Source organism: Pipistrellus hanaki (genome assembly GCF_964339955.1).
Source record: "Pipistrellus hanaki genome assembly, chromosome: 15".
Taxonomy (NCBI): domain Eukaryota; kingdom Metazoa; phylum Chordata; class Mammalia; order Chiroptera; family Vespertilionidae; genus Pipistrellus; species Pipistrellus hanaki.
The window spans coordinates 1,873,341-2,151,806 of NC_140517.1; the positions used below are offsets into that span (position 1 = coordinate 1,873,341).

At 63.3% G+C, this 278,466-nt stretch overlaps 4 protein-coding genes across 6 annotated transcripts in view; 3 read left to right on the forward strand and 1 right to left on the reverse strand.

Moving 5' to 3' along the window:
- Positions 1-24,516: 24,516 nt before the first annotated feature.
- On the reverse strand, positions 24,517-197,129 carry ZNF423 (zinc finger protein 423). 2 transcript variants are annotated; one of them, XM_084905457.1, is made up of 8 exons: positions 196,982-197,129; positions 159,286-159,345; positions 137,265-137,462; positions 95,527-98,825; positions 89,793-89,877; positions 47,252-47,383; positions 45,698-45,813; positions 24,517-25,095 (listed from the first exon to the last, which is right to left on the reverse strand). In XM_084905457.1, the coding sequence occupies exons 1-8, from the start codon at positions 197,019-197,021 to the stop codon at positions 25,066-25,068; spliced, it is 3,960 nt and encodes a 1,319-aa protein (XP_084761583.1). In that variant the 5' UTR covers positions 197,022-197,129; the 3' UTR covers positions 24,517-25,065. The 2 variants fall into 2 exon arrangements, with proteins under 2 accessions (XP_084761583.1, XP_084761584.1); XM_084905458.1 differs by lacking the exon at positions 137,265-137,462.
- Positions 197,130-226,679: 29,550 nt separating this feature from the next.
- Positions 226,680-236,314, forward strand: CNEP1R1 (CTD nuclear envelope phosphatase 1 regulatory subunit 1). Its single transcript, XM_084906948.1, has 6 exons — positions 226,680-226,801; positions 227,943-228,014; positions 231,003-231,076; positions 233,998-234,107; positions 234,203-234,257; positions 234,981-236,314. Exons 1-6 carry the CDS (start codon positions 226,777-226,779, stop codon positions 235,020-235,022), a joined length of 378 nt encoding a protein of 125 aa, XP_084763074.1. The 5' UTR covers positions 226,680-226,776; the 3' UTR covers positions 235,023-236,314.
- A 2,069-nt stretch (positions 236,315-238,383) lies between these two features.
- On the forward strand, positions 238,384-255,362 carry HEATR3 (HEAT repeat containing 3). The gene is made up of 15 exons (XM_084905498.1): positions 238,384-238,671; positions 238,780-238,952; positions 240,079-240,166; positions 241,935-242,047; positions 244,129-244,238; positions 245,510-245,650; positions 246,414-246,694; positions 249,309-249,399; positions 249,476-249,636; positions 249,875-249,957; positions 250,844-250,980; positions 251,195-251,283; positions 251,389-251,532; positions 252,310-252,486; positions 254,290-255,362. The coding sequence occupies exons 1-15, from the start codon at positions 238,534-238,536 to the stop codon at positions 254,410-254,412; spliced, it is 2,049 nt and encodes a 682-aa protein (XP_084761624.1). The 5' UTR covers positions 238,384-238,533; the 3' UTR covers positions 254,413-255,362.
- Positions 255,363-262,132: 6,770 nt separating this feature from the next.
- The window catches only part of TENT4B (terminal nucleotidyltransferase 4B), a 16,733-nt gene continuing 399 nt past the window's right edge, over positions 262,133-278,466 (forward strand). Inside the window, exons 1-13 of one of the 2 annotated variants that reach the window (XM_084905484.1) lie at positions 262,133-262,287; positions 262,858-263,426; positions 268,982-269,105; positions 270,389-270,435; positions 271,100-271,220; positions 272,315-272,422; positions 272,585-272,713; positions 273,174-273,387; positions 274,457-274,583; positions 274,664-274,767; positions 274,852-275,039; positions 275,328-275,492; positions 276,417-278,466. The exon at positions 276,417-278,466 is cut by the window's right edge and continues 399 nt beyond it. In XM_084905484.1, coding sequence (XP_084761610.1) covers positions 262,891-263,426; positions 268,982-269,105; positions 270,389-270,435; positions 271,100-271,220; positions 272,315-272,422; positions 272,585-272,713; positions 273,174-273,387; positions 274,457-274,583; positions 274,664-274,767; positions 274,852-275,039; positions 275,328-275,492; positions 276,417-276,593 — 2,040 coding nt within the window. In that variant the 5' untranslated portion in view covers positions 262,133-262,287; positions 262,858-262,890 and the 3' untranslated portion in view covers positions 276,594-278,466. Of the gene's footprint in view, positions 262,288-262,629; positions 263,427-268,981; positions 269,106-270,388; positions 270,436-271,099; positions 271,221-272,314; positions 272,423-272,584; positions 272,714-273,173; positions 273,388-274,456; positions 274,584-274,663; positions 274,768-274,851; positions 275,040-275,327; positions 275,493-276,416 lie in introns of those variants that run through there. The other variant, XM_084905483.1, reaches the window with a different exon arrangement.

Consider the following 278,466-nt stretch of genomic DNA (forward strand, 5'->3'; position numbering starts at 1 on the left):
TGGGAGGAGGAGTCGGGGAAACACCTGTCATTCTAGCTCGGCGGCCCCGGTCGGTCTCGCTCGGCGTGGGCCTCGGGCGTTAGCGTGTTTCTGGGCACCGGCACGGCCGCCCTGACGAACAGAAAGACCACGGGGCCTTCCTGCCGCCCCGCCTGCCGCCCTCGGGGCTGGGTCCGGGCCCACGGACGAGGGCGTGGGAGAAACGGCCCGTCTTCCTGCGGCCGAAGGACGGCGAACCCCACCCCGAGCGTCCTAGGGCGTCCCCAGAGCAGCCGGGGGGGGGGGGGTGGTCCCCACCGGTCACTGCGGAGTCACGGCCACAGGAGCCCAAAGGCCCCGGAGACCGGCCGTGGCACCGGAGCTGCGCCAGGCGGCACAGGCTTCCTGCCGGGGCCCCCGGGGCCCTCCTGCCCCCCCTCAGGAAGGGCCCTCACCACCCACTGGGCCATCCCGAAGCCCCCACGCTCCTCCTCCACCCCCCAACCCCCCCCCAATTCCCACCGGTCCCGCCACCGAGCCCCTGTGCCCCCTGAGCGGCGGCGGCCGCTCCCCCAGGACGCGTTAGGCAGGCTCGGCCGGTCAGAGCGGCGGCGCGGCTGCGGGAAAGCAGGCTCCGGGGGCCTCCGCCCCAGAGGAGAGGCCCGAGCCCCAGCTGCTGGAGAACAAAGGGGCCGCAGCGCCCCCTCCCCGCGCCCCGTGGGAAGGAGCGGGCGGAGGGGAGGGTGCGGGGAGACAGCGCTGGCGATGCCCCTGCTGGATCCGGCCCAGGCCTGCTGATGCCCACGGACCCGGCCGGCCCTGCCCGCCTCTGGCAGTCTCCCGGGCCCCAGGCTCACGTCCGGCCGGCCTGGCTCCGTGGCTGAGCGTCCACCTAGGCACCAGGAGGTCAGGGTTCGATTCCCGGTCAGGGCACAGGCCCGGGTGGCGGGCTCCATCCCCAGTGGGGGGCGTGCAGGAGGCAGCTGGTCCGTGATTCCCTCTCATCACGGGTGTTTCTGTCTCTCCCCCTCCCTTCCTCTCGGACACCAATACAAACACATTAACATTCCCCGTGGCCGTGGAGCTCAGGGGACAGGCCTCGTCCCAGACCCGCTGACACCGGCAGAGGCGAGGCCCCGCCCACAGGCTGGGCGGGAAGGGAGGCGGCGCTCACCAGCCAGGAGGCGGCCGCCGGGGACGGGGCGGCGGGTGCTCGGCCTCCGTGGCCTCGGCTCCAGGCCCGGCAGCCGGCGTTACGGCACCGCCGTTTCCTCGGACCCAGGCTGCCCGCCCCGGGTTCTGTGAGGCCCCTCGGCCCCACCGCGTGGCGCTGGTGGACAGGCTTCCCCCGAGAAGGACATGGTCGCTGAGGACCACGAGCACTGGGAGCGAGAACAGGCTGTTTATTCTCACGGATGGCGGAGAGGCGGGAGCGGGAGAGGGAGAGAAACATCAGTGATGAGAGGGAATCATGGACCGGCTGCCTCCTGCACGCCCCTCCCTGGGGATGGAGCCCGCAACCCGGGCCTATGCCCTGACCGGGGATCGAACCCTGACCTCCTGGTGCCTAGGTGGACGCTCAGCCACAGAGCCACGCCCGCCGGGCAGGAGCGGGGTCTCAGTTGTAGAAGGCAATCGGGGGACAGGGACCCTCCGAGGGGGTGCTGGTAACCCCTGCCCGGGCACCCGGAAGGAGGCTCGGACCGGCCGGTGACGGGTAACGTCTGCCGTGGCCCCTGGATCAGAGAGGACGGGCACCCACACTGTTCTCTCCCGCCCTGGGCCCGGCCACGCCCCTCCGGACGCGGGGCCTCTGGTGCCGGTTCTGTGCGGGCTCTGTGCAGTGCTCGGGGCAGGAGCCGGGCCCCAGGGAGCCACAGCCCTCTGGGCAGAGCAGACGGACCGGCCACCCTGGGATGGGACCTGCTCGGACCCAGGAGGACGGGCATCTCGGAGGCTGCCGGGGGTCAGGCCTGCTGGAGGAGCGGGGAGGAACGGAGAGGAGGGGAGGGGAGGGGAGGGGAGAGGAGGAATGGGCGTGGGGGTGAGGTCTGAGGTGGGAGGGCAGCAGGCAGGGCCAGGACAGTGGACCACGGAGGCCTCCACACCTCCTCGCACAGGCCCGGGGCTGGCGGTCTGGGGTTCGGGGTGACTGGCGGGTGGATATCGGGACGTCCCGGAGGCCAGAGCGGGGAGCGGGAGGGGCCGGGCCACGGAGGCGTCCGAGCCGGGCGGTCAGCGCACCTCCCCCGGGAGCAGCACGCGGCCCCGTCCTATCGCCGTGGACAATGGCCACGGGGCACGTCTGTGTCCGGGCGTCCCGGTCCCCGCCGCCCCTCCGCCGCCGCCTCCATTCTCCGCAGACAAAGCCCGTCGTCCGAGCCGCGGCGTCCCCGTGGCCACGCCGCCCTCCGTCCTCGCCGCCGCGTCTCCGCAGCCCTTTCATCCCGGCCACGCGGGCGGGGGCCGAGGCACGGGCCCCGCGGCGCATGGAGCCTTGATCCGCCCGCCGGCCGCCGCCGCCGCCTCCTTCAATGGCCGGCCCGCCGGAGCCGGGGCCTGGGGAACCTGAATCCACGTTTTTATTATTTTTTTTTCAAAAGGAGAAGAAAACATTTCAAGGGAGCGTGCGGCGGGCCTTGAAGGCGCGGGCCCAGCGTGCTGCCGCCGCCGCCACCGCCTTGAAGCGCGGGCTCCTCCGGGCCGGGCGGCGGGAGGCGGCCAATCAGCCGGCGGCCGCTGGGCAGGCCGCATGGCGCCGGGGCCGGGCGCCGGACGGCGGGCGGCGGAGAGGACGAGCGTGTGCGAGGAGGAGGCGCGGGATAATGAGCGGCTGGGCAGCGCCGCCCGGCCCGCGCCAGGCTCTTGAAGGCCACTTTGAAGACAGCCCGTCCCCGCCAGCCGCCTGCTTCCCCCGGGAGGGCCGCCTTCTAAAAATACCCCGTCCTCGCCCTGCCCCGCGCAAACGAGGCGTGCGAGCCCCTTCGTTATCCGCCCGGCCGGCGTGAGGCGAGGGCCGGGTCCGAGGAGGGACGCCCCCCGAGGCCGGGCCGGGCTGCCCACGGGGCCGGAGAGTTTGGGGGGCAGAGGAGAGGCCGTTCTGTTGTATCCTGGGTATTGAGGGGCCAGGCCGGCGTGGGGCCCCCAGGTGCCGCCGTGAGCGGGCAGGGGGCGCGCACAGAGCTCGGGTCCCTCGAGGGGCATGGACACCCGCTAAACACACGGGTGAGGGGACGTGGGAGCCCACGAGGGTCCGGGGAGGGGCGAGCCTGCAGAAGGGAGTACGTGCTGTGGTCAGGGCCGTGGTCAGGGCGGTGGTCAGGGCAGTGGTCTGGGCGGTGGTCAGGGCGGTGGTCAGGGCCGTGGTCTGGGCGGTGGTTAGGGCGGTGGTCAGGGCCATGGTCAGGGTGGTGGTCAGGGCGGTGGTCTGGGCGGTGGTCAGGGCGGTGGGAAGGGACATGGTCAGGGCAGTGGTCAAGGCCGTGGTCAGGGCGGTGGTCAGGGTGGTGGTCAGGGCAGTGGTCTGTGCGGTGGTCTGGGCGGTGGTCAGGGTGGTGGTTAGGGCCATGGTCAGGGCGGTGGTCTGGGCCGTGGTCCGGGCGGTGGTCAGGGCGGTGGTCAGGGCCGTGGTCAGGGCGGTGGTTAGGGCGGTGGTTAGGGCGGTGGTTAGGGTGGTGGTCAGGGTGGTGGTCAGGGCAGTGGTCTGTGCGGTGGTCTGGGCGGTGGTCAGGGTGGTGGGAAGGGACATGGTCAGGGCAGTGGTCAGGGCCGTGGTCAGGGTGGTGGTCAGGGCAGTGGTCTGTGCGGTGGTCAGGGCGGTGGTCAGGGTGGTGGGAAGGGACATGGTCAGGGCAGTGGTCAGGGCCGTGGTCAGGGCGGTGGTCAGGGCAGTGGTCAGGGCCGTGGTCTGGGCGGTGGTCAGGGTGGTGGGAAGGGACATGGTCAGGGCAGTGGTCAGGGCCGTGGTCAGGGCGGTGGGAAGGGACATGGTCAGGGCAGTGGTCAGGGCCGTGGTCAGGGCGGTGGTCAGGGCAGTGGTCAGGGCCGTGGTCTGGGTGGTGGTCTGGGCAGTGGTCAGGGCGGTGGTCAGGGTGGTGGTCAGGGCAGTGGTCTGGGCCGTGGTCAGGGCGGTGGTCAGGGCAGTGGTCAGGGCCGTGGTCAGGGCGGTGGTCAGGGCAGTGGTCAGGGCCGTGGTCTGGGCGGTGGTCAGGGTGGTGGGAAGGGGCAAGAAGGGGAGCCGGCCACGCTCCCGGGCGAGGGCTGCAGTGGGGACGAGCTGGGCGGTGGGGAGGACAGGGTCCTGGGCCTGGGCAGGGGGAGCGGGAGGGGGGGAGGCTGGCTCGGAGGCAGGCCCCTCCCCCCACCTCCGCCTCCCTCCCTCACACACACTCACTCACACTCGGGCTTCCCTGCGATTCCCGTTAAATTATCTGCGACTTCCCGCCCTTGCTGTTCGCTGACCCACATCCTTTCAGGAGAGCGGTGGAATCTTTATTTTTTCCTGAGCCAGCCCGTCAAGAAGAAAGGGCGTTTTTAACCTAATTTGCCTCGGAAGGAAACGGACAGCTGGGATATCGAAGGGACTTGGTGACGGCCTCACCCCGAGGAGGGGCCTCGGCCTCAGGTCCCTGCCGCTCCGCCTGCCGGCCTGCGGGGTAGGGGACCCTGTGCTCTCCCGCTGGCCCCCCGGCAGGCCGCCCCGCGGGCTGTGGCCGGCCCCGGCTCCAGCTCCGGCTCAGGGCCCACGTTCTCACTCCGGGCGGGTCCCACACACGGGCAGCCGCTGCGGGAAGAGCCGACCATGGCCCCGGCCCCGTTCCCACCACCAGATGAGCCCTCCTGCCGCCCCGGACGCCACAGCTGACGCCTGGAGGAGGAAGTGCCCGTTTCATTTCTTTTTTTTTTTTTTTTTTAAAGATATATTTTATTGATATTTTTACAGAGACGAAGGGAGAGAGATAGAGAGCTAGAAACGTCGATGAGAGAGAAACATCGACCAGCTGCCTCTTGCACAACCCCTACCGGGGATGTGCCCGCAACCAATGTACATGCCCTGGACCGGAATCGAACCTGGGACCTTTCAGTCCGCAGACCGACGCTCTACCACTGAGCCAAACCGGTTTTGGCCCGTTTCATTTCTTTAAAAACATGTTTTTATTGACGTCAGAGAGGAAGGGAGAGGGAGAGCGATAGAAACATCAGTGATGAGAGAGAATCACGGACCGGCTGCCTCCTGCACGCCCCCACCCGGGCGTGTGTCCTGACCGGGAATCGAACCGTGGCCTCCTGGGTCACAGGTCGATGCTCCCCTCTGAGCCACGCCGGCCGGGCAGCAGCGCCCGTTTCCGAGCCTTTTCCCGCGGCCGATGCTGCAGGTCCCTGGGGCGCCTGGCGGGGCGTGGGCTGCGGCTCTGGAGCGGGCGTGCGGTGGCCGCGCCGTGGCCTGGGTCGCGATGGGCCTCCCCCGGAGCTTCCACAATCCCCCTCTCGGAGGCCTGTTACCCAGAGGATCCCGTGTGGGGGAGACGCCATGTTTGGTGCATTTAATGAGCGAGCAGCCCCCCCAGGCCTTTCCGCAACACCGGCGGGCCCTCCAGCCGGGTGAGAGGCAGCCCGCGGCTCCTGCGGCTCCTGCGGCTCCCGGTGCGCACGGCGCTGGCCACGCCTGGACCCGGCTCCCAGCGCAGGGCCCCAGGTGAGGGCGATGGAGAAAGAGTGATGAAGAAGGTGAGGGTGATGGAGTGGCCGCAGGCAGCCCCGGCCGCCCAGCTGAAACCAGTATGTTAATGGGAGGAAAGGCGCTGATGAGTTGATTGCCAACAGCCGAGTGCGGAAGCCGCCGCCCCCCTCCCTCTCCCCCCCTCCCCCCGTGCCAGCAGAACCTCCCGGCTCCGGGGGTCCTTCCGGCTCGGCTGTTCAGGAGGCAGGCGGGGCCCCTCCATGGCTGGCCAGCGAGAGGCCTGCTGCACCCCAAACACCGTCCCCGAAGGAGACTGACAGGGTGGGTGGGGGAGGAGGGAGAGAGGATATGGTGTCCAGCGTCTCCTCCACATGCCGCTGGGTCCCCTTGAGGAGTTACGGGTGGGGGTGGACAGGGAGGTGGACAGGTGTCCCCACGGGGAATCTCCGTGTACACGCGTGTATGTGCGTGTGGGCGGGCGGGTGCATGTGGGGGGTGCGCTCCTGTGGGTAATTAGGGAACATTCTTTTTTAGAGCATTGTTAGGTTCCTGGCAAGGCTGAGCAGAAGAAACTACAGAGAGTTCCCATACACGCCCTCCGCCCCCCTCCCACCCCATTCACAGCCCACCGGGCACATCCCCCCAGACTGGGGCGTCGTTACAGTAACGAACCTACATGGATACAGTGTTACTGCCGCCTGGAGACATGGTCATCAGTGCGTGGATACATTGTTGCCACCCAACGCCGGTCACGTGGTGTTTGCAAATGGCACTCACTCACAAACACTCACTAAGCCCCGTTCGGGGGCTAAGAAAACAGACGCAAACAGCAAGCCCTCCCTCCTGCCGTCTTCACAATCCCAGACGCCCCGAGAGGAGAACCTCACGGCCTCCGGCCTCCAGCACAAACCTACACCCACCGCTCTCCTGGCCAGAAACGCCGGCCTCGGGGAGTGCGCCCCGGTGTGTCCTGCAGGAAAGGCACCCACAGCGCAGGGCTGTGATCCTCCCCTATCGGGCTCACGATGCCGGCAGTGGGCACCGGGCCTGACTCCGCCGGGCAGGACTTCCTAACGAGCAGGCTCCCTGGTGGGCTGTGCTCGGGGCGGGTGGGCCGGGGGCTCCGTCCTGGGGGTGGGCCGCCTGGCGGCCGGGGTGGCGGGGACAGCTGGACCCAGCCGGCTGGCCCAGGCTCCTGCTCGGCTGTCCCGGGTCCGAGAGCAGGGAGAGAGGGCCAGCCTCTCTCAGGTTCACGTCTGCTCTGACCCCAGTGACGAGAGCACGTGACAGGGCCACGCAGCTGCCAGGGACCGAGACAGCCGCCCGCTGGCCGGAGGAGCTGCCGGGAAACGCCAGGAGAGTGAGACCTGGGCTTGTCCAGAGCCCGAGGGGGGTGATGACGCGGGTTCGGGATGGAGGACGGGGCGCAGAGGCAGGCTGGTGCAGACACAGCGGCTCCCAGGCCAGCCAGGCCCCGGGCCAGGGCGGCGGGCGGGAGGAGTGCAGGCGCGCTGGGATGAAGGGTCTTGAGTGCCAGGCAGAGGGTTTGTGCTTTCCCAATGGGCAGTGGGAGCTGGAGAGGGGTGACTGGTTTGGGGAGAAGGACTGCAGGCAGAGGCCAGGGCGGGAGGCCCCAGGGGACCTGGCTGGGGAGGGAGGAGGCCCCGGTGGCCTCCAGCCCACAGCCGGGGAGCCCGGAACCCCGGCGGGCGGCAGACGGAGCCTCGGGGTGGGACCGCCGGGCGCCTTCTCCGGAACGTTCCGGCTCTCCCCAGCCGCTCCGGCGGCGGGAGCCGCGCCTCCACCCGCCGCCGCAGCGATGAGGCGGCAGCGGAAGCGGGAGGAACCACCCCAGGCTTCTTGGTCTAATTCTCAAGGTCAAGTGATATCATTAGAATAACGTGAACTCAATTTGAGGTACAGCAGGGAAATCATGCAGGAAATATGGGTCACTCCGCGCCGCGCGGAATGCAGCCGTCACCGCGACGGCACTCGCGCCCGGAACCGCCGGCAGCGCCCGCGCCGAGGGGGCGTCCTTGAGCCGGGACCGCCGGGTCCGCAGCCTCCCACGGCCGGAGAGAGAGACGCCGCCTCCTGCTTTTTCTTCTTTAATGTGTTTTTATTGATTCAGAGGGGAAGGGAGAGGGAGAGAGAGAGAGAGCAAGAGAGAGAGACATCCACGATGAGAGAGAATCACAGACCAGCTGCCTCCTGCACGCCCCCTACTGGGGATGGAGCCTGCAACCCGGGCCTGTGTCCTGACCAGGAATGGAACCCTGACCTGGGTCACAGGTTGATGCCCAACCAGTGAGCCACACTGGCCAGACTCTGTGGGTTTATTTTATTATTTTATTTTATTTTATTTTATTTTCTGGGAGTTTCTTTAAAAAGAATGGTGGGAGCAGGCATGCTCCGTCCTCGGTCCCTGGCAGCCCTCAGAGTCCTTCCTGGCAGGTCGCCACCCCCCCTCAGGGTCCCATCAGGAGGGGGCGGGGAGCTGGCCGGGAGCCTGCGAACAGCCCTCCGGGCCCTCAGTCCTGCCCTCCTCAGAGAAGGACCCTGGCCAGTGCCCGCTCAGGGGAGGCGGACCCCGAGAACGGAAGCAGGAAGGAGTGGGGGGCGCGGGGGCGCGGGGCGGGTGTCTGCACGGCAGAGAGCCCCCCCCCCTCCCCCCCCCGTTACCCGCGGCGCCCAGAGCACACTCTGTCTGCCTCCGCGGGGCCGGGAGGGGACAGCAGAGCGGGGCGTGCGGCAGGCGGGGTTGTCGCCGCATTTATATTTCATACGTTTAAGAGCGAGATGAAACGGGCGATCGCGGGCTGGTGAAATATTCATGGAGGCACACGGAGGCCGCGGAGCCGGAGCGGGAATAAAAGCTCACGTGCGGGGCCCATCGCGCGTGCCAGCTTTTAACCTGACAGCCGCCCCGCGCCCGGGCTGCCGCGGCCGCAGGTGCACCACACCTGAGCCGGCGCGGGCGGCGGGGGCGGCGGGTGGCGGGCGGCGCGAGCACCAGCCAGCAGCCCGTGGTCCGGCTGTCACACCTGCCCGCGCCCAGGGGGGCTGGCACCGCGCACTGCCAGCGAGCGGCTGCGGTCCAGCCTGCGGCCTGGAGGGCGGCCTGCCTTCTTGGCCCGCCTGCCCGAGGGTGCGGGTAGATCCGTGCCTCTGCAGAGGCCTGAGTGTTAGAAGCACACGGGAGTACACGGATGGAGAGCCGTGTGGGGGACCAAGCACAGAGGAGCAGACATGCTAGTCCTCTTGCCCACACGCCCAGCAGCTCCGCGTCGCCCCCGGCTGCTCCCCCCCATCACCTGGGGCGGCTCTGCCAGGAGGTGGGGTCGTCCCAGAGCGAGTCTGCTCAGTGCTGACCGCACAGAGCACGTGGCCACAGCCGGCCCAGCCCCTCCCTCTGCTCGGGCCTTTCCCGCGCCAGCCCCAGGCCCACACACAGCACTGCCAGGCGCCCAGCCCCATGGTCCCCCCGAAACTCTCCTCTCCAATGCCAGGCTGGCAGGCGCTGGTGCAGGGGCCGGGAGGCTGGGCGGGGCGCGATGGGGGTGCTCTGCCGTAGGGGGATGTCAGGTCACCAGGACCAAATGGGACGGGGGTGCAGGGGTGGGGGGTGAGGGGGTGCGGGGGTGGGGGGTGAGGGGGTGGAGGGCGTGAACCAGAGAGAGGTTACCACGCAAACCCTGCAGCCACCCCGCTTGTCTCCTTCTTCCTCTTCCCAGAAGGCCTTGCGCCCCCACCGGCTGCAGCCTCACCACAGCCTCCAGGGCCCAGAGCAACCCCCCGTCACCCTCCACGAAGGTGGGAGCATAGTGGCCCCCAACAAGACAGTCTGGCCGGCCGGCGCGGCTCCGTGGCTGAGCATCGACCTCTGAACCAGGAGGCCGCAGTCCTATTCCCGGCCGGGCCCAGGCGGGGCTGTGGGCTCCGTCCCCAGGAGGGGGCGTGCTGGAGGCAGCCGGCCCGTGGTTCTCTCTCATCATGGATGCTTCTGTCTCTGCCTCTCCCTTCCTCTCTGAAACCAATTCAGGAAACATATTTAAGACACCCGATTGCTTGCCCACCTTTAAAGAAAGGGTGGGGGTCGAGGCATCAGCTAAAAGGGACCGTTAAATAGAGACACGCCCGCGTCCCACCCTGCACTCTGCAGGCGACCCTCGCGCGGAGTGAGGACTGTGCGGCCTTCCCTGCGGGAGGAGCCTGGGCCGGCCAGGTGGTAACTCAGAGAGGCACCCGGGGAGGGGAGCCCGTGGCCCCCGAGGTGGAGGGAGGAGGGAGGAGGGAGGAGGGAGGAGGGAGGGGGGAGGAGGGAGGAGGGAGGGGGGAGGAGGGAGGAGGGAGGAGGGAGGAGGGAGGAGGAAGGAGGGAGGGGGGAGGGGGGAGGAGGGAGGGGGGAGGAGGGAGGAGGGAGGAGGGAGGGGGGAGGGGGGAGGGGGGAGGGGGGAGGAGGGAGGAGGGAGGAGGGAGGAGGGAGGGGGGAGGGGGGAGGGGGGAGGAGGGAGGAGGGAGGGGGAGGGGGGAGGAGGGAGGAGGGAGGGGGGAGGGGGGAGGAGGGAGGAGGGAGGGGGGAGGGGGGAGGGGAGAGGAGGGAGGAAGGAGGAGGGAGGAGGGAGGAGGGAGGAAGGAGGAGGGAGGAGGGAGGAGGGAGGAGGGAGCAGGCCTTGCTGACGCCTGGCCCCAGGCTGCGCGGGAATAGATGTCTGTGGTTCAGAGCCTCCTCGGGCAGCCATCTCTCGCTGCAGTGGGCCACAGCGCCCCCTCTCCGCCCTCCCCAGGAGCCAGGGCTTTCATTTCAGGGCGGACCGCCTTCTGGGGAGCCCCAGGCCCTCCGGAGCAGAACCACGCCCCCCGGTGAGCGGAGTGGGGTTCGGGGGGGCCCGTCGCTGAGCCCCCGACAGGCCTGCTCCCCCGGGAGGCAGCTCCAGGCTCGCTGGCTGGCAGAGCTGGGAGGAGGAGCTGGTGGCAGACGGAAGCCGCGGGCTGTCTGGGGCAGGTCCTCTGCCCACGGGGCCTTACACTGCGGGCGCGGCCACAGCCTGTGGACAGGTCCAAGCCTCGGACTAGGAGAGGGCACCGACCTCATGGCCACGGGCAAGTCCCAGCCTGGAGGGCAGAGCTTCCCAGCACCGGGATAGCCAACAGCTGTGGTTGTCAGCTTGAACCTGAGGACGTGGGCTTGATGGAGTTCAGGTGCGTGTAGTTGAGTAGGATCGAAACCCAAGAGAAGGTTGTAAACATCTTGGCCGCGCCCTTACTTGCCCCGTGGCATCTGCTGTAAAATAAAGACACGGGCCGAAACCAGTGTGGCTCAGTGGATAGAGTGTCGGCCTGCGGACTGCAGGCTCCCGGGTTTGATTCCAGTCAAGGGCATGTACCTTGGTTGCGGGCACATCCCCAATAGGGGGTGTGCAGGAGGCAGCTGGTCGATGTTTCTAGCTCTCCATCCCTCTCTCTTTCTCTCTGTAAAAAAATCAATAATATATATATATATATATATATTTTTTAAAAAAATAAATAAATAAAATAAAGACACGGCTGTGGGCGCTGTCTCTGTCTCTCCATCAGAGAGGACAGCATCCCACCGGGACCGGCTTCGTTCTCTTGTCTGTCCATTCTCCCGCCCCCACCACCCCCTCGCAGGGCCACCCCTGGCCGTGCCGGCGCGGCACATCCCACCAGGTCCCCTCGGGGGGGGCACCATGGCGAGGGGAACCTGTGTCCACGCCGCTGGGGACCTGGCCACGGCGGCCCGTCCACAGCCCCCGCCCCCGCCCTCCGCGGGACACGTTTGGACCAGACTGGCCTCCTCCTTCCTAAGCAGGGACCTCTGTGGATGGGTGGTGCCTGGCCACGGCCTCTGGCCGGAAGGGAACCCCAGGACCCCGAGGGGAAGCCTGGAGGGTGGGAGCGGAGGGGGTCGGCTCCCACACAGCCCAGGAGGGGTGCCCCTGGCCCAGCTGCCTGGCTGGAGGGGGGTGCTTTGGGAGCACGGTGGCAGGGTGAGAGAGGGGGCAGAGGGGGCTGTGACCTCCCCGGCTGGAACCCGGAGCCAAACGCAGCAAAGGGGGTGTGAGCATCTTTCTGGAAGAGCCTTCCCGCCGGGGGGGCCTCAGCAGCCGGGCATCATCCATCCCCGCAGGCAGGACCCCAGTCTCCCCAGCACCCGTGGCCGGAGCGTGGGCCACCCTCACCCTATTGTCCCACACAGTGCCCACCCCTGCCCTGGGGCCCGGGAGATCCCCTTGTCCTGCTCACAGGCCCCAGCACGTGACTGACAGCTTGTGGGGGGTTTGTCTGTTTTTTATTTCAGAGAGGAAGGGGGAGCGGGAGGGAGAGGAACACCCATGAGGAGAGAGAATCCTGGACCAGCTGCCTCCTGCACGCCCCCCACTGGGGATGGAGCCCGCCATCCGGGTCTGTGCCCTAACCGGGAATCGAACCGGGAGCCTCGTCAGCCAGGCCATACCTGGTAACTAGTGGGTGGAGATTGGACAAGGGGTGCCGGCACCTGAAACCCACTTCCGGCGTCACACAGCCCCTGTGGGTTCCCGCCCAGGCCTCGGCCCGCCCTCGCTGTCTGTGAGCTCAAGGATCACACACTGATCCTAATACGTTTGCCGGAGCGAAACCTAATTAGGAAGGTAAATCTGAAAAAATAAATAAATAAAAAATAAAAAAGGCAAAGCAGCATAAAGACCCGAGGAGAGGGCTCGTCCCCCCACCCCCCACCCCACCCCCCAGCAGAGGAGAGGGTGGCTTCCCGCCGGAGGCCCAGGCAGGTCCCTCCCGGCCAGGCCAGGCCCCTGGGTCGGGAAGAGGCCGGTGCTGCTCAGCAGGTGGACCTGGGGGCCGCGGAGGAGGTGCCTTCGGGCCGCGGTCCGGTCCTCCTGCTTCCGGGGCCGCGGGTTCAAATCCACGGGAAGCCCCAGCCAACAGCTGTTCCCGTGGCAAATGGGATGAAAACAGTTCTAAGGGGCTTAAGGGGGAAATGTACTTCCTGAGCAGTCATGGCTGGAACCTGAGTGTACTGCTGCCTGCACTCCCAGTATTAGTGAGTTCTTACTGCTGTACCTAGAGCCGTGGTCGGCAAACTCATTCGTCCACAGAGCCAAACGTCAGCAGGACAATAATTAAAACTTCTTTGGAGAGCCAAATTTTTTAAACTTAAACTTCTTCTAACGCCACTTCAACATAGACTCGCCCGGGCCATGGTATTTTGTGGAAGAGCCACACTCAAGGGGCCAAAGAGCCACAGGTGGCTCTCGAGCCGTGGTTTGCCAGCCACGGCCCTAGAGTATCATTGTCTATACTATTGGTAAGTACTTGTTACAATTACCGTACAGCAGCAGTTTTCAATCTTTTTCATATCATGATACACATAAATTACTGAAATTCTGTGGCACACCAAGAAATATATTTTGGGGGAATCTGATTAAAAAAGAAGTATAATTTTGCTTCCTTTGCACCAGATGGCTTTTTTTTTTTTTTTTTTTTTTTTTAGCGATTTTAATGATTTCAGAGAGTGGGAGAGAGAGAGAAACATCCATGATGAGAGAGAACCATGGACCAGCTGCCTCCTGCACGCCCCCTCCTGGAGAGAGAGCCTGCAACCTGGGCTTGTGCCCTGACCCAGAATCGAACCCTGACCTCCTGGTTCATGGGTGAACCCACTGAGCCACACCGGCCGGGCAGTTGTCATTTTTTATTTTATTTTATTGGACAATCTAGGGAAGGAGGCCCGTGCCCTTGATTAAACGGTCAGGCCGGCCGCGGCAGGCCTGTTGGAAACTGCAGCCTCAGACGCCGGTGACGTACAGGGTGACTCCGTCCTGGTTACTGTTCCCTGAGCGGACAGTGACCGCTCCCGCTGTCCGGAGGGGCAGCTGAGGCCCCGAGGGCGGAGGACCCGTCCCAGGCTGGACCTCCGGCGCCTGCCTGCCACCCCAGGTGTCCCACTTCCTGGAGGGCGAGGAGAAGGAGGAGTGCGGGTGAGGCGGGCAGCTGGGCCCTGCCCCTCCCCCCGTCCACGCTGCCCCCAGAGGGCCGGCCCCTCCCTCCGTCCACCCTGCCCCTCCCTCCGTCCACCCTGTCCCTCCCTCCGTCCACCCTGCCCCTCCCTCCGCCCACGCTGCCCCCAGAGGGCCGGCCCCTCCCTCCGTCCACCCTGCCCCTCCCTCCGTCCACCCTGTCCCTCCCTCCGTCCACCCTGCCCCTCCCTCCGCCCACGCTGCCCCCAGAGGGCCGGCCCCTCCCTCCGTCCACCCTGCCCCTCCCTCCGTCCACCCTGTCCCTCCCTCCGTCCACCCTGCCCCTCCCTCCGCCCACGCTGCCCCCAGAGGGCCGGCCCCTCCCTCCGTCCACACTGCCCCCAGAGGGCCGGCCCCTCCCTCCGTCCACCCTGCCCCTCCCTCCGTCCACCCTGCCCCTCCCTCCATCCACCCTGCCCCTCCCCCGTCCACGCTGCCCCCAGAGGGCCGGCCCCTCCCCCCGTCCACGCTGCCCCTCCCCCGTCCACGCTGCCCCCAGAGGGCCGGGAGGAGGCCACTCCCAGGCCCAGCCCCTCCCGGGCGGCCAGCAGAGCGAGGAGCAGCCGGGAAGGCGCCGCCCGGGACCCCGCTCCGAGCCTCCCGGAAACCCGCAAACATGAAGCAGCCGGGATGAGAGGCGGCTTGAAAGCCGCCGTTTTGGAATAAAAGGCGGCGGCGGTGGAGTCAGCGCCGGCAGAGGACTCGGGCGCGGAAAAGAAAGGAACGTGAAGATCAAAACGCAGCCAAACTTCAAACCGGGGGCCTGGGGGGAGGGACGGGGCTTACCCGGGGCCGCCGCGGGGCTCCTGAGGCAGGTGCGGGTGGGGCTCCCGGCCTGAGCGCCTCCGCCCCCGTGGAGGGCCTCTCACTCCCCCACCGGGCGGAGGCCGGACCGCCGGGCCAGGCCCCGGACACCCACCCCGCCTCCCGACTCGAAACCCGCTCCTTTCCCTTCGAACAGAGGAAACATGGAGTTTATTTCATTCGACAATCTCTTCCCCCTTAGACTGTCGAATAAAAAACAATGGCAGCTGCCTGGCCCGTGTGGTTCAGTGGGTTGGGCATTCAAGACAGAAGGGCGGGGCCGTGGGCTCCCCGCTCCCAGGCGCAGGCCCCGCCCCCTCCCGGGCAGGCAGGAGGCAGGAAGCTCCGGCCGCCCAGGTGCCCGGCCTGGCCTGGCGGGACTCCCGCCTGTGACCGTCGCGGGTACACGCCTGGGCCCCGGCCAGCGCCTGCACCTCCTCCGCCCGCCGAGCGGCCACAGCGAGGGCCGCAGCCTCCGACCCCAGCCTCCCCACCTCCCGCGTATGAGACGGGGTCGTCCCGGCGCCCGCTCAGCGCCAGGCGAGAGCGGCCCGCAGGTGCCCCTGTGCGGCCAGCAAGGGGCTCCCTGTCCCAGCGGTTGCCCCCGGGCTGAGCTGGTCCCGGCGGCGCAGTGGGACCGAGCGAGGACGTGGAGCGAGGACGTGGCCCCCGTGGCCCGCCGTGGCCGTGGGGAGAGACCCTCGGAGGCGGGAGGGGAGACAGCGGCTGCCTGAGGCTGGAGGTTCCCCGCCCGTCCCGGGCCGGGCCCAGGGCCTGTGTGTGCGGGTGGCGGGGAGGGGCGGGGGCAGGCCTGCTGGCCGGATTGATCGTGAATCTCCTCTCTTCCCGGTAAAGGTCACGCTCGCGGGAGGGCGTCCGGAGGCCTCTCTGCAGCGGGCGCCGGCCGCCGCGGCCTTCCATTAGCTCGATGGGGCGGCGGGCGGGGGGCGGAGGGCGGGAGCTGGAGGTGCCAGCCCGTGTGTCGATGCAGAAGCCATTCCTGACGAGGCTGCGGGGGGAGCCGGGCCCGGCAGGCAGGGCTGTGAGCCCCGGGCCGCAGGGAGCAGGGGGCTGTGGGGTGGGCTCAGCGGGCTCACGGGGTCACAGTCAGCCGTGGGGTCCCCGGGGAAGCTGGAGGGGAAGGCGGCAGGACCCCGGGGGGGCAGGCCTGCGGGAGAAGGTCCCAGGAGACGGTCCCCCAGAGCAGCGGTCGCCAACCTTTGGGACCTCACGGGCCCCCCGTCCGCGGGCCACAGCGGAGCCCAGGGGCTGAGCTGGCCCGGCCCCGACCCCGACCCCGACCCCGACCCCGACCCCGGCCGCCGAGGGCCGTCTGGCCGCCCGTGGGCCTGGCCTCCATCACTCAGAGCCGTCCCCGTGGGTGGATCGCGAACCCCTCCTGCGCCAGGCTGCCCCGGTGCTTCCCACACGGCCCCGTCGGAAGACTGCACGTGTGTCCGGGGGAAGGTGCCGGCCCTGCCTGACACAGGAGCCGGGCCGGCCGCCCCCAGCCGCCTCCCCGCACCGCCAGGCCCGCCACGGCCGCCGCAGTCCCCTCCGCCCCCATCGCTCACCACACGGGGCCCGTCCTCACCTGGCTCAGCGCGCTCGGACCACGGCCTGGAGCCGGGGCCGCCGGGAGCCACGGCGTACGGGGCCCCGGCGCCGGGATGGCCCCCGGCCACGCTCTCACTGCACTCAGATCCCTGCTGCAGGTCAGAGACCCCCGCCCGCTCCCGTGGCCCCTCTGCCACCGCCCCCTCCTCACGGCCCCGCTGCCCCCGCTTTGTCCTTCACCGGAGCCCTCTCCCCGCCGTGCACACGTCCCCCGTTCACCTGTCCCAGCCCCACCGCGGTGCCAGCCCCAGGACAGCGGCTGCGGCTCACTCCGTCTCCCCCGCCCCGGACGGTGCTGCCCGTGCAGGTGCTCAGAGGGCATATTGGCACGGAAAGGGAAGCCATAGGAGAGGTGGAGTGCCAGTGTGAGGCGTGGGCATGGGGGCCTCCGAGGGCTGCAGACAGCCCAGCAGGCCTGGGCTGGCCCTCTTTTTAAAAATATATATTTTATTGATTTTTTTTACAGAGAGGAAGAGAGAGCGATAGACAGTTAGAAACATCGATGAGAGAGAATCATTCATCAGCTGCCTCCTGCACACCCCCTGCTGGGGATGTGCCCGCCACCAAGGCACATGCCCTTGACCGGAATCGAACCTGGGACCTTTCAGTCCGCAGGCCGACGCTCTATCCACTGAGCCAAACCGGTTTCGGCTCAGGCTGGCACGCTTGAAGTGCCTCTCCGGGCACTGCCCTGGCCGGGGACTCGGCCCCCTGTTGGCCACACGATCTGCACAGCAAGAGCCACAAGCTGGGTGGCATACATGCCCCATCCTCGGGGGCTGCAGTGTCACTGGGAAGCAGAATGAGGGGGAGAAGGGGAGACATGCCAGGTGGACTGGAATCTCCACGTGGGCAGGGTCCCCTAACTCAGTCCACAGAGACTTTCTGAGCGCCCACTGTGTGCCAGGACCCTGCCCGCAGGAGCTCAGTCCTGCAGCGGAGGCCGGGGCTTCCTGGGAGAGGAAGGAGGCGCCGAGGGCCTCTCTCTGTCCCTCGTGATATGAGCACGCAGTAGGTGCTCCTGTTTGTTTTCTGAATGATGGCAGGAGGCTCAGGGACCTCAGGAAGGGTGCCTGAAGGAGGTGGAGGAGAGAGGTGGAGGGGCAGGGCAGGAGGGACCCCGGCATCAAGGGTTTGCTGCTGCCTACGTGGGACATGATTCTGGGGGCTGGGTTCCGGGCGGGGCTCCCCTTGGGGGGAGAAGGGGGCCCTTCTCCTCTTTCAGGAATGTGGGCCGCCCTCCCCCGCCCCGGGGAGCCTGGGGGGCTGGGGGGGGGCAGGCGCCACTCGGTCTGCCGTTCTGATGCTCTCGGCAGGACCGGGATGCTGTAAACACCCATCCTCGCCTCTCCTGCAGGGTCTCCGGGTTGCCAGCAATCACGGCCATCTGCTCGCATGGCACCGGGCCGAGCCGGAGCCCGGGGAAGCGTGCCAGGCGGCGATTGGCTCCGAGGCGCGCCCCGAAGCCGGGCGGGGGGCCTCCTCTTCGGAGGCGCCCCTGGGGGAGCCGGAGAACAAAAGACAGATTTCTCTCCCCTTTAAAAAAAAAAGATCAATTCCACTTAAGGCTCAGCACCGAAGAGGAGCGGGAAGAGCGGGAGCGGTGGGTCCTGAATATTCACGAGCCCCGAGGCGGGCGGGCGGGCGGGCGGGCGGGCGGGCGGGCGGCGCCGAGTGCCGGCGGGAGGCGAGGAGGGCCTCCATCTTGGAAACGTCCTTCCCCGTGGACGCACCCCCGCTCCGGCGCCCCCTGCGGCCTGGGAGCCAGGCCCCGACCGGCCACCCGCCGAGCCGTGCTGAGACCACCCCCTTTTTAAAATAATATATTTTTATTGAATTTTTTAATACATATTTTATTGATTTCTTACAGAGAGCAAGGGAGAGGGGTAGAAAGCTAGAAACATCGATGAGAGAGAAACATCGACCAGCTGCCTCTTGCACACCCCCTACTGGGGATGTGCCCGCAACCAATGTACACGCCCTTGACCGGAATCGAACCTGGAACCTTTCAGAGAAGGGAGAGGGAGAGAGAAACATCCAGGATGAGAGAGAGTCATGGACCGGCTGCCTCCTGCACGCCCCACACTGGCAATCGAGCCCACAACCCAGACGTGTGCCCTTGACCGGAATCCAACCCGGGACCCTTCTGTCTGCCGGCCGACGCTCTGTCCACTGAGCCGCACCACTGGGGCTCTGAGACCCCCGTAAAGCAGGTGCGGGTGGCTGTGCCGATCGGAGAGGAGAGGGGACAGGGGAGCCAGGACCGTCCGGCAGCAGTGGCCGCCGGGTGCTCTCGGGTGAGCGTGGGTCTGTCTGGCTGGCACACAGGCCACCGCCTCCAGGGGGGCCACTGGGTGTGCACAGCTCTGGGCGGGACTCGGCTCGTGCCCACTGTGTGCCCGGGGTCCGTACGGAGGTCCGAGCGGGCAGTGTGCGCAGGGAGCGGCCCCCGGGCTCACCGGTCGGGCAGGCGGGGATGGCGGACGGCCCAGGGGGGGCGCCCTGAGACACCTGTCCAGGTGCCTGCTCCGGGCGGCGTGCTGGGGCTGGCGGAGGCCGCACCCCCGGCGGCTCAGCCCAGCTCACCCCCCGCCCCCCTAGAGTCCCGCAGGCTGCTGCCCGTGGCTGGCCCTGGTGCTGAAATCCCTCTGCACCCCACAGCCCTGGGCCTGGGCCGGCTCCGTCTCTGCTCCAGGCCCTCGCCGGACGGGGCGGGCAGGGCTCCGAGGGAGGGGCGTCCCGGCCTGTGCTCCGGGAGCATGCTGCCGAGGGGCGGGGCGATGGCTCAGGAGCCCCACGTTTGGTCTGGGAAGAGTGAAGGGGGGCCGGCTGCCCTGGGCCCAGCACCCACAGTTCAGCCTGTTTCCCAGCCCGCCCACCGGCCCAGCCTGCCCGCCCTCCCGGCCTGCCCGCCCGCCCGGCCGGAGGGACCGTCAGCCCACCTGCCAACATGGGACGGAGGCTGTGCGGTGACCTCCCCTCGGCAGGCGGGCAGGCTGGGCCAGGGGCTCCTGGGAGAGCCGTGGGCAGGGTGGGCTCACAGCCCGGCCAGGTGACTGCTGTGTGTCTGAGGCCCTGCTTTCGGGGCCGGCTCAGTCCCCCAGCAGCCCCAGGGGGGTGTACCCCGGGACCCCATCTCACCCACGAGGATGCTGAGTACACAGACCTCGGGTCATTTGTCCCAAGTCACATGGTTAGTGAGTGGCACCCGTGGGTGGCCTGTGGCCGCCACTCCCAGCTGCCTCCCAGGGAGACCAGAGCATCCCAAAGCGCCGAGGGGGGAGGGAGCACCCGCTCTGCCCAGCGGAGGGAAGCAGGGCCCTCACACCCAGCTGTCCCTCCGCCGCTCAGGAGGCCCCGGGGGAACTTCCCCCCAACAGGAACAGGAGGCGGGAACCCCCAAGCCCTAGGACCGCCCAGGGGACCCCCAGACCACCATCCACCCCATCCTGCCTCCAGGCCGGACCGGTGACCCTGTGGCCAAGGTCCCTCCGGCCCAGAGCCCCGGGCGGGGTGGCGGCCGGGACAGGCCTGCAGCCCCGCCCGGCCGCACAGCCGCTCTGCGCGGTGCCTGGCTTATTCAATGTAACGTTTAATTACAGCCCGCGCGGCGAACACCAGGAACGTCAGATGTGCGCCGCACCCCGCCGAGCCTCCTGGAAGCCACGGGGGGCGGGCGGCTCCATATGCTGCTGCCGGGTGTGGTACATGTGCATGTGCGGGGTCTGGGCCTGTCTCCGTGTGCGCGTGTCTGAGGGGGCGTCTGTGTGCACCTGCCTGGTGCATGCTGTGTGTGTGTGTGCATGTATAGCTCTGTTGTCTGTGTGTGTACACGTATAGCTCTATTTTAGAAAAATATATATTTTTTATTGATTTTTTTACAGAGAGGAAGAGAGAGGGATAGAGAGTTAGACACATCGATGAGAGAGAATCATCGACCAGCTGCCTCCTGCACCCCCTACAGGGGATGGGCCTTCAACCAAGGTACATGCCCTTGACGGGAATCAAACCTGGGACCTTTCAGTCTGCAGGCCGACGCTCTATCCACTGAGCCACACCGGTTTCGGCCATGTATAGCTCTATTGTCTGTCTGTCTGTCTGTGTGTGTACATGTATAGCTCTGTTGTCTGTATGATGGCCTGAGTTTATGTATTTTTTGTTTTTTGTTTTTAATATTTATTGACTTTTTTACAGAGATGAAGGGAGAGGGATAGAGAGTCAGAAACATTGATGGGAGAGAAACACCAATCAGTTGCCTCCTGCACATCCCCCCATTGGGGATGTGCCCGCAACCAATGTCCATGCCCTTGACAGGAATAGAACCTGGGACCCTTCAGTCTGCAGGCCGACGCTCCATCCACTGAGCCACACCGGTTAGGGCCTAAGTTTATGTTTGAAAAATAAAATAACCCAACTGCAGAACTAGTCGTAATAATAACGGAACAGCTGTGTGCTCAGCGCTTTCACCCACTCAGTCCACAAATACCTCCGGAGCCTCTGCCATGCCCTGGCACTGCCCTGGGTGCTGGGGAGATGGCGGAGAGGAAGCTCTGCCCGCTGGGAGCGGCCCTCTCCAGGGCTCCCACGCCATCCCCGGAGCAGGCCGGGACTGTACCCAGGGCCGGGAGGCTGAATGGCCTCCCAAAGCCGGGACTGGAGGCTGGACGGGAGACTGACCACAGTCCGGCAGCCCCCATGCTCTGCCTCTGAGCCCCCCACTCCAGGCGGACCACGTGGGCCTACCAACCCCACCCCACCCCAATCCACCCACCCACCCAAAGGGGAAGAGCCGCAGGTCTCTGGGCGGGGAGCAGGATGTTCTGAGGCTGGGACCTGGAGCCTGCCTCCCGGGAACCCGCAGGGTGGGGAGGCAGGAGTGAAGAGTGACAGGCAGGCACCCACAGGTCCCGTGCCTCCGAAGGGCGCCCCAGGGCAGGGGGCGGCTACCTGCTGGAGATCCTTCTCTGGAGCTCCTCAGAAGTTCCAGGCCCTCGTCCTGGGAGCCAGCCCTCTCCTCCCTGTGACCTTGACCCAGGCTGGGCTGGCCTCCCTCAGCACCCTCTCCCAAGGTCAGAGGGAGGGCGGGTGGGTGTGGCTGTCAGGCAGGGCCTTTGCAGGACCTGTTTCCGGTTCTTCCTGAGTTTGGGGCGGGCAGGGCCAGGGCCGGTAGGTGCCGGGGCTTGGCGCTAAACCGTGGCCAGGGCAGGTGTAAATTATGCAAAAGCTATTTCCGGAAACTTCTCAGATTTCTCCAGAGAGAGAAATTAATTTGCCTGTTTGGGCAAATAACACCCCCCCACACACTTTCCTTTTTTTTCTTCCTGCTTAAGGTCATTTTGTTGAAATAAAATTGATTAACGTTCTCCTTAAAGTTTAAGTAGAAACTGCTCAAACATATTTTTATGCACAGGAAGCACGGTTTGCGCGGGCCCTTCCAGTAATTAATAACCACAAATACATTATCCCTGCCGCTCCGGGCACAGCTGGCACTGAGGGGCGGGGTGCCAGGGCGGGGCCGGTGCAGAGCCGGGTCAATCAGAGCACGGGGGAGGGTTAGATCGTGGCCTCTGCAAACTGGGGTCCCGGATGGACCTGCGTCCAGCTCAGCGTGGCCAGGAGGTCTCCCCAGGCAGAGGCACACCCCGGGGGACTCACACCTCGAGCCAACCCCAGGGAAGAAGATGGCTCTCCATGGCGGCCAGAACCCTTGCCCAGCCCGGCCCCGCCTGCCTGCGCGGCTCAGGGCTGGAGCTTTGACCTATGAGCCAGGAGGTCAAGGTCTAATCCCGGTCAGGGCACAGGCCTGGGGTTGCAATACGGTCTCCACCCCCAGGGCGGGGCGTGCAGGAGGCAGTGATCCACGAGTCTCTCCTCCTTGATGTTGCTCTCTCTCCCTCCCTCTCCCTGCCTCTCTGAAATCAATACAAAGTTATTTTTTTAAGCTATATTTTATTGATTTTTTTACAAAGAGGAAGGGAGAGGGATAGAGAGGTAGAAACATCAATGAGAGTGAAACATGATCAGCTGCCTCCTGCACACCTCCCACCAGGGATGTGCCCGCAACCAAGGTACATGCCCTTGACCGGAATCGAACCTGGGACCCCTCGGTCCGCAGGCCGACGCTCTATCCACTGAGTCACACCGGTTTTGGCCAAAGTTATTTTTAAAAAACCCTTAGCCACCTGCTTCTGGAGCCCTAGGCAGGTACCCAGTGGCAGGGGCCTGAGGCCTCGGGGTCAGCCTGGGCAGCAACTCCCCCGCAGAGCCCCTGGATGCTGACAATTCACACACGCCAAAGCCAGTGACCTTGAACCCTTGGCTGCCTGTCACCTCGCCCACCCTCCACGGCTGCATCCTGCTCCTGCATCCAGACACAAGAGCCTGGCTCCATCACCCCCCCCCCTCCGGCTGGAAGGAGGGTGGGGGCCTGGGTGCGTGCTGTCCCTTCAACGGCCAACCCGCTACCGGGCCCTCAGACCTTCCCGTGAGCCCCCCATGCCTGTCCCAGGCCCCGGGACTGAGCGGGGAGCTGCCTCATCCCAGCTCCAAACCCTCCGGCTGGAGGGAGGCGGGCCGCCCCCAGAGGGCAGGTTTATGGTTCTCCTGCACCCTCCCCGCCCGATGGGGGCAGGTCCAGCCTGGGAAGGGCCTCGGGGTCCCCCTCCCAGCCCCCTCCCTGCAAGCAGGCTCTCCGCGGAGGCGGTGCGGGGGCAGAGCCAGCCGGAGAACAATGGGCCGGGTGAGGGGAGCCGTGGGGTTCCGGGCTGCCTCGCCATCACCATAAACCTCATTACCTCGCGGTCCCCCAGGCTGCCTCCCTCCTCACCCACGGCCTCCGCCGCTCGGCTGCCGGCTCCCACATGGCGAGAAAAGCTCTTAGGCCCCCCGCTGCACTTTTAATGGGGGCAGTGACTAATTTAGCCCTCCGCCGCCGACCGGCAAATCGCATCTTCCCGTGGGCGCTGGCTGGGTCTCACCTGGGCTCCGTGGGGCTGGGGATGAGATCCGGGCTGCGGGGGGCCCAGAGCCGGTGATGGGGAGCCCGGGACGCCCAAGCCCTGCCCCCTGTCTCGGCTCTGGGGGCTCCGGGGGCCACCAGGCCTGGCTGTGGCTGCAGGACAGCTGGCCCAGCCTTCGGCCACACGTGGGGACACACCGATGCCCACCCTGAGGCCCTCCCCTAACCCGGCCACGTCTCCGGGGCCTAAAAGGGGGATTTCAGGGCCTCGGGCTTCCAGGAGGCGGGAGCCCTGAGTTGCAAGGGCAGCTGCTCCGCTGTGGAGTCTGCCCTGTGATTGGCAGGTGTGGGTGCCTCTGGGGAGGCGGGGTGCCCCACCTGAGCCAAGGCGAGGTCCCAGGAGGCAGAGGGGCTCTCTCCCCTCCCGGAAGCCCCGGGAGCTGCGGAGGCTGGGGTAATTGCTCCCGATTCCACGCCCGTGGCTCCGGATTGCATTATAATTAGGCGCAATCTGCCCGCCTGCTCCGTTCGGGCTCTGCGGAGGGCCATAACCAGCCTTCCTGCCTCCTGTGCGAAGTTAACGAGGGAGGGCTTCCCCGGGCCGGCTCCGGAACCCGGCCCGACTGGCGGCTCCGCCGAGCCCGGCATGACGGGCAGGTGTGGGGGAGGGCCGGGAGAGAGGCCCAGGTGCCGGGTAGGTCCCGGGGCGCAGCAGGGCCAGGGGAGGGGGAGGCAGGCCCGGCGGGGAGGGTGCAGAGTGGCAGGAGACACCCATTCCGGGGGCTGGCAAAGGCGGGTGGCCCCCGGGGAGCAGGGACCCCTGAGCCTGTTACCCTCAGCGCCCCCATCTGCCCCACTGGCGTCTCTGCACCAGCACATCCCACCGGTGGGTCTCTGCGAGGGAGGGAGCCCGCAGCCCCGACTGGAACCGGCTCCTGCCACCGCCCTGCCTGGCCAGGGAAGGGTTAACCACGTGGCTGACTGCACCCGCCTTGGGGACAGCCATCCCACCGGGAACCAGGGGCACCAGGCGGCTGCTGTGGAGAACCGCCCACTCCCCCCGGGGCCTCCGTCTCCCCATCCCTCAAAGCGGGGGGCAGAGCTCATTTTGGGGGGGCTTCCCACTCGGCGGCCCCCGCCAGCTCCCCCGGCTGTGAGTGGGCACCAGGCGATGGCCCTCCTCCTCCCAGGGAAGCTGGGTCTATTGTGTGCTGGTCCTGGCACCCGGGGTCCCACAGGAACTGGAGGACACGCCCCTCGGGCGACCCCCTCCTCCCCCAGCAAGGGCCCCAGGCTGGGAGGCGAGAACCAGGCAGCGAGTTTCCCTTTTATTAAACCGCCCGGCGGCCCCCCGGCCGCGGCCACGTTCCGGAGCGGGCCCTCGGGGGCCCGGCGCCGCCGGCCACACAGCCGCAATCACTGTCCGGCAAACTGGCAGATCCAATCAAGGCATTCGTCTTTAATTAAAAAAAGGGAAGGGAGGTATTCCGACATCGCCAAGCAATCACGTCACAATGCACAATTACCTAGAACTGCAATTAAAAGGCGTTAACCGAAGGGGGGAGGGGAGAGGGAAGGTGTAGAAAAACAGAAAGAAAAAGAAGCCGAGGAGAGAGAGAGAAAGAGGGGAAAAAAAAAAAAAAAAAAAGGACCGCACTAATTCTTCCTCTTTAAAAACTATCCGTATAATACATGGGGGAACAAAGGACAACGGGCTCAAAAAAGCGGGGTCCCCTAACTCTAGACACGGAGTCTAAAAAGCGCGCTAGCTGGAGCCGGGCAGTAAAAAATACTGAGCATGGAATACTTTTAATCTCCGCCATTAATATTCATTTCCAGCTGCTTATAATAGCAGCGCCTCGTGGCCAAGTCATTAGAGCTTTACATCTGGGTTGCAAATGACACTTTGATTGGATGTGATGTTCCGGCGGCCCTCGGCACGGCGTCCGCGGCAGGCCCTCCGCCGAGCGGCGTCCGCGGCGCGGCCCTCACTGCGCGTGCTGGCTCATGGTGTGGTTCTGGGGGCAGAGAGAGGAGACACGCGTGAGGGCAGAGGAAGGAGCCCGCCGGCCTCCGCCACCCCCGCCCCCGCCCCCGCCTCCCCACTCCGCGCACGCAGGCCGAGCCGCAGAGACGCGGCGGCGACTCCGGAACAGAATGCAGCCGGGGGAGAGGGCACCGGGGACGCAGCTGCCAGGACGCCACCGTTGGCGACGAGGGGCCTGGGGATCGGTGCCCGGCGCTGCCACCCTGGGCTCCGATGAGTGGTTTTTTGCCGTTCGGTCTCACCGTGGGGATGGCGCTAGGAGGGGAAGGGGGAGTGCCGGGGAGGGATCAGGAAGGACAGGCGCCCCGTCCGCTCTAACGAGGAGGGGGAGGAAGTCCTGTCTGATCCCGGCAAGCTGCCCCCAGGTCCCCTCTCTCTCCGTCCGGCCCAGGAGCGGCTCTGAGCCCAGCGCAGGGACAGGCACGTGTGCCAAGCAGCTCTCCGGCCGCCCGGTGGCACAGACCTGCCGCTGGTGGTGGTGCCTGCGGCCCCGGCAGCGAGAGTCGCCCAGCAGGGAGGGCGAGGAGGGAGGGTGCCTGCCGCGCGGTCACATGACAGCGCTCCGGCCCGAAGAACAGTGTGAAGCGTGGCCAAATCCGCTGGCACCCAGGGCCCAGGTGACCCTCCGGCCGGGTGCTTCCCTCTTGCCACAGCCCAGCCCGCAGCCCAGCTGAGCCTGCCAGCAGTGCGGCCGGTCTTCACAGGGGCCAGTGGCCGGGGCAGGCGCTGGGCTTTGGCCTCTAAGGGCCTGCAGGGTTTTTTTTGTTTGTTCCTTCCCCGGGGTCTATGCTCCAAATCTAGACCCATCGCACCAGAGCCTCGTGACGCCCAGAGAAAGGAAGCAAATCTCCCTGTGGCTGAGGAGCCTGCGTGGGGGCAGCACAGACACCCCAATCCCGGCCGCATCTCAGGGATGCTCCTGTCTCCCCAGACCCAGGAGCTCCCGGCCTGCGGTTCTGCCGACGACCACCAGGGGGCAGACGTGACCCTGCGTCGCTCCTGGGCTCCGGGTCTGGGCAGGGAGGGCCCCAGGACAATGCCCGGTGCCTGAGGCTTTGCTGGGAGGCCTGAGGACACCCCCACGCGGGCCCGGGCCCTGGAGCAGCCGCCCCCCACTGCAGGCACCGCTGCCCCTGGCCTCGGCCTCCGTGCTGCTGTCACCACCCCCTCGGCCAGCTCCCAGCCAGGCAGGGGCAGCGTCCGGCGCTCCGGCAGGAGATGGGGCTGGCGCAGGGCGCAGGTGCCAGCCTCTGCTGGCCGCCTTCCGCGGGCTCCTGGCACAGGCCACATGGCCGGCGGGTGGCACGCGCCCACGCCCGGCGCTGTCACAGGTACGTCCCTCCCAGCCTCCCGCAGCCTCACACGGTGGGACGAGGTGCGAGGAGAACAAAGAGGCTCCGTCACCGGCTTCAAGGTCACCCCGGCAAAGGGACCCCGGAGAGCAAGGGGCTGGGACAGGCAGGGGGACTTCCCACGCCCCCGGGCACCCCGACCCACGGACCGTCCGCACTCCGCCCCACGCGCGCACACACCCTGCCAGCGTGGCCGGGCACCTCGGCGGGGGCGGCGGGAACCCCGGGGCTCCAGCGGGTTGTCTGAGACCACAGATGGGTTGCAGCGGTCTCCATGGGAACGGCCCCCTTGCCCCCAAACCGGCACCTCTCCTCCCACCTGAGCAGGGACACCCAGCAGGTCCCTCAGAAGCCTACGCACCCTTCATCCAGCCACCCTCCACCCAACCCTCCTCTGAGCCTCCAGCATTCGCCCAGTCTGTTCCACCTCCTCTCTCCTCCCTCCGGGTCAGCCGCTCTGGAGGCCACTGCCTTACCACAAGGTCAGGCCCCATCTCCAGCCCCGGAGGCCCAGGCCCTGGGGGCCCACCCCCCACACACCCAGCACCCCTCGCGGCAAGCGGGAGGCCTCTGCCCAGCAGCCGGCAGGGACCTCGCTTCCGTTCCGGCCCTACCACCCTCGGCCCAGCGCCTGGCACGCTGCGCCCGGCACCACGGCCCAGGAACCACTGCCAACGGCCGCCACCCCCAGGGCCACGTGGCCGGGCTCTTCTCTATTTGGGGGGGCTGGGAGGGGCTCACTCATTCATTCACTCATTCACTCATTGCACACACCTGCCAGGTCACAGCCACGTGCTCACTGCTGGGCATTCGGCAGCAAAATGACCGCAACCCAGGGCCCAGGCCGGGCACGTGTGGGCCCCTCCCCTGAGAAATCCATGTTTCCATGGTGAGGGGGGCCCTGGCCCCGGCCCCAGGCCCCGGTGGCAGAGTAAGGCGGCAGGACAGGGACGCAGCCCCCACACCCAGAGCCTCCTACGCCCGGGTCCCCCCCAGAGCCGCCGGCTGCACGCGGACCCACGTCGCCTCCTGCGGGCGCTGGGTTGGGGGAGACACTGTGGCTGACCCCGTGCTCCCACTGCCCCCACGAGCCACCCTGGCGGCTGGCGGCACAGAGCCGTTCCCAGGAGCGGGGACCGGCCCAGGGTCCTGCCCGAACCCGGGAGATGTGCCTTCCGGGGAAGAGCCGATCCCCGCCCGCCTGCAGGACGCCCGGCTCCTGGGCTCTGCTGCTCGCTCAGCGCCACGTTCACGGAGCCGCCGAGGGGCAGGGAGGGGGTCAGGCCCCCAGCCGTTCCCAGCTCGTGGCCAGGAGGGGGTGGGGTTCACTCCCATACACATTCATACACCTTACACACACCCCCCACACTCCACACACCACCACCACCACCAAACATACCACCCCCACACACACCCACACACATATACTCACACACACCCCACACTCCACACCCCCCCACAGAACCCCACACCCCACACACAGCACACCACACACTCCACACACACCCCACACTCCACACACCACCACCTCCATCACACATACCACCCACACACACACCCACACACATATACTCACACCCCCCCCCACACTCCACACCCCCCCCACAGAACCCCACACCCCACACACAGCACACCACACACACACACACACACCCTCCACACACAACCCCACACCCCACACACAGCACACCACACACACACACATACACCACACTCCACAGCCCCCCACACACAATCCACACCCCACACACAGCACACCCCCCCCCACACACACACATATACTCACACACACCACACACCCCACACACCCCCACACCCCCCACACAGCACACACCACACACACACACACACACACACACACACCATGCACACACCACACACTCTGACGAGAGGACTTCTATGGGGAGATGCTAGGGAAGATGCTGGCCTTCTAGTTGAGTCTCTGAGGACACCTTGCACTGGGTGCATACATGTGCATGTGTGTGAGTGTGCATGTGTGTGCGTGTGTGTGCAGGCATGTGCACACAGAGGTAGCTTCCCTCTGACAGGGAACCTCCCGGATACGGGCACGGAGCGCAGGTACCAATGATGGTCACAGCTAACCTGCACCTGTGGGCCGCAGGCCATTCTTAACCCTTCACACCGATGAGCTCACTGGGCCTCCGTACTCGGATTCTCCCCATTTCACCAGCGGGAAACCGAGGCACAGAGCGCTGGGGCCCCCTCCCTGCACCTCCGTCAGTCCCGGCAGCCGGGTGCTCCCTGCGGTCTGCACGGAGCCCAGTCTGCTCTGCACCACAGCACCGCTGCCTGCAAACCGGAGGCGCCGCGTGTGCCGGCGGCCATGAATGATTCATGAGGCAGAGCCGCTCAGGGTGCGGGCGGTGGAGACAGCCTGGGAGGAAGGCGGGCTGCTGATGCGAGATGAGGCAGCCTGCCCTTCGCACTGGGCCAGGGGAGCCACGGGAGGTATCGGAGCTGTGGAGTCACCCGAGAGGCCAGGACGAGGGAGAAGCTCGAAAAGTTGTATCTCGGGACCTTCATGCTCCCCATCTCCCTCTGCTCCCTTCCTGCGACCCTCCCAGCCCCCCAACACACACGCACACACACACACTCACACAGGCACACACACACTCACACACACACATGCATGCGCACACGCACGCGCACCCACACTCACTCGGCCTCTCCCTGGGGTGGGTGCGGGCGCAGGCAGTCGGCTCCCGCTCTGCTGGTCTCACCGGCAGCCCCTGCGGCGAGCACTCATTTCTGGAGGCGTCTGACGGGCGTCCACGGGGCGCGGCGAACAGATGGCCTGTCTTGAGGCCCGTATGCTCGCTGGTCTGCACTCCTCACCAGCGGTGAGCGCACTCGAGAGCAGCCGTCAGCAGCCCAGAATGAATGCTCCGAGCAGCTGAGCCAGCGCACGTCACTAAATGAGAGTGACGGCCCGGGTCCCCTCAGCGCCCGCCTGGTGACGCCGGCGCCCCCGGGGGCCGGGCTGTGACGTGCGTGCACCCCCCTTTCCCTGGGCCCCGCCCCAGCCGGTCGGAGTTTACCCACTCACACAGGCGGCAGGAACAGGCTCACTGTGTGGAAGTGACCGCCCCCCCCGCCTCCGCCCCGGCGTTAAGGTCCTGGGTGCAGCTGGCGCCCACTGGCCTGGGGCAGCCCTGGAAGGTCCGTGGAGGCCAAGGCGGCTCCTCCGTCTATGGGGACGTGTGTGAAGCTTTCCTGGCTCTGCCAATAGCCAGACAGCCAGACCCCCAAACAGACAGACACCCAGCTACACAGACAGACAGCCAGACAGGCACCCAGACACCAGACAGCCAGTCAGTTAGCCACACAGCTACATAGCCAGACAGCAGCCAGACAGCCAGATAGCCAGACAGCCAGGCAACCAGCCAGATAGACAGACAGATAGACAGACAGACAGACAGACACCCCGACAGCCAGACACCCAGACAGACAGACACCCAGACAGACAGACACCAGACAGACAGCCACGCAGCCAGGCAGCCAGGCAGGCAGACAGGCAGCCGTCTGCTACTCCTGAGCAGCAGGGAGCGAGCCTCGCACTCGCAGCCCGGAGTGTGTCTGTCTCGTGTGAGCCGTTCACCTGGAGTGCCCGGCCTGTGGGGTGCGCCTTCGGGGGCCGCAGGTTGGCTTTTGGGGGCGGGCGCTGGCTGCCTGTGAGACCCCAGCGCAGGCCCGGGGTCCCCCGGGGCACGTGAGGAGCGTGGGGCCCGGACTGCTTGTGTTGGAGGGTCCCCCAAAGGGGCCGCCCGCGGGGCTCCGTCCGGCTGCTGAGCCCACGCGGGGGACAGCGCCCTCTGACCCCCGATCCCCGGCTCTGCAGCAACGGAGCACGGAAGGCGGCCAGGATGAATCCCATGAACGAGAAAGCAGCTTCCTTCGAGGAAAATGTGGGAGAAAATAATGTAAAAAAAAGAAAGAAAGAAAGAAAAAGCCCATGAACGCCCCGTGGGCCTGTGCGGCTCTGCGCTTTGGAAATACACGGAGCACAGACGCTGGGAGGGCGGAGGCTTCTGTCCCGCCCCCATCCAGGCTCCGCCGTCCCCACAGCATGGGGACGGTGATGGGGCCGCGGGCGGGCCGGGCTGCCCTCCGAGGCCAGGCCCAGGGCCCGCTGCCGGCGGAGAGGGTGGCCCGAGGGAACGGCGTAGGAGCCGGCATCGCTCCGGGCAGCCGCGGATCTGCCCACCTCGGCGACAGGCCCCCGGACCCCACGTCCCGAGGTAACGGGGCTGCTTCTCACGGGAGGAAGGATCCCCGGCAGCTGGCCCCGCGGGGACGGGTGCCTGATGGACACGGCCTAAACACCTAGAACCAGGCGGCCGCGGACCCCTCTGTGCACCGTGGCCCCCTCCTGGGGACCGGGAACCAGCCCCTGGGGGACAGCTCATCTCAAATACAAATTCAGACACGGCCCCTGCCCTCACTGAGCCTGCCCGGACCCCTTGAAGGTGTGGATCCACCGCACGGAGCCGGCAGGAGCCCAGCACCCGCCACCGCGGACTGAGGGGAGACCAGCTCGAGGCTCTGAGACCAGAAACACGGCGCTGGGCAGGCGGCTGCCCCGACCAAGACAGGCCTCTCCTCCCCATGGCCTGCCATTCCAGTGGTCTGAGCGCGCGCACACACAGACAGACACAGACACAGACACACTCAGCCCCCCCACACACAGACACACACACACACACAGACACACGCACACATCTACACGCACACAGAGACACAGACACACACGAGTGCGCGTGCACACATGCATACACGCACCTACACACACATGCGCGCGTGCACACACACACACACACACACACACAAACACGCAGCCCCAGTGGGTGGAGCGACCTATCAGAGAGGCAGATTCAGTAACAGAGGAGCTGCAGACGGCCTCCGGACCAGCGGGGCTGGGCAGGGCTCTGCCGTGCAGGCGCCTGGATGGAGGCCTCCAGCACAGAGCAGTGCCATCTGCAGGCGAGTGCAGCCCAGGCCAGGTGCACAGACACCCCACCGCCCCAGGCCCACACGTACACACACTCACAGACACCCCACCGCCCCAAGCCCACACGTACACACACTCACAGACACCCCACCGCCCCAGGCCCACACGTACACACACTCACAGACACCCCACCGCCCCAGGCCCACACGTACACACACTCACAGACACCCCACCGCCCCAGGCCCACACGTGTGCACACACTCACAGACACCCCACCGCCCCAGGCCCACACGTACACACACTCACAGACACCCCACCGCCCCAGGCCCACACGTACACACACTCACAGACACCCCACCGCCCCAGGCCCACATGTGTACACACACTCACAGACACCCCACCGCCCCAGGCCCACACGTGTGCACACTCACAGACACCCCACCGCCCCAGGCTCACACGTACACACACTCACAGACACCCCACCGCCCCAGGCCCACACGTACACACACTCACAGACACCCCACCGCCCCAGGCCCACACGTACACACACTCACAGACACCCCACCGCCCCAGGCTCACATGTGTAACACCCTCACAGACACCCCACCGCCCCAGGCCCACACGTACACACACTCACAGACACCCCACTGCCCCAGGCCCACACGTGTGCACACACTCATGGACACCCCACCGCCCCAGGCCCACATGTACACACACTCACAGACACCCCACCGCCCCAGGCCCACACGTACACACACTCACAGACACCCCACCGCCCCAGGCCCACACGTACACACACTCACAGACACCCCACCGCCCCAGGCCCACATGTACACACACTCACAGACACCCCACCGCCCCAGGCCCACACGTACACACACTCACAGACACCCCACCGCCCCAGGCCCACACGTACACACACTCACAGACACCCCACCGCCCCAGGCCCACACGTACACACACTCACAGACACCCCACCGCCCCAGGCCCACACGTACACACACTCACAGACACCCCACCGCCCCAGGCCCACACGTGTGCACACACTCACAGACACCCCACCGCCCCAGGCCCACACGTACACACACTCACAGGCACCCCACCGCCCCAGGCCCACACGTACACACACTCACAGACACCCCACCGCCCCAGGCCCACACGTACACACACTCACAGACACCCCACCGCCCCAGGCCCACACGTGTGCACACACTCACAGACACCCCACCGCCCCAGGCCCACACGTACACACACTCACAGACACCCCATCGCCCCAGGCCCACACGTACACACACTCACAGACACCCCACCGCCCCAGGCCCACACGTACACACACTCACAGACACCCCACCGCCCCAGGCCCACACGTACACACACTCACAGACACCCCACCGCCCCAGGCCCACACGTACACACACTCACAGACACCCCACCGCCCCAGGCCCACACGTACACACACTCACAGACACCCCACCGCCCCAGGCCCACATGTGTAACACCCTCATGGACACCCCACCGTCCCAGGCTCACATGTGTAACACCCTCATGGACACCCCACCGTCCCAGGCTCACACGTGTGCACACACTCATGGATACCCCACCGTCCCAGGCTCACACGTGTGCACACACTCATGGATACCCCACCGTCCCAGGCTCACACGTGTGCACACACTCATGGATACCCCACCGTCCCGGGCTCACATGTGTGCACACACTCACGTGCACCCTCAACCTCACACACACACAACCACCCCACTGCCCGCCTGCCGTGGTGGTTCAGGCATGGCTGCTTCTTGTCGGATTCCATCTCCCGCTGTGCAGCTGCCCCGTCCCTGCGCCCAGCACTGCCTGGCCCCTCGAAGCCCCCCTCCTGCTCCCCCGCCGACGATCCGGGTTCCCCGGGGCTTGGCCTCCTGGCAGGGGAAGCTGGGAAGGTCCGGTGCCCACGAGAGGCACAGCCAGGTGCTCCCCCGAGGCAGGGAGGGGGGTCTCTGGGGGTACCACGGGTCCCCACCACACCCAGGGACACGCACCCCTGTCCGTGGTCCTGAAAGCCCCACGGCCTGGTGCCCGCTGCCAGGAAGCCGTGTGAGACCACCCTCCTCGCGCTCCCCGGGCGGAAGCCTGTCCCCCCCCCCCCGCCCCCGCCCCAGGGCCTTCCTGCCCCTGTGAGCCCCGCCCCGCGGTGAGCCCCGCCCTGCAGCACCTGCACGCCTCTGCCTGCACGGAGCTGGGCGTCCCCGCGTGGCTCTCAGCTCTGGGCGGCGCCTGGTGTCAGCGCAGGGCCCGCAGGTGCTGGGAACAGTGAGGAGGCAGAAATGGCCGCCGGCGAGCTGCGCAGCCAGCGAGCCTGCACGAGGGGCAGCGAGGAGCAAACCAGAGCCCCTCCTCCACGGTCGGGACTCGGCGCCCCGCCAGGCCGGGAGGACCTGGGCCGTCAGCCCCTCGCTCTCGAGGAGCCGCGCCCTCTCCGCCCGGCAGTGCCTTTCTAACGGTTCTAGAAAAGGAAACCCCGTTGGGCCATGTTAGGAAAAAAGGCCTTTACACCTTTAAATCCTCACACGTCCACATCGGATGAGAAAACCCAGCTCCCCGTACTGTCTCCGTGTGTCAGAGCCCACAGGCAGGACGCCCTGCCAGGAGCGGGGACGGAACCCCGGGCAGGAGGAATGTTCTGGAAAACCCAGGCCCCGCGTCACTGACTGTACCCACACACCGGTCCCTGACCCAGCCCGGGCCTGCAGGTGCTCTCAGGGCTGTTTTCAGACTCCGATCACCCCCTGGCCACCATCCTCACAGCCCTCCCTCCTCACAGGAACCACCCTCCCTCCTCACAGGAACCACCCTCCCTCCTCACAGGAACCACCCTCCCTCCTCACAGGAACCACCCTCCCTCCTCACAGGAACCGCCCTCCCGCCCTCCTCCTCACAGGAACCGCCCTCCCCGCCCTCCCTCCTCACAGGAACCGCCCTCCCTCCTCACAGGAACCACCCTCCCGCCCTCCCTCCTCACAGGAACCACCCTCCCTCCTCACAGGAACCGCCCTCCCCGCCCTCCTCCTCACAGGAACCACTCTCCCCGCCCTCCTCCTCACAGGAACCACCCTCCCGCCCTCCCTCCTCACAGGAACCACCCTCCCGCCCTCCCTCCTCACAGGAACCACCCTCCCTCCTCACAGGAACCGCCCTCCCTCCTCACAGGAACCGCCCTCCCCGCCCTCCCTCCTCACAGGAACCGCCCTCCCCGCCCTCCTCCTCACAGGAACCATCCTCCCTCCTCACAGGAGAGCCTTCCTGCCTCCCTCCCATCTTAGAACAGGAACCCGCGGACGCAGAGCCGCCGGCGGGCGTTCTGCGGTGATGCCCTCAGAAGGCACGGCCCACTGCCCCCGTGGCTCCCGGCGCCCACGTGGCCGGCCCCTCGCCGGCAGCCCCTCGCCGAGAGCCCGGCGGCAGGCCCGGCGTGCGGGAGCCGGGCCTCATTTGCGGTGATGGATGGGCCCATGCGCCAGCGAGCAGCGCCGCAGCTGAGCCGATTACGCCCAATGATGGCGGCGGTGTCAGGAAGCACTGGGCCGCACACCCTCGCCCGGGCGGAGAGGGCGTCCAGTCGGGCGCAAAGCGGAGGGCGAGGGGGACCCCCCTCCCAGAACGGCAGGCTCCTCCGAGCGGCCCGCACCGAAGGGCCGAAGGACACGGTGGCCCAGCCTGTCCTCCCCACTCGTCCTCACCCAGCTCCCAGACCGACTGTGCGCACAGCACCCTCACCCAGCTCCCAGACCGACTGTGGGCACAGCACCCTCACCCAGCTCCCAGACCGACTGTGGGCACAGCACCCTCACCCAGCTCCCTAACCGACTGTGCGCACAGCACCCTCACCCAGCTCCCAGACCGACTGTGGGCACAGCACCCTCACCCAGCTCCCAGACCGACTGTGGGCACAGCACCCTCACCCAGCTCCCAGACCGACTGTGGGCACAGCACCCTCACCCAGCTCCCAGACCGACTGTGGGCACAGCACCCTCACCCAGCTCCCAGACCGACTGTGGGCACAGCACCCTCACCCAGCTCCCAGACCGACTGTGGGCACAGCACCCTCACCCAGCTCCCAGACCGACTGTGGGCACAGCACCCTCACCCAGCTCCCAGACCGACTGTGGGCACAGCACCCTCACCCAGCTCCCAGACCGACTGTGGGCACAGCACCCTCACCCAGCTCCCAGACCGACTGTGGGCACAGCACCCTCACCCAGCTCCCAGACCGACTGTGGGCACAGCACCCTCATCCAGCTCCCAGACCGACTGTGCGCACAGCACCCTCACCCAGCTCCCAGACCGACTGTGGGCACAGCACCCTCACCCAGCTCCCAGACCGACTGTGCGCACAGCATCCTCACCCAGCTCCCAGACCGACTGTGGGCACAGCACCCTCACCCAGCTCCCTAACCGACTGTGCGCACAGCACCCTCACCCAGCTCCCAGACCGACTGTGGGCACAGCACCCCACCCTCACCCCTGCCGGGACCAGGTGGGCCCGCTCTACGCTTCCCTCCCACCACCAGGCAGAACTCCGGGAGTCCATGAGGCGATCCAAGGATCCTCCATACCCCCCGTCTGTCCCATCCCATCACCTCACGTGTGTGTGTGTGTGTGTGTGTGTGTGTGCGTGTGTGTGTGCGCGCGTGCAGTGTCAGGGGAGGGAGAAATAGGTGCCAGGGAAGCATGGAGTTAAAGTGGATGAGGAAGCATCATGAAAGGATGTGGCTCCTGGCACTTCCCCAGCACTCATGGAGGTGGAGCTGGATGGCTGGCTGATGATGAATGGTGGCAGGTGGATGGCTGGCTGAATGGATGGATGGAGGACGGATGGTCAGTACATGATGGAAGGATAGATGAACGTGTAGATGAGTAGAGAGTGGATGAACGGATAGTGAATAGAGAGATGGGTAGATGAGTAGATGAGTGAATGATGGACGAATAGATGGGTGGGTGTAGGTGGATAGATGGATGGATGAATAGGTGGGTGGATGGGTAGATAATGGATTGACAGAAGGATAGAGGGTTGATGGATAGATGGATGGATGGAAGAATGAGTGGGTGGATGAATGGATAGATGGTGGATGGGTGGATGGATGGATGAATGGATGGAGAGATGTGTCGATGATGGGTGGATGGATAGATGGGTGGAAGGTGGATGGATGGATGGATGGGTGGATGATGGATGGATGGATGGATGGAGGGGATGGATGATAAATGAATGGGTGGATGAGTGGATGGAGAGATGAATGATGGATGGATGGGTGGATAGATCAATGTGTAGATTTACAGATCAGTGGATGGTGGGAGGATAGATCGTGAATAGATAGATGGGTCGATGAATAGATGGGTGAACGATATGGAGTAACGGATCGATGGATGGATGGATGGTGGCCTCGGGGAGTGAGTTAGCCACTCTGTGCCTCGGTTTCCTCACTTTAACAGTCCCGGCATGGTGAGGATGGAACGGTTCAGCGGATAAAAGAGCCAAGGACAATGCCTGGCACCTAACGCACGCCGTACAAATGTCAGCCGCTGTGTGACAAGCAATGCCCGTGTCTGAAACACTGACAGCCACTTCAGGTCCCCAACCCCCCCAGGCGCTGTGCTGTGCACATGCTCATTCCGGAGGCAGTGACTGGGCCCTGTGTGCCTCTGGCCCGCGGGGCGAGGGCAGCCGGGCTGGGAGCTCCTCTCGCTCTGAAGGGAGGGGAGGGGATGGCGTGCTCTCTTACCCCGCAGGGAGCCCCGTCCGCCCGGCCACGTCCGCTCCCCATTTTACGGATGAGGAAACTGAGGCTGAGAACGGCCATGTCCCTGGCTACGTTGTACAGCTGGGAAGAGGCAGTGCTTGGATCTGAGCCCTCGTGACCAGTCCTAAGGCCACCTCTCCTTCCTCACCGCCCCCGCTGCCCCACTGCCTCTGCGCCAGTGACCCTGAACCTGGCCCCGCCCCCTCCCAGCACAGTGACCTCACCGCGCCCCTGGCCCGGCCCCGGCCGGTCCGTGTTTGATCTTGTCTGAAGCCCAGGAGCAGCGGAGTGCGCGCTCGCTATTGACACAGCAGAATGAATTCTCGCCCTGCCCTCGGCCTCCGTGCCCGCCCGCCGGCCTCTCCCGCGAGGGCTGCCGGCGGGCGCTCCCGAAATGCCAACCTGCATTTCTCATCTTTAATTTCTTCCTAAATGTCATCAGCAATGGCTGCTGCTCGGCCAGGAGGGCGGTGCGGGCTCCCGCAGGGAGCACCCATCCTGGCCGCGGGGCGTGGGGCCGGGCACCCGCGCGCCGGCCCGGCGGGGTGGGAAGATGGACTTCCGGGTCGGGAGACAGAGTGGGGCACGGTTTTAACCCGGACGGGGCTCTGGGCACAGTGTCCGGGCAGCAGTCCCCTCTCAGGCCCCATCTCGGCCACTGCCTCGCCATGCCTCAGTCTCCCCGTCAGTAAAATGGGAGGAAAGACAGCATCGGCCTCATCGGAGGGTCCCTATGAACAGGACGAGCAGCGAAGGGCTCCCACGGTGCCCGGGGCTGTCGCCGCCCCTGCTGTTCCCACCAGGTGAGTGGGCCCTGCCACGTCCCTGCGGAGGGACAGGGCGGAGGCTCCCGTCTGTGAAATGGGACAGCCACGCCCTCAGTTCCACCCCCGCCCCATCCCGCCAGGCCTCCCAGGGCCAGCGCGGTGCCCACGTTCCACAGCCCCCGGGGCCTCCCGCCCGGACCTCCAGGGCGGCAGGTGGCCACTGCCCAGGGGAGGCCGGGGCGGGGGCGGGGGCTCACAGACCAGGTCGCACACCCGCTTCACAGCGACAGCCGCCCCCCAGGGCCCCGTCCTTCCTCCCTGTGGGTCGGACGGCGGTGACACCCTCTTCTCTACGTTGGGGGGAGAAGGGGGCAGGGCTTTGTAAGGTGCCCACCTCCGGGAGCCCCAGGTCCTCAGGGCGCCTGCTGTGATTGGTAGCTCACCGCCTCGGAGAAACTGAAGGCATGTGCCCGGCGGGGGCCGCGCCGGCGAGGGGCTGGGCTCCCGGCGCCCGGTGGCTGCTGGCCCGGCTGCTGGCAGCGCCCCCGTGCCCATCTGTCACGGTGGCACCGCGCCCTCCAGCGCGGCTCGGCCCCCCGCCCCGGGCGTAAGTGACAGGCTCTGATGGGCAGACGGGCAGCCCCAGGCCCATTCCGAGTGCCATCTCTGCCCGGAGCTGGCCGCTGGGGGCGCCCCCTCCTCGTCCCCACCTGGCCTCCACACACTTCATCGCTCTGCGGGCAGAGCCCGGGGCGCGAGCATCTGAGCACAGCTGGGCAGGCGCCCGGCCTCCCCGGCGGTGACCGCGGCGGCTGCCCAGGCAGGACGGCCCGCGCCCAGGAGCGGGAGGCCTCTCGGTCACCTCTGGACGCTGGCCCTTTGGGAGGGGGTGGCCGCCGGCCCCCTACGCCCGGCACCAGAGTCTCCTGCAAGCCCAGTGCTGGGGTGCCTGGGTTCCCAGCCCGGCAACCCCAACAGCTGGGCAGCGCGGGGCCTCAGTGTACCTTCGGTGGCGTGGCGGTCACAGGACGCCACGCTCCCGGGTCACGGCGAGGTCTGGAAGCCTGTCCCCACGGCACCAGGCTCCCGGGGGCCCTCGGAAACGTGTCTGGTTTCCACGGCGCTGCGGCCAGTGACTCGGGCCTCCATCCTGGGCCCGGTGCCACACACACACACACACACACACACGCACACGCACGCACATGCCACACACCAGCACACGTACACCCACACACGCACGCACATGCGGCACGCACGGCGCTCGCGCACACAGGCGCACCGCTCTCTGTCACGCCCCCGTGCTCCATTGTCTCCGGAATCCCGCCGTGTGCCATGACCCAGTTCGTGCGCTCACGGATGCACACAGGCGATTCCCACAGAACGCCGCTCTGGGCGCGCAGGGACGCGGTCCACGCTCCCCTGGCCGCGGCCTTGCTCCGTGCCCGGTCCAGGCTCGGTCCAGGTGACGCAGCGAGGGGGCGGGGCCCACCGAGCCCGCTCCGGGCCGGGGAGGAAGCATCCCAGGGGGGGTCAGGTACCGGGTCCGAGGGCAGGGCCCGGCGTGCCCTGCGGAAGGGCATGGGCTGCGTGTGAGCGTCCCCCGCCCCGCGCTTAATCAATGGCAATCGTTGAGGCACAGGCAAGCAGGCAGCAGGAGCTAATCCTTTCATTGCGTCCGCTCCAGCCGGGCTGGCCGCGTGGCCCCCGGGGCCTCAGGAGGCATTTCCTGCCGCCGCTGGGTCTGTCCGTGAGGGCGCTGGGCCTCCTGGGTCCCGGCAGCCCCCGGCCCCGCCCTGAGGTCTGCCGGCAGCCAGCTCTGTGCTCCCCACGTCCCTGTAGGCGCGCGCGCGCCCGCGTGTGTGGGTGTGTATGTATGTGTGTGTGTGTATGTGTGTGTGTGTGTGTGTGTAAGTGTGTGTGTGTGTAAGTGTGTGTGTGTAAGTGTGTGTGTGTATGTGTGTGTGTGTGTAAGTGTGTGTGTGTGTGTAAGTGTGTGTGTGTGTGTGTGTGTAAGTGTGTGTGTGTGTGTAAGTGTGTGTGTGTGTGTGTGTGTGGCGGGGGGACGGGGTTGGGGAGGGGACTGGGGAGCTTGAGGTCTTCGGACCCTGCCTCCAGGACTGGCATGAACCCTCCTTGCCCCGAGGCCTGGCCAGAGCTGGGCTCCGTGTGAGGTCTGCCGGCTCCCGGCCTCCGGCTCCTGCCCAGCGGCCGCGGTCCCCGGGCCAGCTCCCCACAGGGGCCCCGGGCGCTCTCACCCGGGCCGCCTTCCGCTGCCGCTGCAGCCCGTGCTACCTGCGTGGCCCAACTACGAAAATAGTCCCGGTCCCCCGGCACCGAGGCTTTTTATAGCGCGGCCCCGCAGGCCCGCGTGAATCTATTAGCTCACGCACACGGCAGCGGGCGAACCTCGGGCTTCTCTGGGCCTCGGCGGCCGCCCGATCCAGCTCTGCGCACGCGCCTCTGCCGTGCCCTGACCTCGGGCCGCGCCCGCGCCTCCCGAGCCTCGTCCCCTTGTCAGCCCGGGAGTGCATCCAGGGCTGTGCTGAGACCAGTTCAAGCGAAATGTTCAGAGCGAGCTCTGGCCCGCAGCGGGGACCTGCCGGGGGGGTGGGGGGCTGGGGGGCTGTTCTCTTTCTCCTCTGTTTTGGGCGGGTCCCGTCCAGCATGCCAGAGCTGGCCCGGCTAGGCTGGCGATAGGCACGCTCCCTGTCCCCTCCCCCGTGATGCTGAAGAGCGGGGTTCAGGGGAGCCGTCAGGAAGGCGATGAGGGTCTGCGGGCACGGACTGTCCGCAGGGACTCAGGGACAGCTGGGCGGCATGGCGGGGCCCGCCCCTCCTCTCGGTCAGCCCGGCCCTGGCAGGGCGCCCAGAGCCCCAGGCCTCCATCTGCCGAGGCCTGAGGCCGGACGCTCAGGCCGACGGCCCTGACCTTGAGGGAGTCTGTGGCCTGCAGCCTGTCTCACCCCCAGCCAGCCCCGCCCCGCCCCCCGACCCCCACGGGGTCCGGACACAGGGACAGACAGAGGAAGACAGGTCTCCACGGAACCGACAGGGGCCGGGTGGTGCGGCCGCCTTCCCACACCAGGACCCAGGACGGAGGACGGCCGAGCCATGTGAGGCTGAGTGTCCCCGCCTAGAGGGAGGGGTGCCTGAGTGCTGGGAGCAGGACCCCGAAACCGCTCCTGGCACCAAACCCACCCGGACCCCTCCCGTCCAGAGGCCCAGCTGGAGGGAACTCGCCCCTGACCTGGGACGGCCAGAGTCCGGGGCCACTCTGAGCTTCCGCCCACGCCCGGAGTCTCAGGGCCGCGGAGGCACGTGGACAGTCCCCTCCTCCTGACGGCGCTAACACACCTGCCGACGCCGGTGCCCGCCCCTGCCTGCCTCCAGCCAAGGCCCTTCCTGGCCAACGGGCCTGGGGCTCCTGGAAGTGAGGCTGGACCCGCCCAGCCAGCACGGCGAGCACTCGGTGTGGGCCTGCATGTGCGTGTGAGCATGTGTGTGCAAGAGTATGCAAGCACGTGCGTGTGTGCACATGTGGGCATGCGTGTGCATGGGGGCGCTCGCTGCCTGCATGTGAGGAGAACCTTGTGAAGTCTCCTCCACTTCCGCCCCCACCTGCAGCCCCGCACCTACTGCACCTTCTGTTTTCCCTGCCAGCGTTTCTGCCCGTTCCCGGGGCACCGCTGACACAGACACCCAGGCCGAGCCCGTGGAGTCTGGCTTCCCTCCCGTGGCACCTGCAGCTCCTGAGCCGGCCCGGGAGAATGCCTGGACCTGTCCTTCCGCCCTCCGCCCTCCGCCCTCCGCCCTCCGCCCTCCGCCCTCCCCGCCCTCCGCCCTCCGCCCTCCGCCCTCCGCCCTCACCGCCCTCCGCCTTCCACCCTCACCGCCCTCCGCCCTCCGCCCTCCGCCCTCCGCCCTCCGCCCACCGCCCTCCGCCTTCCACCCTCACCGCCCTCCGCCCTCCGCCCTCCGCCTTCCACCCTCCGCCCTCCGCCCTCCGTCCTCCGCCCTCACCGCCCTCCGCCCTCCGCCTTCCACCCTCACCGCCCTCCGCCTTCCACCCTCACCGCCCTCCGCCCTCCGCCCTCCGCCCTCCGCCCTCACCGCCCTCCGCCCTCACCGCCCTCCGCCCTCACCGCCCTCCGCCCTCCGCCCTCACCGCCCTCCGCCCTCCGCCCTCCGCCCTCCGCCTTCCACCCTCACCGCCCTCCGCCCTCCACCCTCCGCCCTCCGCCCTCCGCCCTCCGCCCTCCGCCCTCACCGCCCTCCGCCCTCCGCCCTCACCGCCCTCCGCCCTCCGCCCTCCGCCCTCCGCCCTCCGCCTTCCGCCCTCACCGCCCTCCGCCCTCCGCCTTCCACCCTCACCGCCCTCCGCCCTCCGCCCTCTGCCCTCCGCCCTCCGCCCTCTGCCCTCCGCCCTCCGCCCTCCGCCTTCCGCCCTCACCGCCCTCCGCCCTCCGCCTTCCACCCTCACCGCCCTCCGCCCTCCGCCCTCCGCCCTCTGCCCTCCGCCTTCCGCCCTCACCGCCCTCCGCCCTCCGCCTTCCGCCCTCACCGCCCTCCGCCCTCCGCCTTCCACCCTCACCGCCCTCCGCCCTCCGCCCTCCGCCCTCACCGCCCTCCGCCCTCCGCCCTCCGCCCTCCGCCTTCCACCCTCACCGCCCTCCGCCCTCCACCCTCCGCCCTCCGCCCTCACCGCCCTCCGCCCTCCGCCCTCACCGCCCTCCGCCCTCACCGCCCTCCGCCCTCCGCCCTCACCGCCCTCCGCCCTCCGCCCTCCGCCCTCCGCCTTCCACCCTCACCGCCCTCCGCCCTCCACCCTCCGCCCTCCGCCCTCCGCCCTCCGCCCTCCGCCCTCACCGCCCTCCGCCCTCCGCCCTCACCGCCCTCCGCCCTCCGCCCTCCGCCCTCCGCCCTCCGCCTTCCGCCCTCACCGCCCTCCGCCCTCACCGCCCTCCGCCCTCCGCCCTCACCGCCCTCACCACCCTCCGCCCTCCGCCCTCCGCCCTCCGCCCTCCGCCTTCCACCCTCACCGCCCTCCGCCCTCCACCCTCCGCCCTCCGCCCTCCGCCCTCACCGCCCTCCGCCCTCCGCCCTCCGCCCTCCGCCCACCGCCCTCCGCCCTCCGCCCTCCGCCTTCCACCCTCACCGCCCTCCGCCCTCCGCCCTCCGCCCTCCGCCTTCCACCCTCACCGCCCTCCGCCTTCCACCCTCACCGCCCTCCGCCCTCCGCCCTCCGCCCTCCGCCCTCACCGCCCTCCGCCCTCCGCCCTCCGCCCTCCGCCCTCCGCCTTCCACCCTCACCGCCCTCCGCCCTCCACCCTCCGCCCTCCGCCCTCCGCCCTCCGCCCACCGCCCTCCGCCCTCCGCCTTCCACCCTCACCGCCCTCCGCCCTCCGCCCTCCGCCCTCCGCCTTCCACCCTCACCGCCCTCCGCCCTCCGCCCTCCGCCCTCCGCCTTCCACCCTCACCGCCCTCCGCCTTCCACCCTCACCGCCCTCCGCCCTCCGCCCTCCGCCCTCCGCCCTCCGCCCACCGCCCTCCGCCTTCCACCCTCACCGCCCTCCGCCCTCCGCCCTCTGCCCTCCGCCCTCCGCCCTCCGCCCTCCGCCCTCCGCCCTCCACCCTCCGCCCTCCGCCCTCCGTCTTCCGCCCTCACCGCCCTCCGCCCTCCGCCCTCCGCCCTCTGCCCTCGGAGAGACAGACAGGGCGCGAGGCGCGCTCTGTCCTCATTCCTGGCGGCTGTGGGAGCGTGTCTGCAGTTCTCCGGGGGAGCAGCCGGGAGGAGGGCCGCCAGGTGGCGTGTCACACGCGTGTTTCTCTGCAGAAGCAGCTCACAAACCCGCCGCCGCCATGTGGCTGGGCCCCTGTACTCCCATCGGCCACGTCTGGGCGCTCCGGCGGCTCGTCCACCCCCGGCCCCGCGCGGCGTGGCCGCGGCTCGTGTGGTGTAAGTCGCGGTGGCTTATCACCACGGTTCCCGCCGGCACAGGGGCCGGAGCACCCACACCTGGCAGGGGAAGCCTGAGGGTTTGGCTCACGTTTTGTGGGTCCCCTCCCCGTCACCCTTCGCGAGCTTTGAGTTTTGTTTTTCATGTTCTGGCTACAAACATGTGGCCTGTCAGTGGTTCCGCCCACGTCTGTGACTTCTCACCACGTAGCAGTGTCCTTTCAAAGACTAAACTTCTTAGCCCCGTGGTCGGCAAACTCATGAGCCCACGGAGCCACATATCGACAGGACAACGATGGACATTCCTTCGGAGAGCCACGTTTTTTAAACGTAAGCTTCTCCTAACGCCGATTCTTCAACACAGACTCGCCCAGGCCGTGGTGTTTTGTGGAAGAGCCACACTCCAGGGGCCACAGAGCCGCCTGTGGCTCGAGAGCCTCGGTTTGCCGACCACTGTCTCAGATGCCGAGGCACCGTCCAGGTCAGATAATACCTCTTCCCTGCTGGGCTTCCCACGGCAACGGGGTAAAACCCCAAAGCCTCGGCTCCCTGCAAACCTCCCCGTGACCGGGCCACTGCCAGCCCCTCCCCAGCCCCGTTCTCTTTGCTTCAGCCGCACTCTGCCTTCCGTCCCAGCAGCACACCGAGCTCCCTGACCACAGGGCCTTTGCACGGCTCTCTCCCACATGGGCTCTCCTTCTCGGCACCCAGGCCTCGGTTCAGATGCGACCTCCTCAGAGAGGCTCTCCCCGACCCCCTCACCAAGGAGTACCCCACCTCACCCTGCACCGGGGATCACACCTGCAAACCCAGCACACCTGGGAATCGAACCAGCGACCTCCTGGTGCAGGGGTCGACGCTCACCCACGGAGCCACGCCAGCCAGCTAATTCACCGTCTGGCCTCTATGTCCACAGCCGCTGTCCCTGCATCTTCTCAAGACCTCTCAGCCCGCGTCACCTCCGCCTACAAACAGTCGCTTCCCGGAATCCCCACGGGGCCTCAGGGCCACGGGGCCACACCAGCCAGGCTGCTCCGGCTGCACACGAACCCCCGTGTCCGCGAGGGAAGCCACCCTGCCCGCCGGCCCCGGCCTCAGCGCGACGGCGACGGGAACTCCCGCGGTTGGAATACCCTCCTCTCGAAAACCCGGCAAATTGCTGTTTGAGCCACTTAACGAAAGCCATTATTTGCATAGATTTGGCGTTGCGACAACACTTGCACATTTAAGCGGGCTGTAATTAAAATCAGTAATTGCAGAAAATAGGGACTCGTTAGGGCTATAATTTAGCGAGGTCCTCGGCACTCGAGGATCTGCCTTAAAGGCTGACGGGGTGACCCAGGCCCCCGCAGCTCCCGGGAACCGTCCTGGGGCCCGGGGCCCTCCGCGGCCGGGGAGGGCGTAGGACGGACAGATGGGACGAACACCGCAGCTCCGCACTCCGCCGGGGAGGGGGCCTGGCACCGCGGGGCCCACGAAGCTCACAGAATGCACAGCCACGTGACCCCTGGCCCGGCTCCCGCTCGGCACTTGCCCTCCTGACCGAGCGGGGCCAGCCGAGGCCGAGCCACCCCACCCGCCAGCCAGCCTGGAGGGCATCCGCCGGCTCCATGCCCACAGACTTGTCCCCTTGGGGTGCTGAGCAGGAGACCTCGCCCTCCCGGCTGCCCCCGAGGCCCCGGTGTGGGCGGGGCCCTAAGAGCCCCGCGGGGGGGGGGGGGGGTGTGCGGCCGCACTGACCTGCAGCTCGGTCTGGAAGAAGAACTTCTGTGGGCACTGCGCGCAGTCGTAGATCTTGTCCTCCTGCCCGTGCACCGCGAAGATGTGCTGCTGCAGCTTGTTGGCCTGGACGAAGACTGCGGGGGACAGGGCATCAGCGCGGGCGGGACCCCGGCCCCGGCCCCGGCCCAGCCGAGAGCCGCCCTGCCACCGCAGGGGGGCCCAGCCTGGACCGGCCGCCGACGGGGCGGGGGGGGGGGGGGGGGGGGAGACGGGGACGGCCGGGGCTCACGCCAGGGAGGCTGAGCTCTGCCACCTGCGGGCTGTGCGACCTCGGGCAAGCCACGTGCCCTCTCTGGCTCCGTGTCCTCGTCTGAAAAGCGGGGCCTTTCGAGGGTGCGGCTCACGGAGCCTCTGGGAGGGTCACTGGGATTCCTTAGGAGGTGCTTAGAAGATGGACCGGCACGCAATGAGGCCGATGAATGCCATCGCCCGTCAGGTGCCTAGAGCCCAGGCCCCTGAGACTGGCACTGCCGCTGTCCCCATTTTACAGAGGGGAACACTGAGGCGCCGGGAGCACTGCAGTGGCGTGCCCCAGACCTCAGGCTGGCAGGTGGCGGGGCCGAGACTGGCGTTTACACAGGCTGAGCGCCATGCCTGGGGCAGGAAGGGGCTGGACACCCGAGAATGGCTAGGCCTGCTGCTGAGGGCCGTCAGCGTCCTGACCCCACACACAGGACCCGTGTCCTGGGCCAGCAGACCCGGGGCTCCGAGACGGAGGCGGGGAGAGCCGAGGGTGTGAGTGTGCAGAGCCCTCTCCCCAGGCCTGGCACCCGGTGGTCACCCACCCACCAGCTTCCCGGTGTGGGCGCCCAGGCGCGGGGGGGGGGGGGGGTGGGGCGGGCAGGAGGCGGCCTGGAGCAGCTGTGTGGGGGGAGGGGGGCACTTCAGAGGCCCCCCCGCCAGGCGCCCTCCCCAGGGTGGGGTTCTGCCTGGCAGACCGCAGATGTTGGGGGAGGCAGGGGGAGGCGGGGCTCCCCGGCGCACACCGGCTGCCATCTGGGAAGCGGGAGGGGGGCCGGCAGAGCCCCCGAGATCGGCCCGGGGCTGGGACAGCCGCCTGCCTGGGCCGCCAGCCAGCCCGGGGGCTTGACCTCTCCAGCCGGAGCGGAGGGAGCGCGGGGTGAGCTGGGAGGGAGGAGGCGTGGCCGGGAGAGCCTCGGCTGCCGGGCAGAGCGCACGGTCATGGGGGCGAGGCTGGGGCCCAGGCCGCCAAAGCGGAGGGTGAGGCCGGGCCGGGAGGACTCACAGCGGCCGGGGAGGACTCACAGGGCTGAGGGGAGGCAGCCACCCTGTGGCCTCCCAGGAGAGGCAGAGCGCAGGGGGCAGGCCAGGCAGGTCCCAGGGCAGCGGGGCTGGGGTCTCTGTCAGGCCGGACGCCTATGCTGCGGTCCCTCCCTCTCCGCACACACCGGGGGTGGGAGTGGGGTGGGAGCGGGGGTGGGAGCGGGGTGAGAGCGGGGGTGGGAGCGGGGTGGGTGGGTGGTGGGAGCGGGGTGGGTGGGGGGGCCGTACCTGTGAAGCACACGGGGCACTTGAAGGTGCCGCCCATGCCCTCGAAGCTGTGCTCGATGAGGTGGCAGAGCAGCTTGGCCGGGGAGTCGAACATCTGGTTGCACAGCTTACACTCGTGGTTGATGCCTTCCTCTGCAAGGAAGCGGAGGTCAGTGACCTGCAGGCCACGCCCCACACGCCCCACAACCCGCCCTGCAGAGCCACGCCCCTCCCCTCGCTGCAGAGCCACGCCCCACACACCACGCCACACCCCAGCCCTGCCCCGATCCCCAGAACCAGGGCTGGTGTGGGGCTGCAGGCGCCCATCCCTGTCCCAGCCCCAGATGGTCCGCCACCCCCAGCTTACGGGCCCCAGGGGACTGGCTCCCAAGAGCTGGCACTGAGGCGCCATCTGCAGGCCCTTGTCCTGCAGGCCCAGTGGCAGGCCCGAAGCCCAGACCTTGTCACATGGAGAGGGTGGGGTCCAGCCAGGACTTTAAAATCCCAATAGGATATTCACAGAGCAGGTGCTCTGTGCCAGGCCCCTGGGGCTGGGGGTTCCAGGGGGGCGGGAGCAGTAGAGGGGGAACAGAACAGGTGATACGCTGTCCCCCATTCTAGGGGTGAGGCAAACGGGTCTACACAAAGATGGTTCACAGGATCGGCAACAGGAGGTGCCACTGCTCAAAGCAAAAGTTCTGGGGTGAGACTGCGCCGGGGCCGGGGCAGGGAGGGGTGAGGGCACAGGGGCACGTGGACCCACACTGCACAGGGCCTCTGGGATTTCCTCTCAGAGGGCCGGGCAGCCCCCTGGAGGCCTCGCACAGAAGCACACGCAGTGAGCGCTCTGTGTCCTGTTAACAGGCGCCTGCCCCGGGGCTCCCACACGGGGCCAGGCACCCTGTCCGGCTCCCAGGGAGAACCTGGCTCCATCTCCCCTCCTGGGAGCTGCTGAGACCCCAATCATCCTCTCAGAGGCCCCCAGGGGAGAGGGGGTGCCCTGAGCACCCGCGTCACGCCCCCGTCCAGAGCCCAGGCCTCACAGCCCCGCCCCGAATCGGCAGGGCAGAGTTCGAACCCCGGCTCCTCCAAACCTCAGCTCCTGTGGTGAATAAGGACCACCCAGCCCTGCCCTACGTGCTGTGAGGAGGGAAGGGGCTGGCACAGACCCCGTGGTCTTCTGACCAGTGTGACCCCCAAAATAAAGGCTTTAAAAAAAAAAAGAAGTTACCGCCATCCAAAAACACCATCCTCCTTTTATAGTTGATGTGAGGTCTAAATAAGCTAATAATATTAATAGTTACAAAGAAAACGGTTGTTGTTTTTAATTTTTTAAAATCTATTTTATTGATTATTCACAGAGAGAAAGGGAGAGAGATAGTTAGAAACATCGATCAGCTGCCTCCTGCACACCTCCTACTGGGGATGTGCCCGCAACCAAGGTCCATGCCCTTGACCGGAATCAAACCCAGGACCCCTCAGTCCACAGGCTGACGCTCTATCCACTGAGCCAAACCAGTTTCAGTCGTTTTTAATTTTTTATACTTGATTTCACAGCGAGGAAGAGAGAGAAACAAACACGAATGAGAGAGAAACACCCATTGGCTGCCTCCTGCACGCCTCCTGCTGAGGATCCAGCCGGAAACCCAGGCACGTGTCCTAAGAATCGAACCTCCTGGTGCCTGGGGCCGGCACTCAGCCACTGAGCCACACGGGCCGGGCAGAAACGGGGCTTTGACCCGCCCGCACACAGCAAGCGCTCCATACGTGCTGCCGCCGGTTCCGTGTGCCTCAGCGAGAACGTTATCTGGGGCAGCCAAGGACGCGGCTCCCCTCGGCTCCCGGGGGCCCGGCCTCACCGAAGGCGCCAGGTGCTCCGGTTTGCCCGCAACGGCAGGCATCCGGTGGCAGAGGGGCTCCGCCGGCAGCGAGACGCACGCACAGATGGGCTGAGGCTCGCCGCCAGCCCCCGGGCCCCCGGGCCCTGGCAGGGGCTGGCGGCGACAGCAGGCGGCCCCCGCGGGCACCCTGCCGCAGCGGCGCAGGCGCACGTGGGCGAGCCGCGGGCCTGCCCCACATAGCCCACTGGCGGCTCCGCCGGGGGTGTGTCCGCCCCCGGAGCCCCGCAACTAGGCCACCGCCCCCGGCGGAGATCCGGCGCAGATCCGGCGGAGATCGGCGGCTCCTCCGGGTCCTGGCGGACCAGCGCTCATTGACAAGTTCGGGGACGCGGGCGGGCTCCACACGCTGCCGCACGGGCCCCGCGCACGCCCCCTCTGCCCGCGGGGGGACCGTCGCCGTAATTAGAGATGGCCTCCGATGTGGGGGGCTGCCGCCGAGACCCCCCGGCCCACCCCGGCCCCACACACCGGGCTTCTCGGTGCCTGGCACAGAGAACGGATTCAAGGAATGAAAAACGAATGAATGAAGGGCCGAAACCGGTGTGTCTCAGTAGATAGAGTGTCGGCCTGTGGACTGAGAGGTCCCGGGTTCGATTCCGGTCAAGGGCATGTGCCTTGGTTGCTGGCACATGGGATGTGCAGGAGGCAGCTGATCAATGATGTTTCTCTCTCTCATCGATGTCTCCAACTCTCTATCCCTTGCCCCTCCTCTCTGTAAAAAAAAAAAAAAATCAATAAAATATCTTTTAGTAATTAGAAAAAAAACAAAAAACACACGAATGAATGAATGAACGAATGAGTGGGAGACAGCACCCTCACACACAGCCTTCCCATCAGAATGGGGACACCTCTCGGACCTTCAGGAGGCGGAGGGTGTGTGAAAGAGACACTGTACAGGCGACTCTATGCCTGTTTATAAGCTGCCGGCTGGGGAACACACATTCCTAGAGAAGAAAAGCGAGGGCTCGGAGAATCTGACCACGGCCGACAGCACAGCCTTGGGCAGGGGGACGAAGAGGGGGGTGCTCTGAAGCCTTCCCCATCCGAGGGTGTCCACCCAGACACCTCCTCCAGGCAGAAGGTGTCAGCGCCAGCACAGACGGCGGCCCCTGGCCGGGCAGAGCGGCCCTGGGTGCATCTTGGCGTCCCCTCCGGTCCTTTCTGACCCCGGCACTCGGGCAAGGGGCCCAGGACTCTGCGAGGTCAGACCCCTCCTTTCTGATCCTTTTGTTTGTTCTAACAGCACAGGACCGGCACCCGCCAGCGAGACCCCTGCCTTCAGTTCAAGCGGGCTACGCAGCCCCACTCCGTGCAGCCCCGCTCCCGCCCGCTCCCGGCGCCCCATCTCGACTCCCGGGCCCCAGGAGCGGGGGCTGGCGCCAGGCCTCTACCGAGTTATTATGATTTTTAAAATATATGTTGTTGTTGACTTCAGAGAGGAAGATAGAGGGAGAGAAACATCAATGATAGAGATGAACATCGATCGGCTGCCCACTGCACCCCCCACACTGGGGACGGAGCCCGTAACCCAGGCCTGGGCCCTGACCGGGAATCTGACCGTGACCTCCTGGTGCAGAGGTCAACGCTCAGCCACCGAGCCACGCTGGCCGGCTATTATGATTTCTTAATTTTTTTTTTTTTAATTAAAAACATCAACACTGCCAAACCACCCAGCCGGCCTGAACATCCCAGTGAGTGTGTCTCTCTCTCAGCTCTGCTCAGGAATAAGTGTTAATTTTACACTTCATTTCTCAAAAAAAAAGAAAAAAAAAGAATAAAATGAAATAATGGGCTGTGCTTTCGCTTAAAGCCGAGCCAGCGTGCTGGCAGCGTTCGGCTGAAACTGTGTCAGCGCGAGGGCGGCGCTTTGTGGGGCAGCGCCGTGCCGCGATGACAGCCCGGCCCCGGCCTCCGCGCCGGCTTTGGTCTCCGCCGGCATTTGATCCTGGCGGCCGCGCGCTGATTTCCATACGGGGCTCGGGAAGGCCGGGAGGGGGGCGCGCGGACTGCCAGACGCTGGAGGTGAAGCCCAGGTGGGCCCCGCCGGGGTCAAAGGCGGGCCTGGGCCGCGCTCCGAGGCGGCAATTTGCGGCCGGGCGGGAGGGGCTGCGGGCAGCGGGCCGTGGGCTGTGTACCGGGGGCAGGAGGGGCAGCGGGCCGTGGGCCGCGTGCGGTGGGCGGGAGGGGCCACGGGCCACGGGCCACGGGCCGTGGGCTGTGTGCCGGGGGCAGGGCACTGTTCCCCAGCTCTCCCGCTCCAGGGGCCGGCCACGGTGCCATCCTCGGGCCTCGCCCGGCCCTTCTCTAAGCCGGGCCCACGAGGGAAGCTGACCCCACGGTGGTGTCCTTAATGCCTGTCCCCTCCCCCCTCCGGCCGAGAACCAGGCACTGGCTGTGGGCTGTGCGGACGGGGCCTCACGGGCCTCCTCCTCCATGCAGGGAGGGGCGGGGAAGACACAAAGTTAGGCTCCGTGGCCCACGTGCTGTGTGTGCTCGGGTAAGTTACTTAACCTCTCTGAGCTTCAACGCTTCCCGCCGGCTGGCTGGCTGGTTGCTCTGCCCCAGGACCTCCTCCTCCTCCTCCTCCTCCTTCTCTTCCTCCCCGCCTTCACTCAAGGGTCTGCTCAAAGGAGACTTCCTCCGAGAGAAGGCTGCAGGCACCCCGATAACAAGGTGTGCACCCCATCCTCTCCAGCAGCTCAACCACAGTGCTGCCAAACCGGCCACAGCGCTGGTGGACAGGAGGGCTGGGGTCTCTCCGAGCCAGGGGAGGAGGCAGCCCCACCCCGGCCGCGGGGGCAGTCCGGCCCCCACGGGCTGCCTCCGTCACCAGCTCAGGGAAAGAACGCCACCGCGTGTCAATGCCACCGCTCCGGTGGCTGAGCCCACGCCCGCCCCAGACATCCGGCCGGCAGAGACCTCGCGGCCCAGAGCCGGGCTCAGACCCTCCCCGGAGACGCGGAGACGAGGATCACGGGGCACGGGGCCGGGCTTTCGTCCAGGACAGCGAGGGGGTCAGAGGGGACCCCGGGAGAGGCCCCCTCGGATGCCACCCCAACAGACAGGCGGCCACACACCGGTGCCGGAGGGAGCCGGAGGCCGGGCCGGCGGGGGCTCCGCCCTCTGTTCTCGGGAACAAAGACCTTCGGGCAGAGGAGCGGGCAGCGGCCGCGCGGGGCAGCGGGCGGGCTGCTGCTCTGCGCGTGTCCTCAGACACCACCAGGCGGGAGCCCGGGCCAGCTGAGGGCGGGCAGGGTGGCACGTGGGCTTGGCGTTGACCTGGGGCCACAGAGAAAGCACGGCCCCCGGGCAGGCCTCGCCGGAGGCCAGGCGGGAACCGTGGTGCATGTGCGGGGACAAGGGCTGATCTTGGGGCTCCCTGCCCCCTCCCCGGCTGCCCCCAGCCGCGCCCGCCGGGGTAGGCAGGTGTGGTCCCCGGACGGGAGCCCCGGGGAGCCGGCCGGAGGCAGACTCTCAGGCCACAGCCAGGCCCGCCGAGCGAGAAAGGGCCCGGACAGGCGTGTGTGTGGGTCTGGGCGGCGCTGAGCTCCGGGGACACGGCCCTGCCCAGATCCTGCCATGTGTGCTCTGAGCCGGCACCGGCGTTTCCCCAGAGTGCACCCTGCGGGCCCCCAAACGGCACGATTGTCCCGGAGCCCACAGCCCCGGGAGCCGGGACACAGCCTGAGGGTGGAAACACGCTCCTGTTATCCGGCCGGCTGGGCGGTGTCGGGGTCATCAGAGGGGTCTTCGGGGGGTAGAGGCAAGGGGATCCCCCGGCACGGCACCCCCACTCTGCTAATGAATCCTGAAAGACGGGCTCCCCTGTGGACCCCTCCCCGGCCCCGCCGGCCAGGAGGGACCCCCCACCCCCCTCCCAGAGGCTCCCAGACGGGCTGGGCCCCGGGGGACGGCCTCCGGCATGCGGAGCCCTGACAATGAGGGGCCCGCCTTCGGACGGCGCGGGATTGATGGCGTGGACGGTCCCGGCGTCACCTGGGGAGCGGGCGTAGTCCTCCAGGAGGGGGGCGGGGGCCGGGGGCTGAGGCCGGTTGCCGTGGCAACGGAGAATGAGCTCAACCTTGTAACTGACCCTTATCTTTTTTTGATCTGTGGGCCACTTGGGGCCAAAGGCTCGAAATCAACTGGAAAATAATCCGGTCACATAGGAGGAGGAGCACTGTGCAGACGCCTCCCCCGGGTCCCCTCCGGCCGGCCCCTTCCGCCGAGACGCCGACCGGCAGGAGGACGGGCGGCCGAACTCCCCGGCCGCAGCATGGCGCTGCTGTGCCCCCGCGGGAGGGGCTGCCCGCCCCCGAGCGCCTCCACTCTTTCTTCTAAATATACTTCTTTACTGATTTCAGAGAGGAAGGGAAGATAAAGACATCCATGAGAGAGAGAATCGTGGATCGGCTGCCTCCCGCACACCCCCTCCTGGGGACCAAGCCCGAAACCCAGGCATGTGCCCTTGGCTGGAACTGAACCTGGGACCCCTCAGTCCACAGGCAGACGCTCTATCCACTGAGTCACACCGGTTAGGGCTCCTCCACTCTTTCTTGCCAAGAGCACTGGGCCCTCCTGCCCTCCGGCATCCAGTGAAACTGTGCCCAGGAGGGCCCCCGAGTCCTTCCCGCCGCCTGTGCCCGGCCTGGCCCGTCCCTGGCAGCCTGGCCTGGTCCCGGGTTGGACCAGTCTCTTCCGACCAGTGTCCCGTCCGCTCCCAGGCCGGTGGGCATCGCTCTGCACACCTGGGGGAGGTGTGGAGCTGGGGCTGGAGGAAGGAGGGCCGAGAGGCGGACAACCTCCCTCCGGGGGGAGGGGGGGCCTGGCCGGCGCAGCCACGGCCGCCCGTGCCCCGGGGTGCCCACGGCGAGCCTGGCCATCTGGCCGGGGCCGCGTCCAGGAGGCCGCTCTCCTGAGCCCCAGGGCCCCGCGGCCCCCTCCCCCGAAACCACAATCAGAGGCTCCAGATGGCGCCCGGACCACCTGTTCCCAGGAGCTGTCAGATGGCCCGTAGCTGGGGGTCAGCTAAGCCTGAGGACGAGGCCGCAGAGCCCGGGAGGCTGCCCGTCACCGCAGGCGGACAGCTCAGCGGACGCCCGCCACCCTCTCCCTTCCTCTCCCCTCCCCCCGCCCCTGCCCCCCGTTCGGACCGGAGGAGCCTCCGGAAGGAGGAAAACGGGCTGAGGAGGAGGCAGCGGATGCTCGGGCCCCACCCAGACTCCGAGCGCGACCCTGGGCGGCCACTGCCCTCCAGCCTCAGTCTCCTGCTCCGAGAAGTGGGAGGCAGCCGGCCCTCAGGGACTGTGAGAAGGAGGGAGGCAGAGAGCGAGGTGATCAGATCTGATCCTGGGCTGCCGTCCCCACCCCTCCACCGCCCGCACGCACTCTGCTGCTGGGATTCTGGACACGGCTCCGCCCGGACTCGTGCCACAGGCTGGTCTCACGGGCTGTGTGTGCGGGCGCCCCCGTGGCCCACGGCCGTGGAAAGCCCCTCCCCGGGTTTAGGGAGCTCCTGCATGGCAGGTCTGGGGCCGATGTGCCGTCGTCCCTCTGCCAATGCCTCCGTCACTGACGTTCCTCATCTGGTCGCCTTCCACCCCCAACCAACGGCAGAACTCGGGTCTGATGTCAAAGCCTTCTGTCCAACCGTGACTGGTGGCCGCTCCCTCCTTCCGATCACCTCCTCAGGGGTCCTCCCCGCCTCCAGGCCTCCGCTGGGTCAGAGGGCCGGCCCGGGGAGGCGGTGGCTCCCAGGCTCCCGGGCCAGATGCCGCCTGCCCAGGCTGACAGGCTCGGGGCCGAGGGAGCTGGGGCCGGAGGCTTGGCAAGGAGAGAGGCAGGGGAGCAGCTGGGCTGCAGGGGCCTCGAGCACGCCTTGGGGGGTGGGGGAGTCTGGGGTCTGAGGCCGGGGTCCTATCGCTGCCCCCTCCCCGTGGTCCCGCCCACTTCCGGAGAGGCTGCGCGGAGAGCGCGGAGGAGCCGGGACGGGCGTGCTGGATGCTAATTTGACAGAGAGGAGTGGGCATGGGGGAGTGTTTACAGCCGGCACCACGATGAGCCGCAAACGAGCCCCGTATTTCACTGGCTCGTTAGATCCCATCACCACCGACACTCCCTTCCCGTTCCCTTCCCTTCCCTTCCCTTCCCTTCCCTTCCCTTCCCTTCTCGGTGAGCCAGACCGGCTCGCACACAAAGCCAGCGGGAGGAAGGCCTGCCTCCGGCCCCTGCTCGGCAGCCTCCCAGCCCCGGCCCCAGCCCCCAGCCCGCAGCCTCCCCCGGGGTGGCGAATCATTGGCACCAGCCCGGTCTCCATGCCCCCCTCCTCCCCGCCCCCCCTTCCATCCAGGGCCTCCTCGGAGGCTTGGCCGTCCTTCTGCCGCCCCCTGCCAGCCCCCCACCCCCAGGCCTCTGCGGGAGCAGAGCCATCCAGCTAATTTGCATAATGATGAAGCCCTCCAGCGCGGCCGGGCCTCGGAGGGCTGGGAAGAAATATGCCCCGTCCTTCCAGAGACACAGGAGGCTCGGGGGCCGGGAGGGGGGCCCGGCAGGGGGCGGGGCGCGGGCGGCGGGCAGCGCGCCCGCCCAGCAGAGCTCGGCGTCCCGCTGCGCCGTGTCCAGCTGGCCCCGCGCGGAGAGACTGCCCCGGCCGGGAGGCAGCGGGCGCCGGGCCCCGCGTGCCAGCTCCGGACGCGGCCGGCAGCCTGGGTCATAGCGACCGCCGCTCGCGGGCTGGCTGACCTTGGGCGGCGGGCGGCTGACCTCTCCCCATCGCAGGAGGAGCTGACGAGGCAGCTGGTGAGGCCCCGATTAGACAGGCGGAGAGAAGGCAGCCGCTGTCGGCCATGTGAACTTAACACCAGTGTCATTCTTATCTGGCATCATTTGACCCATCCCTCTACTCACCCAGCCCTCCATCCATCAATCATCCATTCATCTATTACCCATCCCTCCCTCCCTCCCTCCCTCCCTCCCTCCATCCATCCATCCATCCCTCCCTCCTTCCATCCATCTCTCCCTCCATCCATCCATCCATCCATCCCTCCCTCCCTCCATCCTCCATCCATCATCCATCCATCCATCCATCCATCATCCATCCATCCATCCCTCCCTCCATCCATCATCCATCCATCCATCCATCCCTCCATCCCTTCCTCCATCCATCCCTCCATTCCTCCATCATCCATCCATCATTCACCCATCCATTCATCCTTCCATCTATCATCCATCCATCCATCTATCATCCATCCATCCATCCATCATCCATCCCTCCATCCGTCCAAGGTCACAGGGCTCCCAGCGTGGTTGGGCCCCTGAGGGACCCCCCTCCTCCCTCTGCACTGCCTGGGGGGCACCTGGTCCGGGAGCCCCCGCTGACCCCTCCCTGGGCCCTGGGAGTCAGCTGGGCAGGGCACCACCTTACAGACAGGATATGAGATCCTCAGCTCCGGGCCACAGAGGCTAGTCCAGAGCAGCATCAGAAAAATCATTCGTCCACAGAGCCAAATACCCACAGCACATGATTGAAATTCCTTTGGAGAGCCACATTTTTAAACTTAAACTTCTTCTAACGCCACTTCTTCAAAACAGACCTGCCCAGGCCGTGTTTTGTGGAAGAGCCACACTCCAGGGGCCAAAGAGCCGCATGTGACTCTCGAGCTGCAGTTTGCTGACCACAGACCCAGGGCCATAAGAGGACTCCCAACGGCCACAGGGCTCACCGAGGCTGGAGGTTTGGAGGGCAAGGAGTCTCTCTCCCTCTCCTCCATATCTCTCTCCCTCTCTCCCTCTCTCCCCCTCTCTTTCCCTCTCCCTCTCTCCCTCTCTCTCCCTCTCTCTCTCTCTCTCTCTCTCTCTCTCTCTCTCTCTCTCTCTCTCCCTCTCTCCCTCTCTCCCTCTCTCTCCCTCTCTCTTTCCCTCTCTCTCTCTCCCTCTCCTCCATATCTCTCTCTCTCTCTCTCTCTCTCTCTCTCTCTCTCTCTCTCTCTCTCTCTCTCTCTCTCTCCTTCTCTCTCTCAGCTCCCAAGTGGCCAGAGCATCCCGGTCCCCATGCCCCTCCTGAGGGCGGAGGGGTGCCCTCCGCAGAGCCGCCAGGTAGATGCCAGGCTGAGCAGGCGCTGGGCTGCGGGCGGGGCCTCGGGGCCGGCGGCATCGCTAATGAGGCCGGGGACCTCCGCCCGCGCCGCATTTGCATAATTGGGAAGGAGGCGAGGCCGCGGCCCCTCCCGCCCACGGCGCCCTCCGCGCCCTCCTCCCGCGTCCCCGCGCCCACCTCGCGTGTCAGGGAGGAAGGAATCGATTTGAATTTTTTGAAATTAATTATCGTCATTGCCATGGAAGACGTACCGCCGCCTTCCTCCGGGAGCTGAGGGCGGAGGGGGCGAGCTCGCGTGCGAGGGGCCTTGGGGGTGACACGCGTCCCCCCTTCCACCCTCCCCGCCCCCGCCCCGAGCTCTTAAAGAGACACCCACCTTCCCGGGGGCCTCCCCCGGGCGGGTCCTGGAGACACCGCCCAGGTCAGGGCCGGGCATCCTTCAAAAAGATTTTTTTTTCTTCCGGCATCAAAATGAATGCTCTCAAATGTCACTTGCAACAGAAGAATTTATCAGCATTATTACGTACCCTGGAAGCTGCCACCCAGACAAATGCGCGGCATTAGAATTTGTCTAGCGCTCCCCGGAGGAGGCGTCGCCCGCGATTTGTGCGCCCGCTTATATGTTTATGCCGTTTAATGGGACAAAGCAATAATTACGGCGCCGTTCCCTGATAAGCAGCCGCGCCGCATCCATCTGACTCGGATTTAGCGCCGGCCCTGTCACCGGCACGCGCGCTGTAAATTATGTTGCCGTTAAAAAAAAAAAAATCCCCGCAAATATGAAGGAGCAGCAGGGAACTAATAATGCGTCTCCAGCTGTTCCAGTTAACCCGCAAACGTGGCCATCTGCACGCCGAGGGGAGGGCCGGAGCGGCAGGGAGGGCCGCCTGGCCTCGGGCGCGCACCCCCACCACCACGTCCGGTGACCCTGCTCCTCAGGGCCAGGCCGGATCCCTGAGAGTTCCCAGACCCCGGAGGGTCCCTCTCCCCCGCCCCGGCCCGCCCGGCCCCGGCCCGCACTCCTGCCTCTCCCCCCATCCCCCGCCCACCAACCTTCAGTCTCTGGTGTCCTTCCCGCCGCCCTGGCAGGAGGCTGGCTCCCCGCCCTGCCTCCCTGACAATGTCTTCATCTGCTGCTGCCCTCCGCACTTTCCCCAGCCCCGTCAGCACCGTTAGGGGAGGCGGGAGGGGAGCGGAGGGGAGGGGGGTGTGCAGGCCGGAAGCAGTTACTGTCACAGAGGAGGGCTGGGCCGCATGCTTACCGCAGGCACAGAGGTGCGAGCCAACCTTCAAGAGAAGATGCCCGGGTCACAGGTCGGGGGCAGGGACCACCCACCAGGCTTCCCACTCCTGGAGCCCGCGCTCTCCGCTCCGCCCAGGGAGGGCCACGAGGCAGGCGGAGATGGTTCTGGGGGCCGTGGAAGGTGGAGGGACCCGCCTGCCAGGGGTCCACCGGACGGCCCGGCAGACCTGGCCCCAGGCCGTGTGGGGTTTGGTGCCGGGCTAAGCACCCGCTGGGGCTCCCTGGGGAGCTCTGCACACCCTGATCTCCCCCCAGCCCCCAGTATCCCCCCCCCCCGTCCCCCCAGGCCGTGCGGAGCCACGCCCGGCAGCCTGAGGCGGGTACGGCGGGATATGAATGCGTGCCGGCGGCGGAGATATTGAGGATGACAGTGCATTATGACTGCGGCGGGAAACCCCCAGAGCCTGCACATCGGATTTGAAGTCCTCGGCCCCAAATCAATCGTGATGCCCGGGAATTTATAAAAGAGGCGCGTCAGCCCGCATCGGCGGAGACAAGACGCGCTTCCCGGCTCCCGGAGCCCGGGGGACCGGGCGGCGCCCCGGAAGGCGGGGTCCCCCGTGAGGACACCGTGGGGACCCCTGGCGGCCAGGCCAGACCCGAGGGCGCCCTCGGACACCCCCGCCCCGGACAGCTCACCTGGGAGTGCGGCTTTCTTTGATGTTTGATATTTTTGGTTCATGATGTTTTAAAAGGTTTTTTAGAGACCCTCCTGGACACAGGGCCAACAAACCAGGAATTTCCCCAAAAAACAGCACCCCCAGCAGAAGGCACCGGCCACGCCTTCAGTCCTCATGGCCCAGCGCGCAGACCCCTGCTGGACGCCAGCCCACGGACAGGCCCCTGCCCCACACCGGGCCGGCGGCACCATGAGCTCAGTGTGGCCGTGGGGACCGCGGCCGGCACACGGTGTCCGGGGAAACACCACCCCGTGTACTGAGCACGTATGTGTGCCAGGCACTGAGCGCAGCCGGTGTGTGGTGGGTCAGCAGCTTCTCCCGGGGTGTGACGCTAGGGAGCGATGGGGTGGAATTTGCATTCGGGAAGTCTGACCACAGAACCTGAGCTTTTAATCCCGACGCGATCATGTGTCTTGGGTTACAAACAGGTGGGTGGATGGGGAGGTGGCAGGTGGACAGACGGATACACAGTGGGTGAATGTCTAGATGGATGCGAGATGGACAGACAGATGTGAACATGGATGGTAGATGGATGATGGATGGGACCATGGAGGATGGAGGATGGATGGATGGATGGATGGATGGATGGATGGATTGGATGGATGAATGGATTTATGAAGGATGGATGGATGAATAGGGGAATGAGTGGATGAACGGGTGGAGAATGGATGAAACATGGATGGATGGATGATGGATGGGTCAATGGAGAATGGATGAAGGATGGGTGGATGGATGATGAATAAGTCAATGAATGAGTGGATGGATGGAAGGATAGAAGAATGAATGGATGAATGGGTGGAGAATGGATGAAACATGGATGGATGGATGATGGACGGGTGAATGGGTAGATGGGTAGGGGGTGGAGGAGACATGGTGGATGACATGGGGTGATGGCGGAAGGTGAGTGAATGGCGGACATTGACGTCAGCTGGATGGCAGTCATGCCCTGTCCAGGTGGACTCCTCCCTCAGTCCCACCCCTCGGCGCTGACACATAAACAAAACAAAGAGCCTCCCAAAGCCTGCTCCCGTCCCAACTACGACAGCCCCGGCCGGCTCCCTCTCGTCTCCCTCCCCACCGTCTTCACCCACCCCTCCGCTCAGCTTCCCAGCCCCCGAGCCTCCAGCTCCCTGCCCCTGAGCGTTCCTGCTGGGAAGGGGGGGCCTATGGAGGCCACACCCGGCCCCTCCCCTCCCCTTTCCCCCCTCTCCCTTCCCCTCCCCTCCCCTCCAGGCCACGGGCTGCAGGCCAGCCCCCTGCAGCTACCTCTTTGCCCACGAGGGAGCACAGAGCCTCCGTGTGATGACAGAACCTGGTATAACTCAAAAACTATAATTAAAACGTCCTCGCGCCTGTGTTCCCAGGAACATTTAAAGCCGGTGCTCCCTCGAAGTCAGTCACCGAGTCCACAACACGCGCTTTATGGCGAACACCTCCTGGAACGGGACCGCAGGGACCGCCGGCCGGTAACTCAGTACCGTCGGCGGGGACGTGTCGGCGGGAGCAGGCGGAGCTGCCAGCGCCCACGCCGGACTGCTCTCCGCCTGCCTGGCACCCGGCACGAGAGGAGTGTGGCCTGGAGCCGCGCCGGCCACGCCGGGGAGAGTCCCGGGGCACAGGACACGGTGCCCGGCCCCTGGGCCTCGGCTCATCTCCCAGCCTGGTGACCGGAGTGGACGAGGGTCACAGGCCCCTGGCTCAAGAGTGGGCCTGCCGACAGGCCCAGGCGCCTATGCTTTTTTTTTTTTTTTTAATGATTTTAATTGATTTCAGAGAGGGAGGGAGAGGGAGAGAGAGAGAGAAGATTCCATGATGAGAGAGAATCACGGATCCACTGTCTCCTGCTCGCCCCACACTGGGGATGGAGCCCGCAACCCGGGCCTGTGCCCTGACCGGGAGTCCAACTGTGACCTCCTGGTGCATAGGTTGAGTTCAAAGGTCAACACTCAGCCACTGAGCGACGCCAGGCAGGCACCTGTACCTATTCCCACATTTCTAAAGTAGGCATTCGCCCAATTTCCCCCGGGGATTCTCAGACACACACCTCAACACACACACACACACACACACACCCCTAAACACACACACACACACACACACACACACACACCCCTAAACACACACACACACACACACACACACACCCCTAAACACACACACACACACACACACACACACACACCCCTCCACGAAAATCGGAGGCTCAGCGTGTGTGTGACCACCTTCCCGCCCACAGGAGACGTTATTTTCACAGCGCTCTGCAGCGGAGAAAGTTCCAGCTTCCTGCTCTTCCCTCAATTGTCTTGGCACCAAGAGCTCAAGGTATGTCTGGGAGTGAGGATGGGGGACCCACTCAGGAGGCCTAGCAACGGCCTTCACTGACCATGAATCTCAGAGTGGGGGTCTGCCAGGGAGGGGGGGCCTGCCCCCGGGGGCCTGCGGGGGGCGCTGCCCAGGGGGGGGCCTGTCCGGGGGTGGCCTGCCCCGGGGGGGGGGCCTGTCCGGAGCGGGGGCCTGTCCAGGGGCGTGCCAGAGGTGGCAGCCTTCACCGAAGCCGTCACGCCCGCCTCTCACTCCCCCCGCCCCAAGTCCCCTCGTGGGCGGGGCCCTGAGCATTCTGGGAAGGCTTGCCAGCCGCTTCCCCGCGCCCTTGCTGCCCGGACAGATGAAGCCCAGGCCCCAGCAGCTCCGAGGGCGGTGTTTGCTTCCAAAAGGCAGAGGAGCCGGGAGCCAGCCTCCCGCAGCCCAGCTCCCGGCCCGGCGTCCACGGGTTCCCGTCAGCGGCCGGCGCTGGGGCTGGGATCGAAGCTCCCACTGTGGCAGCCAGGCCGGCCTCCCTCCCACCCGCACGGCTCCTTCCCTCCCACCCGCACGGCTCCTTCCCTGCCAGCCCCGCACGGCTCCTTCCCTCCCACCCGCACGGCTCCTTCCCTGCCCGCCCCGCACAGCGGTGGCCCCCGCAAACCAAAGGCTCACCGTCAAGGTTCCGTTCGGCCTGGGCGCGCACGAGCTGCAGGGGGCGAGGAATACGAACGCGGCCGCGGGGCCTCGCCGGGGCCATCGGGGACCGAATAGAAGCAGAACGGAGCTCTCTGCACATCTATTCCGGCGGCCGAGAGTCCCGGGGCGCGCCCGCCGCCATGTGCAGGCGCGGAGTAAGCACGAACAGCGGCTGGGTGGAAACCGAGGCAGGCCCGCCGTGCGTGCCGGAGGAAGACGGGAGGAAAACACGCTGTGTGTCCGATGCCCCTGGAAGCCGAGCCCCATCCTGCCTCCGCCTCACCCTCCCGCTCCGCCCTCCTGGCGGTTTTGCCTCTGGCGTTTGGATGGAATGAAGAGAGAGAGCCACCCTGGCCCCAGGGAGGAGGCCTGCTCTGTCTGTGCGCAAAGCACACGTGCGGGTCCGCCCGCGGGGCTGGGTGCTCGGGAGAAACACGCAGGAAGCGGAGGGCCAGACTGACATCTCCTTCTCCTTCAGTCACAGACAGGATGTGGCCGTGCAGAGGGGAAACACTGGTGAGCAGGAGCCAGCGGGATCTGCTTCTTTCCTTAGCCCGGCTCAGCACAGCCACAGCGGCAGCTCAAACCAGCGGCGGCAGTGTTTACACCACAGAAACGGGCAAACACGGCAGGGCAGACATGTTTTTGTTGTAGACAGCTCATTGCTAACTATTCCCCAGTATATCACAGAACTCTGTGTGTATGAATGGAGGGAAGGATATACTAGAGGCCCTAGGGGGGTGTATACATATGTATATATGGAGGGGGGGGGTGTCCCTCAGCCCAGCCTACACCCTCTCCAATCTGGAATCCCTCTCACAATCCAGGACTGCTGGCTCCCGACTGCTCACCTGCCTGCCTTCCTGATTGCCCCTAACCTCTACTGTCTTCTAGCCTGATCACCCCCTAACCACTCCCATGCCAGCCTGATTGATGTCTAACTGCTGCCCTGCCAGCCTGTTTGCCCCCAATTTCCCGCCTCTGCCGGCCTGGTCACCCCTAACTGCCCTCCCCTGCAGGGTTGATCGCCTCCAATTGCCCTCCCTTGCAGGCCTGGTATCTCCCAACTGCCCTCCCCTGCTTGCCATCTTGTAGTGGCCATCTTGTGTCCACATGGGGGCAGCCATATTGTGTGTTGGAGTGATGGTCAATCTGCATATTACTCTTTTATTAGATAGGATACACACACGCTTTATAACGAGGCATACACACAGAGACGTTACATGCATACATCATACATGCATCCACCATTCACCTTTTGCATGTTATCGATGATGCATAACTTCCCTTTCAATGTTCTTTGAAAGCAATACTGGAACCAGGGACCCGAGTGCCTCTGCAGCTTTTATAATTAAAAAAAGAGGAAGGAACGCCAACCTGCTCTCCCCAATACCATAGCAAGAGCTCCACTGATTCCCTTTTGCGGGCATTAACTTCCGCCCATTACCGCGAATTTGCTGCACAGGAACGTTCCGCCGTCGCCAGAATTAAACCCACGTCTAATTTCTCACTTCAGGTGCATTAAGTGCGGGAGAGGGTCCCAGTGAATGACTTTATTGATAATAAATTTAATAATCCATGCAGCACTCGCCGGAAACGGAGGCACGCTGGCTCTGCTCATTCTCCCTCCTAATTCAGGGCTCCCGGTAATTGCGGGCTGTTTTCTGCCGGCCCGGGTCCCGGCGGGCGATCCAGGCACAGGCTCTGCCGTGTGAGGACACATTACCACCCCCGCCTATCAGATTAGTGGTTGTATGAATCCGAGAGACTCTAACACCCTGAAGTTTCCCTACCGGCTCCCGGTGCCGGGGGGGACCGGCGAGGTCACCCCGGTGAAGGTCAGGGCCCCGTATCGTGCGGGAGGGCGTTGCTGGGGGAACTGCGCTTGCGAGGGGAGAAAGCAAGGACAGCGCTCAGAGCCGGGCCGGTGCTGAGCTCGCCTGGAAAGGACAGAGGAAGGTCACCCGCTGGTTTTGTTTTTTTTTTTTTGTTGTTGTTGTTTTTATATTTCATTGATTTTTTTACAGCGAGGAAAAGAGAGGGATAGAGAGTTAGAAACATCGATGAGAGAGAATCATCGATTCGCTGCCTCCTGCACGCCCCCCACTGGGGATGTGCCCACAACCCAGGTACATGCCCTTGACCGGAACCGAACCCGGGACCTTTCAGTCCACAGGCCGACGCTCTATCCACTGAGCAACACCGGTTTCGGCAGGTCACATGTTTTGACACCGGAAAGATGTCACCGCGGTCCCCGCCTGACCGAGAGGTCGGCAAACTCATTCGTCCACGGAGCCAAGTATCCACAGGACAACGATGGACATGTCTGTGGAGAGCCACATTTTTTAAACTTAAACTATATGGGTAGGTGCATTGTTATTAACTTAATGAGGCTCCTCCTAAACTGGCCTCTGCTAAAAACTTGAGGGGCCAAAGAGCCGCCTGTGGCTCTCGAGCCGCAGTTTGCAGACCACAGGCTTAGACGGGCCCAAGAAAACTGCCCATGACCGTCACTGCAGCCTGGGGTGAGCTCCCCCGCGCGGGAGGTGTGCAAGGGGAGCCGCGCATTTGTGGGACAGACTAGTAAACGCATTCCGGGGCCAGGCTCGTCGACCTGAGGTTCCGGGAGTTTGGCCGAAGGCTTCGAGATTCAGGAGGAACTGGACCTGATTGCTCACTTGCATTCCGTGGGTCCCCGAGGCCAGGAAGAGAAGCAGCCGGACCCAGCACCCAGGGGCCTGCCTCCCAGAGCTGGGGCCGTGGCCCTCACACCTGTCTGCCCTGCCCCACCCACAGCCCAGGAGAGGGCGCACCACGCCCACAGCCTCGACCTGCACGCCCACTCACCCCGGCCCGCAGCCGAGCCCCACCCACCCCACCAGCGAGGCCAGGCTGGAACCCAGGCAAACGCCGGAGACCCGACTGCGCGTCAGGAAAGACACCCCCGTCTCCACTCTGCCCGGGAGCCCAGGGCCTGGCGTCGGCCGGCGAAGCCCGGGGCCAGCCCTCGACGGGCAGAGGGTGCGATGGCGTGGTGGCACAGGAGCCTCGTCCTGACAGCAGAGCGTCCCAGGGGAGGTGCCACCAGCAGCACGCCAGCAGGTTCCAGGCCTGGGTTTGTGCTGCCTCAGTGAGCAAGTGCACCTGCTATTTACAGCCCCTCCCCGCCCTCCGAGACACACACATGCACACACGCACACGCACACACAGCTGACGGCTGCTCAGCCAGGCCGCAGGAGCCGTGTGCTCACGGGAACTGCTCTGAGGCGCCGCTCACCGCGGCCAGCGTGAGGCCTGAGGCACCGGGTCCAGCCATCCCCGTGGCGGTTCAGCTGCGTGGATTCCTGTCTTTCTTCCTTTTCTGGTAAAGACTCATATAGCCCCTCCATTTTGCTTTTTGCAAAATAAGAGCATATTAAAAAGAAGAAGAAGAAGAAGGAAGAATGGGAGAGAGGAGGGAAGGAGGGAGAGAGAGAGAGAGATGAAGGGAGGGAAGGAGGTAGGAGGGAGGGGGAGAGAGATGAAGAGAGGGAGGGAGGAGGGAGGGAAGAGGGAGGGAGGCAGGCAGGGAGGGGGAGGGAGGGAAGGAGAGAGGGAGGGAGGGAGGGACAGAGGGAGGGAAGAAGGGAGGGAAGGAAGAGGGAGGGAGGAAGGAGGCAGGGAGAGAGGGAAGGAGGGGGGAGAAACACACTCGGTTTGCCCGAGGCGTTCTGGTTGCTCTAAGGACGCCGTGTCCAGCGGGCTTCCGGTGGTCAGTGGCCTCTGACACGGACACCCCGCCCCCCGCCTCCAGCAGCCTCGGGGGCCAGAGCATCCCGTCTGCTCAGAGGAGCAGGCACCCTCAGAAGAACAAAAATCAAAGCGAAAACGCCGGGAGGAAGCCGAGGTGGTGGCAGCACTGGACCCGATGGACCAGGGAGGCCGGGGTGGCCCCGAGCCGGGAGCCCGGGCACGGCCCTGGGGCGCTGAGCACGGGGCCCTCGGCACATAATGTGGGACCCGGGTGTCCTTCTCATTCGCCAATGCCCGCTGCCCGGAGCAAGGCCCAGGGGAGGCTGGGAGCCACACACACACACACACACACACACACACACACACACACACACACCGTGGCTGTGGCCGTGGCCGTGGCCGCAGCCTGGGCTCCGGCCCCGGAGCCACAGGTCGGTCTGTGCAGAGTCCTGGTTCGGGCAGGACCCACCCATCCCACCTCCCCTGCCTCCTGACCCCCAGCCCCCCCTCCGGCCCCCGATGCACCGCGGCCGCTCGCTCGCTCGCTGGGAGCGCTAACTTTCCTCGGTTCCATCCAGCCCGGCGGTGGCGGAATCTTGGCCGGGATGACAGCTGTGTGGGCCTCTCCCCAGCGCGGCCCAGCGGGCGAGCTAATACACTCCATTCCGGGGCCGGTGGCTGCTTTTAATCTAGCAGCACGGCGCCGCAGCTGCTGTAAGCGAGCCGCATGTGCGCGGGGCGGAGAGGGCCCCCCTTCCCGGCGCCGCGGCCTCCTCCCGCCACACCGCCCCCGCTCCCCGCCTGCGCATGCGCCCGAGCCGCCCCTGCACCCGGGGAGCCTCACCTGGACACCCAGAGACTCCGGGAGCCCGAACGCACGGTGGGCTGGAAATTCTCACTCCTGACTCACCTTCCCCGGACCCTGCCCGGCCGCAGTGCCCCTCTAACTGGTGCTCAACTGCGTTCTATACGCGCGCACACACACACACACACACACACACATATGTTGTTATTGATGTCAGAGAGGAAGGAAGAGGGAGAGAGAGAGAAACATCCAGGATGAGAGGGAATCATGGATCGGCTGCCTCCTGCACGCCCCCTCCTGGGGATGGAGCCCACAACCCGGGCCTGTGGCCTGACCGGGAATCGAACTCGGACCTCCTGGTTCCCAGGTCGGCGCTCAGCCCCTGAGCCACGCCGGCCGGCTGGGCTCCACTGGACTCTTGGTGAGAAGAGGGCTTTCCTCCCCACGGAGGCAGGCTCAGCTCCACCTGGGCCCCCAGCCCCAGCCCCCGCCCCAAGGAGGGCCTGGCCCGGGGCAACGCCATCGGATCCTCAACTCTGCTGCTGCCACCACCCGGAGAGGGTCCCTGCGTCAGCATCAGACCCAGCGGGGTATCCAAAAACATGGGGGAGGGGGGGCGGGGGAGCTGCAATCCTGGCCTAATAGGACACATTAGTGTTCTTGCAAAATACCAACCATTTTAAGTGTCAGAGAAAAAGGGGAGGAAAACAGAAAAAGAGCAGAGCCCAGCGGCGTGGCCCAGTGGTTGAGTGTGAACCTGTGAACCAGGAGGTCACGGTTTGATTCCCGGTCAGGGCACAGGCCTGGCGTGTGGGCTCGATCCCCAGTAGGGGGCGTGCAGGAGGCAGTCGGTCCATGATTCTCTCTCATCATGGATGTTTCTCTCTCTCTGAAATCAATAAAACCTATTTAAAAAATCAGAAAAGGGAAGGAAGACAGGAGGAGGGGACCGATGGGGAGGGAGCGGCGGGGCTGGGTGACAGGGAAGGGGCTCCCAGCAGGAAGCACCCCCCACCCGGCCACGCCCTCCCCACCTGCCTCTGCCAGCCCCGGGTCAGTGGGAGGAGGCCCAGGCTCTCCCCGCTCTGGGTGATGCTCCCAGGAGACACCCTCACTAAGGAGACAGCCGCCCTGGTTGTCCACCAGCTGGGGACCCCAGACCCCCTCTCCCCACTCCTCGGCCAGCAGGTCTCTGTACAGGAGCCGGGGTCACCCAGCCAGGGCGGGCCCCACACCCCATTCCTGGAGCAGAGGGGTGCAGCTCACCCACTCCCCTCGCCCCGCCCCCAGCCCAGCCCCAGCGCCCGGGGAGAAGGGGCTGTTTCGGAGCTCACAGTCCAGAGAAGCGTTTTGGGGGGCGCCCAGCCCCCCAAACCAGTCCAACTGGAAACCCCGTCTTCCCCCGGATCGGAGCTGCGGCAGCTGCATCTCTTTCATTTGAGTAATTATCATATAATTAAGTGCATGAATTACAAGGGAGCCAAGGCATTAAATTAAAATATTTAATGCTTGCAAATCTGAAAGTGATTACTGCGCCGCTGCCCAGACGGTGAGCGGGGAGGCTAATGGGCCGGCGGCCGGCGTGGGAGGCGGCGCCCGGCCAAGCTCCGCCTCGGAGGGCGGGGGCGGCGAGGGGGGCGCACAGGGTGACAGGGGAGGGCGGCCCGTGTCCCAGCCCCTGCCGGCTGCAGGGCCGGCCCGGGGAGAGAGGCAGCTAACAGGGGTCTCCAGGGCCCGGGGGCAGAAAGGGCTGGCACCAGAGCCGATGGCATCACTGACGGGTACAGTCCACCCCCTGGAAACTGCCCACGAGCCCGTGTGGACAGAGGACACCGAGGCCCAGGAAGACGGAGACTTGCCCAAGATCATGCGAAGTCAGAGCTGGGACCCGTCCGGCGGGCCGAGAGCCGGGCCCGCACATCTGGGGGATAGGGGATGGGGGATGGGGAGGGGGGGAGCTGAGCTGAGGGCGCGCACCTGCTGGGGCAGGCGGGAGGTGACCGCAGAGGGCATCGGCCAAGGTTTTCATTTCCCAGCCCGGCCTAGGTCCCCCGGTGACGAAAACGGGGGACAAAGGTCCCAGAGCAGTGCCCCGTGAGGCTGACAACTCACCCCACAGAGCGGGGAAGGGGTGAGCTCGGGGCTTCGCCCAGGAAACACCACGCGCTGCCCAGAGAGAGCCAGGCTGGAGGGGGCAAGGGGCCCCTTTGCCCAGCGGCCTCCACCAGGATCCGTCCTGTCTTGGCCCAAGCACCTCCCCTCCGGGGGTGGCCAGCGTCTGACCTCCCACCTGTCTCCTGTCCCAATGGGAGAGGCAGCCTGCACCCTACCCCCCAACCCACTCCCTGCTCCCCAAGGGGAACCTGGTTTCAGTCCTGCTGTCTTCTACCTCCCTTCCCCTACAAACCACCTCCCCTGCAGCCCTAGTGGGCATGTGACCCAGGCCTGGCCAATCGGTGTTCTCCATGCTTCTGGATAAGCTGATTGGTTCAGAGATGAACATGTGATGCAGGCCTGGCCAATCAGTGTACTCCATGCTTCTGGATAAGCTGATTGGTTCAGAGATGACCATGTGATACAGGCCTGGCCAATCAGACAATTTTCAGATGGGGGTTGTTGAGCTACTGGGAGAAGAGCCAGCAGGGACTGTGACTGTTTGTCCTACTATCTGGGGACTCCCCCCTCCTGATGGGGGGCCCCACCTGGGCCTGAGAACTTCTCCCATAAGGCAGAGCTTATCCCAGCTGATCCAGGAAGGAAGGCCCCGAGCATCCCTCCCTAGCCATGCATTCATTTGCTCCTCAGATACAGGCTGGCCGCCTTGCCTGCTTCCCTCACATTTACTAAGTACCCTTTCCTAAGTGCCTACTATGTGTCCTTTCTGTGCGCTCGTTACATTTACTACGTATCCTTTCCTAAGTACCTACTATGTATCCTTTTTAAGTGCCTATTATGTATCCTTTCTGTGCACTCGTTACACGTACTAAGTACCCTTTCCTAAGTGCCTACTATGTGTCCTTTCTGTGCGCTCATTACACTTACTATGTATCCTTTACTAAGTGCCTACTATGTATTCTTTACTAAGTACCTACTATGTGCCCTTTCTGTGCGCTCATTACACTTACTAAGTTTCCTAAGTACCTACTATGTATCCTCTTTAAGTGCGTACTATGTATCCTTTCTGTGTGCTCATTACACTTACTAAGTTTCCTTTCCTAAGTGCCTACTATGTGTCCTTTCCGTTTGCTCATTGAGAAACTATGTATCAGCAGCCCACGGTGAGCAAAGCCCGATGCGGGTGGGCCCCATTGGACCCCACTTTGAGAACCACCGATCTAGGCATCGCTGTCGGCTACCTTCTCTGACGCTCGGTGGGGGGCAGGAGGTCACCCTGACCCACGTAAGGGGCCTCCTGAGCCACCGTCCCCTCCAGTCCCCCAGAAGCCACCTCGGACACGGTGCGTGGGGTGGCCTCGGCCCTCCAGCCGGCCCTGCCCCAGGCCGGGGTCCACCCTCCCTCCGCCACGCTCCACGCCTCCTGCTTTCTCCGGAGCCTTCTGCTGCCTGCATGCTGCCTGCCCCTGCTGCCCTCAGAACAGCTGTGGGCTTAATTATCAAAATAACATTTTAATCGTCTCATAACTGAACTCCCTTCAAAACATGCCAGCGGAGGAGGAGGAGGAGGAGGAGGAGGAGGAGGAGGAGGAGGAGGAGGAGGAGGAGGATGGGGAGAGGGAGGAGGAGGAGGGGGAGAGGGAGGAGGAGGAGGGGGAGAGGGAGGAGGAGGAGGGGGAGAGGGAGGAGGAGGAGGAGGAGGAGGAGGAGGAGAAGGAGGAGGAGAAGAGGCTTCTTTTTAGCACCTCTTCTTGCTAATCGCTGGCTGACTCAGCTGCCAGGAGGCCCAGATGCCCGCCCTGCCCGGACGCCTCCTCCCACCTCCTCCCTCGCGGCTCGGCTGTGGCTCTCTGTGCCGGGCCCCGGCCAGGAGCCTCTGCCAGGGGCCATCCGGGGCCCGATGCTCCGGCTTGGGAAAGGAATAGCCGCTCACCAGGTGGATCTGCCTAGAGAGGCCCCTCATTTTTTATCCCGGGGGCTTCCCTTGCTTTAACACATTACCCGTTTACCTTTAAAGGCATGGCTGCCACCAGCACTCACCCAGGCTCCCCTGCCCTCCCCCCTCCACCTGATAACCCCCCGTGCAGCTCCTCAGACGAGCCCAGCGCAGACCCAGCCTCCCCCCGGCACCAGCTCTCACCCGCTTGCCCCCCGCCTGGGCTGCGGCTGAGCACAGCACCGTTACACGCCATTACGTCCAGCCCGGTCAGCGGCCCGAGGGAGGTCCCGCTGTACCCGGGGAGGGGGGCACCGAGCCAGGACAGGCACCGCCACAGGGGTCGGGGCATCAGGGTGGGGGCGCGGGGATGAGAAGAGCGGAATCTGTGTTTGCAGCAAGGGTGCGGGCCTCCCCCTCCCCCTCCAAAGTGGACTGGACGGGGGGCAGGGGGGCGGAGGGGCCTGGGGGGCCTCGGATGCTGTATTCTAGCTCCCTCCTAGGTGAGGGGCGGAGGGGAGGGCCCCTCTGAGCCCCAGCAGCCTCTCTGGTTTCTGGAGACCCAGCTCCCAGCTCCAGCTGCTTCTGAGCCTGCTCTCCGGTGGGGAGAAGGCCGGAGCCCGCTTGGCCTGGGCGTGAGCGGACACCGCACTGCAGGGGCGGGGGGGGGGGGGGGGCAGCTCGGAGCTGTGGGATGACAGAGACCAAACAGCCAGAGTCCCGCCCTCCACCCCCCTCTGGGCAGGAAGCCGGCTCACCACTGTCCACGGCCTTGAAGCCACCCAGGTGGCACCCCTCCCAGCAAACACCCCGAGCAGGAATGGGGGTCCCCACACAGGGCCCCTCCCTCCCCCAGAGGCGCCCTCCAGGCCCCTCTCCCCTGCTCCTCCCCTTCCCCAGCCACACACACACACACACACACACACACACACACACACGGGGAAGCGCCCGCCCCTCGGCTGAGGGCCCTCGCCCTCCCCGCACCGCCTCCCCCCGCACTTCCCAGAGCAGGATATTAAGGCAGAGGAGCCCAGGGCTGGCGGGTTTTCTCTCTGCTCCGGGGAGAGGCAGACGCTCCTGCAGCCTGAGATTGCTTCACTCCGGGCCCCTGCGGCCTCAGAGCCCCCACAGCCGAGCAGAAAATGGAGTTTGCTTCTGCCGCCGCCCCCCTGCCCGCGCTCGGCCCCCTCCCAGGGCGTGGTGCGGGCTGCAGGCTGGGCCCGGCCGCCTGTGCCCAGCAGCGGGCAGGGGAGAGGCCCAGAGCCCTCCCGCCGCTCCCCTCCCCCGCTAGGCGGCCCTCAGACAGCCCTGGACCAGGCCCTGCTCGGAGGCCACCCACGGGCCTTTTGTTCCTGAATGTGCAGGTTGTCAGGTCTTTCTCCGGCCCTGCCAGGCCTGGAGCTGAGCGCTGCCCATTCGTCTGGTGTGGGCAGGGACAGAGGGCGCCTGTGTGTGTGCGTGCACGTGCATGTGTGTGCATGCAAGTATGTGTGCATGCATGAGTGTGTGCACATGTGTGCCGCATGCGAGAGTGTGTATGCATGCGTGTGTGCGAGCATGTGTGCGTGTTGCAAACAAAACCTTTGTTCCCCCTCCTCCCCTACGACCCGGCACACCTGGGAGTCCGGGAGGTGCCCCCTGAGCTCAGCACTATCGCTGGGGACCCCTGGACGGCCCCTGGGACACACGGAGTGGGAGCGACCCCGGCGACAGAGCCACCGAGGCGCTGCCTCTCACGGGAGAGGAGAGGTGGAACTGTCATTCCCCCCGCAGCCGGGCACTGGGTGCCCTGGCCAAGCAGCCCCGCACCCTCCCACGCCCTGGGCCCTCCCCGCGGCCTCCCAGAGGGCTATGCACACAGGAGCCCGCTGCCCGGGCACCGGGAGGCCCCCTGCACCCAGCGGACCAGCCCGGGCCCTCAGGGCGTTATCATTACCGGCCAGCCCCTCCTGTCCCGCTCCCACCCGAGGACAGGTGCCCACCAGGACCCGGACAAGCAGCTGCCTCCCAGCCCTGGTCTGTAACTAAGGCTGGCGCTCAATTACTCCGCGGCCTGGGGGACCTCGGAGTGGTGGCTGGAGGGCAGGCTGGTGTGGGGGAAGGGAAGGAGGAGGGAGGGGAAAAGGAGGGGGAGGGGGGATGAAGGGCCGGGCAAGCTGAGATACTCCCATCCCCCCCCCCATGAGGAACTGGGGAAACTGAGGCTAGAGAATGCGTAAGGTAACACATGGGGGGGGGGGAAGACCTGCCAGGCTGCTGGTCCTTCTGCAGGGCTGTCTGGGGGGAGGACACAGCGGGGGGGGGGGGGCACAGGCAGAGGTGGACCCCTGTAGGAGCTCAGAGGCATGAGTCTCTCGGGCCCCCCATCTTCCTGCCCTAAAGCACGTTCCCAGCGGCATGGCCGCTCCCAGCTGAGCTCCTCCACGGGCGGCCACGCAGTCTTCCCACAGCGGGAAGCGGCCCCGTGCTGGTTTCTCACCTCAGACACCAGAACCCCAGTTCTGAACCACACACTGCGAGACCCACAGCGCCCGCCTCTCACAGGGCACTGCAGCCACGCCCCTGTCACTGGCCACGCCCCCAGTCACTAGCTAAACCTCCCCCACAAGGTTACTGGCCAAGCCCCTGATTGCTGACCACACCATCACTGGCCACGCCCCCACCACCACTGATCACGCCCCTGGTGTCTGGCCACGCCCCCACCACTGGCCATGCCCCCTGATCACTGACCACGCCCCCATCACTGACCACGCCCCCACCACTGGCCATGCCCCCTGGTCACTGACCACGCCCCCATCACTGACCACGCCCCTGGTCTCTGGCCAGAGGAGAGAACTGATAAGCTGCCACCCTCGCCCATCCCGGTCCCCCACAGGAGGTGGAAGGAAGAGTTTCACCTTCACAAAACCTAGGAGATGTGGCTTCCTCAGAGCGGGCTGCGGAGGGCCCCTCAGAGAGCCTAAGGGGCGCTCTGGATCCTGAGCCCGGACACCAGGCTGTGACCGGAATGCAGGGGTCCCAGGGCCCGCCAGGAGGAGGCCGGGGGCCAGGAGGAGGCCCGGCCTGGCCGCCCAGCGCTCGCTGGAAGAAAGGCCTGGCGAGATGCTGATGGCAATGACATGCCCGCAGCCGCCACGACCCACAGCCGTCCTCCTCAGGAACCTGGGCAAACCCTCAAACGCTCACTCACACACTCACACACTCACTCACTCACTCACTCACACACTCACTCACACACTCACACACTCACTCTCACACTCACACACTCACTCTCACACTCACACACTCACACACTCACACACTCACACACTCACTCACACACTCACTCACACATTCACACACTCACACACTCACTCACACACTCACACACTCACACACTCACTCACTCACACACTCACTCTCACACTCACACACTCACTCACACACTCACATACTCACACACTCACACATACACACTCACACACTCACTCACTCACACACTCTCACACTCACACACTCACACACTCACACACTCACTCACACACTCACTCACACACTCACTCACACACACACACGACAAACATGGGACCAGGCCACGTGGCTCGGTGGCTGAGCGTGGACTTACGATCCAGGAGGTCAGGGTTCCATTCCCGGTCAGGGCACAGGCCCGGGTGGCAGGCTCCATCCCCAGGATCCATGATTCCCTCTCTTCACTGATGTTTCTCTCTCTCTCCCCTCTCCCTTCCTCTCTGAATTCAATAAAAATACTTTTTCGGGGGGGGAGGGGGAAGAAAAAGGGGGCGCAGGGGTGGTCCACGCCTCCGCCCCAGCCCCCGGCAGGGCTCCCCTCACTCCAGGGCCACGGAATGCCCTCGCTCTTGGCGGATGAGGCGGCTGGGAGCAGAGGGTTCGCCGTGGGAAAGCAAACACCACCTGATGGGGGGAGGGAGGGGCCTCAGGGGGGAGGGACGTGCTGCCTGTCGGGAGGGATGGCCATTATGACACGTAAAACAGCCTTCATACCACTCACTGCGGCGGCACCAGGGGGTCTGCGGGGACCCCGAGATGGAATCAGCCGCCGTGTTTGTATAAGAATCTGAACCCCCGCCCCCCCGCCCCGTGGTGGGGGCGTGGCCTAGGCCCCGGCGCTGTCTGCGGGCGGGCACGGGCGGGGCACCGGATGCCCCGTCCAGGTGGGCGCTCATCGTCCCCGGGGCCGCGGGAGAGCCGCAGGCACCCGTGATGTCTGCCGGACGGGCCGGCGTGGAGTGCTTTTCCTCGCCGCCGCCCTGACGGTGCCCGGAGGCCCGGGAATCTGCTCACACGGAATAACAGTTCCTTCCCCTGCTCCTCTTTGTTGTCGGGTGCGATGAAAAGTAACATTTCTTTTCTTTCAATCCTATTAGCGCGCGGCCCGCGCAGCGCCAGCCGCTCAATCCAAATGCGATCTGGCAGGCGACAGGCGCTCGGCGCCGGGCACGGGCTGCCAACCAGGTTTCTGTCAGGAGCTCACATGCCACCGGGCGGCCCCCCCCCCACATCCTCCCCGTGATCGCCAGGGTTCGCAGCGAGCGGGCGGGTTTCCTCCTCTCTCTCCCTCTCTCTCTCTCTCTCTCTCTCTCTCTCTCTCTCTCTCTCCTGGAACCTGGGATCCTTGGCTCAAGCATTTGGTCATAGGTACAAGTTGCATGTCTTCCACCCGCCACCCACCAAGCTCAGGCGGTGCCCTGAGCCGCCCGCCCCCACGCCAGACTGGGGGGCCGGGGTGTGGCCCCGTCCCCGCCGGCAGGGTGAGCCCGGAGGAGGTCCCTGCAGGCAGCGGGGACGTGCGGGCCTGCTCCAGTCTCCTCCCCCCGAGTCCACAGAGGCCCCCTCAGCCTCGTGGCACCCTACGTGGCCTCCCTCCCAATTAGGCTGTCATCGACAGCCTTACTGGCGTCCCCCCACCAGCCCAGCACCCTCCTCAGAACCCGCCAGCAAACGCCACCTCCTCCCTGAAGCCCCCCGGGCATCAGGAGGCACCCGCCCTTCCGTCACCACCGGCAAGGGTTCCTTTTCTCAAAATATATTTTCATTCGTTTCAGAGAGGAAGGGAGAGGGAGAGAATGAGAAACATCAATGATGAGAGAGAACCATGGGTCAGCTGCCTCCTGCAGGCCCCACACTGGGGACGGAGTCCACAGCGTGGGCGTGTGCCCTGACTGGGAATCGAACCCTGACCTCCTGGTTCCTAGGTCCACGCCCAGCCACGGAGCCACGCCGGCCGGGCCCGGGCCCCTTTCCGGGCGGAGAAGGACCCGTCTGTGGCCGCCAAGGCCTCAGCGCCATTGGGAGTTTCCGCCTGTAACTCACCTCCCTGAGCGTCATCACGGACAGACCGCCGCCACTGACTCTCGGTCTCCCACGACTTCAAGGACCACACTCACCATCCAGAGCCACGCGCGAATGTCTCAGCAGCATGATGGGGGTCCAGAAGCCCACCCATGACAAGGTTCTCGGGATGCCCTGTTCAGATCTGAGCTCGGACGCCTCCCCCTGGTGGCCTGGCTGGCTGGACACAGGGCCAGGACACCCAGGCCAGCACTGGGCCACCAACTCAGGGGACAGCGCGGGGGCAGGACCCTCAGTGGCCTGAGGGGGGCCAGCGGTCAGGGCGGGGGCAGCTCCGCCAGCTGCAGACGGAGGGTCCCTCACGTGCTCTCTGTCCCCGTCCGTGGAGGAGAGACGCGGCAGGACAATATGGCCGGGCGCACCGACATCTGGGCCCTCCGATAAAGCTGCCATCTGATGTGAGAAAAATATATTGTGATGAGCTAATTACGCCCTCGGAGGCGGGGGGGCCAGTCACCATGGCGGGGCCGTCGCCGTGCCCTGTGAAATGTCAATGGATTCGGAATTGTCGGGAAACAAATCTGTTTGGGCACAAAATGATTAAACCTGTCAATTTCCTTCCGAGGCCGTAATTATCTCTACTAACACGTTACCCGCCCGAGAGGGGCCCCTGGCCTGCGTCTGTAATCTAGACACCGGCACGTCCCGTCCGCCTCCACACAGCGCCCGCCGGCCGGAGGGGAGGGTGCTGGTGGGGGGGGGGGGGGCCACCGGACCCAGGTGACACCCAGGAAGTCCACGGCGCCAGCACCGGGTGGCCCCGGCCAACATGTACACCGCCACACGTCCATCGTATTTGTCCACCACCAGGCTCAGCGACCCTGGGAACAGCAGCACTGCGCCCCATAATTGGGGCGTGAATGGCTCCTTTGCTTCATAAATTAAAAGGAAATTAAATTCTTTTAAACGTACGGACCAGAGCCCTAGCCAGTCTGATTGAGCGGATTGGGCGTGGGTCCGAGGACCGAAGAGGGTCACGGGTTTGATTCCGATCAAGGGCAGGTACTTGGGTTGCAGGCTCGATCCCAGCCCTGGTCAGGGTGACGTTCGGAGGGGCTGGAGGTGGGGCTTCCCCATAGGAATTGGGGGTCTCTGTTGCTCCAGATGGAAGATGCTCCTGTCTCCCCAGGCCAGGCCCCCCATCACCTCATTAGCCAGTGCACCTGCTCCCCGTGGCTCCTTCCTCAAGGCGGGGTCAGACGGGCACGGGACCCAGGGCAGGATGACCCCAGTCCCACCTCTCTCGGCTGTGGCAGGGGGCCTCGAAGGTAACATCACCCCACCCCGTCCCCAGAGCCCTCAGGGTGGCAAGACTGGAATGCAAAGCCCAGGGCAGACACCACCTAATCCTGATCAGAAGGCCAGGGCCCTCGGACCACGGGCAAGGGGCAGGGCAAGGCGGGACCTCACCCAGGACCTCTCAGCACCCCCCCGCCTGGAGCAGCCGAGGCCGGCCTGCCCGCCCCCAGCCCCCCCGCCAGCATCTCCCGTCTGCCAGACCCACACACCCTCCGCACCCCTTCCCGCCATGCTGCACCACCGTGGGGACAGGGAAGACGTCACCGCCTCCTAGCGGTATGCGTGTTATACAGCCTGTCCACGGTGAGCCCGCCCGCCTCTGCCCCAGGCCTGCCCGCAGCCTGAACGGGCGAGTGTGTTAACGGACTGCCGCGGGGAGCGTGACACGGCCATTCCACCTGGTGTCAGAGCGCCGATCCCGGCAATCCGCCTGGCGTCTGAGCGCCGATCCCGGCCACTCCGCCTGGCGTCTGAGCGCCGATCCCGGCCATCCGCCTGGCGTCAGAGCGCCGATCCCGGCCATCCGCCTGGCGTCAGAGCGCCGATCCCGGCCATCCGCCTGGCGTCAGAGCGCCGATCCCGGCCATCCGCCTGGCGTCAGAGCGCCGATCCCGGCAATCCGCCTGGCGTCTGAGCGCCGATCCCGGCCACTCCGCCTGGCGTCAGAGCGCCGATCCCGGCCATCCGCCTGGCGTCAGAGCGCCGATCCCGGCCATCCGCCTGGCGTCAGAGCGCCGATCCCGGCAATCCGCCGCTGCCTGCCCCACGGCGGCCCGTTCCGTGTGGAGGAAGAGCCACCGCGTGCTCCACCCATGTGTCCCGTGGAACAGCCCGGGAAAGGAACGAACGGGAGGACCGCCGGGAGGAGGATGACGAGGTGTCCGTCACGAGAGGCACGTCGCACCCGCGCTGGGGGCCGGCCAACCGTCCGGGGGCAGGGCAGGCCGCCCGGGGGCAGCAGCACCAGCCGCGGCTCCCAGCCCGAGCGACGTGTGCCCTCGGCCAGCGCGGAGAGCCTTCCCCATCCTCACACGGGACCGCAGCCCGAAGGGGCACCTCGCCCAGCGCCCGGCGGCACTCCGGCCACGCCCGGAGGGAGGCAGCCCAGCCTCTGCGGGTCCCGTGTTCCATCAGAGCCTCCCAGGCCGGGCGCCGAGCCCGCTGCCCAACCGGTGGCGGGCGGGGTAACGGGCATGATGCTTCCGTGTAATTACCACGCCCCCTCCGGTACCTGCCCACGTCCCTGGCACCCCTGGCGTGGCGGGCACCCCATGTGTGACTGGCGTGTCCCTCATTAAATCGTTAGGAGCCATGCAAGCCCCTCCCCACGACAAAGGCGGCCGGGTCTGTGGACGCGCGGCCAGCCCAGCGCCCCCCTCGCATGCCAGCAAATTAAGACGTTCCCGGCCGCATCTGCGCGGGGAGCGGAGCCATACCTGGTCCCCGCCATGTCCCCAAGCCGAGCGCCAGGCGCGGCCCACGCTGGGCGGCCAGCTGTCTGCGTGTGGCGCTCGGATCACAGCTCGGAGCCGGGGGACCTCCGAGGGGCCGGCTCTGCTCTCACAACTGCCTCGCCGCCGGCCTGCTCCCTCCGCCGCACAGCACTCACATATCCTTCCCCGCCTCCAGCTCCGGGCCGAGGAGGACCGGGACCGGGAGAACTGGGACCGGGGAGAACCGGGACCGGGGAGAACCGGGGTCGGGAGAACCGGGATGGGGGAGAACCGGGACCGGGGAGAACCGGGACGGGGGAGAACCGGGACCGGGGAGAACCGGGACGGGGGAGAACCGGGACTGGGGAGAACCGGGACGGGGGAGAACCGGGACTGGGGAGAACCGGGACCATATCTGACAGGCAAGGGGGCCCCCTCCCGCTGCCACCGAGGCAGACATTGCCAACCGAGCGCCTATCCGCTCGCCCGGGGTGCATGGTCAGCTCCCGGGACGTGGTGGCTCCGGCGTCGTCGGGGGCGCTGCTCCCCATCAGGAAGGAAGGAAGGAGCTGGGAGAGGCCAGGGCACCTGATGGAGCCCCCTTTCCTTTTCTTTATTTTTCCCCCCAAATATATTTGTATTGATTCAGAGAGGAAGGGAGAGGGAGAGAGAGAAAGAAACATCCATGATGAGAGAGAATCACCAATCGGCTGCCTCCTGCACGCCCCCGCACTGGGGATGGAGCCCCCAACCCAGGCATGTGCCCTGACTGGGAATTGAACCGTGACCCCCTGGGTCATAGGTCAACACTCAACCCCTGAGCCCCGCCGGCCAGGCAACAGAGCCCCTTTCTGAGGTTCTCCCGGGCCTTCCACTCCCCGCAGCGAGAGGCCACGGTGAATCCGAGAAACAAAAGGAACACCCCCCCCAATGTTAAGCGTTTCTCCCCAGGGTCCCCCCAACCCCTCTCCGGGCCCCCAAGATGTGCCCTCACCCAGCTTCTGGCCGCCCCCCCTCTCCCCCAACCAAAACCAGACAAAGGGAGAAGCCGGCCTGCGGGAGCCTTTCCCACCCGCTCACCGACACCCTCTCCCTCCCGCCCGCGGCCCGCGCTTCCCGGCGCAGCCCGCGGCTCAGGGCCGGTCCGGTCCCACTTCCCGACGCCCAGCCCGCCCCTCCGGGCACAGACCGGTTCGCGCCCGCTGTGTGCGCTTTGCTCCGTGCTAACGTGTTCGGTGGAGGACTCTGATTTTTTATTTTTATTGGACACAGAGCCGTGCCTCTCTGCCTCCGCGCTCCAGATAAAGCTTTGTCTTCCGGGCGGATCAGCTGGCGGAGCGGGAGGCGCCGGGGAGGGAATTCGCAGGGGCTCCACCGTTTCAAAAAGTCAAATTACCTCTGCGCCCGAGCAGGGCCGGTCGGTTAAATGAAAAAATACACATACAGGCGTCCGGGCCGGCGAGGGCCGGCTCCTAATGAAGCCGGGCGTGAGGGCCCGGCGCGGCCGGCGGGGTAATTACCGGGCGCCACGCAGCTGCGTCCCACCGGCGGGCGCGTCATTCCCGCGGGGTCTCCGTCCCGGAGCCGGGCGGGCGGCTCCGCGGACCCGGGCGCCAGCGCGAGGGAGCGTGCCCGCACGGCTCAGCCAGGGTCGGGACGTTCGGCGACCCCGTGCAGGGGGCGGGGCGGGGGCAGAGGGGATCCATGTGAATCTATGTTTAGGTTTCTGTCTCCCTCCGGTCGACGCCGCCTGCCGGGGGCTCCGCTCCCAGCACCATGATCCGGAGGCAGCCGCCGGGGAAGGATGGACGGGGTCAGACACACGGATTCCCGCGGCAGACCCAGGAGGCTGCCCGTGGAGGGTCACAGCGGACCGGTCCCTTCCCTGCAGCCTGGCCCCATCGCCCGCAGCCCTGCGCTCACCTGGCTGGGGCTGGGGTGCGCCTCCCCAACCTGGTCACGCTGCGTGGCTGCCCCCCCCCCACTGCGTCAGCACTGCCAGGCGGCCCCCTTCCAGCCCCGGCTCCCCTCCCGAGCCAGGGCGTCCCCTCAGCACATCCCCGGGCGGCCAGACCTGGCCACTGCCCGGGAGGCCAAAGGCCAGCAAGAGGGGCCAGCCAGCTCTGTGGTCCCGGCTCACCCACCAAAGGCAGGACAAAGGCACGGGAGCCGCTGCCACGCAGGGCCACACGGACTCTTTCCGGCGAGCCCTCCCGTGTGTGTTACACGGCAGTGATGGTCACGCTTCCCCACGGAGAGCCGCACTGTTCCGCACACACGGCAGGCTTCGACACAGCGTTTTCAAACGGCGCTTACGTGTGCAGGGACACGGGCACGTGTGCAGGGACACGGGTGCGTGTGCGGGGACACGGGGTGCGTGTGTGGGGACATGGGGTGCGTGTGTGGGGACATGGGGTGCGGAGGGGCACGCAGGGCCCCCCAGGCTGCAGGAGACCGAGGGGAGCCGGGATGAGAGCCGGGTCCCGCTGCCTGTGGTCTTCCCCTCGGCTGCACTTCCCCGGAAGCGTCTGTTTCAAGGTGACCCTGCTTCCCGCGTGCGCCCCGTCCCCGCCCGCCCGCCCGCCCGCCCGCCGTGGAACCGGGGCTCCCAGTAATTAACACCGCCGCCGATGAGGCCCAGCTGGCAGCTGCCGTGGTGCCAGCATCCTGCCCGCCGCAGCCTGGCCCCCGCGGTGGGCACGCCAGCTCCCCCTTCCCCTTCCCCCTCCCGCCACGGCCTCGCCGGCCACCGCCCCGAGGACGAGGCGGGTCACCCAGCGCACGGATGTTCCCGGGACACGCTAAGGGCTCCCACGGGGGATTCGAGCCGTGGCACCTCCCAGGCGGGAGCACCACGCAGCCACGGGACGTGGCGGAGGAGAGGCGTGTGTGCGGACACGCGCCATTATCACGCACACGGCAGAGGGGACAGGGGACAGGGCGGCACCGACATCCTAACTCCACGCAGCACAAACAGGTGTGTGCGAGGGCAGTGCTCCCAGCAGGCGAAGGAGCAGGAACGGCTGTGCTCGGCCATCGGAGGTCAGGGACGAGGTGCCCGGGGACCGGGCAGGGACGCGAGGGGGCATTCTGGGCCCAGGGGACCCCGGTCAGGGCCTGCGCTGTGGCCTCCATGAGGGACCGGGGAGCTGTGCGCTGAGTGTGAGTCACACACCAGTGACAGCATTCTCACCGAGAGGGCCTTCCCCGTGCCCGTCCGGCTGGGCACCGGTCTGGCTGGGCACCCGTCCGGCTGGGCACCCGTCCGGCTGGGCACCCGTCCCGGCGGGCACCGTGTCTACAGCCGCGCTCACACGGTACCGCAGAGCAGGGTCAGCTAACGCCAGACACTGAACCGCCATCTTCCCTGGGGGAGGGATTCTGGGTGATTTGCTCCCTTCCCTCTTTGTCTCTGTACTTTCATTTTCTTTTTAAATATATCTTATTGATTTTTTTACAGAGAGGAAGGGAGAGGGATAGAGAGTTAGAAACATCGATGAGAGAGAAACACGCTTCCTGCACACCCCCCACCAGGGATGTGCCTGCAACCAAAGTCCATGCCCTTGACCGGAATCGAACCTGGGACCCTTGAGTCCGCAGGCCGACGCTCTATCCACTGAGCCAAACCGGATTCGGCTGTCCTTTCATTTTTCTCGTAAGGAAAACAGATTCCTTGAGGTTGGGCGTTTTTTAAAGGGGCAGGTCGCCTGCCGTTCTAAGGAGCGGGACCTATGAGAAGGAGGGCTACGACCACCACCACCACCACACCCCGGGCTCGGCCCATAAAGCACTGGCATGCCGCTCGGGACCTGCGTCTAGAAACTTCCGGAAAAACAGAACTCTTCGCGCCCGTCGCTGGCGGAGGGAATGGCGTTCCCACAGAAGCTCCCGGGCCGGCTCCCCGTGGGGGTCTCCGTGGTCCCCGGCACTGCGCGGAGCCGGCACAGCGGCCAGGACAGCGAGGCAGAGGCGAGGCCGGCCGGAGGGCCAGACACCCCGGCAAAGGCGTGGCACCCGGCGGCCAGGCCCAGGGCCCACAGGGCCACCCCCCCTTCTTGCTCATTTTGTATGTTTCTAGCAGGTGCCTCAGCTTCCCAGTTCCCCCGCCCGGTTCCCCCAATATGACCGCAGCGCCCGCAGGCTTTCCACGCCAACCAGGCGCAGACCAGAGCGTGTTGTCCCGGGAAGTGTGGTCGCAGCCACGCGTGTGACTTGCATGTGGTACCAGCCACACCGAAGACAAGCCCGAGGAAACATGCTTTCCCTTTTTTATTTAACCCCGAGCGCCCACGTCATTGGTCGTACCGTCTAACCCACGGAACAGTGACGGGAATGTCTGCCTTCTTTCTCTCATACTGTCTTCAAAATCTGATACACACACACACACACACACACACACACACACACATATACTTAGCACACATTCTTATTGATTTCAGAGAGTAAGGGAGACGGGGAGAGAGAGAGAGAAACATCAGTGAAGGGAGAGAATCCAGGACCGGCTGCCTCCTGCACGCCCCACACTGGGGATGGAGCCCACCACCCGGGCCTGTGCCCTGACCGGGAATCGAACCGTGACCTCCTGGTTCGTGGGTCGACGCTCAGCCATGGAGCCACGCCGGCTGGCAATCCGATGTGTATTTTGCAGACGGTGCATCCCTGCCTGGACCAGCGCCCTCTCATGGACCAGCCCCCCTCAGGGCTCGTGGCCGGCGAGGCGGCCAGTACGGCCCCGGGTGGGAGCGTCCCTGTTCCTGGTGGGATGGGGGCTGCGGGCTCACGGGGGAGAGGGCTCCCCTTTATGGGGGGCTCCGGGCATCAGGGGCAGAGACCCCGGTCTCCACCTGGACTCTGAGACTGCCAAGCGCCACCTGCCGTCCTGCCAGCCCTCCCTCCATCACAGCTGCTCCGGGGGGAGCCCTGAGACCCTCAGCTAAAGCAGGAGGCCCCGGCAGCCCCAGGGGAGGGCGCCCTCTCCCTTCCTGCTCCTGGCCCTGGGGGGGCAGAGCCCGGGCACTGCCCGCTGGTGCGGCCTCCCGCCTGCCGGTGCCCGGGTGCCGATGGTGGGGGAGGCGCACCCACTCTCTGCCTGCTGCCCCCCTCCCCCGCCGTCCTCCGAGGTCACCTTCCGGCCGGCGCTGCTCAGGGCTCCTGCGCGGCCCCGGGAGATAAGCCGGGCTGTGGGATGGCACCAGGGAGCCCCATTCTATTTATAATATTAAAATGAGCGCGCGTGTGCCTGGCTGTTCTCCGGGGTTTCTTTCTTTTTTTTTTTTTTTTTTCCTTCCCCTCTCATAAGGAGAAAAACACAAATTAGCATTTTCCCATTTCCATCTATTGACTAGAAAAATCGCCTGCTCTCAATTAAGACCTATAGCTTTTGGGATGTATGCAACCGTTTTATAAAATATTTACGGCGAGATTTGCATTTTCCGCGGGGCCCGCGGTTTTTCTTGTGTTTCGGGGGAAGGCGGGCCGAGGCCGGGAGCGGAGAGGAGAGGAGAGGAGGAGGGGGCAGAAGGCTGCGGGCTGTTTTTCTTGCCTTCTCGGGGTTTCTGAGGTCGTCTTCGATAATCACACTCCGGCCGGGCGGCCGGCCCATCCGCCCATGGGCCACTGCATTCGTTAGGCCGCGGCTCCTTTTGGCACATCTATCCCTTCCCCTTTAAAACGTGCGGGGGCCGGGGCGGGTGTGTGTGTGTGTGGCGGGCGGGGCGAACATTTCTCTCCGCGTGTAGAGGCGCGCCGTCAGGAGCGCACCGATTTCCCGGGTAATTTGCAGTTGTATATTTTATGTTAATTCCGCCGAAAATACCGCGCCCCCGCCAGGCGCGGGAGCGGCGCGCTGTGATATGAATAATTTCTAGAGAATCATTTTTTTCCCCCCTTCATTTAAGATTTGGCACCTTTTTAAGATTTTTAATAATAGCGACAAGGAGGGAGATTTAGAACAGGCACACCGCACGCCGGGCGCGATGCGAGCGCGCGCGAGTAATTGCAGGCAACGCCGCTGCCACAGATGTTTTTCCTTGTCACGTAATCACTGTTTACCAAACTGTTTATTTTGGGCCTTTTGGTTCGCAATAAAATATTTACCCGCTCTCAGCTGTAATAAAGAAATATTGACGGGATGCTGTAGAGGTTTGAGAGGACGATTGATCTGTTTATTTTATTTTATTTTTTCCGGGAAGCGAGGGCGGCATCCGAGTTCTATTTCGGTGGGCGGGTCAGGGTTCTCGGGACCGGGCTCCGTGACAGAGTCCGTTCCCCGGTTCACTGGGCGGGAGCCGGTGAGGGACAAACATCAGTGTTTTGTTAGCCCGCTGTTGGGTCGGGATGCTGGCAGACAGCGTCCTTTAAATTTTATTTATTGATTGACTGAACTGAGAGAGAAGCGGTGACTGGCCGTTCCACTTACTGATGCGTTCACCGGCTGCTTGTCTGTGCCCTGACTGTGGAGCCAGCGGGAGAGGGGGGATGGGTGGGGGAGTCCCCGGCGCTGAGGCCCCAGCTCTGTGGGACGTGGTGTCTGGGGTCTCAGGACCCCATCAGTCCGAGCACCTGCCACCCAGGCGCTCAGAGTCCCCGTCAGCGCCGCCCAGTGTGGCCCGTGGGCTTTTCGGCCACACTGAGGAGACACCCCGAAGCCAGGCCAGCGGAACCAAGAGCCCGACGGGCCCTGGAACCTGGGCCGGATGTCCACTCTTCACGCGGAGGAGGGACACAGAGGCCCGGGGCAGGGCAGGGGCAGGGAGCCGGGCCGGGGCCGGAGCAGGAGCTCCAGCCGGGCGCCCCGGGCGGCGGGGAGCGGGCAGGGACCGTGCGTTTATCAGCCGCCGGCACGGAGATTGACGGCGGCCGCTGCGCCCACACTGAGGCCCACACTGAGCCATTAGCTCGTAATGGCCCGAAGGCTCCAGGCCGGGCCCGGCGCGGCTCCGGCCGGCCAGACTAATGACTGCGGGTCCCGGAATAAATCACCACCGCTCGGGGGCTCCGGCCGCCCGCGCTCCCCGCTCCATCTCAGGATGTCCCCCGTGCTCAGCGCCGGGCCGGGGTCCGCGCGTGGCCGTGCGGCCCAGGGATTCCTCTGAGTCGTGTTCACAGGAAGAGGGGGGGCGGGTTCTGCAACTCGGATCCTGGCGGTAAGTCCCACACACGCAGTTGGAGCCGAATTACTGTTTGGGTGGGACTGAATTTCCCGCTTCCTGTCCTGAACTAGAGATGCTCTGTCCCAAAGTGCTTCACAGGGCCCCCCAAAATGAGAGAGAGAGAGAGAGAGAGAGAGAGAGAGAGAGAGAGAGCGAGAGCGAAAGAAAGAGAGAGAGAGCAAGAGAGAGAGAGAGATAGCGCGAGAGAGAGGAGGCCCCAGAATCCAGGGCCTCACCGCCTACTCCAGGAAGCCCTCCTGACCTCTCTGGGCACCGGTCTGAGCACACCCACACCCTGGACACCGCTCTCTCTGGACTACCAATCCCACCAGCTCCCCTCACCTACCGCCTGCGCCCCAGCCCCACTGCCAGGCCCGTGGAGGCGGGGTCTGACGAGGACTTGCTCACCCTGCAGCAGGGGCACACAGCTGGGCACCGGGAGCTTCTGGTGATGAAAGGCTGACCACCCGGCACATCCGCAGCCCGGGCTGGGGGCTGGGGGCTGGGGGCTGGGGCCTGGGGGCCTGGGGGCTGGGGGCTGGGGCCCTGGGGGCTGGGGCCTGGGGGCCGGGGGCGGGGGGCCTGGGGGCTGGGGCCTGGGGGCCGGGGGCGGGGCCGGGGCAGGAGGCTCCGTGTGGCGGGGACCGTTCCCACCCCCAGGCTGCATGTGCGGCAGGCGGGCCGCTCCTCCGATCTGAAACCAGGTCAGGGGAGGCGGGCGGCGTTTCCGGGGGTGCGGTTCCTCCCGGGAAGGCCTCCGCGAAAGCCTCACACCGAGCAGGAGAGACGCGCGGGAGCCGAGCCCCGCTCCCCGGCGGCCCCGCAGCTGCCAAAATTACCGCAAACTGACCTACAAAGAGCGCTGCTATTTTCCGCGCAAACCCCACAGGTTACCGCGGAGCCGCCGGCGGGCGCGGCACGGCACGCAGGAGCGGAAGCGGCCCCAGCAGCGCCCCACGGAGCCCGCACCCCGGTTTCCTGGAGGAACGTGTCCCCGAGACGCCGAGGAGAGGGGAGGGTGCGGGGGGAGGTCCCCGCACCCGGCAGAGGGGGAATCTGGGCGCTCGGAGGCGGGGCAGGTGCGGAAGCTCCCGGTCCCCCACGGGCAGGGCCCATGGAGGCGGTGTACGTGGCGCCCCCTAGAGTTGTGCAGCCACCACCTGCCCAAGCGCACCCGACACGCCCCAGTCCCCAGGGCTCCCTGCCACTCAGACAGCACTGGTCCCGTGGGTGTGTGCTGTGTGTGGCTGCACAGGGGCCTGCGTGAAGGGCCCTGAACTCGTCTCATTGCTTCAACTTGGAAGTTGTTATTTTCTTTCTTTAAAAAAATGTATTTTCTTATTGACTTCAGAGAGAGAGAGATAGAAGCATTGAGAGAGAATCATGGATGGGCTGCCCCCTGCACGCCCCACACTGGGGATCGAGCCTGAAACCCGGGCCTGTGCCCTGGCCGGGAATCGAACCCTGACCTCCTGGGTCACAGGTCCGCCTTCCAGCCCCATGCCAGGCAGCGGGCGGAGTCTCCTTTCCCAGCCCAGGCCCTGGATTTTCATTCCGCACCAACACCGAGCGGAGCAGGGCCTCCCTCCGTGTCTGAGAGCCCCGGGCCACAGAGAAGGAGGATGAACCACCCATCACTGAGCGCCCTAATCCCGTGATCAGAGGCCGCCGACACACCTCCCCCGCTCCCGCCCACTGCGAGGCCCGGCCCCTCGGGGCGCGGGAAGGGGCTGAGGGACCGGGAACCACCGAGCCCAGCACCACCGACGCCCGGGGATGGCCCGCTGCCGCCCGCGGCCACACACTCCCCGAGGACGCCAAGGGCACCGTCCTGACGAGGTCCCGAGGCCGGTCCCTGCTCCCCCCCCCCCACCCCCCGCCCTCCACGGGCTCCCCAGGCGCCCGCAGAGCCCCCAGCAAGGACCCCGGGGCTCAGAGCCCACTCACTCCCGGGGCCCACCCAGGTCACAGCATGTTCATCCTTTAAGGTAGGGGTGTCGAACTCAATCAGAGAAGGGGCCAAAATCTAAAATCCAGCCTAAATCGCGGGCCGAATGGTTTACTTACTGAACAGTCATAAACTGACAATGTCATAAACTGACAGCGGAGTACAGTGATGACAGTGCGGTGCGGGCCACATTGCAAGGCCTGGCGGGCTGGATTTGGCCCGCGGGCCTTGTGTTTGACACATGTGCTTTAAGGAGCATCCTCAGCCCCGTGCCCAGCCGCTCCCCCGGCAGAGGCTGAGCGGAGACAGGTCCACAGGCGGACGGGGGGCAGGTCTCCCCCCGCAAATCTCCTCCCGGGGGTCTGACCCCCCCCCCCAGTGCCCTGGGAGGGCTGCACACGCCTCGCACATACATGTTCAACACACCAGGGCCAACTCCTCCTCCAGCCACCAGGGGGCCTGCCTCTGCCCAGCACCCACGAGCCTCTGCTTCAGCCCTTGCTCCAAGGCCTGGGGAGCCTTTGCTGCAGCCTCTGGGGGGGCCGGGGACAGTGGGGGGCTAATGGGGGGTGGGGACAGGGGGCTGGGCAGAGCCAGGCCACGCGGGCAGGAGGCCAGCAAGACAAGAGCTGTGTGCTGTCCCAAGTGTGTGATGTGGCTGCAGGGGGAGGGGGAGGAGGAGGGGTGTCTGAAAGCTAGGGGAGCCCAGGGGGGGCTCTGTCTCTGTGCGGGGGGGGATTCCAAGGCGACCCCAGCGCTGAGATTTCCAGAGGCCCTCGCCCGTCCACGAGCTCCACACCATGCCGGCCGGCTGCCGCCGGAGCGGGTGCCGGGACCCGTTTCCAAGGCGACGTGTCTGTGTCCCCGAGTCGTTGTAACCCGGCCGGAGGCTGCAGGCCACGGAGAGGCCCCGCCATAAACAGAACGCTTAGCGTCCCCGGGAGGGCGCGGCAGCCGGCCGCGGGGGCAGCTCAGACCCCGCCGGGTTTACGAGAGAGCCGCCCCGCTGACGGCCACACCGCCCGCCCGGCCCCCTGGTGCCACCAGCGCCCGGCGGCCACGCGGGGCCCGGCCACTTAGCGGGGGAAGCTGTCCACGGGGACCCGGGCCCAACAGCTGCTCTGAAAACACAGAGCCTCCCTCTGCCCCCCCGCCGGGCTCGGGGCCTGGCTCTCCTCCATTCACACCTCCCGCCGGCAGCCCTGCCACCTTCCCAGCCTCCAGGGCCCACGGGGCACAGGGCACAAGCCAGATATAGCCTCTCACCCCCTCCTCGCTGTCCCCAGCCCCCACCGTCTCCTGCCCTCCCCTCCGGGCCAGGCCAGGCGGCCTCTGTCCTCCCCCACCCTCCTCAGCCCTGCCGCCCGCAGCCACGTCCAGCCACACCTGCTCCAGAACCGTCCATGGCTCCCCAGTGCCTCAGCCCGAGGCTGCACACGCAGGAGCCCACAGGGACCAGCCCTCGCCCCAGAGCTGACCGTGAACACAGGAACTGCAGGCCCCCGACCCCAGCATGCAGCCGAGCGGCCCCCTTACCGATCACGTGGTCCCCCTTACCGATCACGTGGTCCCCCTTACTGATCATGCTACTGATCACATGGTCCCCCTTACTGATCATGCTACCGATCACGTGGTCCCCCTTACCCATCACGTGGTCCCCTTACCGATCACGCGGTTCCCCTTACGGTGGTCCCTTTACTGATCACGTGGTCCTCTCACCGATCATGTGGTCCCCCTTACTGATCACGCTACCGATCACATGGTCCCCCTTACCGATCACGTGGTCCCCCTTACCGATCATGTGGTTGGCCACGTGGATCTGGATCTCACGCTCGCTCTCGAAGGTCATCTGGCACTTGATGCACTGGTAGGTCTTTTTCTGTTTGGAAAGTGAAACAGGGAGGCGTTAGCCACAGGAAGGAGAGAGCAGAGGCAGGAGGTCCTGCTGCCCCACTCGGCGCCGCCCCCCCCCCCCAACTCGGTCACCGTGGGCAGTGTCCTTCCCGCCTGCTTCCGGACCAGATCGCCAGCCGGGGCACCGGGGGCGGGCTGCCTTCCAGAGCAGCTGCCCCTCCCACACGCAGCTCACAGCGGAGTCCACCCACCTGCCTCCACCCACCCACCCCTCCTCCTTTACACCCATTCACTCCCCATCCTCCACCCACTCACAGTGACACACCCACTCCCCAACGACAACCAGCTCCCCCATCACAGGTGCAGCACCCCGAGGAGTGACGACCACAGTCCACGCAGGCTGACGGCCAGTCCGGTCCCTAACACAGTCTCCGCATCCCCCCGCCCCGACCCTCATCGACACACCCACCGTGTCCATGTCCCGACACGCGCCTGCAGCCTCCGACGCCATGTGCACAGCCCCCCAGGTACGCACCCCCGTGACCATTTCCGCAGACGCTGTGCCCACCTGTGCCCACCTGCACACACTCACACACGCAGGCACACAGTCACACAGGCAGGCACACACTCACACACACACACAGGCACACACACACACAGGCACACACTCACACACGCGGGCACACGCTCACACAGGCAGGCACACGCTCACACAGGAGGGCACACACTCACACAGGCGGGCACACGCTCACACAGGCGGGCACACGCTCACACACGCGGGCACACGCTCACACAGGCAGGCACACGCTCACACAGGCAGGCACACGCTCACACACGCAGGCACACACTCACATACGCAGGCACACACTCACACACGCAGGCACACACTCACATACGCAGGCACACACTCACACACGCAGGCACACACACGCGGGCACACACTCACACAGGCGGGCACACACTCACACAGGCGGGCACACACTCACATAGGCGGGCACACACTCATACACGCAGGCACACGCTCACACAGGCGGGCACACACTCACATAGGCGGGCACACACTCACACAGGCGGGCACACACTCACATAGGCGGGCACACACTCACACAGGCGGGCACACACTCACACAGGCGGGCACACACTCATACACGCAGGCACACGCTCACACAGGCTCACCACACACACCCGCGAAGGTGCACGTGGCCCAGCAGCCCGGCACAGAGACGGCCCCGAGGCCTCGCCTGCGAGGAGGGGCACCCATGCCCAGAGCAGAGGGCACCCCCCGGCAGGGCTGTCAGTCCCCAGGCTGGTGGGACAAGCACGGGGAGAAGCAGGGAGGTCTCTCTCTCTCTCTCTCTCTCTCTCTCTCTCTCTCCCCCCCCCCCCCCGATTTCCCGCTGCACCCTGGGCCGCCGCCCCCTCCTCGCCCAACACCTCCTCTCTGTCTGTCTCCCCTTCTCCGTCCCCGAGAGAGGCCCTCTCCCTCTGGAGCCCCGGCCCCGCCAGGCGACAGTCACACCCAGAACCCGGCATTCAGAGCAGCTGCCTTCCCATCCCCGCTGCCCCGGGGAGGGCAGAGCCTCGGAGAAGCAGCGCTGAGCCCAGGCCTGAGGCCAGGGCTGCCTCCCGGGCCGGCCCCACACAGCCGCAGCCGCAGCCACAGAGGCCCGGGCCGAAGGGGAACACCCCAGGGCCGTGGTCGGCAAACTCATCCGTCCAGAGCCAAATACCAACAGCACAACGATTGACATGTCTTCGGAGAGCCACATTGTTTAAACGCAAACTTCTTCTCACGCCACTTCTTCAACACAGACTCGCCCAGGCCGTGGTCTTTTGTGGAAGAGCCACGCTCGAGGGGCCAAAGAGCCGCATGTGGCTCGTGAGCCGCCGTTTGCAGACCATGGCCCTAGAGGATGTGGGCACGGGGTCAGGAGGGCAGGAGAGGGGAAGGACACAGAACTGCTGAGCTTCCGGGATGGCGACCACGGCTCATGAGCACCTACTGTGTGCAGGCACTGTTTACTCGGAACGCTCACCATCGCTCACCACCTACTGTGTGCAGGCTGCTCACCACCTACTGTGTGCAGGCACTGTTTACTCGGAACGCTCACCATGGCTGCAGGGATGAGAAAGTGGAGTTTCAGAGGCTCAGCCACTCGGCCACAGCCCCCGCAGGGATTCAGGCTCGGCAGGCTCCCGCCGGAGCCCCCGTCTCGCTACTGTTCCGGGCTCCCAGCCCCAGACCCCCGAGCAAGGCTCTGGTCAGGGGACAGGACGCCGGTGTGGCTGGGCGAGCCCTCTCTGGACACCGTTCCCGCTCAGAGGGCTGGGGGAGCGCCCGTCGCCCCCGCGGCACCGGGCCGGGGATGGCGGGATGCTGCTATTACCCACACACAGAGGGGGCGGCGGGAACCTCGACGCTTCACGCTCCAGCCAGCAGCAGCCTCGGCCCCACGGGAACCCGGTCCTCCGAGAGCCGGTTGCTATGGATACGCTCCCGAGGGTCCCAGCCTGCCAGCCCCCGAGCCCCTCGCCGCCCCCAGAGTCTGCTCCTGCCGGCCTGAGCCCCCGGGGAGGGCGGGCGGCGGGCGGGCGGGGGGCCGACAGCTGGGCCCCTGCCCCCGGGCGTGCCCAGGCAGGGGGCCAGGCCCTGGGGACGGCGCCCTCCGCGGGGAGGTGCGGGCTTTGTCTCGCTCCGTCTGCACACGGCCCTCTGCCCCGGCCTCGCTGGGGCCGCCGCGCCCCTCCTCCCGCAGGCCCGGCCGCCGCCGAGGCCCCTCGGTCTGACCCGGCGCCGCCCGCGCAGCTGTGCATCCTGGGGTCCGCGGCGCCCCTTTCTGAGCCCGGATCCTCTCTCTGCCAAGACCGAGGTCACAGCAAGGCTCCCGGGTGGTTGCCATGGAAACGACAGAAGAGCCGATGCCGACACAGTGGGGGCTTCGGGAAGCAGGACTTGAGGTGCAGGACGGAGACGGGGAAGGAGGCGGTGCCAGCAGCCCCCGCGCCAGGGCGGGCAGCGCCAGGGTGGGCACGCCAGAGACAGGGGTGGGGCCGGTGCACCCGGGCGGGGGCAGAGCAGGGCCCCGCGAGCATGGGGGTGACCGACCACCCCAGACCCCGCCCAGGCCGGCCTCGCCCGTCTCGTAACCAGGCTGGGCTCAGGCTGGGTCCAGCCAGGCCGTGGCACAACCCGTCAGCTGGCTCATGCCCGTCTCTGCCTCTTGAGAGCAGGGGCCTGAGGCCCAGGCCGTGGGCATCTTCATCCCCACAGACCCGTGGTCGGCAAACCGCGGCTCTCGAGCCACATGCGGCTCTGTGGCCCCTGGAGTGTGGCTCTTCCACAAAATACCACGACCCGGCCGAGTCTATGTTGAAGAAGTGGCGTTAGAAGAAGTTTACGTTTAAAAAACGTGGCTCTCCAAAGAAATGTCCATCGTTGTGCTGTTGGCAGTTGACTCTGTGGACGGATGAGTTTGCCGACCACGGGCCTAGACGGGCGTGGGGATGACACACGGGAGAAGGACAGGGAGGGCCGCCCGCTATGCGCCCTCCATCCTCGGCGAGAAGTACAGCCCGGGAGTGAGTCACAGCAGCCAGCCCCTGCCCATCGGAGCGGAGACACACCCAGGGCTGGGGGCGGGTGGGAGAAGGGGGGCCCTCCCTGCCCCCCATGTCCGCGTTGGGGGAGGGTGCGGCCGCTCTGACGCTACTGTTTCTATCGCCCGGTGGCCTGGCCGCGAGGACAGAGGCCCAGAGCCGTCAGTCACGGGTGGGGCCTTAGCCCGTGTGGCTCAGTGGACAGAGCATCAGCCTGCAGACTGAAGGGCCCGATACTGGTCAAGGGCACATACCCCGGTTGTAGGCTCGATCCCCAGTTGGGTGCACGCAAGAGGCAACCAGTTCATGTGTCTCATCGATGCTTCTCTCTTTCTTTCTGTCCCCCTCCCTTCCGCCCTCTAAAAATCAGTGGGAAAATATCCGCAGATGAGGATAAACCCCCAAAAGAGTCTCAGGTGGGACCAGGACAGGAGACTTTAACCCAACCCCCGACTTCAGGCCCAGATGCTCCCAGGTCCTCCCACTCGGCCGGCCAGCAGGCGGAGGCCGAGGACAGAGCTGGGCAGCAGTGACCGGGAAGGGCCACGATCAGGGCCTAGCTTGGGGGGGGCTTGGCCAGGGACCCTCAAAGCGCCTCCCCCTGCAGAGTCTGCCTTCACTCCCTCCAGCCCCCTCGTTCCCTCACCAGCTCTCCCCCTCAAGTTCCCGCGCCCAGGCCCCCGTTCTGAACACACAGCAAACACCCCTGTCTCCCCACGGGCTCCTGAGGCAGGGGCCGCCCCCAAACCCCTCCTCCCTGCCCGCAGCGCCCACAGCGGCCCTCCGGGGGGAGACGCCTCTGGGGTGTGCAAGGAACCGCCTCGATCCGGAACAAGACTGCCTGCGTCTGTGGGGATCCCCCGCCCGTCCTGTTTGACACCCGAGGGCCCCGGCGGCTCCAGGCCCGCCCTCAGGTGCCCCCGGCCGCCGTCCCCAGAGCCCAGGGGGACCCTCCGGGAGCCCAGAGGCCGCTGCCTCGTTCAAACCACGGGCGATGGGCCTGCGACGCCCCTGGGACCTCCATGGCAGGTCCGTTTCCGACTCCGTGGCTGGTAGGCCACCCAAACATACTGGATACTCACGACAAATTTGATGAATGAATGAATCAATCAATCAATGGATCGTTATTGAAAACAGCAAGCGGGACCATTTCTAGGGTGTTCCTGTACCGGCAACTGCACTAACCGTCCTGCGGCTGCTGCTGCAGATGGTACTGGCCAATGGTTAGAGCCAGCACGCCTGAGCCCTGTATGCCAGGCCCGGGCCTCGATGGGGATGTCCCCTCCGTGAGCTGTCAGGACTCCCGGCTCCAAAGCTGGGGAGGCAGAGCGGCTCTCCCCGCAGGCCCACCCTGCTCCTCCCACCCCGCCCCCCGACACCCGCCCTCCTCACCCTTCCCGTCCTCCCTGTCCATCACAAGGATGGCAGCGCTACGCCTGGAGCTCTCCCTGGTGCCTCATGACGAGAGGAGGGGAGCGAGCCCTGAGCAGCTCAAGATCACAACACGTGCCCTCACCGTGTGGCTCAGTGGATAGAGCGCCGGCCTGCGGACTAAAGGGTCCCAGGCTCGATTCCGGTCAAGGGCATGTACCTTGGTTTCACGGGCACATCCCCAGTCAAGGGTGTGCAGGAGGCAGCTAATCGATGTTTCTCTCTCATCGATGTTTCTAACTCTCTCTCCCTCTCCCTTCCACTCTGTAAAAAAAAAAAATCAATAAAAAACATTAAAAATAAATAAATAAAATAAATAAAAAAGATTACAGCACGCACTGCCTCCGCCCTGCCCGGCCCTTCCCCAGGGGACGCCACGGCTGACGCCCCAGGCCCCCACGGCTCTACCAGGCCAGGACGATGACACCCCTTCCCCAGGGAGCTCCTGGCCCAGGAGGCTCAGAGAGGTCCGTAATGGAGGCGGGTGTCACACAGCGGGAGGGGCCCTGGCCACACGGGGTCCCTACGAAACCCACCGCAACCCCAAGGTGCCCCACCCGCCCAACATGGCAGAGCGCACCCCCAGGCAGCACAGGGCTCGGCGTGGGGCTCGGGCGCAGGGCGCAGGCCCCGCGGCCACACTCACCCGGGGCACCGGCGAGGTCTGGCTGCCCTTGCGCGGCCCGCCGGTCTCGGGCGTGAGGTCGCGGTGGTCCAGCTGCAGGTGGCTCTCCAGGTCCTCCGCGCTCTCGAACTTGACGCTGCACTCGGGGCAGCGCAGGCCTGCGCAGGGCCGGTCGGCGGGCTCGGGCGGGGCGGGGCCGCCCGCCTGCCCGTTGGCGCTGCGGGCCACGCAGCCGGCACACAGGCCGTAGGGCAGCCCGTGCACGTCCAGCTTCACCAGGTCCTGCTTGGAGCGGAAGTCCTTGAGGCACAGCGCGCACTTGTAGAGCTTGGGCAGGCCCTGGCCGTTGGGCGAGGAGGCGGCCGAGCTGCCCGCCAGCTTCTGCATGTGGAAGGTGCCGTGGATCTTGAGCTCGAGCGTGGAGGTGACGGTCTGCATGCAGACCACGCAGCGGAAGCCGGTGAGCGAGTTGCGCAGGTCGGGGTGCATCTGGCAGTGCTCGATGAACTCCTCCTCGCTCTGCAGCGGCAGCTTGCAGATGCGGCAGGTGCCCGTGTCCAGGCTCTTGCTGTGCGTGACCTTGTGCTCGGTGAGCGTGAGCAGCGAGGGGAAGCGCTCGCCGCAGATGGGGCACATGTAGTGCTTGGCGGGGCCGCGGTGCGTCTGCAGGTGCTCGCGCAGCCCGCTCTCCGAGAAGAAGGTGCGCGCGCACACGTTGCACTTGTGGCTGCCCTTGATGAACTCGGCCTTCTTGCGGGAGCCGTCGTCCTCGCCGGGCCGGATGTGGTGGTCGCGCAGCCGGTGGTTCTGCAGCAGCGCCTCCATGGTGTAGGCCGCACCGCAGATGTCGCAGCCGTACATGGGCTCCGAGGCGTCCACGTCGTCCTCGCTGGCCTCGTGGCTGTTGGGCGCCTCGGCGTTCTTGAGCAGCAGGCCCGGCAGGTCGGCGGGCTCGGCCTTCTTGGCGGCGGCGGCGGCGGCGGCGGCGGCCGAGGCGGCGGGGGGCACCCCGTTGGCCGTGCCGTTCTCGGCGGCGGCCGCGGCGGCGTCGAACACGCAGTGCTTCTCGCGCAGGTGCTTCTCCAGCAGGATGATGGCGTGGAAGGCCTTGCTGCAGAAGCGGCAGTTGTACTTCTTGCTGTGCGTGGTGATGTGGCACTGCAGCTCCACCTCGGTGCTGAAGGTCTCGCCGCAGAAGATGCACTTGTGGGCGCGGGCCGGGTTGCCCAGGTGGCTGTGCTTGACGTGGGCCTGCAGGTCGGCCTCCTTGCGGAAGTCCCAGGCGCAGGCCGTGCAGCGGTACATCTTCTTCTCGTTGCTGTGCTTCACGGCCAGGTGCACCTGGATGGACACCTTGGAGTCGAAGACCTCCTGGCACAGCGTGCAGTGGTACAGCACGAAGGTGTGCATGTCCAGCAGGTGCTTCTGCAGGTCGTCCACCGAGGAGAACTGCTTGTCGCAGCTCTCGCACACGTAGTGCGTGGACGTGGTCATGTAGTGCACCGTCAGGTGCTGCAGCAGGGACTCCTGGGAGTCGAAGTCCTCCTTGCACTGGGGGCAGGCCTGCTTGCGCAGCAGCAGCTCCAGGTGCAGCCGCAGGTGCGTCTGGAAGCCCTCGAAGCTGGCGAACTTGAGGTCGCACTGGTTGCAGGGGTACTCGCCGTTGGAGAGGGCGTCGCCGCCGCCGCCGAGCGCCAGCCGCTGCCGCTTGGGCGAGGACACCTCCACGTCGGAGGACGCGGGGCTCTGCTCGGCCTTGGACTTCTTGCCGTGGGCCAGCGGGATGTTCTTGTGGTTCTCCTTGATGTGCTTGGTGAGCTTCAGGATGGAGCCGAAGATGGGCGAGTTGGTGCAGTAGGGGCAGGAGTAGACCTCCATGAAGGACTGGGCGGGCCGCGCCACGGGCGACTCGAGCTTGGCGCCGCCCGCGCCGCAGTGGGCCTGCTGGATGTGCTCGGCGAGCGAGGCCTCGGTCAGGAAGCCCAGGGAGCACTGGCTGCAGAAGAAGGCGTTGGCGCCCTCGGGCGCGGCGGCGGCGGCAGCGGCGCCGGGCCCGCCGTGCGACAGGCGGATGTGCTCCTGCAGGCTGTTGAGGTCGGCCAGCATCTCGGGGCAGTAGTTGCAGTGGAAGGCGGCCAGGCCGGCGAAGGGCAGGGCGGGCGAGGCGTGGCCCTTGTGCAGCTTGAGCACGTGCTCGTTGAGCGTGTAGAGCGTGGGCACGGCGTCCAGGCACACCTGGCACGTGTGGCTCTGCTGCGGCTTGTCGGCGTGCGCCGTCTTCAGGTGGATCTCCAGCACGGCCAGGCCGGGGAAGTCCCGCTTGGCGCAGTAGGGGCAGCTGTAGGCCACCTTGGGCCAGCCGGACCCGTCCTCCCGCGGCGGCTTCTTGGCGCCCCGCAGCGGCTTCAGGGCGGAGTCCGGGGTGGAGCCACGCTCGGCCGAGGCGCTGGAGTCGGGCGTGGCGCTGCTCATGGAGGCCGCGCTGCCCAGCACGGGGTCCGGGCTGGCGCTGTGGGTGCTGGAGTCGGGCTGCCGGTGGCTGTCCAGGTGGCAGTAGACGCCCTCCACGGAGGAGAACTGCTCGGGGCACATGGGGCACTTGTGCTCCTGGCGGGCGTGGGCCTGGTGGATGTGGGCCAGCAGCGCGGCCTCGTCCCCGAAGGCGTCGGGGCAGTGGATGCACTGCAGGTCGGCCTTCTCCGAGAGCTGCGGGTGCCGCGCCAGCACGTGCTGCTCCAGCGCCTCCGTCTGGCCGAACGAGTCCTCGCAGTAGTCGCACAGGAAGTCGTCCTTGCCGCCCCCGCGGGCCTCCTTGTCGCCCCCGCCGCCGCCGCCGCCCTTGGCCAGGTGCTCCTTGTTGCGCTTGTGCGCCTGCATGTGGCTCTGCAGGGAGCTGGTGGAGGAGAAGCCGCGCTTGCACACGGGGCACTTGAAGGGCTTGCTGGAGCTGTGCGTCTTGAGGTGGATCTTGAGGTGGTCGCTGCGGGAGAAGGCGGCCTCGCACTCGTGGCAGTGGTACTTCTTGTCGCCCGTGTGCAGCTTCACGTGGCGGTCCCGGCTGCGCTTGTGCTTGAAGAGGCGGCTGCAGAAGGTGCACTTGAAGGGCAGCTTGTCGCTGTGGATCTGCTCGTGCCGCTTCAGGTAGCTCAGGCGGATGAAGGACTTGTCGCAGAACTGGCAGGGGTACGGCAGCCCCGTGCCGCCCTCCTCCTCGCCCAGGCCCAGCTCGCAGCCATCCCCGATCATCTGCGTGGGGGAGGCCACATCCTTGCTGGAGGGCGACGAGGCCACCCAGGAGAGCTGCGGGTCGTCGTCAGCATCTGGGGGGCGGGGGGAGAGCGGGTTAGAGGCGGTTCCCAGGGCGGTTCCCAGGGCGGCCGCCGCGAGACAAGGACGGGGCGGAGGCTTGCAGCTGGCGGCCGCGGGTGGGGGGTGTTAAAGGGAGGGGAGGAGGGCGGGAAGGCCGGGTCACCAGGGCCCTCCAGTCTGCAGGGGGTGTGGCAGGGGGGCAGCGGCGGAAGGAAATGGAGGACATCTGCCCTGGCCTCGATGGACAAGGTGTCCCCGTGGGAAGCAGGACGCTGGGCCCCTTCCCTGAGGGGCTGCAGAGGCCGCTGGGGCAGGGCCACCGGACACGAGACAAGTTCCCGACCGGATGGAGACCTGGGGTCGCCCCCCCCCCCCCGGCCCACGCCCTGCCCCGGCGGGAAGCCCTCTTGCGGGTGCCGGGGGCGTGGGCACCGCTTCACAGGGAAGCACCAGCACAACAGGCCTACGCCGCGTGGTTGGGGTGGGGGTCCTGGGAAAGCCGGACGGCTCCCCCCGGGGGCGGCGGGAAGCCACAGCACGTGGCGGAGGCCACAGAGAAGGTCTGTGTTTCCGGCCCGAACCACCCAGAGGGGCCGTTCCCTTCACCTCCCTCGACCCACGCAACCTAAGCCGGGAGATGGGTGCCTGATGGTGACCGGGTGGAGGAGCGGCCGGGACCCAGGTGGCCGCGGAGCTCGGAGCCTGTGGGCCCCTCCCTCCGCTGGGGGCGGGGCTCTCCTCACACAGACGCCCCGTGGGGCCCCCTCCGGGGCCGGAGCCACCTCCCTTCCCCGGCCGTGCTGGCCCACCAGGCTCCGGGGAGAGGAACACACAGGGACAGCCGTTCCCGGGAAAACAAAGGTGCAGGAACACAGCACCTGGAGCCGGGAGGGTGCAGAGCGGCCAGCCAGGGCGGGCAGGGGGGCGTGCCAGGCCGAGGGCGCCGGCGGACTGAAAACTTAGTAACAGAGAGGACCGCAGCCCGCTTCGCGTGGGGGAGAGGCAGACGAGGCTAGGATTCAGGCGCACTGGCCTCACTCTGTGACCCGGACGTGGAGCCCAGCCCGGCCCGCCGGCCCGGCTCAGCCTTGGACGCAGCCACAGGGTCTGCGCTGCAGGGGGGCAGGGGCCCCATCCCGGCCCAGGCAGACACAGCATGCACACGCACCCAGCTCACGCAGCACCCCACAGCGCACACAGACTGACACCCAAACACACACTCCCCTACACACAGCCACACCTGCCTTCACACGTCACGTACGATCACATGCTCTCCCACACGTGCACATCCACTCATGCACTATCGCTCGCACACAACAGGCACGCACACGCACTCACATCCAGCCATGCCTACCCTCACACTCGCATCACATGCGGTCACACACTAACCCCACACATGCACACCCGCTCATGCACTATGGCTCGCACAAACAGGCATGCACACGCACTCACATACTCACAGCTGCCGCCATGGCACTCATAGTCACAGGGACACGGGCCCCTCTCGGCTCGAGAGATGGCAGGGTCCCTCGGCTGCTGCTGGGCCGCCCCCCACCCCGGTGCCCTCCGCCCCCCTGACCGTGTGCGGAGCTGCCCGATGCCAGCGGGCACGGCTGCCAGAGCTCCCGCATCCGCGGCAGCCGCCCGCCTCGGGAGCCCAGCGCCCGCCTGGCACGGCACCGCCCCCAGCGGCCTCCCAGCGCGAGCACCGGCCCCCGGGGGCTCTCAGGTTACCGGGCGTCCGGACGGCGAGGGCGAGGACGCAGGCGCCGCCGCACCTCGGATTAGAGACACCCGCCCTCCCGGTGACTCCCACCCGCGGCCGGCTCCGGTGCAGACAAAGGGGCCACGGAGAAGGGGCTGGAGCGGGGCGTGGGGACCTGCAGGGCCCTGCCCCGGGGCCCACCGTGACTGTTCCCACGTCTGAGCTCTGGCTCCGCAGGCTGCCACGGAGCGTGTCCTGCGGGCCCAGCGACCACCAACTCGGGGACCAGGCCCTCCCGCTGCACGGACGAGGAGCCCGGGCCTCAGTTTCCCCAGGAGATGGCCGCACCGGACGAGCTGACCAGACGCGGGTCTGAGCGAGCTCCCCCGGGGAGGTGGAGAGCCGCTGGCGCAGGTGGGGGGTGGGAAGGCACGCGTCCGCCTCAGGGCAGGCCGGTCCGGCCTCCGGGGCCTCTGGGGCAGGAGGACGGGGCCTGCCCGCCGCCCGTGCTCCGGGGAGGGGCCCCAAACCCCGAGGCCGGCGAGGCCCAGGGCGGTCACCTGCTCCCGAACCTCGTGCCGCCCGCCCTGAGACCCCGTGTGTGTGTCCGTCCGCCCGGGCGCACCCGCCTGACCCCCGAGACTGAGGACGGAGAGCCGCGTGGGAGCGACGGCAGCGGGATCGGGAAGGCGCCGTTCTCCATTACGGACCGGCCTGAGGGGGCGCGGGGCTCGAGGTGTGTGTGTGTGTGTGTGTGTGTGTGTGTGTGTGTGAGAATCCTCACCAGAGGATATCTTCCCGTTGATGCTTAGGGAGAGGGGGAGAGAGAGGGAAAGACGGGGAGAAACCTCGACGTGAGAGAAACACCCCGATGGGCTGCCTCCTGCACAAGCCCCGACCAGGGGCCCGGACCAGGGAGGAGCCTCAACCAAGTGCGTGTCCTTGACCAGACTCGAACCCGGGACCCTTCCCTCCGCAGGCCGACGCTCTATCCGCTGAGCCAAACTGGCCAGGGCAGCGTTTTGAGGGTTTGGGGATGTATTCCCAGAAGCGGGATCGCTGGGTCAAACGGAAGCTCCATGTTTAAGTTTTTGAGGAAACTCCACAGCGTTTTCCGTAGTTGCCTGCACCCGTCTGCGTTCCCACCAGCATGAACTGGTGCTCCCTCTTCTGCACATCCTCGCCAGCCCTTGTTGTTTGTTAGACGGAGGGACCTGCCTCGGTTTCCTCACCTGTGAATTGGGGATAAGGACAGTCTCACCTCTGCTGTTGCTGAGCAGGTGAAATAAGTGGATGTTTATAAAGCGTTCTATGTGAGGGTCTTACATTAAGGACCAAGAGTTACCCTGCAGAAGAGTTTTCATTTATTTTTTAAATATATTTTTACTAGAGGCCCGGTGCATGAAATACATGCATGGGAGGGGTCCCTCAGCCCGGTCTGCACCCTCTTGCAATAGAGGACCTTTCAGGGGATGTCTGACTGCCGGTTTAGGCCTGATCCTGCAGGGATCCCTGCAGATCGGGCCTAAACTGTCAGTGAGACATCCCTCTTGCAATCTAGGTCTGCTGGCTCCTAACTGCTCACCCCTAACCGCTCCCTGGGGGACAGGGCCAGACTAGGCAAGGGGCCATGGTGTTCTGGTCTCTGGTCATTCTGTTTGTTCTACGGTTTCTGTTACTGGGCTTTTATTATATAGGATTGATTTCTGATGGGAAAGGGGAGGGAGAGAGAGAGATAGAAACATCAGTGATGAGAGAGAATCATGGACCGGCTGCTTCCTGCACACCCCAAACTGGGGATGGAGTCTGCAACCCGGGCCTGTGCCCTGACCGGGAATCGAACCATGACCTCCAGATTCAAGGTTGACGCTCAACCACTGAGCCACACCAGCCGTGCCAGAAGATGGTTTTCAAAGCCAAGGCTGCTGGCCCTGCACCATGGCCCCCAGGGCCCCTGCACTTGCCCCCCCCCCCAGGGTGTCAGAGAGGAACGGAACTGCCTGGGGTTCCCCGCCCACCTCTCTCACTGTGCAGATGGAGAAACTGAGGCACCAGTGCCTCGCAAGGGCTTGGACCTGGGTCTCCAGGCTCCTGGCGGAGTGGGTAGGAGACCCTCCGACGCCACCCGCCATTTCCCAGAAGCCCCTGGCCTCCCAGAGCCCAAAGCCTGCCGGCCGCTCCTTCCCTGCAGACCTCCTCAGCATGGCATTGAGAACGCCATTGACCTTGGCTTTTTAATATATATATTATTGATTTCTCACAGAGAGGAAGGGAGAGAGTTAGAAACATCAATGAAAGAGAAACATGAATTCAGCTGCCTCTTACACACTCCCTACTGGGGATGTGCCCTTGCTAGAATTGAACCCGGGACCTTTCAGTCCGCAGGCCGATGAGCTATCCACTGAGCCACCCCGGTTTCGGCTGAGCTTGGCTTTTATTGCAGACATTAAACAGATGAGGGGGAAATAAAGCCCCCCCAATCTGCGCCGCTGAGAGACTCCCCAAAGATGGGGTGCTTGTAGCTATCGGAGGGCCTCCAAAGGGCCCCCCATCGGCTCCTGGCCTGGCCTCCCTCGCACCCCAACATCGCCCTGCCTGCCACCGCTTCCCAGCTCCTCGAGGGAGGAGGGAGCCGCCCCTGAGATCACCCTGGAGCCTTCTGGAAGCAGCCCCACCAAGGCCCGCCGGAGGGCCCGGCGCCCGGAGGGAGAGCCGCGTCCCTGCAGGGCTGGATCACCGGTTTCCGGCTCCCCTCGGGGCCGGTGGGGCTGGATCACCGGCTTCCAAGCTCCCCTCGGGGCTGGGGGGCTGGATCACCGGTTTCCGGGCTCCCCTAGGGGTCGGCGGGGCCGGATCACCGGTTTCCGGGCTCCCCTAGGGGCCGGCGGGGCCGGATCACCGGTTTCCGGGCTCCCCTCGAGGCCGGCGGGGCTGGATCACGGGTTTCCGGCTCCTCTCGGGGCCGGTGGGGCCGGATCACCGGTTTCCGGGCTCCCCTCGTGGCCTGTGGGGCCGGATCACCGGTTTCCGGGCTCCCCTCGGGGCCGGCGGGGCCGGATCACCGGTTTCCGGGCTCCCCTAGGGGCCGGCGGGGCCGGATCACCGGTTTCCGGGCTCCCCTCGAGGCCGGCGGGGCTGGATCACGGGTTTCCGGCTCCTCTCGGGGCCGGTGGGGCCGGATCACCGGTTTCCGGGCTCCCCTCGGGGCCGGTGGGGCCGGATCACCGGTTTCCGGGCTCCCCTCGGGGCCGGCGGGGCCGGATCACCGGTTTCCGGGCTCCCCTCGGGGCCGGCGGGGCCCGGGCTCGGCCGTGTTCGTGGCCGGCGGCGGCAGCTGCGTGCTAATTGCGCGGGGCGGGCGGCAGCTCGCTTTCATCGCGGCCGCAGATCTGCTACATCTGTCCCTCCTTTGTGTCCGCCGCTGCTACAAGCTTGTTCCCGCATTCTTCTCACCTGTAGCGGCGATTAAAATTCATTACCGACGACAGGAGCGCGGCAAGCACGCCCCTCTGTGTACCGCGCGGCGCTCCAATTAGGAGCAGCTGTTTGCCAATTCATGCAGCGCCGCGCGGCCGTGCTCGGCGAGCCATGCGGGCGCACCCACGGCTGCGGAAGGTGGGGCGTCCGCGGAGTTAACCTGGCGCCGGGGACCCCAACCCCTCCGGCCGCCACCGGGGGCTGCCGGGGGCCACGGTTGGCACTCCGGAGACATCCATCATGGCCCTACGGGGAACCCCGAATTCGGGGTGCCCGGCGCCTCTCCCCCAGACACAGGCCCAGAAGGAACCCCCAAAGAGTCTCCTCCCCTCCTCCCCTGTCCCGGAACCGCCATCACCGCCACCAGGTGCACGTCAGGCCCTGGCCCAGAGGAAGCACCAGACAACGAGGGCAAGAATGCGAGAAGGAGGGGACGGCTGGACGGACAGATGGAAGGATGGACGGATGAATAGCTGGATGGATGGTGGATGGATGGATGATGGATGAAGAGATGGATGGATGAAGAGATGGATGAGAGATGGACGGACAGATGGGCGGACGGATGGATAGGTGGATAGACAAATGGAAAGCTGAATGGCTAACTATGGTTTGAATGAATAACTGGATGGATGGATGGATGGATGGATAGTGAATGGAGGATGGATAGAGGATGGATGGATGAATGGATGGTGGACAGATGGATGGATGGTGGAGAGGTGGATGGAGGATGGATGGATGGTGGAGAGGTGGATGGATGGATAGTGGATGGAGGATGGATGGATGGTGGAGAGGTGGATGGAGGATGGATGGATGGTGGAGAGGTGGATGGATGGATAGTGGATGGAGGATGGATGGATGAATGGATGGTGGACAGATGGAGGGGTGAAATGAAAAACTAGTCCGGAAGAGGTGCTAGGGCCCCTACGGGGGTGGGTCTCCAGCTGGAATGGAGGAGTTAATGAGCTTGACCACTGGCCTGCCCCCTGGGCCCGGAGCGGCGCCTTCTGCAGAGCCGCCCAGTGTCGCCGCGGCCCCGGGGGCCGCACACCGAGGCGGGAGGCAATCAGCCGGCCCCAGGTGAGCGCGGAGGTCATTCTTCCTCTTACAAGAGCATCGTGGGCCAAGGAGAAAGCAAGGGCGCGGGGGCAGAGGGCGGGGTGGAGGCCTGACCCCCGGGTGAACGCGTTAGAACGAGGAGGCAGGCCAGCGCACCACAAACTCACAGATGTGGTGAGAGAATAAACTGAGACTCCACACTTCTTAAAGGGACAGGCTCAGCTCTGTGATTTGGGGTGGGGGTACATTTTTGTCTGTGGAGGAGGCATCCCTCAAGTGGTTGGGTGAGGAGGTGTGTGTGTGTGTGTGTGTAAGCGTGCCCACATCCATGCGTGTGCATGCGTGTCCTCCCCACCAGGAGTCTCCAACACTCACCTCCCACCTCATCACCCAACGGAGAAGGGGGCCTCCCCGAGTGTCTCTGGGGGGAGGGGGCCGGCCAAGCACACGTGTGTCACTCCTTCCTACGCCCCTGCCCTGGGCTCCCCTTCCTCCCCGAGGAGGGTGAGCACGCCCTGCTCCCCTTGGGAAGCTCCTTTCACTCATGCCTTCATTCATTCCTTCCTTCGTTCCTTCCTTCGTTCCTTCCTTCCTTCCTTCCTTCCTTCCTTCCTTCTCCATACTGAGAGCTAGTCCGGCCAGCCCTCCAGGTGCCGGCCCGCCCGCGGAGCCTGCCTCCCAGGGGTCAGAATTGCATCCGGGCAGCCCGGAGCCAGAGGAGCCAGAGACGGAGCCAGAGACGGAGCCACAGTCGGCTGGGTGTGCATCCCGGCTCCCGGGCCAGCTGTGGGACTGGCGTTCCTGGGCCCCGCTCAGCCTCAGGCAGGGGCGCCGGGCGGAGGACGCGGCCTCGCTGGTCGGTGAGGATTAGCCCGGATAATCCCGGGTAAGCACTCTGGCCGGCGGGCGCACGGGGGACGCTCCGTGAACACGTTACTGCGTGCCCTTTCCAGGCTCCCCGCGCTCGCTGAGCCGCGCCTCCCCCGGCCACGCCCTCACCCCACCGTCCCGGGTGGAGCAGGGGTGGTGATGTCGGGTGACCCAGGAAGCCGAGCCCGTGTCTTTCCCCGGAGCCCAACACAGAAGGGCCGTCGAGGGCCCCAGCCCCCTCGGTCCTCCCCTCCCCTCCGTCACCAGGTTTGGTCCCTCCCAGGGACGGGGCACTCACTCCCATGAGCTTCCTGAGCCGGACAAAGTGACGTCACTGTGAGCCCTCGGGGCACCTGCCCCCGCCCCCAGGAGGAGGGGGAGATGGACCTGCAGGTTACACTCTTTTCCCTCAGCCACACCGCCAGGCCTCCGCCGCCCGGCCTGCTCCAGGCTCCAGGCTCCAGGCTCCAGGCCCAGGCTCCAGGCCCATGCTCCAGGCCCCAGGCCCCAGGCCCCAGGCCCCAGGCTCCAAGCTCCAGGCTCCAGGCTCCAGGCCCCAGGCTCCGGACGCTGGTGAGCCGCACAGTCCCTGCCCTCCACGAACCTCGCGGCAAAGAGGGGAGACCCAGAATTCAGTGCTCACTCCATCTGCCACAGCGGGTGGCCCCGGAGGACGAGGACGGGAGAAGGGAGGGACAGGGAGGGACGGGGGGGACAGGGAGGGACAGGGAGGGACAGGGAGGGAAAGGGAAGGACGGGGGGGGGGCCAGGGGGGGACAAGGGGGGACAGGGAGGGACGGGGAGGGACGGAGTGAAGCTCTGCACGGAGGCAGGTGACACGAGCAGGCCCGCAGCCAGCCCACGAGGAGCGGGGCGGAGCCTGGAGGAAGGCAGGGGGCCCAGCAGGGGGGACCCCCGAGTCCGAGGCGGCCTCCCTGGGTCCCTTCCGAACCCCAATTCCCATGCTGCCCACGGGATGCGCAGAGCGGAGGCTCCGGCCCTGCCTCCAGAGGTCACAGGTCACGCAATCCACTCTCCCAGGGACCTCCGAGCCAGCCCCGGCCTCGACTCACTGTGTGGCCGGAAGCTGGTGTCTCAGCCTCTCTGGTCCTGGCTCCCCGGGCTGAGCAGCCTCCAGGGAGACGCAGCGCTGCCAGGGTGGGTCCGGCCCCCACGCTGTGCAGGACGCCCCTCCCCGCCCCCCCCCCCCCTCTGCACGCCTCTCCACCCCGCGGTGCCATCCTCACGCCCGCGGCAGCAACGCCAGGCAGGATTGGCACTGCTGCCAACGTCGCTGTCACCCGGTAGCCAATAACAACAGCTCCCCCATCCGCGGCTTCCGGAGCGCCTGCGATCGCGGCGTCCGAGGGTGCCGTCTCCGTAGCTTGGTTACGACGCACACGGAGGGGAAGGCTGGCCACGGAGAGAGCCCCGCTGGCCACGGAAGGCCCCCGCCCGCGGAGAGGCCCACGGGAACGATCACACCCCCGTCTCCGCGCCTCTCGGCCGGCCATCCCCGCCGTGACCGGAGGAGCCGTGGCCCGGGCCACGCCGGCTGGCTGGGCGGGTGGGTGGCCAGTTTGGGCCCAGAAACTGTGGTCGGAAGCCGGGCAGATAGGAGGGCATGGGAGGGGGCATGCTCGGAGGGCGACACCAGCCCCGCGGGCACCGGGCATCGTCAGGGACACGGCCAGGCCACCTCGAGGAGCCGGGGCCCAGAGCCACGCGCAGAGCACGCAGAGGACGGCGAGAGGCAGAGGCGGCCCCAGACCCAGAAGTCGGGGTGCTCGCCGGGGGCCCCACACCACCCCCCCCCCCCGGGAGAGCCGGACGCAGACGGAGCACCTGGCGGCGGCGCCTCTGGGCCGGCCTTCCCTCGGCCGCTGGATCCAGGAAGTCTCCTTCCTCCTGGCCCGGCTCCCCTCCTCCCTCCTCCCTCCTCCCTCCGGGCGCGCGGGGAGCGCTGAAGGGCCTCCTGGCGTCCGTCCGGCAGACACCGGCCTGTTTTGCTCGTTCTCCCCAGCCCTGCCCCCCTTACCTCGGTCCCGCTCGCCGGGGCGCCCCGGGACGAGCCGGCCGCTGCTCTGGTCCCCGACACCGGGCAGCGGGCAGGCGCGGGCCGAGCGGCGCTCCCCGCTGCCCCACCGGTGACCTCAGCCCCCGGACGCCTCCCCACCCTCGGCCTCAGCCGGGGCGGGTGGGCTGGGCGGGCGTGAGCTCCCGCCGCGGCGCTGGCGTAGCCTCCAGCGAGCCGGAGAGACGGGGCCCAGGAGGGGCGGGAGGCGGCGGGAGGCCAACGCTCGGCCACTCGGCCAGATGTTGACCCCACGGAGGGCCCGGGCCCCGGGGGTGCCGGGAAGTGGGGGACCCCCCCCCCGCGGGCTCTGGGGCTCCTGCAGAGCCGGTGGGGTCTGGCCGGCCCTGAGGCGGGGGCTGGAGGGGGACACGGAGAGCCGGCCGGCAGCTGCCAGGACAGGGTGGGGGACGGGCCCTCCGAGGCCGGGGCGGGGTGGGTGGGGTGCCGTCTGCGGGAAGGAGCTCTCGGCAAATGGAAACCAGGCCTGGGAACCGGGCCGGCCTGGCTCGGCTCAGCCCGGGGAACGGCCGCTGCTCGCTGGCGCGCTCCCTCCAGGTGCCCCAGCCCGGCGGCGGGAGGCGGGGTGAGAGGTCAGAGAGCAGGGGGGGCCGGGCTGCTCGGGTGGCCACAGCGCCCCCTCCCCCTCTCCTGCGCTCTCACACCCTCATGGCCAGCACGGCCTCCAGGGCCCACTTTCCGGCGGTTTCCACGTGTCCCTGGGCCTGAGCTGCCTCCTGGGTCAGGGGTCAGGGGTCAGGGGTCAGGGGTCAGGGTCCCGCCGGGCAAACGTGTTCATTTTTGGAGACCGAGGCCCAACTCCTGACTCCCGGCCCAGGGACACGTGGCCACGTGGCGGGCGGGCAGGGCCGTGGGCGCCGGGCCCTGACACCAAGCGCTTGGAATGCAGCGGAGGCCAGGGAGTGTAGGTGTCACCCCCCCCATTCCCTCCCACGGCCAGTGGCCAGATGTCGGCAATGTGCTGGCCGCCCACGAAGCACCATGGTGCCTGCCCGGGGGCCGCCCAGCTGTGAGGGACGGGCCTGTGTGTGTGTGTGTGTGTGTGTGTGTGTCGTGATGTCTGCCAGGACCGGGGACGCCGTGGGGCTGAGCTGAGGGTCGGGAGGGCTTCCTGGAAGAAGTGGCCTTGGCGGAGGCCGGCAGGATGAGTGAGTCCGGGAAATGCCGCCGGGTGGACATGAGAGCACACACGCCCGGCCTGTGCAGCGGCCTGGACCGGAGACCCACGTCCTGGACCGTCCCCGTCAGACCTCCGCTCCCCCTGCTCAGCCAGGCCGGGGCCCACTGCACAGATGGGGACACCCCCTCCCCGCCCCACGGTCCCTCTCTCCCAACCCCAGTTCCTGTGAGAAATGTTTCCCGAGATTCGTTTTTCAGGGGGGATGGGGAGCAGAGGGATCCTGAAGGTCTGTCTCTTCTCAGAGAGAAAAAAATTTAATAAATAAGCGGAGCCTCGAGAAAAGGGCACGGAAAGGTCTGAGCTTCTGTAACCACTGAACAAATTAAAATCAGCTCTTCTAATCAGCGCCTAGCAGCCCGGCGGCCCGAGCGGGCCCGGAGCGGCACGCGGCACACAGCACACGGCACACAGCACGCGGCACACAGCACACGGCACGCAGCACGCGGCACACGGCACACAGCACACGGCACGCAGCACAGCGCGGCCACGGCCGGCGCCAGCGTCTCCCCACAAAGCGTGCTCCCCACACTCGAGCAGAACACGGAGAGGCCGGGGAGACAGGGCGAGCCCCCCATCCCTCTGAACCACATTGTTCTTTTGGCTTTTGTTCCAGTCACCTAAACACGTGCGTGACTGTCCGACAAAGCGCTCTAACCAGCAAAGGGGGGAACCCCGGGCCCCGCCATGTGAACGGGGGGGGGGGGGGGGCTGCCAATGCCCCAGGCGGCCACCGCCTCCCCTTCCCCTTCCCACCAGATTCCACACACACAGAGACACACACACACACACAGAGACAGACACACGGACCAACACACAGCATGGTCACACACACACACACACACAGACAGACACACAGACCAACACACAGCACGGTCACACACACACACACACACACACACACGGACAGACACACAGCACGGTCACACACACACACACACACACACGGACAGACACAGCACGGTCACACACACACACACAATGCTGTAGTCACCCATGCACAGCCACACGGGCAGGGAGTGCGTGTATGGCCCACACACACCGGGCTACGCTGTGCACACAGGCCCAGGATGCCGGCTCTGGCTCCCACGGAACAGCTGGGGCGGGAGGCGGGGGGCGGGGGGCGGGGGGGGCGGGGGGCGGGGGGCAGGGGGGCGGGGGGCGGGGGGCGGGGGGCGGGGGAGCGGGGCGGGGGGGCGGGGGGGCGGACGGGCGGGGGGGTGGCCCCACTCGCCGGCCCCCCGAGGCCGCTGCCGCACACCTGAGGCCCGGGCTGGTGGGAGGACTCTCATTTCCCCCAGGAGCCTCTCCCACAGCAGCCACCTGGCTGTCAGCAGGGCCGCCGGGAGGGGGCGGGCGGCCAGGCAGGGGCCGGGGAAAGGTGGGGTGCGGGGTTCGGGGTGCGTGATGTCGGATGTGCAGGAGCCAGGGCCACCCGGCGATCTGCAGCCAGGCTGGGTCAGACCCACGCCCGAGCCCTGAGCTTCACCTCATCCTTCCTCCAAAACAGGGCAGATGGGGGAGTCCAGCCGGGACTTCCTGGTTCACAGGTCGCTGCTCAACCACTGAGCCACACCAGCCGGCCCGGTGAGCGAGGGAGAGCTGGGAAGCCCCCAGCTGCTCGCCGCTGGCACGGCCGGGCCGCGTAAGCTAGCCGTGCCAGGAGGCTGCCCGAAAAGGCGAGCCGCGCGAACATCCTGCTGCTTCCGTCCACAGGCAGGGCACGGGCGCCCAGGACTTGTCAGAGGGCCGGGGGCACCGCTCTCTGGTGGCTTCCTGGCTCTCCCTCGCTCACCCGGCCCTGGTGCGGCCCCACACAGGCTGAGGCCTTGCTGGCGCCCCAAAGCCCGGGACACCTCCCACCAGCAGGGGAGGCAGGGACTCCCCACCCGCCTGTCCGCACGGATCATGTTACCAACAACACGTATGCTCCACACCGAGCCGCAGGCCTGGGGTTCCCCTGGGACAGGCCAGCCTCCGCAGACTCCAGGGGGCAGGGGCCCAGCTCTTCCAAGTGTGGGTCCCCAACCCCCGGGTGCACCCCGTCCTCTCCGCCTGCGGGGAAGCTCGCCCGGCATGACCCGAGGCTCCACCGCCCTGTCATCACACGGTAAGCCGAGGCACACACGTGTGTGTGCACACACATAGGCCCCGCCATGCACACTAACACACCCTGCATGTATGCTTCTGCACATGTGTGTGCGCGCACTTCCACATGCAGGTGTGTGGGCACACCGCCACATGCATGCATAGGATGCTGAGCATGTGTGCACATGCTTCCACACAGAGACATGCATGCAAAACTCTTCCTCCTGCCTGGCTTCCAGGCCGCAGGCAGCCATCCGCTCCACACACACTGACAGGGCTCGGCACGTCTGGCACTGTGTACGCCAGAGAAGGAGCCGGGCCGGCCCCGAGTTCACCCCGAGAGGGGCCGGGGAACACGGGAGGCAGGGCAGGCCGGGGTGGGCCACAAAGGTCCCTGTCGGGCCCGGAGAGCTCAGTGCTGGCCGGCTGGCCAGGGCCACCCCCATGGCAGACAGGCCTGGGCTGGGTCTGAGACCGTGGGTGGAGAGAACATACAGCAGGGAGGCGGGCATGAGAATGGAGGAGAGTAGTCCAGTGGACAGAAAGAGACCGATGACAGATAAAGACCACAGACATAGGTGACCGATAGATGGTAGATAGATAGATGATAGATAGATAGATGATAGATAGATAGATGATAGATAGACAGGGAGATAGATAGACAGGGAGATAGACAGATAGATATAGACGACAAATCACACGTATACAAGCCGTCCTCAGGTTACGCTGACTCTCCGTACATCGTTCGTGGTTATGTCGCCATCTCCCATTTATTTATTTTTTAAAAAGTTCCGTCATTTCGTCGTATGAACATGTGTGCTTTGTGTTTTTTATTATTTATTCGCCACAAGTGAAGGACAGGAATTGTTAACTTTTAACTTTTTTTACTGCTTCACTTCATCACTGCTGGGTGTGTGCTCCCTGTGGGTGTGGGAGGTGCTCATGGGGGTGGGTCCCAACTTCCGGCGAAAACCGCGTTACGTCGCCGTAGGAACGGCTCTCCGACCTCCGACGTAACCCCAGGACCCACCGCAGATTACAAACAGATGGCAGACAGGCATGGTAGACATAGAAGACAGATAGATGATAAATGACTGATACAGATGACAGAGAGAGGGTGACCAATGATAGAGATGATAGATATAAATGACTGATATAGATGACAGAGAGAGGGTGATCTATAGAGAGAGAGATGATAGATAAATATAAATGATAGATATAGATGACAGAGAGATGATGATAAATGATAGAGATAGACGATAGATAAATATAAATGACTGATATAGATGACAGAGAGAGGGTGATCAATGATAGAGAGAGATGATAAATATAAATGATAGATATAGATGACAGATAGAGAGATGATGATAAATGATAGAGATAGACGATAGATAAATATAAATGATAGATATAGATGACAGGTAGATAAAATGATAGGTATAGATCCGTGGTCGGCAAACCGAGGCTCGTGAGCCACGTGCGGCTCTTTGGCCCCTTGAGTGTGGCTCTTCCACAAAATGCCAGTCTGTTTTGAAGAAGTGGCGTTAGAAGAAGTTTTAAAAATGTGGCTCTCCAAAGAAATTTCAATTGTTGTGCTGTTGATGTTTGGCTCTGTGGACGAATGAGTTTGCAGACCGCTGGTACAGATGACAGATATCGATGACAGATACAGAGGAGGTAGACGATAGATGCAGAGGAAGGTTTGTGAGTGTGACAGGTAATGACCGAGACCGATGACAGGTCTATTGCAGACAGAGATAGAGACCCGGGCACGACTGGGTATGCTCCAGAGTGCCCTCGGGCAGGACGGGCCGGGGAACGAGCGCCTGGCGGCCACAGCCCCTGCCACAGCCGCGGCCCCTGCCACCTTAGCGGCCACGGCCCCTGCCACCGCCTCTGCCACAGCCCCTGCCACCGCCCCTGCCACAGCCCCTGCCACCGCCCCTGCCACAGCCCCTGCCACTGCGGCGGCCACAGCCCGGCCCCTCCAGCAGCCTCTGCGCCGGGGCCGCTACTCATTTCCAGGCAAATGTTCCCGGTAATTAAAACACAGCGAGTGCTCGCGCTCGAAGCCGCTGCAACGCCTGCTCTGCCCACTGGCCGCTCCTCCAGCCGGCCGCACGGGCAGGCTTCCACAGCGCCTGCTCCCCGCACCAAGGCTCTGCTCGCATGGCTGAATGGGCACACATGTGTGCACACATGTTCGTGTGTGGGTGAGTGGGGGGTGAGTGTAGGGGTGTGTGTGTGCGTGCATGGCACACAAATGCACACACAGCACAGTGCTCACGCCTCCAGGAAGTCCTCTCCAGCCTGGCCCCATCCCCTGACTTTGCAAACCCCGAGCTAGCCACGTCCATCCCCGCCCCAGGCCTGGACTGCAGGCTTCCTATCACCAGGACCTCATCTCTGGACCGGCCGGTGTGGCTCCGTGGTTGAGCATCGTCCGATGAACCAGGAGGTCACGGCTTGATTCCCGGTAAGGGCCTGTGCCCAGGGTGTGGGCTTGACCCCCAGGAGGGGGCGTGCAGGAGGCAACCGATCGATATTTCTCTCTCCTCAATGTTTCTATCTCTCTATTCCTCTCCTTTCCTATCTCTAAAACCAATAAAAAAAAAATATTTTTTTGTGCTCACTTCGGCAGCACATATACTAAATTTATTTATTTATTTATTTATTTATTTATTTATTTTTTTTAAGACATCATTTCTGCCCTAGCCAGCTTGGCTCAGTGGATAGTGTCAGCCTGCAGACTGAAGGGTCCCAGGTTCAATTCCAGCCGAGGGCACATGCCTGGGCTTCGGGCTCGATCCCCAGTGGGGGGCGTGCAGGAGACAGCCGGTCCATGGTTCTCTCTCATCGTGGATGTTTCTATCTCTCCCTCTCCCTCTCCCTTCCTTTCTGAAATCAATAAAGAAATATATATTTTTTAAAAAAAAAAACAAAAACAAAACATCATTTCTGATCTCTGTCCGTCCCGTGGGGCGCGACGCTGGGAGGGCCCGAGCCTGCTGGGCGGGACTCAGGAGCAGGGCCGGGCATACACTGTATCAGACGGGACACCACCCCGGGCCTCCCCCGCCCTCCTGGGCACAGCACCCGTTCATCTCGGCACCTGCGTTCCTGGTTCACACCCTCCCCCGTGGGCCGGGCCGCAGAGTTTATTACCATCCGCTAATAAACAGCGGCCTCCGCAGCCCGCGGCTCTGTCCTGCCTGCTCTCAGCACATCTGGGCCCGGGGAGCATCGGGAGACTCCTCCGGGTTATATTTAGAAAGGGGTGGAGGGGACGGGTCCTCCGGCATCTTCATTCAGCTGCTGGCACTGCCCGCCCCACCTCCCCCAGGCCGGGCCGGACAGCCCCACCCCGCCCCGCCCCACCCCTCGCAGGGTGCACCCGCTCCGGCCTCCACGGGCCCTGATTATGCCGCGTTTAAAAATAAGATGTGAGGCCGCATTATGTAAGGCCGGCCCCGCTCCCGGCCCACCTCCGACTCGGGAATCAGAGATCAGCGCGCCCGCCATCAAACGGGAGCGAGAGGCGGCGGGACAATGGGGACCCCGGCCGGCGGGCGCGGATCAAAGGGCCGGGCGCGGACCGGAGCGGCCGGGCCTTTAATTGCTGCTGCGGCCTCGGGCCCGCGGCGCGGGGAGAGGCGCTTCTGAAGGCCGCCGGCCCGTCCTGCCGCGGCGCCCGCGTCCCCGCCGACGCCAGTTCCCGACAACCTCGCGCCTTTCATGTCCCTGCCTTTCTTCCCCGCTCTCCCCGGCCCCCCACACGCCCGGCCGGCCGGACTCCGGGGCTCCCGGGCCCGCCGCCCCCCGCGGGGACCTCAAAGGGCTCCTCGGGGACCCCGGAGACGGGACGCGGGATCCCCTGGAGGGGCCGGGAGCTGGGGGCCCCGGTCCCCCAGCCCCCCAGCAGCCAGAGGGACTCCCCGAGGCCGTGGGGGGCCCACTGTGGCCGTGGAGCCGCAGAGCACGGCGATTTTTTAAATTTTTTTTGATTTTTTTTGAGTCTTCCCGGTGGAGGGGGGAAACCTCACATCCACACCAGGCAGGCTCGGTGGGCAGCGGATCAAACCCGAGCGCGGCTGTCTGAGCTCAGCGGCGAAGAAAGCATGGCACAGGGACCGGCTTAAGCAGACGCTGGATTAGACTTCAAACGCCGCGGACCGGCGGCGCGGACGCTGCAGCGCGGACTCCGGAACGCGGGCCCCGGAACTCACTCCGGCCCAGCGGCCCGCCCGGGCCCGGGGACGCCCGGCGAGGGCGTTTAGGCGGAACAGATGCATGGGAGCCGCCCTCTTGCTCGGTGGAGGGAAGTCCCCGGAGCTTTGGGCCCGTGAGGCCAAGGGCACGCCCCCCACCCACCCCCCGAACCCCGAGACCCCCGGGGAAGAGGTCCCGCTGGCGGCGGTGGCTCCCGGAGGGGGCGTGAGGCGGGGCTGTCCCGGCGATGAGCACCCACGTGTGTTTCTCGCGTGAAGGGTGCCGAGGCCGGGCCGGGCCGGGGCGGGAACCAGTGCACGGCCAACGGCGAAGGAGGTAAACAAAGCAGGCGCGCCTTCACGTGAGCACACACGCATGCAAGCAAGGGTGTGTACACGCGTGTGAGCCACGTCGTGAACGGGAGACCCGCTGAGAGAGCAAAGAATGCAGCTGAAACCGGTGTGGCTCAGTGGATAGAGCATCGGCCTGCAGACTGAAAGGTCCCAGGTTCGATTTCGGTCAAGGGCTTGTGCCTTGGTTGCGGGCACGTCCCCAATACTCCTTGGTTGTGGGCACATCCCCAATACGCCCCCAATACTCAGCGGACTGAGTGTGCAGGAGGCAGCTGATCGATGTTTCTCTCTCAGCGATGTTTCTAGCTCTCTATCCCTCTCTCTTCCTCTCTACAAAAAATCAATAAAATATGTTTAAAAAAAAAGAAAAAGACTGCAAACCCCAGGGGCGGGGCGGACAGGAGGTCGGGTTAAAGGACTTCCCTCTTTGCACACCAGGGCACACCGCTAGCCACTAGCACCTTCGCTGAAAGGGTGCAGCCCGAGGCGTCTGGTGGCGGCAGCATGGGTGCTGTCGGGCTAGGCCCCGTCATGTGCGCCCCAAACGGAACTCGAGGCCCTGCCCGTCGGAAGCCTCACACCCACCCTTCTCCGTCCCCCCTCGCACCCCACAGGCGCTCCCGGTGAGAAAGAACGGGGTGGGACTGCAACGCGAGGGGTCCCAGCAGTGTGCCTCTGTCCCTCCCCACCGGAGGTCAGGGCTCGCCAGCCACCGGCTGCCAAAGGTGGGGACGGAAAAGCAGGGGCGCGTCCCCCCAGGCTCCCCGCCGCCCAGGCCGGAACTGCGCGGCCAGGCCCAGGCCCGGCGATGCCCCGCAGGAGCAGCCTGGGGGTGCGCCCTGCCCTGCACCCCGGGCCGGCGCAGGCGGGCTGGGGGAGCCCGGGGGCGGGAGGAGGCTCCGGGGAGGCCGGCGGGCCTGCAGACACACGTGATGAGCTCCTGCGAGCCGCCTCGTCTCGGGCAGGGCCCTGGGGAGCGAGTGGAGACAGGAGGGGCGCCGGCCCCGGAGCGGTGGCTCCAGCCGGAGGCACCTGATCGGGTCATCGATCCCTCCTTCTCGGAAGCTGCTGGCTCCGGGCCTGTGGTCACCAGGCGGGGTCTGCGAGGCCTTCCTCGGTGGGAAGGACCTGGCCAGACCGAGCCGGGGTCCTTCGGAGCGGTCTGAACACAGCCTCCGAACAGACGTAGGGGCGATACGGGGGTACAGGGCGGGCGTGGGGGCGATACGGGGGTAAGGGGGCAGGAGGAGGGGCGATACGGGGGCATGGGGCGGGCATAGAGGCGATACAGGGGTACAGGGGCAGGCGGGCGGGAGGAGCTCACCGCGGAGGGCATGAGACACCGGTGGGCTCCTGCCAAGTGGTGTATGTGTGACCACACTGTTTGTTCCGAACAGGAAGCGGGTACGCAGAGAGCTCTCCCTCTGCCCAGGCCTCGCCCCTGGGCCTCCCCCCCCCCCTCCCGCGGAGGTGGCTAACTGTAGGACGGAAACCAGCCCCGCAGACCCCGGGCAGCCCCTGGCTTCGTGCGTGGAACCGGACCGCCGAGCACGTAGCCGCTGTGGGCCAGCGGGCCCAGGCCCACCCCGCCCCGCGGACAGCTGCCGGCGGGGTTCCTGACCCTCCCCGGGGCTCGGGGTCCCGGAGCACACGCCCCATGGGATGCGGAGGGGGTGCGGAGACGGGGTGCCCGAGAGGGGCCCGCAGGGTGGTGCTACGGAGCGGACACCCCCTGTTCCTGCTCATCTCGGTGCCGCCACGTGCCTGGCACCTGGCCTGGCAGACAGAGCGGCAGAGTGACAGCCGCCCCGGAGCCTGCGCCTCAGCCCGCCGGTTGGCCGGGGAGGGCCCAGGCGGTCCTCACGGCAAGGCCACGGGCACAAGGACCCGGCCTGTCAGGCTCCTAAGGCACCCGATGTTCCCCGTCCAGCCGCCCCCCAAAGCGCCGCTGTGCCATGCGGTGACTGCACCTCCGCTCCTCGCCTGCAGGGCGGCGAGCTGGGCCAGGCCGGCGCCGAGACGCCCTCGCCTTCCCCTCCTCCCGCCCCACCGGCCCCCGAGGCGGAGTGCCCTGCCCCGTCCTCTCCCACGGGGGGCGCCCCCCGCACAGGCCCGGGCCGGCCTCCGAGGGGAGATCTGGGGTGCTGGCCGGGGCAGACACCCCTGGGCCACAGCGAGGGGGAGGGGCCAGGCAGCCGGTTACAGCCGTGACTCCTCACAGCTTCCCGGGGTCGTGCTGGGCGGGCAAACCAGGCTGGCCCGGCCGGTGTGGCTCAGCGGACTGAGCAGTGACCCGGGCACCCAGAGGTCACCCGTCCGACTCCCAGGCAGGGAATACGCCTGGGTTTCGGGCTCCATCCCCAGCAGGAGGCGTGCAGGAGGCAGCCGGTCCCTGTTCCTCTCGCATCAAGGTTCCTCTCCTTCTCCCTCTCCCTCTCCCTCTCCCTCTCCCTCTCCCTCTCCCTCTCCCTCTTCCTCTCCCTCTCCCACTCCGTCTCTCTGGAAATCAGCAACATCTTTATTTCTTGAAGAAACGAAGCTCTGCAATTAAGCAAAAGCTGACAAAACACAGACTCTGCCAACAGGACAGGGGGCTTGAGAGGCACCCCCGGCTCCTGGAGCCACAGCCACCCGCCCGGTGCCCGCGCCGCGCCGCCCCCACCCTGGCTCTGGGCCCAGACAGGCACCTTCGACGCCTCCTGAGCACGTCCTGCGCCCGCTGAGGGTCCTGGGCGCCCCGGGCCTCAGCGCATCCTCCCAGCACTCCCTGCGGCAGGGATGCCCCTCAGGCCCATTCTGCAGAGGGGAACACTGAGGCAGCCGGTGACCGGGAGCCACGGGGTCTGCAGCAGCGGAGGCCTGTGACCTCGGACCCTGTGACCTGGGGCAGGTGCCTTTCCCTCCGGGGGGTCCCAGGGGGTCACGTGAAAATGGGTCCCCCGGCCCGACGCTCAGCAGAGCAGTGGGGACCCCGAGGGATCGGGAAGAGAGCCCAGTGCCCCGAGTCCGCGGAGTCCGCTCCTCGCTCTTTCCCTTTGTCCCTCCTACCGGAAGGCAGGGCTGCTGCCTGCTTCCCTGTCGCCCCCCGGGCAGGTAGGACTTCCCTGTGACGGGCAAGCTCAGGCCCCGAGTTCTGGGCTCTGAGCTCCGTGCTGTGCGTCCTCCTACCATAAGGTTCTCCCTCCTCCCAACTGGCGGGCGGAGTTATGACATTGCTGGCACCTGTCACAGAGACATCCCCAAGACACTGAGCCATCGATCAGCGCCTGCCAAAGTGTCCTGGAGCCCACCCCTTCCTGTTCTGCCCTGGGTCCAACCCTCTCCTGTTCCTCCCCCTAAAAGGACCCTCAGACCAGCCAAGTGCTGCTGCTCCTCCAAGTCCAGGTGGCAGCCCGGCTGGGTCCACCCCCCTCCCAACTCCTTCAATTCTGACTTCTCTACCTCCGTAATGAGGCCCGCTCATGACTGGGGAATAAACTTTACTTTAAAACTCCTTGGTGGTCAGTTTCCTGCGCCCCAAACCTTACACCTACGAGGGATGTGGCTGCTGCTGCTGCTGATGGTGACGACTTGAAAGGCTCAGGTCTGAAGACCGGCATAATGAGCTCGGCTCCAGACAAAGGACCGAAGCCAGGCTGCCCGAGGGGCGCGGCCCCCTCCCGGGAGCTCCCGCGGAGCGGGATTCCAAAGCCCTGACTCCATCGGGGTCTGAGGTGTTTGTCCACCTCCGGGGGCAGCTCTGGGGGCAGGAGGCCCAGCGCCCTGGGGCCGGCCTCTCCCGCGGCCCCTTTGAAGCGCCCAGCATGGGGCGGGCGGGAGGAAACCCCGGCCCAAGGCACCTCCCGCCCCCTCCCGCCTCGCCCCCATTGTGCGGCCTGACTGTGCCTTTGTTGCCAGGCCCAGGCCTCATTATGAGCCTGACCTCGGGCAGGCCCCTTCCCCCTGCGGCGGGAGGTGAGGGGGCCTGGGCCTGGGAGGCCGCCTGGCGGGGACAAAGGGCCAGCCCCTTCCTCCCCTCCGGCCTCCGAGCAGCTGCTGGCCCCAGAGCCCAGGCCGCCGGCTGCTGGCTTTGATGCTCCAAGTCACCAGGGGCTCCTGTCCCGCCTCCTTCCTCCACCCCAGGAGGAGGCCCCTGCACAGGGGGCTGAGGGAGGAATGCAGGGGGGAGGGGGGAGCAGGCTGCTGGGGAGGCCCCTCTGACCTCCTTCGGGACCTGCTGCCCGCAGCCCACTTCGGCAGGATGGGGGTGCCCCACCAGGGGTCAGAGTAAGACCAGGGGCCGCGCAGACCTGCCCAGCGGGTCCCTCCGCCTGGCTGCCGGAACAGAGCCCAGGCCGCCTCGCCGCAGACCGGGACAAAGGTCCCCTGGCCGAGGCCTCCCGTCCCCGGAGGAGGGCTCCTGCAGTGCCCATGGCCGCCCACGCGGGGGCCTGGCATGGGTGCCAAGCCCAGCTCCTCCCCCGGCCCCCCTCGGAGAGTTCCGGCTGCGGGAAGGAGGCTGGGGCCTGCAGCAGGACCCGGCTCCATGTTACTGCGCGCTCGTGTTCATTGTAAAGGGTTGGGGGGGCGGTTATTTCCTGAAGACCCTGTGCCAACTGGGGGGATCCCTGGGGCACACGGGGACCCGCTGAGGAGCCAGCAGGCCGGCTGGAGGGCCGGGCGGCTGCTGTGCGTCCACGCGCACCCGGGCGAGCAGGTGTGTCCCCGCATGGGCACCACAAAGGCCTGGCCCACGGCGGGGCGGGCGGCGGCGGGGCCATTGTTGAGGAGGGTGACTTGTCAGGGGACAAAGGGCAGAGGAGCGCCCGCGGGGGAGGCACAGAAGTGGAACCATTATCGCCGCATCTCATCGCAGCCGCCTGTGGGAGGCCTGTGTGTGTGTGTGTGTGTGTGTGTGTGTGTGTGTGAGAGCGTGTGTGCATGTGAGTGTGTGTGTGTGCATGTGAGCGTGTGTGCATGTGAGCGTGTGCGTGTGCGTGCATGTGTGTGTGTGCATGTGAGTGTGCTTGTGAGTGTGTGCATGTGAGCATGTGTGCGTGTGAGCGTGTGCATGTGAGTGTGCGTGTGTGAGTGTGTGTGCATGTGAGTGTGTGCATGTGTGTGTACGTGTGCACGTGTGTGCACATGTATGTGGGGGGGGCTGCCCAGTTCACATTGTCCTGCCTGGCCAGGTGACGCAGCACCCCACACGCTTACAAAGACACCGACCGCCCCGTCCCTTCCGCGCAAGATCAGCTGCTCCGGAATGACACGCCTGAACTTCTCGGTGTGTTTTTCTTCACCAACTGGTTTGTCCGGGAGAGACCCTGAAACCGTCTGCCTCCGCGTCTGTGCGCACCCCCGCCCCCGTCCCCGAGGCGGGAGGGCAGGAGCCGATCACCGGGAGGGGGCAGGCGGCCCGGGCACCTGGGCCCCGGAATGCCAGGGGTACATGTTGTGGGGCGTGTGGCAGGGGTGGCGGAGGGAGAGAGATTAATTGCCAAGAAAGCAGGCTGTGCTGAGACTCTGATTCCACCCATCACCATTATCTTCCCGCCCAGGTCCCAGCCGCCCCGCCCGGGCGCCCGCTAATGTTCTTGGCCGCCCCGATCCCCGCAGGCTCCTGGCGGTGCCACGCCGGCCGCCCGGGCGCCTCGGGGCCCTTATCAGCCGCTCCCAGCCAGCCCGGCCGGGCCCGGCGGCTCCAGGCCCCGGCCCCGCGCTTTATCTGCGCGCACAGACCTCGGCCTGGCGCACTGCGGGCCAGGGGCGGCCCGGACCCCGAGGAAGCTGGCGGGGAGCACCCCGCCCCGCCCAGCATCCCAACCCTCTGGGGTCCGCGCCCGGCCAGCCAGGGCGCCCCAGCCGCGCGGCCGGCCTCACCGCAGGCATCATGGCAACGCCAGCCTTCCGGCGAGAGGGAAGGACGAGAAAATAAAAGCCAGATTCGGATTAATAAAGCAGTTGTTGATTCTCCGGCAATTGCGCGGGCCCCTCGGCAGCCCACCGGAGGCCGGGGAGCGCCAGTAATTTTCTGTTATATTATCTTTCTTGTAAAATACTTCCCCGGACGGCGTCCCCGGAGGGGGCTCACATATCACGGTGACGCACCAAAATCAATGCGCACTCACCTATTGACATTTTTACATAGTTTTTGGATTTAGTATCCAGCCGAAAACACAATCAGCGGCCCTGCCAGGGAGCCGACAGGCACTTAGCTCGGCAGCTATTAGTGGTACAAAGGAGAGCGTGGGCCCCGGGGAGCGGCCGGGCGGTGACGTCAGGGGGTAATTGGGTGTCTGAGAGAGACTGCCAGCGGCTGGTCGGCTCCCCGGGGCCCGCTGGAGCCGCTGTAGCTCTAATAAAGGAGAGAGGTCTGGGGAGAGGGGGCCTTCGCCACAAAGGAGGCCGTCCGGGCAGCCGCCAGAAATAGCCCCTTGGAAGGAAGGAATGAGTGAATGAATGAATGAATGAATGAAGGGGCCAGAGCCGAGAGGTGGGACAGATAAAATACAAGGGGGCTCCCGGGAGGAGGCTCTCTACCCCCCCCCCCCCCCCCCCGCCTCAGACATCTGGGGCTCCAGGCCCCGCCTCCCCCACCTTCCTCCCGGGAAGCACGTGGCTTTCGGGCCGGGAGGGGTCCGCCCTCTCTGCCAAGTTCGCAGCCCCCCCTCGTCGCCCTTTCCCGAAGGCAGGGCCTCGGCTGTGTATGGGGGGGCGGGCGTTTCTATTGTCTGGGTTTGGGTTGTTTTTGTGGTTTTGGGTTTTGATTTATTCTAAAACCTCCCCCCTCGGACGTCCGTGCAGGGGGCGATCTGGGGGTTCCCGCCGCAGGGCGCCCCTGGACAGAGCGGGCTCTGCGAGGCGGGCCGGGTTTCCTTCCGCTCCCGCTCCCGCTCCTGCTGCCACCCCCCGCGGCGGCTCTCCCCTCCCGAGATCAGAGGTCCTGGAAGCATCTGGGCGGGACCCCCGCCTGCCCGCCCGGCCCCCCGAGAGAGGCCACCGTCTGTCTGAAGGGGAAGGGGGGCAGGGAAATGGCGGCTCCCGCCCCGAAGGAGGCTCCAGGCCGGGCAGGCTCCGGCTCCCCCGGGAGCCTGCGGCCCGGCCGGAGCCCCAGAGGCTGCTGGGAAAGCCGGGCCCCCTGGGTCCGACGAGAGGGCTGACTCGGGGAGAGTGGTGGCAAGCCTGGGATTCCCAGGGTCACACTCCCGTTTCATCGCTTTGAGAGGAAAAGGGAAAAATAGGCCCAGGATTTAAAATAAAAATTTTAGAAAGGAGAAGAAAGAAAGAAAAGAGAGAAAAAAGCAGAATGCCCTCCAACCCACAGCTGCTTGGAAGTCGGGGAACAAAGGCCTGCCTTCCGCTAAAAATGTCAAGTCAGCGCCGCGGGCTCCTGTCCCTGGGTCCCCAGGCCTCTGCCGGCACCCAGGGGGCCGGCTGGGAGCAGAGCCGCACCCCCCCCTGCAGGCCCGGGGCTGTGAGCCCCCCCTCCCTCCCCCCCAGGAGCCACCAGAGCGTCCTGGCTGGGGGGAGGGGGGACACCGAGGAGGGAAATCCGGCTGGAAAAAGGGAACGGATCCCCCAGCCGAGGGCGGGGGGCACCCGATCGCAAACCCTGAACCAATGATGCAATCGCTTAATTAATCAGCCCACGAGGGGTGGGTGCAGGGATCTCGGCGAGCGCCTGACCCAAGCAGCTCCTGGCGGGCCGGCCCCCCTCCGCCGCCCCCTCCGCGGGCCCCGGGGACCACAGATGGCTGAGCACCGGCTGGGAGCCCACCGAGGGGGCGGACGTGCCTTCCCTGGTCCCCTGTGAGAGCCACTCACTCTGGCAGAAAGCAGGAGGGCGGAGAGGAGGAGGGAGGGGGGGAGGAGGGAGAGGGGGGCCGAGGGAGGAGGGAGGGTCTCGTCAGCAACTTAGGATTTCTTGGCCTCGGCTGCTGCACGTTAGTTAGCTTTCCCCGTCAATGAGGCTGCATCGGAATAAACAGCGGGGCCTCTCCCGTCAGCCCGCGGAGCGCCGGGTTCGGGCGCCGGGAGAGCAGTGGGTGTTCACCCCGGGGCTGAGCGTGGTCAGGGCTCGTAACCTGTAAAGACAATAGTGACGGGAGCGCGCCAATGGGAAGCATGGAACAGGCCCCGCACAGACACTGCAGAGTGTGTGTGTGTTCGCGTGTGCAAGTGTGCATGTGTATAAATGTGTGTGCATGCTGCGTGTACTAATGTGTGCGTGCATACTGTGTGTGCAAGTGTGTGCATGCTGTGTGTGCCAGTGTATGTATGCTGTGTGCAAATGTGTGCGTGTACGTGCAAATGTGTGTGCATGCTGTGTGTGCAAATGTGTGTGCAAATGTGTGCATGCTATGTTTGCACGTGTGTCATGTACATGCAAGTGTGTGTGCTGTGTGTGCATATGTGTGTGGGCCTGTGTGTGTGCGTGTGTGTAGTGGGGGGCAGAGGGCACCCCTTCTGTCTCTCCCAGACTTCAGCCACAAAACACTTGCCAGAAAGCAGGAGGCCACCCCCACCTCTCCTCCTCGGACGGCCGGGCTGGAAGGAAAGACGCTCTGGGTGGATCTCTGAGGCTGGTTTTCTCATCTCTGATGCACAGGAGGACGGGGAGGGGGCAGCAGGGGGGCACAGGGGCCACCATCTCACACTGACCCCCACGGCGACGCTAAAGAGCCGGGGGAGCCCGCTCTCCTCCAGGAGTTCCCCGGCCGAGGAAGAGGGGCGGCCCGGCGGGGGGGCGGGGGGGGGCAGCCAGAGGTGCTTCCAATGACCAGAAAGAACAATGATTCCTTCAAACAATGCCCCGGACGCCGGCGTTCGGAGAGAGCTCGCTCCGGCCCCTCACACACCAAAGGGCGGCTCAGAAATAGGACCGCCGCCCGCCCCCCAAAAACCTGCCCCCCACCCCCACCCCCGTCCCCGTCCCCGTCCCCGTCCCTCCCGGCGCCGGCCCTGCCGCCGCGCGCTAGAAGGCGGATTAAACGGAGGGAGCTCAAACACACTCAATTTTGTCCTTTAGCGAATTCTTCCCTTTCAGTCTTGCATGAAGCAGGAAGGGAAAAAAATCTCCCCGCAGAGTTTTTCTCTCCTTCCTGGTGCGGCCGCGGCCCCCGCCGCGCCCCGTGTAATTTCCAGCTCCCCCGAATTCAGGTATTAATAAAGGCCCCCCGGGGACGCCCCACAATGTAACCCTGCATTTCGAGGCTTTATGAAAGGAGGCCCCCAGGGGTCTGCGGCTCAAATTTCTGAAATGCAGGCATTGTAAAGGCGCCCCAGGGGGACCCCGCAATAGAAATCTGCTGAATTCAAAGCATTTTGGAAGTCCTGGTGGGAGTCATTACTCCCACTGGAAGCTTTTTACAAAACATGTGTCGCTGACATGTTGACAGATTGCTCAGTGAAGTGTTTAGGTGCATGCACGAGGCGGGCCTCGGAGCCGCCCGGCGCTGCCAGCCTGCGCGTCTCCGGGCGCCGGGAGCGGGCCCGTCCATGTTCCGTCGCAGGGGAGGCCGCGCCGCGGCAGCCGGGGCCCGGCGGCCGGCTCCCGGGCCTCCCACCCCCGCGCGGAGCCGCCACTTCGAGCCGGCCGGCCTCCGGACGCCGCGGCACAGCTGTGCCGGCCCTTGTCTCCCTGCCAAGGGCTTTACTGAAGGAATCCGAGGCCGCCGATCGCGGGCAGCCGGCGGAGGAGGGGGCAGGACGGGGAGGGGGGCCCTCGCAGGACCGCACCTCCCCCCCTCCCCCGTCCTCCAAGGAGAGGCGGCAGCAGCGTGGCGGGGAGGGGAGGGGGCTGGACGGGGCGGGGGGCGGGGGGCTCGCTGGTCTTGACAGCGTGCAGCTCGGAAAGTGATCTGTGACTTTAATAAGGCAGAGGGGCTCCCAGGAATTAGCTGCCTAGGTGATGGGGGCGGAGACGGACGGGAATGGACGCCGGCGGGGTGGCGGCGGGCCCGGGGGAGGGCGCTCACCCCCGGCCCCCTGCTCCGCGCCCCGCGCCCTCGCCAAGTTTCCCAGCCGCTCGAGGGGCGGCACACGCACACACACACACACACACGCACACGCACACGCACACACACACACTCCCTCTCCCCGTGGCAGGAGAATGCGCCATATGCCCGAGTTCATAAAATTTTAAAGGTAAAAGCAGATGTAATGTGATAAATGTGTACATGTGTTGATAGGAACACACACAGCACACACAGGCAGGCACATTCCAGCGCTCAGAGCTGCCCCCTCCCCCCCACTCCACACGCCCCCGAGGGGAGGGGAGGGGAGGGGAGGGGAGGCGACCTGCTCCCCCACGCCGAGGCCAGCACACAAAGAAAGCCTCCCGGAGAGATGCCATTGTGGGGTGGCCGCTGCTTCAATGCATTCCCTTTGAACCGCGCTGTCCACTGGCAGCTTGGACGGGAGGTGTGTAAAGCACCTTAAGAAATAAAGATCTTTTCTTCTGATGCAGGAGTGGGGGGGGTCGGGGGGGGGCGACCTCGTGTCCAGCCCTGCCCAGGACTTGATCTCCAGGCTGGACGCTGGCTCTGGAGCCGGCGTGGAGGGACCGGGGACACAGGGTCACCCCGTGGCGGGGGGGGGGGGGGAGGGGGGGGCCTCCTCAGGGAAGTGACCTGCATTTCAATGGGCAAACGGCCTTTGGCCAGAGAAGGTGCCGGATGCCATTCTCCCACCCCCTCCAGGCTTCTGGGGACAAAGGCTCCTGAGGCGCCCGGCAGGGAGCCCTGGCCCCCCACTGGGGTGCCAGCCCTGGGGAGGCAGCTGGGGATGACGGATGAAGTGCTGCTGCCTGAAGGGGGTGCTCCCCGCAGCTGCCCTGGGGGGAAGGAGGGATTCTAAAGCTCCCGGAGTTGGCAGCTCCCTGCTGGCTGCGGGGCTGGGGGCGGGGCTGGATGTAGGGCTTCTGCGTGGGGGCCTGCGGGGCCTGCGGGGCCTGGCCGCCCGGCCTGAGGGCATCGGGCAGCGCACACTGCATGCTGGGGGCCGCGTGCTGGGTGAAGGAGGGAGGAAAATCGGAGGCCTGGACTTGGCCCTGGGCCGCGGGCACACAGATGGTGTATCATACAGCAACACACGTGTAACCTGTGTCCTCTTAGGAACCACCGTCACCCCAATACATCCAATTTTTTTAAGCGGAGGAGTGACAGCCCCAGGCAGTGAGGACGGGTAAACGCCCTGGATGCACTCCAAGGGGCAAAGGGCACGTGTCCCCTTCAACACAGATGTCGGGGGACCTCCTTCCGAAGGGAGCCTGGGTTCTGGAGGCTGCCCGGGCCCCAGGGGTCCCACTCCAGAGAGCGGCCTTCGCCCAGCCCCTGGCCGGGCGGGGCCCCGAGGGTGACCCCGGGTGGGGGAGATGGCCCCCTGCCCCCCGGCCTGGCTGTCACACCCCATGCCACACCCCCGGCCCCCCGGCCTGGCTGTCACACCCCTGGAAAGCCCCCTGGGTGTGCTGGGCCCAGAGTAGACGATCCCTCCTGTGCCCTGCCCCGGCCCCCAGCCCTGCCCGAGGGTTTGACCCCTGGCCCCTCGCCTGGTAGGAATCTGCATTCCGCTTGACCAGAGGGACCGGCGGGTCCCAGTCTGTCCGGTACGCTCCCAGTGTCAGCCCTCCGAACCCTAACGCCACGGGGAGCCCCCAGTCCCGACCCCGAACGGGAGCCATGGTGGCGCGACTGCATGGGACCGGGGGCAGTGACGTGTGTTTGGTCCGTGCGTGCACCCCTGAACTCAGACCCTGTCCCTGGTCCCCAGGCCTGTGGGAGGGAGCACGGGGTGTGTGTGTTCCCGCTGGCCGGGCGCCCACGGCAGCAGCACGCTCGGCTGCCTGGGCTGCACACGGAGGCCTGTGAACATGGCCGCCGCCGCCACCGCTGGAGACGGCCATGCAGGGCAGGGACTGGGTCCCTCCTCCTCAGCACGGAGCGGCCCCCTGGCCATCCGGAACCCCCCAGTTCCCTCCAGGCCGGGAAGCCGCTTCTGAGCAGGTACCAACCAACCAGTGCTCCTGACCTGGAGGTGGCCTCCCCATCCACCACTCACCCTCCCTCCCCTGAGGGAGGAGGGCTGGGGCCTGGGCTGGGGGCCTGGGCTCCTGGGTCTGAGGGAGGAGGGCTGGGGGCCTGGACTCCTGGGTCTGAGGAAGGAGGGGCTGGGGGCCTGGACTCCTGGGTCTGAGGGAGGAGGGGCTGGGGGCCTGGACCCCTGGGTCTGAGGGAGGAGGGCTGGGGGCTTGGACTCCTGGGTCTGAGGGAGGAGGGGCTGGGGGCCTGGACTAGACTTCAAATTAGACTTGCAAAGGTCAAACACGTGGTCTAGTCTGCTTTCTGGGGGCCGGTGGGAGGGGCCTTGCATTGGGGAGAAGGAAAAGGCCTTAACATAAGGTGACCAGACGTCCCGATTTCGGCGGGACAGTCCCGATTTTTAACCATCTGTCCTGCGTCCCTCGGCGTTCTAAAACAGTCCCGATTTTTGGAAAGAATCTCCAAACAATTTGTGTCCTGCGTGCCACGGCGTTCGGGACTGTTTTAAAACGCCACGTCCCGCGGGACAGATTGTTGAAAATCGGGACGGTCCCGCCGAAAGCGGGACGTCTGGTCACCGTACCTGAAAGGCAAGCTCAGCTCTGGCTCCAGGAGGCGCAAGGTGAGCACGCCGAGGCTCCATGCCACAGACACGCCCGGGACCCGCCAGCCGACGCCAGTGCCCGGGCAGGCAGAGACAGGAAGTCAAGGTCCCGGCCCCCGGTAAGAGCTGTGGGTGGGTGGCGGGGGGGTGTCCAGCCCAGCAGCAGGGCGCTGCCCTAGACATCGAGCCAAGCCTCCCACAGAGCACGGCACAGCCAGTCGGAGGAGGCTGACGGAAGTCCTTCCCGGCCATCACCCCGTCCTGCCTCTCACCACCTCGCCGCCTCCAGGAAGCCCTCCCTGATACACCGCCGCGGTGGCCTGCCCTACGCCGAGCGCTCACCACCCACAGGTGAGCGGGAAAAAGGCGGAGAGAGCCGGGAAGGCCACGGCGGAGAGACGGCCCCGGGTCTCTGGACAGCAGCTGGCTTTTATTTTAGTTCTTGGCCTCTCTCTGTTTAACGGGTCTCCTACAATGAACGTGTCTAACAAGCATGAAACGAGAAAGATGTGTTTTGAAAACCAGGGAGCAGGCCAAGTGCTCCCGGGAGCCCCCGAGGAGGAGCCGGACGGCCGGGATCTGCCGGGGAAGGGAGCGGGCAGGTGGGGGGGTGCCAGGCGGAGAGGAGGGCACGGGAGGGCACGGCAGATCCCGGGGCCGTGGCAGGGTGGGGAGGGAAGAGACAGGCGGCCCATCGGGACAGGCCCGCCGCCATGGCCGCCGAGTGCGGTCCTGCGGGCAGGGCCCCGGCAATCTGAGCTCCGGCCCATCGCCGCCCCTCCACCGGGAGGCCACCGGCTGCCTCGAAGGACTGGTTTCGTTTTTTAAAAATATTTCTTGTTGCCAAAACCGGTGTGGCTCAGCAGATGGAGCACCGGCCTGTGGACTGAAAGATCCCAGGTTCGATTCCGGTCAAGGGCATGGACCTTGGTTGTGGGCCCATCCCCAGTGGGGGGTGTGCAGGAGGCAGCTGACCGATGTTTCTCTCTCATCGACGTTTCTAGCTCTCTATCTCTCTCCCTTCCTCTCTGTAAAAAAAAAAAAAAAAAAAAAAAAATCAATAAAATATTTTTAAAGTAAAAATAAAGATATTTCTTATTGATTATTCAAGAAAGAGGAAGGGAGAGGGGAGAGAGAGAGAGAGAAACGTCAGTGAGGAGAGAGAATCAGGGACCGGCTGCCTCCTGCACCCCCCAACTGGGGATGGAGCCTGCCACCTGGGCCTGAGCCCTGACGGGGAATCGAACCGTGACCGCCTGGTTCACAGGTGGATGCTCACCCACTGAGCCACGCCGGCCAGCTGGGCAGGACTGGCTTCCATCACGGGGTGAATAGATGGACAGGCTGCAGCCCCAAACAAGATGGAGCCTCAGGTTCCTGCTCCCCGCCAGCATGGTGGCTGCATCTGGCCAAGCTGACGGCTACCCTGGAACCGAGCCTGCCCCCGACAGCACCGGGCCTCCCGTCCCCATTGGAAGAGGCTCGCTGTGTTAGGAGGGCCGGGCCAGGGCCTCCGCCGCCTCCTCCGCCAGCGCCAGGTGTGCTGGGCCCGGCCGGGCGCCCGGAGGGCCCCCCACCGCCGCTGGAGGGGCGGCTGCCGCCAAACGGCCGACCTCCAGGCGGCCTCCCGCCCCCGCTCGGCGCCCAGCGGCTGACCGGCCCTCTCCGTGCCAGGCACAGCCGCTGCCAGCAGCTAAGACCGCGGCATCCAGGCCCCGGAAGGAAATTAAACAGATGACCGGGTCGCGCTGTCTGCCGCCCCTTCGTGGACACGAGAGCGAGATGGAAGCAAAATGGGTCACTTCCGAGGCCGCACAGGGACCCAGAAACCAGGGCGGCCCCGGAGGTCTCCACTCCATCTGTCTCCGCGGCCGGGCGGCTGGCCCACAGAGGGCAGGGGAGCCTGGCGCGGAGCCGAGCGCGGGGGGCCCGGCGTGCCAACGATGCAGCAGCACCCTCGGCCTCACAGCCCGGCACCCTGGCCACGGGACCGCTGGCCCCAAAAGCAACCTCGCCAACCAGCCCCCAGCACGGCTCACGGGGCGTCCACTCTCCACACGGCAGCCGGGGGGGGGGGGGGGTAAAAATACGTGGTACAGGGAGCAGCAGCTGGCTCCGTCCTGTTGGAGGATGTGTGTGCGTATGCGTGTGTGTACATGTGTGTGCATGTGTGTGTGCAAGTAAGACTGGTGGTGATCAGAGAAGCTAGAACGGGAGATGATGTCGGAGACACCAAGGTGAGATCACGGGGGCTTTGTGTGTCCTACGAAGCACACATCACTTTATTCTGCAGGCGATGGGGGGAAACAGTAAAAGTACGAACATATGCCCTCGCTCTGGCCGGCGTGGCTCAGCGGTTAGAGCATCAGCCCGCACACTGGAGGGTCTCCGGTTCGATCCCCAGTCGAAGGCATGTGACCGGGTGGCAGGCTTGACCCCTGGCCCTTGTCGAGACGCAGGCCGGAGGCAACCAATCGATGTGTGCCTCTCACATCCATGTGTCTCTCTCTGTCCCCCTCCCTCCCTCTCTGAAAAGTCCATGGGAAAATATCCTCAGCTGAGGATTCACACACGAAAGGAAACATAAGAGAGCAGACGGAGCCTCGGGAGCCGGGCGGACGGAGGGACCTTAGAACGCCGCACCCCTCCTCTGTGCCCTGCACCCCGGGCTGCCCCTCGATGCCAGGACATGAGCTCCTCTCAGAGGACCAGCAGGGGCTCCTGGGGGCCCGGGGTGGTCCCCCCAAATGGCTGCTGTACCCGCCCCGGCACAGTCTGCAAAGCTGTTTGCAGACCACGCGGCCTCCCGGCACAGCGCCCGCGGGGGACTGGCCGACGCCAGCTCCGATGCGGCCTCCACACGGACTCCGAGCGGGGGGTGCGACCGGGCCCGCGTCCTCACAGAAACCGCGGCGCCCAGGCCCGGCGCCCAGCGCGTCCTCCGGGCCCGGACGGCGGGAATGGACGGCTCCTGCGTATAAATAAAATCATAATGGACCCGGCTCCTCGGGAGCTCCCTGACCTTCTGCTGCCCTTGACTCCTCCCGCCTCTGTCCGGGGAGCCGGCAGGGAGGGACCGGCGGAGGGGGGCCATGTGGCCTCCGGGCACAGCGGTCCCGCCCTCACCAACCGCCCCGGGGGCGCTCTCCCTCTGAGCAAATGGCGTCGGCAGCTCGGGCGTGATTTGGTTTTGTTGTTGTTATTGTTTGTTTTGTTTTTAAATATTTTTATTGATTTCAGAGAGGAAGGGAGAGGGAGAGAGAGAGAGAAAAACACCAATGATGAGAGAGAATCATGGACTGGCTGCCTCCTGCACACCCCACAGTGGGGATGGAGCCCCCAACCCGGGCCTGTGCCCTGACCGGGAATCAAACCCTGACCTCCAGGTTCCTAGGTCGATGCTCAGCCTCGGAGCCACCCCCTCGCCCCTTTATCGTCTGTCGCCCGCCCGAAGGAACCCGCGCGGTCCCCGGCACCGCACCACGGCCCGCACACAGTAGGGCCTTGATAAAAACGGAAGGTCTCCAGGGGGAGGGGCCGTACCCCCCAGCGCAGAGCAGGACGCACCCGCCGGTCTGGTCCACGGCCCCTTCCCCGCCCCCAGGAAGCACGGCTCTTCCCGGGGCAGGAAAGGGGGGGGGAGGGCTGGGTGGGGCGGGTGGCCTCTGACAGGAGCCGTCTACAGACCAGAGGGGACTAGACAGCCCATGGAATTCCCAGGACGCCCTGGCCACCTACTGTGCGCAGGCCCCGGCAGGCCAGAGCCGGATGCAGCCCACGGAAGGCACTCCTCTCCGAAGGTCACCTTCCAGCAGCGAAGACAGAGATCCAGAATACAACCACCGAGAGGACTGTGATGTGATGGCTGTGGGGGCACTCCCACGGGGAGATGGGCTGGGGACAGGAGAGCAGCTCTAGCTGGTGGGGGGGGGGGGGGTCAGAGGGCCGCGCTCAGAAGCTGGCGGTGCAGGAGACCCACACGGAGCTGGAGGAGCTCTCCAAGCACAGCCTGCACAGGCATATGAGTGTGCGGGGGCGGGGGGGGGGGGGAGTCGTGCAAAGGCCCTGGGGTGCGGGGAGGGGGGAGGGGCCAGGTCGGTGCCATGGATTCCGTCCCCGTGCGGGACTCAGGCAGAAGCCGCCTTGGGAGCAGACGCTGGGAAGGGGCTGGGAGGCCACAGGCGGATGCCAGTCCCCTCCTTCCTCCCCTCCTCACCCCGCAGCCCCCACCCGTCCTCAGAGGGGCAGACCCGCTCCGACAGAGCTGACCTCCGCCCGCAGGCAGCGCTGACTGGCACAGCCCACGGCGTGGGGGGCGGAGACTCGGGCCTCCATCATACTCCCCGCGCACCCCCTCCCGGCACCGATGTCATTTCCAAAGCCACCTCCTCCAGAACAGAGCCGCGGAGCAGAAAGGGGAGCCGTTCGGAATCCCCTGCATATCCTCCCCTGGGCTGGTACTCGGCGTTTCAACACGCGGCCAAACCCGCCCCCGACAGCTCCGCTCCGTTCCAGGCCCAGCCCAAGCCCGGTTCCAGGGGTCCCTGCCCGCCTCCTGGCCCCCACGGGGCGGCCCCAGCCTCCGAGGCCGGCCGGGGGGGTGCGGGGTGCGAGGAAGAACGCACACCGGGCCAGCGGGAGGCACGGGATGGCCGCTCGTTTTGTTCGGGGTGCTCTCTGTTCTTCCCGGCGAGGGTGTGGGGAAGGGGTGCCCCGCGCAGGGTCTCAGGGTGCAGAGGGGCCTGCAGCGTCGCCCAGTGCCAGGCCCTGGACCCCCACCTCGGCGTCCCCCTCCCCCGGCCCTGCGGTCATCGGATGTGCCCACCAGGAAGCCCTCGGAGGGCCCGGACTCACTTCCTCCGCCCCCAGGCGCAGTCCATGCTCAACCGGGATTTGACGTCGGAAAATCCTCTCTTCCTGCTCTAAGCTCCCCCTCTGGTCCCCCGCTAACGGAAGACCTACTATGTGTCCGGGCACAGGCCGCCGTCTCCCGCCTCCCAGCCCTTTCCCCGGGGGCATTCCCACGGCCTCCCTTATCCCGGACACCTCGGGCCCTCACACCAGCCGAGGCCGCTGTGGGGGCAAGATCAGCAACCACTCACTGAGCACCTACTGTGCGCTCAGCCCCAGGCCACGGCGACCCGGCGGGCAGAGAGGAGGCCAAGACCCTCCGAGCTTCAGCACCAAGAACACAGTCTGGTAGGTTAAAAAAAGAAAAGGTATTTTCTGTGGTTTACACGGACAGTTCTGAATCTTTCTAAACATGTAAGGTCAGTGGTATTTCTTTTTCTGGTTCCATCTCTGCCCTCTGCACACGGGAGGTATTCAACTGCCGAGAGACCGGTGCGCTAGCAACCCATCCCCACGGCGCTGGCCTCGGGCCCCCCCCCCCGCCCCCGCTCGGCCTGGGCCCCGGGTCCCGGGGATCATGGGTGTTTCCCGGGGCTGGCAGGGGCGCCTCGCACACTCAGAAACATGGCCGAGGCCTGACTGACTGCGGCCTGGGCAGCGCGGTCGGTCGCCTTTTATCTCCACGCGGCCGAATATTCTCTGTTTTATGGCCTCTGGGCGGAGGGTTATATTTAGAACAGGCTTCCCCCTCGGATGCTATTTTATTTTGGTGTTTTTTTTAAAAACTGCTTGTTTGCTCTCCGTGTTTTTAAGTTTTCTTTTCGTGTTTGGGTTTCTGGTCCGTTTGGGATCTGTTTGGTGTGGAGAGCAGGGATCCAGTTTCCTCTTTTCCGAGCGGCCGCCCTCTCCCCGCCACCCCACCTGCTCGGGGAGGGGGGCCCCAGTGCCCCACCGCCCAGCGGGGACACCAGGCCCACACCGGCTCTCTGCCAACCCCTCGGCCTGTTCCACGGCCCCAACACCAGGCCGGGCACCCCGCCTCCTGGCATCCCCTCCGCCCCTGCAGGCCTCTCTCTCCCGGGAGCTTTCAATCAAGCCCGCCCCCCCGCCCCCTCCATCGGCTCCACGAACAGGTGAATTTGGGGGACACAGACCCGTGGACATGGGAGCTTTCCAGCCGGGGGTAAGGTCTGCCTTTCTGCTCACTGTCTCCAGTCGCCCCGCATCCGCCGCTGGCTGATCCTGCGGGTGGCTCCCCTCCCTGAGCGGGTCCCCCCCTAACCCAGGCGCGTGCTTCCAGGATCGGCCCCTGGCCTTTGTCCGCCCCGTGGCCGTCGGACTCGGGAGCCTTGCCGGATGCTGTTTGCCTGCAGGAGGGTCTCCACCTGGGGGTGCCAACTGGGCTCAGCCCCCAGGCCAGTGTGCGGTGAGATGGCGGCTGGCACGCGGGCGCTGGGGGCGCTCCCGGGGCAGAGGGCACCGGCGCCCTGCACCTGCGCCCTTGGCAGAGCGTCCCAGCGGCTGGAACGTGCCCGCTCTGTTCTGCCCAAATGGCACCAGAACCAGCACACCCAACGCGGCAAGGCAGGCGGGCAGGCGGGCCCCCTCCCACGCTGCCAGAGCCAGAGAGGGCCAAGCCGGCACACACCGGCCGCGGGCAGATGGGCTCGAGGCGGCAGAGGTGCCAGCCACCGGGCCGGCCTGTGCTGATGGCGCCAGGTCAGCGCGGCTGCAGCTGAGCAAACGGGGTGCAATGACTCCCCACTGCGCTCCATGCAGCGCTGGCCTGAGCCACGAGGGAGGGACCTGCCCCCGGGGCTGGCACCGCTCCTGGCCCCAGGCCTCGGCCGGCAGGCACCCGGCTGAGCAGCGAGATGCAGCCATGAAGAGGGCTTCTGTGTGTGTGTGTGTGTGTGTGTGTGTGTGCGAGTGTGTGTATGTGTGTGTTTTGCTGGCACTATTTTAGCAAATTCCCCTTCTCCTATTTGTTGTTGTTGTTAACCCTCACCCATGGATTTTCAAGAGAGTGGAAGGGAAAGAGAGATAGAGAGAAACATCAATGAGAGAGAGAGAGACATCGATTGGTTGCCTCCTGCACGCACCCTGACCAAGGTCGGGAATAGAGCCTGCACCCAGGCCTGTGCCCTTGGCTCGAATCGAACTGGGACCTTCCTCTCGGTAAAAAAATCAATAAGCAAATACTTAAAAAATAAAATAAAACGCCTCCTGGATTCTGAGGACGGGGGAGGGGCACGAGCGGTGCCGGGAAGGGCCTCGGGGAGGGGCTGGAGATGAACAGAGGGCCCTGAGCACTGTCCTCCCTCTCCGAGCGAGCGAGAACGGCGTTTCTATGGGAGATCAGCGTGCTGGCTGCTCCAAAGGGAAGTGGCAGTATTCCGTTCTCAGGCGCGGCTCAGTGAAGAAATACAACGGCATCCGGGATTTCTCAAGCGGGACCCAGTCCACCGCGGAGGCCCCGGGCGGTCCCGGCTCGGCCACCAAATCGCTGTGTGACCTTTGGTCGAGCAAGCATCCTTCCCTCTCCGCGCCTCCTCATCCTAAGACCGCAAGTCGGCCATCGCCTCTGCCTGCGGCTGAACCATCACAAACCCCAAACGCCTGGGGTTTGATTGGCTGAGCCCCGGAAATGCCAAGCCTGTAAGAGTCCTCTTGGGAGCATTGTTTTGGGGTATCTGTCCCCTTCAGAGACTGAGAGCAGGCACGTGGCCTAGCCAGGGCTGGTGCAGGTATGGATGTCACTTGAGGGAAAGTCATAGCACTTCCCCCAATACTTGGCTTTCAAACTTCCAAGGTCGTATGCAAAGTAGGGGAAAGTGAGAACTTTGAGTCCCAACCTACTTTTTTTTTTTTTTTTAAATATATTTTATTGATTTTTCACAGAGAGGAAGAGAGAGATGAGAGTTAGAAACATCGATGAGAGAGGATCATCGATCAGCTGCCTCCTGCACACCCCCTACTGGGGATGTGCCCACAACCAAGGTACATGCCCTTGCCCGGAATCGAACCCGGGACCTTTCAGTCCGCAGGCCGACGCTCTATCCACTGAGCCACACCGGTCCCGGCCCAACCTACTTCTTACCAGCAGATTCCCCCCACCCCACCACAGACCCACCCCACCCCACCCCCAAAAAAAGCAGGTAATCCGTCCCCTTTGGAATAGTGCACTGAGATTCTAGGTTCCTTTCCCCCATAAACCAGCATCCAACATATTTCCATCCAACAATCACAAGGGAAGGTGATGCCTGGAGACCGTTGTGTGGGAACACAGATAGCACGGCTGCCACGCGCCAGGGAATACATGAGCCAGCGCCCCCCACTCCACGTACACACGCACCCCCCACCGTCCCCCGGGCATGCGGTCACACACGACGTGAGAAGTCTGAAATCCTCCTGCAGACCCCTGGCCTTGGCACCAAGGACACAGAGCCCAGGACGACCCTCTGGTCCAACCAGCCACGCAGACAAGCGGGAGGCCCCGCACGGGGGAGGAGAACCCGGGTCCGAGTCTGCATGGGCTCTTCCCAGCCTGGGCAACCCCCCGCGTCCCGCCACCAGCCTGCCTGGGAGCGCCTGCTACACCAGCTCTCACACTCCAGCCGCCTCCCCGGGCACCAACAACCTCTTCCCATCGGCCTCGCCACACGGCCTTCCGGGAACCTCGGAGGACGGACTCGGGGACCGGGGACCGGGGACGGGGAGGGGAGCCGCCCCCCTACTCCCGCCGGCCGGCACGCGCTCGCGTTTATTGTTAATTACTTAAGAGGCGGGTGCAGGGGACCCTAGACGCCACATAAATGACACTCGCAGTGGAATGACATGATTAATTCCCGGGTCTCACTGGAGGCCTCCGGCTGTCGCCACGTCCCATCGCCCGCCGAGCCGCCCGCCGGCACCGCGGCGCGCACCAGCCCGCCAGCCTACCTCCAGGACAGCGGTGGGCCCGGTGGTCCGTCAGGTCGGCCAGCGACTCGAAGTCCTGCTGGCAGTGGTCGCAGGTGTAGAGCGACTCGTCCTCCATGTCGTCCTCGTCCTCATTGCGCTCCTCCTGGCTGGTCACGCTGCTCCTGTCCTCCAGCGCCCGGCCGGCCTTCGGCTCACACTCCGGCTCTCCGTCCAGGCCTGCGAGGGAGGACACAGCCCGTGAGCGGCCGGGGCCTCGGGGTCTCGGGGTCTGGGGGTTTCGGGGTCTGGGGGTCTCGAGGTCTCGAGGTCTCGGGGTCTCAGGGTCTGGGGGCCTGAGGGTCTTAGGGTCTCAGGTCTTGGGATCTTGTGCCCTTGGGGTCTCGGGACAGGGTTCGGGAGAGGTGTCCAGCGCTCATGAAGACCTACTGAATTGCTGGCCTCCCAGGGTGCGTTCGACACGACTCTCTGTATGTAAATATCAGGGTTTGTGTTTTTTTGGGGGGGGAGGGGGTTGTAGTATGCGGTGCCCTCTTTCTCAACTAGACTTTTTTACTTTAAAATATATATTTTATTTATTTTTTTTACAGAGAGGGAGAGGGATAGAGAGTTAGAAATATCGATGAGAGAGAAACATCGGATCAGCCGCCACCTGCACACCGTCTACTGGGGATGTGCCCGCAACCCAGGTACATGCCCTTGACCGGAATTGAACCCGGGACCCTTTAGCCTGCAGGCCGACGCTCTGTCCACTGAGCCACGCCGCCCAGGGCGTCAACTGGATTCTTGAGTGGTTGGCTCAGATCTCCTCTGGGGCCCCCCTGCCACGGGCCCGCAGTGCACGGACGCTGGGGCTGGGCCCGCCAGGGAGGTGACACGCCTTAGATGTGTCTCCCACAAACCCGTTCGCCCACGTTGTCTGCGGAACCGCCACCCGCTGTTCCTGACACACAGACACGCTTCCGTTCCCCCAGAGCCTCGAACGTAGGGGTGGGAGATCACATAGCCAAGATCGCGCCCCCCCCCCCACCCCCCGCCGCCCCGCTACCCTCCATCCCCCTGCCACACGCACACCAAGCCCGGCACGGGCTGGCCCAGGCGGGCTCCGGCACAGAGTCCTGGCTCAGGGAACTGGCAGCGCGGCTGCCGGCACGGCCACAGAGTCCACCCACGCGCGTCAGGCGCACCTGCGCCTTCTCCCCGGCCCAGAACCCATGGATGGGGAGAGCCAGCCCTCGAAAGGCCGGGCCGGTGTCTTTCCGACAACGTGCCTCCTCTCCGCTGAGCACGGCGCAAGCAAGCGCCAAATCCACACGGGGAAGTGTGTGAAGCCCTGGCCGGCGGCTCAGTGGTTAGATCCTGGCCGGCGGCTCAGTGGTTAGAGCGTCTCACCCATGCTGCTGTCAGAGGCACGTACACACACGCAGACCCGTTCCTCAGGCTCCCGCGCCCGGCGGCTGGAAGCCGGCACGTGGCGGGGCCCCTGCCCATGGGTGCTGTTCCCATGTCAAAGGAGAGGCGCCTGGGGCACCCACACCCTGTGGACGGTTCCGGAGGCACCTGGGGAACGGCACCCGGCCTCAGCGGAGAGATGAGCAGGAAAACACGGAGGACGTGTCCGTCCACGTGCAAACCAAGCCCACGTAACGCCGAGCGCAGATCACAATCCCAGACACGCCAGTGGAGACACCTGCCCACGGGTCCACAGAGACTCCGACTAGCGGGCCCGGGGGCCCGCGCGGGGTGTCTCCGCCCACGGTCTGTCCTGCATGTCAGACTCCGCCCAGGAACCAGCGCCGACTGAACGTATGGAGACCCCGCTGCTCCGTGCCAAGATACGGGTGCAAACACGTCTGCCCGCGCAAAGGGGCGTGCGTGCAGGTGCGCGTCCCCCCAACCCTGCAGCGACCTGGAGGCCCCCGAGGGCCGGTCCCCAAAACCAGAGAGAAGAACGAGGTGAGAGTGCGTTCACTTCGAGGCGAAAGCCCCCGTCCTGTAAACGCACCGATTTAGAAACAGCCGGGGCTCAGGGCTCTGCTGCTAATGGGCACACGTGCACACACACACACACACACACACACGCACACGCACACATGCACGCACACACACGCACCTGACAGACACCAAACACCCGGGAACACACATCCGCGGCTCGAGAGCCGGCCTCTGCCTTTGGGGGCGGGGCAGGGCCCAGCACGCCGCCCGGAGCAGCGACGAGGCGGGAAAAATCAATGTGGCCGCCGGTGGCCCATCAAAACAGCTCGCTTCCCACCAATTAAGGGATGCTCCATGTTTAGGTCCCTTTTTTTTTTTTTTAATCAGAACACGCCAGCTCCCGGCCAGCCGGAGAGCAGCCCCGCGGAAAGCCAGGCAGCCCCTCTCTCCGGAAACCAGGGCTGCTGCTCCGGCGACAGCGAGGACAGGGAAGGGAAGAGGCGAGCGTGGTCGCCGGGAACCTCCCCTCCTCAGTCACACAGAGCCCCGGAGACGGCAGCCAGAGGCTGTGCGGCGCCTCCTCACCGCCTCTTCCCCGGGCAGGAAATGCCCTGGCCCTGGCCTGTGTTGCCCAGTGGATAGCGCGCCTCGGCCTGCAGACTGAGGAGTCCCGGGTTCGATTTAGGTCAGGGCCACATGCCCGGGTTGTGGGTCTTGATCCCCAGTAGGGGGCGTGCGGGAGGCAGCCATTCCACGATTCTCTCTCATCATTGCTGCTTCTCTCTCTCTGCCCCTGAAATCAATAAAAACATAAACTTTTAAGAAAACGTTCTGGAGGGCAGGGGAGGGAGGGAGGGAGGAGGGAGGGGGAGAGGGAGGCGCAATCCCGGCGGCATCCACCGCGCCAACTCTCCAGACGCCCCGTCCCTCCAGCACACGCGTGCTGCTTTACTTAACACCCGCGTTAATAGACGTGTTTAAACGATCCCCTGCTATCCGGCTCCCTGTGTTTTTTTCTTTTCGTTTTGGCCGTCTTTCCCTGGCAGCGCGTTCCGGAACAGCGCATCCCGGCCGCCAGCGGAAGCGCAGGCCACGCGTGTGCCGGCTCTCCCGTCTGCCGTCCTCCGGGCGCGGGAGGGGCGGGTCAGCGTCAGAGGTCACCGCCCCCAAAGGCCCCCAAGGATGCAAACCTGGTCTCTGCATCGGGTTTTCTATTTAAATCTATTTCTATTGGTGTCAAAGAGGAAGGGGGAGAGGAAGAGAGAGAGAGAGGAACATCCGTGAGGAGAGAGAATCGGGGACCGGCTGCCTCCTGCACGCCCCCCACTGGGGATGGAGCCCGCAACCCGGGCCTGTGCCCTGACCGGGAATCGAACCGGGACCCCTGGGTCATAGGAGCTTCTTTCCTCCCACCGAGGCCCAGGGTTGGGAAAAGCACCCCCAAACAGGGCACCTGACCCTCGGGCCCCACCCAGGTTCTCCCGGGGGCGGCCGGAGCCGCGTGAGCCCCCGCAGGCAAGGACCAGGCCAGGGGCCCGGATGGGGAGCAGACGGAATCGGCACCTGGAAAGCCGGCCTCACACGCCGCCCCGGCAGCGCCCCACCCGGCTGATTCCCGAGGACGCCACCCCATGCTCCGCCCGGGCACCACCGGGGGTGGCGCTCCCGAGCCCTCGCGGTCTGTCCGAGGGGCCCTCCCTGGTTCAGCCGCCGGCAGCCCTGGGCATGAGCGCCACCGAGCCCTGGCTCACAGGAGAGAGAGGACCCCGCGGCGGCTCTGAGGGTGACAGCGTGAGCGAGGCCACGGCAGCGGGTCCGAGTCTGACTCGGCACCTGCGACCGGTCCCCCTGCCGCCGTGGCTCCGTGGAAAACGAGCGCGTCCTCCTCCGGCCCCCAGGCCCAGCACGGGCTCTGCGACCTTGAGTGAGCGACCTCTGCCAGCCTGCAGGGGGCAGAGGACAGGTCACTCTGAAATCCACATCCAAACCCCGCCCTGGCGGCAGCTCAGTGGTTAGAGCGCAGGCCCTTGCACAGAAGGGTCGCAGGTTTGACTCCCCGTGAGGGGCACGTGCCTCAGCTGGAGGTTCAGTCCCTGCTCCCGATCAGGTGCGTGCACCAGGCAACCAATCAATGTGTCCCTCTCACATCGATGTTTCTTTCCTTCCCCTCTCTCTCTCTCTCTCTCCCCCCCCACCCCCCCTCCCCCCACTTCCCACCTCCTTTCCACTCTCAATGGAAAAAAGAACCTCAGGTGAGGATTAAGAAATGACAGTAATAGCCGAAACCGGTGTGGCTCAGTGGATAGAGCATTGGCCTGCGGACTGAAGGGTCCCAGGTTCGATTCCAGTCAAGGGCGTGTACCTTGGCTTTGGGCACATCCCCTGTGGGAGGTGTGCAGGAGGCGGCTGGTCCATGTTTCTAGCTCTCTATCCCTCTCCCTTCCTCTCTGTAAAAAGTCAATAAAATGTATCTTTTTAAAAAATAACAGTAACAAATCGACATTCACAAGCCCCTTTTCTTGCGCCCTCCCCAGATCCAGCAAGGTAGCCTCAGTTTCCCCTCTGATTAGCCTGGAGCAACATTGTTTCGAATAGAAAACCAGAGGCAGCCAGCCCAACAGGCCTGCGTTTCCTACAAACCTTCCCCCAGGCTGGTCCCGCGGGGGACTGGGGGGAGGGAACAGGGGGGGGGGAGCTCTGATAGGAACCTGGGCGCGAGGTCAAACCCCTGGCCCTGCTGGAGAGGACACGGCTCCCTGAACCTGTCTCACGCACACGCATGCACGCACGCCGGGGCTGGCGGGATGGGGGCAGGAGGGGGGCAGGAGGGCGGGAGGGGGTGGCCCGGAGCCCGCCGACCCAATCAGACCCCCGGCTTGAGCCCTCACGGCTGGCCCCACATTCCGAGAGGCAGCCGCTGTTTGCCTTCAGGTTTGAACTGTTTGCAGTGCGGACAGTGGGTGACATTTAACACGCGGAGCTACAGGCAAATATTTTAACAGCTACTTGCCGTCCGAGGTCGGCTTCTTAAGTGAGGAAGCTGCCGGCGGTGCCAGGGCTCCCGGTCAGCGCGATGGCTCCGTGCGCGGAATTTCAAAGCCACGGCCGCCCACGCTGAACGTGGCCCCTGAATGTGGCCCATAACGTGGCCCTGAACGTGGCCTGTGCTGCATCACACGAGCCTTGCTGGGACACTCGCCCTGGCTGGCCATGCGGCCCCTCTCTCCACAGGCCCATGGTTGGCCACGGAAAGGACTAGAATCTTCCAGAAGACGTCTCCTCTGTTGTCAGGAATTCTAGAGCCTGAGGCCAAGATGATTCACAGGGCGAGGGCCATCTCTCCCCTCAGACCAGACCTTCCACTTCGCTGGCCTCCTCGTCCGGGACCTGGGCTACGGAGGGCGGACGGGCGGAAGGACGGGCAGACGGATGGACAGGCAGGCGGAGGCTCCGATGGGTCAGACAGCCCTCGGGACACTCACCACAGCGGGCCAATGCCTCCCTTCATGCAAATGAGCAGAATGAGCTGGGAGGGGCTGGGGGAGGGGAGGGGGTCACCATACAAAAGAGGGGGTGCCGGTGCAGACACCTCAGCCGTTTCTTTTTTTAAAAGAAGGAAATTCATGTTTTTACGTGAAATCTCCCCCCGGCTGACCCCAGGCTGAGGTCAAGGTTGAAGGTCACAGCGTGAGCACACCCAGAGCCCTCGGAGGCTGGAGGCAGCCGGGGGCGGGCAGCATGCCCAGCCAGAGCCTCCACGGCCCCCCAAGCCCAGGGCCAGGCAGGGAGGTGCGCTGGGCACCTGTGAACGTGTCCCTTCTTTGGAGATTTGGGACCCAAGTTCAAGTCCACGCGGGCGTGACCTCCGTTACACAGGGACACATCGGAGCCTCGGTCTCCTCACTGGGAAATGGGAGCGATGGCCCCTCCTGCTCAGCCCGGGGGCTCCCCGGGGGGTGGCCTCCCTGGGGACCTCACCCCAGCCTCCCCCCGCAGCGGGACCCAGAGCAGACACACAGCCCATTTATTTTTATTTTTTTATTAAAAACTTTTTATTTTACTGTTTCCTTTTTTAAAAAAAAAAAATATATATATATATCTTATTGATTTTTTACAGAGAGGAAGGGAGAGGGAGAGAGAGTTAGAAACATCGATGAGAGAGAATCATCGATCAGCTGCCTCCTGCACATCCCCCACTGGGGATGTGCCCGCAACCAAGGTCCATGCCCTTGACCGGAATCGAGCCTGGGACCCTTCAGTCCGCAGGCCGACGCTCTATCCACTGAGCCACACCGGTTTTGGCCACGGTCCATGTCCTTAGTCGGTCAGTGAACACGGACTGACCGCCCACTGCGTGCCAGTGCTACTCGGGGCACGTGGCTGCGGCCGCACACAAAGCACGGCTGGCTGCTTACCCGGCCGGCCGGGCGCCGTGGGACCAGCACCCCGCCCGCCGTGGGCGTGTGACCCGCCTCCTGGGGCTGCCCCGTGCTGAGCCCACTGCAGAGTCAGAGCCCCAGCCCCCAGCCCCGCAGGGCAGAGGGGGCGGAAGGAGAGCGGGAGGAGGGGGGAGGCGAGGCGGGAGGGGCAGAGCAGGAGGCGGGAGACAAAGCCATCACGGCACCTCCGCCGAGGAGGAGGAGGAGGAGGAGGAGGAGGGGAGGGGAGGAGGAGGGGGGGGAGGGGGAGGAGGAGGAGGAGGGGGAGGAGGGGGAGGAGGGGGAGGGGGAGGAGGGGGAGGAGGGGGAGGAGGAGGAGGAGGAGGAGGAGGAGGAGGCGGTTTCTCCGGCGGAACAGCGTGGCTCCGCGCCGGCCGCCGCTCGCCGCACGCAGTAATGGGAACAGTGGGACGGGCCTCCTGGAGCCGTGAAAATTGTGCTCCGCTCCCTCCCCGCGGCCGCCCGAGGCCGGGCCGCGCTGCCCTCGCCCGCCATCACGCTGGTCTCCGCCGGCCGCTGGGAAGGAGGGGACGGAGGCGCGGGCGGGAGGGGGAGGGGGAGGGAGCCGGAGGGGCAGCCTGGGCGCTCGGTCGGTCCGGCTCATTTGTGGCCGCGCCGTGGCCCGGCGCCTAACGGCTCACGGCGAGGGTCTGGGGTGCGGATCACGCCCTGGCGGCTGCAGCAGAAAGAGCAGCCCCCGGGCGGGGGAAACGGGGAGAGAAGGGGCCAAGGAAGGGGTGTGCACCCCAAAGACAGGACCAGAGGCCAGGCTGAGGGAGCCGGGAGCCGGGGCCGCGCTGTGGTCACCGACGCCGGGCCGGGGCTGCCCAACCTCATGGACCTGCTGAGGCCGGCGTTCTGCTCGTTCCACCGCCCCCGAGGGTGCTGCGCCCACCACCCAGCACAGGGGGCCAGGCACGCTGGGGGTCTCCGAACCCACAGGGCCAGGGGCGCAGAGGCACGTCGGAGGGGCCTCTGCAGAGACACACCAATGGGGAGTGATTTAGGTGGCGAGGGCGCTGGGCCCACCCCCGCCGGTGAGAGCAAGGCCTGCTGGGAGCCCTGGACTCACCAAGACACGTTCCCACACAGCGCGAGGGGAGGCCGCCGAGGCGGGGCCACAGGTCACAGGCCACGCGGGCAGAGAAGCAGAAACTTCCAGACCCACCCCCAGGCCCGGCCGCCCCCACCCGGAGGGCCGGTCCCCGCCATCGCCATGCACACGCACGCCCCGCGGCCCGGCTGCCTGCGGCGCCCTGGCCTTCGGTCAACAGGAGGCCGGGCCTCTGATTAAACGCCGCTAATTTCCTATCGATCGCCCGAGAGCCAATTCATTTCCCATCACCGAGCCTCCTGTCGGGGACCCGCGAGGCCGGTCCCTTTCCAGGGTCTGCACGACGCAAAGACGAGAGGGCAGGCTGCTGGCTCAGGAGTGCTTTTGTGAGAGAGAGAGAGAGAGAGAGAGAGAGAGAGAGAGAAGGAGAGAGGGAGGGAGAGAGAAAGAGGGAGAGAGAGAGAGGGAGAGAGAGAGAGGGAGAGGGAGAGAGAGAGAGAGAGGGAGAGAGAGGGAGAGAGAGGGGGGGGGCAGGGCCCTTTGCTGGACGGTCCGCCACGTTAGTCATTTTTTTAAAAAAAAAAAAAAAAAGAAAAAATAGACTTTTATTGATTTCAGAGAGGAAGGGACAAGGAGAGAGAGAGAAGCATCCATGATGAGACAGAACGTCAGTGACTGGCTGCCTCCTGCACGTCCCCAACTGGGGATGGAGCCCACAACCTGGGCCTGTGCCCTGACCGGGAATCGAACCCTGACCTCCTGATTCCTAGGTCGACGCTCAGCCTCTGAGCCACACTGGCCGGGCCACGTTAGTCATTTTTAAGCAAATGCAGATTGTTACATCCGTGTCTCAAAATAGAATAACAGTCAGAAAAATCAATGCTCCCTCTGACTTCGCACCAATTTCCGGGCCTCCTGCGGGGGCCGGGCCGTGCCTCAGGCGGCAGCGGGAGCCACCCTCGGGAGCTGCGAATGGAAAGCAGCTCAGGAAGGACGGCCAGGTACAGGCCGAGTGGAAAGAATTACCGCTTTCAGCACGGACGAGGGTCTGACCTGGGCTGACGCCGAGAGGCAGGGCTGAGAGCCCCGCCGGCCGCAGGCCATGGCCGGTCAGAGTCTCAAACAGCATCGGAAACCTCCCCACAAGGTCCCTTCTCTGCCGGAACCAGAGCCAGCCTCCGTCACCGGCGGGAAACTGAGTCCCGGATGGGAAGGGGTCACAGCCGCAGAGAGAGGCAGGGAGGGGCCGGCGCTCCATCGAGCACCAGGGCCTCCCAGGCCCCGGCTCTCCGCTCCCCGGTCCGGCTCCCGCCGCAGAGCCGGTGGGCCGGGAGCTACGGGCCGAGGTGAAGACGGCCGGACCGCAGCCTGCAGCTGACTTCTCTTTCTTAAAGTACGTTTTCATGGATTTCACAGAGGAAGGGAGAGGGAGAGAGAGAGAGAGAAACATTGATGAGAGAGAATCCTGGATCAGCTGCCTCCCACACGCCCCACACTGGGGATGGAGCCCACAACCCGGGCCTGTGCCCTGACCGGGAATCGAACCGTGACCTCCAGGTTCACAGGCTGACACTCAAACCCTGAGCCACGCCGGCCGGGCTCACAGCCCGCGGCTCCGCAGGGGGAAGGCCGGGTTCCCGTAGGCCCAGGGGCTGCATACCATGTCCTCGGTGGTAAACAGGGAGGAGGCTGGTGGAGGGGCACCCCCTCCTTAGGCCAGGGCACCCCCAGGGGGCGGCCAGCAGCCCTGAGCCCCAGCTTCCTGGCCTCGGGAGGGAGGTCCCAGGAGAGACCCCACTAGGCAGGCGCGGGCGCGGGGAGCCGGGCATGGGGAGCTGGGCGCAGGGAGCCGGGCGCAGGGAGCCGGGCGCGGGGAGCCGGGCGCAGGGAGCCGGACGCTTACGGGAAAGGCGGGTCCAGCCCGGAGGTGCCCACGCGGAGGCTCTGCCCAGACCGCAGACGGGCACCCACGGTCCCTGTGCCGGGCGGGTACCAGCGGACAGGGGTGCCCCCCACCCCCGGCTTTCTCCCCAGAGCTGTGTCTCTCCCCCCGAGCATCTCTGTCCCAGAAAAACGAAGCTCGGCTGTTCTGGTTACGGAGCCGCCCGCGCCCGGAGTGGGAGGGGCCCGCGGCCGGTCTGAGGCGGAGTCGGCAGGTCCCCGCGCGGCGTCCGCGCAGTGCCGGCTCTGATGAGCGCGATCTCACCTTCCCGGACACACGCGGCCGCGGTTTGACAGGGACGGGGTCCGAGCCGCACGCCCATCTGCCACCTTTTCACACCCCAGCGGCTCGGCGCGGGCTGGGACCTCTCCTGAGGACGGGCTGGAGAGCCTGCCCCCAGCGCGGGGCCTGGGGGGGCTCAGGCCGGTCCCCACGTCCGGCCCGGGTCCACGGCCCGGGTCCACGGCCCAGGTCCACGGCCCCGGGAGAGGCGCCGGGAGAGACCCCGGAGGAGGGGTCTGCGTCTCCGCGAAGGGCTCCTCTCTGCTGGGCGCCCCGAGAGCCGCTGTGAGCGTCCGAGGTCCCCGAGGCGCAGGCTGGCTTCCGGGGGGGAAGGAGGGGAGGGTGCCCCTGGCCACGGGGCCTGGTAAAACGCAGGCCACGTGCCACAGCCCTTTCCTGCAAAGGGGGCCCCAGCACCTGTGTTTCCACAAGCCTCTGTCTCCGGCCTTAGTCCGGTCCCACGTCTTTAAAACAGGGTGGCCACCCGGCTGTTTTGTTCAGTGGTTAGTGCATCGACTCGCAGACCCAAGGGTCTCAAGTTCAATTCCTGGTCAAGGGCATGCACCTGAGTTGTAAATTTTTTGTTTCCTTTTGTGTGTGTGTGTGTGTTTTTTAGAATATATTTTATTGATTTTTTTTTTATTGATTTTTTAAAGAGGGAGAGAGCGTTAGAAACAGCGATGAGAGAGAAACATCGATCAGCTGCCTCCTGCACACCTCCTACTGGGGATGTGCCTGCAACCAAGGTCCATGCCCTTAGACCTATTCCAGAGGCAGCCAGCCGACGTATCTCTCTCACTCCGACGTTCCTCTCTGCCTCCCCCTCCTTGCACGCTCTCTAACACCCAACGGGAGAAAGCACCGGGTGAGGACGAAAGAAGAGGCAGGACTGGCAGACAGAGTCCCCATCACGACTCTGCGACGGTGGCTCCAGGAAAAGAACTCGCTTTGTGCGAGAGCGCAGGGTGGGTCTGCGGGGGCCCGGGAGCCCGTGTCTGGGTGTCACTCACACGTGTGCACACGCGCACACACATGCACGCTCACCACCGCTTCCTGCCCCGGGCACGGCGTCCGGGCCCCGCCTCCGTGCGCCGCGCCAGGGAAAGTCTAGAAAATTCCCTCGCGGAAGGAAACCCTGGCCGCGGGCTTCCTCTCGCTCCCCTCCGGACGCTTCCTGGGCTTCGTCACCGCCCCCCGCCGGCCGGCCCGGCCCGCCGCCCCCGGGGCCGCCAGGAAGCCCCCCGCTCTTCCGTCCTGGGGGGGCGGGGGGGGCAGACAGCGGGCGGGTTCTGGGAAGCGGAATCCCCCGGGAGCCGCCGGCTCTGACTCACGGGGACGGACGACACCGGCCACAGGAAGGAGGCGGCCCCGGGCACCGCACGCTCCTCTCCGCCAGCAATGGCCGCCCTGGCAGGAGGCGGACACTTTTAAAAAGTCCCGATTTATTTCTTTCCAAAAATTGGGACTTCTTTAAAACGCCTCGGGACGCGGGACAAATTGTAAGAAATCGGGACTGTCCTGCCAAAAGCGGGGCGTCTGGTCCCCTTAGTCTTGTGCCACCCACAATTGATACAGAAGGAGCGGTCGGAGAGGGGCGGGCACAGCCCAGGGTCACACAGGGAGTTCCCATCGAGGTGGGCCTGGTCCCGGCAGGCCTCAGCCCTCACCCCGGAAGCAGCCAGACCTCAGGAAGGCCCGCCCAACACGTTCCCTGGGGCACCCCGTTCCGGCAGACCCCGGGACTCGGATGGGCTTCTCTGCAGGTTCACACACAGCCCTCCCGCCACACCCAGCGTCCACCCGCCCGCCGGCCGCCCGGCCCTCCGTCCTCCCGCTAATTGATTCAGACGGAGACGTCTTTCCGAGGAGCCTCAGGACGGTCCCCCCGCCGCCCGCGGACCGATTTCGTTACCGCAGGAGCAGCGCTGCCAAAACGAGAGCCCCCCCGTTCTCGGGCCCGTGCCCCTATTAGAAAAGACCACTTCTTAATTAACATTGCTGATCTTTAATCCGTTCCACGTCCCTTAATCCGGCGCGGGCGCGGCTGGCCCACTTCCGCGGGCTCGCACACAGCGGGCGGTGTGGACGGGCGGCTCCCGGACGCCACCCTGGCCGGCCGCGGGCACACTTCCTGCGCGGGAGCGGGAGGGGGCTCGGCGCAGACACCCCTCCCCCCGGTGGGCCAGTCTGCAGACGCGAGTTCACTTCATTAACCCCTGAACCCCATCTCTGCTCGGCCCAGAATCTTCCCAGCAAAGGAAGCGGGGCTGGTCTCCCCTCCCATCCGCAGAAACCTCCGGCAACGTGTGCCCCTCTGCAGGAACAGCGGGTCCCAGCAAGGCCATGGCACCCCTTCGGAAAGCTCTGGACCTGCCCAGGGACCCCCTTCTTTCTGAAAGATTGGGGGGACCCTGCCTCTCCTGTGTGTCCTCCTGCCTCCCTGACGTCCCAGCACCTCCTCTATCTGCTTCGTCCCTCCTCCCTCCTCCCTTCGTCCCTCCTCCCTCCTCCCTCCTCCCTCCTCCCTCCTCCCTCCTCCCTCCTCCCTCTTCTCTCCTTCCTCCTCCCTTCTCTTCTCTCTCCTCCCTCCTCTCTCCTCCCTCTCCCTCCTCTCTCCTCCCTCCTCCCTCCCGCTGATGCACGCCTCCCTGCACCCAGACCTGAACTCCTTTGTTCTGTCTGGGTGAACTGGGGGGGGGGGGGGGGGGGGGGGGGCCTCGGTCCAGCTCTGAGCGCCAACCACACACTCATGACGCCCAGATATACCCCAGCCCCAGCCTCCCGAATCGGGACCGTCCTCCGAGTGCCCACTGATGCCCAAGAGGCACCTCAAACTCAGGGCGGCCAGGCCTACTCTGCGGCCTCACCACCGTTACCCGCACCCAACGCCCCCTCTCCCCGGGACCCCAGCCCACGGGCTCCCCAGCTGTCCGGAGCCGTCTGGTTCCTCTCCTCCTGTCAGTCCCAACCCCAATCTGGGGACCAGTCCTGTTAGACCAACCTGTCAGACAAATTCTTTTTTTTTTTAAGTATATAATTTAACGATTTCAGAGAAGTAGAGCGAGAGAGAGAGAAACATGGATGATGAGAATCATGGATCGGCTGCCTCCTGCACGCCCCCTACTGGGGATCAAGCCCACAACCTGGGCCTGTGCCCTGACCGGGAATCAAACCGTGACCTCCTGGTTCATAGGTTGATGCTCAACCACGGAGCCAGGCCGGCCGGCCCCAAAAGGAATTCTTGACCCCATCTCACCCCCGACCCTGGCCCCGGCCGCCATCCTCTCTCCCCGGGATGAGCACCTGGGCCACTTCACCTGCCCACAGGGTCCCTCCGCTCCCACTCTCCCAGCCCCCCTTCACTCAGGGGCAAACCCCAGGCCCACGAGGACACGAGGCCCCGAAAGCTACTGCCGCCTCCCCCTCCTCCCCCCTCCTGCCCCTCGGCCCCGGGTCCTCCGGGGTCCATGTCCTTCAGTGACACGGCTCACGCCCTCTCGGCCGCCTCGACCCAGGCCTCTGCCCACCTGGCCACACAGCCCCTCCTCCGCCCCCTCCCTCTCTGACTGGCCGCCCTGCTGGCCACGCCCCAGGGTAAACATGTCGGTGCTTATCCGTGACTGTCACCTGGGTGGCTTAGTAGGTGCTCGTAGCGCTTGCGAGTGACAGGAGGGAGCCAGCCGGGATCCCGTCGGCAGGGACTGGGGCTCAGGGCCGTCACCCCACATCGGGACAGGCCCTGCGACACCAGCGCTGAGGCTGAGCCAGCAGCAGCAGAGCAGGTGGCCAGACCTGCAGGAGAACGTCCCGGCCGTGTGCATGTTGGCAGCCGGTCCTCCCCCATTAGAGGTGGCTGCACTATAACGACTGCGACTGGGCTGCCGCAGGCGGGGGTGGCAGCGCGGCCCCGCGCACGCCTGCTGTGTGACGCCAGGCAGGACGCTGGCCTCTCTGAGCAGCGTGACCGCCCCTGAGGTCCACGTGCCACTTCAGGGGCCAGTGAGACGGCGAGGGGGGCCGGGGGCGGAGTGGCAGCGAGAGGCGAGGCCTCGTCCTGCCCAGCCCGAGCCCCTGGCTGCCCCCATCTCCGCAGGAGCTGCAGGCACACCCCACCTCAAGGCCGGGGCGGCCGGGCCCAGGGCAGCAGGGGCCCCGAGCCACCCACCGTGCGGAGCGCGGCCCCGCCCAGGTGCTGGCCTTCCCGGAGGGGCGGGGCCGGGCAGCGGGGCGGCCCCGGGTCCCCGTGCTGTGGCCCTGCAGGAGGCAGGGGCTCCGGGCAGCCGGGCGGCCCCGGGTCCCCATGCTGTGGCCCTGCAGGAGGCAGGGGCTCCGGGCAGCGAGGCAGCGGCACTGTGGCCCTGCAGGAGGCAGGGGCTCCGGGCAGCCGGGCGGCCCCGGGTCCCCGCGCTGTGGCTCTGCAGGAGGCAGGGCTCTGGCGGGAGGCCCGGGCTGGCCCCGCTCCTCTTTGTCTCCCCGCTCGGGGAAGGCATTTCCTCCTGCCCGGCCCGCGGGTCAGGTTTCCACCGACGGAAAGTCCCACCCGGGGCCGAAGGAGCCTCGCTCACCATGGAAACTCCACGGGGCGCCCGCCAGACACCGGGCCGGGGCCGCGGGCGGGCCTCCTGCAGGCCTGGCCCAGTCCTGCCCCCCGGGTGGGGGGGGGAGGGCCCCAGAGGGGGGCTGGGCACAGGACAAGGTCATGCGCGCGCTCGGAGCAGAGGGGGGCGTGTGGGAGTGCATTAGGCACAGATGTGTCTACGGGAAGACCCCGAACAAGAAGTCCTGAGCCCTCTCTGCCTTCCCAAGCCTCTGTTTCCCAGACTCTGCCCTCCTGGAGGCTGGGGTGCGCTTGGATAAAGCTGGCAAAGGCAAGAGCCCTGTCAACAGGGAACATGGGGCCCAGCCGGTTTGGCTCAGTGGATGGAGCGTCAGCCTTCGGATAGAAGGGTCCCAGGTTCGATTCCGGACAAGGGCACATGCCCAGGTTGTGGGCTCAATCCCCAACAGGGGGCGTGCAGGAGGCAGCTGATCCATGATTCTCTCTCATCATGGATGTTTCTATCTCTCTAACCCTCTCCCTTCCTCCCTGAAATCAATAAAGAAATATTTTTTTAAGGAAACGGTGAAGATGGGGAGGAGGCGGCTCCTGAATGACAGCCCTCAGGCCCACGCAGCCCAAAGGGCAGACTACAGTCTGGACGGAGCAGGGGCGCGGTGTGCGAGCTGTCCCCGAGCTGCTGAGCTCAAAACCTAAGGATGCAAAGGGCTTCCCAAACTGTGTCCCAAGGCTCCATGAGTTGGGGATAGCTGGTCCTCACAAAAACGGGGTACTTACTCATCGGCCGGTGAGGTCAGTGGTGGAGCATTGACCTAGTAACCAGGAGGTCCCGGTTCGATTCCCGGTCAGGGCACAGGCCTGGATTGCCGGCTCTATGCTCAGCAGGGGGCGTGCAGGAGGCAGTTGATCATGATTCTCTCATCCTTGATGTTTCTCTCTCTCTCTCCCCTCCTCTCTGAAATCAATAAGAACATGTTTTTTAAAAGGGGGGACTCTCAGAGGTCTAAGACATGGGAATCACCTCCCCAAGGGCCTGCGTGAAAGCAATGAATCTGCCTGCATCCATCCCACCAGGCTCTCAGGTGCGGCAGGCGAGGCCTGGTGGCTGCCCGGACCCCTCCTGGCCGCACTGCGGGTCACTCAGGGCTGGTGTGCACGAAGACGGGTGCCCGTCCACAGCCGGCTTCAGAGATACGTCTGTGTGCCGTGGGCCCCGTTGTTACTGAGACCCGGTCTGCCGTCTGCTCAGTGATGACCGAGGACACAGTCAGTGCCTCCGCCCTCCGTGCCAGGCAGGACCAGCGTTCCTCCGCCCCAAGCCCTGGGATCGGACAAGGCCAGCCGCGCTGCCCTCCATCCTCTTTCTCTTTTCGCCTAGGCTGCCAGGAAGCTCCCCTGCAGAGTGACCCTGACCCGAGGCTCCTGACATCATTAGATGCCCACGTGGGCCACGTCATCGTGTCTCACGAATAGTCACCGGGGCGGGCATTTGGGGGGTAGGGGTGCCAGGCACCGTGGTGAACACGCGGCATCTACGCGCTCATGTACCCCAGGACCGCGTCGATGTCACGGCGTCCTGGCCACGTGAAAACCTCCATCGCGTCCAACCTCACGGCCGAGCAGCTACGTCGCTGCGTATTTTTAAAAAAACATATCTTATTGATTTTTCACAGAGAGGAAAGGGAGAAGGACAGAGAGCTAGAAACATTGATTAGAGAGAATCATTGATCAGCTGCCTCTTGCACACCCCTCAAACCAAGGTTCATGCCCTTGATCGGAATCGAACCTGGGACCCTTTCCGTCCGCAGGCCCATGCACTATCCACTGAGCCACACCGGTGTCGGCAGTAGCTGCGTACTCACTGCCTGCTGTCTCCGCGCCTACAAGGAGTCGGGCCCTGGAGCACAGGACGCCTGCCCAGGACGGGGACACCCGGTAATGAGGTGATAAACGAGGTGATTAGTGCAGGACTCAGACAAAGGTCTGTAACTCCAACGCCCATGTTCCTCTCAGTCCTCAGGGCTCGGTAACCCTAAGCCTCATGGTAACCTTAGCCGCCAAGGGAACCCTAACCCTGGATCTAAGTTTGTTTCTCGCACAATCGCGATGAATTCATTAAAAGCCGGCCCCTGCTCTCCGCCCGGCCTGGGCCTCGGCGCTGGGGGCCCCGCGCTCCGGCCACAAAGGCTGGGGCAGACACGGGGCCGCGGCGCAGATGGCGGAGCACGTGGGTCTGCGGAGGGAGAGGTCAGCGGGACGGGGTCACGTCTGCCCTCCTGGGAGGCCGGGCGGACCTGGGCAGGACGGGCCGGGCAGGGCAGGCCCGGAGCAGGCCCGGCTGGCGGGAGCGGCCGCTCTGGCTGCGGGCCGGCCCGGCGGGTGGGGAGGTATGTGGGGGGAGGGGGGGCGGTCGGGGAGGGGGCGGTGGGGGGGATGCCCAGCCCGCTTCCTGCCATGTGCGCCGGCCAGGAGCCCGCGGCCAGCTCAGGAAATAACAGGGGCCCCCAGAGGCCACCCAGCAGGCCCCGTGGAGGCCGCCCGGGAGGGAAGGGGCCGTGTCGGCCTTTGTCTCAGCTTCCCCGGCCTCGCGGGCTGCAGAGGCCCCGGGGAGCTCGCAGCGCCTGCCCCGCCACAGCTGTCCGCGCCCCCCCACCCCCCCGGACACCGGGGATGGCCCGCCAGGCCCCAGCTCTTAAAGGGGCAGGTGCAGGGGGAGGCGCAGTCCTGTCCACGCTGGGGGTGGGGCGCCCTGGGCCAGAGCCGGCCAGGCGGGGGGCGGACAGATGGGCGCTGGATTCTATGTCTGGCCCACGGCAGGGGTGCAAATCTTTGGGTGGAAAGAATCTCTCAGACTCTGAGGGTGCAACAAAGAAACCACAGACCACGGAGAGCATTGGGGGGGGGGGGTGGCGCCATGGACAGCCGCCAGGGGAGCACCGTCCTCCTGCTGGAGACAGACACCCCAGGAGAGGCCTCACTGCACATCTGCACGCAGAGGGGGGCAGAGGGCATGGGGGTGCGCGTGTCCCTGGTTGTACACACACACACACACACACGCACACACACTGAGTGTGTGCCTGTGCGCACTGTGTATGTGTAGGCACCCGTGAGCGTGCACAGTCCTCCGCGGCATCCACGGGGATTGGTTCCAGGACCTGCGGCTATGAAAACCCTCGGAGGCTCCAGCCCTGCATAGATGGCGCGGCACCTGCACGCAGCCTGCGTTACTCAGCGTGAAGCAGGCCGGCCTGCCCTCACGGCGTTCTCCGGGCTCCGCATGGGGCATGGGGCATGGGGCGAGGAGCGTGGTGCATGGTGCATGGCAAATTCAAGTTTTGATTTTTGGAGCTTTCTGGGATTCTTCTCCTGATTGCAGTTGGTTAGATCCTTGGTGAGACACCCACAGATACGGAGAGCCAACTATGCAGGCGCCTGTGCACGCACCTGTACGCACTTGTGTTTGCATACATGGGTTGCATGTTTGTGCACGTGTGTGCATGTGTGGGGTGGGGGGAACACATGGGTGAGTTCTGTATGTGCACACTGAGTGTGTGTTATGGGGGAGTAAGTATACTCGAGTATATGTGTGTGTGTGCCCGATGTAAGTGTGGTGTGTGTATCTGTGTACAGCAGGTAAGGACACGTGTGTAACTGTCCATGTGAGTGCACGTGTCTGTGAGTATGTGAGTGTGCATGAATGTGTGTATGCATGAGTGTGTGTGCATGAGTGTGTGTGCATGAGTGTGTGTGTGTGTATGTGAGTGTGTGCATAAACGTGTGTTTGAGAGTGTGTGTAAGTGTGTGTGCATGAGTGTGTGTGTGCATGAGCTTGTGTGTATTATGAGTGTGTGACTGTATGTGTGAATGTGTGTGTGTTTGTGTGTGAGCTTGGGTGTGTGTTATGAGCGTGTGTGAGTGTGTGTGTGTGTGTATGTGTGTGTAAGTAACTGTGTGTGTGTGTGTGAGTGTGTGTGGCTGAGTGTGTATGAGTGTGAGTGAGTGTATGTGTGTGAGTGTGTATGAGTGTGTGTGTGTGTGTGTGTGTGTTCGCATGCATACACACCTGCCTCAGGATGGAAGAGAACGTCAGCTGAGCTGACCGCAGCCTCCAGCAGGCCATCGGCTGCGGCAGCTCGGACCATGCCCACCGGGAGCCGGGCCCCAGAGCGCTGCCCAGGAAGCCGGCGGCCGGGCACCGCCACTGGGCTGACCTTGGCCATTTCCTCCGGTGCTGAGCCTGTGACGGCCTCGGGCCTGGGCCTTGCAGAGCAGCCCCAGCCCCCCAGCCCACACCCCATCCCTCCTACCCCCACCAGTGCTGATCCTGGGGGGGGGGGGACCACGCCCCGGCCACCCGCACACACGTGCCCAGGACAGACACGACACCGGATGTGACATGTGCCTGGCAGGGCCCGGGCTGGTGGGGGCCGGAGGGGGGGGGAGCAGGAAGCGCCATATCCCCCCACAGGGGCCCCCAGCCAGCCCGGCCCCGGTGCCTGGGGGAGGGGCGCCGAGGCCCCTGAGGGGGAGGGACCGGGCCGGGCACCTGGGCGCACACACACACGCCCCAGGGCACCCCCTGTGCCAGGGCGCAGGCGGGCTGCTCACCATGGCAACGGCGCGGCCCCCTCCGAGTGCCACCGCCTCCCGGAGGGTTCTGAGGCCGCCCGGGCCCGGGAGGGGGCGGTGGGGGGAGGTAGAGGGGGCAGCTCTCACAAAGGCACAGCCGGGCCGGCCTGGCGGGGGTCTGCCCACCACGCTCCCCGGTGAGCGCCGGGCCCGCGGCTGCCTGCCGAGCCCTCCCGGCTCCATCGGCTCCGTTCCCCGCGGAGGCCGGCCCAGCTAATGAGGGGCGCCCAGCTGGCCCTGCCACGCGGCTCGTCAGTCTTTCAAACCCGGGACCGGCTCCCTCTGCTCCTTCAGAGCGCCCCCCGGTGCTCGTCCAGAAACACGCCTGGGCTGGGGGTACAAGCACAGGAGGCGGACCGCATGGCCGGGCCCGCAGAGCCGAGGGTGTCTGGGCCGCCTCTGGCCTCGGCCACGTGGTGGAGGGGCCGGGAGGACGAGGGCTCCGGGAGAAACTGAAGTGAGGGACCCGGGGGTGGGGGTGGGGGGCAGGCAAGAGGACGGGACAGGCTCCCAGCCCTGATTTCAGGACGGAAAGGGGCTGGGGCCCAAGGGAAGCTCCAGAGGAAGCCCGCCTGCGCTGCTGTCACTCACAGCGCCGTCCGGGTCAGGAGAGGCGGCCCCCGGCCGCCGGGGTCCGGGCAGCCGCCGAGACCCCCAGATCGCAGCCTGAGGGGTGGGTGCAGGGGTCACACGGAGGTCAGGCGTCCCCCAGACGTGTCGGGGGAAGGCTGGCTCCCGGGACAGAGCTGGGAGAGGGCCGGAGGAGCGTGAGCGGAGGGCGGGTGGAGAGCGAGGCCGCGACGGGGATCTGGGAAGCGGCTGAAATAATAAATCCGGGCGCTGAGCAAACACGAGGGCGGGAGGCAGCTCCGAGAGGTCCCGGCGTGGGGGCTGGACGGCTGGGTGGGGGGCAGGGGGAGGCCTGGGGAGGGGGGAAGCTATGCAGTTTCCTCCCCTGCGGGCCCAAACCTGGGGCTGCAGGGCGAGGGGCGGGGGGGGGGGGGGGTGGAGGGGACACAGACCGCTCTCCCCAGCCCTCTCCTCGCCCAAACCTGCAGAGAGAGGACCTGAAAGGCCCCAGGACACCCAGGTGCCTCTCACCCACCCCAGCAGGGGGTGCAGAGTCTGCAGCCCTGGCCCTGAGGCCCGCCTCCCCCTGCACGCCGCACCCCTGCCCCACAGTCACCGCAGGGGCGCAGGGCGGCGGCTGGGATGGGGCAGGAGGCCCAGCCCACAGAGCTCTCCAGCCTTTGGAGATGGGAAACGGGACACAGGCCCCCAGCACACGCACCCCTCCTCCTTCCGGGGCAAGCCGGGCCTCCTGACCAGGAGACCGGTCCCCCTGACCTGGGAGGGGCTGGACACAGAGCTGACCCCTCGCCCAGCCTCTGGGTCCCCTCGAAAGTGAAGCGCCGGGACCACCTCCTCCCAGGCAGGTCTGCCCTGGGCGGCTGAGGCGCTCGGCTCCTGCGCGAGCTGCCTGGGTCCCGGCCCGGCTCTGCCGCTTCCGGGCGGGCGGCCTCGACGTAACCCCCCGCATGTGTATGCCCCGGTGTCTGCGTGCGAGCAGCCGGAGCCAGAGGCCTGGCTCCCGGGAACAGCTGGCGGTGGGAGGAACGGTCCCATTAGCCAGGACCCTGAGGCCTGTCCGCTGGCAGAGAGGCCTCCCACGCCGGTCCCACCAACCAGGCTGCTGTCTCCCCAGCACAGGCGTGGCTGTCCCTGCACCGGGAATCTGCCTGGCTCACCTGCACCGGCCCCGACGGGGAGCATCTGTTACCAAGGTAACCGGGTCACATCCCGGACCCTCCTCCGCTGCATCCCGTGGTCCAGAGCAGCCATGATGGAAGGAAGCCCAACCGGCGCCAAAACACCACCCACACCCGGGCTGCCGTGTCCACACCGAGGAGCCGCACCGCACCCACAGCTCTGCGCCCCCTGCTCATGCTCTCACCCTCGCTGCTCAGCTCACCCTGTTCCTCTGACGGAGGAGCCAGAGACCCCGTGGCCACCTCGGATCCTGTGCGGCCAGGGAGCGCCAGGGCCGCCGTGACGCTGGCACTGAAGAGGTTAAACCCCCGGCTCTGGCTGCAGGAGGACCTGGGTTCGAGCCCCTGCCCCGCAGCGCGCTGGCTGGGACCGTGGGTCCGCTCCGGTACTGCTCCCAGCCTCCCTCTCTCCCCCCAAATGAGGCTGGCAATTCCCAGCAGCAGCACCAAGGGTGAGGTGGCCGGGGGGGGGTGGGGGAGTTTTGCTCCCCTACCATCAGCCTGGGCACCTGCCCCCATTTCCGATGCGGCCAAGTGACCCTGTCTCCACACGACGGAAAGCCTTAGCGAAAGCAGCTTCGCCCCACGGGCCCGCCGGGGAGGGGCTGAGGTCTCGCTCCCAGCAGCGCCCGCCTCCTGGGGTTGGCGCACTGGCCCGAGGCAAGGCCGTTGTCAAGTGTCTGCTCGGTGCCTGGCATCCACCGAGAAACGCTCAATCGGGGTGGCATCGCCCACATCCGGGGCCGCTCCAGCCTGCACCTGCCACCGGGCGTCCAGCACCGCCCGAGCGCCCGCTCAGGGGACACGGAACATGGCCAGCCCGGCGCCCAGCACCGCCGGAGCGCCCGCTCAGGGGACACGGGGCTTCGCCAGCCCGGCGCCCAGCACCGCCCGAGCGCCCGCTCAGGGGACACGGGGCTTGGCCAGCCCGGCCCACAGAGTCGGCCGGACCACGGGCCCCTCGAGCTGTAAGGCTCATCAGCATGGACCGCAGGAACAGCCACCACTCCCGGGCATCTCGCCCGCCCTGGCCCGTCTCTCAGCAGAAAACCCGAAGCGACGGGCACGGCGGAGCCCCCAGCCTCCGCCCTGACACACATGCTGTTAGAGCGGCGCCTCGGTCGTTAGAGGGAGTGAGGGGCAGCGGCGCCGTAGCACGGGCTTCAAACCCCGAGCCGTGGGGACACGTGGCCCACCGGAGCGTGCCCACCGGAGAAAGCGTGGCCCGGAGAACCGGGCACTTTAGTCTCCGTGTGTAACAGGTTTCACTGACCACACGGAGCTGACGGGAAATCGGGCTGCCCGGGGCCGTCTGGGCCGGAGGCGGACGGTTGGCAGGACCAGCCGGGTGGCTTTTCCAGTCCCCAGCCGCCCCCCCCCCCCCCGGGGGAGGTGTCCCCGCGTCTCCCCACCCCCCAGTCGCAGGGCGCTTACCTGAGGCCGTCACGGAGGAATCCCAGGCCAGCGAGAAGTCCGAGGCCTCCCCCTCTTCGACTGAAAGAGAACAGAGATGGGCAGTGAGTTTGAGGCGGCACAAAGGGGTCACGGGGGCGGGGCACGGACAGGAAGAGAAATCATTCGTGGGGGTCCCTGTGACACCGTGACGGGAGGAGGGGTAAAGTCTACAAAGAGGACTGTACTGGCTTCACGGATGCAAAATCATCAGCAAACGAAAGAGTCACAAGTGAGGGCTGTGTCCCGCCCCGTGTCCCTGGCAGACATCACCAATCAACCCCAGATCTGTCTCCAATTGGATGCAGATGCGGAATCCTCCTCCGCTATCTAACAGAGCAAGACGCAGACACACACACCTCCCCAGATCTGCGGACAGCTGCCTCCTTACACCACCACCAGGCGCGGCAGCTTTCCCCATGGTCCCAGAAACACACCAGGGCCCTCTCACAGGCTGGCAGAGCGCGGGGTGCTGTGCTCCACACGAGACCGGACCCCCAAACAGACCTGAGGTCAACTCTCGTGAGGCCAGCAGTCATGAGCCGGTGACACCAGAAAGATGCTTTAAGGCACATGTGTCAAACACAAGGCCCGCGGGCCAAATCCAGCCCTCCAGGCCTTGCAATGTGGCCCGCACCACGCTGTCATCACTGCACTCCGCTGTCAGTTTATGACATTGTCAGTTTATGACTGTTCAGTAAACCATTTGGCCCGCGATTTAGGCTGGATTTTAGATTTTGGCCCCTTCTCTGATTGAGTTCGACACCCCTACTTTAAGGTCATGAAGCATCGTTGTAAGAAGAATAGCAGCGCAGGTTAACACTCCACCCCGGGGCCCACAGAGCAAGGCTGGAGAGGGACGGGGCGTCCCCACCTTCCCCCCACCGCCCCGTAAAAAAATGAATAAAATATATTAAAAATAAAAATAAAAAAAAGATCCGGCATCTTTTCCTCTTTGTTTGTTTCTGAGCGAAGTAACCCACGTGGCGGAGGGAGAAAGCTAGGAAACACATGTAAGTTCCAATGAGGACACGGAGAGCGCAACTGTTTCTGTGTTCAGATACATTGTTGCAACTTTGTTTGACGTTGTTGCAACTTTCCTGCGGCTGTAACAGGGCGTGAACCTGTTACAGCCGTGAACCTGGACCGCACGGACTGTCCTGGGACCGGTCTCTAACAGCAACGCAGCTCGAACGCCCTTCACAGCACCCACACCGCGGTCCGCTCCCCGGGGCTCCAGGCCTGACCGAGCCGATGCCCTGCTGCCGGGCACCGAGGCTGCTTCCACCTTGTACACACACACACACACACACACACACACACACACACACGTGCGCGCTGCGCGGCCTGGCCAGGGACTGCTCCTCGATGGCGCTCCCGGAAGCCGGCTCGCGGCCGAAGGGTGTGCCCATCTGCAGGCTGTAGAGACAAGCTGCCCCCGTGTGTGTGGCCGTTTCCACCTTAGTAAGCACCGAGTGTCTCCGGCTAACGCCGACGCTGAGCGAGTCGCTATGAAGAGAGAACGACTACTCTGACCTTGACTTTCAGCGGTCAGGCTGTGAATGTGTAGTGACAAGCATCGCTGTGCCCCTGGGGCTAGCACAGTATAGGAGCTCAGTGAGTGATTGACTGGATGGATGGATGGATGGATGGTTGAATGAATGAATGAATGAACAGATGCACAGGTAGACGGATGGAGGAAGGAGCACACACCCTACGTGTTGGAGGATGCAGAATTACCTCAATCTCAGAGCGAGACAGAAATGAGCGGCAGCAGTAAGAACAGGGTGTGGACACACACGGGCACATGGGAGCCAGTGAGGCGGCAGGCAGGCCCCTGGGCACCGGGACCCCACCCGCCACCCACAGCCCGGAGCTCAGAGGGGGCCTCTCTGTCCACAGGCCCGGGCGCTGAGAAGGCTCGGGGGGAGGGACCAGCACAGAGCAGGGGTGTCCATCTAACGCAGGGTAGCGCTTTCTTTACATCAACTTCCTTCTTTGACTCAAATACCTTTTTTATGTATATTTTTATTGATTTCAGAGAGGAAGGGAGAGGAAGACAGAGAAAGAAACATCCATGATGAGAGAGAATCACCCATCGGCTGCCTCCTGCATGCCCCACACTGGAAATGAAGTCCACAATGAAATCTCTACTTCAACCACAGACCCGGCTCTGAGCCCCTTGGACACGGACGTGGAAACCCCACTTCAGGAAGGACGGCCACCCAGGCTGCAGGTCTTAGGAGTCTGTGGCCCCTTTTCCAACGGGAACCCCCGGCTCCGAGACGGAGCTCGGGAAAAGCAGCTCAAACTGCATGACCTCGGCAAGGACAGGTAAGGTGGGGGCAGTCTGACGCGGCCCCACTGGCCCGGCCCTGGCATCCGGGTCTCACCAGCACGGCCCGTCTCCCAGCCTCCAGCTCCAGCACCAGCACCAGGCCGGCCGGCCGGCCGGGGAGAAGCCACCTCCGAGAGGCTTAGGGGAGCCCCTCCCCCAGGCCAGGGCGGCAGCTGAAGGTGAGGGGCCTGCGCCCCCGCCCCGGAGGCTGGCACAGAGCCCCGGGAGGAGGGCCCACCCAGCCCTTCCTGCCCCCACATCTGCCTCTTCCCGCGGCCCCGAGAGGTCACACTTGCCAGATGTGGGCCCCGTGGGGACCAGGTCCGTTTGCCGCGCGTCCTGTGATACGGCTTGGTGTGTTTATCTAACTTCCCGCCTCGGGGGGCGGAGGGACGGCCAGGAGGAGCCTCCGTCCCAGCCCAGCGGCCCACACAGCACGCGGGACACCCACACAGCCGCTCCCCGCACCGTCCGGGGTCGCGTCCCTCTGGCCCGCTGCTGCAGGGCCGGCCATGGGGCTGGGGGTGCAAAGGAGGGTGGCGACAGGGCAGCAGGGGTCTGGGGCTGGAGTGTCCTTCCAGGGCCCAGTTCCCCTGTCCGTCTGTCGGAGGAGCCATCCCCCACCCCGGCCTGGCACGGTGCTGAATGCCCCTGGGGCCTCCGCATGAGGTGAGGGGTCTTCTCTGAAAAGCAGCGGCCCCAGAAAGGGATCTGCGCCAGGTGCAACCCCCCCCCCCCCCCCCCCCGGGCCGGCATCCCACTCCAAACCTTCTGAGAAGGCAGCAGATGGTGCGGCTCGTAGCCTGGAGCCCAAGCATGAACCCTGGGCCTCGGACTCGGTGTGCACACCTGTGAAATGGGCGCACAGCCGCGCTGGGAGGCTGTGGGCACCGGGAAGCTCTGTCCACGGCTCCAGGCCTCCGAGCACACGGAGGACCAGGCTGGGCAGCGGAGCGCCTTGAGGTGGCCCCGGGGCGGGGCCCCAGGCTGAGCACGCTCTCCCGTCACCCCGTTAATCCTCACAGCCCAGCCATCCCGCTGTGGGAGACAGAGCAAGGCTTGGGGCAGTAGGAGAAAACTAAAACCAACACACAAGGCCCCGCTCGGAAATGCCAGGGGCAGCGTGGATAAGTCCCTTTTCTTACAGAGGCGGGACCTCAGGCACGGCCCTCGGGAGGGGCAGGGGTGGGGAGGCATGGAGGTCAGAGCTGCAAAGTGCCCTGCGAGAAGTTCAAGGCTGAAGGCAGGAGGCCAAGGAGAGGCCCGGGGTCATGGGGAGCCTTGAAACCACATCTGAGGAGGGAGAGCGAATGAACGGACACTGGTCATTGCGGGGGGGTGGGGGGGGGGCTCAGGGGGCCCAGAGCTGTCTCGGGGAAGACGGGCTGAGCTGGCTTTGTGGCCTCCAGAGGTCCCACACCGGGACCCACCAGTGCACGTCCTACAGGGAGCTCCGAGGAGGAAAAGCCGGGAAGGTCCCCCTCGGGGGCAGGGGGGCTGCTGGCGGGGGCAGGGAGCGAGCAGAACAGAGACCCCAGGACATTCGAGACGCAGAGGAGACAAGATGAGAGCTGACCTGGGCAGGCTTTCCTGGGTGAGGATCTCAAATGAAGGCAGGGACGCCAGAGAGGAACACAGGGGAGGGGACCCCACCCCACCCCCTCCCCCAATCCCCGCCCAGGCCCAGCTGCCACCGCGGCGGGCTGGCAGGCTCCCGTGTTTCCCGGAGGCCGGAGAGCTGCATGCGGATAGGAATCTGCACCTTCTCACAGGCCAGGGGCTTCTCCCCGCTCGGCCAGTCCCTGCCTCGCGCTGGAGACGGGGCGACCAGGCCGCTGAGGGAACCAGAGGCCCCGCAGCGCCTGGAACAGCAGCCACCAGGAACAGAATGGGCTGCGGCTGGTCTCCGAGCCCCCCACCCGCAGGGAAGCCCAGGCCCAGACCAGGACAGCTGCCCGGGGCCCCGCCGGCCACAGCCCCGCGGACAGCCATGTGTGCGCTGGCGCGGATGCCACAGGAGAAGCGGGGCTCTGTCCCCCTCCTCTCCCGCGTCCCGGGCAGCTCGGGCCTGGGGACCCGGAGGAGGCTGCTGGCTGCGCAGGCGCCATGGCCGGGCCGGCCGGGCTCCAGGCAGCGCCTGGGCCACCCGCCCTTCGCCCGGTGCGAGCGGTGAGGGCTGAGCATCCTCACTGCACACGAAGGGAGCCCTGGGCTCAGAGAGGTTCAGACACCCAGCCAAGGCCACACAGCCGAGGGCAACGCCAGGTCCCAGACCCAGCCCTCCCAGCGCTGCACCCCACCCCGCACAGAGCAGAGGGCCCCCCCAGGCCGCCACGCTCCCCTCCACCGGGCTGGTCCCAGGGCTGCAAGGAGAGACGGGGGCGGAGCGAGCTATGGAGAGCCTGGGGCATAGCGCCCGCCCCCCAAGTCCCAGGGGCGGTCCGCACCCCAGGAGCAATGTCTCATACCAAACCCAGGAGCCCGGGGCTGCCCGGGGCTGAGGGCAGCAGCAGCAGGAGACAAAACCGCCATGGCCCAGGGGGTAGCTCAGGCTGGTCCGCCATCACGCCATCACCCTGGAATGGAGCGCCGGCACCTGGGGAGGTCAGGGTGCTTAGGAGCTCTGCTTCTCACCCAACGCGTCCGCCCGGGGACATCTCCCCTCGATGTGCTGCCGGCCGTTTTTGCAAAAACCCATGAAAATGAATACACGGCATTCAAATCTCACACTTTCGGGTGAGGCTGGGGTCGCTGGGGGCAGGGCGGGGCGGGGCCAGGCTCCAGGAAGCAGGCTCGGTTGTGTTGCTCTGAGGCTGGCCTGCAGCGGCTGAAGTTCAAGAGCTGCAGGGTGAGCCTGGCAGGTGCAGCTTCAACCCTAGAAAGTTAACTGAACAAACACGGGTGCCCCAGGGGCCGGCCGGGGAGAGAGGGGACGGGGCCTGGGGACTGCCCTGGTTCGGGGGAGAGGAGAGGAAATCCGTGTTTCTCCTGCATGAGTATGAACATGGGATTTCACGGAACCAGAGACAGAACACAGTGGTCCGGGGAGAGGAGGCAGCGGGCCGGGGCATCTGGAATTCCGTGCCCTGTGCGTGCATTAGCATTTTTAAAAATACATTTTTATTGGTTTCAGAGAGGAAGAGAGGGGGAGATAGAAACATCAATGGTGAGAGAGAGTCATGGCTCGCTGCCTCCTGCACGCCCCCCACTGGGGATGGAGCCCGCAACCCGGGCCTGTGCCCTGACCGGGAATCAAACCAGCAGCAACCGCTTGGTTCATGCGTGGATGCTCCACCACTCAGCCACACTGGCTGGGCAGCAATTAATTTTTTTAAATATTAATTGAGGAAGGGGGAGGGATAGTTAGAAACTTCGATGAGAAACATCGATCAGCTGCCTCCTGCACACCCCCTACTAGGGATGTGCCCGCAACCACGGTACATGCCCTTGACCGGAATCGAACCCTAGACCCTTCAGTCCACAGGCCGACTATCCACTGAGCTACACCGGTTTTGGCCAGTTCATTTTTTTTTAAATTCCATATTGTTCCACTTCAATCCCGGGCCTCACCACCAGGGGCACCCGGGCTGTCCCGGGAAGCAGCGCCTCGGGCCCCTCCCGGGTCTGGCCCTCTGGGCTCCGGCTCCTGGGCCCTGTGTTCACCAGGAAGACGCTGCCCTGGGTCCCCGAGGCCTCTCCCTTCCCGGTGCCCTGGACGCCAGGGTGAGCCAAGCCCGCAGCCCGAAGCCTCCACAGGCAACACTCCACGTCAGCCAGCCACACTGTCCCCGACCGGGGGCTTCTGGAACCTTCCGAGAGGGAGGACATCCTCCCGGGGCAGCGGGACGTCCCCACCGGCAGGTGTACTGCCCATCATGGTCCATGGGGGCCGGCGGGAAACGGCTGGATGGGCGGGGACGCTGAGGCACAGAGAGACGGTGTGGCCGGAGCAGAGTCACACAGCAAGCGGACAGGGCTGGGCCAGCAGCGGGCACGGCTACCGCCCGGGTAACCCTTCGCGTGCTGGCAGTGCCCGAGGCCTCGGGGCCCGGCGGCCGCCATGAGGGCGTGGGGAGGACCCCTTCCGCCACAGGAGCGGGCGCCGGCCATCGGCAGCACCCACGCCCGTGTACCCGGGCAGCGCCCGCCGGCCGCCATCGCCCCTGTGCGGAGCCAGGGCCCGTGCTGGCACAGCCTCCCATCACTCCCGAGGAAAACCGAAGCAGCTGGGCTTTTCCGCAAACTCGCCTCAAGCGTGAGTGCGACCCGCTGACTCCAAGCACTTTTTGGTCCTGAGCAGCCAGAGAAACAGGCTGCCCTCGCCCAGGACGCCGTCCGTCCCTGAAAACCCGTCTGCAAGCTCTGTTCCCGGCGGTCGGCGCAGTTCCCGAGGGGGCGCTGGGGCACGGAAGTCAAAGGCCACACGAGAGGCTGGAGACCCGTCCCAGCCAGGAGGGAGGCGGGACTGCACCCTGAGCCACTGCTGCCTGCGCCGCAGCGGGCCTTCCCCGGGCCTCTTTTATTTTATATACATTTATTTATATTTTATATAGATATTTTTTTTAACATATTTTATTGATTTTTTACAGAGAGGAAGAGAGAGGAATAGTTAGAAACATCGATGAGAGAGAAACATCGATCAGCTGCCTCCTGCACAACCCCCATTGGGGATGTGCCTGCAACCAAGGTACATGCCCTTGACCGGAATCGAACCCGGGACCCCTCAGTCCGCAGGCCGACGCTCTATCCACTGAGCCACACCGGTTTCGGCCCGGGGCCTCTTTTAAAAGAAGGCTCCGGAGAGCTCCTTGTAAATGGCTTTGTCCGAGGAGAGGCCCGGGCCCGAGCCCGTCCTGGATACAAACTCCTAACCACCACGGCCATCGGAACAACGGATCCCATCGGAACAACGATCCCATCGGAACACGGATCCGGGCGAAGCAGTGACCGCGCTCAAGGCCCTCCCCCACCCCCGCGGGCAGAGCGGGTGGAAAAGGTTCCCCAGAAGGAAAGCAGTCTGGTTCAGATCAGAGGCTGTGACTCCGCCCAGCAGCCACCCCCGCGGAGACGGGACACTCAGCGCCTTCCCTGCCTCCCAGCAGCGCGGCAGCCACCAGGTTTGCTGTCCTCCCAGGGCCCGGAATCCTGCTGCCGAGGAGCCAGGGCTGGGCTGGGCGGGGCGGGGCGCGGGCCACCTGACCTCATAGGGGTGGGGGAGGGGGGAGGGGGGTGGGGAGCCCTGGCAGTGGGCCGGGGAGGCCACAGGCAGGCAGGGGAGGGTTTCTCTCCACACTGTCCCCTAAAATGCTGAGCGCAGGTCTAGACAACAGAGAAGATGCTGCTAACGTTACATGAAGACACTCCCTAAAGGCACCGGCCGCACCCGAGGTGAAGACGCACTGGCGAAGGCCCCCTCTCCCAGCCCACGGGGCGCCCAAGGAGGCCGGGGAGGGGGTCAGAGGTCACAGACTGCAGAGAGGGGCGGGGCCTGGAGGGCAAGTCCCGGGAGGCACACGGGAACTGGAACTCGGGGCCGGACCTCAGTCCAGGGCTGGGGTCCGAGCCACAGGGACCACCACACTGGGTGGGAGATCCTAATAACCACGGAGGGAGGAGAACCGGGAAAGGGGAGTCAGAGGAGAGAAACCAAAAAACAAGACCACGAGGCCACCCACGCGGCCCAGTGGTTCTCCTCTGTGCACACGTGCTCCGTGCTGCATGCCGGTTTTTGTTCAGTGTGCGTGTGTCCGTGTGTGTGTCCGTGTGTGTGTGTGTGTGTGTGTGTGTGTGTGTAATATACTTTTGTTGGTTTCAGTGAAGAAGGGAGAGGGAGAGGGAGAGGGAGAGGGAGAGGGAGAGGGAAAGGGAGAGGGAGAGGGAGAGGGAGAGAGAAACATCAATGATGAGAGAGAATCATGGATGGGCTGCCTCCTGCCTGCCTTCCCCTGGAGATCTCCCCCCAGGCCTGAGAGCCAGTGCGCCCCCGCCCCCCGCCCTCCGCCTGAGCGCTGGCTCCCGGGAAGGCAGCCAACCCTCAGGTGCCTCTCCGGGTTTCAGTCCTCGGACCCGGGGCCAACCAGACCCCCGTCGGCCTGCAACAGCCTCACTTCCTCGCATCCTCAAGACGTGGCTGTCAGGCGGCCACCCCTCTACACGGAGAATCACTAAGGCACAGGCGGTGCTCACTCTGAAACTCTGCTCGGAAACAGCCTCACGCCCCCTGCCTGGACTCACCCCCCCGCCCGCTTCAGGAAAGGGCCCGGCGCACACTGATTACCCAGCCGGCAAGACCCCGATGGAAGACCCTCCTTTCCGTCTAAGAAAATTAACCCGCACTGCGGAGCGATTTAAAAATGGATGAAGCGTCTCCTCGGACCGGGAGAGCGTAAAGGGGCACCACCGGACGCCCTGAAACCACGAGCCCCAAAACAGAGTCCCGGGCCCCAAAACGGAGTCCCGGCAGAGCACTGGGCTCATATGTCCCAGCATGCTTCCTGTGAAACCTCTGCTCAGGGCTCGGCCAGCCCACACCTCGGGGTACCCCCCCACACCCCCTAACACCCCGCCCCCCGCCCCCTGCGAGCCTCGTCCACCTCGGAAGCGAGGCCCCGTTATGTGCTTTGGAGGGAGCCCGCGTCCCGCCCGCCGGAGTCCACTCCCGCCCAGCCCGCGGCTGCAGACTTTATGGCCTGAGATGGAATGAAATGTAAAGCGAATAAAATTTGAGAGCCGAACAGAAAGAAAGAAAAGGCACGAAGGGGTGGAGAAGCCAGCCAGCGACCCAGACCGGAGGAAAACACCGCGAGGGGCCCGCGGGGCGAGGGGGAGGGGCGGCCGGCCCGCCTGCCAAATGTCATTTGGGGCCGGCGCAGCGAGAGGAGAAGCAGAGCCCGCGATGCAATGCAATTATTTAAATCCAGGAAGAAAAATGTTTGCTTCAGAATTTGGCAGCCGACGGGCCTCCAGTCCCCGCGTCAGAGTCACCCCGCGCGCAGGCAGGCAGGCAGGCATGGCAGGGGGGCCGCCAGCCTGGGGCCGCGCACCCCGGACGGGGCCCGCCTGGCCCGGGGTACAGCTCGCACGGTGAAAGGTCCGGGGGGTTGATGAGGTGAAGGGGGGGGTTGATGGGGTGAACGGAGAGTTTCGCTCCAAAGCATTGTGGGAAGCCCGGCAGGCGCCTTCCCCCCAGGTGGCCCCCGTCCGCTCTGGCCCTTTGTCCCTCGCTGGCTCTGGCTCTGCCTTTGTCCCCAGCGGGCAGCCCCTCGGCCCCTGCACACGCGGTCCCGCCCCCTGGCTCCTGGGGTGGGAAGGCCTGGGCGGGCTGTCACTCAAACCCTTTGTGGGCTCCCCAGGCCTCAGGGTATTACCTACCCCCCTCCCCCCCCCGCCCTCTGCCGCCTCCGAGGCAGCTGTGGGGGGCTCTGACACCCACAGAAGGGCCTCCGGGGGCCGCACCCAATGCCCCGCAGCCCCCCTCCCCCAGCGGCTGCACGGAGAACCCCACTCAGTGGCTCGTCCCCGTCCTCCTGGCTCCCCCAGGAATCACCTCCAACAAGGGCGGCGGAAACTCTGGGGATGGGGAGGGGACAGCCCCCCACACGGAGCTGTGGGTGCGCTGGGGCGGGAAGGTCCCTCTGGGCCCGAGCTGCCCTGCAGGACTTTTCGCAGACACCTCAGGCCAGGCCGAGCGGCTGCTGTCCCCGCATCGCCCCTCCTGCAAGTGCCAGCCCCCGGCCAGGCTCCCGGCCGGGTCCGGAGGGAGGAGACCCGCCTGGTCCGTGAGAGCCACGTTCTTCTAGAACCTCCCGGCTCCCTGCCTCCGCCTCTTCTCGGCCGTCCTCATCTTTCTTTTCTTTTCTTTTATTTTTTTAATATTTTATTGATTTTTTTACAGAGGTGAAGAGAGAGGGATAGAGAGTCAGAAACATCGATGAGAGAGAATCATCGATCAGCTGCCTCCTGCACACCTCCTACTGTGCATGTGCCCGAAACCAAGGTCCATGCCCTTGACCGGAATCGAACCCGGGATCTTTCAGTCCCACAGGCCAACGCTCTATCCACTGAGCCACACCGGCTTCGGCATCCTCATCTTCCTTCACGTAGGGGGTCAGACCCCTCCTCCTCCAGGAAGTCCTCCTGGGAGAACAGTACCAGGACTGCGACCTGAAGACAGGGTACAGGATCGGTCTCCCCGTCCTGGATGGGATGCTACGACTGCTGCCCCATTCAACAGATGAGGAAACTGAGGCCCGGGTCGGTCCATGACTGGCCCAGCCAGCCGTGAGCTGCGGAGCCAGGATTGAACTGCTTTTCCAGAGACCTGAACGGAGCCTCAGCCTCTCCGGAGGACGGACGCCTGGGACCCTCTGCCCGCAGGGCCTGGGCCGGGGTGTGGCCGGCGTGTGGGGAAGCGGCCCTGAGTCAGCCGCTCTCACGCATCGGGCCACTGGGTGGTGACTAATGACTCGGGGCGGGTGGGCGGAGGAAAGGCTGGTGGTGGGAGGGGGGCCAGGCCTGCAATCGACCTTGAACTTAAGAGGCTCCAGGCTCTGACCAGCATGGCTAATGGGCCCGGAGTAACCTGAGCCGGCCCTTGGCTGGGAGCTCGGGGCATTACGGCGGGCGGGCCTGCCAGCAGGCAGGCATCCCCACCTGAATGGCTGCCCGGCGTCTCCATTTCACCGCCTCTGTTCGGCCCCACCGCTCCTGCTGCCCCGAACCTTCCCGTTTATCAGGGCTGACGGCGTGCCAGCCCGGCCGGCGCTGGACAGGCACCATCTGGTGCGATCGCCACTCCCGCGCGGAGAGCGGGGTCCACGCCGCCTTCGAGGCGAGGAGAGGGGCTCCGCGCAGGGGAGGGCGCTGCCCGCTCCTCCGGGCTCACCGGCCCGCGCTGCCTTCGCAAGGCGATGCCTGCCCGGGGTCATGCCTTCTTTCGTTTCCATCTATTCACACGCTCTGCACCGCCCCAAAGGGGGTAAAGTTGTAACTTGGCAGAAAAAGAGAGGAGGAAGGGGGAGGGGGCCCGGCCGGTGTGATTCGGTGGGTGAGCATCAACCTATAATCAGGGTTCGATTCCCGGTCAGGGCACAGGCCCGGGTTGCGGGCTCCGTCCCCAGTGTGGGGCGTGCAGGAGGCAGCTGATCCATGATTCTCGCTCATCATTGATGTTTCTATCTCTCTCTCCCTCTCCCTGCCTCTCTGACATCAATAAAAATAGATTTCTTTTTCAAAAGAAAAGATAATAGCACATGTCTGATAGGAAAACTTCACACATACACGCACATGTGCACACACACAAGCGCATGTGTACACACAAGCACAAGTGCAAGTGCGCGCGCGCACGCACACACACACACACACACACACACACACACACACACGTGTGGGTACACACACATCAGCCTTAATCTGCTGCTGCTTTGGGATTTTGGGATGGTGAACAGCTAAAATCCCAAAGGCTCCTTTTTCTCATCTCGAGTGGAGATCGTGAGCCTCAGACAGAGCAGAGGCCTCAGACCCCAATGTTCCCTATTCTGCTCCCCAAACTGCCTGAGGGGCTGCTGAGGGGCTCTGAGCCCACAGCGAGGGCCCGTGGCCGGGCAGAGAGGCTCCTCCCCGTGTCCTCGGGCTCCTGGAGGAGGCCAGTCCCTCTCCCGGAGGACTGAGCTCACAGGGGCGAGGACCACGCTGTTTATGAGTGACAGCGCCAGGTTCCCATCCCAGGTGAGCCCGCTCCCAAAGCAGGTGCCCCCCTCCCTCCCACACGCCCCTACCGCTCCCCAGCCTCCGGCTTCCAAGGGGCAGTCCTGACAGGCCTACGGGAGGGCTGGGTGCTCCTGGGCCAGAGGCACCTGCAGATCGGCCTGTGGGGCGCAGACAGGCTGCCCCAGGGCTCAGGACCCCCAGGGCCAGGCCCTGCCCTCCCACCCCTCTGGGCCTCGGAGTCTCCGGTCCTGAGACTCAGCTCTAATGCATCTCCCACAAAGAAGGAAGCCGAACCCCTTGCTTTCTCTTCCTGGGCCCCGCCTTTCCGGCAGGCACAGCGCCCGCTGCTGCTGGGGAAAGACACCCCGCCAGGGTGCCCAGGCCGGGACCCTCGCCCCCGGCCACCGCCCCCCGCCCACCCGGGTGGGGAAGGAGCCCGGGGGAGGGTGCTCGAGGCTCGGAATGAAGTTTAAACATTGCGTGGAAATTACTAAACAAATCAAATCACTGTTAAGTGGATGTCACGGGCTTCCTCTAGACAATACGTTTAATGAGGATTATTGTCCTCCTGGTTATAGTTTTAGATTTGCATTTTATTATCAGAGAACCACTTATGCATTACTCCAGGATTTTCATTAGGTAAATAAATTTTTATGTGGATTTCATTATATTCCCTTGGCTGGGATCCTGATCACTTAACGGCACCCGGACTGCGCCGACATCCTGTGCGCCGGTCAGGACGCTGGCCGCTTCCTCCGCCTGCGGAAAGGAACTTTCTGAAAAGCCCTGATGCGGAAGCGGGCCGGGGCCAGAACTCGGGGTACATGTGGGCCCGGTTCTCCTACCGAAACAGGCACACACAGACAAGGGAGGGATTTGAAAGGATACACGCCGCCCTGGCTGGTTCGGCTCGGTGGACAGAGCGTCAGCCTGCAGACGGAAGGGTCCCGGGTTCGATTCCAGCCAAGGGTACATGCCTGGGTTGTGGGCTTGATCCCCAGGAGGCAGCCGATCCATGATTCTCTCTCATCATTGATGTTTCTGTCTCTCTCCTTCTCCCTTGCTCTCTGAAATCATTACAGAAATATATATATATATTTTAAAAACATATTAAACTGATGCAAAGCCACCGGAACTCACAGGACGGAGGCCCGGCCAGTCCTGGAGAAAGGAAGCTGAAGGAGACGCGGCTTGGGAGCAGCAGGAAGGAAGCGGCCGGGGGGGCAGACGGTCCTGGAACCACCGCCGTCAGCAGGGAAAACCGCCCTGAGAAGTCTGACCGAACACAATTAAGCTAATTGGGACCGAGATCGTGCCGGTGCCTCCGGAAACGTGAGGGAAAATCACACCTCGGCGGGAATGAATGAGGGAGGGAATGAATGAAGTGACTGAAAACAGGCCCTGGCGTCCAGGTCCAATCCATCCGGCCCTGTAAGGCACAGGTGGTCCCGGGTGTCTCCTTTCGAAGGCCCAACAAGGTTCCGGGAGAATTGGCTCAGAATGAAAACTCCTGCTCATTGGAGAAGGGGTGTTGCCTGCCGGGGACCAGGCAGAGCGGGTGCAGAAGGCACCCACCTGGGGTCCACCCAGCCCAGAGGACGGAGACACCTTCAGAGAGCCCTTCCTGGGAGCACAGCAGAGCGATCATCCGGGCACAGCAGTGAGGAGGGAAGGAGAACAGGTGCAGCTGCCCCAACACCTTCTCCGAGGTTTTCATGAGAATCGCTTAGGGCACCTTAGACCTAATGGCTGCCCAGCCTCCAGAGTCAAAGCGTGAGGTCCCTTATCAACTGTCCCTGGTTATCTCTGTGATTTGGGGAGCACCGATAACCTCACTGAATGGCGGATGGATGGATGGATGGATGGATGGATAGGTGGGTGGGTGGGTGGATGGATGGATAGATGGACAGATAGATGGACGGATAGATGGATAGATGAACGGATAGATGATGGATGGACAGATAGGTGGATAGATGATGGACGCATAGATGATGGATGGGTGGATGGATGGATGGACGGACGGACGGATGGATGGATAGATGGATGATGGATGAATGGGTGGATGGATAGATGGGTGGATGGATGGATGGATGGATGAATGCATGAAAATTAACTTAAAAGCACCCTCTTTTTTTTAAATCACCACCCCAGGACACACTTACTGATTTTTCGAGAGAAATATCAGGTGAGAGATAAACAGCGATCAGTTGCCTTCCTGTACACCCCCGACCGGGAATCAAACCCACAACCTTTCGGCGCCGTACCAGACAACGCTCCAACCACCTGAGCCGCCCGCCAGGGCTCAGTCATCCTCACCTGCTTGGGAAGCAGCCCCAGGGCTCTCTCGCCCGCACTTTCTCGGGGACCGAAGCCCAGACGGCGGGACAGAGCGCCCTGGCCCCGGACTCGGCCGGCTCACCGAGTCAGCGCCTCCCGCCCCCGGACACGAGCGCGCGCACCACGACGGCCCGCCTCCGGGGTCCTGACCCCGCATTCCGCGTCTGGGGCATTTTTCTCGAAGAGCATTTATCACCCCATCAAGCCACCCACCCTGCCAGCGCGCTGGCGAACACCACTTACAAGCCGCTCAGCCATCGCTGCTGAAAATCTCGCCTGTCCTCAAATATCTCCTGTTTATCTTGGGAGCCGGCTGCGCGAAGAGGCCGCGGGCTGGAAGGACACAGTGTTTTCCTTGGCGTCCGGGCCCCCGTCTGGCCAGTGCGCCGCCCGTGGAACTCTGACAGCTCTCTGCGCGCAGCTCGTAAGCATGACACAGACATGTTTACGGGCGTCTCGATGCGGCGCGGTCCGAGTGTGCGGAAATGTGTAAGATTCCTCACACCGACACTTCCCACTGGCAGAGAAGGGCCGCAGGAGCCAGAGCCGAGTCCAGGGCTCCGCTTGGGGTGGGGGGAGGATGGGGGTGTGGGGAGACCAAGTCCTGGTGGGGGACCCCCAGCCCCACCACCTGCACTTTGCTCGTGAGGCCCACGCTGCAGCCAACGCCTTCCCGAGGTGCCAGGGGTGGCCACGTGGGTCGCGAGGCCCGTGGACACAGGCTGAAGACCCGCCCACATCATTTGCATGCAAGGCCATCATTTGCATACAACCAGCCACAGAGAAGGACCTCCTCTCTCATCCACGGGGAGCATCGCTGTGGCGGCCAGAGGCCCTACGTTAGGGAGAGCTTCAGGCAGGCGGCCCAAGCTGGTTCTGCCCGCCCGGAGCCGAGTCCCCCGTTCCCTGTGTGACCCCGCTGACCCTCAGGGGTGCCCAATCTGGCCTGGGCTTAGCCCCTCCGGTCCCCCTCCCCAGTTCCACGGCGACAGTATGGCAAGGCCGTGTGGGTGTATCCCACGATCCACGTCGTCAGACCCTTGCAAACCCCTGACTATTCCAGTCAAGGGATTCCTCAAAATCATCCAGAGCGCCCTAGCCCGTTTGCTCAGTGGTTAGAGCGCCCGCCCACAGACTGAAGAGTCTCGGGTTCAATTTTTCCAGACAAGGGCACATATCCGGGTTGCAGGCTAGATCCCGGCCCAGGTGTCTCTCTCTCACCGATGTTTCTCTCTCACTGCCTCTCCTCCTCAATCCCACTCTCTCTAAAAGTCCACGGAAAACTACCCTCAGGTGAGGATTAACCCACACACAAGTCCCAGGGAGACCAGGGGCGAGTTGCCAGCATTCATCAGCGTCACCCTGGGCTCTGTTGTTCCTGCCTTTCCCTCCTGCAAAGCAGAAGCTCCAGAAACGCAACTAAGTATATGAGGGTGCCAGGCAGTCGGGTGTCGGGGTGTCGGGGAGTGTGGGGCAGGTGGCCTGCCTTAGCTCCAAATGCAACCCCAGCCTGAGCCCGGCCACACCATGCCCTCCCTGGCCAGGAGTTGGGCAGCCCACCCACCACCAGCAGGTTCTCCCTGCCCAGCCTGCTGACCCTGCTGGGCGCTGCCTCTGCCCACGGAACAGCCTGAGCTCAGGACGCCTGTCCCGGGGGCAGTGGGCCTGCAGGAGGCCTGAGGGCGGAGGCCAGGCATGTTCTGCAAACGCCAGCTCCCGGGAATGAGGGCGTGACCTCCCTCAGTGACTCCCTTTCCACACCTGTCCCCTCCCACCGGCCACGTGGACATCGGGAGACAGACCTGGAACCCAGAGCCCAGGACAGCCATCGCCGAGCGAGGCTGAGCCCTGTCCCTAACCACAGCCCGGAGCAGGGGCCGAGGCCCCGGCCTGCAGGACACCGGCACTGGGCCAGCAGGCCGTGACAGCCAGGAGCCCAGGGCCCGGGTCAGGCATGCGCAGGGCGGTCTGAGGAATGGATGTGCCCACCTGCGGGCAGCCCTCACCCCTCTCCGCACTGCCCGGACGGCCGCCAGGCAGGACCCACACTGGCGGTGCCGAGAGAAGCGAGCAAGCGAGCGCTCTGAAAGGATGCTCCGGTGACAGCTCCAGGTTCTGAAAGGCTGGTCTGTACTAACAACCCAATCAAAACAGGTCTGTGTCTGAGGGCAGCTCGGCCTCAGGCCACTGGTTTGCAAACTTAACAGAAGGAGGAGGCTGGAAGATAGCATCTAGGAGGGGGCTCTGGTCTGCAGGTTCCTCCACTCACCCCATCCGCCAGGCTCTCGCCCCGCCCCCTGGCCCTCGCCCCGCCCACAAGGCTCTCACCCCACCCCCCTGGCCCTCGCCCCGCCCACAAGACTCTCGCTCCGCCCCCTGGCCCTCGCCCCGCCCCCTGGCATGGATGACCCCTTGCAAGTCCCTGATTGGAAAGGGGTCACAGGTGTGGGCGCCTGTATCCGCCTGCACCAGCTCCCGCCGCCAGGCCATGCCCACAGCCCAGGAAACCCCTCTGGGCAGCGAACACGCCCCCGGGCTCCTCCCGGGAGGGGACTGGTGTCCTCTGGGCGCGGACCCGCTGCCCTGCGCCAGAGGCGGCGTCTGCGCACCGGGCCCCAGCCCACGGTATTGATAGTTTCACAAACCGCCGGCGATTATCCGGTTTCCCCAGGACAATCACTATGCAAACGAAGGCTCCGGCGGACACACGCAGGGCGGTTCCAGTCACTGGCCCGTGTTTATGAAAAGAAACTGGCCTGGCCCTGACCAAGCGCTAAGAAAATGTTTAATCACAAGATACAATTGAGAGAGGAAATTAGGCAAATAATTAATAAAAAAAATGCCCGGACGTGGCTCCCACAGCCCCCGCCCCACTGCCAGCCCCTCCTGGGTTCTGCCAGGCCAGGATGGCGGCGGGAACGGGTCCCTGGCAGGGTGCACACCGTGCCTTACACCTGCGGTTTGGGGGCTTGTGCGGAGGGAGGAGGGGAGAATGAGCGGGGTCTTCAGCAGGGCTGGGCACGTGGGCGTGCAGGGAGGGAGGGGGAGACTCGGGGCACCCCACCCACCTGGCCCTCTCCCCGCCCACAGCACTGGGATGGGGCGAGTTCCCAACAGGGGGCGGGCTCAGGGCCCAGGCCACACCTGGGACACAGGGACCCGAGAGGGGACGTGTGGGTTGGGGCCCAGGAGGATGCAGGGCCCTGGAGGAGGATCGCAAGCCCATAGCGGGCCAACCAGCAGCCCAGACGTCAGCCTCAGCATCAGGTCAGAGCAGAGAGAATCTCCCATCAGGCCTTTGGCCAGGCTCTGACCCCTGTGGTTCCAGCGTGTGCAGCCTGTGTGACCCCCGGCAAGTCACTCTCCCTTTCTGGGCCGCCACGGCCCCTCCTTTAAGATAGGGATTAAGTAAGGCCCGGCCGGTGTGGCTCAGTGGTTGAGCACTGACCTAGGAAGCTAGGAGATCACAGGCTGATTCCCAGTCAGGGCACAAGCCCAGGTGGTGGGCTCGGTCCCCAGTGGGCAGCTGGTCAATGATTCTCCCTCATCATGGATGTCTCTACCTCCCTCTCCCTCTCCATTACTGCCCGAAATCAATAAAAAATACATTTAAATAAGTAAATACGGTAGGGAGCAGAAAAGCGTGCCTTGCCATACTGAACGCAGTGCACGCTCCGTGAAGGTCGGCTCTCTGCCCCGGCTCCCTCCCTGCCGCCCGAGAGGGGCCCAGACCGAGCCCCAGTGTCTCCGGCGGGGGGGCGGGGGCAGATTTACGGGAAGACGGGCCGGGGCCGCCCGGGGCTCCTCTGGGAGGCCGCCTCCCCGCCCAGGAGGCGGTGGAAGGAGGCCCCTGCAGCCACAGCTCCCTGGGGCCGGGGAAACCGGAGCCCGGGCCTGGCAGGGCCTCCCGGGGGCCGGGGCGGGGGCAGCTGTCCAGAACGGTCTGTCCGCGGAGGGGGCAGGGCGGCGGCCGGCACTCGGAGCACGCCTTGTGCCCGTCCCTGGGGCCCGGCCGCTCAGCCTGCTGGCTCCATCCAGAGCCCGCCCGCCCCCAGGGATGCGGGGAGGCGGCCAGGATCAGAGCCGCCGGCTGCGCGCCCCTCCCCCTGCGACAGGGGACTAAAGTGGGTCAAGGAGGAAGGAGGGGGCCCAGGAGGGCTGGGGGAGGGGCCCGAGGAGCTCGGAAGGCACCCCGAGGGAGGGGACCAGGGGAGGGTGCCTGGAAAAGCAAAACCATGTGTGCCGCGGGCCTCGGAGGGCACGGGCTGGGGAGGGCGCGGGGCTTCTCAGAGGCAGCCAGGGTGAACTCCGGGGGCCTCAGCCCCGGCTCCTGCCCCCAGGGGGCTGGTCCTGCTCTCTCCCACCCCCTGACCTTGGGGCTCCGTTTCCCCCAAGCCCTCAGCCTCCTCCAGAGCCCCACCCTGCAGCGGCCAGCCCTGGCATTGGCTTCCGCCCGCTGGCACCGGCCTGGAGGTGGGCCCACCTTGGCCCAGCTGTCCCGCCAGGGGGGGACGGGGAGAAGCAACCCAGCTCACCCATCCGGGCTCAGCAGGCCCGGGCGGTGCCAACCCAGCCAGGCCCCGGTCGCCAGGGAGAGCGGCGAGAGGGGCCCGGGTGCCCCCAGGGGCCTCCTGCTGCAAAACAAAAGGGAGGCAGGAAACGCAGAACCGGCTGGTCCCCGCCAGGAGAGGAAGCCAGGCCCCCCAGGCCCTCAGGGGGCAGCGGCTGGGGGGTCACACTTCCACCCGGGGAGCCAGGGGCTGCAGCCTCCGCCCTGGGCTGGAGCTGGCCCAATTATCAGCTCCTCTCCCGGCTCCCCCACCCTGGACGGCCCAAAAAAAAAAAAAAAAAAACCAAACGGAAAGAACCACCCAGGCAACTCGATCTGGTCCAGAAGCCTCCAGGGTCCCCGGGTTCCAGGAAGCCTCACAGGAGGGGGTGCAGGGCAGGGAAGGCAGAGGGTCGGTGCCCAGGGAGAGGGCTGCAGGGGGAGGGGGGGCGCTCCGCCAGGGCGGGCACGGTGAAGGGCGGCCTGGGGACGCCGCCCGCCCTGCAGGGCCACGCACCCCGGGGCCAAACGCAGGCTGCGGGGGAATGTGGAGGCGGCAGAGGCAGGCCCCCCAGGCCGGCCAGGCCTTGGGGCAGAGGGGCGGTGAGCATGGCGACGGAGACAGGAGACAGGGCCCTTTAAATCTGGGAGTCCCTCCGCAAGGCCACCCACCCCCAACCACCACATCCAAGATTCCTGGGCCGAGCCAGCTGGACTCTTGGGGTTTGGGGGTGGGGTGGGGCATGCAGCAGGGAGGATCCCTCCCCGAAATGCCGCCAGCACCTCCCACCGAGCAGGACTGAGGGTGCACCCCGTCCTTCCCCCACCCCCCGACACACCCCAAATGTCCCTGACCTCACCCCGCCCCCCCACATCCTTCTCCCCCAGCGGAGCTCAGGGCAGGCCCAGGCAGGCAGGGGGGAGGGGTGCGCTTGGCCACCAGCTGGGTCCTGGGGGGAACGTGATGTTACCAGCCTCAGAGTTCATGGCTGTTTATGGGTCTGTCTCCCAGCCCAGCGGGCGCCCCTAGGGGCCGGGGGAGGGGCGGGTCCTGTGGACGGAGGCCTGGGAGTGACTCACGGGCCCCAGGGTGGCAGGCAGCCTGCCTGCGACATGTGACCTGGGACGTCAGGCTGACCCCCACCTGCAGGCTGGCAGGCCCAGTGGCTCCAGCCTCCCAGGGCTGTGGACGGGAGCGGTCAGCAGGCCCTGGGCACGGGGTCAGCCCCAGCACCGCATTCCTGATGGCGGCTGGACCCCTCCTGCTGCTCAGGCCAAGCCTGCGTGCACCGGGGAGCAGCCGGGAGCCCGCCTAGCAGAACCAGGGGCACAGCCCGGCCGGCGCAGCTCCGAGGCTGAACCGGGAGGTCACAGTTCCATTCCCAGTCAGGGCACAGGCCCGGGGTTGTGGGCTGGATCCCCAGGAGGGGGCGTGCAGGAGGCAGCCGACCTGTGATTCTCTCTCATCAGGACGTCCCTTCCTCTCTGAAATCGATGCAAACGCATTCCCAAGCACCAGGCAGCACAAAGAGGCCACGGCCAGGCCCAGCCTCACCCTCACCCGCAGTCCAAGCAGGGAACTCAGCCCCGCCCCCGGCACCCAGGGGCACGTGGAGCGAGGGGCATTTTGAGGTTCAGAACGAGCCCTCGCAAGCACCCAGTGCTGTCTGAGCTGCGGGCGCAGTGGGCACACCCTGTTTGCTTGCTGGAACGGGAGGTCATGGGACCTGGGTGACAGCAATGGGGTGTCAGGCTCTCCCCCGCACCTGGAGCCCTAACCTCATGGTGTGCAGGGCCCCCTCGGCCGGGGCCTGGAGCTCAGGGCCCTGTCCCTGGGACATGGGGGTGCTGGACCCGAGCAGCCTGCCCGATGGCTGCACAGGCCCCGCAGAAGCCAGGCAAGGCGGGGGGGGGGGGGGGGGGGGGCCATCCGGCCGCCCTTTCTGCTGCTCCCTGGATCCTGAGGGACCAGAGAACCCCTGGACCCAAGCGCTGAGCTCAGAGGTTACGCAAGGCCCAGGGTCATTCCAGCTCAAGCCCAGGGCGGCCCTGGGGACTCCCCAGAAAGGGCCGGCGGGCCACCCCCCGCCCAGCGCCCCGTTCCCCGCCCACCCCCCTCTCTCCTCGCCCTTCCAGGAGCCACCCCGCCTGACACACGCCCCTTAGGGTCCACCCCTTCTCCCTCCCCTCCACGCAGCCGGGCCCACGCAGGGGTGGCCCTGGGAATGGGCTCAGAGCATCCCCCGGGAGGCCCTCCCCTCGCCCGGCCAGCGGACAGGCGGCCTCCATGTCCTGACCTCCCAGGACGCACTGGCGAGGCCCACAGCCACACGGTCTCCCCACGAGCAACTTACGGCGTGACTTTCACACTTCCTGCCAGCCCATGACCCGGCCCCATCCACTGTCAGCTCTGCCCCCAACTCCGCTGTCAGCTCTGATGGGGACCCGGCCCCCCACTCCGCTGTCGGCTCTGCCCCCCACTCCGCTGTCAGCTCTGCCCCCCACTCCGCTGTCAGCTCTGCCCCCCCACTCCGCTGTCAGCTCTGATGGGGACCCGGCCCCCCACTCCGCTGTCAGCTCTGATGGGGACCCGGCCCCCCACTCCGCTGTCAGCTCTGATGGGGACCCGGCCCCCCACTCCGCTGTCAGCTCTGGTGGGGACCCGGCCCCCCACTCCGCTGTCAGCTCTGATGGGGACCCGGCCCCCCACTCCGCTGTCGGCTCTCTTTCGGGGGGCTGGCCCTCAGCACTCCTCACTGTGCCCAGCCAGGGCCGAGGAGCGAGCCAGAGCCGGGGATGAGTGAAGTCAGACAGGGCCCGCCCAGGGAGGGAACGGGTGAGTGATTTCAAGGGGCAAACCCAGAACCGTGACTCAGATCTGCCCTCAGATGTCCCATCTGTCCTTCCCAAGCAGCTGCAGACACACTCCAGAGCACCCTCGCCCGGTCCCCAGCACAGGCCCGCCGGGCGGCCACGCACGGCCACTGTGGCTCTGGGGCCAGAGAGCCAGCCTCACACCCTGTCCAGCCCCAGCTCAGGATGCCAGGCAATTCAATTCCCCGTGCCTCGGTTTCCCCTTCTGTGCACCGGGGGTGACCGCAGGTCCTCCTGGGGTTGCGATGGAGCGAGGTGAATGAGTGAGTGAGCGTGAAGTGCTCAGAACTATCAGGACGTGGATTTGTTTTCTGTTTGTTTTTTTTAAATATATTTTGTTGATTTTTTACAGAGAGGAAGGGAGACGGATAGAGAGCTAGAAACAACGATGAGAGAGAAATATCAACCAGCTGCCTCCTGCACACCCCCCACCAGGGATGTGCCCACAACCAAGGTACATGCTCTTGACCGGAATCAAACCCAGGACCCTTCAGTCCACAAGCCGAGGCTCTATCCACTGAGCCACACCAGTTTTGGCAGGACATGGATTTGAGATTGTCCATACGCCGCTGCTGTCCACTGCGCCCCCAGCCCAGGCCCCTTGGCTCCACCCCACCCCACCCCCCGCACCCGGAGGTGCCCCATGGCGCACATCTGGCGGGCAGGGCACCGTCCACCCACGGGCGGGCGGCCCCCAGCTGCGGGCTAGACGCCAGCTCTGCCCTGGCCGCCCCGCCCCCGTCCCCCAGCCCGGGGCGGGAGCTCTGGGGCGCCCGCTGTGCCCGCCAGCCCCAGACGAGATGGGGCGGGGCCCCGCGGTGCAGAACAAGCCTGGTCCCCATCGGGGGCGCGGGGAGAGCCGCAGCCCGCGCCTTCCCAGCCGGCCTCCCGCCGGGCGCTTTGTGCCAGGCCCAGCCGGAGTGACTGCGCAGCCATGGAGCCTCCTGGCGGGGGTGGGGGTGGGCGGGGGCGGCCAGACCCGTTCCCAGGACTGCGCCTCACAGGGGTCCCCGGCTGCCCACGTGGTCCGGGCAGGCCGGAGCCCGGAGGGGCTGGGGAGGGGCTGCGTTCCCAAGCGCCTGGCCACCCCGCCCCAAACCCAGAGACCCCTCCCCTGGGCCCCTCCCGCCTCCTGGCCCTCTCCCCGCCCACCCTCTGCACCTCCAGCCACCCCATCCTCCCAGGCCCAGGCCAGCTCCCACAGGGAATCTCGGCTCCCCACCCAGGACGCGGTCACAGCCTGGCCTGGAGAGGGTCAGGCTCCGGGCTGGGCCGCGGGAGCCGCCTGGCCTCGTTCTGCCATCTGTCAGGTGGGGGTGGGAGCGGGTCCGGTGCCAGGCACTGGGGCAGGGCCGTGACCGAGGCAGGCAGGGACTCTGCGCAGCCGGCCTGCCGGGAGGGGCTGTCCCCAGAGCCTGCCGCAGTGACTTTCCCCGGCTTCCGCCGAGGCAGGGCGGCGTGGTGTGGGGAGGGGGCGTGGCCCAAGGCTCCCAGGGCAAGACTGGGGGCAGAAGCCACCCTGTCCCCGATCCTGTCCCCCACACCCTGTTCCCCACCCTGTCCCCGAAAGAGCCCCATTGAACGGATTCACCACCTGAACCATGTCCTTGACAGCAAACTGCAATCTAGGGTCCCACATCACCCGTCGCCATGTCTCCACATGCCTCACAGTCTGGAACATTCCTTAGTCTCTCCTGACTGTCATGACTGTGACACCGAAGAGTGACAGGTCCCCAGTGTGGGTTTGTCTGATTCGTCCCAGATGCCCCTGACCGTGAACTGCCACACATCGGACAGGCCCTGTCCCCCCCGAGTCCACCCCTGGAGGAGCTAACGTTGGCCGTAGGATGAGGAGAAGCCTCTCTCTGCGGCCTGAGCTGTCACAGGAACCACTGGGCCAGTGAGGTCCTCTCAGCCCAGGGAGGGGCCCGCCTCCCACATCCTCAGCCCCCTCAGAGCACCAATCAGAAAGGCTCCGCTCTGAACCCTCCCATCACCCTGGACCCCAGTGTCACCTCCCGCTGGCCCTGGCTGGACAGCCTCCCTCCCCGCCTCTCCCTGCCTGGGGCCATTCCCTAGGAATTATGGGATGGACTCAGGTCCCTGTCGCTGGCCCCTCGTTGCCGCCAGCACCGCCTGTTTCAGCACCACGGACAGCGCCCGCACAGAGTAGGTGCTCAGTGAGCTTGGAGGGGCCGCGCCAGCACACAGGGAGTGGTGGCCAACGTCCAAGGCCGGGAAGCCACACTCCACCCTGGGAGAGGGTTCCTGACAAGTGTGCCCTGGGTTGGAGATCAGAAACGATGGGCCTCGACCTTCTTAAAGCTCGCATTACGTCAGTCTGCTTTTGCGAAGTTGGTACCCGCTTTTTGCCGCGTGGGAACTGTTCTCAGTAACCGGAAGAAACCGGAAGAGGAGGCTCGCTTTTAGAAGAAAGGTGAAAAGTGGAAATAACATCCAGCGGTGGTGTGGCAGCAGCCATTACAGAGGTAGCAGCAACTCAGCAGCAGTACTCACGATTTAGATGAATGGGAGGGAGGGAGGCAGGGAAGAAAGGGAGGGAGAGGGGACGGATGGAGGATGAAGGGAGGGATGGATGGATGATGAATGATGGGTGATGGATGGATGGATGGAGGATGAAGGGAGGGATGGATGGATGATGAATGATGGGTGATGGATGGATGGATGGATGGATGGAGGATGAAGGAGGGGATGGATGATGGATGGATGGATGGATGGATGATGAATGATGGGTGATGGATGGATGGATGGAGGATGAAGGGAGGGATGGATGGATGGATGGATGGATGATGAAGGAGGGGATGGATGATGGATGGATGGATGGATGGATGGATGATGAATGATGGGTGATGGATGGATGGATGGAGGATGAAGGGAGGGATGGATGGATGATGAATGATGGGTGATGGATGGATGGATGGATGGAGGATGAAGGGAGGGATGGATGAATGATGAATGATGGATGGATGGATGGATGGAATATGAAGGAGGGGATGGATGATGGATGGATGGATGGATGGATGGAGAAAAAGACATGAATAAAGAACCAGCTGATGGAAACAAATGCCCAAACCCCCCAAGCTACACATTCAATGCAGTGCCCCTTCTCCAGAAGACACAGAGATGGTCTATAAATGAAGAAAGGTGGTTAGCCTCGCTAGTCATCAGGAAAGCACAAGTTAAAGCAATGAGCTATTTCTTGCCCGCCATATTGACAAAAAGAAGGGGGAGGAAGAAGAGGAGGAAAGAGAGGAAGGAGAGGAGGAAGAAGAGGAAGGAGAGGAGGAGGAAGAGGAAGGAGAGGAGGAGGAAGAGGAAGGAGAGGAGGAGGAAGAGGAAGGAGAGGAAGAGGAAGAAGGGGGAAGCACGCGTCCTGTGAAGGCAGGACTCGGAGGGACGAGCACTCCCACATCAGGACGGAAGGGTCACTGCTCCGCCTCTGTGGAGGGCAATGTGAGAACGGCGATCCAATCGGCCACGTGACCACCCACTGACCTAACTCACTCTCCCACGTGACCACCCGCTGACCTAACTCACTCTCCCACGTGACCACCCGCTGACCTCACTCTCCCACGTCCAGGAACCTGGCCTGAGAAACACGGTGCCTCTCCCTGCAGCCCCGTCTGTCACAGGAACGACTGGAGGCGCCTCCGTGTCGTCCACAGAGGGCTGTCAGCACGCTCTGGCACGTCTATCCCCTCGCGGGGCTGTGAGGGGCTCCCCCAGACTCTGGTCCTGAGCCCCAGCTGCACTCCTGAAGGAGCAAAAAGCTTCCGAGCAAACAAAGACAATGGAGATTCGGGCGGCAGCGGGCCCAGGTGACGCCGTGGCTCTAAGTGCCGGGGAGGGTGCTAATGGGAAGCCGGGCCTGGACACCCACCGCCCGGAGCGACAGCAACAACAGGAAGCGGGGCCCAGCGGCCCGCGACGCCACCCAGGCTCCCGTCAGGCGTGTGCGGGGCCGTGCACACGCGTGTTAGTGTAGATGCCCCGCAGAAAAGGCTGGGAGGGAAGATGACTGAGCAGCATGCTCATCATTAGGAAGTGGGGGATCGCATTACTATTTAAGATGTGGGAATCTTCCCTTCAAATACGTGGAGATGGCCCTCGCCGGCGTGGCTCCGTGGATAGAGCGTCGGCCTGCAGACCGAAGGGTCCTGGGTTCGATTCCGGCCAAGGGCAGGTACCTCGGTGGCAGGCTCCTCCCCCGCCCGGGCCCTGGTCGGGGCTGGTGCAACCAATGGATGTTTCTCTCACATCGACTTTGCTCTCTGTCTTTCCCTCTCTCTCTCAAAATCAGTGGGAAAATATTCTCGAGTGATTAACAAAAAGTTAAGAATTAAATAAAACGAGCACAAAAGCCTCATCTTGCTTTGTTCGTGTAAAAACAATGCGTTACAACCAGCACATTGCTTCGCACAAAGCCCTCAATGCACAGGAGCTACGCTCACGGGAGAGCCAGGGAGGACGTGGGGCGCCCAGCCTCCAGAGGGCAGCTCTCACTCCCCGACACCTGAGGGGGGTGGGGGGAGAAGCAGGGACCACCTCAGATGCCAGCGGCCAGCCTGCTCGGGCCTGCACCCCCTCCAGCCCACCCACCCACCATCCACCCGCTCGCTCACTCCTCCACTCGTCAGCAGGGTACACATTTACTTGTTCACTTTAAAAATCCTTCTGAAACACAAGAACCCAGCCCGGCTGGTGTGGCTCAGTGGTTACCATCAACCAAACAAGCAGGAGGTCAAGGTTCAATTCCCAGTGTGGGGAGTGCAGGAGGGGTGCAGGGCATCTGCAGAACCATCCTGGGCACCGGGCGGGAGCACCCTGCTCGCTCCCTGCTCCCCAGAGACCCCCCGCTCTCTGCAGCCGCCACCCCTGGTGCCGGAGCCTGCCCCCGCTTTCCATCCTTCACACCCCTGGGACCCACTCTCCGCCCTCACCCTCTCCCGGGGGCTGCTCCAGAGCCTGTGATTATCTCTCTGCTCCCCAAGTTCAGCGGCAGCCCCCGGGGACCAGGGACAAAGCGGCCTCTCTGTGGCAGGTACCAGCACGACGCTACAGGCCACTGGGCCACAAAGTCCTGCAGCCGCCGGGCAAGGAGGTGCCCCTGGCCTGGACGGGGCCACCACTATCCCCCCCACCCCACCCTCAGTGCCCCGCGCCAGCCCTGCCCTGCTCCCAGCCCAGCCCAGATGGCCGTCCTGCCTTCGGCAGGTAAACTGCAGCGCACGGCGTTCGGCGAGCAGGGTTTTATTTAATTAGCACCAGCAGAGGAGAGAGCCTCACAGCGGGAGCGGGAGTGACGCCGGGCAGAGAGGAGCGCCTGCCCAGGTAACGGAAGGGCAAACTGCGATCACAGACCAGACGGGGAGGAGAGGTGCCCGGCCACGCCAAGGGCAGTGCCCACATCGCAGGACCCAGGCCCGGGCCCAGGCGGGTCGGCGCTCGGGGCCGGAAACCAAGCCACTGAGGTGGCCCGGGCCGAGCAGCTGTCCCTCCCCTTTCTTTTTTTTTTTACAAATTATATTTTACTTTATTTTTTTTAAATACATTTTATTGACTTTTTTACAGAGAGAAAGGGAGAGGGAGAGAGAGAGTTGGAGACATCGAAGGGAGAGAAACATTAACCAGCTGCCTCCTGCACACCTCCTACTGGGGATGTGCCCGCAACCAAGGTCCGTGCCCTTGACCGAAATCGAACCTGGGACCCCTCAGTTCGTAAGCTGATGCTCTGTCCACTGAGCTACGCCAGTCAGGGCTCCCTCCCCTCCCTTTTATTTATTTATTTATCTTTAGCCTCACCTGAGGATCTTTTTCCACTGATTTTCAGAGAGAGAGAGGGAGAGACAGAGAGAAACACTGATGTGAGAGAGACGCATCGATGGATTGCCTCCTGCACCCACTCTGACCAGGGCCGGGAAGAAGCCTGAAACGAAGGTACATGCCCTTGACCGGAATCCTTTGCTCCGCAGGCTGACGCTCTAGCCACTGAGCAAACCAGCCAGGGCCCTGCCCTCTCTTCACCACAGACAAAGCAGGCGGCAGCACGCAGGGCTGGGTGAGTAGGGGCAGGCAGGTAGGGGGCCACTGGGGCCCCCTGGCAGGCGCACACCCAGCCCATCCCTGGCTCTGGAGGAAGGAAGTCCCCCAAGGACACTGCAGAGGGCGAGCGTTCTGAGCTGGAGAATGGCCACCCAACGGCTCCTCTGCTTCTGGGAGCCCCCTGGCCCGGCCCCCCTCCTGGCCCGGCCCCGCCCCCAGGCCTGGCCCCCTCCTGGCCTGGCCCCGCCCCCAGGCCTGTGGGTCTGTCCTTGCTCTGGGCACAGAGCTCACACGAGCGCCAGGAACACACGCCAGCTCCTCGGGAGGAGGGGGGGGCGTCCTGGTCTGCGCCTCTGTCTCCCAGCTCTGCCCGGAATAACATGGCCCTGAATCAGGGGTCCTCCGGGGAGGGCGGTGGGCTGACCCCCCCCCAACACACCGCCGCCTGGTGCTGACTGGGCACGGAGCACGCGGTGGCGATGCGCACAACAGTGAGCGAGCACTGACCGCCCCTGAGCAGGACGCTCACAGGGGGTGACACCCGGCCGGTGAGCACCCTCCCATGCGCCAGAGCTCCGGGTGCCGTTCCCCGTCAGGGCACGCACAGGAAGGAGGCAGCCAACTGGCGTTTCTCTTTCAACGGCGTCTCTCTCGCTCTCTCTCCTCCTCTCTGGAATCAATCTGAAAAAGTATTCTCCCTTAAAAAGGGGCTACAGCGGCAAATGGGTGTTACCTGTAGCTCATCCCACTGTTTTACGAAGTGAGGACATGAAGCAGACACCCCAGAGAGGCCCAACTACAGGGGCATCAGTGGGACGGGGGCTTCTTAACCAGCTTTACTGCAGGGGTGCCCCCCCCCTCCGCACACACACACACACACACACACACACCCCCGGCCCGAGGACCCGTGGTCTGGCCGAACCCCCTCTCTCCCCTAACCCACTGCAGGTCCCGGAGCTCAGGTCTACTCCCACACTCTCCCGCCCAGAGGAAGGCTCCCCTCCCCCCCCCCCCCCCGCCCTCCTTCCCGGGGCCGGGCATCCAGCAGGCCAGGCCGCCGGCCAGGGCACCACGCTCCTCCTCCCCGCAGCCCTGGGCCTCCTGGGCCCGGGGTGACGTCAGCCATCCCCCCGGGAGCCGCGAGGGGGAAATGGGCCCATCGACAGAGCCCCACTCCACATCCCCGTTCCAAAGATGACACGAACATCTGCTTTCACTTCAAGACATTAATTTTCAATTATTGGAGAAAAACAAAATTAGTCCCGACAAATTGCTGGCTCACACAGGCTCTCGTCCGGTGGTTCGAAATAACAACTTCGGGGGCCGCGTGAGTGTCCCCCTCCCGTCCCCTGGCGGTCCCTGCCACCTGGGGCCTCCTGGGCCCCGGTTCTGTCCAGCCTCAGGCCACTGCCTCTCTGGAAGCCAGGTGCAGAGGACCTTGGGGAAGGGCAGGGGAGGGTTTTATCTCCCTGCAGAAGGCAGGGGTGAAGCGGGAGGGCGGGGGGGGGGGGGGGGTAAAGAGAAACATCCCACCCCAGCCGGTGTAGCTCAGGTCTGAAGGGTCCCAGGTTCAATTTCAGTCGAGGGCACGAGGTCCCAGGTGGCGGGCTCGATCCCCAGTAGGGGACGTGCAGGAGGCAGTCGATCCATGACTCTCTCTCTCTCTCGTCACTGGTGTTTCTGTCTGTCTCTCCCTCTCCCTTCCTCTCTGAAATCAATAAAAATACCTATAATTATAAAAGCATAGTATGCTAATTAGGCCAGACAGCAGAACGGCCTTCCGGCATCCTTCCAAACGAAGCTGCAGCAGTGGGAGCTGAGGCAGAGGGGTCAGGGGCAGTCAGGCAGGCAGGCAGAGGGGTTAGGGGCAATCAGGCAGGCAGGCAGAGGGGTCAGGGCAGATCAGGCAGGCAGGCAGAGGGGTTAGGGGCAATCAGGCAGGCAGGCAGAGGGGTCAGGGCAGATCAGGCAATCAGGCAGGAGAGTGGTTAGGAGCCAGTGGTCCTGGATGGTGAGCGTGATCTCCAACTGCTGGTTTAGGCCGGATCCTGCAGTCCAACATCCCCCGAGGGCTCCTGGATTGTGAGGGCACAGGCCGGGCTGAGGGACCCCCCTCCCATGCACAAATTTCATGCACCAGGCCTCTAGTTTATATATATGTGTGTGTGTGTGTGTGTGTGTGTGTGTGTGTGTATATATATATATATATATATAGAGAGAGAGAGGGAGGGAGGGAGAGAGAGGGAGAGAACAGCCACCCTGACCGGGTTCAGCAAGGACCTGGCAGGCGTGGCTCTCTCAGGAGCAGGGCTTCACACACAGGGCTTGCCGGTCAGTCCCATGTCCAAGGGCGCCTGGGAAAGGCGCCGGGATCGCCTTGTAACTGGGATTGGCCATCGGCAACAGGAGAAGCGAGGGCTGCGCGGTTCTCCCGGGAGACCCCGCTGCCCCCGCACCGCGCCCTCCGGGACCCCACGTCCTCAGCGCCACGGCCGGCCCCTGGGCCTGCAAGGCTCATCCGCTCCCGAGAGCCGTGGTCGGCAAACAGCGGCTCGCGAGCCACATGTGGCTCTCTGGCCCCTGGAGTGTGGCTCTTCCACAAAACACCACGGCCTGGGCGAGTCTATTTTGAAGAAGTGGCGTTAGAAGAAGTTTAAGTTTAAAAAAAACTGGCTCTCCGAAGAAATCTCAATCCTTGTCCTGCTGACATTTGGCTCTGTGGACGGATGAGTTTGCCGACCACGGGCCTAGAACCAAGAGCGGCCTGCCAGGGTCCCTTCCCCCCAAGACCCCATCTGAACCCCAGGTTGAGGCCTACAGGTCATTTGGGGGGAAACCCTGAATGTGCCGACCCCGAGGACCCCAAACCAGAGAACAGCGCCCTGGGGAGCATCTCATCCACCCCGCAAGCTCGTCCGACGGGAGCCGTGTTCCGTCTCTCGCTGCCCTGGCCGCCACGGCGGTGAGAAGCTCTGACATGTGAACGGGGAGAAGACCCGCCGGTAACGCCATCGCCACCTCCGACTTCCTCCCTGGGACCCAGAGTGTGCTCGCCTCGCGACCACGGGGTGGGGTGGGGTGGGGGCCACCCAACAAAGGCCCAAAATCAAGGAGGAGGAGGAGGAGGAGGAGGAGGAGGAGGACAAGGAGGAGGAGGACGAGGAGGAGGAAGAGGAGGAGGAAGAGGAGGAGGACGAGGATGAGGATGAGGAGGAGGAGGAAGAGGACGAGGAGGAGGAGGAAGAGGAAGAGGAGGAAGAGGAGGAAGAGGAGGAGGCGGAGGAGGAGGAGGACGAGGAGGAGGAGGAGGAGGAGGAGGAGGACGAGGAGCAGGCGGAGGAGGAGGAGGAGGACAAGGAGGAGGAGGACAAGGAGGACGAGGAGGAGGACAGAAACCAAACACCACCACCACCACCGGAGGAAAACCGTGTCCCTGCGAGGAGGAGGCGCGCCGCGGCCTCGGACGCGCCGGTAACGGAGCCGCGTCTGTAATTGACTTCGCCGGTAGAACAACGGGCCGCCGACAAAGACGGTGCCGTGTTTGCACAGCCCGATCTATAACGCGGGAGCCCGCTGGCAGCCGGGCGGCCGCACAATAGCTTCCAGAGGGATATTACCGTCGCGCTTTCATTCCGACATCAATCAAGACAAAGAGCGCCCTTTCCGCAGACATGAAAACGGACCTTGTGGGAGGAGGTGGGTGGCGCGGGGCGCCCCGTGCAGGCGGGCGGCCCCGGGCAATCAGCTAATTGTGCTCCTCGGGCAGAGCGAGTGTTTGTATTTACCGCGGGCGCGGCCCGACCGTCCTCGGCGGCGCTGATCGCGGCGGGAAGCGGGAATCCCGAGGTTCCCTCCGCATCGCCCGGCTCCGCGCCGCCCTGGCTCTCCCACCGCAGGCCGGGGAGCCGGGGGGCCGGCGCCGAACACTTCATGCGGGTCAGAGCCCGTGCAGGCCGCCCGAGTCCATCCCGGGGGCAAGACGACTCTGGTGGCCCACGGACCTGTTTCTGCACAAAAAAAAGGCCCTTGCACGGGACGGGATTTTGCAGAAATTGTCAGATCCCTGAGGTTTCCTTTCCCCGGGCGGCCCACCGGCACGGAGCTGTGTCCCAGCTGCCCTTGCACTGCGGCTGCGCTGGGCCCGCACCTGAGGCGGGAGTCCCGCCCTCCGACACACACACACACACACACACACACACACACACACACATTCTCAAGACGTGGCCATGGCATTCTTTCAATGCCCAGTGGGCCATGGGCAAGGCGTGGCTCAGTGGTTAGAGTGGCTAGAAAAGTCACGGGTTCGGTTCTCGGTCAAGGGCACGTGCCTGGAGAGCAGGTCCGATCCTCTGGCCCTGGTCCAGGCACGTGCAGGAGGCAACCCATCAAGGTGTCTCTCGCTCACATCGATGCTTCTCTCTCGCTCTCTTTCTCTCCCCCCTCCCTCCTTTCCACTCTCCAAAAATCAATGGGGAAAATACCCCCAATGAGAATTAACAAACAAACACCCCAAAAACACGAGTGGACGGCGGACAAGGGGTGGGAAAGGGTACATCTATCCTCACCATGGCAACCAAAGAATTAACTAGCCCCCTCCCCCGCCACCTTGGTTAAAAGAACGAGGCCACTTGGAAAGCGGGCCCCCCTCTGCCTGCTCGCCATCCGCCAGTTCGGGGTGCCTGCAGGTGAGACCGGCGCCACTGACAGGCCAGGAGCTGGGAGGTCAGAGGTGCCAACGTTGGCGAGCCCTCATTACCCACACACTCCCCCAGCCCCGAAGTCACAGCCCCCGGCCCCACACGGGCCCAGCAGGCCGTGCCCGCGTCCTCCGGGCTGGCAGAGCCCTGGGCTAGGCGGCCGGAGGTCAAGGGCTGTTGCGGAGGAGGGTGGCGAGGACTCTCCGGGTCCAGCCGGGGGTCCCTCTGGGACTCAGAGCCAAGGGGCTCTGGGACATTGCCCTCCGGCCCCTCACAGACCCCCTGCCCCAAGCTACACAGGGGGTTCCGGCCCTCGGACACGGACCCCTGCCGCTGTGTCCATTTTTGTGCCCGGTCTGAACAGGGGGCGCTCCGTGTCCCCGCCAAAGGGGCGGGAATTCTGAAAGAAGAGGGAGCCGGCCCCCGGGCTCCCCGTCCTCCCTTCCGTCGCCACCCGGCAGCCTTTTCCCGGGCCCGGCAGCCGCCGCACGCCGGCCTCCGTGCGGGCCTCTGGCGTTTACACATCCAAATGAACAGTTAAGAGAAATCAATGCATCTAATTGCCAGACTATTAAATCCTGCATCAGGGGGAGAACACCGCCGCCACCAGCTTAGGAGTTGGCTACCGATACGGCAATTACTGCAACTTTCTATTCCCGGGCACCGGTCCCCGCCTCCAGCACCGGGGAGAGGCGCGCGGGGACTCCGCCGGCGCCCCCTTCTCCCCGCGGCACGCCGTGGCGGCGGGCGGGCGGGCCATGCCAGGGCTCCGGGTCCCACCGACGGCATGCCCACTGCCCGCAGGAGCGTCCCCCTGGGCACCCGACGGTCCAACGTCCAGCAGGGCCCCTGCCTGAGGCCTCCATTGCAGGGCCTACGGCATCTCCGCCAGGAAGCAGGTGGGGGATGCAAATGGCCGTCATTAGACAGCACGGTGGAGGGGGCGACAGGCCCTTCCCGGCTGGGAGTGGGGGGCTTCAGTGGGGGAGGAAGGAGGTGTTAAACATTGGGATTTAGGCGTCCACCGCCCCCACCCCCCGCAGGGAAAGCTGAGCGTCTGCGAAGGATCCGTCCTGCCCTTCCTGCAGGATCAGGTGCCTTTGGCCAAACCGACCTCGACAATTCACACTTGTCCGCGGCCGCAGCGGAGGGAGAGACCTGTAACCTCCCCACGCCTGTTTATTACATCTCAATCATTTCCATGGAAACGCACGCCGCCGCGCGAGCCCCGCGGGTCCCCGGTCCCCGGACCACCGCAGGCGTAGGAAGGTGGGCTTCGGAGGAGCCACGGGCTGGCAGGAGGGGGCGGGGGCCGGGGAGGGGAGGGGAGGGGTCCGCAGAGAAGGCACTGGGGGAGTTTGGGATGTTGGGACTGCAGGGGGATGATGCGTGGACACAGCCTCCCGGCTAATTAACATGAGTAACTGTAATTAACAGGCTGCTGCTAGACGGGAGCGTGGACGGGGGAAGCGTTCAGCGGAGGCTGGAGGGAGATGCATCCATTTCCCGTCCACAGGCACCACGGGCCCGAGGAGGCCAGGGTGGGTGCAGGGAGGCCGGGAGCCCGCACACGGACGGGTACGAGCGGCCGAAGTCACACCGGCGAGAGGGGAGGGGAGCAGGCCCGGATCGAGGCCAGGATGAATGGAGGGGACAAATGTTCCGTGCCACAGGGAAACACAAAACGGAGCGCCTGTGACGGGAGGGACGCCGCCCGGAGGCCTGACGGGTGTAACCTGCGTGGTTTGGGGTTGTTTTTGTTGTTTGTTTTTTTAAAATATATTTTATTGATTTTTTTTGCCGAGAAAAAGGGAGAGGGACAGAGAGTTAGAAACATCGATGGGAGAGAAACATTGATCAGCTGCCTCCTGCACAACCCCCTACTGGGGATGTGCCCGCAACCAAGGTCCATGCCCTTGACCTGAATCAAACCCGGGAACTTTCAGTCCCCAGGCCGACGCTCTATCCACCGAGCCACCCTGGCCAGGGCTTATTTTTTTTATTATTATCATCATTATTTTTAACCACAAGGCTTTGGATGAGCCTGCCCGCCCCACTGCCCTGCGCCCTTCCCTACTTGCTGGGCGACGCCATGGGCACTGAGTTTTCCAAAAAAAGGATGGATATCCCAGGAGACAAGGACCCCCCCTCCAGAAGGGAGGTTGCACCCGTGAGTGGGAAACACACAGCCCTCCCCCGCCCCGACTGCCCCCAAGCCTGTTTGATTTTCAACGCACAGAGCCTGTGCTTTCAAATCACACTTTCCGCGCGTCCGTTAGCCACGGCTCCACGTCCGCCTTTCCTCCCTGCCACGGGCTTTCCAGTTTCCGAGATCAATTGCAAATTACGGGCCTGCGCCTCCGGCAGCGGCTGTGCGGGCTGGGAGGCCCGCGGGCCGGGGCCTGGGCCCCCACGCCTGGCGGAGGCGCAGCCAGACAGAGCGCCGTGTAAGAGGCACTGCTGCTCCCCCAGAAAGCACCTCCGGCGTCTTCAAAGGTGAGGACCTGCAGTCTGAAAGGCCAGAGCGGAGCTGTCCGCACTCCGCACTCACTTTGAATATTGCTGGGGGGGGGGGGAACACACATTCCTGAAAAGCAGTGAATCCATCACCTGTGGCAACTCCTATCTGTCCGAGGCATCTTCTCCTTTCACTCCTCCCTGGTGAGCGCCGGGCTCTGCCCAGGTCACCCGGGAAACAGAATAAAACGCAGAACGGGAGAGGCTGGGTGGGAACACGCCGAGAGCCACCGAGAGAAGCAGAGGGGGTCGGACTCCAGGGGCAGAGGGGGCGCTGGGGGGCTGAGAGGCACAACACTCCCCCTCGATGCCCACCCCGGTCTGTCCCCCTCTGCGGTCTCCTCCCCGCCACCCCTGAGCGTGAGCCGTCCGAGAGACATCCCCGCGTGTGCGTGCGTGTGCGCGCACACGCATGCATTTAGAGCTGCCCTCGTTTGCCGCCACGTCAAGGCTCGCCCCACACGACACGGAAAACCGGCTCCTGAGTCTTCTCAGAGACACGCGAGGGGTTTCAGCGTGAAGTTCCCGCAACTCCGAGCCGCCCACCCATCTGATCCCCGCAGAGCGCTGCCTCTCCCGAGAGGAGGAGGCCGGGGCCCTGGCCGGTACCTCCGCGGTCAGAGCATCGTATGAGATGCCAAGGACGTGAGGCTCCGTCCCCTCTGCCCCCGGCAGGGTGCATGCACACACATGCACACGCACAGACACACACACAGACACACTCACACACACATACACACACACACACACACACACGAATTGACCAATGGGTGCAGACAGAAGTAGAACAACAAGTCCATGTTTCTCTCCCCGCCCCCCTCTCTCAATAAATACCGTTTTTGGAAATAAGTAAATAAAGGGCAGGAGGCGGCGGGGCAGCGAGGACAGACAGACGTAGGCACTCGCTGCCGCGTCTTTTATGAAAAGCCGCCTCCCGTACACAGATGTCACTCAATATCACTGCCGGGCGCTCCGGAATGACACGGTGCTCCCAGCCGGAGGTCCGGGGGCTCCGTTAGCCCTGGGGCCCCCCGAAGTGGCTCCCGGGCCCTGAGCGCTGAGCCAGAGAGAGGGGGAAAGAAACCCACGGTCACGTCCACCGCCTGCCGAGCCCTTCCAGTAGCAAAAGGACAGACATCTGCCCAGCTCCTGTCCTCCCCCCTTCTTGGGGTCTCTCTCCTGGTTTCCTCGTCCCCCAATCAGAGCACTCTCTGGACCTCAAACCTGTGGACCCGTCCAGGGGTGCCTGCCTGGGTGGGGGGGACCCAGACCCACTTTTCTCAAGGAAAAAGGGAGCAGGCGGAAGGCAGCCACCGAGCATGTGAGCTGAATCTGTCTGCTCTGAGGTGACAGGAGGGCCTGGCAGAGCGGCCACCACAGGGGACCCCCTGGGGCTGCAGAAGCAATGGCGGGGTCCCCCTGGCTGGGCTGCAGATCCCGCCCCGGCCCCTCCAGCCCGGAGGGAGAGGCTGGCAGGAAGAGCGCAGGGCCCGGCGCCGCTGGCTCGCTGGCTCGCAGGCCTCAGGAAATGAACTTTGCAGAGCGGAGCTGGCTCAGGCCAGAGGTCAGCAGGGGCACAGGGGAAGCCGAGGCCTCATGCCTCTGGGCTCCAGAGACCCGGCTGCTCTCCGCTCTCCGCTCTCTCCTCCATCATCGCCCGGGGCAGCCGGACACCCACTGAGGGGCTGGGATCGGGGACAAAGCGGCCAGCGAGACCTGGAGAGGCCGCCGGCCGCGGGGGGAGCGGAGCGCAGGGGAGGGGCCCGGGCAGCCACGGCCTCTCCGGGGGCCTGGGCTCTCCAAGGGCGCCCCGGTGCCAACAGAAAGCAAAGCCAGGAGGCGGCGGGGTGTGTGTGTGTCCTCACACGTGTGTGCACCCGGCTCCCACCCTGGAGGCTGGCCCGGGTGTGGGTGCGCGGGGCCGGGCCATGCGCCCTCCGCGGAGGAGCGCGCGGCGGGCTGACCTCCCCGGGGGCCGCGTCCCGCCAGCGCCGGCAGACAATGCGCTCCTGGCGGAGGCCGGGCCCGCGGCCGCGGCGGGAGCGGCAGGAAGTGGGGGGCCCGGGCCGGGCGCGCGGCGTGGCCGGGGGACACCCGGCGCCCTGGGCGCCCCGGCGGGGCCGATGGAAGGCGGCGGGGCCCGGGGCCGGGCCCGGGGAGGGAGAGAGAGGCCTCCGAGCCGCCGACCTCCGGCCGTCCCGCCTCCCCGCCGGCCCACCGCCGCCTCGGAGATTCGCAATCCCCGCCACGCCGGGCCCGCACCCCTTGATTGGCCACGCGGGTCCGGAGCCGGCGCGCAGGCGGCGGCGGGGGCCCCTCCGCGGCGCCCCGGGCCCGGCCCACCCCCGGCGGCGGCGCCCGGAGGGAGCGGGTCGGGGGGCCGGAGAGGGTCGTCCGGGCCGGAGAGGGTGACCACGGGCGCCCCTTCCGCCGCCGCCGCCGCCTCCGCCTCCCGCCGCGGCTCCCTCCTCCCCCGCCTCCGCCTCCTCCGCCGCCGCCTCCGCTCCTCCCCGCTCCCCGCGGCCCCGGCCGCCCGCCCGCCGGTCCCTCCTCCCGCCTCCCGCCCGCCCTCCGCCGCCGCCGGCCGCTGCTCACCTTTCACCGAGCGCGGCTTCGCCTGCTTCCGCCGGGACATGTCCGGGCTCCGCGCCGCCGCCCCGCCGCCGCGGGCAGCCCGCGCCCCTGCCCGGCGCCGCCGCTCGGAAACTTTCTTTCCCCGCAGCCGGGCCGGCGGCCGGGGAGCGGCCCGGGGCTCCGGGGCGGGGGCGGGGGCGGCCGGGGGCGCGCCGGGCCCTGCCTGTTGCAATGCGGCAGCCGGGGGCTCGCGGTCCCGGCGGCTCGCGTCCCGGCGGCGCGGGGAGTCCGGAGGCCACTCGGCTGAGCCGAGTTATGCAAAAAAAAAAAAAAAAAAAGCCGCCCCCCTCCTCCTCCTCCCACCCCCCGCCGGCCCCCGGCCCCTGCGGCCCCCTCCCTCCGCCCTCCCCGCCGCCGCCACCCTCGCCCTCCTCCCGCTCCCCCTGCTCCTCCGCCCCTCGCCGGGTTTTTGTGCAAAGTTTGCAGGCGTCCGGCCGCGCGGCCCGGCGCGGGCGCACAATGAGCCCTGCGAGGCGGGGGGCCGGGGCCAGGACCGAGGCCGGGGCCGGTGGAGGAGGCCGCAGGCGGCGGGAGTACGGAAGCTCAGCACCCCCCGGGGGGTGGGGGGAAGCCTTCGAATGATTCCTCCCGGCCTCACACACAAAAAATACAATCAATATGAGCGGCTCAAAAAAATTTTAAAAAATGCCCAAACGCCTGATGGATTGGGGGGGGGGGGGTCCCTCAACTCAGCCCACTTGGGGGCTGGAAGCGGCCGCCGTGGCCCAGCCGCCGCCGCTCGGGGGCCCGGCTCACGCCCCCTTCTCCGGCTGGAGGCTCCGTCCGGCGCCGGCCCCGGGGGGGAGGAGGAGGAGGAGGAGGAGGGGGAGGACGGGGCGCTCAGGCGGCGGCGGGCAGGCGCCCCCGAGCCCCGGGCATCGCTGCGGCCGCCGTGCTGCCCTCGGCCGCGGTGTCAGCGCGCGGCGCGCGCCCGGTGCCCGGGCCGGTGCCCAGCGGCCGGCCCGCTAGCCGCCTCCATGGGCCGGGCGCGCGGGGAAGGGGGCGGCGGCGGCCGCGGTGGCGGCGGCGGCGGCGGCGGAGGACGCGCAGGCGGCGCTGGCGGCGGCGGCGGCCGGGCTCCCGTCCTCCCGGGCGGCGGCGGCGGCGCCCCGGCTGCTCCGCGCTCCGGCCGGCGCCGGCCCGCCCGCCAGCCGCGCTCCGGTCTTCTTTGTGGCCGCCGGCTGCCCGCCTCCCGCGCCGGCTGCCGGGGCCGCAGTGCGGAGACACATAATAGAGCCGGGCTTGGCTGGAAGCGGAGCCGGTCCCAGCAGGAGGATGTGAGGCGCGGGGTCCCGGCGGGGGAGCGCTCTGATCCCGTGGGGCGCCCCGCGCGGCTCCGGCTCGGATCAGACGGAGAGAGGGCCAACAGCACCGAGCGATGGACGGCGCTGGAAATACAGCCCGGCCGCCCGCAAAACCCGGACCAAACCGGACCGCGGCCGCGGCGGCGGCGGAGGCGGCGGCGGCCCCCGCACCACCGCGCGCGGGGCGCCCACCCGGCCCCGGGGGAGGGGCGGCGGGAAGAAGCGGACACGGGCCCACGCGGTGTCACCCGTCCAGATGCAGCCGCGTCGCAAACTGCAAAAAGCGAGGGGCCGGGAGGCGGCGGGGGGGGGGGTGCAGGGGAAACTGGGGTGCATTGCCCACATGGCCGCCTCCGCGGATGACGCCGCACGGACAAGTGGTGCGTGGGCCTGGCAGTTCGCTCTCGGGTTCTGCCCACGGGTCCGCGTGGGGAGACCTTCGGGGCCCCACATCCACAGACTCCTGAGCAGCCTCGGGGCTAACTCCGTGCCCCCCAAAACCCGCGTTTGTAGGGTCCCCGCGCACTTGTTAGCTGAGACTGGAAAGGACCCGCTTGGCTGCAAAATGCAGCTGTGGCCCTGCCCCCCCACCCCCACTTCCCACCAAGTTCTGCCCCGGCCGCCAGGGGGCGCCTCGCCAGGTGCCATTCCACGTGGGACCCGCCGGGAGGGCGAAGTCGCCCCCAGGAGGCTCCCCTGCCCCGGTCTCTGCAGCCCCCCTCCCCCCAGCAGCGGGTGGCGCCCCCTGGGGCCGGTGGCCCCAAGCCGGGAGAGATCCATCCCGCGGATCGATCGGTCGCCCCGGGGAGAGGGCGGGCCGCGTCCCCGGGGAGACTCGTTACCCAGGGCAACCTCCCGCCTCCCGCCGGGGCCACCGGGCAGCGGCGCCGCCCCCTGCGCCCCGCCGGCCCCCGCCCCGGCCCTGCGCTCCCGCCGACCTGCTCCCCGCTCTGGGCCCGGGGCGCCGGCCGGGGCGGAGCTGCTGCCGGGGCGCAGGCCGCCCTGAACCCCGGGGGCGGGGGGACACCCTTGCGCTTTGACCCGCGAAACGCGACGCCGAGAGGGACACCTGGGTCCAGGGAGACCGAGAGCGAGGAGGGCCCCCCAGAGGCCGGGACGGAGAGGCCCCTTGGCTGGGGTCCCCCCCATCACCGCCCCCCAGAGGCCAGGACCGGGAGGTCCCCCATCACCGCCCTCCCAGCTCTCGCGCCTGAGCGTGTCCCCCACCTGGGCCTCCCCGGGGCTGGCTGGACGTGGGGGCGCCCCCCTCGGCTCCCGGAGGGCGGGTTGGGCCGAGAGGGGGCGCCAGGAGCCACCAGGGGAGGGCAGAGGCCGCGGCGCCGGGAGGGAGCCAGGAGGGAGGGGCCGCCTGCAGCTCCCGCCCCCGGCGGCCCTGGGATCGGGCCCGGAGGAGGCTGACAGGCGGCAGATGGCACCGCCGGGGGCGGCGGGCGGGGGTGGCCTGGCTCCGGGGTGCCCTCGCCGCGGGCTGCCTCTCCTGGAGGAGGGGGCGGAGGACGCCCCCCGCTGGCTCCCCTGGGGGCCGGAGCCTTCCCGTCCTGCCAGCCCGGCGGGAGCGGGGAGAGGGGTCGGACAAAGGGAGCTCAGTGGGAGGGGTGTGCTGGGGGAAGGGGTGGGGGCACAGGCTGGGAGACCCGCTGCGATGCCCTTTCCCACCCACCGGGAGCTCTAAAGACCAGAGGCCGGGGGTGGGGGAACAGGATGGGGGGGGGCGGGGACAGCCTCCCCGGGCCCAAGAGCACGAAGTTTTTGGACCCTTTGGGGGTGCAGTCCCACGTGTTGGCTCCCCCTCCCCCCACCCCCCGCCCCGGAGGACCTGGCTGCTGCCTCCCAGCTCAGGGGCTGCAGCTCTACCCCAGCTTTCTCTGAAGCTTGTTTCATTTTTTAACTCCTTCCAGAAAAAAAAATTAAAATTAAAATTAAAAAATGCTAGTTTAAGAAAAATTCCAGAGCAGCAAAAAGCCTGTAGCTCCTACTTAAAAGGGTCTGGGGGGCAGGGGGGGCGGGGGGCACTGGCTGAGGGCAGGCTCGCTGCCCTGCACCTCCCCCTCCCCCCCCCCCCCCAGCCTTGATTCTCACCGGCCTGCTGACCTGGGACCAAAAATGGTCATTCTTCCCATGATATCTGATACCCCAGGTGCCTGCTTCCGGCCGGCTCCAGGGGTCTGGGGGTCTCCCCTGTGAGAAGGCCCCACGGCCCCTTCATCAGCTGCCCAACCCCCACCCCCACCCCCAGGAGTGTCTGGAAAGACCCTTTGTCAACTGTGAGAAGCAGCCAGCATGAACGCAAGAGAGATGACAAGGTGATGTTTTCCAAAACACACAAGTCCAAGCTCACAGGAACAGTGTCTTCTGAGTCCTTCCCTGGCTGGAGGAGGGGCCCCTCTGGCCGGCGGGGCGCTGCCTGGCCCCACCCAGGGCTGCTCGGTCCTAAGGGGACCGGGCCACAGCAGGGAGTGAGGCCTCGTCCTTGCACTCCCTGAAGAAGCTGGGGTCACCCCAGCAGCAAAAACCAGGCGGGCCCGCACAGTAAAATGAAATCAGTTCCTTTGACAACCTCCAAACTGGTGTCCTCAGGTTTGGTCCAGGGGTGCTTGGCCACACGTGACCAAATGCCCTCCTCCTCCCCATGCACACACGCCACGCACACATGCACACATACCCTGTCACTGGCGCTCCAAGAGGAGCCATCTAAAAGTGTGGCTTCTTTGTGTTCCTTGAATGTCACGCGCTCCCAGAAAAAAACTTGCCTGGACTATAAAGGCACCTGGTCCTTCCTGGGAAAGAAGATGCCCCCCCCCCCCCCCAGGAGAGCAATCCATGCCTCTATTCATTTGCTTATTCCACGTGCATGGATTGATGGTGGGCCCACTGTGTGCCAGAACACCCACTGTGTGCCAGAACACCTACTGTGTGCCGGACAGAGGACCCCAGGCCCTGCCTGCTGGGCTGGTTCTCTTGCAGGGAGGCTGGCTTGTCATCAATGGCCCCGTAAATAATGATTTAATCGCAGTTTTAAACAATCCTGAGAAGGAAAAATGCAGTGCAGACAAGGCCAAGACGCAGAGGGTCTCGGCAACGGTCTGGCTGGGAGCCTGGAGGAGGCATGGCTCCTGGCAGAGAGAAAGAGAACGGTGTGTGTCAAAGGCCTGAGGCAGAAAGGCTGGGTGATTTGGGGGACAGGTGGACAGGGGGCATTGTCACAGCCCAGAGCCCAGGGCCCTGTGAGGCCATCACAGCCAGGGGCCGAGACCAGCCTGGTCTGTGTTCCCCTCCAGCTCCCTTCCTGGCCTTGTTGCAGGAAGCCTGGAGCAAGGGGGCTCCCTGTGCCTCCATCTTCTCATCCGCAGAATGGGGATGCAGAGAGCCTGACCTCCAGGGCCGTCCGGAGGGTTTCGTGTTAGTGCCTGCGCCCTGCCCGGCCCAGACAGAGGCCAGGATCCGGCGGGCCGCGGGGCCTTCACGCCCCTCCCTCCCTGCCTCTGACCTTCACCGCCCGCCAAGGTCAACTGTGGCTCTGGAGAGAGATGCCCACCTCACAGCTGCCCGTTCCCTCCTGGCCCCCCACGCCGCTCCGTGCAGGTCCTCCTGCAGACAGACACGCCCTGCGCTCTAGGCGCAGCCTTAGGCCTCTCCCGAAGGCTCTGTGCTGCATGGCCTTGAGTTTCTCCTTTTCTCTTTTGTGTTTGTGTCTTAATAACCCGCCTATTCCTGGAGGCCTGGTTTCCTCGGGCACTTGTGTCCTGTGGGGATGAAGGAGCCATGGCTGTGGCCTCCGGGGGAACCGGGGGAAGAGGGCTGGCACCTGGATGGTGAACCAGCAGCCCCACCGTCTGGACCCTCCAGCGCCCTGGCCAGTGTTTGCAACACTGAGGGTTCCTCCCAGGGCCGGTCTGGATGTTCCAGAAGCTGCAGACCTGGGCCAGATGAGATGGAAGTGAGTCCGTCCCTCCGACATCTCAGCCTGGGGCAGAGAGAGAGAGAGAGAGAGAGATCCCTGCACATGGCACCTCCTTGAGGATCCCTGTCCCCCCACCCCCACCCTTGACCACCATGGAAGAGGCCAGCCCTGAGCCCAGACATCGCCTCCCAGGGCTGCGGGAATTCGGGGCCAAAAACAATAAGGCGGTGTGGGAACCTCCTGGTCCTCTCCGGTTTCTGTTTGGCTGAGAAAGCCGTTTCTGGTTTATCATCATTATTCTAATGATTGGATTCGGGGCGTCAGCAGTCTTTGCAGGGAACACCCACAGGCAGCGAGGGAACCAGCTCGGTGGAGGGTCCCAGTGGACTCATGCCCACCACCCCTTCTCCCCCCGAAAGCTCTGAGCTCTGGCCCAGCGCCTCCACCCAGGCCCCCGTGGGCTGTCCAGTCTGGGTCATGGGTTGCTTTGTGCTCTTTAAAATGCTCCTTTTACAATGTCTGCAATTCGCGTTATTTTTTAATAATTGTTATGGTATCACTGTACTTTTTTTTTTTTTATTGGTTTCAGAGAGAAGAACAGAGAGGGAGAGAAACATCCATGATGAGAGAGAATCATGGATCGGCTGCCTTCCTATCACCCCACCCTGGGGATCGAGCCCACAACTTGGGCCTGTGCCCTGACCGGGAATCGAACCGTGACCTGGTTCATAGGTCGACGCCCAACCACTGATCACTGACGCCCAATCTTTCTTATCATTGATGTTTTTCTCTCTCCCCCCCCCCTCCCTTTCTCTCTGAAATCCGTAAAAATATACTTTTTTTAAATGTGCTCAAGCCCTGGCCGGTGTGGCTCAGTGGTTGAGTGTCAACCTAGGAACCAAGAGGTCTCTGGTTCTATTCCCAGTCAGGGCACAGGCCCGGGCTGTGGCCTTGATCCCCAGTAGGGGGAGTGCTGGAGGCAGCCAATCCATGATTTTCTCTCATTGATGTTTCTCTCGCTCCCTCTCCCTTCCTCTCCCTCTAGAATCAATAAAAACATTTTATTTCAAATGTGATCGATTTAGAAGTGGAATTAAAGGTGTTCAAGGTATAACCTAGTAAAATGGTGTCAAGTCACTCCCCACCTTGTCTGAACAGGGGTTTAAGTCCAGTGAGACTCAGTACGCTGACCCCTGCGGGCACCCTCCCCCCACTCCACCCCACCCCCGCCAGCTCAGTCCCTCCGAGGCCCTGGGTCCCACTGTTGGCTGGAGTTCGGACTCCGTGGTGCCAGCCACAGGAAGACACAGCCCTGCGGAGGGTGACGGGGCCGCCCGGGTGCATGCTCAGCGGGGAGGGCAGTGGCACTGCAGCACAGCATGCTGGGACACTGAGCTCCAGCCCCGGGCATGGACCGTTGGCTCCTGTGCTGGTCCTGCTCCGGGGACGGCCGTGCGTCACCGGGGAGAGGGGTTACGGGGCAGCAGCCAACACTCACCCACCTCCAGCCATTGGGGGGCCATTATTAGTTACCAAAAGGACCGAGTGCCTGCAGCACCAAACTCACAGCGTTTTGGGGGAAAAGAAAAAAAAACAAGAAGAAGAAAACGTGTCGATTTATTTCCTCCCAACCCCCACCATCGGGAAAAGAACCTGCTAGGCGCTCGTGCCCAAGAGAAATGCCTTGGAGACTCCAGCCGAGCACCAGCATGCGAGTCCCTGGGCTGGCACTGGGCTGGGCACGGGGAATCGGGGACCCCAGGCCCCCGGGCGGGAAAGAGGGAAGCGGGATCATCGCTCTGTCCCCACAGCACCCCAGCGTCCTCAGATGCTCAGAGTCTGGTGGTGGCACTGGGAGGGGGTCCCGGTCTGCAGCTGCGGCCTGCAGGGGCGGGCTGACACGGAGGGAGCTCTCGTGCAAAGATCGGACCCACTAAGGCGATGGGACGGCTGGGAAGGCAGTTTCCCGAGAGGGTCCTCCATCTTTCTCTGTCTGCCAGGTCCCTGGAGCCCGCCGCTGGGTCCTCCTGCCGTACACGCCTACTGGGTGTCAGCCATTGTTACTGCCGAGAGGCCATGCTGGCTGCTCCGTCAGCTCCGGCTTCCTCTCTGCCTCGTCTCCCACTGGTGAAATCTCTCCGGAGCTCTGACTACATGAGGCAGCAGATCTGGGCTGATGCCTACCCTCGGGCCCGGCCAGCACCAGGCCAGCGGTCAAGGCCAGAGGGAGCAGAGGCTCCAGGGGCGGTGGGACGGGGGCTGGGAGCACAGGGGCCTGGCTCGGACCCCGGTGGGCCCAGTGCTCGCCGCCAGGGCCTGCTGCTGCCTCTTGGAGCGCCCCTTGTCGCCAGCTCCCCAGTCCCGAGGCCTGTGGCTAGCGCAGGGGGGGGGGGGGGGCTGGCTTTTCATTCTCCGCCCTGACAAGCAGGCTCTGTCCCAGGGGCGGGAGGCGGCTGGGATGCTGGCAGAAACCTCTGGATCCCTCCCCTGCCTCCTGCTGGGGCCCTGGCTCCGGGCGGGGGCTCCGGGGCCTCTCCCAGTGGGTGCCAGGCCGGGCCGCCTTTGTCTGCCGCAGGAGGCCAGCCAGGCGGCTGCTGCTGCCGCGGGCCCCTGCCCAGGCCTGGGAGAGGGCTGCAGCTGGGAACGTTTATAATAGGAAAAAAAGAGAGAGAGAGAGAGAGAGAATGACCAGGCCAGCCGGCTGGCGAAGAAAGAGGCTTAGACAGAAAAGGGCCGGCGGTTCCCTGTGGGGACTTTCGTTCCGCACGAAGTTCCCTTCCTCTGCGGGCGCCGGGCCTTTGAAGTGCCCGGCAGGAGCCCCCTGTGCCTGGGCGGCCGGGCCTGGTGGGGCCCCAGGTGTGGGACAGGGTGGGGCTCGGAGACACAGTAATCCAACTTCCGGCTGGGAAGACGGGGAACCGGACACTCCAGGAGGAACAGACGTGCCCAAGGTCACACGGCCAATGAGGGCAAGCGGACCCTGGAAGCCAAGGCTCCGGGGCTGATATCAGGAAGCAAAGGATGCCGGGGGCCGGAGCAGGAGGCAGGGGCCGTCACACTCTGAGGAGGCTGGGTAAAGGGGGAGGGGGTCATTCTTTGTAACGGGCCCGGCCGGTCAGCAGAGGATCCGCTCTGTGCTCCCAGATCCCCTGCCTCCCAGCTGCATGTCTCTGAGCCTCTGTGTCCTCATCTGGGAAATGGGGACATGCGGGCAGCTGCCACCTGACCCAGGGACAGTCCACCATGACAGGGCCTCCAGCATCCGCCAGACATACCCCTGCTTGGCCTGCTGTTTGCCTTACAAGAGGGCCGGTCACTCTCAGCTCACACATGCCCCACCCGCTGGCAGCTCGCTCACCCTCCACAGGGGCCCCTCAAGCACCCTGAGGTCCGGGGGAGGGGGGGTAGTGGGGGGCCAGGGCCGCCAACCACCCAGGAGGGTGGGCCCAGCCTGGCCCCTCCCCCTGGCCATCTGCTTCGGCCTCTCAGGCCCCTCCCTCAGGCACCTTCCCCTCTGCGCCTAGTTCCCAGGGAGCCGGTGAGCAGGGCCCGGGGAGGGGCAGCGGGCACAGGCTGTGGTCTTGGTCTGCGGTCCCTTCTCTTTTTGGTTTGTTTTGGGTTTATTAGTCCTCACCCGAGGGTATTTTTCCCCTTGTTTTTTTTTTATGGTTTTTAATTGGTTTTTCAGAGGGAGAGGGAGAAAGAGATAGAAACATCAAGAGAGAGAATCATGGACCGGCTGCCTCCGGCACACCCCCCACAGGGGATCCAGCCCACAACCCGGGCCTGTGTCCCAACTGGGAATTGAACCTGAGACCTCTTGGTTCCTGGGTCAATGCTCAATCGCTGAGCCACAATGGCCAGGCCCCTTGGTTTTCTTTAGCAAGTGGAAGAGAGAGAGAGAGAGAGAGAGACATCCATGTGAAAAAGACACAGCGATTGGTTGCCTCCCGCGCAGGCCCTGGGGATTGAACCTGCCACCCAGGCACATACCCTGATCGGAACCCAGCCCTCAACATGAAACTGAACCTTTGGCCCCGAGTGCCCGGGCGACGCTCTAACCACTGGGCACACCAGTCGGGGCTTGAATGGATAGCTTTTTAAAAAGAACACTTGTATTATTGATTTCAGAGGGGAAGGGAGAGGGAGAGAGAGAGGAACATCCATGATGAGAGAGAACCATAGGCAGGGCAGGCCGCTCACTTCTAGGTAAAGGAATTAGACTCCCAACAACAGTGGGAGGCAGGCCTGGCCGGCCGCAGTGGAGGGGTGCCCACCCCTTCTCCCCAGCTCTCAGCGCCTGAGCCTGCCCACCGCCCCCTCCACCCACCCGCTCCCAGCCTCCGCCCTGCGCTGGCCCCATTTCAACTCCAATCCCAAGGCACAAGGGATGCTGGTGTCGTTTTCCCACACCCAGATATGTGAGGGGGTCGGATTCAGAGGTACACAGCCGGGAGAGAGGCAGGCTGGGGGGTTGTGGGGCCCAGACAGACTGGGGGCGAGGGACGAGAAGCAAAGAGGGGGGGACGGTGGCAGAAAGAGCCTCCTCCTCCGAGGAGGAAACCCCCGTCCGGCCGCCCCCATCCCAACCACAGAGCGGGGCCTCCGGGCCTGGCCTGGCCGGGGAAGGAAGCAGGTGAGGCGGTGGGCCCGGCGGGCGGGACGTGCTGGCATTAAACAAAGCCCTCTTCTGTGTAAACCGCCAGCCCGGTTTCAGGAAGGTCCCCAGGCGGCCGCGTGTGTGTGCACAAAAAATTATACCTCGGTGTAGCCACACGGCGGGATGCGGAGTCACACACGGTGCCCGTTAAAACACCCAGGCACGCAACACGTGGCCAGGCCGGCCCCCGGGGCGGATCCAGCCACGCACCCACGGCTTTAGCAACCAGGGAGCCGGCCCTGCCTGGACTGGGTTCCAGCAGGAATTCTAGAGCCGCGGGGGGTGGGTGGGGGTGGGGGTGGGGGTGAGGGGGAGGAAGCCAGCACAGCAGGGGTGGGGAGGAAGGGGAGGAGGCGAGAGAGGAGGACCAGAGGGGGAGCCTGGTGTGGCTGGAGGGGGGCAGGGGCCTGGGATGGGGAGGGGTGGGCGGGCAGGGGAGGAGATCCAGGCCCCAGGCCCCCTGCTGAGGGGCCGCCCAGCTGGCGCTGGCAGGGCTGCAGAAGGACCTCCTGGTGGGAGGGAGGCCTGATCCGAGGCTGGGGCGGGAGGGGCGGGCCCTGGGGGCTGCATGGGGGCGGGGAGTAGGGGGTAGGGAGGAAGCTAACAGGAAATCTGGTCTTGTCTCCCTGGGCACAGGCTGGGGACCCAGGAGCTGGCCTGGAAGGGGTGCTGACCGCTGACCGCAGCCCCAGGGGGTTTGGGGGGCAAATCCCGGAGTCACGACCTCCTCGGGGTCTGGGCTCCTCCTGGGCTGCAGGGCTTCCCCCTGGCTGCCCGCTGCCCGCTCTTCTCCCAAGGATGCCCCCTGCCCTCCAGCTCGCTGCCCCCGCTGGTGCTGGCCACACCGCGCTCACCTGAACCACCACGGGGGCCTCCGAGGGACCCAGTGCCTCCTGGCCCGATGCTGACCCGGCCTCCCGCACCCCATCCCGCCTCCCCCTTCACCCCCTTCACCTCCCCTCCCCCGCGCACTGCTGTGTCTGCCTGGACCGCTGGCGCTCACATGCTCTCCGGGCCCCACAGCTCGCCAGCCCTTCCCTCTCTGAGGGCTTTCACCGGCTCTATTTTTAAAATGCAGTTTTATTGGTGCTCGCTTCGGCAGCACATATACTAAAATGTAGTTTTATTGATTTCAGAGAGGACAGGACAGGGGGAGAGAGAAACGCCCGTGAGGAGAGAGTCATGCACGCCCCATCCTGGGGACCGAGCCCGCAGCCCGGGCCTGTGCCCTGATGGGGAATCGAACCGTGACTTCTTTTTTTTTAATATATTCCATTGATTTTTTTTTACAGAGAGGAAGGGAGAGAGACAGAGAGCCAGAAACGTCGATGAGAGAGAAACATCGACCAGCCGTCTCCTGCACACCCCCCACAGGGGATGTGCCCGCAACCAACGCACATGCCCTTGACCGGAATCGAACCCGGGACCCCTCAGTCCGCAGACCGACGCTCTATCCACTGAGCCACACCGGCTTCGGCTGAACCGTGACTTCTTGGTTCATAGGTCGATCCTCCACCACTGAGCCACACCAGCCGGGCCCCTTCTCCATCTTCTGAGCACTGCCCTCACGGCTGCCCTGCGTCAGCATGCCCGCACTCCCAGCATCCCCCGCCCCGGGGCTGTCTGGCTCGGGGGGTAGAGAGGGCCGCCCCTTGCAGTTATGCTCGGCCCAAAAAGATCCAGGGACTGAGTGGTTCTGCCCACAAGCTCCCGCCTCCTGGCTGCCCCTCCGCTGCCTCGGAAACATGTCAGCCGGCGTTTGGGCCTGAACTTGGGGCAGGGGTTCGAGGGCGCGCACACTCTGCCCGGGGCTCCGCATCCTCTGATAGGCTCACTGTGCGCCCATTGCCCAGCCCCGTGGTCAGCAAACCGCGGCTCTTTGGCCCCTGGAGCGTGGCTCTTCCACAAAACACCACGGCCTGGGCGAGTCTGTGCTGAAGAAGTGGCGTTGGAAGGAGTTGAAGGCTCTCCAGAGAAATCTCCATCGCTGTGCTGTTGGTGTCTGGCTCTGCGGACGGATGAGTTTGCCCACCACGGGCCCAGCACACTCTGCGGCCCCGGCTGCCCTCCCAGGGGGCTGGGTCACGGTCACCGCATCAGTCTCCCGTGGCTGCTGTAATGAACGGCCACGACCTTCGTGCCGGAAAGCAACCCAGCCTGACCGAGCCGGGGTCCGAGGCCCCAACGGGGTCCAGGGCAGAGGGGCGGCAGGACCGCGTGGTTCCTTCCGAAGGCTCCTGTCCCGTCTCCTCCCGCTCGTGGCTCATGGCTCATGGCTCCTGCCCAAACCCTCAGCTCCCGGCACTGCGTCTTCACACCTCCGTCCCGGCCTCCTCCACAGGGACCCGCCGGCCCAGCCCAGACGGGGCGGCTCCGAGTGATTTCCGAGGCGGCAGCTGGGAGGGGGGAACAGGCCCCTCGGACCCCCACGCGGCGTCCACGCGGGACCGCGGGCCTCCCCGGGTTCCCGGAGCCCAATTTAATCCGAGCCTATTAACACGGAACAGTTTAATTTGCCTTTTCAAGGCGCGCGGCCCTGCGCGGGCGGAACCAATTTAATGATAGCAGGAGCGGGGGTGCACACGCTAATTACAGCGCTTCCATCTCTCTGAGAGCGCCATCCGGGCGGCCCCAGAAACAGGCCCCGTGAGGCGGGGGCTGCACCCAGCTGCACCCCTTTGCTGCATGGAAGGCCGGCCACGAGGAAAAGTGGGTGCCCTGGGCGGAGGACCAGCTGGAATTTAAAGTTTTCTGGCGCCTCAGCTTGTGTTCCCCAGACAGAGCTGGACCCAGGGGTCCCCAAAAAGTTGTTTACTTGGGGGGAGGGTCTCAGAACGTAACCCCCCCCCCCCCCACACACACACACACACAAAACCGTTCCCTTGGGACAAGGTTCCCCAGGACAAGGTTCCCCTCAGACAAGGTTCCCCCTCAGACAAGGTTCCCCCTCAGACAAGGTTCCCCAGGACAGGTTCCCCTCAGACAAGGTTCCCCTGGGACAAGGTTCCCCAGGACAAGGTTCCCCTCAGACAGGTTCCGCTCAGACAAGGTTCCCCTCAGACAAGGTTCCCCTCAGACAAGGTTCCCTCAGACAAGGTTCCCCAGGACAAGGTTCCCCTCAGACAAGGTTCCCCTCAGACAAGGTTCCCCAGGACAGGTTCCCCTCAGACAAGGTTCCCCTCAGACAAGGTTCCCCAGGACAAGGTTCCCCTCAGACAAGGTTCTCCTCAGACAAGGTTCCCTCAGACAAGGTTCCCCAGGACAGGTTCCCCTCAGACAAGGTTCCCCTCAGACAAGGTTCCCCTCAGACAAGGTTCCCCCTCAGACAAGGTTCCCCAGGACAGGTTCCCCTCAGACAAGGTTCCCCTCAGACAAGGTTCCCTAGGACAGGTTCCCCTCAGACAAGGTTCCCCCTCAGACAAGGTTCCCTCAGACAAGGTTCCCCTCAGACAAGGTTCCCTCAGACAAGGTTCCCCCTCAGACAAGGTTCCCCCTCAGACAAGGTTCCCCCTCAGACAAGGTTCCCCAGGACAGGTTCCCCTCAGACAAGGTTCCCCCTCAGACAAGGTTCCCCAGGACAAGGTTCCCCTCAGACAAGGTTCCCCTCAGACAAGGTTCCCCCAGACAAGGTTCCGTCAGACAAGGTTCCCCCCTCAGACAAGGTTCCCCAGGACAAGGTTCCCTCAGACAAGGTTCCCCTCAGACAAGGTTCCCCTCAGACAAGGTTCCCCCTCAGACAAGGTTCCCCAGGACAAGGTTCCCCTCGGACAAGGTTCCCCTCGGACAAGGTTCTCCATGTGCAGAGCTGATCACATCAACCTTCTGCTAGAACGTTCCAGTGGTTTCTATGACAATCAGAACAGGAGTCAGCCTGCACCCCAACCAGCCTGGCCCAGCACAACATTGTGCCCACTGACCCCATCGCTGGGGAAGACATTTCACCGGTCTGTCACCCACCTGCTCCCGCGCTGGCTCCTGGAGGTCAGGGACAGTCCCCCCAGCAGCTGTGTCCAGCGCTCGGACACCCCGGCTGAAGAAGGACCAGGCGGGCCGCCACCAAGAGGAGGTGCTGAGCGGGGAAGGAGCCGCCGGCTCCCACCAGCGGCCCCAGGAGCCGGCTCCCTCTGGGGGAAACCCAGTCACCAGATGGTGTAGGAGGCGCCCGTCCCCTCTCCCGGCCTTTAACGACAGATTTTTCTTTCTCCACCCAGTCCCCCACCCCCCAACCCCCGGGCCCTGCTCTCCAGGAGCTCAGGGAGTTTGGCTCCCACCAGGGGGTTGGGGGGCCTGGCAACCGGGCGCTGGGAGCCCCAGTCCTCCGGGCCCTCGCCAGGCGCCTCGTGGTCCCCAGGGTCTCCGGTGGCTTCTGCCCAGCAACCCGGGCCTGTCTGGGAGGGACCGGTCCCCCGGGAAAGGACTGGAAAGAGAGGCCTGGGTCAGAGGTCTCCTGAGGGGCACTCGGGGCGCTTGGGCGTGGCCAGGCCCCCTCGCCCACGGCCCCTCCCCAGGGCCCTGCGCCCGCCCATGGGGGACAGAGCCCAGAGAAGCCGCAGGCCGTGTCCTCAGCCCACGAGAAGCTGCCGGGAAAAGCTTGTTAAGCCCTGTCCCCCCGGGGTGCCCTGCGCCTCCGGGGCCCCTGCCAGGCGGGGAGCCGGGGGACGGGGTCCCAGAAGGCCCGAGACCCGGCTGGCCTCACTCTTTCCGAGCGGGGTCCCAGGAGCCAGGAGCTGAGGGAGAGTCAGACCCCGGGCCCAGGAGGCCTCCCGTCTCCCAGGCCCGCGGTCGGCAAAGCCAAATACCAACAGCACAACGATTGGCATCTCTCGGAGAGCCACATTGTTTAAACTTAAACTTCTTCTAAACGCCACTTCCTCAACACAGACTCGCCCAGGCCTGTGTGGCTCAGTTGCTTGGGCATCATCCAGGGCACCGAAATGTTGCCAGTTGGATTCCTGATAAGGGCATGTGCCGGTCTTGTGGCTTGATCCCCGCTAGGGGGTGTGCAGGAGGCAGCCCGTTGATATTTTGCTCTAACCAGCAGGCATTTTGGCAGCCTCAGAGCGAGCAGGGACAGAAAGAGAGTGTCAAAAGAGACCATTCAGCCCTAACCTGTTTGGCTCAGCAGATAGAGCGTCGTCCTGCAGACTGAAGGGTCCCTGGTTCAATTCCGGTCAAGGGCATGCATGTACCTGGGTTGCGGGCACATCCCCAGTAGGAGGCGTGCAGGAGGCAGCTGATAGATGTTTCTCCCTCATCAAGGTTTCTAACTCTCTATCTCTCTCCCTTCCTCTCTGTAAAAAATCAATAAAATATATTTTTAAAAGAGGAAAAGAGACAATTCAGCAGGATTGCTCAGTGGTTAGAGCATCAGCCCTCACACTGAAAGGTCACAAGTTGGATGACCGGGTAAGGGCATGTGCCTGGGTTGCAGGTTTGATCCCCGGCCTCGAACGGTCATTGTGGGGCCCATGACTGTCAGCAAAGCATCAGAGCAAACGCAACGGTACATGGCACCTGAGAGAGGCAGTTCAGCGCACGGGGGTCCGCGGCAAACGGGGGTGTGCAGCCGGTCTTAAAGGGCCAGGGTCCCTCCTTGATTCCAGCCAGCGGAAACGCAAGCCCGCACAAACAGACTCTCCGACGGTTCTGGGGAAGCCAGACACCCTAGTTCAGGGCCAGCCTCCCCATTCCTTCATGCTGGCCCCCAACCTACACACAGTACAGCCACGCTCAGGCCAAAATCAACACGTCTGCGGCAGGAGCGGGCCAGCGGGCGGCGCTGAGCACGGGGGCGGGGGGGGGAGACCCAGGGCTCTGAGCACAGACGGAGGGGAGTTCCCGCGGCCGGCCAGGGGACATTTGGGCTGGAAACCAAGCCAGAGGGAGGCCTGTCTGGGGAGATGGGGTGTTGGGGATGGGAGCCAGCTGAGCAAAGAGGGGTGGGGCTGGGGGAGGCTCACCGTGTCCTGTGGCCAGGCCTGCCCAGCGGGCCACTGGGGTGGCTGGGGTGAGCGAGTGGCCAGAGGAACTGACCACCGAGTCAGGCTCTGACCCCGGGACTCGGTCTGGCGGGCTGGCCTCCTTCGCCTTCCCTGGGAGGGTTTCTTCCTTCCTTTTGCTCTATTTCTTTCTTTTTAAATATATATATAATCGATGTCAGAGAGGGAGAGGGAGAGAGGTGGAAGCATCAATGGTGAGAGGGACTCATGGATTGGCTGCTTCCTGCTGGGCATCGAGCCCCCACCCAGGGCCTGTGCCCTGACCGGGAATCAAACCGTGACCTCCTGGTTCATAGGTCGATGCTCAACCCCTGAGCCACGTCGTCCGCCCGGCCCTGTGCGGGTTTCTAACCCTTGGGTCTCCAGGAGGAGAGGCTGGTGGACTTGTGCTAAGGCCTTAGCCCCGTCCCGCCGCCCTGCAGCCCTCCTCCCTGCGCAATCTCCGCGGCTCGCTCATAAATGATGAGCACGCACTCATTTGCATGTCAGAAGCTCGGCCAAGAAATTAGATAGAATTGATCCGCCGCAATGTATTCCCTCTAATTTTCCGAGAGCCGGACTCCCAGTCATGTTTTATTCATGGGGACGCCCAGCTCTCTCTTTTATCTCCGGCCCTCAGTAACAGTTCCAATTTGGTCCGTTTATGGCTGCGAGACGCCCTTGGGCTGGGCGGCCGGGCGGGAGGCCACCCAGAACGCGGCCTCTCCCACTGCGCTGGGGCCGGAGGGAAGAAGGTTCCAGCAAGATCCGCCAGCCCTGGGCGCCCGGGAAGGTTCCGGGGGGCAGCCCCAAAAGAAGGCTGTGAGCAGCCAGGAGCCTGTGCCAGGTGAGCCCGGCGGGGGCGGGGGCGGGGGCCGGTGCTGGCACAGCCTCCACCAGGTGACACGGGCCCTCAGGGCAGAGCAGTGCCCGCCGGCCCGCCCTCCCTGCCGCCCTGTGTCCCGGGCTGGAGCTGCCTTCCCCCAGACGGAAGAGGCTGCAAGAGGATGGTGCTCCGTCCTCAGCCTCTCCCCGAGAGAAGAGCACGGGGTTTCTGGAAGGCGTGTGGGCCTGGTTTGATTTCAGGGGGAAGGGAGAGGGAGAAACATCATTGATGAGAGAGAATCATGGATCGGCTGCCCCTGCACGCCCCACACTGGGGATGGAGCCCGCACCCCGGGCCTGTGCCCTGGCCGGGAATTGAGCCGTGACCTCCTGGTTCACAGGTCGATGTTCAACCACGGAGCCAGGCCCTGGGGCAGCTTTTTCTTTTCTTTCTTTTTTTTTTTTTTTTTTTTTTTAAATATATATATTATTGATTTTTTACAGAGAGGAAGAGAGAGAGATAGTTAGAAACATCGATGAGAGAGAAACATCCATCAGCTGCCTCCTGCACACTCCCTACCGGGGATGTGCCCGCAACCAAGGTACATGCCCTTGACTGGAATCAAACCTGTGACCCTGAGTCTGCAGGCCGACGCTCTATCCGCTGAGCCACGCTGGTTTCGGCAGCTTTTTCTTCTTAAACACTGTTGCTACAACAACCCTTAATTGCGAACGCCTTTTCAGCCGTGGTCCGCCATCCACTGGAGGCAGCTGGCTTCCTGAGTCTCTCTCACCATCTGTCTTCTCCCTCTCCTGAAGGCCGCAGAGCAGCCCTGGCCTGGCACACACGAGGGGCCCGGGCTGTGGGCTGCTGGGAGGAGCTGGCCTGTGCAGACAGCCTGTGCCTCTCTGTCTGCCCCACGGGCTCCAGGCCCCGCCACACCCCACCGCCCCCCTCCACCAGGGCTGGCCCTGGAGCGGGGGGTCCCGGGCGGGAAGGACATGACCTGCAATGGGAGGGAGGGCGGCCCTTTGCGTTGTGTGACCATTTCTGTCCTGGGAGGGTCCACCCTGTTTAAAATAAATAGATTCTGGCCCTAACCGGTGTGGCTCAGTGGATAGAGCGTCGGCCTGTGGACTGAAGGGTCCCAGGTTCAATTCCAGTCAAGGGCATGCACCTTGGTTGTGGACACATCCCCAGCAGGGGGTGTGCAGGAGGCAGCTGATGGATGTTTCTCTGACTACCTGTGGGCAGGTGAGGTGTTTCCGTGTCGAAGGGAAGAGGCTGGGCCCCAGGAGCCGAGGGGCCGCCTCCCCTGGAGGGAACCCTCCCCTGTAGCCAGGCCAGCCCCAGGCTCGCGCTCAGTCCCATGGGGTGGTGTCCAGTGTCCGGAGGCCGGCCCCTCCAGCGCGGGCCCTCTCCGGCTGCCTCCCCCGCGGCCAGCAGCCTGCCCGGCAGGCGCCCCGCAGTCTGGACGGGGGTGGACGCTGAGCGGAGATGCGGAGCCGGGAGGCCCCGGGAGAGGCCGTGCCAGGCTCACTGAGGGGCTCAGCAGTGAGGTGCGCTCTCGCCCCGCCCCCCCCTGCCCGGGCCGCACGCACTGCTGGTCAAACACGCTCCTAAGACGCCTGCACTGTTGGACCTGACGGCTCACCCTGATTTGCTTTTGGGGTGACACGCACCAGGAGGCCCCAGACCCGTGGGAGGTGGGGAAGACGCACGGCCACGGAGGACGAGGCGCGGGCGCGGGCATCGGGGAGGCCTCGGGCACGGCGGGAGGCCCGTGTGTGTGCCCCTGGCTTAGAGTCAAGCCCATCCCCCCGAGGGCCCCTCCCTGCAGGAGCCACACCTGAGAGCCCATAGGGGCGCCCCCTGCCTGCTTCCAGGTAATGTATTGGTCGACCACCTACTATGTGCCCAGCACTGAGCCGGGCTGTGACGCTCAGAAGTGAGCCGTGGCCAGTCAGGACAGAAGCTGGTGATGAGGTTTATGACAGCACAGAGCCGGGGGGTGGGGTGGGGGAGGGCTGGTGGTCAGGGAGGCTTCCTGGCAGAAGGCACGCTGGAGCCGAGCCTGGAAGGGTGCAGAGGAGGTGGCCGCACACAGCAGTGGAGGGTCCAGGCAGAGGAGCACAATACAGGATGGTCCAAAGGCAAGCCGTGAACCAAGAGATGGGACGTGGGACCTGCAATGACAATGTCAGCGCCTGCCCTGGCCGGTGTGGCTCAGTGGATAGAGCGTCGGTCGGCCCACGCGCCAAAGGGTCCCGGGTTCGATCCCGGTCAAGGGCCTGTACCTCGGTTGCAGGCTCCTCCCCGGCCTAGTCAGGGCTCCTGCAGGAGGCAGCCCATGGATGTGTCTCTCTCTCACGTCGATGTTTCTCTCTGACTTTCCCTTCTCTTCCACTCTCCCTAAAAAAATCATAGAAAAATATCCTCGGGCGAGGATTAACCAAAAATAAATCAATAAAAATCAGCGCCTGCCCCTCCCCCACAGCCTGGTGACTGGTGGGGCCTGGCCCTGCGGATGGGCCTGGGGGGGGGGGGCGGGGGTGCTTCTTAATTCTGTTGTGAAACCCCACCTTTGCCGCAGGAAGCCCAGTGCCCTTCAGAGGCCCAGCTGCAGCCTGCCGTGATCCCCTCTCGTGGCTGCGTGTCCGGCGTGTGTCACTTTAGAATTCTCTTTGTGTGGCCGCTGAGAGCTGCTGGGCTCCGGCGTCCGCGGGCCTGGGCTTGGGCAGGGGCCGAGGTCTGGGGGGCAGCAGCTGCTGGAAGGCCGGCCCCACCTGGAACCCGGGACACTGCTGCCCTCAGCACCCTGCAGACTGGCACTCCCAGGCCAATGCCCGGGGCCACGCCTCCTGGGGCCACACCGCCCAGGGCCACACCGCCCGGGGCCACGCCACACAGGTGAACTGGCATCTGTCACATGGAGGCTTCTGAGGCCTGGGCCCTCTCTTAGCTGTCACCAGGCCTAGGGGGTGGTTGGGGGGCTGCAAACCCCCCAGCCCCTCCAGCACCCCCAGCACCCCCAGGAAATACTCAAGCCAGGAACAGACGGGTGTCTGTTCTTTAGCCTCGGGAGCAGCGCCCGGGCAGCGAGGCCCCCCAGCCCGTGGCCCCACCACTGCGGCTTTCACAGGGAGCCGCCAGCTACTAACAGCAATGTGGGATTGCAATTTAAACTTTCATTTTCTGCACGGATGACACCTATAAACCGATGGACTCTTATTTCCGTGTTAAACGTACACGGAGTGGCCAGATGATGATGATCTCTGGATGCATAATAATCAGTGTGTGTGTGTGTGTGTGTGTGTGTAGGGGGAGGGGACATGGGTGGTTGGCTGACCTGCCTGCGGGCCAAACTCCTGGTCGAGGGGACAATTCACATATTAGCTTTTTGATATAGAGGATAGACACTGAGTGGCCAGATTAGTATGCGCTCAGAGATCATTATCACCTGGCCACTCCGTGTATACTCCTTTTGAGTCAAGAATTTCATTTCTCGCCAAAACCGGTGTGGCTCAGTGGATAGAGCGTCGGTCTGTGGACTGAAAGGTCCCAGGTTCGATTCCGGTTAAGGGCATGTACCCGAGTTGCGGGCACATCCCCAGTAGGGGGTGTGCAAGAGGCAGCTGATCGATGACTCTCTCTCATTGATGTTTCTAACTCTCTCTCTCTCTCCCTTCCTCTCTGTACAAAATCAATAAAATATATTTAAAAAAAAAAAAAAAAAAAAAAAAAAGAATTTCATTTCTCGTCATTTGCCCTCATAATAATAAGAGAAGCCAGCGAGGCCATGTGGAGATGTTTGTCGCCGGAAATGGGAATAACGGGAGTTAGAACCCAAAGAAATGCCCCCCCCCCCCGGGGGCGATAAGGAGAAGGGGGTGGGCGCGCGGTGAGGAGGGAGAGAAGCAGGCGCCTGTCGGGGAGATGAAGCTGTAAATGCGAAGGAAACTGGTGGAAGGAAACATCAGAGCCGCTCCCGCAGCCCCCCGGGGGTTGAGATTGTCTTCTCGTCTGTGACATTCCAGAATCTTCCACGTGTTCCGCCTGGAGCGCGCTCACTCCTCTAATAGTCAGAAATGTTATTTTTATAAAATGGCTGTCACCGTCTCCCCGCCGGCGAGCGGGATCTGAGGCGACAGTGTCCCCGGGTCCCTGTGCCCTTCGCCTTGACTCTCCGGAGAGGGCAGGCCTCCGCCACCACGTTCATCTCCGCCCGCCCCCAGGGCAGCCCAGCAGAGCCCTGGCGGGAGGGGTGCCTCTCGGCGTCCCTCCAGCGTCACTCTGGCCGCCAGGCGGCCCCTCCAGCCGGCAGTGGGGGGTGCAGAGGCCGTTCAATAAGGTTATGCAAGTCAAACATTGACTTTCCAAACGTCCTCGGAAAGTGTCTCATCCACAAACAAGCGCAGGAGAGCGGAGGGGGCTTCAAGTTCAAACCAACACGTTTGCCCAGCGGCCCTGGGGAGGGCGGGCATCATACAGGGCGGGCAGCACCCAGGCCCTGGGCGTGGCTAGGGGGGCAGACTCTGTGGGTGTGGGGGGGCAGACTTGGGGATTTCGGGGGGGGGGGCTGTGAGAAAGAATAACCAGAGCCACCACATAAAGCAGTTAAGATGCCAAGGGAGCATGAGCAGAGCCTGCCTGAGGGAAAAATTCCAGGAGAATTCCAACGTGTCCACAATGGTCACAAGCAACCTGGGCAACGCATATGCCCAGACAGCGTTGCTCAGTGGTTAGCCCATGCACCAAGAGATCACTGGTTCAATTCCCGGTCAGGGCACATACCCACGCTTGATCCCCAGTGTGGGGCGTGCAGGAGGCAGCCGATCCATGATTCTCCCTCATCACTGATGTTTCTATCTCTCTCTCCCTCCTGCTTCCTCTCTGAAATCAATAAAAACTTTTTTTTTTTTTTTAAAGTCTCACCCTGACCGGTTTGGCTCAGTGGATAGAGCGTCGGCCTGCGGACTCAAGTGTCCCTGCTTCGATTCCGGTCAAGGACATGGACCTTAGTTGCAGGCACATCCCCAGTAGGAGGTGTGCAGGAGGCAGCTGATGGATGTTTCTCTCCCATTGATGTTTCTCTCTATCTCTCTCCCTTCCTCTCTGTAAAATATATATATATATCTGTGTCCGTTAGTCACCCACACCACGACATCCTCCAGAAGCAAATGACGGGACGAGAAATAGGCTGCTTCACAAGCCGGGGGAACCTCGATGGCGCTCGGAGACACAGTTACAAAAAGAGGGGAAACGGTCAGAAAATAGCACAGCCGCCCTGACCGCCCGCCGCTCACACGGCCCGGGTCCGCACAGGTGTGCCGTCTGCTGACGCAGGAGCCGGGCCCTCAGCAGCCGGGCCTGTCAGGTTCCGAAAGCAGACACTCCATTCTGTTTCCACATCATAGTGTGTGGCAGCTCCATGCAGACCCACACGCCCTCGCCCCGCCATCGCCGGCTCCCTGTTAGACTGAGGACCGAGAGGGGAGGGAGAGGAGGGGAGGCGGGAGCAGAAAGGGAGGAAAGAGGAACGGGGGACAGGGATGTAGCCTGGAACGTCTATGGCTAAATAAACCTAAAAACACCAAGAAAAAGATAAGGTCTCCTCCAGCCATCGCAAACTCCTAGAAAAGGTTTTAAGTTTATTTTTTAAAGCAGTCTGGAAGGGTGTTTTTTGTTGTTGTTATGAATATGTTTTGTTTTGCTTTATTGATTTCAGAGAGAGGGGAATAGCGATAGAAATGTCGATGATGAGAGAGACTCATTGGTTGGCTGCCTCCTGCCTGCCCCCTGCTGGTAACCGAGTCTGCCACCCGGGTGTGTGCCCTGCCTGATAACTGAGCCATGCCAGCTGGGCACAACTGCCGGGTTTTACTCCCGGCTCTGTCACTAACCGAGAAGCCTGAACAGGCTCTATTTCAGCTGTCTCTCTCTCTCTCTTTCTCCCTCCCACCCTCCTTCTCTCCCACTCTCTCTAAAAGCCAATGGAAAAAAATATCCTCAGGTGAGGATGAACCAAAAAACAAAACAAAACAAAAACAAGGGAGGGAAGGGGAGAATAGCAGAGTTCTGAAACGTGATTTCACTTAAAAAAAAAAAAAAAAATATATATATATATATATATATATATATATATATATATATATATATATATTATTGACTTCAAAGAGGAAGGGAGAGGATGAGAGAGCTAGAAACATCAATGAGGAGAGAGAACCATGGATTGGCTGCCTCCTGCACGCCCCCTACTGGGGATGGAGCCCACAACCCAGTCATGTGCCCTTGACCGGAATCAAACCCTGGACCCTTCCGTCTGCAGGCCGATGCTCTATCCACTGAGCCAAACCAACTAAGGCAAAAAAACACCTTTTTTAAAGTGACATATTTATGCTAGCCTCTGGAGTATGGCTTTGTCTCAGAATACACTCAGTTTGCATTTTGGGTGCATACACCCCTGGCTAGACGCCAGCACCGAAGGGTTGGGGTGCGGGAGAGGGGGCAGCCCAATGAGTGGGTCCCCGGTGGAGCTGACCGCAAAACGCAGAGTCCGGGCCTCGGGGCGGCCCCTGCGGTCCCCAGGCCCGCATTAGCTCCCGGAGCCCAAATGACTCTGGAAACACCAGTTAGAGCAGAGTGGCTTAATGCGCCCGCGCTGACCTGGGGGACTTCCGGAAAGCAAATATTAATAACGCCAATTTTAGCAGCACACAGAGGCCGCACAGCGAGCGCACGCACACCTGAGCGGCTCCGGAAGCTTTTAGCCGGTGAGCCGCGACAATGGCACTTTGTCTTCGCCCCCGTCTAAGCGGGCCTCTCGGGGAGAATAGACGGCGGCGGGAGAGGCGGGAGGCGTGCTGCCGGCCGCAGACAAAATTACCGAAGGAGGGATTGGTCCGCACGCTGGTTCCCCGCCCGATGCATCCTGAGAGAGTGAACAATGGCTCTCCTCCCGCTTCCCGGGGCCGTTTGGTGAGGCCTGCTTCCGTGTCCGGCTGCCCGGCCCCCCTGTGTGCAGAGCGGGCCGCCCACGGCTCAGCCCTGACTCAGGGGACAGTTCCACGGGCTCACGCCGCAGAGCGGCTTCGGTCTCGGGAACCTGGCTGGCCCCCTGGAACCAGCCCTGAAAGCAGGGGAGGCAGACGGTGCTGGGTAATGTTCTTGTTTTAACTGTTGTGTTTTTTTATAGATTTTTTTTGGAGAGAGAGAGAGAGAGAGAGAGAGAGAGAGAGAGAGAGAGAGATTGAGAGATTGAGAGAGAGAGAGAAGCATCGATGTGAGAGTGAAACATCAATCGGCTGCCTCCTACATGCCCCCCACCAGGAAGTGAGCCTGCAACCTCTCGGTGCACAGGATGGCTCCCTACCCACTGGGCCACACGGGCCATGGGTGGTGTTTGATGCTTTCTTAAAATATATATTTTATTGATTTTTTACAGAGAGGAAGGGAGAGGGATAGAGAGTTAGAAACATCGATGAGAGAGAAACATCAATCAGCTGCCTCCTGCACACCCCCTTCTGGGGATGTGCCCATAACCAAGGTACATGCCCTTGACCAGAATCGAACCTGGGACCTTTCAGTCCGTAGGCCGATGCTCTAGCCACTGAGCCAAACCGGTTTCACACACACACACACACACACACACACACACCATTTCTAGCTTCTGGCTCGGGCCTGAGGCTGCTGCTGCTGCGCCTTCCCACATAGCACATACTTCTCTCAAAGTGAACCTGCCAGTTTCCTTACGCGTGAAATTGGAACCAAAGGAACGTCATGTGTCTGTCGAGGGCTTAGCGCTGTGGTGGCAAAGGAAGCAGGCAGGGCAGCCACACCTGTGAGCGGGTGCGCGAGCGGTGACGCAGCTGGAGCGCCGGACTCATGCCCCAGACTCATCCCAAAGTCTGTTTTTTTTAAACGTCTCTTTGCTGGAGGTTGCACGGACATCACCATCAATGCCCGTGACTCCCTGTCACCTTGGCCGGACCACCCTCCCACCGGAGGGCCGTGCCCTCCTGGGTGCCAGGACCCACACCTCAAACAAACAAAGGCACCGCATTTGGCGGGAGGAGGGAGGAGGGAGGAGGGAGGAGGGAGGGCCCGGCCCCTCGCCGCTCTGCACCTGGGCCGAGGGGGTTAAAGAGCATCGGCAGGCGCCCCTTCCCCGGAGAGAGCACAGATGCCACGCCGGCCCCTGCCCGGCTCCCGGCCCGGCTGCGGGCGCGGGGAGGAGCGGGCAGATGGCGGGAGGCAGGCGAGGCCAGAGGAAGTTGCCCGTGCCCCGCTCGGCTTCCTAGCAACTGGGCCGGCCGTGCCAAGAAAGCCAGCCGCTCCGAGGAGACGCCGCGGGGGACCTGGAGCCCAGCGGCCGGCGGGGGAGGGGAGGCCTCCAGACACCCCCCTGGCAGAGCGGGCAGGCCTCCGGACCCCCACTGCCGGCCGGCCTCCCCGGACCTCCGTCTTCCCTGCAGCGCCAGCCCCAGCCACCTGGCCACGTTCACCGCAGCCACCTGGCTGCTCGGAACGCCTTTCAAGACCACCTTGCCAACACCAGGGCCTCCGACAGCATTCTGGCCCAACCTTCTCGGGGTACGGGGTACGTTCCTGCTTCTCCATAGCAGCGAAAGCTTCATGCACACCCCCCTTTCCCCCTCCCATGCACCTGAGCCAGCCAGGCAGCAGCCCAAGCTGAGACAGGCGGGGGCCCAGCCCGGCTAGGGTCCCCGAGGTCAAGACACGCCCTCAGCCCTAGAGGGCTCCTGGTCCCTTCCTTTTTTCTTTTTAATATATTTTATTGATTTTTTACAGAGAGGAAGAGAGAGGAATAGAGAGTTAGAAACATCGATGAGAGAGAATCATCGATCAGTTGCCTCCTGCACGCCCCCTCCTGGGGATGTGCCCGCAACCAAGGTACATGCCCTTGACCGGAATCGAACCCGGGACCTTTTAGTCCGAAGGCCGGCGCTCTATCCACTGAGCCACACCGGTTTCGGCTCCTGGTCCCTTCTTTACAAACAGCCCCTGCGGCCCAGCCAGCGTGGCTGAGTGTCACCCCACGAACCAGGAGATCTCCGGTTTGGTTCCCAGTCAGGGCACAGGACCAGGTTGTGGGCTCCCTCCCTGTGCCCAGCAGGGGCCGTGCAAGAGGCAGCTGAGCCAGGATGCTTCTCTCTCATCCATGTTTCTCTCTCTCTGGAATCGATAAAAACGTATTTCACAGATGAATGCATATAGGCAGCGGCCCCTCTTACACCAGGATCACACACCTGTCATCTGAGGGGAAGCACCCCAGCCTGTCCCTGCCCCGTGTTTCTCCTTAAACGTCAGGAGCGCTTCCCGTCCTGGTGCCGCTCAGAAACCGCCAGGTTCCGCCGTCTCCGCGCACAGAGCGCCCCGCGCTCTCCCCAGGATTTCAAATTAAATGTGCCTGTCGCTCCCGAAGCCTCCAGGAACGCGGGGACGATTATTTTTAACTTTTTACTGTTGTATCTCAATTACCTCCACTTAGGAGACAGCCGATCTATTAAGTTCTCAGGATAGGACCCAGTGGGGATCAATTTTAAAATTAAAAAGATTTTTAAGAGTCCGCTCTTCGAAGTTCCATCATCATTTCAAATTTCGCTGAAAAACAATTTGAATGTTAACACTCCTCTGGAGAGATTTCCAGGGAGCCTCCGGAAAGAGGGAGAGAGCGTGACGCGGTCCTGGCCCCGGACACACGCCGAGCCGGGCCTGCGGCTCCCGCCCGGACGCCCCACAGAGCCGGGGTGCGGGCACGCTAACCGGGGCTCCCCGTGTTCTCCAAGCCCCTCCCTCCATGGGAACCAGCAAGCCCCCGAGTGGTTCGCACCCCCAGCGCCTCACCCCTGCTGCTCCCCGTGTCCTGAACACACGTGGCCCCTCCATCTCCACATGGCCGCTCCCTCCCTTCCAGCCAGCACTCTGCTCAGTGGCAGGTCCTCAGCAGGCCCGATTCCCACCAGTGCTCCCTGCCCTCTGACCCGGCTTTCCTTTTCTCCACGGCACTCATCGCCATCTGGTACACCACACCCGGGCACACACACGCATGCACACACGCAGAGGCATGCACACACACATAGGCATACATATATATGCACATAAGCATGCACACAAAGAGGCGTGCACATACCCAGGCATGCACACGCACAGAGGCATGCACACACACACACACAGAGGCATGTACACACAGGCATGCACACACATACACATAAACAGACACACACAGAGGCATGCATACACACAGGCATGCACACACACAGGCATGCATGCACACACACATTTAAAAAATAAACCTTCCTTTTTAGAGCAGTTTTAAATTTTCAGAAAAACCATAAAGATGGCACCCGTGTAAGAGAGTTCCTACATAGTCAATTTCCCTATTACTAACGCCTTACATTGACGTGTATTGATACACTACTAATGACTTTATTCGATCACCTCCGCTTTTATCTAACGCCCTGTTCCTGGCCCAGCACACACGTCATGGGGTCGCCGCGGAGGAGCGATGCTCACCTGCCATCAGGGCATTCCCTCATCCCAGGTCGGAAGGCGGGCTCCCAGGAGACAGGGGCCTTTGCCGGTCCGCGCCCCGCCCCCTTTACCCAGCAACTGGAGGTGCTTGCCACGTCACAGGTGTTCAGTGAACAGCTGCAGAATGAGTGAATTTGCTAAATGCTTTTTCTAATCCTTTTCACCCCGAGGTTTCACAGAGCCGGCCCTTCCCACGTGCATGTAACGTGGGAGCCCGGAGTAACGGCCAACGGGGCCTCCATCACCATTGGCGGGAGTGCCCAATGGAGAAGCACGACTGTTTCCAAGGTCGGGGCTCCGGGCCCCCGAGAACACCCACCGGCGCCGCGTGAGGACACCAGGGGTGAGGGGGGCCCTGAGTGTGACTGGAGCCCCCCAAGCTCATTCCGGGGCAGCCCGTGCAGCCCATCTGCCCCCTACCGGCTGGGAAACTGGAAACCGAGTCTGCGGTGCTGGGCCCGCCTCCGGCTCCCTGAGCTCCCACCGGGAGGGACGGGGACTCAGGGATCAGGGAGGCCAGGCCCGCCCCGCCTCGGAGGGAGGACCTCACCTGGCCCGCGCCGGCAGCCGCGCCCGAGGCCCCGCCCACCTGACACCCCGCCCCAGAGGCCCCGCCCACGTTAGCCCCGCCCACCCTACGCCCCCCCACCTGACGCACCGCCCCAGAGGGCTCGCCCGGAGGCCACGCCCCATAGGCCCGCCCACCCGACGCACAGCACCACCGGCGGCCCGCAGCGCCCCCTGTGGGCGGGCAGGCGCAGGCCCGCGCACCTCTCCGCTCACCATTTAGTTCCTCTTCTTGTTCCTTTTACCTTTCCCTGCGCTTCCCCATCACTCCTCTCCCGCCCCTTCTCTCCTTCATGTTTTCAGACACTCACTCTTTCTTTCATTCTTTTTAAAAATATATTTTATTTTATTTATTTATTTTTAAAATATATTTTTATTGATTTTGTACAGAGAGGAAGGGAGAGAGATAGAGAGCTAGAAACATCGATGAGAGAGAGTCATCGATCAGCTGCCTCCTGCACACCCCCCACTGGGGATATGCCCGCAACCAAGGTACATGCCCTTGACCGGAATCGAACCCGGGACCTCTCAGTCCCCAAGCCGACGCTCTATCCATTGAGCCAAACCGGTTTCGGCTAAAAATATATTTTATTGATTTAAAAATATATATTTTGTTTTTTTTAAGAGAGAGGAAAGGATAGGGATAGAGAGTTAGAAACATCGATGAGAGAGAATCATCAACCAGCTGCCCCCTGCACACCCCCCACTGGGGATGTGCCCGCAACCAAGGTACATGCCCTTGACCTGAATCAAACCCGGGACCTTTCAGTCCGCAGGCGGATGCTCTATCCACTGAGCCAAACCAATTTCGGCTGGCTACCCTCCTTTATCTCATTGTATCCTATTACCCTCACCTCCCTTGTAGAACTCCTTATCTGAAACTAATTACTTGGTTACAGTATTTATGGCCTGGTGTAATCCCCTCACTTCGAGGACAGGAATCTTGTCTGCCTCTCTTATATCCCTGATCCAGTGCTTGGCAGCATCACGCAGTCAGTAGTTCTAGAATGAATGAGTATCCACGAGGAAATGAACAGGAGAGCATTTTAATATATATATTATTTATTTCAGAGGGGAAAGGAGAGAGAGAGAGATAGAAATATCAATGATGACAGAGAATCATTGACCGGTGGCCTCCTGCACGCCCCACACTGGGGATAGAGCCTGCAACCTGGGCACCCCCTGGCTGGTGATGAACAGGGAACTCCTGATTCATAGGTCACCGCTCAAACTTGGAGCCACACCCATTGGGCCACACCCGCCAGCAGGAGAGCATTTGAATCAAACAAAACTGTAGTCGATGTCGTACAGATTTATTTATTTTTTTAGAGTTTTAGGTATGGGGTGCTTTGTTTGCCTCCTTTGTGATTTATGAAAGTGGTTGTGAGAAAGAAGTAATCAAGGGAGAAATGCTTGCTTAAAGGAGTTGGACATCTAGGGACGAGGTGCTATACCCAGTATTTGGGGTTCTAGCTAGTTCTGTACCTATTTCCCCATGCGCCCTAGAATGTCTGAGGCCCTCGTCAACGTCCGGAACCCTGCCTGGGAGGTGGTGGGCGCTCCATAAATATTTCAGGAATTCCAGAAGCAAGCTGGAAACCACGTAGAAAGGAAGAGCCCATTGAACCGGCTGGGTCAGGCTGCAGTTCCTCCCCGGGGCAAGAGGCGGCGCTGGCGTCACACCCTCCCGGCCGCCGGCCGTGCTTGGCCCCTCCGGCTGACCGTCCATCGCAGGGCCCCGCGGCCGGGGCGAAGCTAGCCAATAGGAAGCCGCCTTAGTTGTGAGGTGGGACAGAGGTGCCCAATGAGCGCAGCGGGTGTAGGCGAGGGGCGGGGCGGCGAGGCGGGGCCGAGGAGAGCGGTTGGAGGTGGGAGTCGGCGCTGCGGGCCGGGCGGGGCCGCGATGCGGGCGGGAGCGCGTCCGTGACCGGAGCTGCCGGCCGACATGAACTCGCTGGAGCAGGCGGAAGGTACGGCCGCCGGCGGCTCCGGAGGGGCTGCGGCCGCGGGGACCCCGCCGCGGGGGAGGAGGCCGCGCTGGGGGGGCGGACGCGGCCCGGAGCTCGGGGCGGGGGCGCGAGGGCCGGGCCTGGGGGGCCGCGGGGCCCGGCCGGACCGGGTCGCGCACGCGCGGCCGCTGGGGGGCGGCGCGGCCGCTGCCCCGGTGCCCGGCGGGGACCCCGGCTCCTCTTCGGGGCCGTTTTTAATTCATTCGGGGAGTCTGCACTTCCGTTTGCAAGTCCGCTCGCTCTATCCCGAGAACCCGGGAGCGCACCCCGCGGCCCTGGGTTTCGCGAACTCCTTGGGTGGTACCCCTCGTCCCTGTATCTTCTGCCTTTTCCTCTGCAAACCCCGGGAGTTGGATCCCCAATTTCCTGCCGGGGTTTCAGGTAACGGCGGGGTGAGAGGCTGCCTCTCGGTTTCCTTTTTAAAGTTTAAAAAGCGCCATCGTGGAAGTGACACTCCGCCCCCCACCTCCCGCCGCGCTCCTGCGCGGGGGCACCTTGGCCGCCCCCGACTGGAGGAGGCGCCCGGGGTCACACCTCCCCCGCCTGCGGAGGGAGGGCCGGGGGCTGGCTGCGCTCGGGATGTCTGACGGGCGCCCCATGGAGCCCGAGCCCCGTTAGCAGGCTCCGAGGCGCAAAGCGTAGCCATTGGCTAGACCCAAGGGCGAGCCGCGGGGAGCGGGCGCCTGCACCCCGGTAGACGGGGAGGACCTGGGTGTGTGGGGAGGAGGTCCTTCCGTCCGATGGGAAGTTCTTGGGTCCAGCAGAGTTAGGGCTCCACCTGGCCTTGATCCTTTTATTTGCACACACCTCCCCCCCCCACACACACACCCCGTATTTGTAGCTTCAGGCTCCGGCTTGAGGTTGCTGCTGCCTTCCCACATAGCACATACTCTCAGAGTGAACCTGCCACTTTCCTTGCGCGTGAAATTGGAACCAAAGGAACGTCATGTGTCTGTCGAGGGCTTAGAGCTGTGGTGGCAAAGGAAGCAGGCAGGGCAGCCACACCTGTGAGCGGGTGTGCGAGCGGTGACGCAGCTGGAGCGCCGGACTCACCCCAGCGGGAGTAGCTAACTAACGGGGAGGCTGGCATCTCTCTGCCTAGATCTCAAGGCTTTCGAGCGGAGGCTCACCGAATATATCCACTGTCTGCAGCCCGCCACCGGACGCTGGAGAAGTAAGTGCCCGATGTGTGTGTGTGAAAGGGGACATAACCTGAACAGTTGGTGCTTTTCTCCCTGTTTAGCAATGACTTACTTTAGTGTAAGACTTGAATGACAAAACTCTGGCTCTACTGAACCATAGATGATGTTTCCTTCTGTTCCCACAGTTTCTAAATGTATTTAGCATCGTAAACAATGCATTGTAAAGACACTTTTAAGAAAGGGACCTGGCCACCTTGCAGAGCAATCTTTTTTATTTTAACACATATATATATATGTTATTGGTTTGAGAAAAGAGAGCAGAGGGAGAGAAGGATGAGAGAGAATCATTGGTTGGCTGCCTCCTGCTATTGGGGATTGAGCCTGAAACTGGGCCTGTGCCCTGACCCGGAATTGAACGGTGACCTCTTGGTTCATAGGTCAACACTCAACAATTAAGCCACACCACGCATGCTGAAGAACAATCCTTGTAGTTGAATTTTCATTTAACCATTAAAATAGACATTTACTTTTTTATTAAACAAATATTACAGATTTGATAGACAATACATATAAAATTTTCAGTAGCTTATTTAGCAGTTTTACAATTTGCCTGCAAATGATAAAGTTTTGTTAAGGAAAATAATATTTATCGTATATAGAGTGGGGCAAAAGTAGGTTTATAGTTGTGAGTGCAAAACAGTTTAGTATTTTTATATTATTATTTTACTAGATGCCTGGTGCACAAAATTCATGCACTGCGGGGGAGGGGTCCCTCAGCCCGGCCTGCGCCCTCTCACAGTCCGGTTTTCTTCTGACTATTTTTAAGATGTTCTCTGCCTTTGTCTTTTTGTAGTTTCCCACTAATGCACCCAGGTATTAATTTTCTTCCTCCTCACAGTCCGGGACCCCTCGCTCCTTACTGCCTACCGGCCTGCTTCTCCTTACCGTTCGGCTCCCTGAAGCTCCTTAGCGCTGCCATGGAGGCTGAAGAGACGCCTCCCCTCTGCCGCTGTGCTCGCCAGCTGTGAGCCCGGCTTCTGGCTGAGTGGCGCTCCCCCTGTGGGAGCGCATGGACCCCCGGGGGCAGCTCCTGCATTGATCTTCTGCCCCCTGGTGGTCAGTGCGTATCATAGCGACCAGCCATTCTGGTTGTTCTGGTCATTTGGCCATAATGGTTGCTTGGGCTTTTATTATATAGCCTAGAGGCCCAGTGCGCGAAATTTGTGCAAGAGTAGGGCCCCTAGGGGCTACTGGCTACCATCTGGGGCACCTCCCTTCCTCCCGCCACCACTGCCGCCAACCCGCCCCCTGGTTAAACTCCCAGTCGAGAGGACAATTGCATATTAGGCTTTTGTTATATATGATTATTTTCCATATGAACAACTGTAAACCTACTTTTGCCCTTCTGTATCTGCAAAGGTAATGAAATTTGTTGATTTTAACAGTGATTATGCTGCTTTAGACCCTAACCGAGAAAAAAATTTCACATTGTCTACTCACAAATAAAAAGAATTGAGGTTACTGCCCAGTAGAAGCAAGCACATATAGGCAAGTGTACAAATGATGACATCGGCAAACAGAATGCTTTGCTGACTTACGTTGGGACCAGTCTTACGTTCTTGGAGGTTTATTGTTGAAACTAATTCCTGCCAAGAAAGAAGCGCAGCACACATCGGACATGCTGCCCGTAGAGTGGCCCTCGGTGGTGGGGCCAGCAGAGCACTAGCGAAGGTACGGGTCTCTCAGGTCAAGATTTCCGTGTAGTTTTTATTACATTTATAATATTTATTCTGTGTGCGAGGTTTTACTCCTGTGCCGTGAGAATTCTCATTGCTCAGAATTCACAAGTAGTGATTTCTTCAGGTTCTCTGGTTTACCTAGAATTCCCTCCAAAACCTGTTCCACTGTCCTGGAGAATCTTTTAAAGTACGTATGATGCTGCCCGAGCTTATAAAATGCACCATGATGACCACATTTACCGTTTTACCTTCTCTGGTGTGGTCCCTGCGCTCTCCTGGAAGTGGCAGCGTGGTTGATGTGTGTGTAACAGCAGGTGTGTGATCACCCCTATGTGGGTTTGCTTTGCTTATTAACAATAAAACTCTGGAATATATTTCTTACTGGTCATAAGAATTATAGGAAATTGATTTTAATCTGTTCTGAGATGAGAACTAATTTCAAAATTTGATGGTTATTAAATACTTAAGATGAGATTGTTTTTCTGTGATTTGCCTCTTCTTAAAATACATTGCCAGGACTTCTAGCCAATTAGGGATTTAATGTATTTCTATTGCTCTCTGACGCTGGAGCTGTACATTTTAAGACTGTTTCCCCGCTGGAAGACAGTAGCTGCATTGATCAGAATATTAACCAGGCCTTGTTGCCTTTTCATGATTTAGTAATGCCACTTACTAACTTTTACTTATGGTTTATTTAGAACTTTTAAAAATAATTCTAGCTAAGTGGGGAGAGAGAAACCTTAGCTAAGATTTACTGTCAATAATCTCTACCCGACCTTCCTGTGAGTCCCTTAAAGAAAACCCGATGCTGACTGGCATGCTCCACACACAGCACACGGACCTTTGCAATTAAACCGCAGGCTGCCAGGCGGACCCTGCAGTCAGAACTCACAGGCATTCATAAAGGAGGCTTTGTCTGGTTGGTCACATTGGAGATGAGAGGGTTTTTGTTTTGCTTTTTATTTGAATTTGCAAAATCAGTACAAAACACATTGAAAGTTATATGATGTAGAATCCTAAAGTTTTGCCATCTTGGTTTTATTGCTTTAATTTCATTAACTTTCAGACGTCTGACCAAAGTAACGAGGGGGACAGTATTGTCCTCAGTAGCTCAGGTCACCAGGGTTAGAACTCCTCATGGTCCGTGGCGAGTCCCCTGTTCGCATCAGGTGCATTTTCCGTTCCTGAGGGCGCTGTCTGGGCTGTCATTGGTCGGTGGCTGGAGGGCATTTTCTCTGCTGGAGCTCATTCCGTACTAATTTTGTGTTTATCTCTCACCAGTGCTTCTCATAGTGGTATCTGTGTGTACAGCTACTGGTGCCTGGAACTGGTTAATAGATCCGGAGACACAAAAGGTAGACGTTTGATTTACGATCTTTAATACATTAAATGCGGTACTGTCTGTAACAGTGCTTTGTTCATCGGGGAGTGTTAGACGCTGCTGCCGTTACTGCTAACAGTGGCATTAATCATCATATTAAAAGCATGCCTTACATGAATGTGCTTCAGAAAACCTTCGGCTGGCCATTGGGAATTAAGTATGTTTACAGGGGAAAGGGCTAAGAAATACAGCTCCACTTGGATTGCTCCTCGCCCGTTTCTGAACTGTGTGCAGCTTTCTGTCTTATTTGTCCCCATTTTTACTGTTCGGCTTCACTAGTGTCCGCAGGGCCAGCTTTCGAGAATTATAACATCTTCTCCTATCGGCTCCCTTTGTTACTACTTTCCTCACCCCTCAAAGCATGGAGCCGGCTCTGTAGGAAGCACGTGACGAAATAGCACACTATAAACGTTATAAACAGTCAAGACAGAAACTCATTGGACTTGGAGGACAGAACCAGGCGCGACCCCAGGTCACTGACGGGGTGGCCATGTGAATTGCGTTACAGATTAGCCTCCGAGGCCCCTCATCGATCAGGTCCCTGCCAGTTGCCCGGGTTTCATTGTCTGTGAGGAGGTATACGTATAAGTTTCTTAGCTAGCAAAGCTGTTATTTCCTTAGCGTTTTATCTCCAAAAAAAAATTTCCTGCCTGGAGTTTAATATAGGAAACACAGAGAGCGCTCCCATGGGCATCCGGCCATCCCGACCACTGCAATAACGGTTCATCACGGGCCCTCCGGCGCCCTGAGGAGAGGGGAGCGGGCCTCAGACTGCCTGTCTGCTCACCGCCCTTCACACCAGGCTCGTCCTTTTTGTCAGAGAAGCAGTAGTCTCCGATTTATCGTGAGATGGTTCCTCCCGTGCAGCTTTATTTACGTAATCATGTAAATTTATTTATCGATAAAATGTATGTAAAAATGTTATTTGTGTAAAATTGTGTAATTTTCACAAACCCTAATCCCACTCCCCCCTTATGAACTGGGATGAGGTAGCCATGTCAGCATCTGTACGGGTGACCTTTTATTCGGGAGAAAAGCCAGATCGGAGGCTTGTCGGCAGCTGCATGGCCGCGCAGGCAGCCAGGGTTCTGAGCGCGCCGTCTCCCGCCTGGCCCACTGGGGTGGGAGGTAATGAGCAGGGGAAGTTGGCGATGGAATTTTATGTTAATAGAGGGTTCTGTGGCAGAGAGAAACTCTCCTGTGTGTTCATTTATAAAAACCCGGTGGTGAGGCCGCGCTTGGTACTCATCTTTGGGGGAAGAGGGAAGGAAGCTGCAAGAAGATTGAAAAAGGTCTGTCTGGGGAAATGAAGCTGACTTCTAATTGGGAAAAATACAAGCTGATTTCCAGCTAGTTGAGATCTTAATAAAACACAGAATTAAATGTAATTTGAAATAGGCCCAAAACTCTGTAGTTAATATGATTTTCTAAATTAGGTGCGAATGTGAGGATTAGCCTAAGGGTTGGCTCTGTATATTTTAGTATTTAATAAGCTTCAGCCTGACAGGCCTTTTCAATAGCAATTGTGTCTGTGGCCGGAGATGCAGACTCCAAGCCAGTGGCTAGCTGGAGGGACACAGGAGAGGGACCTGGCATGTGTGGGGGGCCCCCCACCCGGATCTAAAGGGACACTGCGTGGCTGCAGTGGCTGAGGCCACAGGAGAGAAGGTGGCACCGGCTGATGGCATTAAAATTCAAGCATGAAGTGCCCGTGCTGCCACGGTGCAGGCACACAGCACACCGCTGGCCCGGGGCATAGCACTGGCCTCGGTTTGAAGGAGACCGGTCGCTGGAACAGAATCTTCCTTCAGGACTCATCCTTCTGGGGGGTCTTCCTCCTGTGTCTCCCGCCCCCGTTTCTCCGTTTGACCAGTTTATTTACCCAGGACCGAGCCAGGCCGTCCGCCAGGCGCTTTTCCTAAGTCCAGTCTGTCCTGAGACAGGTTCGCGCCTCCTGGTGTGGGGGGGGACGGAGCCTTAGCTTGACTCCTCGCTCCCCTCGCTTCCCAGTCCACTTGTTTCTTGGCCAGACCAGACATTTGTCTTCTCTCCGCTCACCTGCTTCCCCGACCCCAGGGGCCTGCTTTCCGTGCCTGTTTGTTTCCGAACGTGGCTCCTGGACGCCCGTCCCCTTGGTCCTAGTGTCGTGTGGGGTCCTGTGTTCTGCTCTCCACTGAGGGTCAGATCTGAACCCCTTTTCCCCGAACCCTGGTCTCTATGGATAGCTCCCAATGGTTTCCCTGCTTGAGGTCCTGTGGCCACTGAGTCTCAGGGGCTTCTCAGCCAAACCCACCGCTGCTGCAGAGGGAAGGGGGGGTGCTGGGGATCCTGAGGATGCGCAGGGGTAGCCGGTAGAGAGGAGGGGAAACAGGCAGCACCTGTGCGTGTGGCAGGAACGATGCCACGGGACCAGCCACGCCTGGCACAGCCACGCAATTCCAGGCCCTGAGGAAGCGTTTCAGGGGGGGAGGTGCCAGACCACGGGTCTGACTTGTTTTGAGATCGAGCCCTCTTCGCAGGACCCGGGGAGCGTGCTGCTCCCGAGGCACAGGCCCTGTCCCTCTCAGGGACCGAAGAGGGTGCTTTTTGTGGGCCTCTCCCTGGGAGGGCTCAGCATGTTCGGGGTTTATTACAGGAATGAATTTGTAGTGGTTCAGGTGTCTGGAATGAATGGAGGGAATATTACTATTGTATATTGCTACCTTGAATATGTAAACGATATTATATGTCTTCATTTTTATAGCATAGCAATACAGAGAACTGGCAGTCTTGGTAGTCTTCAGATGCCGTATTCAGATGATTAAATGTTACATATCTGCATGCCTGAGTGGAGAGGTGGGAGGGTCTGTGTTGTCTGAGACTTTTCACATTTTCTCTCGCAAACTCGCGCTCCAGGTGTCGTTCCTCACGTCGCTGTGGAACCACCCGTTCTTCACGCTCAGCTGCATCACCCTCATCGGCCTCTTCTTCGCCGGCATCCACAAGCGCGTGGTGGCCCCCTCCATGTATCCTTTCTCAGCCGGCTCACTGGGAACCCTTCCCGGCGAGGGAGGGCGGTCCAGCCTCTTGTAATGCCCGCTTTCCTTTAACCGCTCCTCAGTATAGCCGCGCGGTGTCGGACTATATTAGCAGAGTACAACATGTCTTGTGATGATGTGAGTATTTTCTTCATTTGAAAATTACAGACCTGTGAAAGGACTATATTTTTGCTTAAGTGAAGCACGCATTTTATTAACAATAATTATCTCCATGGAATTAATAGTGGGGGTATTCCTTAACGCATTGATCCTAAGACTTTTTAAGTATTTTAACATCTCTGAAATTGGGGTGGATTTAATAAGTCAGGGTGTCTTACAGTTACATTGGTAGAGTTGACAGTTTAATTTTTCTTAATGGTGCAGCTCTCCTCTTACTCCAGCTGTTGGTTAACATTTTAGTTTGAGGAAATTAAAGTTCATTGTTGGGATAATAAAAGTTCAGTTCAACTTTGAAAAAACTTAATAACAAATAAAATTTACTGCTGGAAAAAGAGAAATGCTTTTGTCAGATACATCATGTTATTCGTTGTATTTTATACACTGTGGTAAAGCATAAAAATTAATCCAATTACACTAATTTTATTTTACCCGGTTGATTGGATTAGTTTTAAGTAACCAGGGGACAGGGAATATATCAAATATTGTACGTGTGTGTTTTAAAATAATAAAGACTGGAAGAAAGCTCCACGTAGAGAAAACTTTGAAAAATAATTCCATTGCTTAATCTTGACTATATAGGGAGGTGTCCCAATACTCTTCAAGTGCCCTCTGAGGTTTGCAGATAAATGGCGGTTTTTAATAGAACTGCGTGTTTAAAAACTTCACCTTTTATTCTTACAGACAGGAAAGCTGATTCTGAAACCGAGGCCCCACGTCCAGTGACAGTGTGCAGCCCGCGGCGGGCCCGGAAGCAGCCTTCCTCAGAGCCTGGCCCCGCAGCAGCCACAGCCTTCCCGGGGCGGGGGAGGTGGACGGCAGCGAGACCGCCGACAGCCTGTGCAATACTTACCGGGGGCTTGGCGGCGGGGACCCCAGGATCAGCGCCCCCCGGATCAGCGCCCCACCCGGGATCAGCCGGCCCGGGGCCGTTCGCGTTCAGTATTAGCGTCACTTTAGTACTTCGGAGCCTGCAGCGGTGGTTGCAGGGGAAGAATGTGTGTATGTTACTAAGTAAAACTTAGAAACAGAACCTCATCCAGTTTTTATAATGTATTTTTTCAAACTACTGTAAATAGCAGATCGATGCCAATGTCAAAGAGGAAAGCGCTCTGTGGACTTGTTCTCCTGCACCAGCTTCAGGAAAGGGGCGCGCCATCGCCACGGCCTTCACCACCTCCTGCTCCGCGCAGTGCCTTCCTCTGCCAGCCTCCTCTCCATCAGATGCAGGACCGCCGCGTGGGCTCGGCCGGGAGAAACTCATCTCCATTAGTTATAAGAAATCCTAAATGTTTTGAGAAACAGTTTTTGTTAAACCAGAGAGTGAACTTCAGCCACTACGGGGGAGATATTTTACTAGTCATTGTTTTCATTTAATGCTAAATTTACTTTATGTTTTAAAAATAATTTTAAGAACACTCCAGAGGCTTCTGAAAATGCCGGTTTAGTTATCAATTATGTATTGTCTGGGAATGGATGGTTATTGTTTTAGATAATTGGATTTTACGCTGTGGTCAGCGTGCCGTGGCACTAGGATTGCACAGTGTCCTTGATCATCGGCTCGTCACCAGGAGAGCCGGGGCGGTGCCACACCGAGGACAGTTCTCACCGTTAGTGTTACTGACATACTGTGTGCATCTCAGCCACATGGACTCTATGACCTAGAATTAAAGTATTGGGATTGCTATAAATATTTTAAAGAACTGGAGGTGTCTTTTATCTGTTTATTAGAAGATTTTGAGAAGGTTTAAATTATTTCAAGAGCAATCTTTTAAATTTCATTTAACATAAAGCTGAGAATTCAGTAACAGGACAAGAACTTTTTAACCAGGCGACCGTTTCATGGAAACGCGTTCCTCCGGCCTGTCACGTGTGTCAGGTTTTATTCTCTGGACTGTAGCAATAAAACGTGCTCCTGAGAAGTCTTAAGAGGGTATTCTGTGTTCTGCGTTGTTGTATTTTCTGTAAATTTTGTAGGTAAATATGTGCATAAAATAAATACTTTATATATAATTGGTGATTGGGCTTTTCCTTGGTTTATTGTAACTCAATACAGGCTAGTTCCAAAGGAGATGTTTTATTTAATTCCGTCAGTAGAGCCATTTCCAGGAGCACTTGCACATGCCCAGTTATTGGCTGTGCCTTTATGTCCCCTCACTGGCTAATAACATTGGCTCTGAATCAGGAGATGCAGGTTTTCTCCACCTTGCATTTCCAGCTTCCTCCAAGAGGACAACCTGGTCTTAGATAGCAGTGTGGTAAAGGCCTGGAGGGAGTGGGAATAGGAAGGTGGAGGTTAGTGGGGGGGGTTTGGGGGTGGGAGAGGGATATCTGTAGTACTTTCAACAATAACGATTAAAAAGAGGAACTGGTTAGGTCCTTAGATCTTTCTGTAGGCATCAGCTGCTTTGTGTATTTTACTTAAAGCCATGCAACTTCTCCCCTAGGAAGATATGTTGTGTACATGCACATACTTGGCATGATTTGGAGAGGATTTCCTGGGGCCAGCCTCCTTGGAGTCCATTGGCTCCAAGAAAGAAACTTTTGTAAAGGTTTTTTATACCTTTACTCCTAGCAGAACAATTCATTTTCCAAGCAACCCTTTGCCCTGGTTGAAATAGGCCCAAGGGTTGTGGGCACCACTGCCCTGACCGTCATCCCTGCTTCCCGCTACCAGGAAGGAATTCACTGGGGCGGCTGCTCTGATTCTATAGGCGGGGCAGGCAGTCTCAGGTTTTCAAAGGGACTTTAGATCCCAATGGCTTAGTAAAGACAAGCAGCACCAGAGCCCAAGTCAGATCGAAAGGATGTGTAAGTGTTCATGTGTGGCTGGACCTAATTCATGAGCGGTTACAATGTTATGGTTAGGAACAGACTATGCCAGGCTGGATTCAAATCTCAGATCTGCTACTTGCAGCTTTCCTCATTTATCCTGGGTAGATAAAATACAGGCTGGGGCAAAAGTAGGTTTATATAATTGTGAGCATGCAAAACATTTATTCTTGTATTATTATTATTGTATTATTGCCCATACAAATGACTAAACCTGCTTTTGCCCAACCCTGTATAAGGCTGGTCAATCTTCCAGGTTCATATAGAGCACATGTGTCAAACACAAGGCCAGCGGGCCAAATCCAGCCCGCCAGGCCTTGCAATGTGGCCCGCATCGCACTGTCCTCACTGCACTCCGCTGTCAGTTTATGACATTGTCAGTTTATGACTGTTTAGTAAACCATTCGGCCCGAGATTTAGGCTGGATTTTAGATTTTGGCCCCTTCTCTGATTGAGTTCGACACCCCTAATATAGAGCATTAAACACGTTAGTTCATGCAAAGCACTCGGCTACAAAGTCACTGCTTAGTAAATCTGTTAAATCCTAAAAGTTAAAAAAATAAAAGGATAAAAGGATCCCACTGTTACAACCTTACCCAATGTTAACATCTCAGTTGAAATAACCACGAGGGAATTCAGTCTGTATTTGAACTAAGCAAACTTTTGAGTGGATTAAATGCCAAGAGAGGATATTTGGCCTCAAAAGTGGTGCTTATTATGTGCCAGTCAGTCTGTGTTCCTAGCATCTTTAACACTAACAATCCTATAACTGCATTAGGTATATTTTATTGATGTCTCCATATCACGGATGAGGAAACTGAGGCAGAAATACTAAGGGACTGTTTAAGGAGTCCATTCTAAAATATTAACTGGGATTTGTCTATGTCAGGAGTTGTGCTAGGCACCAGGGCCACAACATCGCGGTAAATATTTTTTGAGCGCCTACTGTACCTACGGAGGGCTTGGTGTTAGGATGCTTTCCCCATCATTTTATTGAAGCCTCACAGTTGCCTTGCTAGTTGGGTACCCTTAACCCCACTTGATCATTATGGAAATTAAATTTGATTACTGGGCGAGGTTCAGTGGCCATCAACAGCACCAGCTGGTGGGAGGTGCGTTCCTTAGTACCATTCAAACCCGGCCGCCTTCCCGGGAAATTCCTCGGGACTCCGCCCCTCAGCCAGGTCTGGCCCCGCCCACCCGCTCTGCGCCTGCGCGCTCCTGGCGCCAGCCCCCACCTCTCGCGCGACGCGGCGCGCGCCTGCGCACTGCGGTCCATGTGGGCTCGCGCCGTCAGCCGGCCCAGGTGAGCCCCGCGCGAACCGCCGCTCCGCCAGGCCCTGCCGCCCGCGGGGCCGCCGCCGCCGCCGCGCCGCTGCCGCCCCCTCGCGGGCTCCCCGCTGCCATGGGCAAGAGCAGGACGAAGCGCTTCAAGAGACCGCAGTTCTCCCCCGCCGGCGACTGTCAGGCCGAGTTGGCGGCGGCGGCGAACGGGACCGAGCTGGAGGAGGACGACGGGCCGGCGGCGGAGCTGCTGGAAAAGGTGGGGCGCGGGCCCGGGTCCGAGGGGCGGGCCGGGCCGGGGGCGGCGGGCGGCGGCACCCCCCGCGCCTGCGCGCTGCCCCCCTGACCCGCTCTGCTCCCTCCGCAGCTCCAGCACCCGAGCGCCGAGGTCCGCGAGTGCGCGTGCGCCGGGCTGGCGCGGCTGGTGCAGCAGCGGCCGGCGCTGCGGGGCCTGGCGCGCCGGGGCGCCGTGCGCCGCCTCGGGCCGCTGCTGCTCGACCCCAGCCTGGCGGTGCGGGAGACGGCGGCCGGCGCGCTCAGGTGAGCGGGCAGGGCGGGCGGCCGGGGCGGGGCCCGGGGTCCGGGCTCCTGGGCGCTCCCATTGCATCCTCCGCGCACCCGTCCTAGGCCGCGCGCGATCGCCCTGAGCCGTCCAGGCGTCTTTCCCCCTCCTCTTCCCCCCGCTCCCATTTGCAGAAGAGGGACTTGAACTCAGAGCCCTGAGTCTCACCCTTTCCAGCGGCCTCTCCTCCACCTGCCCAGCGGCCTCCCCTCGGAGCCTAGCGCACACTGTCCCCTCTCCGGGAACCCTCCGGAGTCCTGAGATGCGGGAAACGCGCCCAGGTTACCTGTGCCAGGGCCTCTGGGTGCAGGCAGCCGAGATCCCTGCCGCCGCAGGGCCCGTGCTGGTGCGGCAGGCAGCGGAGAGTGAGCCGTGCTCCGGAGAAAACCAGGAGGAGGACGAGTTGGGGAGAAAACGTTTCTTTAAAATAGATTCCTTCTAGGTGACAACTGATGGATAGATGCCTTCTAGGTGACAGCCAGAAAGAGGGGTGGAGGCGGGAGGAACAGCAAAGAAGGGAGGCACAGAGGCCTTGGCATGGTTACAGGGTGGAAGGCTGGTGCGGGTGAGTCGGGTAGGGGCGGGTGTTCTGGGAGGGGAGGCTGGGGAGATGGGCAGGGCGAAAGGACCAGTTCATTCTAAGCAGGAGTGGCCTGATCCCGGCTTCCTTTCCAGTAGGGCCCTCTGGTGGTGCAGCCGGTGGACTGCAGAGGGGGCCAGAGGAGGTGTTAGTGTTTGTAGTCCTTCTGGCTCCGCCTCTGTGGATGGTGCTCCACTCATTGACTTAGCAGGCCGGGGTGCTTCAGGGGTGTCCTTCTCAGCGGGTTCCAGGACAGGGTTCCCTCACATCAGATTCGGCCGGGATTTATGCGCATTAAATAGGGAAAGTTTTCCCCCCGCCCATCCCTATGGGCGCACACCCACGTGTAGGACGGGGATCAGAACAGGTGGGAATCCAGGGTTGGTTCTGCCACATCTTACCAAATAATAGGCAATTTCGCCTGGGAAACCTTAATCCTGGTTAGAAACAGAAGTTCATTGGAGCGCGCCCTGGTGTGTGGTGATGTGCTCTGAGAGTAACACGTGTCTTACACTTCTCTGCAGGAACCTCAGTGCCTGCGGAGGGTTCGAGGTCTGCGATGACATGGTGGCGAAGGACATCATGACGCCCCTGGTCCCGCTGCTCCGGGAGGTATGCCGTCCGGGGGCAGCTGTGAGACGGAGCGTTTGGTGTGCGGACTTAGTGTTCTGTGTGCGTGTGTTTGTGTCAGCGCTTGGGTGATACTGTGTCTCCCCCAGAACATCCTCTGGGAAGTTCGTTTCTTTTCCTGGGAACACTGGTCTCCCCTCGGTGATAGCAGCCTCTAGTTGGTCCCCACTACCTTCATGTCTGTGCTGGAAATAGACAGACACACTCCTTTAGACTTTAAACTTCATACAATAAAATAATTCTTTTTTTAAAATTTCTTTATTTCAGAGAGGAAGGGAGAAGGAGAGAGAGATAGAAACATCAATGATGAGAGAGAATCATTGATAGGCTGCCTCCTGCACACCCCCTACTGGAGATCGAGCCTGCAACCCAGGCCTGTGCCCTTGGCTGGAATCGAACCTGGGGCCCTTCAGTCCGCAGACCGACGCTCTATCCACTGAGCGAACCCAGCCAGGGCAGCATTACTTTATGCACCAGGTGCTCTGTCACACAGACCCTCACAGCAGTCCACTTGGCATCTGTAAAAGGTCTGTTTGTTTTGGGGTTTTTTGCTGAAAGATGACTTTAAGTTCCCAGATCTAATATCATGCCAGCTTTTTTGCATGATATGAATTCTGGGCTCAAGGACCGCTCTCCCTGGCATGCCTCTGATCCACGCACTGTCCTGACGGTGATTTTCACTCAGGGCTGTCTCAAGGTCATCCAGTTCTGAGGAGGCACCGCCTTGTTCCTTTGTAAAGCAGGGGTTACTAGGAGTGGTTTGCCCCCCAGGAGACATTGGCAGAGTCTGGAGCCATTTTTGATGGTCACAGCTTGGGCTGGGCTGCTCCTGGCAGGAAGTAACCAAGGTCACTGCTAGCCCTCCTACAGCGCACGTTGCCCCACAGTAAGACTCGCCGGTTTAAAGCCCCACCCGGGCCGCGGTGAGAGTCCCTGCTTAGGGGACGCTGTGGGTTATGCTGGAGGCGCAGCTCCCCAGGGTGGTTCCCAGCACCCGCTTTGGAGCCAGCACGCCTGGTCTGAGTCCCAGCTGCACCCCGTACCACGCACCCCTCAGCAGCTCTCTGTGCCTCAGTTTCCTACCGGCAGTGGAAAAACGGGATCGTGGTTCCTCTCCTCCTCCTGGGTTTGTGGTGAGGGTTAGTGACTTAACGCGTGGGAAGTGCTTAGACCGTGCCTTGCGTTTAGAAGATGCTGTGAGGTGTTCCATCTCGCCATGTGTTGGTTCTCTTTGCCCTATTTACTGTCTTTATCACATGAGATACAATACTTTATATTGATTTTACATTTTCATTTTTTTGTTTTGCTAATCCTCACGTGAGGATATTTTTTCCAGTGATTTCCACAGAGAGTGGAGGAGTGGAAGGGAGGCAGGGAGAGAGAGAAACATCGATGTGAGAAAGACATCAACCAGATGCTTCTCACATGCACCCCAATAGGGGCAGGGATCCTGCAACCCAAGTACATGCCCTGGACTGGGAATCGAACCCGAGACTCCTTGGTCCTCAGGCCAATGTTCTAACCACTGAGCACCCGGCCAGGGCTGCATTTTCATGTCCGTGTGCAGTGCTTTATCACTAGTTTGTCCAATGACTGTGGCCCTATCCTGTCTGTATCTCTTGCCAAAAGGGAGCAGGCTTGTTAAGCACTATAATTTCGGATGTTTAGTTATTGGGACTCTTGGCTATCATTAGCTGTTTGGTTTAATTGTCCTTTTGAACCAGGTGCTAATTTTGATGTTTGGTTACAGTGTAGCGCTGGACTGGAGTCAAACGAGGCGCCTCCGCGGGAAGAGAAGGAGCAGAGCAGAAGTTCTGTTGAGAACATAGCCAACGAGGCGGTGAACGTGCTGTGGAACATCTGGTAAGGTGCTCTCCGCCCCGAGGATGCTCCGCTCTCCCTGGGGCGCCTGTCAGCCCGGATGCTGACCCTGGGTAGGCGGTCAAGTCAGGTCCTGAGGCCTCCTTCCCACTTAGTCCCTTCCCTCCTCACGGCATCTCTTCCTGCTTTCCCGCTCTCTTCTCTCCGGTCGTTACTACTGACCAAAATACGGGAGTCTTGGCCACTGGCACTGACCGCACACCCTCACCCCACCGCCCGATCCCTTCAGTGGCAGTTGTCCCGGCGCAGCCGCTGCTTTGGTCTGGCATCTGGAACGAGATGGGACCACCCAGCTCGGTGGTGCTTGACACACACACACACACACACACACACACACTCACACACACACACACACTCACACACACACTCACACACTCACACACACACACACACACACACTCACACACACACACACACACACACTCACACACACACACACACACACACACACTCACACACACACACACACACACACACTCACACACACACACACCCCCCATGTTGCCATGTGACAGGGAAGCAGGGCCTGGGAGGAGCTCCATTCCAGGACCAGCAGCCGGAGCCTGGGTGCACGTGCTCTGAGGAGTGGAAATGGTTAGAAACACAACCTGGATCTCCTTTTCTCTGCCCACTTTATCTTCTCCACTTTTTGCAAGATTCTGCCGGAGTTCCTTCTGCTCATTCGGCAGCAGTTGTAACTTCTGGCCTAAAAGCACAGGTGTTTCTTAGGAGACAAGGTTCAGTTAGATCTGAAAGGCTCCAGCACAGCCGCCCGAACTTGCCTTTGGCCCATGGGAAACCGTGCACGCACTCCCCAGCAGCACGGGAGAGCCGATGTGAGGAGACGGCAGCGGAGCCAGCAGTGGTACACCACGTAACTTTATTTATTAGATGTTTTTATTAGCTTCAGAGACGAAAGGAGAGGGAGAGAAACATCAGTGATGAGAGAGAACCATGGATCGGCTGCCTCCTGCACGCCCCATACTGGGGCTCCTGCCTGCAACCCGGACATGTGCCCTGACTGAATGGGAATCGAACCCTGACCTCCTGGTTCATAGGTCAACCATTGAGCCACCCGGGCCACGAACCTTTAACTTACAGGAATTATTGAACTTGGAGATTCTCTAGAAATTTCTCCGGGAAGAGCCTGAAAGTGTGGTCTCCTCAGTGATCTCTTTCCTAATGCCTGTGTCATCTCTTTCCTGATGCCTCTGTGTCGTTGCCACTTCCACGTTTGCTTTGTAGTTTGTGTTGTAAATATATTTACATGTATGCGTATGTTTACTGTCTCAGCGCATGTGTGCTTACCTTCCTGACTGCAGCTTCCTGAGGGCAGGCTCACAGAGTGTGCAGTGACCAGAGAGAGAGAGAAGAAGACAGAACAGGTTATGTTTCAGTTCGTAGGACTTAGTGACGTAGCCAGCTTAGCTATTAGTGTGTCATGTGCATGTGGCATATATTCTCTGGAAGCATGGCTGTCATTGTTACAGTTAGCTCTGTTTACCCTGTATATAGTACGTATGTTACTAGCAGTGATAACCCTAATTCTGGTTCTTTTATTAACAGAACAATTTTTAAAAATAGTATAGCAGGATCTCCATTGCAGGCTGCAGATTCTGCTTGTTATGATTATAATAGTCTAGAGAGAATGGCTAAAATTAATTCTGCTTCCTTAAAACGCCTGCCTTTGGGGATAAGCTCAGGGGCCTTTCACTGATTCACTGCGGCCCGGCGGGAAGCACCGACCGACCCAGGAGCCACCTCTAACACACTGTGGTCCTGGGACGGGTCCCTCACCTCTGGGGCCTGGATCTCATCTGGAAGAAGGGGTTTCCGGTGAGAAGCCGGGGTGCAGGGAGGGGGGGCAGAATGAGCCCACGGGGACAGAAGTAGACGCAGACCCCGGTTGTGTTCCTGTCCAGAGAGCATGGTGGCAGTGGTTTCTTCGTCCGTAAAAATGGCGGTTCCATTATAAACCTGGCTGACTTTCCATGAGTTTCTGTGGTTGATTGTTTAATGTGGAAATATGAACAGTAAAACTACTTCTTCGCCCTCCAACCCAGTGAGTGCAGCAGCAGAGCGGTGTCTATATTCACCAGAGAAGGCTGTCTGGAGAGCGTCCTGAAGTGCTTAAGCAGGTTCCCCACCAACGTGGACCTGGCCGTCTCAGCAGGTAAGGGGAGAATGGGCTGACCTACGTATGTGTGGCCTCAGTGAAGCTGCTTATTCAGACAGAGCATGTTCTCTCGTGTGCAGTGCATAGCTGAGCTCTGTTCTGTGGTCGGTACTTACACAGCCAGTTTTCCTGCTCTGCACGCGAGAGGGCGGAGGGCAGTTCATTGAGCCGGTGTGGCCTCTGCTGTTTCCACGCGCAGGCGCCTCGCCTCCTGAGCTCCCGTCCGCCATTCCCGGAGAAGCAGTGGCCCTCCGCTGCCAGGCCTCCAGCCAAAGGTCATCGGAATCTGCACCTAGTTAAACACCTCTATCACTATCTCCTGCTTTTTTAAAAACATGTTTTTATTGATTTTTAGACAGAGAGGAGGGGAGAGGGATAGGATAGAAACATTGATGAGACAGAAGCATCATCGATCAACTGCCTCCTGCACACCCCTACTGGGGATCGAGCCCACAACCCAGGCTTGCGCCTGACCGAGATCGAACCGGTGGCCTCTTGGTTGATGGTGCTCTTGGTGCTCAATCACCGAGCCACACCAGCCAGGCTGCTGTCTCCTACTTTTAGCATAAAACTGTAAGTCAGGCTTTTTTTTTTTTTTTTTTGAGAGGAAAGCAAATGATTTAAATTTCTCGCAGGCCTGCTTCCCTTCCCTGGGATGGCAAAACTGCCCCACCTCCCGCCTCCTGTCCGTGGGGTTAGAGAGCAATTGGTGAGGTAAAACGAAACTGGAGACCTTGAACGGAGAAATCATTGATGAAAGCATGCCTTTTTTGCCCGTAACACTGGCGTGCATCCTGTATTTAACTCTGCCTTCTCCTGACAAGGACAGCGCATTCCCCCGAAGGATGTTTCTCTGGGCTCAAAGGGGACTTTTAAGAGCACAGAAAAGAAAAAAAGAAAAAAGGGAGGTGGGGACAAATACTGGGAAATTTTTTAAATCTTTTTCTTAAAATGGATTCTGGCAAGTGGGAGACTGAGCAAATGCAGTTTTATAAACAGTGGAACGAGGAAATTGGCAGGTTAACCTCTGAGGACGGTTTTTATCACAATGAGAGTTTCAAGAAAGTTAGCTCTTAGCTTTTTATTTATTTATTTATTTATTTATTTTTTTAGCTCTTAGCTTTTAAAAGAAAAACGTCACTTCTATTTTCGTGTCTTCAGTCTTGTCCGAGATTTGTTTGAATTCAGGGGAGGGGTTAAATGGTTATTTGGGTGTAAGTTACCCCGCAGAATTCATGTTGGTGAGCATCCCGTTCCTGTCTTCCTAGCGTACTGTTTGCAGACGGTAACTGAGGATAACCCAGAGCTGCTGAAGGCCTTCGGTGCCCCCGCACTGCAGGTGCTGGAAGCCGCCATGCGGGCTCCTGCCAGTTCCATGGCGTACATCCTGTTGAAGACACTGGTGGCAGGTAAACTTCAGCCGGCTGTGACAGGGCGCTTTTCATAACTTGTGGTAGCGATAGGAGGCTGACATTCCTTGATTTCACGAATCCAATCTGTGCTTGTTATGGCTGTTCTGAAATTTTTTTTTTAATGTATTGATTTTTTTACAGAGAGGAAGGGAGAAAGAAACATCGATCAGCTGCCTCCTGCACACTCCCTACTGGGGATGTGCCTGCAACCAAGGTACATGCCCTTGCCTGGAATCGAACCCGGGACCTTTCAGTACACAGGCCGACGCTCTATCCACTGAGCCAAACCGGTCCCGGCAACAGTCACGTTTTAAACAGTTGGCCTAAGTACTTGGTGGTAGCTCCTGTTCTACTTTGATAAGAACGTGCTGCGTGATTGGTCTGTGCATGAGACCTTGGAATTTTGTACATTCCATTCCACCCTTGGAATATAAGAAGCTGCCTCAGAGAGCAGCTCAGGTTAAGATGAAAGAAAGAGGCAAATGAATTTATCATTTTCAGAGAAACTTGATCGTGCTCCTGGGCCGGTGGGAGGCGGCCTGTCAGAGGAGGGGCTGAGAGCCAAGGAGGGAGAGGTGGCGAGGGCCGCAGTAACAGGAGCTGCCTCTGCTCAGCTCCTGCCATTTGCCAGAAACCAGACAAAGGCAGAGGGATCAAGATTTTTTGAAATTACAGCCGAGCTCAGGGAACCTGTCTTGTGGAAACCGAAATTAACCAAAGAGTTCACAGGCGATCCCTTGTCCTTGCTCGGGTTTCCCAGGCACCGTTTGGAACCTGAAGGACATCATTCCGTCCAAGAGTCAAGCAGAGATCATAAGCGCCATCCTCAGGATCTTATCGGAGGTTCTGGACATGGACGCCAGCGCGGTGGTCCTTCAGATGAAGGAGGCCGAGACGCAGAGGCTGAGAGCCGCCGCGGAGACCGAGGAGAGGTCGGAGAACGCGAATGGCGTGGGGCTGACCGAGGACGACGACGAGATGGAGGAGACTCCTCCCAGGAGGAGGGTCCGGAGGAAAACGATGATCTCGGATTTGCTTCCGGTGAGTTGGGTCGGTGCTTCCCACATGGGTCACAGAGGTTTTCTTTCAAGAGCCAGCCTCAGAGGCACATGGTAGTGACTTGCTGGCATGCCGGTGTTGGGACCGTAGGGGCTGGGCCCCGGCCCCCGGGAGCTGTGTGTAGAGCAGAGGACGGGAGGGGCTGTCAGCACTCTGGACAGGCACCTGGGCGCCTAGAGGCTGGGCTGGGCCAGCATGGTGAGAGCAGGTGGGCTGTTGTCCTGGAGGCCGGCGGCACAGGAGGCCTGAGCTGGAGCCTCCCCGAGGGGCGGAGGCCTGAGCTGGCAGAGGCACGGACGCCCCACACTGTCCAGCTTCAGACCAGCTGTCCTCCTTGGTGTCAGACGACTGACCCTGAGGCTGCGCCTGCCTTTGCGCTTTGGTGATGCCGTGCCCAGTGAGAGTCCCCGTGGAAATGAGCCTGGAAAGAAGCCTGTCAGCGTAGCGCTTGGTTGTGTTCACAGTCTCCAAAGCATGAGTCAGTGGTGGTCAGAAGAAAACTAGTTAGGCTCCTGTTCTAGCCCCTGAGTAGCTGTCAGGTGCAAAGCTGGTCAGGTGTGGGGTGGACGTTGCCCTTGAGTTTCTTGCACGTCATAGAGCGTCGCCCTGGCCATTTGCCGCTGTGGTGAGAGCAGCTACCGCGGACTGAGGTGACTCAAGGTCAGTTTCATTCAAGGACACGTGCCTGGGCGGCGGGTTCAGTCGGGGTGCGTGCGGGAGGCAGCCATTCGATGTCTCCCTTTCCCCCTTCATCCCCCTCCCTCTCTGAAAAGCAATGGAAAGTGTGGATACTTACCTGGTAGTTGGAGATTTACTCCTCTAAGTATGTAGAACTTTGCTGCTTGTCAAGTGCAGTGTTTCCTTATAACAGAAACGTGCATTTTGAAGTCTGTTGACATAACTGAGTCGACCGGGTGATTAACATGCCAGCTGGCCAGCCAGTGTGCAGGTACCCGGCGGCTGCCAGCCATCGTGTTGGTGCGTGCCCGGAATACAGAGGCATAGTCCGTCCGCTCCGCTCTTCCTCACCGCCCGGGGCCTTTAGCACCAGAGCCTGCAGCCGCAGCCTTTATCGTGAGAAGCTGCCAGCACAGAGTGTAAAGAAGCAGCGCAGCCTTTGGTGTTAACACGGGCGGAAGCAGACCTCGCTGCCCCGCCCACCGCGGCCAGCTATCACTGCTGTCCATTCTCATCACTGCTCCCACTCCCCCCACCCCCACGTTCTGGAGCAGGTCTCTGCTGTCATAACAGTGCTCCGGAGTGTCCTCTGTCACTGGTGACAGTGAGAAGCAGGGAACTGTTCTGAGAGGAGAGCTCAGGGAAAGGCAGAAGTTCCCTCGGATGCTTCTAGGCAGATCTGCCTTTTTCGCTGGGTGAGAGCCCGCACGGCCTGTCTCTTTACACACTTTGTTTGGTGGAAGAGCGTACTCAGGCGAAGAGGAATGGTTTTTACACTCGTTCGTGCCGGCGAGAAAAGGAATGCAAATGTCAATGAGCTGCATCTCTCCAGCTGGCCACTGGCCTTTACTTTCCAGAGCGTGGCTCGAGATCACAGTCACGTCGCACAGGAAGAGGCTGGAGGATAACACGGGAGGATATATGTTCCAGGGCTGTCACCGACTCTAGTTATTTTGTTTGCTTGATTTCCAGAGAGAAGGGAGAGGGATGGAGAGATAGACACATTGGTGAAAGAGAACTATCCATTGGCTGCCTCCTCCATGCCCCCTCCTGGGCATCCAGCCCACAATCTGGGCATGTGCCCTGACTGGGAGTCAAACCAGCAACCTCATGGTTCATAGGTCAACACTCAACCACTGAGCCACACCAGCCAGGCAGGTCTCTAGTTTTTAAGCTCTGACCCATAAAACTGACAAATAAGATGTCCCAAGTAATCTGAAATATTCCACAGTAGTGAAATGCTTAATAAATTACAGTGCGTCTGCCATTCAGACAATAAAACTTATGTGAATTTTGGCTTACGCACGGTTTTGGGATGTACGTGTAGCCGTTTACTTTCCATGGGTGATGTGTGAATTGAGGTCGTGTACGTCTGTCCCGCTCCTCCTCTGAATGGTGATTGACAAGGTCGTGGTAACTCATTCCTGGGGCGAGGGAAGCCCCTCTCTCGGGGTAAAGGAAGGCCTCCAGCCTCCTCAGGGGCGGGAAGCACCATCCCACTCCTCAGTGACTCGGCGGAAGGGCTGCGGGAGTTCCGGAGTGCGGGCTTCCGGAGGAGACATCGGGTCTGAGAGCGGTTGTCCCTGTCCTGTATCAGCGCCGGCGTCTGATATGACCGCTCTGTTTCATCTCAGTGTGCTCACTGCTTCTGAACACACCCGGCTAAGGTTCAGGTGAATTCAGTTCACGGGCCTGAGGATCTCTCTGTCTCTCCAGCTAGCTGATTGAGAGTCAGCCTGGCACAGGCCCAGGTTGCGGGCTTGATCTCCAGTAGAGGGCGTGCAGGAGGCAGCCAATGAATGATTCTCTCTCATCATGGATGTTCCTCTCTCTGCCCCTCCCTTCCTCTCTGAAATCAATGAAAACATTTATTTGAAAAAATGCTTTCCCGCGCTGAGAGCTGCTATTGATTCCCTAGCCCACTAACGAGGAGCTGAGAGAGGCCACGGCGCTGCTGACGGCGCAGCAGACGGCGCTGGAGATCATCGTCAACGTGTGCTGCAGCGAAGGTTCGTCCCCGCCCCGCTCCCCGGCCCCACAGCTCCGCCGGCCATGCTCCGACCCGGCCCTGCTCTCCCTCCACAGATCCCTCCGACGACGAGTGGGAGGAAGAGCTCTCCAGCAGCGACGAGAGCGAGGCGTTCATGGAGAGCTCCCTCGGCGACGGCGGGGGGCAGCTCCTGTCTCCCCTCTGCCTCTCCCACGAGACGCACGCCGCCCTCACCAACCTCCACATCCCCAGGAAGGTACTGGCTCCGGCCGGGCTCACCGTGCAGCGGAGAAGGCCTGGGGGCTGCGCCGCCGTGTGCAGGGCAGTGAGCTCACCCCGGGTAGCCAGGGGCCGGCAGAATGCAGGCCTGGAAAGGGCTGAGGCAGCCCCAGCTGAGGGCCGTCTCCCTTAGCCGCCTGCCGTGCTGGCTCTGTAAGGGGCGCTGTGGGAAGAGTCTTCTCTTTAACCTCTGCCCTCCGCCTTTCTAAGTCCAGGTGTTTGAGAAAACTGCCTTTCCCAGCAGCGCTGCGGTGGACGTGTGTTCCAGGAGCCCCACGTGGAAGCCTCTGGTTAGAAAGTAAGACCTTGTCCGTTTTCAATACCATTTGTCGCAGCTGTGCTGCGAAAGGTGGACCACTCGGTGGGAGGTGCCCCCGGTTCCCGAGTGTGTGCCCTGGAGAGGCGTGTGCTCGGGGCAGAGGCCCAAGCGTGTGCACAGCAGGGTCCATCGGCGGCAGGACGGCCCGTGCATTTGGCATTGTCACGCAGTGGAATGCAGGCAGCATATTGGGATCCAAGCTAGATCTCGTCCCTAGCATCCTGCCGGAAAGGGAGGCATCAATGGGGAGAGAGAATTCTTGGCCGGCTGCCTCGTGCACGCCCCCTATGGAGGATTGAGCTGCTACCTGGGCCTGAACCCTGACCAGGAATCACACCATGAACTCCTGGTTCATAGGTCAACCACTGAGCCGGCCTGCTTCCGTTTTACCAAGTCCAGAAGCAGGTGACGCCAGGCTGTTTTGTTGGGATGCACACGTAGGTGGTAAACCGGCGAGAAAAGGAACTGTTTCCTGTAAAGTCAGGTGTGGTGACTGGCCTTCAGTGAGAGAGGGCGTGGCAGGGCAGGGCAGTCACTGGCTGTGAGGGTGCCTATCTCCGGCTGCACAGTCGCTGGCTATAAACATTGTCGCACAGGATGTGATTGACGTGCTGCCCGTAGGGAGGTCCCAGCCACAGGTGGACAGAAAGATGCTTCGGGTGCAGTTCCCTAAAGCCAGTGCCTGTGCCCCGGAAGGGGGCTGCCCTCCGGGCCTGGAGGCTCGGCAGAGTGCTTGGGGTCTGCTGGCTGCCAGCCCTGCCCCTGACGCCTGAGCCGGCATCGGAGCGCGGGGAGCAGTGGGCCGGGCTCTGGGGGGCGCTGGTAGAGAAGCAAACGGCCTTCTCCCGCTTACCGCTTCCTGCAGGATGAACACGGTGCAGTGGCGGGCCCTCGTGTGTCTGCAGAGCCTCGTGTCCCTGCTGGAGGTGGAGCACCTGGGCGGGGCGCCGGCCCTGCAGGCCCTGGCGCAGCACCTGTCCACCCTGCTCTTCTCCCAGCCAGGTAAGTCGCCAGACTCCGAGGGCGGGGCGGGGAACACACCCCGTCACGGTCATTTCAGAGTCAAGTGTGCCGTCTCGCGGGCTTTCCCAGGAGCTCGGCTCCCATGTCGCAGCGTGCTCATGGCGATGGCCTGTCCCCCTTCCCGCGCTCGGTCTGGATCGCCCCTCTGCTCAGGGCCGCGGCCTTGGAGAAGCCCTCACCCCCTCTGTTTCAGACCTCGCCGAGCACGCGGACTTCCTGGAGGCCATCAGCGGCGCCCTGAGGGCCCTCCTGCAGACCATGGCCGCCCAGAACATCGCTCAGGTGGGATGTGTGGTTCTTTTCGCCGGGAGCTGCTGTTCTCGGGACAGGCGGCCTGGGTGACGCGTTGGTGAGCTTTGGCTTCATTGCTATCTCCTCCTCCGACAGTGCATGACGCCCGACCAGCTGATGACGCTGTGCAGAGCCGGCATCCAGAGCGGCAGCGTCGGCGTGAGGGTGAACGTGGTCAGCATTTTGGGGATCACGGGCAGCGTCCTGGCCAAAGAAGATGGTGCGCTTGAGACGCTCAAGGTAACACATGGCTTCCGACCTGAAATGCTGAAGTGGGGTGGGGGGGGCGTCAGAAACGTCGGTGGGCGTCATGAGACGGGCTCATATTGGGAAGCTGCTCCCTGGAGGGCATTAGTGAAGCGCACCCTGCTGAGTAGGGGTGAGTGGAAACGCTGCCTGAGGGGTAGCAAGGAGGCACGTTCAGATGGAAACCGAGGCCCGAGCACTGAGCAGACTGTCCCGCCGTCACAGTGGAGCCAGTTTGGAGCTGTCAGCATGTCCTCTCCCGCCTGGTTACGAGATGTGCCCTTGAGGCTTCGGCCCGCACACTGTGCACTCCAGCGTCGGCGGGGGGAGGGCTGCCGTCGGCGGGCAGCAGCGAGGTGGGTGTCTGAGGCCAGCACAGCGGAGCCACTTGAGACTGATGTGTTCAGTTTCTGTCTTTGCTGTGAGTGTTTCTTATGCTTTAAAAAGCAGGGTTTTGTTACAGGTAACATTTCTGTGCATTTTTACACCACAGGGAAAGCCTTTTGAGGGAGCCAGGAAAACTTAGTAATTTTCTAAATCGATCTTTCATATATCACTTAAGGACCTTAACTCGTTTTATTTATGAATATAAATTCTGACACGTTTCATTTATCTTGCTGACGTTTTACTCCTGTATTTATAAACGTGTTCTAAGTGTTGTAAAGCTCTCCTTCACCCGGCGTTTGATGTGAAACGTGCACCAATCGCTGCCCCGTGAGGCGGTGCTCGGGAACGGCCTGAGCGCCGGTGACTGTGTTCTGTCGGCCGCAGACCATCGGGTGCTTCCTGCTGGAGGTGGCCACCAAGGACCCCTCGCTGGTGGTGGTGGGAGAGGCCCTGGACGCCCTCTTCGATGTGTTCGCCGACGGCAGCGAAGCTGAGCGGGCCTCGGTGCAGATCCGTTTGTTGTCTGCCCTGAAGGAGTTCCAGCCGGTCTTCAAGATGAAGGTAAGAGGCCGGCGGGGTCAGAATGCCTCCGCCTCAGCGTCCCGGGGAAGGGGCGGCGTGGTCCCTGCCAGCCTCTGTTAGCCTGGAGCACCGGGGCCCAGGCCGAGTGCTGCGGGCTGCATCCCTGCTCAGGCACCCGAGCTCAGGCACCCCGAGCTCAGTCAGTGGCCAGTGTCGACCATACCAGATTACAGCTCTGCACATTCATTAGCAACACACTCAAGGGACAGACTCGGTGAGCACCAAAGCCCCACTGAAGCAAGTCCTGCTCCATAGGGGTGTCTCCTGCACAGCAGCTCCCACTGTAGTCACAGCTGGTCCTCACAGCCAAGTGGCCTGGAGGTCAATTCCTCCCAGTGACACCAACAGCAATCAAGGCTCAACTACAACAAGACAGTACTCAACCCACAAAGGGGTGCACCTATGGCTCCCAGCTCAGGTGAGTGGGGGGCTGAGCCACTGGGCCCTATAGGACACCTAGCAACAAGGCCACTCTACAAGGAGACATAGCAGCTCTTCCCAATGTACAGGGAAGCAGCCAAAATGTGGAGACAAATGAAAGAAATGGGAGGAAGCAAACTACTCTATATAGAATTCATAGTTATAAGTTATTCAGGAATCTTCTAGAAATCTCCAAAAAAAAATTGGAAAAGGACAGGTCAGAAATTAAGCATACATTGACTGAAATAAAGAATAATGTATAGGGATTCAAAAGTAGAGTAGAGGATTCTGAATGTCAAATCAATGATTTTAAATATGAGGAAGCAAGAAACACCCAACCAAAAGAGCAAAAGAAAAATAATCCGAAAATATGAAGATAGTGTAAGGAGCCTTTGGGACAACTTCAAGCGTACCAACATTCGCATTATGGGGGTGCCAGAAGAAGAGAGAGAGCAAGATACTGAAAACCTGTTTGAAGAAATAATGACCGAAAACTTCCCCCACCTAGTGAAAGAAATAGACTTACAAGTCCAGGAAACACAGAATCCCAAACAAAAGGAATCCAAAGAGGACCACACCAAGACACATCATAATTAAAATGCCAAGAGCAAAAGACAAAGAGAATATTAAAAGCAGCAAGAGAAAAGCAGTTACCTACAAAGGAATGCCCATACGACTGTCAGTTGATTTCTTAGCAGAATTTATGCAGGCCAGACGGGAATAGCAAGAAATATTCAAAGTGATGAATAGCAAGAACCTACAACCAAAATTACCCCGCAAAGCTATCATTTAGAATTGAAGGTCAGATAAAGAGCTTCACAGACAAGAAAAAGTTAAAATCCATCATCACCAAACCAGTATTATATGAAATGCTGAAAGGTATTTTTTAAAAGAGGAAGAAGAAAAAGATAAAAAAGATAGGCAACAAATACATATCTATTAACTATATCTAAAAATCAAAATAACTAAATAAGAAATCTAATGATCAGAATAAACTGGTGAATAAAATAGAATCAGAGGCATGAAAATGGAAGACTGACAATCCTCAGAGGGAAGGGGGTGAGAGGTGGGAAGAGATTATACAAAGATCTGTGCATATATGCATGACCTATGGACACAGACAATAGCATTGAAGGCCTGAGGCAGGGTGAGAATGGGTGGATGGAGGGGCCAATGGGGGGGAAAGAAGAGAGACATCTGTAATAATCTCAACAATAAAAAATAAATTAAAAAAGTGAAAATGTTTCACCCAATTCCAGCAGCTATCTGATCCTGAAAATAAATACACGCAAAACGAAACGCTTTCTGTATGTACGGGTATTAGTAATTGACACCACCTCATTTGTGGTTTTCTTTTGGCAGATCCGAAAAGAAGGGAAAGGCAGGTACAGCCCAGACCAGCTGTGCGTCCTCGACAACGTGAAGACGAACTTGAGGAGGTTTGTCGCTTACCAGGAGACGGTTGAGAAGAGACTGGCTGCTTGACCCGTTGAAAGGGAGCAGTTCTTGTCCCCAGGGTCCAGGTCTCCCCGGCGGGGCCCGTTCCCAAAGCCGCTGTCAGTGTCTGTGTTCTGTGTGTGAACATGAGGTTCTCAGGACTTGGAGCCTGTCCGGAGGCGTCCTTCCGGGAGGACCAGCGTTTCTCGCGCTCTCGCCTCAGGCACGGACACGGGAGGCGGGGAGCACCGAGGACTCAGGTGGTGCTCGGTGAGCAGAGTAGAAACTTGACTCAATTTTGAAAAAATAGAGGAAAACAAGCATTGCTTGGATGCTCTTTTAAGTCTATCATTTTATATTGGCTGCATTTTTAACTTAAAGACAAGCTTTATAAAAGATTTTTGGTATGAAGTATATCAATTATGTCTACCTTTTGTTAAGTGAATGAATTGAATTTGTATTCCACTATTTTGTAGAAAGTACAAAAGAGCTGACGAGGTCATCATCACCCTCTGTGTAAACAGATCAGCTTCGTAACCTCTTTAATTTGATATGTCATCAGAATTGGAGGAAAATATTTTTAAATAAATAAATTTTTAATAAAATGCTTTGTCTCTTACAAAATCTTTTTTAAAATACAAGGTAGTCCTGTTTCTGGGCATTTGCTTGCTAATGGACATCGTTGTGAATACGTGTGAGGTATTAGAACCGAGACTTAAGCAGGAACCTTCAGCATGACTCTCAGTATCCTTGAAACATCGCCAACTACAAAACGTTGAGAGAAAGTAAACCTCGATGAGGGGAGAAATCTACCATGTTCATGGATTGGAAGATGGTATTTCTTCCCAAATCCATCTACAGGTCCGAGGCAATCCCGATCAAAATCCTAGCAGGGTTTTCTGTAGAGACTGACAAGCTGGCTGTAAAACTAGGTGGAGGGGAGAGGACTTGAAGTTCCCAATACAACGTTTAAAAGGAAGAAGAACCGTGACCTCCTGGTTCCTAGGTCAGCACTCAACCACTGAGCCACGCCTGGGCTTTCCACTCTCACCCCGAGGCCTGCTTCCTGCTTCCTTGGGACCAGCCACTGAAGATGTCAAGGTTCCAACATGTTCTTTTACTCTTGTCCCTTCTGAGTTAAAAGTACACCTTCATTTTACTATTTAGCCAAAAGGGAAATGTGGTGTCGCGTAAAAGATTCTCAAGTTTTGCCCTATTAGAGAAGTTTATGTCTTCATCTGAGACTATTTGGGTCCACTTAATTGAACAATTCCTCATTTTAATGAACGGAATTAGCTTGAGTCGTTCTTTTCTATGCCGAGAGAGAAATTACAAGCAAGTGGTTTCCAGGATCTGCTTCGCCGTATTTTTAGCCTCTGTTTTCGTGGGGAATCCTAACCAGGAGAACGCAGCTGCCCTACAATTGTAATGCTTTCAGCAATGTGTGCCTGGCCGGGAGAAGGACAAACCCTTCCGGAGTGAAGGAACTGCTGACTTCACATTTGGTCTGAGTGAAGCCGGGAAAACACCTTCCTGCTGTCATTTGTAGGAAACCGTTTCCTGGGTTTGTGTAATATAAAGACACTTATGCTTATTCAAGTCCAATAGGAAGAAATGAAGTCTGTCTTTTCTAATGAAGACTGGAATTAGCGTGCGCTGGAGTGATTTCACCAAGGTAGCTTCAGTCGTTACCTGCCTTTTCTTCTCTTTTCTATCACAGATTAGTGTACAGAGCCAGGAAATGCTTAAAATCATCACAGTCTTGCCCTCGCTTGTTTGGCTCAGTGGATAGAGCATTGGCCTGCAGACTGAAGGGTCCCGGGTTCGTTTCCGGTCAGGGACACATGCCCAGGTTGCAGGATCGCCAATCAGTGATTCTCTCATTATTGATCTCTCTCTCTCTCTCTCTTTCTCTCTCCCTTTCTCTTCCTCTTTGAAATCAATAAAATTATATATTTTAAAAAATAAAATCACAGTCTTGAAAACATTGCACATGCTCATGAACAAACTCCATCATTAAAATTTACAGGAATTCGTGCAGTTCATTGTTTGATAAAATAACATGATCAACTACCAAAAAAAACCCCACAAATGAAATAAGGATGTGTTCGCCTTTGGTCTTCACTCTAGTAGGGGTGTCGAACTCAATCAGAGAAGGGGCCAAAATCTAAAATCCAGCCTAAATCGCGGGCCGAATGGTTTACTGAACAGTCATAAACTGACAGCGGAGTGCAGTGATGACAGCGCGGTGCGGGCCACATTGCAAGCCCTGGCGGGCTGGATTTGGCCCGCGCGGGCCTTGTGTTTGACATGTACTACGGCATTACACGGTGATAGAAGTTCTGAAAATCCAGAAGACTACATTTCCCATCGTTCTCCTGGCTAAAGTTACATTTCCTTTCTGGTGGAGGTCATCCTCACCTGAGATATTTTTCTATTGATTTCTTTTTTTTAGAGAAAGTGGAAGGGAAGGGGAGAGACAGGATCATCGACCTGTGAGAGACACTGATTGGTTGCACCCCAACTAAGGTCAGGGATTGAGCCTGCAACCAAGGTACATGCCCTTGACCCAAGCCAGGACCCTTCAGTCATTCCGCTTTCCGTCTCTGAATTTGCTCTGGGCATCGCATGTAGGTGGAATCTTAATATATTGTTGACTTGTGATGGGCTTATTTCACTTAACATCATGTCTTCAAGGTTCATCCATGTGGTAGGATGTATGGGTTTCCTTTTTAGGGCCGGAGAGTATTCCATTCAAGGCTGAATGCTGCTCCGTCCACATACCGTGTACCCATTCCTCTGCTGATGGGCCCTGGGGCTGCTTCCACCTAGCTATGGGCTATTGTGAATAATGCTATGAACAGGGTGTATAGTTAGGGCTAGGGTTATGGTTATGGTTATGGTTATGGTTAGGGCTAGGGTTAGAGCTAGAGTTAGGATTAGGTCTAGGGTTAGGGCTAGGGCACAAGGTTAAGGCTAGACTAGGGTTAGTATTATGGTCAGAGGTCAGCTCCCAAAGGTGCCCGCTCCCCTGTGTGACCCGGAGGCCAGAGTCTGCTATGAGGTCACATCCTCAGGGCAATGGCACTCATCCCTTCACCACCTTCTGCTGGTTAGACAGATCCTAGGTTACACCCTCAGAGAAGGGGAGTGGATTATACAGAAAGGAGAACCCCAGAGACTGGGGACCATGGAGCAATCATCTCGGAGTCTGTCTGCCCCCCACCAGGCCCCTGCCGTCTGGGAGCTTCATTACAGGGGGGCAGAGGGACCATGGGGCACAGACGGAGAAACACGGGTGCTGCATGGGAGAACCAAAGCCGACCTATCAGGATGCCCAAAGGGGCCCGGCCAGCGTGGCTCCATGGTTGAGCATCGACCTATGAACCAAGAGGTCATATTTCCACCTTTTCAGGGCACAGGCCCGGGTTGTGGGCTCGAGATGCAGTCGGGGGTGTGCAGGAGGCAGCCGATGGAGGATTCTCTCTCATCACTGATGTTTCTCTCGCCCTCTCTCTCTCAAATAGGCAAATAAATAAACAAAATATGTTTTATTAAATATTAAAAAGAAAAAGAGAAAGAGCTGCCTGAATAGCTAGCAAAACTTGGACAGTTGTTCCCCCCCCCCCCCCCCCCCCCCCGTCATTAGGCGAGGCGGGCAACTCTCTGTGGGGGCTTTACAGCCACCAAGGTCAATGTCGACGGAAATGCCACTCGAGTCAGAGGTTACCCAGAGAAGGCAAGTCTCCAGAGGCAGAAAGAAGGGTAGTAGTTGCCCAGGGCGGGGATTGGGAAAAGGGATTGGCTGCCAATGAGCCCTAGAGATTTGGGGGGAGGGGGCGTTGATAGAAAATATTCCAAAATTGGATGATGATGATGGTGGTGGCACAACTCTTAACTTTCCTAAAAAAAATCTCACACTGAAAACGAACACATTTCATAGAGTATGCCTTATACTATAAAGTTGTTACACACCCACGCACGCACGCACGCACGCACGCACTCACTCCAGAGATCCCAGAATGGCACACCATTGAGCAACGTGTTTCTAAAAACAGCGCTGGGAGAAATTGGGACAATCACTCTGACGTCTCATTGAGAAAGATCTCCCTCCTCACAGTCTACTTTGCTTTCCCTTCAGGAAGTAGGAGAGAAAACCCACGATATAATGTGTGTATTGTGTGCAAGAGGGAAAATTGCAGATGGGGGCTATGCCTGGAAGGACTGCTTCATAAGCTGAGCCCCGGAGGTACTAACAGCCCTACTGTGTGACTGGCAGCCCCGGGCTGGTTCGCTCCGGAGGGCGGGAATGCAATCATACACCGCCTGTCCCTTCATCCCAAGGCCAATTCCAAGGCCAGTTACTAATCACACCCCGTAGCAGTGTGTGTGCTGTGCCCCTTCAGTTTCTTGCAAGTTAATACGCCAATAAAAATCCTATTTCAATCTGCCGATTCTTTGCTTCTCATTTCTCAGCTGTGTTTCTGACCTGCAGAACCTTGGTGTGGCCGTAAATCTTTCAAGTTGAGTCGGGACAGGTTTGGCTCAGTGGATAGAGCGTTGGCCTGTGGACTGAAAAGTCCCGGGTTCGATTCCGGTCAAGGGCATGTACCTTGGTTGCGGGCACATCCCCAGTGGGGGGTGTGCAAGAGGCAACTGGTCGATGTTGCTCTCTCGACGTATCTAACTCTCTGTCCATCTCAATTCCTCTCTGTGTAAAATCAATTAAAAAAAAAAAAAATCTTTCAAGTTGAGACCAACAGCTCAGCGTGTGCTTCCCCAAGACCAGGAATCCTGAGAATGGACAGGACATCCTAGACAATAAAAGACTAATATGCAAATTGACCCAATGACAGAACAACCAGTTGCTATGACCCACACTGAACACCAGGGGGCAGACACAACGCAGGAGCTCAACCAGAAGCAGGGCTCATGGCTGGCAAGCGCAGCAGCAGTGCTGGGAGCCTTTCCTGCCTCTGTGGCTGCCCTAAGGATGCCAAGCAGGGAATGGGCCCAAGCCATCAGTCAGACATCCCCCCGGGGGACTCCCCAGACTGCAAGAGGCCGCACATGCCAGGCTGAGTCCCCCCTCCCCCCCCGCCCCCGAGTACATGAAAATGTCTGGGTGAATGATAGCTGTCTTGTGTTATTGTTGTTCATCAATACAATGCAGAGAGTTTTGAAGACCATAATGTCTATCCTCTAGTTCTAAAAAGCAAAAGGAAAAGGTTGAGTCACCAAAATTTATGAGTGAAGTGAGTCTGTCTCTTCGGATGCAGCAGGTTACAGCGGATTTGTCGGGGAAAGTGGACACATCTTTATGTTTGTAAAACTCCCTACTGTTTTACGTGAGACCGGAAACGTCCTCCAGAGAGACTTTCTGGTTCTAAATCACGGCACCCCAGTCACCACTCAATGACACGGCCATAGCACCTGGGCCACAAAGGCTGTTCCTGCCACAGGGCCTTTGCACCGGCTAGTTCCTGGGCCCAACGGGTCATTCCCTAGATGGACATGGCCCTCGGCCTCACTGAAGTCCCTGCTCAAACGTCCCTTCCTCAGAGCAGCCCTCCCTGTCCAGCCCATCTAAAAATAGCACAGACACTGTCCCTTTAGCCTACTTTCCTTTTCCTTGTCGCACTTAACCACCGTCTGACCTTCCCCGCCTGCTTCACTGCTGGAACGGAAGGCCCATGAAGGCGGGGACTCCGTCGGTGTAGGCCATCGCTGTATCACACCATATGCTGGTACGTAATATCTGCAGGAGACATAATTGTTGAATTAACCCAATAAATTGCCACGTGACTTTAAATATTTACCCATTTGCCTCCCTAACCAGACAGTAAATTCATGGCAGGCAGCCAAAGGCCCCGGTGGCGGCTTGCTTATCTTCTCTGGAGCAATTAGCTCCATTGTGTATGGATGCTAGACATTCAACCCAGACGTACTGAGGGAAGGCGCTGACACAGGGGCATGTGACCCGGCTAACGGTACCAGTGGTCGGCAAGCCGCCGCTCTGTTGACTAGTGAGTTTGCCAACCACTGGGATAGGGGCTTAATCGCAAGGAACAACAGCAGCCTGTAATTATTGGAACGGAGACTCTAGGTCAGTGGTTGGCAAACTCCATTAGTGGAGCGGCAAACTGCAGCTTGTGAGCCACATGTGAATCTTGAGCCGCAGTTTGCCGACCACGGGGCTAACCAGTCAGCATTCCCTGCAGGCGAACAAAGGACAGGACTATGCAAAGTATTTTACATCTATTAGCTCCTTTGATTGTTTTGCTGATACCGTAGTAGTTATAAGGTTTGCCTTTAGAAATGAACAGGCCATACAACACATGCTCATGTCTGGCTTGTACTGCCACACAGATACTTTTTTGGGGGCGGGTCATAAATGGCATTTAATGCGCTCTTGGACATTTGGAAGAATATTGTAAAAGATGGAATCACGGCCGGGACCAGTTTGGCTCAGTGGATAGAGCGTCGGCCTGCAGACTGAAAGGTCCCGGGTTCTATACCGGTCAAGGACATGTACCTTGGTTGCGGGCGCATCCCCAGTGGAGGGTGTGCAAGAGGCAGCTGATCGATGATTCTCTCTCATAGATGTTTCTAACTCTCTATCCCTCTCTCTTCTCCTCTATGAAAAATCAATAAAAAATATATTAAAAAAAAATAAAGAGATGGAATTACGTTTCAAATCAGGTAAGTGAAGACTGAAAGAGCCTGCAGGATTTTGGTCCCTTGACATACCCGTGTGCCCAGAGAGGTTTCCGGAAGGCTGTGTCACCGTCTTCATAGCGGTGATTTCTAGATGGTTTACTTTGTCCGGCTATTTTTCCCTTTTGAGTTTTTCAAAACAAACTTGAAATCCTCGAAAGAAACGGATCTCTGTGCAACGCTTTATTTTTGTTGCATTTGATGAGCATAAAAGCACGGCTCCCCATTTTCCAGGCTGATTCTCGGCACACACACAAAGGACCAGCATTCCATAGGGCTTGTTGTAGGTTTTCCGTATTTACAGCCATATTATTCTCTCAGCAAGAAAAGAGGGAGCAACACTTCCTTATTTGATAGTTTTTCATCATTTGCCAAAAAACAAAAGCAAACAAAAATAAGCTTCCCAGGATATTAATCTCCCCAAACAGAAGGCCCAAATCTGGGGCTGGGAGTGCGGCCTTGGGACCCCCTTAGAGGCGCAGGGGAGACGCGCCCATTCCTTTTTCCCTCCTGGTGACTCGGATGACTTAACATTCCCTGCTCCGCGTCTTACCCACAGGGATGGGGAAGAGACAAACAGCCACCGCGTGGGAAATCTCCCGCCGGCAGTGTCTGGTCCCCACGTGAGTCTGAGAGGCCCGGGGTCCAGGAGGGCTGTGCACCCCGGGGCGGGCGCGGCGCCCTCACCCCCAGCGGCGCGGGTCCGTGTCCGCCCGGCGCATCCGCGCCCTGGCGTGTGCGCGGCGGCGCGGCGTGGGCTTGGGCTCAAGACCAACACACGCAACGATCGCGCGCGTGCGGCCGCGCAGGCGGCGGGGCGCCTCCGCCGAGGCCGGGGCGTGGCGGGGCCGGCGCGGGGCGGCGGGCGCGGGGCGCGCGGGGAGGACGTGGGGCGCGCGGGGCGGCGGGCGCCGGTACCAGCACCAGCGCAGCCGCGGCCGGCCGGGACGGCGCACGTGCGCGGGCCGGGCACTTCCTCCCGGCGGCAGGTGTGCGGGGAGCGGAGCCCTCGGGCGGGGTCGGCCCCAAGGACATCCGGGAGGCGGGCGGGGGCGGGTCCGGGGGCGGGGCGGCGTCTCCCCCCACCCCTTCCCCGCGGAGCGGACGCCGACTTCCGTGCGGCCTCCCCCAGGCTCCGGGGCGCGGAGACCGGGACCGGCGGCGGCGGCGGCGGCGTGCGCGCGCGAGGGGCACCCGGACGCCCAGGTACGTGCGGGCTCGGTGCCCGGCCGGCGCCGGGGCGGTTGGGCCGGGCGGTTGCGGGCACCGCGCCGCGGCCTCTGTGACGCACGGCGCGGCCTCCGCGCCGACGGCCGGCGCGGCGCGGGGGCGGGGCCGGCGCGGGGGCGTGGCGGCGCGGGAGGGGCGGGGCCGGCCGGAGCCCCGCCCTCGGGCCGGAGCAGCGCCGACGCTACGGAGCAGGCGCACCCCGCCGCCCCTGCCGCCGCCACTGCTGCCGCCGCCGCCGCCGCCGCTCGTCCTTCTCCGGAGCCGCCGCCGCGGCCGCCATTTGCACGGGGACCTCGGTGACAGGCTCAGCGGAGGGGCGGAGGGAGCGGGGAGGCGCGCGGAGCCCCCGAGGGCGGGAGCGGCGCCGCCGGCAGCGCGGGCAGCAGCGGCAGCAGCGGGAGCAGCGGGAGCAGCAGCAGCGGCGGCGGCGGCGAGGCCGGGCGTGCGCCTGAGGCGCGGCGGCGGCGGGCGGCCGTGCGGGCGGCCGGGAGGGGCGGGGGCCGGGGCCGCCGCCGTTTGATGGATCCGAGGATCGCCTGGTTCCAGCCAGAGCAGCTCGGACCGTCCAACAGTCTGTGGATGCAGATCTGGGAGACGACCCAGGGGCTGCGGAACCTCTACTTCAACCACCACTGTCACAGCAGCGGCGGCGCGAGCGGCGCGGCCACCGGCGGCCCCGGCAGCGGCGGCGGCAGCGGCAGCCCCGGCGGCGCGGCCCCGGCCCCGGCCCCGGCCGGCATGTACCGCGCCGGCCCCGCGGAGCAGCGGGACTTCCTGCCCCTGGAGACGACCAACAACAACAACAACCACCACCAGCCCGCGGCCTGGGCCCGCCGGGCAGCCGCGGGGCCCTCGGCGGCGGCGTCCGCGTCCCCGGCGTCCGCGTCCCCGGCGCCGGCCTCGGCCGCCGGCCCCGCCGCGGAGCCCGCCGGGGACCCGGCCTCCGGCGGCGGCAGCAACAAGCGGAAGCGCGACAACAAGGCCAGCACCTACGGACTCAACTACAGCCTGCTGCAGCCCGGCGCGGCGCGGCCCGGGGCGGGCGGCCGGCCGGACGGCGGCGCCCACAGCGGGACCCCCTGGAAGCGGCGGAACTACAACCAGGGCGTCGTGGGGTGAGTGCGGCCGCCCGGCACAGCGCGGGGCACACGCCCCCGGCGGGGTGGGGAGAGCCGGGCGAGGCCACCGCTCTTCCCGGGGCCTCCTTCACCGCTGCCTCCGGGGGCAGATGGACATCCCTTCGCCCGTCCACCCCCCACCCCTTCCCCTAAGGGGCCTCCCCTCTCCCCTCCGGCCATCCACGCCCGCCTTCGCCTCCTTAGTCATCCGCACGCTCCCTCCTAACTGTCCCCGTCCTCCCGACCTCCTCCATTCATTCCGTCTTACCGCGCCCCTCCCCAGGCGGCCCCCCCACCGGAAACACCCCTTCCCCTACCCCCCCTGCAGCCCCCCCACCGGAAACACCCCTTCCCCTACCCCCCCTGCAGCCCCCCACCTCCCCCTGCAGCCCCCCCATCTCCCCCTGCAGCCCCCCCACCTCCCCCTACAGCCCCCCACCTCCCCCTGCAGCCCCCCCACCTGCTGCCACCCGCACCCCCTGATGAGGCCGCTTGGCCCCAGGAGAGCGTTCATCCCCCGGCCCTGCGGCCGTGCCGGGCCTTCTGATGGAACCGGACCCGAGCTGGTTTCCTGGCCAGGAATAGAACCATCCAGAAAGCTCCTCCCCCGCCCGCCCTCACCCCAAACGGGAATCCCAGCCCAGCACGGCTTTGCCTGCTGCTGGCCCTCTGCTCCTCCATCGGCTCCTTTTCTTTCCTTTTTCTTTTCAAAATGTGTCACCTCGGCAGCGGTGCCGGATGCCGTGGGGAGGGAGGAGGGGGAGGGCTCCGTGCAGGCGGGTGGAGCTGGGAGCGCCTCTTGCGCGGCCATGGAACTTTCTAGGAGTTCATGGCCCTGGCCCCAGCGCCTGGCGGGGCGGCCAGGCTCTCCATGGGGGGAGCTGCATGCTGCGGGGAGAGTTGCACCGGCGGTGACAGTGGGTAAAGTTCAGTGTTACACAAGGCAGCTCCCGCCGGGGGAAGTGGGTGCCCAGCGGGGAAGTCACAGCCCGGTCCCGGCAGAGCCCTCTGCTGGGTAGGACCTGCTACTGAGTGAGAGAGAGAGAGAGAGAGAGAGAGAGAGAGAGAGATTGTGTGTGTATGTGTGTGAGATTGTGAGTGTGTGTGTGTGTGTGTGTGTGTGTGAGAGTATGTGTGTGTGATTGTGTGTGTATATGTGTGAGATTGTGTGAGTGTGTGTGTATTTGTGAGTGTGTGAGTGTGTGTGTGTGTATGTGAGAGAAAGAGAGAGTGTGTGTGTGAGAGAGTGTGTGCATGCATTTGCCCGGCGCGTGGAGTGGAGCAGGAGCCTTCAGATTGCTCTTCACTCCTCACGCTGCCCGCGGGCTGGAGGCAGAGGAAGCTGCCAGCCGTCCCCGCTGGCGCCTTCTCTCAGGTTCCCCGTTCTGCCGCCCGGGCAGGCGGAGCGGGTGGAAGGTCTGGGGGAACCGGTTGGTGGGTTCCATCGGCTTCTGGAGGGCCGGGGTCTGCCAGACGCTGCTGTTACAGCTCACACCTTTTGGGGAAGATGCTGTCGGACGGTCGGTCGGTCGGTCGGTCGAGCAGTTCAGGCTGTGCCGGGAACGTGTGGAGTCCGTCCTCACTGCCCCTCCCCAGGGGCACCCTTCCAGGCTTGACCCAGCTGCTGAGCTCCAGAGCGCCCCATGGCCATCCCTTCTCCTAAGGCTCCGGGCTCCATCCCGGGAGTGCAGCCGGGCGGCCGGGCAGGCGGGCGGAGCGTGGACCTGGGGCTCGGAGGGCACGTGGACTGAGGTTCTGGTCCCTCTCTCGGTGCCGGGTCAGGAATAAGCTCCCGTGAAGTGATCCGTCAACTAAAACCGCCGAGTTCCCTAATTCCGGTTCCTGAAGCTTCTTTGTGCACGTCCACAAAGGTCCCTCAGAAACCCAGTGCTGCGGCCTCTGGTCAGGAGTGTCCGCCCTCCTGGTGTCGGTGGTGAAGGTGCGATTACAGGTCACGTTTGAACTCAGAAGCGGTCTGGTCTTGTTCGGATGGTGCTGCCCTCTAAGGGGTTAAAGGGAGGAAGGTGAGCCCAGACAGCTTTGGCTCGGTGGATAGAGCGTCGGCCTGCGGACTAAAAGGTCCCAGGTTCGATTCCGGTCAAGGGCGTGTGTAATTGGTTGTGGGCACATCCCTGGTGGGGGGTGTGCAGGAGGCAGCTGGTTGATGTTTCTCTCCCATCCATGTTTCTGACTCTATCTCTCTCCCTTTCTCTCTATAAATAAATAAGTAAATAAAGGAAGGAAGGAAGGAAGGTTGGTTTATTTACTTGGGATTACTGTTCAGACTGATTATAACCTCTCACCACTTATCAGACTTTCCTTCTTTTTGTTTCTGTCTCTGAGAGGAGGGCAGCAGTTTAACATGTGGGTTTTTTTTACTTTTTATTTTTTTATTTTTATTGAAGAGTGTTTATATAAGAGCATCTGGATGGGTTTGCTTTCTTTTTCTTTAAAAATTAAAAAAAAAAATTTTTTTCAATCCTCACCTGAGGATCGGTCTGTGGAGACATTGACCGATGGACCCCCATAGGTGCCCCAACTTCGGATCACACCCACCAACTTTCCGTCTAGGGTGGTGGTCAACAAACTGCGGCTCCCGAGCCACACGCGGCTCTTTGGCCCCTGGAGTGTGGCTCTTCCACAAAACACCACGGCCTGGGCGGGTCTGTGTTGAAGAAGTGGCGTTAGAAGAAGTTTAAGTTTTAAAAAATGTGGCTCTCCGAAGGAATGTCCATCGTTGTGCTGTCGGTACTTGGCTCTGTGGACGGATGAGTTTGCCGACCCCTGATCTATAGGGGATGACCCGCTAGCCAGCGGAGCCACAGCCTGGCGCCTTGTCTTCATCGTGAAGTTGCTTTCGCTTGTTTCCTCCTGTGGGATCCGTGTCCTGCCCGGGTTCGCCGTGGTGTGGGAAGAGCCCACCTGCTCCTTCCGTTGTCCATGACAGCGAGCCTCGAGCCTTTTCCTTTTCAGAGACTTAGTTGTCAGTCACCAGAGAGGGAAGGGCGGACAGAAGTAGCAAATGCAGGAGACGTACGGAGTCAGAGTCCTTGGGCCGAGCCCCCGGGTCCAGAACGCCCTGGGTCAGGCGTCTGATGCTCGTCCAGCCCATTGATTGGCAAAGGCCTGGCTCAGGGGCCGAGCGCCGACCTGTGAACCAGGAGGTCAGGGCTCAGTTCCCCGTCAGGGTCAGGGCACAGGCCCGGGCTGTGGACTCTATTCCCGGAAGGGTCTGTGCAGGAGGCAGCCGGTCCATGATTCCCTCTCATCATCGATGTTTCAGTTTCTCCCTCTCCCTTGCTCTCTAAGATCATCAATAAAAATAAAATAAATCAATAAAAAGAAAAAGTTTGAGCTGGCCACACTGCCAGGACCAGAGAGATTTTTTCCAAGGGCTGGATGACTATGGCATCGGGTTTTGGAGTGCACATGCGACCGTGGGACAGCAGGAAGACCCTGCGGGAAACCTCGGTTTAAGGCATAATCTCTCCAGCGGGAATGGGGTGGGAATGGGAGGAAGGCCAAAGAAATGTGAGCGGTAAAAGGGGAGGGTGGAGAGGATTGGACCCACCGCGGACTTAATACTCAGCTACAGTCTTGACCTTGAGCGACTGGGGAAATGTTGGTATTATTTTTTTAATTTTCAAAAATAAATTTTATTGATTTTTTACAGAGAGGAATGGAGAGAGATAGAGAGTTAGAAACATCCATCAGCTGCCTCCTGCACACCCCAACTGGGGATGTGCCTGCAACCAAGGTACATGCCCTTGACCGGAATCGAACCCGGGACCTTTCAGTCCGCAGGCCGACGCTCTATCCACTGAGCCACAACGGTTTTGGCTTTTTTCTTTTTTTTAATAGTAGCCATGCTAATGGGTTGAAACGGCATCTCCTGGTTTTGATTTGTGTTTCTCTGATGACTGATGAGGTTGAGTGTCTTCTTGTGCAGATTGAATATCTGTGTCTTCTTTGGACAAATGCCCCTTCGAGTCTCTCGCCCACGTTTGCGCGTTCTCGCTGTGGAATTGCAGGATTCCTCAGGTACCTTGGACAGCAGTCCTCTGTCAGACACGCGGCCTGCACACATTTCCTCCCGCTGGGCTGCTTCCTCTCTGTTGTTGGCGGCGGCCTTTGGCACACGGGGTTTCCAGTTCTGGCCAAGTCCCAGCTGTCCTCTTGGTTGCCGTCTCCTGTGCTTTTGGCAATCCATCCAGTGCCGCCAAACGGCAGGTTCCTTCTGGAAGTTTCTGGTCTCAGCCGGCCAGGTCAGGTGGCCGGTCCCCCCACTGGAGCTCTGTGGTGTGAGGTAGGGGTCCCCGGTTGTTGCCCTGCGTGTGGATGTCCTTCCCCCGGCCCCACTGGCCGCAGACAGCCTTCCCCGGCTGCGCTCGGCGCCTCGCTGAGGTGGTTCTTATGGAACGAGCGAATGACGGCGTCAGGTTCAACATCCTTATCTTCAAAGACACAAAGGCGGACAGACGGACAAGTTCAACACACAAAACGGCAAAGCCGATGCGATGAGACTGTCACGGGATGGGTGGCCCCTCCAGCCACAGCGCTGCGCGTGAGCCGTGAGCGGCCCAGTGCCCCTCTTGCTCTGCGCGTGCCCCCCGTTCTCCCCACTCCGGGACTCGGGGAACCGCAGGGCCTCCTCTGGGCATGTGTGCGTTGTGTATCTGCAGGGCTGACCCCGCTCTTGACCATTAGTGCCCACCTGTCCCGGTCCTGTTTGGGGTGGCGTGGCAAGAGCAGGCACGTGGGCCGGGAACCCCAGGGGGGCGCTGGGGGTCCCGGGCGGGTCTCTGCGTGTTTTCTGGGTGATACTGAAATGAAAACACAATGTGTGTGTACGCATGTGCACATGTGTATGTACGCACATGTTTGTGTGTGTGTGTGTGTGTGTTTCCTGGTGCACACCCAGCGGAGGGCCTCTGGAGGTCTCACTCAGACGCACGGGGCTCGCTCGGGGCCGGTGCTGTCGGCACGGTGGGGCTGGCTGTGTCTGAGCAGAGCGGCCAGGCCGCACCCCGACCTCGGGCCCCCCGGAGGAGGTGCCAGCAGAGGGAGGGTGCTCTCCCAGAAACTCCTGGCACTTCCATACGCCGTCTGCGCGTCCCCGGGGGGAGCCCGAGGCAAGCGGCACCCATGGGAGTCGGGCTGCAGTGACTGCCCGAGCGTCCTGCGGGCGCGGGCCCCTCCGTGTCCCGGTCAGGGCTGCGCGGCCACCTCGGGCCCCGCAGGGCTGTGAGCGTGCCATCGGACTCCCCGGGCCCGTGTCTGTGGAATCACTTTGTGGTTTTGATATAGTTCCATTCGCTCCCATCGGAGTGGCAGCGTTAGGGTGAAGGTAGCGGGAGGCTCAGGCATAGAGGGGCTGTGGGACCGGCTTGTGGAGGCTGCCCGCCCTCCCGTGACCGTGCGCCCCCCGTGACTGTCGCCCTCCCGTGACCGTGCGCCCGCCGTGACCGTCGCCCTCCCGTGACCGTCGCCCTCCCGTGACCGTGTGCCCGCCGTGACCGTGCGCCCGCCGTGACCGTCGCCCTCCCTTGCAGGCTGCACGAGGAGATCAGTGACTTCTACGAGTACATGTCGCCGCGGCCGGAGGAGGAGAAGATGCGGATGGAGGTGGTGAACCGGATCGAGAGCGTCATCAAGGAGCTCTGGCCCAGCGCCGACGTGAGCACGGGGCGGCGGGGAGCGGGGCTGCGGCCTCCGGGCAGCTGTCTGCGCATTTGTCAGGCCAGGGGTTCCGCTGGCCTTTGGGATGGGCCCCGATCATTAGCACGCAGTCGGCCGCTCCCGGCCGGGCTCGGGGTGTGGGCCTGGCAGAGCGCAGGAGGGGTGAGAGGGGGGTCCGCCTCACGGTGTGTGACCCGGGGTGCCGCCGTGAGCAGTGCGTTTACAGGAGGGTGGGGCACAGCTCCTGTCGCCGGGAGGTCACGTTCTCAGGCCGATGCCGGCGTCTGCCCCCTCTTCTCCCCCCCACACACGCCGTCCTCTGCTCCGACCCCTGGCTCCTCGCACGGCCTCCCCGGTGCGCACAGCGGCCGGACTGCCTGTCTGTGGTTCCTGCACGGGGTCAGGCACGTTTGGGTCTGTGGTACGGCCTTGTGTGTCCCGAGGGCCCACACTAGGATCCGTCACTGTCACTGTGCTGACCTTCCTTAGGCTCGGGCCCGGGGCCACGGGGCCTTGTCTGGTTTTCTTTCCCATTGGTTAAACACCAGCACCAAACGAGGGGCTGTGGGTGGGGAGAGAGGACACGCCAACGTTACTGAGCCGCTCCTGCCCGGGCCTCTCCTGTCGGCCTCGTCATTGGCGCTCAGCGGGGCGCAGGCCAGAGTGCTGCTCAACACCCCACAGTGCACAGGGCAGCCCCCCACAACCGAGAATGACCTCCACGTGTCAGGACGCTGAGGTCACGACCCTGACCTGAGCTCCCGTCCTCCTCCTGCGGCGACGCTTCCTCCAATGTTACGGGGCAGGGCCCCGTGTGGGGGGCAGGGACCAGCGTGGGGGTCAGGGACCAGGGTTAGGGGTCAGGGGCCAGCGTGGGGTCAGGGACCAGGGTTGGGGGCAGGGACCAGGGTTGGGGGCAGGGGCCAGCATTTGGGGGACAGGGACCAGGGTTAGGGGGGCAGGGACCAGGGTTAGGGGGCCGGGACCAGCGTTGGGGGGCCGGGACCAGCGTTGGGGGCAGGGACCAGGGTTGGGGGGGCAGGGGCCAGCGTTGGGGGCCGGGGCCAGTGTTCAGGGTCGGTGGCTATCGGGAGCACATGTGACGGACATGTTCCTGCTGAAAGTGTCTGTTCCACCTGAGCCTGCGCTGGTCCTTGAACTGAGTGTGTGCCTATCTGGGAAGAGCGTGCTGCAGTGCTCAGAGGCGCCAGGAGAGGGCAGCAGACACCAGCCTTCCTCCTGGCTGGGGGCTCTCGGTGATGCAGTGGTTTCTGTTTCAGGTGCAGATATTTGGGAGTTTCAAAACCGGCCTGTATTTACCCACCAGGTGAGCACACGGCGCTCCGGGACCGGGCCCGTCCTGGGCTGTGTCTGTCCTGCCTGTGAACGGGAAGCGTGGAAAGAAGGCGGGTGATGGAACAGATACCCACATGCCCGGGCTCCTGGGTCCCTGGGGTCGTTGTCACTCCTGCCAGCGGTCAGCAGCTCCCTCCAGGCCGCGGGGCAGTTCTGGTCGCCTGCCCACAGCACAGCAGTGGGCTGTGGCTGGCCCCCCAGACCTCCGCCCGCCCCTAACCACTCACACGCCCGGGCCTCTGGGTGAAGCACCTGCGTGTACGGGGGCCGGGTTACTAGGAGCTGCACCGGCACCCCGAGCTCCACACCCTGACCCAGGGGCTCGGGTGCACACGCCCCACCCACAGCCGCTGAGGGGTGGGTCCTGACCACTCCCCTTCCCCCCACCGCCCCCCCTCCTGACCGTGTCCCTGTGTAGGAGCTGGGGCCCTCGCCCTTCCGCACAGTGTCGTGAGCTCAGGAGTAGCAGTCACATCGCTCAGTCTGAAAGGCACAGGCGTGATCGCAGGGAGGGCCTGGAGCGTGGCCGCCACGCAGGGCTGGGGGAGGGGGCAGCAGGGGGAGAGGGGGCGGCCAGGGGAGGGGGTGGCCAGAGGGCTCCCCGCTGGGCTGCTCAGCCTCTGCTCTGTGCGCAGCGACATCGACCTGGTGGTGTTCGGCAAGTGGGAGAACCTGCCGCTCTGGACGCTGGAGGAGGCGCTCCGCAAGCACAAGGTGGCCGACGAGGACTCGGTGAAGGTCCTGGACAAAGCGACCGTGAGTCCCTCTGTGCCCCCCTCCTCCCACCCCCTGCAGCCCGCTGCCCGCTCCCGCCCCCCGCGCCAGCCGCCGGGTTAGGGCCGTCCCGACAGCACCGGCCGGCGCCTTCTCTCCGTCACAGGCACCGTGTGGGACACGGATGGGCTCCTGGTCATGAGGGATGGCCTGCGGGCTCTGTCCATGGAGCACAGGCTGCCCTGGTGTCGGCCAGGCCCTCCTCGGGGCCCCGCCGGGCCGCTCCGCTCCAGGCGAGTCTGCGCCGTGGCACAGGCCACGTTTGGCATTCCATGAGTCTGGCCACGCGCTCGCTGGCCTGGCCTGGCCGCCGGGGCGCTCGTGTGGGAGCCCGGAGCTGAGTTTCTAGTGGGGTCTGCACGCATGTGCTCCAGGGCACGGCGGCGTGGGCAGCCGGGAGCCTGTCGGTGGGCGGCCGGGGCCCGGTGTGCCACCCACGTCTTCTCACGTGTGGTGCCCACAGGGTTCTTTGTTCTTTTAGAATCCCAAACGTCTTCTCGAAATCATTGTCACTTTTTATTTGGGATGATTCTTGCATTTTGTCTCCTCTTGCTGGGTTGTGTTTGGGCTCCTTTTTTAAAATATGCATTTTATTGATTTTTTACAGAGAGGAAAAGAGGGGGATAGAGAGTCAGAAACATCAATCAGCTGCCTCCTGCACACCCCCTCCTGGGGATGTGCCCGCAACCAAGATACATGCCCTTTACCGGAATCGAACTGGGACTCCAGTCCGCAGGCCAGCGCTCTATCCACTGAGCCACACCGGCCAGTGTGTGTTTGGGCTCCTGGCAGCGCTGACGGCCGCAGGGGTCGCGAGTGTGCCTCGGCCCCGGGTCCCCCTGACTGCTCGGCCGTCAGCAAGGAGGAAGCTGCTCCGCAGCGTGGCATCAGGGGTTCCTGCCTCCGGTGTCAGACCTCCGCCCTGAGGAGTGACAGGCTGTGCGGAGGGGCGCTATGGAAGGCGGGCTGGCGGAGGGGGGTGTGCGCTCACAGGTCCCGAGGGGGTGGGGCCGCACGCCCTCCCCCGGGCGGGCCTCGCCTGGTCCGGCAGAGCCTTCACTACGCCCCTCCCCCAGGTGCCCATCATCAAGCTCACCGACTCCTTCACGGAGGTGAAGGTGGACATCAGCTTCAACGTGCAGAACGGCGTGCGGGCGGCCGACCTCATCAAGGACTTCACCAAGGTCAGCTCACTCAGGGGGCCGGGCGAGGGGAGGCTTCCTGTGCTGAGGCGGTGCCGCCTGTGGGTCGGCGCGGCTCCGGGGCGGGTGCCGCGGAGGGCTCCCGCTGGTGCTGAGGGCCGCTCCCGCTCGGCGTCCTCACGCGGAGTCCGGCCCTCCTTCCAGAAGTACCCGGTGCTGCCGTACCTCGTCCTGGTGCTCAAGCAGTTCCTCCTGCAGCGCGACCTCAACGAGGTCTTCACCGGGGGCATCGGCTCCTACAGCCTCTTCCTCATGGCCGTCAGCTTCCTGCAGGTGAGGGCGCCGGGAGAGGCTGCGCTGCCCGGCCACTGACACTCCCCAAACGTGTCCCCTCCTGCGATTGGCCAGTTTCCCATCCCCGGAAAGAGGGTGGTTTTCTGAGTCCCCGTGTTCTGGTTTTGATTTTTCACCGCCGGGGTTAAGGAGGGGCGTGGGTTCCGTAGCGGTGACCAGCCGTGGAAATAGCACACGGCCACGCCCCCGGAGCCACTAATCTGTGCGCCCCGTGGACGGGCTGCCGAGGGGCCAGGGGGGCCCTGAGCGGGTACATGGGCGCACTGACGCAGGGAGGCGTCCCCTCCCGGGGCTGCGGTCAGCCGGCCGCCCGGGGCCAGCGCGGCCGGGAGGCGGGTCGGAAGCGGGCAGCGGGGGCGGGGGCGTCCGATGTCGGGTGTGTCCCCGGGCAGTCGGAGGACGTGCAACGTAACTTCTCTTCTTCTCCTTCTGGTTGTAGTTGCATCCCAGGGAAGATGCTTGCATCCCCAATACAAACTATGGTGTTCTCTTAATAGAGTTTTTTGAATTATATGGACGGCACTTCAATTATTTAAAGACCGGCATCCGGATAAAGGATGGTGGCTCATATGTGGCCAAAGATGAAGTTCAGAAGAACATGCTGGATGGCTACAGGCCGTCGATGCTCTACATCGAGGACCCGCTGCAGCCAGGTACTGCGGCCGGGCGGGCGGGCGGAGGGCGGGTGTGGCCGGCACGGTTCCACCAGACGTCCAGGATCAATGCTAAGGTGGTCACTCTCGCCTCATCAGCATGGTTCACGAGCAAATATGTGGACGTCCGCACACACCAGGGAGAACACACGCACACACAGAAACACACACACACGGACACACACACATACACACACGGACACACACACAGAGAGACACAGAGACAGACAGAAACACACACACACGGACACACAGAAACACACATGGACACACATGGACACACACGGACACACAGGCACACACAGAAACACACAGGGACACACACACACAGACACATACACACACACACACAGACACACACACCCCAGAGAACCCGCTGCAGACCCTGGACGAGTGGGGCGTGGTCTGTTCTCCGTTCTCGGCCTCCCCCCGTTCGCCTGCTGCCCGCCGGCTTTGTCTCCAGTTTGGCTGGCGGGGTGACGGGCGAGGAGCCGTAGGGCCTCGGCTGAGCTGTGCCGTCTGTCACGGTCCTGGCACTGCTCCCCGGGCAGTCTCCTCCGTCAGCATTTGTCCTTTACCCGCTCCGGCCTCCTCCTCTCCCGCCCGCCCTCCGTCCCCGAGGCTCCTGGAGGCGGTGCCTCCTGGCGGGAGGGAAGCACGGTCCACACCGCCGGCCTCAGTGGCTGTGCCGTGTGACGGGGGAGCCAGAGGGCAGCGTGGCCTCGGCCGTGTGTGACGTGTGACTGGCTGGTCCCGGGGTCCTCACCGAGGGCGGTGAGGGACCGGCTCTACAGAGGACGCCGGGGCTCCAGCCCGCGGCCCGGTTCCCGGCGCTGCTGACTGTGGGCGCCGTGCACACGGCGGAGAGAAGGAGCATTTGGCCGGGCGCTCCGGAAGCGGGCGTCCTTGTTGGCAGGACGGCCTGGGGGTGCCCGGAGGGCCAGGCCGTGTTGGCTGAGCACCGATCTGACTGCTCAGCCGGGATGTCCACGCGGAGCCTGGAGTTGGGGTCGCTGCCGGTCCCGGGCAGCTCCGGGCCCCGACCCCCTCTGACCGCCCCTCTCCGCAGGCAACGACGTCGGGCGCAGCTCGTACGGGGCCATGCAGGTGAAGCAGGCCTTCGACTACGCCTACGTGGTGCTGAGCCACGCCGTGTCGCCCATCGCCAAGCACTACCCCAACAGCGAGACCGAGAGGTAGCGCCCCCGTCCTCGGTGGGCGGGCGGGCGGGCGGGCGTGTGGGTCCGCCTCAGTTCACCCGCTCCTCTCCCCGCAGCATCCTGGGCAGGATCATCAGGGTGACGGACGAGGTGGCCACGTACCGGGACTGGATCTCCAAGCAGTGGGGCCGGCAGAGCAGGCCGGAGCCCGCGTGCAACGGTGAGTCCCCCGCCGGCACCTCGCGCGGCCCCCACGGCGCCGCGGGCCTCGGGAGGAAACGCGCTCCGCTCTCCGCCCCCCCAGGACACGGGGTCACCCTGGTGGTGGGGCCCCCGCCGCTGGAGACGGGCGCCCGGGGCCTGCCTGGCGAGCACGACGGCCTGGGCAAGAGCAGGGGCAAGGCCGCCGAGCCGCTCAGCAAGCACTCGTCCAACTCCTCGTCCGGCCCCGTGTCCTCCTCGTCCGCCACGCAGTCCAGCTCCAGCGACGTGGTGAGTGCGGGCCGGGCCGGGCGGAGGGCTCACGCCCTGCCTGGTGCTGGGAAGCAATGGCGTCCCCGTCGCCTCAGAACTGACGGAGCCGGGCGGCTCAGGGCGGCGGCGGGAGGGGGCGGATTGCGGGAGGGAGGACGACCGGAACCGAGGAACGTGACCGTTCGCTTCGTCCGTCCCCTCGTGCGCGTCCTCATCCTCACTTCCGTCGGTCCGGGCTCAGCCGAAACAGCTCCCTGCGACGGGGCTGAGGGCTAGCGGGCCCCATTGTCACCCTCTGCTTGTCAGGACTCGGACGCGACGCCGTGCAAGACCCCGAAGCAGCTGCTGTGCCGCCCGCCCGCCGGGAGCCGCGCGGGGGCGCAGGACGTGGCCGCGGAGTCCGCGCCGGCGGGAGGGAAGGCGCAGAGCGCCCCGGCCCCCGCCACGCCCGGCGGCGCCAGCAAGTCCCAGGTGCGTGAGCAGCCGGGTGCGGGCCCGTCGTTCCTCATACGTCAGTTACACGTGCATGTCATTGTTCCTTAAACGTCAGTCACATGTGTGCGTCATTGTGAGCAGTCAGTGCGGGGTATGTCCAGCTTCTTCCATGTCGGTTACACGTGTTCAATGTGGGCTTGCAGAGACTCAGGTTAAAGAGCACACGTGTTTGGTTCTAAGAGTGACTGCACGACGGGTGTCTAGTGACAGGGCCTGGGCCCCTGGACACAGGCCTCTGGGCGTCCGTCCGGTTGTGGTGCGATGCCGGCCGCCGCCCTCGTGCTGACCTGGCAGAGCGGCCGCAGGTGTGGCTCTTGGTGGCCGTGGCCACGTGCGCACCGGGAATAGCGGGGCCGGGCCGTGGCCGTGGCCGAGGCAGGGCCGGGTGAACGGTCAGGCAGCAGCTGGCCAGCTCGGTGGCTTGGCATCCACTTCCGCTTGCAAAGGCTCAGGCTCCTGTGTTGGCGTGTGCTGTGTGCTGCCTGGAGTTGTGTCACCCGGGGCCCTGCATCGGGGAAGGAGCCATTTGCTCCTGGCCCGGCCTGAGGCCATCCCACCTCCCACGCAGGGCGTGTCCGTCACGCTGCCTCCGCTGACCTGCAGGTCCTTCCCGGCACAGCCTCAGGCCCAGCCCCCATCACCCCGAGGGGCAGTGAGCGTGGCAGGTGCCGGCAGGTGGGCGGCTGCGGGGCCACTCCCTGTGGCCTCTTGTCTGCAGGCCCCTGGGGAGGAGTGTGCCCACCTGCTCTGGGGACCAGGGGGTCTGCCCTCGGCATTCCCAGGGACAGAGCCCGGCTCCGCAGCTCGGGCAGCGCCAGCTGAGCGCACGGCCTGGCTGTGAGCGCTCGGGTGGGCAAGCCGATGGCGGCTCTGGACTGACCTCTCTCCCTTCCCCCGCAGCACGGACCCGCCCGGCTCTTCCGCTCCTCCAGCAAAGGCTTCCAAGGTACCGCTCCCGGCAGCCACGGCGGCCTGGCGGCCGGCAAGCCGCACCCCGGCAAACCCACTAACCCGTGCTTCCACGGCAAGCGGAGGAAGCACAAGCGGGACGCCCCCCTCGCCGACCTCTGTAGGTAGTCGGCGTGGCCACGGACGTCTGCTGTGTGCAGTGACCTCCGGGGCCTCCGGGGCCCGTCAGGAGCCTCCGGGTCCGGTCCGAGCCTGGCGCCATCCGCGTGCTGATTCCCGGCTCGCCACGGAACGGATCACGAAGACTGACGGCGCCAAAGCAAGCAGCACCCAAAGGGGGAGCTGCTCGCCGATGAGGCCTAGGCCACCACAGGGTCGTTCCTGTCAGCCTGGCTGGAACGTGACTCTCCCTCGCCGCTCTGTGCAGTGAGGGAGCAGGGCCGCGCGGGAGGGGCTGTCGGAGGACAGGTCTCGTGGGAAGCCCAGATTCCCGGGGAAGGGGTCTGTGCATGTGTTTTTAAAGTATTTTTGCATATATTTACCATTTTATTGTGTGTATATATAGACGACAGCATAGGAAATGGCTCTTTGTAATAGTGGATTTGTTAATACTTTTTACAGAACATGACTGTTTAAATTGTAAACAGGTTTTTCTCAGGATTAGTTTGCAAAATAATCTGAATTGTCACCCTAACATCCACGCGTAGGGACGTGACTGCTCTTGGGTTCGATTCTCTCTGCCCTGTGGGGGCCCCCCAGGGACCAGCCTGCAGGCACGCCCCCTCCCTGGAGCAAAGGTGTACGGTGGCAAATGACGCTGATTTTATTTTGTACAAACGAATATATATATATATCCGTGCTCTGTACTCCTGTTGCACACTGAGCTGACCGCTCCGACGCCAGCCGCCCCGCTGCCGATCATGCTGTGCTGTCGTCGGGGCGGTGGGCGGGTACGGATCCCATGTTTGTTTCCTCTGCGGGTTTTTTTTTGTTTTTGTTTTTTTAAACTTGTGAGGCCACACGTCTGTCCCGTTCCCGCCGCGCGAGCCCTGGGTGCGGACTCTGCTCACCCGGGCGCTTCGCCTGCCCGTCTGTCATCTCTTTTTTAAGATCCGCGCTCCCGTGGGAGAGAACACCTACCTTTAATCAAATCCCAGTCACAGAAGCTATTTTCTTACATCCACTTCGCGCTCTCGGTTTGTCCATCTCTCCCAGCGAAACGGTCTTTGGTGACGGGCCTTACGAAGACCAAACCCTCCTGTCATCCCAGTCTTCCTCCTCCACCGAATTAAAACGTGTTCAAACATCGGCCTGTTTCAATCACATGTCCATCTCAGTTGTGATCAGCTTTGAGTGCAAACAAGATGTATGTTCTGTCGCTCGTCACATGTGGAATATTTACTGTGACCCCATGAATGTACGTGGGTTTCTGAAATCACTGTCTGCAGGTGGGAGCACTCCTGTCTAGCATCCGTGTGTGGCTCTGTCCATGACGGCCATTTCCGAGATGAGATCCTTTTATGTATACGTATGTACACGCGTGCGAAGAACTGTCGGTTTTTAGGAATTTCTTTTCTGTATTTGCGTATGGAATACTGAAGACCAGTCAGACCACGGATGGACACGTAGTGCAACTTTCTATAAAGAAAATAACGCGAAAGTGAGACCAAAACCGACGTCGTCCCCGAAACCAACCATTTCCAACCTGTTGGTTATTTTCATTCATTCACAACCGGAAGACGTGTTCTGGAACTGGAGAGCCACCCTCCCCCCCCTCCACCCCCCTCCCTGTGTGAACATGGACGGTTTCCAACGTGCTGTTCCTCTGACGATGTGTTAAGCCTGGAGGTGCCCATGTGATTCTGATCAGGGTTTTCTGTATCAAGTGTCGAGCTGCTTTTTGTTCTTGGGAGCGAGTCTTGTCCTAACGTGTTGTGCGCATAATCACAGTATTTATTTCCTAGGACTGTTGCGAACGTGTAGACGTACGTTTGCTGCTAAGGGAACAATTATTTATACAGCGAAACGGGATCCGGCGTCA

Bases quoted from the DNA above. Each gene is read 5' to 3' on its own strand.
- ZNF423 (XM_084905457.1), bottom strand. From the start codon at position 197,021: ATGTCCCGGCGGAAGCAGGCGAAGCCGCGCTCGGTGAAAG. The intron at 45,814-47,251 runs GTACGGCCCCCC...TGTCCCCCGCAG, and splicing joins GTGCCCCGTGTGCTTCACAG to TCTTCGTCCAGGCCAACAAG. The intron at 25,096-45,697 runs GTCAGTGCGGCC...CTCTGCCCCCAG, and splicing joins TCTTCCAGACCGAGCTGCAG to AACCACACCATGAGCCAGCA.
- CNEP1R1 (XM_084906948.1), top strand. From the start codon at position 226,777: ATGAACTCGCTGGAGCAGGCGGAAG. The intron at 228,015-231,002 runs GTAAGTGCCCGA...ATCTCTCACCAG, and splicing joins CGCCACCGGACGCTGGAGAA to TGCTTCTCATAGTGGTATCT. The intron at 234,108-234,202 runs GTATCCTTTCTC...ACCGCTCCTCAG, and splicing joins CGCGTGGTGGCCCCCTCCAT to TATAGCCGCGCGGTGTCGGA.
- HEATR3 (XM_084905498.1), top strand. From the start codon at position 238,534: ATGGGCAAGAGCAGGACGAAGCGCTTCAAGAGACCGCAGTTCTCCCCC. The intron at 240,167-241,934 runs GTATGCCGTCCG...GTTTGGTTACAG, and splicing joins TGGTCCCGCTGCTCCGGGAG to TGTAGCGCTGGACTGGAGTC. The intron at 246,695-249,308 runs GTGAGTTGGGTC...TTGATTCCCTAG, and splicing joins TGATCTCGGATTTGCTTCCG to CCCACTAACGAGGAGCTGAG.